Source organism: Ornithorhynchus anatinus, chromosome 10 (assembly GCF_004115215.2).
Source record: "Ornithorhynchus anatinus isolate Pmale09 chromosome 10, mOrnAna1.pri.v4, whole genome shotgun sequence".
Lineage (NCBI taxonomy): Eukaryota > Metazoa > Chordata > Mammalia > Monotremata > Ornithorhynchidae > Ornithorhynchus > Ornithorhynchus anatinus.
In genome coordinates, this window is record NC_041737.1 from 40,106,976 (window position 1) to 40,335,794 (window position 228,819).

A 228,819-nucleotide genomic window follows, 5' to 3' on the forward strand; every position below is an offset into this window, starting at 1 on the left:
TTTATTGAGCACTTACTGTGTGCTAAGCGATTGGGACAGTGCAATATAACAATAAACAGTCACATTTCTTGCCCACAAAGAGCTTACAGTGGAATTCAGTTTCCTAAAACTTGGCTTTTACAGCTTTTACTACTTGTAATGCTGCTTGCCATCTATTGTTCCTCATTCTCTTGAAACTTCACCTGAAGAAGCATCCCACCAATTCTCTCAAAGAGGTAAAGTTTTCCTTCATCCACTGAACAGAGCAGAAACTTCAGTTTTGTAAGAAAGATTCCATGTTTATTGCATTGTCATTTTATCTGTAGCCAGAATCATATTTCAAACCCATCGCATTAATATACATGGTGCAGTTCAACAGCTAGGTTAAGCATCTTAAGAAAAAAAACACAAAATTAGGCAAGCAGGGTTTGTGGATAATCAAAGTGTTTAATATGGCTTCTAGCAAAAAGGAATCATTCTGTGTTTGCAATCATTTAAGTTATTGCCACATTTATTCACTCCTTGTAGAGTGAAGATAAAATCACGCTCTTCCTCTTAAAAATGTCATTTACATATACTCTAAGCCAAGGCTGTACACAGTGTGCAACATATTCTATGTAAGATAACTCATGAATTTCAAAGAGTAGGCCTATACGGTATCCTGACCGTTTCTGTGGTAATACCCCTGAATAGTATCGTTACACTAGAACAAGTTTCATATTAGAAAACAATTTGAAAACTGGGCATAACCTCTTGGCAACATAGCTTAACTCAAGGTCATGTCCAGAGTAAAGCAACTCAAAGTTGGCTAGAAACAGCTTTACATAAAAAATGAATTGTGGTCCTATACACACACATATCATAGTATAGTGAAACGGGTGGTTTTCCAAAGTTATTTACATCCCTTTGTACTTTGATTTTTATTTTTTTTACACAAAATATACAGACAACGTAAATGGCGAGAAAGTTGGAGGCAGGGCCTATTGGTTAGGTATACCTATTGTATGTTTTTGCGTAAGACCCAAAACTCTTCTTTTAAGTTGTTGTTAATTTCTCTTTGCCTTGTATTACTGCTGCTGCTGCTGTTACTTCTTTTGGGGTTCGGAGAACACTGTGCGACTTTATTCCTGGGCACAGGGAGGAAAGATTTCACTCTCGAAACCCCCGACTCGGGTTTCGGTGTGTTGTTGCTGCATTCAAGAGTTGGATTGCTGCTAAGAGGACAGACCTCCTGTAACAAAACACAAAATAAAGGGGTGTCATGACCAGGGCCGCCTCAAGACAGGCTGGTACCCTCAGTGGAGGGAGGAGATGGAGAAGGCGGTTGAACTCCATGGCGAGTGGTGGAGTCGGCAAGATAGTGGCGGCATCACTAGCTGAATACAACATAGGTACCTTTCTAGTTTGCCTATAATTCATTCAATAGTATTTATTGAGCACTTACTATGTGCAGAGCACTGTACTAAGCACTCGGAATGTACAAATCGGTAACAGATAGAGACAGTCCCTGCCCTTTGATGGGCTTACAGTCTAAATGGGGGAGATGGACAGACGAGAACAATAGCAATAAATAGAATCAAGGGGATGAACATCTCATTAAAACAATAGCAAATAAATAGAATAAAGGCGATGTACAGCTCACTAACAAAATAAATAGGGTAATGAAAATGTATACAGTTAAGCGGATGAGTACAGTGCTGAGGGGATGGGAAGGGAGAGGGGGAGGAGCAGAGGGAAAAGGGGGAAAAGAGGGTTTAGCTGAGGAGAGGTGAAGGGGGGGGTAGAGGGAGCAGAGGGAAAAGGGGAGCTCAGCTTGGGAAGGCCTCTTGGAGGAGGTGAGCTTTAAGTAGGGTTTTGAAGAGGGGAAGAGAATGAGTTTGGCGGAGGTGAGGAGGGAGGGCGTTCCGGGACCGCGGGAGGACGTGGCCCAGGGGTCGACGGCGGGATAGGCGAGAACGGGGGACGGATGCTTTCTACAAGCCAAGCACCATACTAAGCGCTGGGGTAGATACAAGATAATCAGGTTGGACACTGTCCCTCTCTGTCTTACATAGTGCTCACTATCTAAATGGGAGGGAGGATGGGTATTGAATCCCCATTTTACACATGAGGAAACAGGCTCAGAGAAGTTAAGGGAATTGCCCATGGTCATCCAGCAGGCAAGTAGAAGAATCAGGATTAGAATCCAGGGCCTCTGACTCCCAGGCCCACGTTCTTTATGCTAGGCCAGGCTATTATAAGGTAGAGCTGTCCCTGTTTGGTGCTGATTCATAGTGGCATTAGTATAATAATGATTTCTCCTGAGGGCCTGCTGCGGAAATTGCAAAGTTCTAAATGATTGGGAAAATATAACAAATACAATGCACACTCCCAGCCTATCAAGAGTGTACACTCTAATGGGAGGCAGCTGAAAATGAAGCAGGGCTTCACCGTGTCACCTGACTTTTCTATAAAAGATGATCCTAGGGCTGTTGCATTCTGAGAAGGAGCCCAGCCCGTACGTTTGGATTGAGCTGTAGAGACCGAGTGATCCTGGCTCCTCTCGACGGCTTCAAAGTCACCACCTTCCCTTCCTAGGCCTGTGCAAATTCAGACGTAACTTCCGAGTTGTGCAACTCACTGGCGGGAGCCACGTCCGAATGCTGAAAGTAAGTAAACTGAACATAAAAAGGCCCAGTTCCGCATTGGAATCGGACAGGGGCCAGGAATAAACTGGTTGAAAGCCACACACATCTCTTCTCCGGTGACCTAGAGACGTGGGGTTGAGTTCCCGGCAGGAGGCTCATCCATTCCAGGCAAGAGGAGGGCCTCCCCCCAGCACCCCCAGATGGGATGAAGAAAGCATGAGAGTCAGAGGGCCAGCTAGCTCACGGCCTAGGGCGCGCTCTGGCGCTTTCTGGCTCCCTGATGTGATGAGGCCTAAAGGCAGCTCTCTCCTGAGGGGAGTCGATGGTGGGAGAGTGGGGACGGCCAGGCCCCGCACCAAGGACCGAGAGACTGTCGCCTTCTGGATGCAGGAAGAGCTTCCAAGCTGGCACTGCTACGGAAGGCAGATGACATTGCCATCTACTGGGAGAGAAACGTTAGGGTTCCGGACAGCCCTGGATTCACGTTCTTCATTCATTCAATCGAATTGTTTGAGCGCTTACTGTGTGCAGAGCACTGTACTGAGCGCTTGGGAGAGTACTATACAACAACAGATAGACACATTCCCTGCCCCCAACGAGCTCACAGTCTAGAGGACAAAACCTGGAAAAAAAACCTCTCTCTACTGGATGGCGCAACTTTGCGAAGGCAGTAGACACTGAATATCCCTCCCCTTCATTTCTCAAACACGCATATACACGCACACGTGGACAGCCCCTCATACCCGTACTTATATCCTTGTCCCTAGCAGCATGGCTTAGTGGAAAGAGCCGGGACTTGGGAGTCAGAGTCTGTGGGTTCTAATCCCGGCTCCGCCGCTTATTAGCTGTGTGACTTTGGGCAAGTCGCTTAACTTCTCTGTGCCTCAGTTACCTCATCTGTAAAATGGAGATTAAGACTGTGAGCCCCACATGGGGCAACCGGATTACCTCGTATCTACCCCAGAGCTTAGAACAGGGCTTGGCACCTAGTAAGCGCTTAACAAATACCATCCTTATTAGGATTATTATTAAAAACACATACCCAAAAATCTACACACACACATACACACACACAAAGATACAGAATTCAACCACTCTCCTAGACTGACATCCTTGGTACTGAAATGACTGAAGACATGGTTTCTGCCCTCATAGAGCCTAAAATCAAATGGAGATGGCTCCGAATCGCAATCAAACATATTTATTGATATATCTATCTACATCTCTATACATATCTACTGATATATAGAGAGATGTAATAATTATGGTAATAGAGGTGGTAATAATTATGGTATTTTTTAAGCACTTACTCTGTGCCAGGCACAGTAGACACATTTCCTGCCCAGACAACTAAATGCAAGGTGCCAGTGCCTGGAGTATAGCCAGAGAATAAATAACCCACCTCTATAGAGAACGTTTCCCATAAATGGAGGAGACCAATCATGATCTTTCAGCGAGACAGTTGTAGTTAAAACTGTGGGCATGGTTTTATGGACTTTGGAGATGGTAGAGAGAGGTGGGGTGGGGGGAAGGGGGTTCAGAGATTTTGAGCCAAATGATTTCACGGCTCTTCAGATTGGGGTGAATTTAAAAGAGAAAGAGTCATCATAGAAAATACTTAAGAGGCAAGGGAGCTGGTGGTGGTTTCAGAAAATTTTCATAGTCTCTTAACATGCCCAGTCCTTCTTTCCCAGTAACCCAGTACGGACCACAGACCTCAGCTCTCCCTACATTTAAAGCCCTCCTTACATTCCAAGTTCTCCAGCAAGCTTTCCCTGATTGATTTACCAGTACCTGAGCCAGATTATCCCTTCCGCCAACGCTAATACTTACAGACCTATTTACACTCTCCTCAGCTCTCATGTATATCCATGGGCTCCTTTATTTCAGCCACTCTAATTGTAAATATATTTAGGTTTGTTTCCCCCCATCACAGTGCAAGGTCTTTGTTGCTGGGGAACATGTCACTTTGTTATTCTCTACATCTCAAACACCAAGTACAATGCACTGCATAAAGTGGGCACTCAATAAATACCACTACTATTACCACTCATCTATGAGTTTATCCAAACCCCTCCTGGATCAGTCAGATGTTTTCAGCTGTACAACTTCCTGTGGGAACAAATTCTAGGCTGTTCCCACTGCCAGGGTGAAGACGTATTTCCTTTTGTTCACTTGACCCTATCAGCCTCGTGCTCCAGTGGGAGACCCCTCCTGGTACATCCTCTTCCGGTGTTGTGGGATTTAGTGACCAATTTGATGTCGGTCCCTTCTGTACCCATCATGATTTTGCTAATTTCAATCCCGTCCCCTCTCAGCCTGCATCTTTCCAGTCTGCAGAGGCTTGTGTGAGGCAGGAGCTGCCTGATCTGATTAGCTTATAACTACCCCAGTGTTTAGCACAAAGGAAATACTTAATAAATATTTATCATTATTATTAATACTTTTATTCAGTCTGAGAACATAGTGGGAAAATGGAATGCTTGTAGTTCTGGAAATGGGTGAGCGGCAAATCCCAGTAGATAAGCACAGGACTGGGAGGTCAGGCCAGCTGGCCAGCTGTGTGGCCTTGGACAAATCACTTGACCTTTTTGGGGCACAGTATCTGTACCTGTAGTTTGGGGGAGAATAAAGCGTGTCTGTCTCTGTCTTACAGGAATGTTAGGAGGGTAAACTGAGAGAACTGATGTGAAGGAGACTCAGACACGATCAAGGTGCAGGAACAATGGGATATTCATTTACCTGCCTGTCCTGCCCAATTCTTGTACATGGTTCTGGGGGTGGTAGGGGTGGAACAAGATTTGAACCAGACACCAGCCAAGTACAGACATTAGAGTCTGCTATCATATCTGCAAAACAAATCTGCACCTTTGTCAAACAGCCCTATTGTGGCTGGGGCTATTTGATATTCAGCCTTACAGGAACTGATCAATAGCATTCCCGTATCACAGGTGTAGGGACTCCCCTGGAGGGGTCGGATTTTGGTGCTAGACCGAAATCAAAGCTTTGTTTTTTCAGCCTCACCAAGAATATATCTGCACTGCTGGCCTCTCTCCTAGGGAACACTGTCACCTCTTACAGGATCTGTTTTGACAAATTAGGAAATAAAATTAAAATGAGATGACTTGCTTTTTGGGAAGAGCTGATGGATCCTTCCTTCCCTTGCTTTTCTCCCTTGACTATGAATCTGATTTTTCAACATGTCCTTTAGTGAAAACTACCTAAGTCCTTAAATACAAGATGTCTCGTCTCTGAAATGGAGATTCCGGGAATAGAATCTGCCGCACCTCCTATTACTTCCCGTCCCTGACTAATAACCAATCTTCTGTTCCTGGATGTTGTTTACGCTCTATTTAACACTTTCACTTTGCAATTTTGATTCAGAGTGATGAAAACTTTATTATTATTGGTACTTTTGCCACCAGCCAATGAAAACCAAGAATCATCTTTCTAGGCCACCCAGAGATTTTCCAAGAAGTAAAGTCAAATCAAAGGGAATTTCAAGAAAGCCTGTGGCCTTTATGCTTCAGACATTCTTTGAGATTGTCCATTTGGACAGAAATCATTGCCCTTTGATCCTATTTGGTGACGAGGTGCCGGTTTTCTCAACCTCAATGCTAGAGTACAAGAGCAGATTTCATTCCTTGCAGAAACGGAAACGGAAAGGTAACTCTTGGTGTTATTCCTATAGAGAGATCCCAATCCATCCTACCCTGGGGCTCATCATGGTGCTTACCTTTTCGGAGCTTGGCAAACTTCGATCAGACATGGTCGGTGAAAACTCAGGATCAGGATCAGTCCGGGAGCTGCCAAACATTCTGAAATCATCCTTGGAATCTGCAATCTGAAAAAATGGGGAAAATTGGAATACTGGAGGACTTAACTTGGAATCTTAAAGCCAGAATACCCTCCGTTTGAAGACACTGGCCATCACTTCCAAAAGCATTTCAATGGGAAGAGATCCTTAGGTTTAAATAAGGCCTTTTTCTTCCAAGAAGAGGGCGATATATCTCCAGTACATTTGTAGGATAACACGGACAAACTGTCTACACTGCAAACTGCCTGAAGTGCAGTAATCAGAAGAGGCCTTGACTAAAAGCTCTGGGAAGATCAGGAGACCAAGAAGCAGATTTTAAAAAGAGGGGCAGGTGCTGCAAATAGCAAGCATATCGATCAAGCAATCGATGGTATTTATTGAGTGCTTACGATGTGCAGAGCATTCATTCAATTGTATTTATTGAGCACTTACTGTGTGCAGAGCACTGTACTAAGCACTTGGAAAGCACAATTTGGCAACATATAGAGAAAATCCCTACCCAACAATGGGTTCACAGTCTAGAAGTGGGAAGACAGACAACAAAACAAAACAAAACAAGTGTGCTTGGGAGACTACAATACAACAGATTTAGTGGACCTGTTTCCTGCCCATAATGACCTTAAGACATTGTCTCTCTAGTCTCCCACACCACAAACCTTAGAACGAGTCGTCTACAATCGATGCCTAGAATTCCTTAACTCCCATTCTCTCCTAGACCCCCTCCAATCTGGCTTCCGTCCCCTCCACTCTACCGAGACTGCTCTCTCTAAGGTCACCCGTGACCTCCTTCTTGCCAAATCCAATGGCTCCTACTCCATTCTGATCCTCCTTGACCTCTCTGCTGCCTTTGACACTGTCAACCATCCCCTCCTCCTCCATACCTTATCTCACCTTGGCTTCACGGACTCTGTCCTCTCCTGGTTCTCCTCTTACCTCTCTGGCCGATCATTCTCGGTCTCCTACGCTGGAGCCTCCTCCCCCTCCCATCCTTTAACTGTTGGAGTTCCTCAAGGGTCAGTTCTTGGCCCTCTTCTGTTCTCCATTTACACTCACTCCCTCGGTGAACTCATCCGCTCTCACGGCTTTGACTACCATCTCTACGCAGATGACACGCAGATCTACATCTCCGCCCCTGTCCTCTCCCCCTCCCTTCAGGCTCGCATCTCCTCCTGCCTCCGGGACGTCTCCACCTGGATGTCGGCCCGCCACCTAAAACTCAACATGAGCAAGACTGAGCTCCTCATCTTCCCTCCCAAGCCCGGTCCGCTCCCAGACTTCTCCGTCACCGTGGATGGCACGACCATCCTTCCCGTCCCGCAGGCCCGCAATCTCGGTGTCATCCTTGACTCGTCCCTCTCGTTCACCCCACACATCCTATCCGTTACCAAGACCTGCCGGTTTCACCTCTACAATATTGCCAAGATCCGCCCTTTCCTCTCCACCCAAACGGCTACCTTACTATTACGGGCTCTCGTTATATCCCGGCTAGACTACTGTGTCAGCCTTCTCTCTGACCTCCCTTCCTCCTCTCTCGCCCCGCTCCGGTCTATTCTTCACTCCGCTGCCCGGCTCATCTTCCTGCAGAAACGATCTGGGCATGTCACTCCCCTTCTTAAACAACTCCAGTGGTTGCCTATCGACCTCCGCTCCAAACAAAAACTCCTCACTCTAGGCTTCAAGGCTCTCCATCACCTTGCCCCTTCCTACCTCTCCTCCCTTCTCTCTTTCTACCGCCCACCCCGCACGCTCCGCTCCTCCGCCGCCCACCTCCTCGCCATCCCTCAGTCTCGCCTATCCCGCCGTCGACCCCTGGGTCACGTCCTCCCGCGGTCCTGGAACGCCCTCCCTCCTCACCTCCGCCAAACTGATTCTCTTTCCCTCTTCAAAACCTTACTTAAAAATCACCTCCTCCAAGAGGCCTTCCCAGATTGAGCTCCTCTTCCCCCTCTACTCCCTCTGCCATCCCCCCTTTACCTCTCCGCAGCTAAAGCCTCATTTTCCCCTTTTCCCTCTGCTCCTCCACCTCTCCCTTCCCATCCCCACAGCACTGTACTCGTCCGCTCAACTGTATATATTTTCGTTACCCTATTTATTTTGTTAATGAATTGTACATCGCCTCGATTCTATTTAGTTGCCATTGTTTTTACGAGATGTTCTTCCCCTTGACGCTGTTTAGTGCCATTGTTCTTGTCTGTCCGTCTACCCCGATTAGACTGTAAGCCCGTCAAACGGCAGGGACTGTCTCTATCTGTTGCCGACCTGTTCATCCCAAGCGCTTAGTACAGTGCTCTGCACATAGTAAGCGCTCAATAAATACTATTGAATGAATGAATGAATGAAACCTAGGTAGGTTATCACAGTTGCAGGTTCATCTAAAAGAAAACGATTTGTAGGTTACATCTGTCAAGAAGACTTAACTCCTTCTAATACCCAGAAGAGAGCAAGATAGGAAAGGCCTTGGTTATAAATTTGATTCACTGTGCTCTAGTCACAGTGGATAACCACATGGGGTTGCTTGACTCCAGTTTCAATGAGTGCAAGTAATATCCCATTCAATCATTCCCAATCATTTCCCTGTGATGTTGTAGTCAGTAAAAATAATAATGATAATATTTGTGAAGGGCCTACTATGTGTCCCAAGCACTGTGCTGACCGCTGGGGTAAATACAAGATAATCCGATCTGACGCAGTCCCTATCCTACATGGGGCTCACTAGATAGTCATTTGTCTTAAGTAGTCAAGCACCCTAAGAGGTCAAGCATCCTAGTGCCACTGTCAGAGAAAGAACAGAGGTTGCATCAGGAGTCTGGCACAGCCTGGCAGCCCTTCATATTTAAGTCACTCATATTGGTGGGGGAGGGGTCAGAAGTGAAAAGCAAGTGTCCCATAGGAGGAAAATGAGGGAAATAACTTCTGACACTTCTACTGCTGCCCTGGTTGCAAGAGAAAGGCAGCCATTTTCCATGTGGGCGAGTGTGGAACAGAAATAATTCTACCATTGCAGTGGGGACTCATGGCTGGCAGAACTTGGCCATCCTAGGGAATGGGAGAGTCAGGGACCCTGCTGGTGAGGGAGGGGCACCACAGAGCATCAAAGGCCGGAGCGCACTTAGGATTGACACAAGGAGGCTCTTCCCTGAGGAGAGATTTTACTCTCCCAAATGCTTAATGCAATGCTCTGCCCAGAGAAATCATTCAATAAATGCTACTGATTAATTGACTGAGGAATTAAGATCTATTCCGTCCGGTCTCACGTGGGCAAGCAGTTCCCTGACCTCAGATCAGTTCCTGCCCCTGTGATCATGTGCCCAACTAAGCTCAGGACTCACCTTGCTTATGTCAGATTCAGATTTACTGGAACACATGCTCTGAAGTTCCCTCACAAGGTCTACCTCGTCATCGGAACCTAGAGACAGCCTTTGATCTAGATGTAACACTTGTGGATGGCCGTTCTCTAAAGATCTGCATCCCAAAAAAGAGAAAGAGAGAAACAATGAAATCCATAAGTGCTTAGTACAGTATTTTGCACACAGTAAGCGCCAAATAAATAGGATCGAAGAATTGAACGAATGAATAATTGTGTTGTTTGTTAAGCCCTTACTTTGTCCCAAGCATTGTACTAAACACTGGGGTAGATTCAAGATAATCAGGTCAGACACAAGTCTCTGCCTCAGGTGGGGCTCACAGTCTAAGCAGGAGAACAATAAGCAGAAATTACCAGTCTAATAAGGAAGACAAGCAGATATGAATCATTGTCATTATCCTCATCAATGGTATTTATTTTCATTCATTTACTGAGTGCTTATATGAATCTGTGTTACACAGGAGTGTGAAAGTAATCAATGAGCCAAATAAATGAAGAAGAAGCATATAAATAATAATTGCAAATTAAATCAGCAGAGAACTGCATGAATGCTAAGATGCTAGATCAGCTAAGATGGCTGATGAGATGGTTCAACATGGAAGGTGGAGGGATTAATCAGGGAGGGCTTCCTGGAAGAGGAAGAAATGAATTTAAGAAATGACTACTGTAGTAAAGGGCATGGGAACAAGAATGCTAGTGTGGTGGGTTTGGTGTGAACAAGTAAGGAACATTACCCTCTCTTTCTCTGAGAAACTCTGGCAGGATTTCCTAGTGGAAGAAAGGCAGCACAGTGGTTGATGTTGTAGCCTTTTGATGTTGTAAAATCCTGCCTGTGATACTAGCCATACTGCTTTCTCCCATCTAGTTAGATCTAAACTGTCCTAATCCAAAACTAAATAAACCCCTGTAATGTACTCTTCTAAGCACTGAGTATAGTGCTCTGCCCAGAGGAAACATTCAATAAATACCATTGATTGATTGATTGACTTCTCTGCCCAGGATGCCATTCTCCTTCCTTGAATGCTTCAGTATTTCAACAAACTTACCATCACCCCGGGCCTGCTCCCATGCCACCACTAAACATCTGCTATCATTGCTAATCCATACAACTGGCATACTTTCAGTGATCTAATCTTCAGGCTAGGAACAAGGGGGGCATTAGAGTCCCAAATGTAAATGTACCAGGCTGATTTCAGCCACTTCAATTTCATCCTTACCTGCAATAACTCTGCTCTCTCTTCCACTCAGCAACTTTACTTTACCACCCTAACTGACTGCCATGACCACCGCCCCCATCAATTATTCCCTCCTGAAGCTCCCAGTGTCTCTGCTGAACCCTCTTGATAGGATCACCTTTTTTTTTTATGGTGCTTGTATTAAGATCTTGGGAGAGTACAGTACACTAGTGTACCATATCCCTGCCCACAAGGAGCTTACATTTCCAGAATCCTCCTCTTTCTCTTCATTCAAACATCTGGTCCACATACCTGTCATATGTTTGCTTGATTACTGCCTCAACCTCTTCTCTGCACTCTTTTCTTTCAGACTCTTTTTCATTCTACTACCTGAATCATTTTTCTAAAGCGTTGTTGTGCACTTGTCTCCCCTCTTCTCAAAGCCTTCCATTGTTTATTGGTTCCTGTTTATATGAGGCAGAATCAGCCTGCCCCATCCTACTTGTCTACTTCCTTCTCCCAATTATCAACCAATGGTATTAATTCATTCAATCAATCATATCTATTGAATGTTCACTGTGTGCAGCGTGCTGTACTAAGCACTTGGGAGAGTACACTATAACAATAAACAGAGAATTTCCCTGCCCACCACAGGCTTACAATCTAGAGGGAGTGACAGATACTACTATAAATAAATTACATAAATACATAAAATATAAATAATAAATGTACTGAGCGCTTCCTCTGTACAATAGAGTTAGTAGACATGTTCCTTGCCCACAAGGAGCTTACAGTCTAGAGGAAAAGACAGGTAAAAATAAATTCTCTCTCTTCCCTTCAACTCCTCTTAAGGAAACTACCCGCTGGACCTCAATCTTGAATCTCTCTCCACTGAGTTCTTATTTACATTATTCCCCCTGGAACTGGGTCCACAAATCTTGACAGACTTCAAATCTCACATACCTCAGCTTCCTGAAATCACATCTCCTCCAGGAGGCCTTCCCCAATTAATTTATAGTCTTCTCAAGTTCTAATCCTACCAACTGCCAATTCAGCATTTATGTACCCCCTAAGCACTGTTTATTCACAATCTCCCATAGCACTTATGTACAGTCTTATTTACCTTATTAGTCCAGTGCCACTCACGTACATATGCTCTTTTCCTTTTTTCTCCTGTGTAAATTATTTCCCCTGCTAGATCGCTAGCTCCTTGAGGACAGGGACCATTTACTGTACTCTCCCAAGAACTTATTACAGAGCTCTCTACACAGTAGGTGCTCTAAGAAAACTACTGACTGAGTTTGGTTTGTGGTCTGGAACATGATTTTTACCCCTGGACCACAGGGTTGGGACACGACACACATCCTGATACACACCATGCATTGTGACCTACTCTTGGCCTACACTTGGCCCAACTTCCAAATCCTACTGAGAAGACATATGTGGCTCAGATTTATCTCTGCCAAACTTTACAGAAAGAAAAGCAAAGGGAAAAAGTCCCATTTTTCAAATTGTAATTGGTGACTTGTAGGAGGCAAAGAACTGCCTACCATTCTTGTGGACTATTCCAGTGACAAAAAATTCCAAGGGAAAATCCCTTCTGTAGTTGTGAGTCTCGAGCTAAGAAAACAGAACTTGGGAAGAATTATGGAAAACAACAACGACAAACATTTAGAATCCTGGGCAAATATCATCTCCTGTCACAAATCAGAACAGACATTTCTTAAAACATCATAATAATTATAGCAACCAATAATCACTTCCTAGGTACTTTTCAGCTTAATTCAGTTTTTTTCCCTATTTCAAGTAGATTTTAGTTTTTGTCTTGAAGGCAGAATCCACTTATCTAACAAAAACAAGAAGCTTTTAGTTTTCTTGAGTCCTGAAAAGACACCTTCCTCAAGAACGCTGGTTGGTCAAACATGGTTATTTAGTTGAGGTTCCCGTGTGAAGACAAACTTACTTTTGTTTTACTAGAGAAGCGATGCTGTTGCCATTCTGATGTCCTGTGTCATTTCTTACACCTACAGAGAAACAGAAACCAATTCAGTGGGATGTTACACAAATCCCCTGTTACAAGAGAAACCTGGCCTAAATGTTGTGGTGGGAAGACAGGTGGTTGCCATGGCTTATATCCGGTTGGATGTAGACAACCTCCTCCTTGTGAGTTCAGGGGACAAAAGGCTTCTCTTTCACAGCAGTGAAAGGAGATGGGATTATGATGCAGACCAGGCAAGAGTCCATTGCATTATTGTCAGTGTTACCTAAACCAGAACCAAAATCTTAACTCTCCTGACATTAAGTAGGGGTTTGTCTCATGCCTCAGTCCCTCCTTAACTGCCAGGGGTCTAATTTCCACAGATCCTTCAAAGGCTCCATATCTGACCCCTTGGGAAGCATGTCCCAGTTTAATGTCTAGGTCATCCATGCCTTCCTTCGTTTCTCTTTTTAGAGAGGAACTTTGAAGACACAGTTGGTGCCTTGAGAATTATGGGGTCTCATTAATCAAGAGCAGAAGTGTTTTCTTCTGAAATTGAGTGTTTCCAGGCTGGCTGAGAAACAGACACATGACCTGTGTCAGAGATGGAAGAGTTTAGTAGTGGATAAGGTGAACATTTGTAGTTCTAAAAGAAGAGGAATTGACAGTTGGATTGATACCCATATGAAAGCAAAGGAAGACCTTCAAAGTGGGATTCTGGAAATTCACCAGGAGCCCTCTGGATTGTCCCAGGAAGCAGTGTTCTGTGAGTGATGGGATTTTTATAGATGCCGTCTGCTTTCAATTTAGATTGAGATCGCCCTGGGGACTCATCTACCTTTCTGGTTTTAAAGTGCTCTGTATCACATTGAAACCCCATAAATGCTTCATGGTAAATGACGGACTAATCGTCTTTAAGGGTGTATGTGCTCCTCCTACACAAAGCTTTGATCTTTGCTCTCCATGCACTTTCTAATCATGGTTTAGGGGAAAAGTTTAGGGAAGTGGGCCGAGTTCTTCAATAGTATTTATTTATTGAGCGCTTACTATGTGCAGAGCACTGTACTAAGCGCTTGGGATGAACAAGTCGGCAACAGATAGAGACAGTCCCTGCCGTTTGACGGGCTTACAGTCTAATCGGGGGAGACGGACAGACAAGAACAATGGCACTAAACAGCGTCAAGGGGAAGAACATCTCATAAAAACAATGGCAACTAAATAGAATCAAGGCGATGTACAATTCATTAACAAAATAAATAGGGTAACGAAAATATATACAGTTGAGCGGACGGGTACAGTGCTGTGGGGATGGGAAGGGAGAGGTGGAGGAGCAGAGGGAAAAGGGGAAAATGAGGCTTTAGCTGCAGAGAGGTAAAGGGGGGATGGCAGAGGGAGTAGAGGGGGAAGAGGAGCTCAGTCTGGGAAGGCCTCTTGGAGGAGGTGATTTTTAAGTAAGGTTTTGAAGAGGGAAAGAGAATCAGTTTGGCGGAGGTGAGGAGGGAGGGCGTTCCAGGACCGCGGGAGGACGTGACCCAGGGGTCGACGGCGGGATAGGCGAGACCGAGGGACGGCAAGGAGGTGGGCGGCAGAGGAGTGGAGCGTGCGGGGTGGGCGGTAGAAAGAGAGAAGGGAGGAGAGGTAGGAAGGGGCAAGGTGATGGAGAGCCTTGAAGCCTAGAGTGAGGAGTTTTTGTTTGGAGCGGAGGTCGATAGGCAACCACTGGAGTTGTTTAAGAAGGGGAGTGACATGCCCAGATCGTTTCTGCAGGAAGATGAGCCGGGCAGCGGAGTGAAGAATAGACCGGAGCGGGGCGAGAGAGGAGGAAGGGAGGTCAGAGAGAAGGCTGACACAGTAGTCTAGCCGGGATATAACGAGAGCCCGTAATAGTAAGGTAGCCGTTTGGGTGGAGAGGAAAGGGCGGATCTTGGCGATCTCTGAGGGAGAATCAGGAAATCACTTTTAGAAAGCAAAATATTCAATCAATCAGTGGTATTGGTTGAGTGCTTATTTGGGAGACTACAAATAGCAGAAATGGATGGTACCATCCTTGGAAAGTTTATGATCTAATGTGGGAGACAAGGAGACATAAATCATTTACAAATTATGAGAGCAGAAGAAAGAATGCTACAACCCTGGAGAGTGGGAGTAAAGCAAAATCGGTAAATACTGTAAATCTATGTGAAGTGAGATAAATACAAATGTGTGTGTGGATGTGTGTGAGTGTGCGCGCGTGGGCGCGCTAAGGACAGACTAAATGGCTATGGACTGTTGGATTATAATGATATTATTATTATTACTGTTAATGATAATAACACTTGTTAAGCATTTACTATGTGTCAAGCACTGTGCTAACCGCTGGGATAGACATAAGATAATCAAGCCCTTCATGGTGTTCAGAGTTTAAGTAGGAGGGACTTGAGAATGGACATGAACTGAGAAGATTAAATGAACAAGAAAATCTGATGCTCTTTTGCCTTATCTCTCAGGTGCATGTCCAGCAGCGATGTCAGTAGGTTTTATGTTTTCACTTTTTTGCCCTGGTACAAAACCCACCCCCATGCCCTTCCAATCACCTTTGGCAGCACCACCATCCTGTCAACCTGCTAAGCTTGGAACCTCAGCATCACAGATTGTTGGATATCATTGTTAAGACCCAGGGTGGGGAGATGAGAGGTGAGTCAGGAAAGGCTTCTTGGAGGAGGTAAGATTTTAGTAGGACTCAGAAGATGGGGAGAACAGTGGTCTGAAAGATATGAAGTAGGAGGGAGTTCCAGGCAGGGGCAAAGGGCTGAGAGAGAAGAGATTGAAACATAATAAATACGTGGGTATTAGAAGGCAAAATGTGGACTGGGTTGCAATGGGACTATAGCAAGGATAAGTAGAAGCAAGAGAGCTGATTGAGTGCCCTAAAGTCAAAGTCATGTTGTTTTTATTTAATAGAGATGTATGGACAATCATTGGAGGTTTTTGAGGAATGGGGAGATGTGCAAAGAACAATATTTTAGGACAAAGATTTGAATAGCAGAATGAAGAATGAACTAGAGAGAGGAGAGACTGGAGGCAGGGAGGTCTGTGAGGAGGCTGTTGCAGTAGTCAAGCATGCAGTAGTCAAGACAGGATATGACAAGTGTTTGGACCAGGATGGTAGCAGTTTGGATGGAAAAGAAGGGGTGGATTCTAGAACTATGGGGACGATAGAAGTGATGAGATTTGGTGACTGGCTGAATATGCAAGTTGAAGGAAAAAGACGAGTCAAGGATAATACCAAGGTTGTGGACTTGTGAGACAGGGGAGGGTGGTGGCGTTGTTAACAGTGATGGGAGAATCAAGGGGAGGAAAGGATTTGGGAGGGAAGATGAGAAGTTCTGTTTTGGAAATGTTAAGTTTGAGGTGAAGGTGGTATGTTCAACTAGAGATGTGCTGATGGCAGGAGGAAATGTGAGAGTGCAGAAAAGGAGAAGGGGGCTGGAGGGGTAGATTAATCAACCAAGAGAGTTTATTGAGCACTGACAGTGTGCAAAGCACCAGATTAAGCAGGCACCAGACTAAGCAGTTGGAAAAATACAAAAGAGTTAGCAGACGTGGTAGAATTAGGCATCATCTGTATAGAGATGGTAATTGAAGCTTTACCAGTTTCTCCAAGGGAGGGGGTGTCAATGGAGAATAGAAGAGGACCCAGAATTGAGCCCTGAGGGACCCCCGCAGTTAGAGGAAGGGTGGCAAAGGAGTAGCAGATGAAAGAGACCAAAAGGGAGTGGCCGGAAAGGTAGGAGGAGAGTCAAGAGAAGACAGCATCAGTGATGCCAAGGTTGGATAAGGTTTCCAGGAGAAGGGGGAGGTCCACAGGGTCAAAGGCTGTTGAAAGTCTAGGAGGATTAGGATGGAGTAGAATCTATTGGGCATGGAGAACATCACCGGTGCCCTAGGAGAGAGCGGTTACTGTCGAGTCAAGGGAGTGGAAATCAGATTTCAGGAGTTTGAGGAGAGGCAGTGAAGGCAGAGGGTGTAAACAACTTATGACTTTGTGTGTAGAACATGGACCTGGGAGTCAGAAGGACCTGGGTTCTAACTCTGCCACATGTCTGCTATGTAATCTTGGGAAAGTCACTTAACTTCTCTGTGCCTCAGTTATCTCATCCATAAAATGAGGATAAGAGTGTGAGCCCCACGTGGGACAGGGACTGTGTCCATCCTGATTACCTTGTATCTACCCCAGTGCCTAGAACAGTGTTTGGCACATAGTAAGTGCTGAATAAGTACCATAATTATTATTATTACTATTGTTATTAATTCACTCAGGATGTTTGAAAAGGAATGGTAGGTGGGAGATGGATTATGAACAATTTTAATTGATGTTCAGCCTATATAAAAAGGCTAATCCTTCCAATGAATGAGTGCCCTTCACCATGAGAGCACCTTATTTTTCCTAGGTCTTTGAGGAATTCTTAGCAGGGACTCTTTTCCTGGAAATTCATTATCTCCTCATCTATTTGATCAAAGGGAGTTAAGGAGAAGGATTCCCAGGGGCAGGGACCCTTGTTTGGCTAAACTCCCACTGAACCATTACTACTGAATTTAGGATTTAGGTGTAAAGAAATTTTTCTGGCCATGACCAGAGGACAATTAGGATTTACGATAACCAGGGAATGGGCAGCTCCCTCGGGAAATCAGACCAGGAAAAGGGAAGACCGAGACCAAGAATGGTCTCAGAAATAAAAGCTAGAGTCAAAGACCCTCTGAGATTTGGTTAGGGCTTGACCCTGGGGATCAGTAGCTTCACCCCAGATAATCAGTCCTCAGTGTACCAAACAACTATCTGGCAAATCCCAGTTTGGAAGAAGCTGCTTGGTGCTGGGCTAAGAAGTATGTGGGTTTGGGGTTATTTTCCAACTGGGCATTAGTTTATTTTCTGACTAATTTGGCCAGTATCAGTCAATCAATCAGTGCTATTTATTGAATGCCTTCCATGTGCAGAGCACCGTAGTGAGTGCTTGGGGAAGTGCAATGCAGTAGATAGATTCAATCCCTGCGCTCAAGGAGTTTACAGTCTAGTGGATTACAAATTAACAGAGGACCTTCAGGGTAGCTCCTTACCATCCTTCGTTGCCTCTTGCTTAGTCCAGGTCTGGGAAGAGGAGAGGCCGGATTTCTTTCGAGGGCTGGTGTTGACTTTCCTCCAGGACCCACTCTCTCCTTTCTTCCTGTGACTACCGCTGTAGCTGGAAACCATGGATAATGGGAAGCACCCACTCCGGAACTCAGCCATATACTGGTCCAACTCTGAAATCCGAACATGGAGAGTCAGAAGGGAAGGGGTTGAGCAGGGACTAAAGCCCCATGATCCCAGATTCCTGGAGGATTGTGGCATTTTGGAAGCCCTTATTTGGTCCAGAGCCTGCTCAATCTCTCGGATTGACTAAATAATTTGGAAATCAATCCATCAGCCTGATTTTTAGTGACCGGGGTTTCAGCCAGCCCCTATACCTGCTCTGGGGAGAGGACAGCCATGTAGAATGGCCTTGTTCAGCAAGATGCTGAGGGCTGCTTTGACCACGGCTTGCTGCCCTTGGCTGGGACTCGGTCTGACTGCTGGTCTCTTCACAGAGGCTCTCGAGAGTATGGCTTCTTGAACTTTGGGAGCGATCACGGCATTCCATAATTTGGACATCCACCTTGAAGGACAAGAAAATCTGCATTAGGCCAAAGAGTCACAGGCATTTCACCCCCCACCCTGAGGGATTTTTAATTTCTTCAAGGGAATTACCTCGGGATTGAGAGGTCTTTTAACTTTCACATTCAGTCTGACGCTAAATCCCTCTCCAACCTGCCCCTTATTCTTCACCCATATGGTCACCAGTCAAGCACTTGCCATGTTTTGAATAGGTTACTGCAGCAGCCTTCTCAATGGCCTCCCTGCCTCCAGCCTCTCCTCCTTCAGTTCATCCTACACAATGCTATTTAGATTATTTTATGGTATTTGTTAAGCATTTACTATGTTCTAGGCACTATACTAAGTGCTGGGGTAGATACAAGTTAATCAGGTTGGACACAGTCCCTGTCCCACATAGGGCTCCCAGTCTTAATCCCCATTTTCCAGATGGTAACTGAGGCGCATGGAAGTTAAGTGACTTGCCCAAGGTCACACCGCAGACAACTGGCAGAACTGGGATTAGAACCCAGGTCCTTCTGACCCCCAGGCCCATGCTGTATCCACTAAGCCATGCTGCTCCTTCCTAAAATGCCATTCAGAAAATACCACTCTACTCATAAACCTAAAATAAATACACATTACCCTCTGCCTTAATCATAAATCCTTACCAGGTGGTACAGTTCATATCGCATAACACACACATGGTACATGTGGTACAGTGCGTGTCACATGTCACCTTCCCTTCCTCCACCAAGAGTCCCTGCTCCCGGAATGCTCCATGCCCATCAGGACATGGATAAAAGCTGCTTCCATGTGCTCTCGGACTCCTCCACCTCCACCAAGACTTTGAACCGATTTTTTGTATTTATTTGTGTTGTGTTCCAATGTTTCATCACTCTTTGTGTGTGTGTCTCCAATCCCTTTTACCCAGTTGAACTCTTAGACTGTGAGCCCTCCAAGGGACAGGGACCATGTCAAAATTCCCACATTTATGTTCTCTCAGGGCTTAGTACAGTAAGCACTCTTATTAAGCTCTTATTATTAAGGTCTTATTAAGCACTCTTCACACAGTAAGAGCTTAATAAATAACTATTATTACTACTGCTATGCATAGTCAGTGCTTAATAAATATTATAATTATTCATTATTCAAAATTTGCCTCCCGAAATCTCAGGCATCACAGCATCAGTAGTTTGTTTGCATCATTTGTGTCAGCTCGACATCCCCCTTAGACCAAGATCTCCTCCAAAGCAGGAAAGAGAAGCAACGTGGCCTAGTGGATAGAACATGAGCCGGGAGTCAGAAGGACTTGGATTCTAATCCCAGCTCTACCAGTTCTCTACTGCATGACATTGGGCAAATCACTTAATTTTTCTGTGCCTCAGTTATCTCATCTGTAAAATGGGGATTAAGACTGTGAGCCCTATGTTGGCCAGGGACTGTGTCCAACCTGATTAACTTGTGTCTACCCCAGTGCTTAGTACAGTGCTTGTTACATTGTAAGGACCTAACAAATACCATTAGAGGAAAAAAATGGCAACTCAGTGTGGTGCTCTGTACATGGTCTGCAGAGCTCTGTATTAAATGCCTAACTCGGTGTTCTGCAACACAGTAGGCACTTAATCAATTCTGGGAATATCACCTTAAATTGATATAATGATTTATTATGTTTAAAGAACTTTCCTCTAAGTTATCCTTAGAGTGTAAACTCCTTGAGGGAAGGGACCATGTCTTTCACATCATTGAACTCTCTCCTATGTATCTATTTCAACTTCTTCTAAACTGTAAACTCGTTTTGGAAAGGCAACGTGGCTTACAATTCATGCCGTGGGCAGGGAATGTCTGTTTATTGTTGCATTGTACTCTCTGAAGTGCTTAGTAAAATGCTCTGCATACAGTAAGCATTCGATAAATACAATTGACTGACTGATGGACTACTCTTTCAAGCACTTACTACAGTGCTTGGCACACAGTAAGCGCTCAATAAATATACAGATTTAGGGCTCTACATATACTAGGCACATAATAATAAAAAACCGCTCATTTCATCCCTTCAACAACTCTTAAGAATAGGAAGAGACTTGTATTATCTCAATTTTATAGATGAGGAAACAGGTTCAGAGAGGATAAGCAATTGCCTTATGCTAGTGGTAGAACAGGGATTAAAACCCAGATGCTATAATGATTTGGGATATAATTTATGTGTGGCTAGGGAATCAAGTGCTTCATTACCATGCTTCTTCCAAATTCCTTAGATTTTTCCCATTTTTGCCCCATTAAAACTAAACTTTTTTTTTTGACCCAAGCAAAGTCTGTAGAAAGTAAACTTGTTAGAGAAATTTCACCTCAGTCACAAGCTTTAAGGGCTTCTGAAATGACAAAATCTCCTTGCTTCTCCCCACCTTCTAATATATCAGAAGACTTGCCCTGTCTTTTTTTATGATATTCATTAAGCGCTTGCTATGTGCCAGGCACCGTACTAAGTGCCGGGGTATATACAAACTAATCAGGTTGGACACAGTCCCTGCCCACGTAGGACTCACAATCTTATTCCCCATTTTTACAGCTGTCCCTTCTGTTGCACTGCAAACCAAATAAGATCCACTTACTTCACAGTCACATGGGCATGTCCTGGAACCACTGGGCATGACAGGAAATACCTGGGCCCTATAAGGGCCTCTGGAGTGCCCAGGCGGGACAAACAGGAGTTCAGCTGGTGCCAGACGGTAAGGATCCAATCGATAATCTTGCACACGGGATCACAGGGAGAAGGCACTTTCCCTCGGAACTAGAGAAACGGAAGAGACGCAGAAGCAAGACCTGAGTTTCTAACACCATCCGGAGACAAGAAGGAGGTTTTTTTAAAGTTGAAGAACATGACTATATTTACATTCACATGTGAGGCTCAGGAGTGATTTCAAACTGGCCACAATTCTGAATAGAACTGGGCATGGAGAAATGGGACAAGCCTTCGCGCTCTGCTATGGTGGTAAAAGAGAAAAATGTGGCATGTTTTGGCAGAGACGAGTTGACCCCATGTCCACACTTTTCCTCCTTCATAGTCTTTCTTCTCCCTTTGAATTTGCCAAATGATACCTCTCTCCATCTTCAAAGCCTTCTAAAAAGTCTCCTTCTCCAAGAGATGTTCCCCGAATGCCCATCCTCGGTCATGCCAATTCAGCATATTAGCACATTTGTGTATATTCATTTATTTATTCTATTTATTTATTTGGTAGTTGCTTACTTTTTTTATCAATTCTATTTTTGCTTTTGCTCTTGTTACTGTTATCTGAAAACAATTTGGGTATGGCCCTTGAGGATAATGATTATTTTAGCAATAATAATAATAATAGTTGTTAAATACTTACTATGAGCCATCACGGTACTAGGCTTAGATTATGAGCCTCTTGTTGGGTAGGTACTGTGTCTAATCTGATTATTCTATATTGATCCCGGAGCTTAATACAGTACCTTGAATATAGTAAGTGCTTAACAGATATAATTATTAATAATAATCACTGGGGTACAAACAAGATAATGAGGTCAAATACAGTTCCTATACCATGTTAAACACTTAGTACAGTGCTTTGCACCCAGTAAGCACTCAATAAATATGATTGAATGACTGAATGTGGGGCTCACAGTCTAAGGAGGAAGAAGAACAGGTATTTAAACCTCATTTTACAAATGAGGAACTGAGGCACGATGATGCTATGTGACTTGCCCAAGATCATACAGCAGGCAAGTTGCACAGCTGGGATTAGCAACTAGGGCCCCCGGATCCCCTTTCTACTAGGCCCGGCTCGTTTCTATGAGGTCATGCTTTATCTTTTACTTCTATTGTATGCTTTCATGAAACTGATACAGCGCTAGGCTCACAATAAGTGCTCAGTACAGAGCTCTGCCCACAGTGGACACTCAATAAATATTGAGGATTATGATGATGATAAACACATGTGAATATGGAAGTGCCAAACTGGTTTAAGGGTATTTATGCCACTCTTCAAAGTTTTTAATGGTAGCATCTCTATCTGAGAAGTATATTGTACAAAACCTTTTCTTCTGGTTTTAGGATAAAATCCTAAAATTAACGAGGATTGTTTGCAATTTGAGAGCTCTCAAAATAACAAAATCACCATGGAGCTAAATAAAATTCATGTTTATGTTACTATAAGCATTTTGCTCATGCCTATATTGTTAAATAATTGAGGTTATCTTTGGAAAAGCAGTGCAATTTGGTCATATCCCACACTAGACAAAAAAAGGATGTTTTGATCAAAACAATGTGAACAAATAAAGCAGCATTCAGATGGCATTCATATTCAAATAATGAATCATTTGGGGTTAATCCTGTTCTTTTCCCAAATATTCCCTGAAAAATAATGTCTGTTCTATTTCCATAACCCCTAGCTTGAATACTGCTCCAGTAGGATTTGGAGATCAAGAGCTATAAAAATGGGGAGCTTTAATAGCTAGTTACATTGTTGGAAAATCAAATCTGCTCTCACTTCCAACAATTTGAGAATCTCCAATGCAGAGAAAGGGCAAATTCAAAAGGAGCAAAGAGGTCTAAACAAAAACCTCAGCTTTCAGAAGTTATTTAGGAGCATAAAACCATCAGCAGAGCCACTGTTGGTTCAAACCCACAGTCCATCCAGCCCAGGATCCTGTCTCCAACACAGACTATAAGGCCTCAGAGAAAGAGGCTGGAGGAGAGGTAATTACAAGCTGTTCTCTCCCACAAAAGATTTATTCACTTCTGCTGCTTCCAGTCTCTGATGTTCCATGCTGTCACCCATTCAAATTGTGTGCTTACCCAGAGGAACTGCTTTATTCAGCCACTTGGGGAGTCTCTTTTGTAAAGGCAAAGGGTGACTAGTGCCTTTCTTCTCTTTTTTAAAATGAGGAAAAAAGAAAACAGGGCAGGAGGCTTAAAATTCCCTTCTGCTTGCCCTCCTATAGTGCTCTTTCCCACCTGTGTGCGTCTCTCCTTTATGTTCCACCAGTTGAGACTTTTAAATTCACCATGACCTTGTGGGAAACCTCCCTTTTCCTGAGACTGTGCAACTTTCAACATCATGGACAAGGAACCTGTTATACTCTCCCAAGCACACAGTGACAGAGAAAGGGGTAGGCCAGGGGAAAGATTAGGCAAGGGAAAGGTTAGGCTGGGGGAAAAGGTTAGGCTTGGGGAAGAGGTCAATCCGGGGAAAAGGTTAGGCCAGGGGAAAAGGTTATGCCAAGGAAAAAGTCTAAGCTAGGGGAAATATTAGGTTGGGAAAAACATTAGGCTAGGGAAAAGGATAGACAGGGTGAAAAGTTTAGGTTAGGGGAAAAGCGTAGGCTAGGGGAAAGAAAAAAATAGGAGAACTAGGGTCTAGTCCCAGTTTTGCCTGTTGGCACTACAAATGGTCAGTAGGCCAGGTTTCTGCACACAGTGAGTGCTCAGTAAATACCACTGATTGATGGAGGATGGGCAGGGAACATGTCTGCCAACTTTGTTGTATTGTACTCTTCCAAGCAATTAGTACAATGCTTAGTACAAGAGGCCTTTTCTGACTAAGCCCCACTTTCCTCTTCTCCCATTCCTTTCTGCATCACCCTAACTTGGTTCATTTATTCATTCACCCTCCCTTAGATTAAAAAATCTAGACTGTGAGGTGAATAGGAGTAAACAAGACAGAATGATTGGTGCCAATGATTAAATCTTTTTTCATATTCCTCTGCCAACATACACTGGCAGAGCTATGCCAATTTATGTCAAGCTTGGTCTGACCACCCTTAAGTGAGTAGAGCCTAATTAAACTAAACCACTGAGGGTTTGCAGGGAGTTCAGTCCTTTATTCAGTCCACCCTCAGCCCCACAGTACTCATTTACATATCCGTAATTTATTTTAATGTCGGTCTCCAATTTATTTTAATGTCGGTCTCCTGCTCTAGACTGTAGGCTCCTTTGGGTCAGGACCTGGTCTACCAACTCTCCTATATCATTTTCTCTCAAGCACTGAGTACAGTGCTCTGCACACAGTAAGCATCCAATACATATGGTCGATTGATTGATTGACTGAATGAAGATTATAGAGTAATAAATAGTGTGGATATGGCAAAAATATTATCAGAAAAGACCAAAGCAGTTATATTGCCAAGGAGCTTTGACAGAATGATCAGATTTAGTTTCATTCTCAAAAGTTCTTGGACCCAGACAATTCCTTCTCCCCTTTCCCTCTGTTCCTCCCCCTCTCCCTTCTCCTCCCTTCAGCACTGTGCTCATTTGTATATATTTTTATTGCCCTATTTATTTTTGTTAATCCCCTTGATTCTATTTATCGTGCTTAAATTGTCTTGTTTTTATCCGTCTCCCCCGATTAGACTGTAAGCCCGTCAATGGGCAGGGATTGTCTCTATCTATTGCCGAATTGCACATTCCAAGTGCTTAGTTCAGTGCTCTGCACATAGTAAGCGCTCAATAAATACTTTTGAATGAGTGAATTCATTTTTCAGATTTAGAGTCACAGCTTTCCCTGGACAACAAAGAAATGACTTAATGATCCAGCTATTGCCACTCTCTTACCTACTGCCGCTCTCTTACCTTATTCATTACTTTCCTTCTTAAAAACCTTTGCAGGAGCCCGTGGATGGGCTCTCCATCCCATCTTAACTGAACCCAGCGGAAATGTTGCTGCACTAAGAGATCAGATCCCTGGAGACACGACTTTGCAATGGTTCCCACCAGAAAGCAGTTTTCATGGAAGTAATAAGAATTGGCCACTCCATTTCCTGAAAAAAAACAAAACACAAAAACACAATTTGGCAATAGATCATAAAAAACCAGCAAATCACTTATGGAATACATCAAGATTGTAAGTTTGTTTGAGGAGAGGGATCTCTGTCATCAAATTTTTATTGTACTCTCCCAAATGCCAAATATGGTGCTCTGCATAGAGTAGGCAATCTGTAAATACTGTTAAATGAATTTATCAACAAATGCCTGAAACAATACATATTCATCTAGGGCCAAAATATTAATATGAAAACTGAATTGTTAGGCAATTGACAGTAGCTTCTTTATTTTTTTTTTCTTTTGGCATTTCTTAAGCACCTACTATGAGCAAAATATTGTATTAAGTGCTGGGGTAGGTACCAGATAAGCAGGCTGTTCACAACTCCTGCCCCACAAGGGGCTCAGAGTCTAAGTAGGAGGGCAATTGGATTTAGTCCTCATTTTACAGACAATGAAACTGAGGCACAGAAAGTTTAAATAACTTGCCCAAGATCACAATGCACATAAATTGTGAAGCCAGAATTAAAACTCTGGTCCTCTGACTCCCAGGCCCATGCTCTTTCTTTCCACTTGGCCATCCTGCTTCCTTCTTTTAGTTGTTCTATCACCCTAATGTGTCGTGCAAAAATATTTTCTTTACCTTTTTGAAAAGTATAGGGATTTTCACTGCTACGGTTCTCAAGGGGAGCTAGAAAGTCTCCCAACAACTCTGATAATGAAGCTTTTTCCAAATTCTCTAGGATGACGATGACTTTTTTGCTCACAGGAGGCTGTTTCACAGGGATCAGACAAGCTGAAATACAAAGAAAGAGCAATTTACCCATTAAGCCACAGTACAAGAAATGGTAAAATAGATCAGTGCTCAGTTATTACTGTACAAACGGAGATGATACTAATTCTAAGTTTGCTGTAGGGAATGAATCCCAAAGTATACAGACATTTTTCTTTTAAGTTTATCACTAACCCAGGAAGTGTTGAGCCAGGTTCAAGCAACAACCCCATATTATATCTGTTACTTTCTGAGCTAATTATACTAGCAAATGTGGTATTTGTTAAACACTTCTATGTGCCGATCACTGTTCTAAACCCTGGGGTAGGTACAAGATAATCAGATAGGACACAGTCTCTGCCCTATATGAAACTCACAGTCTAAGGGGAAGGAAGAACAGGACTTTTACTCCCTGTTTTATAGATGAGGAAATGGACGCATCTAGAAGTTAGGTGACATGTCCAAGGCCACATAGCAGGGAAGTGGTAGAGCTGGATTTGGAACCTAGTTCTCCTGACTCCCAGGTCCCTGATCTTTCCACTAGGATATACTTCTTCTCTGAGCTCTGAGCTGCCTTGATTCGGGTGCCGTGAAAGGTGAAGTTGCCTTAGTGGGCAAAGCCAAGATTACTTTGAACTAAGACTTGGTATCTTGTGACGCCAATTTTCTTACTTGGCAAGCCCCATGTAGGACAGAGTCTATGTCTGCTCTGAACCCAGGGGAAATGTTGCTGCCCTATCACCTCCGTGGAGATGACTTTGCAAGCACTTTAGTACATAATAAATTCTATTATTGGTTTTGCTTTTAATACTATTTCTAGAGAATGCAGCTTCCAAAGTGCTTATTCCCAGGACATGACTTATCTCCAGGAAGACTTTTATTTTTATGATGTTTGTTAAGTGATTACTATGTGACAAGAACTGTTCTAAATGCTGGGGTAGATAAAAGTTGAGGTTGGACACAGTCCTTGTTCTACCTGGCTCCCAATCTAAAACAGAGGGAGGAGGACTGAATCCCAACTTTACAGATAAGGGAACTGAGGCAGAGAGAAATTGGCATGGCTGGGATTACAGTACAATTCCTTGGACTCTTAGGCCTGTGCTCAATATTCTAAAGGTCTGCTTTTCTGTGAGTAGATGAGCCTTGGAACCTCAAACTGCTTCCATCTGGACATCCTGATCAGGTATCTTGCCTCTCATACTGCTGATATCTTGCTCACATCCTCCCTCCTTCCTGAAATTCCCTTCCTCATTCACAAACTTCAGACCACTTTTCTCCCTGACTTCAAAGTCTTCATGAAGTTACATCTATCTCCTCCAGGAGGTCTTCCCTGATTAATTGATCCTATCCCCACCCTATTCCCCCACTACTACAACTTTAGCATGTTGACATCACTAAGCACTTGGGTACTCACCTGGCTTCCTCCCCACATCTAAACTCTGTTGCTTTCCCCTATCTGTAATTTATTTTAGTGTCTATCTATCCCACTACATTTGAAATTTATTGAGAGTAGGGATTTTGTCTCCTAATTCTATTATTGTCTCCCAAATGCTTAGTACAGGGCTCTGCACCAAATAAGTGCTCAAGAGCTAAAGCGGCAGTTGGGGATGAAGTGGCAGTTGGTGAAATGGGGGAAATAGGGTGGGAAAATGATAGATTAATCAGGGCAGGCCTCCTTGGAGAGATGTGATTTTAGAAGGGTTTTTCAGAAGGGTGATTTCAGTTGTCTGTCAATTGTTTAGAGGGAGAGACTTCCAGGCCAAAGAGAGGGTGTGAGCAAGACATGGGTGAGAGGGAAGATAAGAATGAGTTTGTTTGAGAGGACTGAAGCAGAACGTGGAAGAGCAGCTGCCAGTGAAAGGTGAAAAGAGAAACCGTACCTACTTCCACCACCCTCCCAAAATTCCTTTCTCTGACTGAAGCTAAGATGTGGCCCAGCTGCTCTGGAAGTGTAAACTCTGGGGAGTTAGTTGAAGTAGTAAAAGCAGGAACAGTTTTTCTTCTTTTCCTTCTCTTGCTCCCTTTCCTTCTTATTTTTCTGCTGCTACTCCATTCTTCAGCTATGGCTCTAGTGCAGGTCCTCTTAGGCTGTGAAGGGGGTTATGGCGCTGAGGAGAAGAGGCGTGAAGAGGGTGTAAGGGGAGGCGGATGAGAGGTGGGTGTCAGAGGAAGGGTTGTGAGAGGAGTACAGTGGATATGAGGGGAAGGCGACATCTTGAGGCTGTAGGGCTACAGTTTCTAAAAATGGTGGAAAAACCCCTTGTATCAACAAAAGAAAAGTTCTCTCAGAAGTTTCAGGTGAGTTTTGTAGTTTGGATATATACTGTTAGCATCTCTGAATTAAAAATTACCTGCGAAAGTTGCAGCAATTTTCAAAAATATCCCTCCTGTTAACCTAATTCTATCCTAAGCAATGTGCTTGAATTTGCCTTTCCACTGCTACACTGACCACCTCACCACCCTGACCCAGTTGTGCGACAGTCTCTGGGGAAAGACCCTAAGAGAAGGGAAGACTCATTTACTTTTTGTCTGCTTTATCCATTTAGAAGCTAAGGGAATCACCTCTCCTCTTCAAACTAGTTTATTTTTTATCCATTCTTGGTTCCCTTCACAAGTCCTCACAAACCAGGATGCCCTCTGCGGACCCAACCACTTCAGCATTCTCATCTGGGCTCAGGGCAGAGCAAGGACAGGGACAAATTCACAATCTCACAGCAAGGGAAGGGGCTAGGGATAAAATCAATCTATCATTCAATCAATCGGTGGGATTTATTGAACACTTACTATGTGCCAAGCACTGTACCATGTGCTTGAGAGAGTACAAAACAAAAGAATTACCAGATACATACCCTGTCCATATCAGGTTTACTGTCTAGACGTGTGTAAAATGAACAGATCCTCCACTTCCTGTCTGTGCTTTCACTGTATCTTAGTTCTGCCACTAATTCTGGGGGTAACATGAAGTGGAACTCTTAATCCCGGCATGCATAACTGTTTCTTTACTGCTAAATCAGAAAAAAAAGTCACAGCAAACTACCTTCATGGAAGCCATTCTAAAAGGACTGTGACTTCTTAATGGCTAAGAGAATACCTTATTCAGAGCACCATTTGCAGTAATCAGGAACAGAAGGAACATCACACACTCTAAGCTTTCAGTCAGAAATTAAAACCATAGTATTTGGTTACCATTATTCCAGAAACTTGAGGGGACTGTGAAAGTGCTATATAAGCAGGGATTGCTGATCAATTGATTAACTAGGGAATGATACCCACCATGGGTCCCATTAGAGTCAGTTAATTCTTCTAACAGTTTTATCCTCATTCAACGGCAGCAGCAAGGAGATCTTTGGGGTCTCGGCACACTCCAATTTCTAATGGGCTGCTGCTGCTAAGTGAGAATAAAACTGTGTTAATCAATCGATCAAGCAATCCCCGTTACACAGCACTTTCCTTCCATCAGCATCATTGCCAAGTTGCCGGCTAGAGCCCAAGCAGAATCCCCAGAGGGACCTTACCGCTATTGATGAATAACTCCACTAGCTGCTCCTTGGAGAAGTTGGTGTCCACTTCGGCTTTCACTATTTCACAAGGGAATCCTGCAGCTGTCTGCTTGTGCTGTAATAGAGAAGATATGGATTCCTTAAAGCCACACCCCACCCCCATCTAAATTTCCAGAAGCTTGCGGGTGGAGGGTCGGGTATTACCTTCAGGCAGAGTGCTATCTGATGGGCTATATAGTCTTGCAAGCTTCCTTCAGGGCCATGGAAGACCACGTTATGATATTGCTCCACCTGTAGATAAACCAAGAGCAGAGAGGTTAAAATGTGAGCCTTGGGTTGTCTTGTGGAGAAACCATCCAGGAAGGTGACTGCACTTCGGCAATCTCCAACCTTCCCAATGGCCCCAGTGGCCAGTCATTCTTCCATGTTGGGAAGGGTACATCTGAGCACTGGCACCTCTAGGGAGATGCAGCTTGGCGTAGTGGAAAGAGCAAGGGCCTGGAGTCAGAAGGACCTGGGTTCCAAACCCAGCTCCGTCACTTGTCTGCAGTGTGATTCTGGGCAAGCCGCTTGACTTCTCAGTGCCTCAGTAATCACATCTTTAAAATGGAGATTAAGACTGCGAGACCCATGGGGGACAGGGATTCTATCCAACCCGATTTGCTTGTACCCATCCCAGTGTTTAGTACAGTGCCTGGCACATAGTGAGCGCTTCACAAATATCACCATTATTATTATTATTAGGGCTCTAATCTCAGCGATGCCACTTGCCTATTGTGTGACTCTAACAACTTCTCTGTGCCTCTCAGTTTCTTCATCTTTAAATGGTGATTCAATATCTGTTCTTGCTATTTAGACTGTCTCATTATTAATAATGATAACACTAAGAAGGGATTCTGGACTTCCTTCTCCCCACATCCATGCATCCCCCAATGGTTATGTCTCATAGTTTTGGGAACCAAGACCCCCAGATAATTATTAGGTCTCCTAATAAAGAGTATAGAAGTGGGAATCAGGAGACCTGGATTCCAATCCCACTCTGCCACTGGCCTCCTGTGTGACCTCAGGCAAGTCATTTCATCTTCATGGACCTCAATTTTGCCATTTATAAAAGGGGAAGAATAATATCTGCCACCCATCACTCTCCCATGTGACTCGGTAATGTCTCTGCCTCAAATGAATAAGAAAATAGGAAGATAGGCGTGATGTGGGTAGGGTTGTTTGGACCAAAGATGTACTTTCCTAGAGCTCAACTGTTCTTCTTGCTAAATTTTCAGCATTATTTATTTCTTTGGGTGTTCATCCTCCCTTTCCCAATACCCTACCCTTTTTAGATTGCGGGTCAGGAACTGGTTGTGAATCAATGTTCCCGGATTTCTGGAGGTCATGGGTTCTAATCCCAGCTCTTCCACTTGTCTGCTGTATGATCTTGGACAAGTCACTCCACTTCTCAGGGCCTCAGTCATCTCCTCTGTAAAATGGGGATTGAGACTGAGAGCCCCATGTGGGACAGGGACTGTGTCCAACCTGATTTGTTTGTATTAACCCCAGCATTTAGTACAGTACTTGGCGCAGAGTAAGCGCTTAACAAATGCTAATTATTAATTATTATTCCCCTTGGGCAGTACATGTTCTTCACACGGTAAGCACCCGACGTTGTCATTACGGCTTAATAAGCCCCCGATTAGACTGTAAGCCCGTCAAAGGGCAGGGACGGTCACTATCTGTTATCGATTTGTACATTCCAAGCGCTTAGTACAGTGCTCTGCACATAGTAAGCCCGTCAAAGGGCAGGGGCTGTATCTGTTGCCGATTTGTACATTCCAAGCACTTAGTACAGTGCTCTGCACATAGTGAGCGCTCAATTAATACTATTGAATGAATGAATGAATAGTAAGCGCTCAATAAATACTAGTGAATGAATGAATTACGGCTACTGCTTATAAATTCCCACCAGGGGTCACTGTCTCTCACTTCAAGATTTTAGGCAATTTATCGTACCTAAGGGCCGTCTTCTCTTATGGGGTGCCCTCTTCTTCACCCTGACCGCATTTAACTGGTAGTTTCCTAAGGGGGCAAAGTCACTGTCCCCTCAGTGCAAACCCAAGTCACACGCTGTGTAACGTTCATGGTGACTTCGAGAAAACAGATGCCTAAAATCCTCAGAAGAGAGAATCCCATAAAAATCGGATTGTTGCCTAAACTTGTTAAGCGCATTCTATTATTCTAATTACGTATTTGTTAAGCGCTTACTGTGTGCCAGACACTGTACTAAGCACAGGGATGGATACAAGCAAATCGGGTTGGAAACAGTCCCTGTCCCACGTGGGGATCACAATCTCAATCCTCATTTTACAGATGAGCTCAGGCACAGAGAAGTGAAGTGACTTGTCCAAGGTCACACAGCAGACAAGTACCAGAGCTGGGATTAGAACCCATGACTTCTTCTGACTCCCAGACCCGTGCTGTATCCACTATGCCATGCTGCTCCTCAATCCCAATTCTATCCCTGTCACACTGCTTCTAAGGAGCTGAAATTTGGGGCACACAGGTATCTGACATGTATGGTTTCTCCAGTAAGGGGAGATTTTACTGACATTTGGGGCATAATTTAATTCAGACAGAAATAATTCAACATCATTACAAAAATGGCTAAACTCAACAGGTTGATTTGCTGTAGCTCATTCATGCTTCCTGTTCACCAGAAATGCTTCAAAATTTAATTCAAAATTAGATTGTTTTTTCTGATCAAGGGGAGCTAAGACTACGCATTCCTTTTGCAGGTACTAGTTCTATCCAATCTATTCTAGGATCTCTTAACTTTGGTTGCATTCTACCATACTCCCAACGTCTTAGTAGAGTGTTCTGCACATAGTTAGCACTCAATAAATACATTGATTGATTAATGGCTTTGCTGTCTGTTTTTGAAATGACCTTCCCTGAAATGCATTCCTGCAGTTTCAGGCTTGAACACAGAAACACATCTATTAACTATTTTCACTCCTTTCTGATGGAAATCCCATTTAAAAAAAAACTAAATATAAACACACAACTTTGGTTCTTTCTCTAAAGTGTACAAATCCGTCAGAAAGCCAGGAAATCTTTCCACTGTCTGAGAGACAGATGTAGGTGAGGAGTCAGGGAACTAGATGAGCTAGAAAAACAAGGAACCACAAATGCCCAAACCAAGCCAAAAGGAGCTACAAAGTGGGATTCCAACCCAAACAGCTTGGACCTCCTCTTGGCTATAGCTAAGGTATTCACTGCCTGAAATACATAGATAAACTGGGAAGCTGTGTTTTCTCCCAGAGAGACCTTCAGTACACACCTGTCTACTTTGACAGCAGGATGGGAAGAACTGGTTGCTCATTATTGGGTGCCGACATTCCTTCGAATAATTGCCCAGAAGAAATTTTGCTCTGCCTGGGGAGGGAGTGGAGAGTGTAGGGAAGGAGGGTAAGAGAAGAGCGGGTTTGAGGCCAGGAAGGCTGTGTTTTCAGGACCAATTTACTAGTCCTGGAAGACGTACTGTCCTAGCCCTACTGGTCCACTTGGGCCCAGATGTGGTGGAAGAGGAGGATTTGCCACAGGGAAGTTCTGATGATGTGGCCTGAATGTTTCCTGTCAGCTGCCCATGACATTCAAAGGGCAGCACCTGCTGGGCCCAAGTCTGCCAAACAGCCTCAAAGCACAAAGGGACTGTAAGCTCACTGTGAGCAGGTAAAGCATCTGTTATATAGTTACATTGGACTCACCCAAGCACTTTGAACAGTGCTCTGCACACAGTAAGCACTCATTAAATACAATTTACAGGGTTGACCGATTGATTGATTGAATCCGGCTCACAGCAGAAATGCTCAAGGATTTACAGTCTCCCAATTTTGGGAATTTTGAGGACTGGCATCCACTCGCCGCATGTTATGCCAACCTCAATCATCCATCGTCAAGATCCAAGGAGGGTGTATGTGCTTGGTGTCAATCTGGCGGGAGGTGCTAAGCTTCAGGAGAACATGGCAGGAGGGGCAGTGGGAATTTTCACAGATGTAAAACTCCTGGGAAAGGGAGGCTCAACTCAACCTGAAATCGGTTTGGTGAGAATGAGAAGAATTGACTTTCTTAGCGATTAAAGGTCTGTGTTCTGGACCTAGACGCCACATAGTCTGAGACTCTGTCAAATGATGGGGTGACAGAGGGGCTAAGTAAATAATGTGAAAAGAGCAGAGGGAGGGGAGCCACGAGACCTGGCTCTGCCACCTGCATTCTGTGTGACCTTGGGGAAAAAATCACAACTTCTCTGGATCTCACTCAATCCACGGTATTTACTGAGAGCTTACTGTGTGCAGAGCATTGTACTAAGTGCTTGGGAGAGCACAATACATCAGAATTGCTAGACATGTTCCCTACCCACAACGAGTTTGCGGTCTAGAGGGGGAGACAGACATTAATGCAAATAAACAATTTATAAATCATAATTTTTAAATACACACATAAGTGCAGTGGGGTTGAGGGTGAGGTGAATACCAAATCTGTACTTAGGTGACAGATCCAAGTCCGTACAGTTTTCTCATCTGTAAAGTGCAAACTCACTACCCGTTCTCCATCCCCCTTAAACCGTGAGGTCCATTATTATGTTGGTATTTGTTAAGCGCTTACTATGTGCAGAGCACTGTTCTAAGCGCTGGGGTAGACACAGGGGAATCAGGATGTCCCACGTGGGGCTCACAGTCTTCATCCCCATTTTACAGATGAGGTAACTGAAGCACAGAGAAGTTAAGTGACTTGCCCACAGTCACACAGCTGACAAGTGGTGGAGCCGGGATTCGAACCCATGACCTCTGACTCCAAAGCCCGTGCTCTTTCCACTGAGCCATGCTGCTTCTCAGAAGCATGTCCTGCTTCTCAGAAGTAGGTCCATGTGGGACAAGGATGACATATACTGTATCCATTCCAGGATTTAATATAATGCTTGGCACATAGTAAGTACTTAATAAATATCATACTAATAATGATAATAATCATTAGGATTAAAGTACCTGTTCTTACTTGTAAGTCCTATATGGGATAGGAACTGTCCAATCCAATTATCTTCAATCTACCCCAGTCATTAGCACAGTGCTTCGCATATAGTAAGTGCTTAACAAATGCCATTACTATTATATTGCTCCCTGTTGCCTGTGATATTCCTCTCCCATGTTTCCCAGGGCTGGCTTCTTCCTGGGCCTTTGGCTACTTCCTACAGTATGTAATCAATGAATCAATGGTATTTATTGAGCACTTACTATATGCAGAGCACTTTACTAAGTGCTTGGGAAAGAACAGTATAACAGAGCTGGTAGATACATTCCCTTCCCACAACGAGATTATGGTCTAGATGGGGGGACAGACATTAATATATGTGAATAAACTATGGATATGTACAAAAGTGCTGTGGGGCTGAGGGAGGGGTGAATCAAGGCTGCAAACCCAAGTGCAGGGGTAACAAGCAGATATCAAACAGATATCAAATCAGATATCAAGGTCAGAAACTACACTTCGCAAGTGGACTATTTCTCTGTAATCAAATGCTGCAGCTCTAATCATGCCCTGCAAACCTACCAGCCGGAGGTAGTTCTGTAGCATCTGAAGAGGGATCATGGATGCGTAAGTCACACTACTGAGGCAGCCTTCTTGAGGTCCTTCAAGAAAACAGTTTACACACACAAAGTCAGCGAATCTCCACTGATAAAACTAAGTCAAAATTAACAAGTATGGAAATATGATACCCATTAACTACAGAGTGGCTTATGAATTGGAGAAAGCTCAGTCACCATCCAGTAAAACACTCACCCTTTCTGCAGTGACATTCACCTTCCAACTGAAGGTTGGGGTCTGTACATCATTTGTACTACTGCAATGCTTAATTCTTGCAAAACTAGTTACTACATCTTCAAATACTTCAATATAAGAATTACCCAGGGTGTGGGTCTGGGAGTCAAAGGACCCGGGTTTTAATCCTGGCTCTGCCACTTGCCTACTATGTGACCATGGGCATGTCATTTCATTTCTCTGTGCCCCAGTTTCCTCATCTGTAAAGTCGGAATTGAGTACCTGTTTTCCCTCTCCTCTAGTCTGTGACCCCTATGTGGGGCAGGGACTGTGTCTGACCTGGTTAACTAATATCTACCCCACTGCTTAGTACAGTGCTTGGCATGTAGTAAGCACTTAAATACCATAACTAATCATTCAGGAGCCCCAAGAGGTCAGAGTGAGAAAGGGAGGACGGCAGGGTCCATGCATACAATCCCCAGATGAGAGTCAACTTCCCCTGCTCACCTTTTTGTCTCTTCCACAGAAGAGATGCTATCACTCATTAAATGATCTGTTAGTTTTCCCAAATCCCCACCCCATTTATGAAGGAGACTGGAGCACCCTAGTTCCCTGAATCTCCACCCCATTCACAATTGGGGCACCCTACAGTGGGTTGTGAAGTCTTTACGTAAGGAAGATCCACCCCATCTTGGTCCAGTTAGGCAAAGCATTGTTCGACATCTGTTTGGAACAACTCAATGATAATACAGGGCAGAGGTGCCAACCTTTCAGTCTAACTGAGGGGACAGAGAGGGCAAGGAGTTTTTGGAGGACCTGGCAGACTTTCAAGAGGCCAACTAACAAGTCAAGGAGAATCAATCTGTGGTCTTATGTGGAACCTTTCAGCTCTTTACAGCTCCACGCAAGAAGCTCTCTGGCCTCACTGGAAGCCCAGGGCGAGTAAGGCCAGGTGTCTAGTCCAGACACCTGTGGGCTGAAACAATAGTTTCCCTCCTCATACCTGGGAACCTGAGGGGAAAGGGGACATTGCCAGTCTAAGAGTCTCAAAAAGTAATTCACCTTTTGGGGAAGGTAAAGAGAATGAGTGCATTTCAAATCCAGAAAAATGTCAGCAACAAAAGCAGTTACTTGCACAAAGAGAAGCGGGTGAGACGAAGAAACGCAAGTTGCCCAGAAGCAACCCTGACTCCCTCTTCCTCTGAGGTGGTAATTCAATGCACAACTTTTCAAAAGCCAAAGCAGCAAAGTTTTACCTGACAAAAATACGGTTACATGTTCCACCTTGTTCTTTTGCAGGAAGTCCCACGGAGGCTGGGAAAAACTCTGACCTGTTGACCACGTCACACTTCCTAATTGTAAAAACAAAGTCACAAAGGGTCAGAGTGAAGCAAACCTGACTAGGTCTTTACGTTGGCAAATATTACAACTCTGTGACTGAAATCCATACTCAATATGACAAAATTAATTGCTCACACTCAGAATTTTGCACAAATGAACTTGTATCATACAATCCCAGAGGTTGTCGTAGCATTCCATAATAAGAAGAATAGTATACCTGTGGTATTTGTTAAGCATTTAACAAGTGCCAAACACAGTACTATGTGCCGGTTTAGGTACAAGATCATCAGGTTCCATATAGGGTTCCCATTGTAAGTAGGAGGGAGAATGAGTATTGAATTCCCATTTTACAAATGAGGAAACTGAGGCCCAAAGAAGTTAAGTGACTTGCCTAAGGACACACAGCAGGCAAGTGGGAGTCAGGATTAGAACCCAGATCCTCTGACTCCCAGGCCCAGGCTTTTTCCACTAGGCCATGCTGCTTCCCAGAGGCATCTATGTTCTACATGCACATAAATAAATCAGTGTCCTATCTGTACAGCATAAATCAACCTTGGAGGAATTGATCAGTTGAAAACTACTATCGTTACTATGACTAGGAGGAAAACTCTGGCCTTTGGTGACTTGCGGGGATTAATGTCCCAAATCCACTAGAACCTGAATCCAGTCCTTGTCAACTGGGAAAGAACTGAACTAGTGTAAACCCCATATGACATTGCTGCAGCTCAAAGTCACGCAGCTATGTTGGCATCTATCTGGTCTATCTCAGCGATGACCTCTTGTCCACGTCCTGCCTCTGGCCTGGAACACCTTTCCTCTTCACTTTCTACAGACTATCACTCTCTCCATCTTCAAAGCCGTATTAAAAGCACATCTCCTCACAAGAGGCCTTCTGAGACTAAGCCCACATTTCCTCTTCTCCCACTCTGTTCGGTGTCATCCTTGCCTTGGATTCACACCCTTTATTCACCCCTTCCTTAGCTCCACAACACCTATGTACATAACTGTAATTTCATTTCTTTATATTAATGTCTGAATCCCCTCTAGACTGTAAGCTCACTGTGGGCAGGGAATGTATGTACCAACTCTGTAATATTCTCCCAAGCACTTAGTACAGTGCTCTGCACATGGTAGGCACTCAATAAATTTAATTGATTGATTGATTGGCAGTGTTCTAAGCTTTACAGGATGGTCTTGCTACTTCCCTACTCCCAGTATGAGTTAGACAGAAAGCCTATCCCAAAACCGCATCGAGCACTCAAATCCTGTTTTACGCTTCGAGCACAAAATGTTCCCAGCATAAAAGCCTCTCCATACTAGCACACAACCCCCAGGAATGAATAGAACCAGCAGGAAGCCAGTCAACCCTGAATGCACTTCCTCAAAGAATTACCCACCGCATTATATGAACCCCGCCAACACTATAAACCCCACAATGAAACTTTTGCCCATGCATGGCTAGGCAGCGGATACCTAGTTTGACTGATAGGATACTGCTCACACTGAGGCCAACGCTGGATTCAGTAGCGTTATTAAACGTCAAGTCTTCTAGTCGCTTCCATCCATCAGAAGAGATTGCTTGGAAATGGTTCGTCACAGCCTGACTCACAGCTTTGGAAAAATCATCCCACGATGTCTGTTTACGGATATTTAAAGCACATATTGTGTTTTCTGCTTCAAAATCATCGGAACCACAAACGGCTGGCTGTTTCTCACCAACAGAAATTCTTACGGATATTTTCAAAGCATCTGGGAGAAGCGGAAAATAAAGAGAATATGAGGGCAGTAAATTTCATGAAAGGAAAGTGAGCAGAGGTATTGTGAAATAAATAAAAATCAGTGCCATTGCAAAGCATTAAAGAGCCTTCTGGGATGACACAGAAATATATATATCCGAAGTCCACTTATTTAATATATGGATATTTATAGATATTACATATATATATATATTTTTTCACATCAAGTGAAGTTCAAATCATCCCAATTTTCTGTTTCTAGGCTTATTTCTTAGCCTTTATCAGAAGGAAGGTGATTTTCCGAATTTTTTATTCTTTCACTTCTTGTAGATTTAGCCCAGGCATAGACCCAGCTGAGCTTCCAATCCTAATTATTCCTGACACTAATCCCACAGGTCTTATTTCCTTTCAGAGCATAAACCGTGACTGAAATAGTTGAAAATGGGAGAGAGAGACCTTAGCAGTTTTCTAAGAGGAAAGCCTTTCTGAATGTGAATAATAGGGAACAGGATAGAACACAGTTGCTTTCAGTTACCCTCTGAAATGGTCCTTCCTTTTATGTAGCCAAGCACCAAAATGCGAAAATTTTTGTCCATCACAAGAAGATTCAAAGACTGAACCTCTTTTTTGGCCAGGGAATGACCAGAAACTCAGGCAAGATTATAGGTGCTGGGGATTGAGTGGGGGGCAACGAATCATAGGAGCCCAGATTGTCTGTTTAAGAGTGACGGCACCTCAGGCTGTTTGGGAGAACAGTGAATTCCCCCTCACTGAGGGTACATAGTTCTTCTTCTCATTATAATAATAATATATTGTTATGATTGATAAGCTCTTACTGTGTGCGAAACACTGTACAAAGTGCTGAGGTAGATATAAGATAATCAGTCAGGCATAGTCACTGACCACATGGGGCTCCCAGTCTAAGGACAGGGAGAGAACAGGTATATATGCCCATTATACAGATAAGGAAAGTGAAGCACAGAGAAGTGACTTACCCAAGGTCACATGACAGGCAAGGGCAGATTTAGGATTAGAGCCCAGGTCATCCGACTCCCAGGTCTGTGCTCTTTCCACTACTAATGAGGAATTGACTAAAATGCTAAGGGTGGCCGTTGGGTTGATACAACTTCGGGTGTGGAGAATTAGTTGGGGGAGGCTTCCTGCGGGGGGTGGGGGGTGTTAGGAGGGCTTCGGAGATAGGGAGAGCTGCGGCCTAGCATATTTGAAGGGACAGGGAGTTCCAAGGAGGGGAAACAGCCTGCATAAGAGAGATCAGAGGCAGGAGAATGGAGGCCGAGGTACAGATAGGAGGGAAGACGAGGAGGGAAGCAAAGGGCGTGAGCTGGGCAGAAGGAGATGAAGAGAGCTGAAGTATAAAAGAGAGCAAGCTGGTGGAGAGAGTTGAAACCTATGGCCAGGAGTTTCTGCTTTGTGTATCAAAGGAAATCAAACCAATCCCCATCAGGACCATCAGAAGGGATAGAAAGACACTGAAGGGAAATTATGAGCACCCTCTCTGAGGAAAAAGACAGGACAGTGGGCCAACTCAGCCTGTAGTACAGCTCGGGGACGGGAACCATTTTATAAAACGTTTGCAAATCCCATGATGACGACTAGGGTATTGACAAAGAGCAAGAAGCTGGTTTTGGGGTTGGAGTTCAACAACAACAACAACACAAAAAAAAGCACTTGGAAGTTAAGAAGCAAATGACTCCACTGTGGCTCCAGGGTTTAAATATTTCAGAGGGATAAGACTGTAAACTGCCACTCACTGAGGTTCTCCAGAAGATGCTTGCAGTCATCTGTTGCCACGTCATGCGCAGTTCGATCGCACTTATCTTTCCTTTCAGCCTCCAGCCTGCCGTGACCGCAGAGGATTTCTAGGCAATTCTGGAGAGATGAGAGAGGCATTACTAGCTGAGATGAAAGGCATTCCCTTGGTCTGGAGATCCCACATAAAATTCAGCTGTCAGCAGGAGCAGCCTTGGAACCTTATTGGAAATCTCCTTTCCACTTCGGAACGTCCGGATACAACCTTGCACGAGTTTATTGAGACTTTATGCATTCGGTTTTGTGTGTTTCACCGTAGAACGCACCCTGGGTTTCAAGTGACTTTAAAAACAAGGAAAAAAGTGGATGCCTTAGACATAGTATGTCACTAGACACCTGGATTGAGAAAACTCAGTGGTTAATGTGGGCGAGTGTGTGGGAGAAATGCACTTGTAATCATAAATAATAATTTTAATTAAGTGCTTAATATGTGCCAAGCACTGTATTAGACAATGGAGTTGGTACTGTAGAAGCACAGTGATCTGAAAACCATTTCTGGTTTGGGACTAAAGATCTCCTGATCTTCTGATTCCATTTGGCTGCTGCAGCCGGAATTGGGCTAGGACACACCTAAGTTGGGGCTGGTGTGAGGGGGCTGGGCCCCACACTTTCAATCCATCCTCTCAAGTGCTCGGTACAGAGTAGGCACTCAATAAATACTCATCCTTGACTGGTTGGCAACAAACGAGTACTTCCTGTCCCACCTAACCTGGTGTGGCCAACACTACAAAATCTCCAGCATGAAACTTACAAATGGATCTCAAATTTCTGCCTCCCTGCTCCTCTACCTGGCCCTCCTCTGCCCGGCTCTATCCTCATTCCACTGTTGCTTGAGGGTCTCCATTTTGAAACACCACCAAGAAGCACAAAGCAATACTGCAGCTGTTTATCAGCGACTTTGAAAGGGGAGGCAAAGTGGTTTAGTGGAAAAAAACATTGGAGGGAAAGGGATGTCCAAAGGCCTGGGTTCTAGTCCCAGATCCGCGTCAACTGCTGTGTGACCTAGAGCAAGTCACTTAACCTTTCTGTGCCTCAGGTTTCACTTCTGTAAAATGGGGATAAAATAACCTATTCTACCTCTCAGATTGGGAGCCCCAGGTGGGAGAGGGACTTGTCTTATCTGATTATCTCGTATCTACCCTAGCGCTTAGCATAGCACTTGGAACCTACTAAGCACTTAATAAATACTATTTTTAAAAATGGAGCAAATAGAGCTACCCTTAGTAGACTGCATTCAGAACGACTGACCTTCAAACCTTTCGAAGCCGCAATGTGGGCAGCCGTCCAACCCTCCTTGTCAGCCTGGTTGATGAGATCGGCCGAAATGACAGGCATGGCTCCCCGACTCTCCTCTCGGCTCCCCAAGCCCGTCTGATCTTTGCTCCCAGAATTCCCGCTCTCCGGCCCTCCGTAGTACATGAGGAGCGTGAGGCTGTCCACGTTTCCAGAATCCACAGCGGCGTGGACTGGGGTCCAGCCATCCTGAAAGTCAAGAGTAGAAAGTGAACCTAAGCCCATTTCATTTCCGTTGGTCACAGAGATCTGTTATGACCTTTTTTTTTCCAGTGGCATCTGTAAAGCATTTACTATGAGACAGGCACTGTACTAAGGCCTGGGATAGATACTGTATGTAGCCCAGCGCTTAGAACAGTGCTTGGCACATAGTAAGTGCTTAACAAATACCACAATTATTATTAGGTTGGATACAGTCCCTGTCCCACAGGAGGCTTAGAGTCTTAATCCTCATTTTACAGATGAGGTAACTGTGGCACAGAGAAGTGAAGTGATTTGCCCAAGGTCACATGGCAGACAAGTGGAAGAGCAGGGATTAGAACCCACGGCCTTCTGACTTCAAGGCCCGTGCTCTATCCACTAGACCATGCTACTTCTCACAATGCTTCATGGTCAGTTTTCCTTTGGGTGTCAGTTGGCCAAGAACAAATAGCCAGAAGGCCAGCTGGGGTTAGGGATAGGCCCCCCCCCAAAGTTCTGTAACCTCGGTAAACCTCTTGTTTCCCTTTAACTGAACATCTGTGAAACCCATCTTCAGGCTGCCTATTGGCTAACAATCCTCAGGGCTCAAGATTTGCGGTGGTATCTGGAAGTTTTGGAAGTTATTTAGGTATCTTCCTCGAGGGTGAGCAGGGGCTGCGGTCTTAATACATACACCGTCTTCCACACCAAACTCAACAATCTTGCGTACAACTTTAAGTTTCTCGAGGTCAGGGATTCTATGCTCTTCTTCTTTTGTAGGTCCCTGATATGCTGAGAACAGGGAAGGCTCTGTGTCTACAAGGCGCTCATTTAATTCTGTGGGCATTGATACACAGGGTGGTTTGCTAGACTTCTATTAGAGATTGCAGGTTCACAGGAGAAAAATGAATGATCTCAAACGAGGGAATGAGTTTAAATTACAGTGGGAGGGATTTAGGTTAGATAGGAGGAAGAGCTGCCTGTCAGACTTCAGAGCTTGTGTGGATTATAAGATCACTGTGGGCAGGGGCCATGTCTATCAACTTCGTTATATTGAATTTTCCCAAGTGTTTAATATAGTGCTGTGCACACAGTAAGCACTCAATAAATACCATTGATTGACTGATAACAGAGGCAGTGAACACTTTTTTACGGTATCTGTTAAGTGCTTACTATGTATCAGACACTGTAAGTACTGGGGAAAGTACATGCTAATTAAGTTGGGCACAGTCCATGTTCCACATGATGCTCATAGTCCTAATCCCCATTTTACAGCTGAGGTAACCGAGGCACAGAGAAGTGAAGTGACTTGCCCAAGGTCATACAGAGGACAAGTGGCAGAGCCAATATTAGAAAGCAGGTCCTTCTGACTTCCAGGGTCATGTGCTGTTCACACATTTTCAACTCAAATTTGGCAGCTTTGTTAATTTATTGAATTTAATTAATGATGCCTGGAAAAAAGCAATTTTGGGAGTACTTTCAGCTTGAAAAGACTGAAAATACAAGGTCAACGGTGCTCATACCCCAAGAAGCTACTGCAGCTGCACTACAGGTCTGCTGCCAGAGATTTATTTGGGAATCCCTATAATCAATTTAAGGACTTTCATCTACCCTTTTGAGTGGCATTAGTTTTCCTTTTCATTAACATAACAAAGGTAAGGCAAGCGCCCTTGTAAGACTTTCAATCCTTAGAACTCCTCTGATGTCCTCTCATTGAAAGACCAAAGTGAGAATTCGCTAATCGCCTGTGAAATACACTGTATATCTACAGGTTTCTCTCCCTAGATGTACAGGTCTTTACTTAAAGTAACACTGGTTACACCATACCTTTTGCTCACCAACTAAAGCTGCCTTCATCTTTTCCTCATTCAATTCTCTTCCTCTTAGACTGAAGGTGTCCAGTACTAGTTCAGTAATGGACAGGAGCAGAACAACAGAAAGCCAAGCTGTTTGGAATTAAATAGGGTGAATGATCCCCCTATATATCTTGTATTATAAAAACAAAATGTTTAAAAAACAACCAAAGGCTAATTGAGTTTCTATCGCAGGTCTCTTTCTGCTGTGGTGAACGATTTCTACTGCCTTGCCCTAAATCTAGAACTAGTTAAACACTTTATGGACATAGTGGTGATGATATTGTGTTTTTTGAACATTTATTGGGTGCAAGACACTGGATCAGTATTTGGGAAAATACAGCAGCATGGCCCAGTGGAAAGAGCCTGGGTCTGGGAGTTAGAGGACCTGGGTTCTAATCCCACCTATAACACCTGTCTGCTATGTTACCGACTTGGGCAAGTAATTTAACTTCTCTATGCCTCAATTTCCTCATCGGCAAAATGGGCTTCAATACCTGTACTCCCTCCTACTTAGACTGTGGGACCTGATTTATTCATTCAATCGTACTTACTGAGTGCTTACTGTTTGCAGAGCACTATACTAAGCTCTTGGGAGAGTACAATACAAAAACAGACAGACACATTCCTTATTCACAACAAGCTTATATTGTATCTCCCCCAGCACTTAGTACGGTTCTACAAATACAATTATTATTTCAAGAAAAGTTCAAAACATGTTCTTTGCCCACGGTGAACTTGTGCTCTAACAGGAGAGGTAGCCGTAAAAATGCACACAAAGCCACTCACATTCTAATCCCAAGAAATCTCTCCTAAAATCCCTGGGGAATTGAAAACAATCTTGTTTTTTCTAGCAGTGCAGATACACCCCCACACCACCATTTTTAAATAGTCTTTCACTTACACTGGTTGTTATACTTCGGTCTGTTCCAGCTTCCAGCAGGAGTTTGATACATTCGTTATTTCCGTTTTTACAGGCCAGGTACAGAGGTGTCTGACCTCCTTCAGCAGCATGGTTAATGTCAGCGTGATATGCAATTAGTAATTCTGCACACCTGCAATGGAAAACAGGATTATAATTAATTGCCTGCTTGGGAACCAATCCACCTCCTTAGCCAAATGAGGAAAGCAATCTTAAAAATTTTATTCCTAGATATTTTAATCTATAAAACCACCTATATCAGAAAGCATTCCATTATGAATTGTGCATCTACCCTGGTCTTATCATTTCCCATTCACTTTGATATAATAGTGTGCAGTACAAGAGTACAATATGATACAAGAGAGTGCAATGTCATAGACCTAAGGGAGATGACAATTAGGTAGTAATAATAGCCACAGTGGTGTTTTTCGAGTGCTTACTATGTACTAAGGACTGTGGGGTGAAAAGTAGAAGCTTCATATTAATACTGAGTGCCTCCTAGGTGCAATGCCTTTTTCTAAGAGCTTGGGAAGTACAAACACAAAGAAATGATGTGTCCTCTGCCCACAAGGAGCAGAGGCCAGCTAGGGGAACCTGCCACATTTGAGTTTCAACAGTGATATGGGATTTGAGGGGCAATAATTCAGCGTCCACCCTGTCATCACCCACTGTGATCCTGCAATTCGGCCTTTCCAAATTATTAGGTCCAACTTGTATCACGTCTGAGAAATCTGAGTCAAAGGAACACCACACCCCAGTGACACTGCCTCTTCGGCCTGCTAGCCCTGCTCCACCGCAGAAGTAGGTGAGCCCCTCACATCAGCAGCCCGAGTTTCACACGTGCCCAAACAAACACACTTAGCTGCTCCCACAAATCTGTAAGTCCATAAAAACCCCAAGGAAAGGCCACAACCAGGACAGAGCGGATGCCCAGGGTCTGAGCCTGACTAGGCACATTGCTTGATTTCTACAAACCCCTGGCATGGAGGGAGAGTAAAAGATGCTTTATCGTTTAGTCAAGAGGGTCACATTCAGGATCTGCCTTTGCCACCACCACCCTTTCTGAGGGATACTGGAATTTTTAAAGAGCTTTAATTTTGCCAACTCATTTTCACATCAGTTGTATCTTCACAGCATCCCCGTGGGGTAGCACAGACAGGAATTGTTGTCGTTTTGGGCATAGAATATGTCTGTTATTTTGTTGTGTTGCACTTTCCCAGGCACTCGGTACAGTGCTCTGCACCTAGTACATGCTCGATCAATTGATTGATTTATTATTCTAAAAAGGGAGAAATGGAGGCCTAGGGAGGTTAAGTGATTTGTTTAAGGCCACACATTAGTAGCGGAGCCAGGGCTAGAACCCAGGTCACCTGACTCCCAGACCACAATCTGGAGGGTTTTGGAATGACAATTACATTTGCTGCATCGTTCTAAACACGGGTAGATACAAAATAATCAGATTCCACAAGGGGCTCACAGTCCGAGTAGGAGGGAGAACAAGTATTGAATCCCCATTTTGCAGATGAGGGAACTGAGGTTCAGAGAAGTTAAGTGACTTTCCCAGAGTCACACAGTAGATATGTGGGCAGATCTGGGATTAGAACCCAGGTCCTCTGACTCCCAGAGCCGTGCTTTTTCCACTAGGTCACACTGTTTCTTCAGAGAATCTTTAAAGGAAGACCAGTTCTCCTTGTCCACAAAGGATCAACTAAGTGGCAGTGGACTTCCATTAGAGTCGGAGAGATTTATGTTGGACATAAAAAAGAATTCAACATAAGGAATGGGTTCCTGAGGGAAGGTAGTAGTAGAAGCAGTGCTTATTGAGCTCTCACTTGGTGAGGTGCAGTGTTCTAAGTTCTTTGGAAGCTCAGAATAATGAAGTGATGTGTTTCCTGCCCGCAAGGAGCTTTCCCTCCACTCTGTGGAATCCCCAGTTTGGGAATTTGTCAGGAAAGAATAAGTCTCCAGCTCTCTGGAATCAATTAGTCATTCATCTGCCTATGACCTCTCCCTGCTCCCTCCAGCTCTCTAATTTGATGATACACATACCCAAGTGGAGCTAGTTAGCAATCAGACGGATATGCCATGTTGAGTTTCAATTTTCGCAAGCCATTGGTGGTAACAGTTTGGAAACCCAAATTTCCTGGGTTGAAAATGCAAACGTTCCCAGTTTAGTTTTCTGAGAAGAAAATCTACTCTGATTGTCACTTACTTAACATGTCCCTGAGCGGCTGCTGAACACAAGGGGGTGAAGCCATTTTTATCGGCATCATCAACTTGCGCATTGGCATTCAGCAGCAATCTCACACAGTCTGAGGATTTAAACAGAAAAAAAAAAAAGTTGGATGAATGCATCGCTATTTCTTGGGGACTTGGGATGGTGTCCCCATCCCAATCTCTAAAACCTAGCCCATTTATACTAGAACAACAAATCTGAGCGGCTGACAAAATTTTAGAATCTCTGCAATTTCACTCTCCCCTTACCCACCCTCGCAATTGATTTTGAAAAAAAATGCAAGGATTTATATAAAGAGAAGTTCAGCAGCCTGACATTGAAACCATGTGAGTAATAGTTGCCTGTCTTACCTTCAGATTAACATGGCATTTGGACAATATTTCAACAAGTCTTAATAATAATAATAATAATAATAATAATTGCAGTATTTAAGCATTTACTATGTGCTAGGCACTGTACTAAGCACTGGGGTGGATACAAACAAATTGAGTTAGACACAGTCCCTGCCCCATGTGGAGCTCACATTCTCACTCCCCATTTTACAGATGAGTTAACTGAGGCCCAGAGAAGTTAAGGGACTGAGCCAAGGACACACAGCAGAGAAGTGTTGGAGGTGGGATTAGAACCCATGACCTTCTGACTCCCAGGTCCTTGCTCTTATCCACTGTGCCATGCTAGGGTCGGCTCCCCCGCAAACCTTTCTCTTTAATTATTTTGACGGCTCTGCAAAAAGCTGAGGATAGTTCGACATGAATGGAGGAATCCCAGTAGTGGAAAATGCTACAGGACAGAGTTTAGGAGACAATCTTTGAAAATCCCCTTCTCCAATAGGGCCTATTGGATTTTATAGGGCTCATTGGATTTTATATTCAATTTTCCGTTCCTTGCTGCAGGATGCCTTTGTTACTTATGAGGTATCTTCAAAATATCTCTGGGGAGAAAGGAGGGCCCAGATCTCTGTTCCCCACATCTCACCGTCACAGGTTTCTGAATTTCACTTCATCCTTGGCATGACTCCACTGAGGGAACTCTGTAGGGGCCAGGGACACTGGATTGGGAAAGCCATGTCTATGTTTAAAAGCCCAGCAAGATTTGAGTCAGTCCAGGGGAGCGCAACCCAGGAGAGGGAGGTGGGGGGGAGGCTGGTGAAGTTCCCCCAGAATAATGCGACTGGATTTTCTCAGACCCCACATTAACTGAGGGTGGCCAGGGAACACTCAAACAGAGCAATTTATGGTTCTAGCAGACACACTCTACAGAAGCATATAGACATAATCACACAATGGCCACCCTTTGGGTAAACATAGGCGAACACACATTGATACACTTTGAGAAGCAATGTTGCTTAGGGGATAGAGCACGGCCCTGGGAGTCAGAAGGATCTGGGTCTAATCCCGGCTTGGACACATGTCTGCTGTGTGACCTTGGGCAAGTCTCTTCACTTCTCTGTGCCTCAGTTATTTCATCTGTAAAATGGGGATTACGAGTGTGAGCCCCTTGTGGGAAAGGGGCTGTGTCCAACCTGATTAACTTGTTTCTACTCTAGTGCTTAAAACAGTGGTTGGCACATAGTAAGCGCTTAACAAGTACCATTATTATTATTATAAATCACCAAGACACCCACACCTGCACCCAGACACATCCTGAAACACTTCTGACTTAGCTCTGCTGGAATTCTGGAGCCCGAGGCATGGTCGGGTGAGGCCAGAGGCCAACCTGGATGGATCTGGGTGGATTTCCTGAGTCGTGCTGGGGTCCAGAGTATGACGCAGTCACCCTGATCTTGGCCACTCCCCAGAAATCCCGTGGGGGTGATCACAGTCACTCTAAGCCTAGTGCTTCTGCAGTCAAATCATCAGTCTCCCTACGCCAATCGAAAGACTGCAGGCTCTAAGATTTTTACTTTAAGGAGAAAAAAAAACTACCCTAAGTCACTCCTATATTACTAGTAAAATGCTTGGCACAATCCTGGTGGCACTGGATAGTTCTGAACAAGAAAATCTAAATAAAGAAACTAAAACTAGACCAAGCTGCTAAAAAGTTCCATGACTTTAGCCTTTCCCAGCTCTAAAAAGGGTTCCTGGAAAATACTTATCCTTTTACTTGCATTAGTGACTTGTTATGAGGAGCAAATCAGAATGATTTCACCTCAGACCCAAACACAGTGATTACAGGTGGATTGTTTTATTGAATCAGTAAGGGCTTTATATTTACAAAGGGAGGGATTTAATTGGGTTTAATAGCCTGATGCTGTGACTAAGATACTGAGAGTTCACTCTCCCCTACCTGGCCCACTCTCCCAGTTTTGAAGGCAAGACTCAGTCCCAGGACTCAGTAAGGAAATTCAAACACTATTGAGGTGTTTTTTTTTTATAATGAACTTTCCCATAATTTTCCAGCATTAATGAACGTAACCTTAACCATTATACCTTATCGGCTGGATGTGAAACAACCTTCATTCATTTGAGCATCTCCTCCCCTCCCACCCCAAAAAGGCTCACAAGTCCTGGATTTTCTGGATATGAACAGCGGAATACAGTGGTCTATCTTTACCTGTATGTCCATTCTTAGCAGCAGAATACAAGGCAGAAGAGCCATCTTCACAGGCGTGATTAATGTCCAGTCCTTCTTCATTAAGCAGCACAGACAATAAAGTGACATTTCCCTGGGCAGCAGCTTGGTGAAGACGGGTGGGCCTGCCACCCAGGGACACAGGACCACAACTTGTTAGCAAAGGGGTTAGGGAGGGGGGCCACCCTGTGAGTTAAAGGGACTGCAGTTAGAAGGTGGCTTGCAAGGATAAAGTGACACTCTGCACTTCTTTTTCAATGATCACACTTACAAAATATACTACACACACACACACACACACACACACACACACAGAGGTTCACGAGGCTTTTAACACCACGTGGCCCATTAAGACTGATTTAGCATACACCTATAGCAGTATTTTTATCCTTCCAACACGTAAGCCAGTCGGCACTCTGTGGCAAGTTATTTTCCATTCATTTGGCCCTGACACTGATTCTTTTTCCACAGGTTAATGCAGTCAGCAGTAACAGGACATTTCACAGAGAGCGACCATATTCTCAAAATAGAAATTCACTCTCGGAATCCCAATTTTCAAATGCCCACATGTTTCAGGCCATTTCCCTCCTAATAGAACATAATAGGAACTGACATTGCAGCCATCAAAGTTATTTTGTTGCTGTAAATTGAGAGCTTTTCTCCTCTTTTAAAGTTATGTTTCCATGCTCCTTTAAAGATGGGAGGCATGCTAGCCATTTTTCATAATCAAATTTAGTCAAAGACATATTCAAACAATTGCTCAATTGCCCTAATTGAAATAAAATAAAGATGAAGCATGCTGGGTTTCTATTAAAATGTGTTCATGGAGCAACTAAACTAATACAGCTTGATCTAGACTTTGAGAGAACATATAATGCATTACTTCCAAATGCTGACATTTTTAAGAACTTATTTTAAGAGAAGGACTCATGTCAGCAGATAATTACACAACTAATAAAAGAAACTTCCAGGTCACCCAGTAAAATAACAAATGCAAAAAAAAAAAAATTCATAGAGATCTTCAGTTATCATTGTTAGAGGTTCAATTTAGCATTCATTCAATCGTATTTATTGAGCACTTGCTGTATGCAAAACACTGTACTAAGTGCTTAGAAGTATTTAGCAGCCCTATTAGAGGATAATTTGTTAAGTGTGGAAAGTTTGCTGCATATAGTTTGGAAGATTTTGTGAATTGTTTCTTGACCAAAAGGCTGAAAAAGAAAAAGAGGAAAAAGTAAATACGGGTTCGTTTACAACAACTTACAGATTTGACCAGTGCTGAGTAAAGTAATCTTAGTAAATAAGGATCGATGATTTCCCCAATTGCAACTTTCTACACATATAAAAGTTTCACGGTCATGGGATTTTCACTGGGATTAATAGCAAGAATGAACATGCAGGTTAGGCGGAGTGTCTCACCATCAGGTAACGTTCTTCTACCTTAATTGATTTTTAACCAGCATTCTGTGCTCCTGGACTCAAGACGAAAATGAGGTTTATGGGCAAAATGTGCAGGCACGGCTCACTGAGGGTTCATGCAGGAGAGAAAAATGGGAGAAAAGACCTTCCCCCCCGCTTCATGTTAATTTATGTTATGTGCACGTATTCATGAATATAAGTCCCCTGAGGTGCGGCAGAGGAGGGGGTCAGAGAACTGGTGAGTCTTGAATTACATTTTAAGGCACAGAGTTTTCCTCACTCCTACAAAATATCTGCGTAGCAGCTTTTTGGAGCTGTCGCTGGGCTTCTGGGACTATGGTTCCTGGGACTACTTGCGCAGTCTCCCCCTTCCCAGATCTAAGCCTGGCTAATGAGGAAGATCCAGAAGGAAACTCTCTACAAATGAAGGCAAGAACAATTCAACACATGATAAAACTCTTCCTTGGTGAGTACTTTATATATTTTCCAAAGATTACCCACCAAAGCTGGACTTAGTATTTCTCTTGAAGTGTGAGAGGTAAGAGGAGCAATCTGTACAAATTGAAGTCACACTGTGCTGCTTCTAATGAAAAGCCAGATGACATAACTTGATAATCACCTTTACATGGCTCATTAATATTTTATGTTTTCCATCCAATTAACGTGGATAGTGTAGCGGACTGATATACTGAGAGGATTGAATACTTATGCAAACTCCAGCTCATTTTCCCATTGAAACTCTTATGCCTCTCTGCTTTATAGCAATTTACAAAAGTCTTCCCTTGCTGAGCCTACCCTTCTCTATTAAAAAATCCAAAATAAACTCCAGCAATATTTATATTCACTAAAGCTTAAGCAGACTTTAATACTACTCACCTCAAACCCTGATCAAATGTTCAAAACTAGGCAAAGAAAATTGCCTTGAAAGAAAACTACTAGAAGTATCTGGGACAAACAACTACAAAAAACAGTATAACTAAGACTTTTGATTATATTTTGTCAAATTTCATCTTTATGTGATTTTATTCTTGTTCATAGCTTACCAGAAAGTTTTTGAGTAGTAAAACTAGGCTTTCAACTATACCAAATTTTTTTATCAACATCCTCCAGACATTTGGATATAACTTAATAGTTTCCAGTGCATCCTAACTGTTGGTTCAGAGGAATGAGCACTGAATGCTCTGGAAATCAGAAGACCTGGGTTCTAGACCCGCTTCTTCCTGAAGCCAGCTCGTTTGGGTGAAGACCAGGCAGGGACTTCGCAATGTCCTGCGCCCTTGCCCGCCTCTCAGTTCTTCGCACTCCCGTCCCAGCGGGAACATGACTATCGGGAAGAGAATGTGAAGGTGGCACTGTGCAAATTCCTAGCACTCCAACCTATTTGAACAGAATATCAGTCCTGAGGTCCCAGAATTAAGGCTTCTCCTAGCGGAAAGTGTACGAGCCTAGGAGTCAGAGGATCTGGGTTCCAAACTCGCCTCCGCCACCTGTCTGGTATGTGACCCTGTGCAAGTCACTTAACTTCCCTGTGCCTCAGTTTCTTCATGTGCAAAATGGGAATTCAATACAGGTTCTCCCTTCTCCTTAGACTGTGAGCCCCGTGTAGGACCTGATTGTCTTGTATCTACCCTAATGCTTGGCACATAGTAACCACTTAACAAGTCCCATTACTTATTTATTTGCTATTGTTTTAATGAGATGTTCATCCCCTAGATTCTATTTATTGCTATTCTTCTTGTCTGTCCGTCTCCCCCGATTAGACTGTAAGCCCGTCAAAGGGCAGGGACTGTCTCTATCTGTTGCCGATTTGTACATTCCAAGCGCTTAGTACAGTGCTCTGCACATAGTAAGCGCTCAATAAATACTGAATGAATGAACCATTACTATCATTATTATTCCTGATGGAATCAGCATTAACATCATCATCACTGGAGGTCCAGCAGACACGCAGGGAAGGGCTATTTTAGCCTAAGTCCTCATTTTTTCGAGAGAAATGTAAAATGTACAAATGAACAAGGTCATCGGTTAGTAATTAGCCCTTCTTTTTTCAGCACCCTATATAGTAAGCGCTCGATAAATACCACTGATTGATGGAGTTCTACTCCTTCCCCAGGATAGAGGAGCTGCTGCCGATTCCAGAGTTACAGGACTCTAGCCCCAGGAATCCTCCCACTGAACCTTGAGTCTGGCTTTGACAGAGTTTTCGGGGGCAGGTTGCTCTCCGCTGGGCCTCTCCCCGACTCTTGCCTTTGTCAGTTTACGGAAAAGGAGTGGGTGAGTCTATTTACTCTTGCCTGGGGCACTGTCTCCGTGAGGCTCTCCATCCCTCTGAATGTCTATCTTAGTCTCTCATTCTAATTTCCCTGTGTCATTCCATTATTCTGACTTCTGCTTTCTGTCCCGCTGCCTCCCGCTCTCTCCAGTTTTCTCCTTTTCCTCCTCACTGACTTTGGATCACCGCCCATGCTCGAAGACGAGCCCCACCCGCATCTGCGAGAAAATAAACCGCGATAGTTCTAGGAACCCATTTCCTTCCCTTGGGTTCCATTTAGCAGTAATGGGGTTGGGCTAATAAGAACGCGGCCAAGAATTCATTAGCGATTTTCAGCGTTTTGGCTTGTGGCCGCTGATGGTTGTCTAACCGCACTCCCGGCCTCTCCACAGGAAGGAGAAGGACGTGGATTCCAACCTGGAGGGAATCGCTGCATATAGGGGTAGGGAGGCATGTTTGAGAGGGGAGGTCCAAGACATCCATGGCGGGGGACCATTTAGGGGTAACCTTTCCTGCCCACGTGGGGTTCCAAAAGCTCGGTAGAGCAGGGCATAACCAATGTGTATAGTCAATCAATCAATGAATGGTGTTTACCTAGTGCTTACCATGTGCTGAACACTATAGTAGGTGTTTGGGAAAGTACAACACAACAGAAGCAGCATGGCTCAGTGGAAAGAGCCCGGGCTTGGGAGTCAGAGGTCATGGGTTTTAATCCCAGCTCCACCACTTGCCACCTTGGGCAAGTCACTTAACTTCTCTGCGCCTCAGTTTCCTCATCTCTAAAATGGGGATGAAGACTTTGAGCCCCACGTGGGACAACCTGATCACCTTGTATCACCCCCAGTGCTTAGAACAGTGCTCTGCACATAGTACGTGCTTAACAAATGCCATTTAAACAAAACAGAGTTGGTGGATAGGTTCCCTACTCTTCAGGAGTTTACAGAAGTATCTTGGTGAGGAGGCAGCCAGGAGGCAGAAGCAATGTGGCCTAGTGGAACAAACAAGGGCCTGGGACCTGGAGGACCTGGGTTCTAATCCCAACTCTTCCACTGGCCTGCGGTGTGGTCTTGTGCAAGTCACTGAATTTCTCTGTGCCTCAGTTTCCTCACCTCAGTAAAATGGGGATTCAGTACATGTTCTTCCTCCTACTTGTCTGTGAGCCCCATGTGGGACAGTTTGTGGCAGAATTGATTACCTTGAATCTTCCCCAGTGCTTAGTACAGTGCTTGGGATAAGCTCTTAAATATAATTATTGTTATAATTCAATTGTAATTATTTTTAAGAGGACCAGGAAGGGCTCGACTTAGGCTGAGGTGTAAAGGACCCTTAGGGCCTCCCTGTTCTCCATGGCCTTGACCATATAGACCCTACCACATCTCCCCAAGGAGAGGCAAACTTCCCCGGTTAAGATTAATTACACGGGCCACTCCACTGAAGCAGCCTGGCCTAATGGATAGAGCTCAGGCCTGGGAATCAGAAGGACCTAGGTTCTAATCCCTGCTCTGCCATTTATCTGCTCTGTGTTCTTGGGCAAGTCACTTCATTTCTCTGTACCTCAAGTACCTCATCTGTAAAATGGGGCTTAAGACTGTGCTGCAGGGACTGCGTCCAACCTGATTAGCTTGTATCTACCTCAGAGCTTAGAACCGTGCTTGACACACAGTAAGCACTTAACGCATACCATCATTATCTTTATTATTAAGATCCAGATCATCCTAGGTCTCCCATGGACCCTCGTGGGACAGAGCAGACCCTGACACACACAGCTCCTTGGGGCCTCCAGCTGCCAAAATGATGCTTTTGGAGGCTCAGGGAGGCTGTGAGTGCAAGCATCCATCTATGCAATTGCAGCTCTGGGGAGGGTGTAGGAGAGGGGTCAGTCCGCCCAAGTGCCCCTAATCATTATCATTATTCTTATTACCATCCTCCTTGTGGTATTTAAGTGCTTACTATGCGTCAAGCCCTGTACTAAGCACTGGGGTAGATAGAAGATAATCAGATTGGATTCGGTCCATGTCCCACATAGGCTTACAGTCTAAGGAAGAGGGAGAATAGGTATTTCTCCCCATTTTACAGCTGAGGAAACTGAAGTGCAGAAAAGGTCACACAGCAGGCCTTCATCTGTGGCCATTCAAACTGCATGAGTGCCAGCCACCAAGGACCCCCCGGTGCTCAGGTGAGGCTGTGATGGCCTCCACCGTAGTGATTCTCAGCTGGCCAGTGCAGGCACCCAATTGGTCTGGCTTGCAACTCAGAGGTTTGGAACATCCGGGTGGAAATTCAAGGCATTCGGACTCCAATCCACTCTCTCCATGTAAAACTGGGCTCATTCTACGCTGACTTATGCTATCTTACTGTAGAACATTATTCTAGTGCCCACAAGTAGGGAAAATGCACAGCTCAAGTCTTTCCCATCATATCAAATCCCTGGAAAAGGGAGGATGCTTTTGATAGAACTCATGACCAGATAACCTGGACGAAAATCTATTGCATGAAATCATAAAATCATACACGAAGAGCGTATTTTTCCCATTTCGAGACCTACTTCGAAGGTTAAATGCAAACATAATATGTGATGAGGCAGCACAGATCCATGTTGGTTTAGGAGGGTTTAATGATGTTAGGAGAGAGGGGAGGAAGTGTGTGATTTCACAGGCGAACAATAGCAAGGGTGAAGCCACCGGGAAAGCTCATGGTCATGCAAGGGTGCCGGGCCGGGAGACAGGAAAACAGCTTCTGGCATCAGCTTCAGAACACAGAGATGGTTAATTTCAAAGCTCGGATCAATCCCATTTGAGAGAGGGGGCCTAAGCCCCCAAGCCAGTCACACACACAAATAAACAATATCGTAACAAGCTGAACTTAAATTAAAAAGAATATAAAAATTCTGAAGGGACAGAAGGAGAGGCCAAACCAAAAGATGAAAATGAAAAGAAAATTCCCGTGGGCATGGTGATCCAGCTGCCTGTAGCCATTTCAATTTTACAGCCTCTTTTTTTTTTTATCTTAGAAAAGGAAGCTAACAGGAATTGGCTAGCCTTGGCCTGTGGGAATTCTAGGAAGGGTTTACTGTCCTAGTTCATCTACATCCTGCTTATTATTCACCACACATAATCTGGGCCACTTTTCCCCACAGAGGTAGCTGGCACGGAACAATAAGGGATTCGGAGGAGGGGGAAGACTGAAATTTCCCTTTCTCTTGCCCCCGCTGTGGACTGCAATGTTCTTTCTTCCAAGCAGCAGACTATGAAGTATAGTTCTGCCTGAGCTGGGGGAAAAATACAGTCCAAATGGGGAGAGATCGGGCGGGCTGACAGCTGCGTCCTCCAACCCCAGATCCTGGTCTGCCACTTGCCTGGCCTATAACCTTGAGCAAGTCACCTCACTTCTCTGTGCCTCCGTTTCCTCATCTGTAAAATGGGAGTCAAGACTGTGAGCCCCATGTGGAACAGCAACTGGGTCCGGTCACTTCATTTCTCTGTTTCCTCAGTTTCCTCATCTGTAAAATGAGAATTAAGACCGAGCGCCCCATGTGGGACAGCGACTCTGTCCAACCCAATTACTTTATATCTATTCCAGTGCTTAGAACAGTGTTTGGCACATAGCAAGTGCTTTAACAAATACCACAATCATTATTATTAAGTGTGGCTTGTGTTCTCTCTAGCTGGCCCTCATCTCTTGTCACCTGGCACCAGTGACCTCAACCCTTGCTGGTCATGCCAAGTAACGTCTGCAGGTCAGGCATCCTTTCTAGCCCTCGACTTCTGTCTGAGGCATCTGAGCAGGGATGGGGACTTTAATCCCCTCTGCTCCTCAGAGCCAAAGGCACTTCTCTCCCACAGTAGTCAGTGAGTCGATCGTAGTTTTCAGCTCTTATTGGGTACAGATAATAATAATAGTATTTGTTAAGCATTTACTACGGGCTTGGCACCATACTAAGCGCCGGGGTGGATACAAGACGTCGGGTTGGCCATAGTCCCTGTCCTGCATGGGGCTCACAGTCCCAATCTCCATTTTGCAGATGAGGTTACTGAGGCATAAGGGAAGTGAAGTGACTTCCCTAAAGCCACACAGCTTTAGTGGCGGAGCTGGGATTAGAATTCATGATCTTCTGACTCCCAGGACCGTGCTCTATCCACTATCCCATACTGCTTCCCTTGTACTAAGTACTTGGGAGAGTACAATATAATGACAGACTCAGTCCCCACCCAAAATAAGTTTATGGTCTAGAGGGGGAGACAGACTTTAATATAAATAGGGCCTGGGGTTTCTGAGAGCTGGACTGGGGTGATGTCCACAGTTTTGGGGCCATCAGCAGACAAGGGTCATTTGAAGCTTACACTGAGGAGCTATTTTAATGAAGCATGGCTATATTTCTATGTTGTGGGGGTGTTCAAATAGCTTAGTGCATGTGGACATCTTCACTCTGTAGCAGCATGAGGTAGAGGGGGCACTGGACCGACGACTGGTTAATCATGCACTGCTAGGCGTACTTGTCTTCACTGCTGACATTATTTACAGGCTGGCCACATGCTCAGCAGATCAGGGTCCTACCTGGGACCTTCTCCACTGGGAGCAGTCAGAGGAAATGGACTCCACTCCTTGATCACTGGAGTGCTCTGTACACAGTAAGCGCTCAATAAATACGATTGATGGAATGAATGAATGAATGGAGGAGATTGGGATGGAGTCCACATTCCTTTGGCCCAGGTAAAACCCAGCCCTGATCCTGGATAGCACAGCAGTGAAAACCTGAGCCAAAAACCTGTCCAACCCGGTAAAATCAGGGTTGCTTCTGTCTAGCCCTGTCAGTTGGCCCACTTCGTTTACAGAAGGGGCATAGGGAAGCAGCGTGGCTCAGTGGAAAGAGCCTGGGCTTCGGAGTCAGAGGTCATGGGTTCGACTCCCGGCTCTGCCACTTGTCAGGTGTGTGACTGTGGGCAAGTCACTTCACTTCTCTGAGCCTCAGTTACCTCATCTGTAAAATGGAGATTAACTGTGAGCCTCACGTTGGACACCCTGATTACCCTGTATCTACCCCAGCACTTAGAACAGCGCTCTGCACGTAAGTGCTTAACAAATACCAACATTATTGTTATTATTGGACCTATTGGGGGTAGATAATATGTCTACCAATTTTATTGTACTCTCCCAAGCGCTCAGTATAGTGCTCTGCACACAATAAGTGCTCCGCAAATATGATCATCAATCATTCAATCAATCAATTGCATTTATTGAACACTTACAGTATGCAGAGCACTATTCGAAGAGCTTGGGAGAGTGTAACGGAGTCGGTAGATGGGTTGATTGATTAATTGATTGATAGGGATACGATAATCCCCACCCACCAGCCGTAGAAGATTGTCTCAGAAATTCTGGTATTCTGATTGGAGTTTCAGGGCTTGGAGAAATAGCTGAAGCGTTGATCCAAGCCCTTGAAGAGCTTCTGGAATCAGAGTAGAAGAGATGAACAATGGGTGTGTTGTTTATTTGATGAAATAATTATTTGGTGAATTGAGTGACACTCTACACTGTGAATACCTGGAGAGACCCTGTGTAGAATACCAGGCCGGTTGGGTCTTTCACTGGAGAAAAAATTCAGTTTCCATCAACTTCCACAGAGAAGGGCAGTGGAGAAGCAGCATGGCTTAGTGGAAAGAGCATGGGTCTGGGAGTCAGAGGATCAGGGTTCTAATCCCTCTCTGCCACTCGTTTGCTGTGTGACTTGGGCAAGGCACTTAACTTTTCCAAGTCTCAGGTCCCTCAAATGCAAAATGGGGATTCAATACCTGTTCTCCCTCCTACTTAGACTGTGAGCCCCAGGTGGAACTTATCTTGCATCTATCCCAGCCCTTAGTAGAGTGCTTAGCACATAGTAAGCACTTAACAAAAACCACAGTTATTATTATTATTAGGAAAGACCTGCAAAGGATCCAAGCTGGAGGGAACCGAATTCCATTTGGGGCTCGGTACTTAGCCGTTGGAGAAGATAATCTCCGCTCTGCTCTTCTAGCCATATTTCCAGGGACCCAAAAGAACAGCTTCCTCTAGCTCTACCTGGCTATCCCTGAGCCCTCACCCGCTGGAGGTGAGAGCAAACAGTCCAAAGAGGCCACTGGTGAAGTGAAATGAATCACCGTACCCACGAACCTTCCAGGAATCAGCCGGGGGAAAAAAAAGGAAAGAAGAAAGAGAAGTGGAAGAGAAGCTTCCAAGGAAAGGCAAAAAGAGACACGGCGAGGAAAAGTGAGGCAAACTGGCAGATGGATTTCCCAAGAGAGAAGACATTTTTAGGAGAAGAGGGTGGAATATTCTGATCCCTTTACCTGAGGCTGCTACCAGGAGGCTGTGGGAGGCCCAGGGTGCACAGGATGAGGCACTAACGGGGTTTATGGAGGAGCTACAGGCAATGGCGGTGGGGATGGCATGGCTACTTTCTGAACATGCAGGCTGGCTCGGTCCCGGGTCGCAGCCCAGGCAGGCACCCACCTGAGACGCGGCCACGGCGGGCAGGGCGCAGCCCGCGGGCACCGCCGGAGCTAAGTCTCCCGCCGGTTTGGGGGGCGGCTGGGGGGAGGAAGACTTAGCGAGGTTTTCCTCATTCATTACCCTGATTCCGTGGGGCGGGGCGGAAGGAGGCGGCACCCCGGTTTTGCTATCGACTTTGGCCCCCGCGTTGGCCGGGCGGCCGCTGTCCTTGAGGACCTTGAGCTGGGGGTGGGGAGGCGAAGGGGTCTGGGACAGCCCTGGCTTTTTCGGAGGGATGGGCGGAGGGTTCCCCCGGTCGACACGTGGGGCGTTGGGAGTCTTGGCGCTCGCTCTCCCGCCGGAGGGCGGGCCGGTCCCTCCTTCCCCTGGATGGGGGGCTCTGGGGCTGGCGGGGGCCCCGGCCTGGGGGCCGGTGAACCTGGAGAGCGCTTGGGTGACCGTGTTGCGGGCCAGCTGCCTGACGACCAAGTTGTCCCGGCTGGTGGGGGAGACTTCCCTGGATGGAGGGCTCTGGGTGGTGTTCCCATTCTGGTCTTGGTCATTGGCGTTGCCCTGGAACCTGAACCGGGCCGCTTGGACCCGCGGATTGAGCGCGGGGTACGAAGCCGCGTTGGCACACGGTGAATGGAGGTTGGGCGTGGAAGAGGTGAGCGAGTGGTTCTGAGAAGCAGCGGGAGGAGGGGCGTTGTTTAGAAGGGGCATGAGGGCACTACCCGTCGGCTCGGGGGTCGAACCGGAGCTCGGTCCATTTTCCTGGATCCGCGGTGGACCGGGAATGCTGGGTGAAGAGGAGGTGAGCAAGTCGCCGTGGGAAAACTGCCGACCCACGCTGGGCTTCCCAACGCCCCCTTTGGTGGTCCCAGAAGCCAGGGGGCCGGCTGAGGAGGGCTTCGCGGGGACCGCCACGGGGGGCTTCTTCACCGGGTCTGCGCCCTCCACCACTGGGTCGGTCTGGCAGGCCGCTGCGCGCGAGGCCGGCCCCTCGGTCCCCACGGACACGGACACGGAGCGCCTGTCTTTCGCTTTGCCCCGGGGGAGGGAGAGGCTCGGTTTGTGGTCGTTGCCCTTCCTCAGCTGCTCGATCGTCTTTCTCATCTTGTCGATCTCCTCCCTGAGGTCGGCCGTGAGCGCTTCCTCCCTGCTCAGCTTGGCCCGCAGCTGCTCCCGCTCCGTGTCGAATTCGGAGAGCTGCTTCTCCATGCGGGCTTCCATCTGGGAGCTCTTCTGCCTCTCGGCCGACAGGGCCCCTTCTAGCTCGCCCGTCTTTCTCTTTTCGGCATCCAGCTTGGAGGCCGCTTCCTCCAGCTTCTCACCTTCCTCGCCCACCTTGCTGGAAAGCTGCTTGCACTCTTTGACCAGCATGAGCACCACCTGTTTGTTCTTGCCCCGTTCGTCTTCGAGGCGGGCAGAGAGCTTCCTGTGCTCCTGCTGGAGGACGTGCAACTGCGACTTCTCCATTTCCAACTGGAAGAGAAGCACAGGCGAATCTGGATTAAAATATGCAAGTTCTAGGCCTCGACAAACTTGGGACTTGGAGAGACCATTCTTTAAGATCAGCCTTTACCCCCGAAAGCTGAATGATTGGGATGAATTGAAGAGCCGTGCTCCTTGAAGTATTATCATTTATTATCATGATCCTCGATAATCATAATGGTATTTAAGCCCTTACACTGCATCAAGCACTGTACTAAATGCTCGGAAAGATACGAGCTAAGCAGCATAGCCAAATGGGGGGAGAACAGGCCTGGGTGTCAGAATGACCTGGGTTCTTGTCTTGGCTCTACCAATTGCTTGCTACGTGACCTTAGGCAAGTCACTTCAGTTCTCTGTACCTCAGTTTCCTCCACTGTAAAATGGGGATACCTGTTCTCACCTCTACTTAGGCTGAGCCACATATGGGACAGGGACGGTGTCCGACCTAATTAACTTGTACGTACTCCAGCATTTAGAACAGTGTTTGACACAGCAACCGCTTAACAAATACCATAAAAATTAAAAATTCAGATCAGACATGATCCCTATCTCACACAGGGCTTACAGGCTAGAGGAGTGGGAGAACACACATATAAAGAAGTGTGTGGTCTGATGCCAAGAGCATCGCCCGCTGAACTGGGAGACCCGTTTTCTTTTTTTTTCTGTGGCATTTGTTAAGTGCTTACCCTGTGTCAAGCACCATTTTGAGTGCTGGGGTAGATGCATCTTAATTAGAACAGATACAGGCCTTGTCCCACATGGGGCTCATATTGGAGTAGGTATTGAATCCCCACTTTTAATTTGATGAAACTGAGGCACAGTGAAGTGAATTGACTAAGGTCATACAGCAGACAGGTGGTAGAGCCGGGATTAGAACCCAGGTCCTCTGGCTCCCAGGCTCTTCCCACTAGGCCATGCTGTTTCGCCATGCTGCTCCTCCTAACATTGGCCTGTGTTATGACCTTTGGACAGTCACTTAACCTTCCTGGGCCTCAGTTTTCCCACCTGCAAATGCCTCTCTTACCTCACAAGAGTAGTCTAAGGGGATAAAATGAGACGATAGGAAAGCGCTTTCAAGAAATAAAGGCACTCTGAGACAATTTCAAGGAGTCTTTGTGTTTGGATTGTCTTTGGTTTAGGACTAGCTACAGTGAGAGATTACATAAAACGTGGCCTCTTTTTTCTGGGAAGCCAAGGTTTTCTGAAAATAAAATTTCATCAACACAAAGCTATTTTTGTCATTAAGGTATCTTTGGAAAAGGAGGGAAATACTAATTTGCAATTTCAAAGTAAAGCTAAAATCAGAAGGTGTTTCTCCTTAGAGCTGTATCGCTGGGTATTGAGTGGGTGGTTTACAGTGCTTCCTTTCTTCTGCGCCTTGATCCATCAAGTCCTGAAGAACTGATTATGTAGGGCCATATATCAATCAATCAATCAATGGTATTTATGGAGCACTTATCATGTGCAGAGCACTGTACTATCCCTGGGACCCAACAATCTGCTACATTATGCCAATTACCCTACTTCCCTGTAAAGACTTTTTTACATCATCAACCCCAGGAAAAAACACTTCAGTGCATTCATCTGACTACAGGAAAGACGATTTTTATTTGCTAATTAGAATAAAGGATGGGACACTATACACACACAAACACACACACACAGGCATCATCACACAGTTACGCACACCCTTTGAATCAGCTGTGTTGTGGGAAAGGTCAACTACAGTGCTCTGCAAAGAGAAACGCTCAATAAGTGTCACCGATAGACTGATTGATTACAGAATTTGACAGTGGGGCTCCTACCCTCTTCAGGCAATAGGTATTTCACAACTGTGGGTATGGAACGAGACACTTTTGCTTTTGTCATCAAATAGGCAGTTTGAAATGTTCCTGAATACATTACATGAATTCAGTGGGCAAGCACTATAATGAGGAACACACCCCCAAGAGATTATTAAATAATTAATTCATTTATTGTTCCAAATTCAGTTATTCATGATTCTCACAGCTCAGTCGCATGGAGGTTTTAATGAAAAATTAGTCTAATTCTTATCAAGCCTTCAGGGAACATGTCGGAGCATAAACAAAGCCTAGCCTCCAACGTGATTTTTTTGGAGGGTCTACCTATACTGGTGAACAAAAAAAGAAAGGAGCTTATCATTTCACTTTAGTTTACTGAATTTACCTTCGCAAATGTGAATTCTATTCCCCTTGGAATTTAAGTTCAATATTTTAGAAGTAGGTAGGTGGGGCTAGGGAGACCAAATAGAAGTCTTACAAGTTACAGAAAGCCAGTAAGAAATTCAGGTTTCTGAGAAAAATTAAAAACCAGATCTATAAACAGTGTGTTGGTTCACATGGAAGGGAGAACATACAGTCCACTAGACTGAAATAATAATAATAATAATAAGGATAATAATAATGGTATTTAAGTGCTTATTATGTGCCAAGCATTGTTTTAAGTGCTGGGGTAGATACAAGATAATCAGGTTGTCCCAGGTGGGGCTCAGGATCTTAATCCCCATTTTACAAATGAGATAACTGGGGTAGGGAGGAGTTAAGTGACTTGCCCTAAATCACACAGTTGATAAGAAGCGGAGCCAGAATTAGAACACACAACCTCTAACTCTCAAGCCCGTGCTCTTTCCACTAAGCCATGCTGCTCTTCTAAGTTCTTAGGTTCTCTATAAGTTCTCTGAGGGCAGGGATCATGTCGCTAATGGACACATCTTTACATTTGGTTGCTTCCTTGAACGTAAAATTTATTTTAGCATCTGTATATAGATTACAAGCTCCGTGAGGGGAGGGAGCTCCACGGGCTCTATGCTCCACACAGAGAAAGTGCTCAGTAAGTACTGTAACCAGTGGATTGATGGGGCTATTTGAGGGAGACAAATGATAATATTTGTTAAGCATTTAGTATGTGCCAAGCAGTGTTCTAAGCGCTGGGGTAGCTACAAGGTGAATATTTCAATGCTCACTACTATCTTTCCCAGGAGCAGACACCCGTCAACTGCAAGGAGTCCAAGAGCAGGTATCACAATCTTTGCTTCTTTTGCATATTCTCCTGTCCCTGAATTCTCTGAACACAATCACATTCTCCAAATGCTGTTGATGAAGCTGATGGAGAAGCAGCATGACCTAGTGGATACAGCTTGGATCTCGGAGTCAGAAGGACATGGGTTCTCATCCCGGCTCTGCCACCTCTGTTGTGGGACCTTGGCCAAGTCATTTAATTTCTCTAGGCCTCAGTAACCTCATCTGTAAAATGGGGAGTAAGACTGTGAGTCCCATGTGAGACAGGGGCTCTGTTCAACTTGATTTGCTTGTACCCAGCCCAGTGCTTAGTACAGTGCCTGGTATATAGTAAGCACTTAAAAAATGCCATGATGATGATTATTAATAAGGTGGCAGAAGCCAGAACAGGTGCACCTCCAGCAGAAACTCAGTCTGCCCACCCACAGTGTGCATAAGGGGATGGATGGGATTTCACTTTCCTTCATTAACCACTCACAACCGCTGCCAGGGAAAAACCGGAGAAGCGTTACAGTGGGATGGTGTCACGGACCATCTTCCCAGAAGAGATAGATTTGGAAGAAGGACTAGGGAGAATGGATCTTCCCAGGCTGGCAGGGAGGCAGGCAGGAAGTGGGGGAGGAGCGGGTGCTGCTTCAAGAATAGCACACAGAGCCAACGTGGGAGAGGTAAAAGGAACGGCATTCAGGAGGCAAGTTTTGGCAGAATGTAGGGAGGAAACCATGCAGATGGGGGTTGAGAGGTTCAGAGAGGAATGAGACTGAGCTCCATGTGGAAGTCTGGACAGAGGGCATGGGAAGAGGGCTATTTCTAGCACGTGAAGTCTGAGAGAAATGGGGGTATTTATAATTAAACCACCAACTGGAAGAAGAAAATGATCCAGAGTTAGAATCGTTGCAATGATGAATTTACTCAGAGAAATCATTCGTGTACAAAATAATATAAATTGTGTGTGTGTGTGTGTGTGTGTGTGTGTGTGTGTGTGTTAATCTCCCCTTTCCACTAAAACCATGTGGGACAATATGACAGAATAAAAATTACAGATTGCAAGGTATTTCATGATGGAGGTTGCAAAGACTGCATATCAATGTGATAGACTGGAGCACTTGTATGTGAATGAATGAGTAAAATGCTCCTCTCTAAGGATAAAAGATATGAATTCTTGTACTTAGGCACCTGCTCTAATTCAGTTGAGCTGTCTCCTTGTAGAAGTGGCTTAAGAGCCATTGTGATGCTGTCGGACTTGCCCATAATGAAGAAGGATATTCCCATTAACTTCTCGAAATTGGCTGTTTTGGCTACCTCTTTCAATATAAAACACTCTCTAATTAAAAGGGTCAATCTCAATCCAGGCCAGAGACCAGGTTTTCAAGCATAACGAAACAAGAGATCATGCTTTGACCTTCTACAGAAAGTTATGCCAGAAACAAACACCAAAGAAAGACTGGGAGTCATTGGCAATGGTTCGATCATCATTACCATCATTATTAATGGTATTTTTTGTGAGTGTTCACTATATGCAGAGCACTGTACTAAGCATTCAGGTGAGGACAATTCAACAGAGTTGGTAGACACGTTCCCTGCACACAACGAGTTTACAGTCTGGAGGGAGAGACAGACATTGATATAAGTAATTTGTAAAGTATAATGTACAGATGTGTACATAAGTGGCTCAACTCCAGAGCAGGTAAAGAGGGGGTGAATCCATTAATCGATTAATAGTATTTATCAAGGGCTTTCAGTGTGAAAAACACAGGAATAAACACTTGGGAGAGAACAATAGAGTTAGCAGACACTATCCCTTCCCTCAAGTTACTTGCAATCTAGCAGAGGAGGCAGAAATTAAAATAAATTCCAGGTAGGGAGAAGCAACAAGGTATAAAGATATGTATTTAAGTGCTGTGGTAATGGAGTGAGTATCAAAGTATTTAAGGGATAAGGGCTCAGGTGCAAAGGATGATAGGTTAGGAAGATGAGAGATTAGTCGGGGAACACTTTCTAGAGGCAATATGATTGTAGTAGGGCCAACTGGGGAAAGTATTGGTTTGTCAGTTATGAAATAATGAAGTAGGAGAGAGTTCCACGCTGGTGGAAGTGTCCAAGCTAGGGTTTTTTTTTTATTTTTTAACAGTATTTGTTAACCTCTTACTATGTGTCAAACACTTCGCTAAGCACAAGGGTAGGTACAAGTTAATTAGGTCGGGCACACTCCCTGTCCCACATGGGGCTCACAGTCCAAGTAGGAGGGAGAACAGGTATCCTTATATTACAGTTGGGGAAACTGAAGCACAGAGAAGCTAAGGGACTTGTCCGTGGTCTCATCTAGAAATGATATATTATAAACTATTTATATCAATGTCTGTCTCCCCATCTAGACTGTAGGCTCACTGTGGGCAGGGAATGTGTCTACCAACTCTGTTGTACTGTACTCTCCCAAGCACTTAGTACAGTGCTCTGCACACAGTAAGTTCCCGATATATACCGCTGATGATGCGAGATGACAGGGAGTTGCAGAGAAGTTTGTAGTTGTTGATTACTGACTCTCCTGCACAAAATGACTCAATTAATCAATGGCATTCATTGAGCATTTACCCAGTGTAAAGTACTGTACTAAGTACTTGGGAAAGTACAATCCAAGAGAGATCGTAGATACAATTTCTATCTACAAGGAGCTTTGAGTCCACAGGACTCGGTGGTTGTTTGCACGTTTTTAGTCTGACTGGGGCCAGATTGCGCAGGCCCAAAGAAAAGCAGAACATTTAGCTCCCTAGTGAGTCATCTCAGCAGGAACTGTGGGCTGAATGAACATCGCCTCTCCTCTCATTCCGTGAAGAGATCTATTCTATAAACCCCCGTGGGCAGGGAACTTGTCTATCAACTCTGTTACACTCTATGCTCCCAAGTGCTTAGTCAGTGCTCTGCCTACGGGAAGTGCTCAATAAATATGACCGATTGATTGATTGGTACAGCCAGAGCAAAGTTCAGACAGTGTGCCGGGAAATAGCAGCAGAATACCCCACTTTTGACATTATTACACCCTCCTTGGAGACAGGGGTCCTTTCTTTCCCTGATTATCATCCCGTCACTCCACAAGAGCACTGAATTCGCTTGAAACGATGTTCTAATTCTAGTGTACAAAAGTTGCAAATGGATCTTTCCCAGAACTCAAATAAACTGAAAATGTGTGGTTAAGATATTTGCTTCCAAAAGATTCTTCAGGGGGTAAATTTTGTTCTTGGAAAAGATGACTGTTTCCAGCTCTGACATATACTCTCTTAGTCCAAAGAACTGTTATAGAATGGCGAGAGGCAGGATTTGCTGGGTTTATTTTTTCTTCCAATATTTCTTGATAAACAGGCTTCAGTCCGAGTGGAAGCTCACTGAGGGGTTGGGGGGGGGGGACCTTTCAGAGGAAGGGACGGGTGTGACTGCTCTGATGGCAGTACTGGCAGCAGGGATGCTAGCGGCCAGTCTTCTGTGTTGGAGAGGATTCTGAGAAGCCTAACAGGAAGTGGAACAGCAGCAGGCAGAATAAGTGAGAAGATATGCTGCTCCCTAATTCTCTGGGCATCACTGACTCTCCAGAGTCCGGGTCTCTTTCGGGTACCCGGAAAGAAGCATCCCCTTCAGCCCTCAGGCACGAGTCCTAGGGAGTCAGCAACAGGACCTCTTCTTTCCTACCCTGGCTGTTGCTGCTTTGCTCCCTCCACTCCAGCTCTGGGGAGCATTCCTCTGGAAGGGTTTTGGGGGAGGTGGATGTGCCGAAAGCAAGGAGGTTGGGGGATGAATACGGGGGAAGGAGGTAGATGTAGATGTAGGCGGAGACCTTTGGACCACAGTTACTACAAAAATGATTGAAAACCCTTGCTTTCCCCCACCCGAGGTCCAAATTACCGAAATCCAGTGAACGTTGGGTCATGTAAGTATCCATGACTGGAGATCCCTTTGTGTGTGTGTGATGGGGGGGGGGCTGGGGGTAGTTAACCAGTGAAATTACTGTTTTTGGCAGTGTGGTAGTTCCACCCTGAAAACTGCTTCCCTGGGAAAAGAGTCCCCGGAAACCGTGATTCCAGGGCACTATTTGGTCCCATAATGAGCAGCTTTGCCACTCACCGAGCACCACAGATCACGCAGCTCCTGCCATTTGGCAAGCAGGGGACAGTTCTGCTTGGAACCAGGGGCTTTAATTTAACCATCTCTGCTCAGCCCCATCTCCCGAGGTCAACTCCTGTACCCCAGTTTCCTCATCTGCAAAAAAAATGGGGTTCAGTACCAGTTCTTCCTCCTACTTAGACTGTGACTGCCAGGTGGGAGAGGGACTGCGCCCGAACTGATGACCTTGTATCGACCCCAGCGATTAGTATGGCGCTTGGCACATAGTAAATGCTTACCAAATACCACAATAATAATAGTGTTTACCAAATAGCATAATTATTATTTTTATTACATGCTTACTCTCGGTATACCCTAGCCCTTCACTGAAGCAGTTAAATAATAACTGCCTCCACAAAAGGCCTGGTCTCCTAGTAATGTGAAGGGGCACATAACCACTGATGCACTTTGAGTAAATCTCTGGACAGTCATAAGATGGATGACATTTTTATGTGCTCCGTTCAGGCGGATATTAGCTAAACAATTAGGAAGAAACAACCAGACACATATATTGTCATTTGGAAAGAACATCGGTAAGTAATTAAGGAACGCTCTTCGGCCAGTACATTTCTCTTTGGGGAGAACAAAATCTGGTGTCGAGAGCATAAATACATCATGGGGCACATTCCAAGCCATGGTACCATAAGATCTCTCCTCAACACAATGCTATTTAAGAATCCAACCCTTGGTTGTAAGAAACCTGCTGGGAGTGTGAATAAAATAGAAACACAAAAAAACCCTCCATCTTGGGGCCTTTTGATTTCAATCCAACTTATCTATGCAGTGTTTGCTGTGTGCAAAGCACAGCACTAAACACTTGGGAGAGTATAATGTAACAGATTTGGTAGACATGTTACCAGTCCACAAGAAGCTTGCTGTCTAAAGAGAGAGACAGACAGTAAAATAAATTATGGATATGGACATAAGTGCTGTGGGGCTGAGGGTAGAGTGAAAAGATCCAAGTGCATGGGCAATGTAAAAGGGAGTGGGAGTAGGGGATTTTAACCCAAGTGGCCTTCAGGATATTGAAACCGTTTCTGAATCTCAAATAAAATCCATTTTTTGGCATGCCTGATTTATTAAAACATTAACTGAATTTGGTAAAGAAAATAAAATGTTTTCTTCTACTCCTCCTGGCCAAGTTTAGGCAGTCATTCAGGATAACTTAATCCCAGATAGTGAGTTTGAAATGTTAAGGCCATAATTGAAAAGTGCAAAGTCCAAGAAATACAAAAGTGAGTTGCAGTGTCATCAGCTGAAATGTGCTGGATTGAGGCCATGTGGTTTGTGGGGGGTTCCTGAAATCCTCTTGAGACATCTGTGGTTTGCTGAGGAGCTTTGTCGAGGCGTGACAGAGTCCAGGGTAAAAATTTGTATGAATTTACCACGCTTCAAGGGGAGGCACTCTAGTAAGCTCGGCCACAAATTCAGTAGCATCTGACTTGGAAAGAGGAGCTTATCCAAACCCAAATTTCATCTTTATCCAACACACTCACCTCAAGACTCAGATCTATAAGGTAACACTCATCGCTAGAGCAAAGATCTGATGAGGCAAAACCGAGATCCCAAATTTCCCAAACTTTCAAGTCCACCAGTAGCCCAATGTAGCTATTGATCAATGGCATTTATTCAGTGCTTACTGTGTACAAAGGACTGTACTAAGCACTTACGTTAGAGGGAGGGGCCTTCTGGGCAAAGGGCACATTTGGGGAAATATCTATAATTTCACTTGAATAATAGATGAAACCACTTGGTACTCGTTCCATCTCAAAGATGCTATTAGAATGATTGGTGAAACAGCTGCTTCCCAAACTTCTCTACATCCTTCTTCTTAAAAAAAAAAAATAAAAATCAATAAATACACTGGCACTCAGCCGAAGTAGCAGACAACTTTCTGAGCTGTGTGACTCTAGATTCCACTCTGAGGTCGGTAAAATTTTTTCTCATTGAACTATACCTATGGCCCGGGGCCCTGTTCTTTCCCACCATGGACGGGGAGAAGCCCCCTGCCACAGATAAGGGACAAGCACGCTACTGCCCCAGCCTTCCACCATCATACTTGTCATCAACCAATATATCAGTGATATTTATTGAGCACTTGCTGTATGCAGAGCACTGCGTACTAAGCTCTTGGGAGAGTGCAATACATCATAATTGATAGACATGTTCCCTACCCACAAGGAGCTTACAGTCTAGGGGGATATAGGGATAGTTTTGAGTCCACAATCTTGGTGTTATCCTTGATTCATCTCTCTCATTCGACCCACATATTCAATCTATCACTAAATCCTGTTGGTTCTACCTTGACAACATTGCTAAAATCCACCCTTTCCTCTCCATCCAAACTGCTACCATGTTAATCCAAACACTTATCCCATCTTGATTAATGTATCAGTCTCCTTGCTGACCTCCCTGCCTCTTGTCTCTCCCCACTTCACTCCATACTTCACTCCGGTGCCTGGATCCTTTTTCTACAAAACTGTTCAGTCCATATTTCCCCACTCCTCAAGAACCTCCAGTGGTTGCCCGTGCAACTTCACATCAAGCAGAAACTCCTTTCCATTGGCTTTAAAATAACTCAATCACCTTGCCCCCTCCTACCTCACCTCGCTGCTCTCCTACTAGCAGCCAGCCCACACACTTTGCTCCTTCAGTGCCAACCTACTCACTCTTCCTCGATCTCGTCTATCTTGTTGTTGCTGCTGCCCACGTCTTACCTCTGGCTTGGAACACCCTCCCTCTTCATATCCAGACACTCACTTTCCCCAACTTCAAAGCCTTATTGAAGGCACATTTCCTCCAAGAAGTCTTCCCTGACTAGGCCCTCTATCCTCTTCTCCCACTCCTTTCTGCGTCGCTCTGATTGGTTCCCTTTATTCACCCCACACCCTCATCTGTACAGCACTTATGTACAGCATGACTTAGTGGAAAGAGCAAGGGCTTGGGAGTCTGAGCACGTGGGTTCTAATCCCGGCTCCGCCACTTGTCTGCTGTATGACTTTGGGCAAGTCACAACTTCTCTGTGCCTCAGTTACCACATCTGTAAAACGGGGGCTAATAATAATAATAATAATGTTGGTATTTGTTAAGCGCTTACTATGTGCCAAGCACTGTTCTAAGCGCCGGGGGGAGATACAAGGTAATCGGGTTGTCCCACATGAGGCTCACAGTCTTAATCCCCATTTTACAGATGAAGTAACTGAGGCACAGAGAAGTTAAGTGACTTGCCCACAGTCACACAGCTGACAAGTGGCCAAGCTGGAATTCGAACCCATGACCTCTGACTCCAAAGCCCGTGCTCTTTCCACTGAGCCACGCTGGCTAAGACCGTTAGCCTCAGGTGGAACAACCTGATTACCTTGTATCTGCCCCAGGGCACAGAACATGGTTTGGCACATAGTAAGTGCTTAACAAATACCATTGTTATTATTATATCTTTAATTGTTTTATTTATATAAATGTGTCTCCCCCTCTAGACTATAAGCTTGTTGCAGGCAAGGAATGTGTCTCTTTATATTGTTATAGTGTACACTCCCAAACTCTTAGTACAGTGCTCTGCACACAGTAAGTGCTCAATAAGTATGATTGATTGATAAATGATTGACCACCCTAAGTCACAACACAAGCCACTGGTCCTGCTGGGATTAGAATCCAGGTTGCCCCTATTCCCACCTCTATTCTCCTTCTACTAGATTATCCCGTTGCCTCGATATGCTTTGGGAAAGTGGGGGACTGCAGAGAAAGCAGGGTCTTTTGGTAGCCCCTTGGGGTTTGAGAGGAGGGAGGGGTCCCAGGAAGAACAATAGGACCTGGCCCACTGCAGTGGCGACAGAATCTATCCGAGATGTCCCAGAGGAGCCAGAATGTTGTTCTAAATCATTCCACTCCAATTTAATTCCTGTGGAGAGTCCATCATTTCTAAAATAAAAAGGGTACTTGGTGAAATAATCAGAATTCATATGATGAATCCAGGACTCTCCTTCAGCCAATTGTTTTTCTGAAGATATATACTTGGTGCTGTCTTGGTTTCAATTACCTCAGGGAGAAGGGCTAGAAGAGGCAGAATTTGATCTTAATGAAAGGTGCCCAGGAAACCTTAGTGGTCTTGGTAGGGAAGTGAATACCAATTATCCCAGAAAGAAACCTCAAGTGGCTCTGTCCCACTAGGGAGAAAGCTCTTGGTATTTTAGGGCACCAAAGAGAATCAAGCTGCTCTATGAGACAAGAAAGATGGGGATTGGTTATCAGAATCTCTTATAAGAGGGTAAGCACTTTCTGGCCAATCGATATCTGCCCTGCATCTCCCTGCAGGGCTGAGAGAAGAGGGAGAGAGAAAGAGTGAAAGAGATAGACACAATCCAGGAGAACTTTGGGAAGGGGAGTCAGAATGGGTAAAGAAGAGAATGGGCCAGGCGAGGCAGAGTGAGAAAGAAGAGGCTCACAGCTGGGTTGCTCCCTGCAGCTATTAATGATCAAATTTTTCCCCAACATAATCAATCAGTGGTATTTCCTGAGAGTTACCATGTCCAGAGCAATGTTTTAAGCACTTAGGAGAGTATAATATGATAGAATTGTTAGACAAAATCCCTGCCCTCCAAAAGCTGACAATTTACATGGATGGACATTAAAATAAATTACAGAAAGGGGAATTAGTAGAATATAACTACATAAAGTGCTGTGGGTGGGCTGAGTATCAAAGTCTTAAGGGGTACAGACTCAAGTCCATAAGCAATGCAGAGGGAAGAGAGAAAAGGGTGGGGAAAGGAGAGGTTAGTCACCTTCAGGAAGCAGATAACAAGCCACTCTCCCCTTGGAAGAATCTCTCCTTGGGTCTCCGGCCCCCCTACAACCTCCAACAAGTCCTTCATGGTAGAGGATTTCTGGTTACCTCTCCTGCTTGTTATGACTGCTGTCATCCCTAAACTGCAATCCCCACTTCCCTAGCAATCCCATCATTCGGCAAGCCAACTGTTCCCAGTTACTTGATAGGACACTTAGTCTTCATCAGTAAAACACCTGAGTTGTCCTTTCACAAACTCCAATTCAGGATTTGTTTTTCCACCCTGGCATGATTGTGGTTCAGAAATGGGACACTGTGTTAAAGAACAAAACACCTTTAGTATACTCATTCCTTGACTTGTGGATCACTCTGGTGTAATTTCTGAATAAAATATACAAGAACTGTGTAACTAACTCATCTTCCTAACCCAGTGGATGACAGTGGAAACTTCACATACGAATGGGTTTGGGGAAACCACTCCGTCACCAGGAGAGAACTTTGTGTCTGTCCTGACACAAATCCCAAACCAAAATTCTGCTGATCGGAACCAAGGGCTTACTTTCATTTAGTCTCAGAAGGCCAATTACGCCAGAGGAGAATTACCCACATGTAAGAAGCCACCACCACAAACAACTCTCAGCAATCATCTCTGTGCCAGACTCTGGAAGGTTCAGTATGCCCAGCACTTAGTACAGTGCCTGGCACATAGTAAGCGCTTCACAAATATCATGATTATTATTAACAGCAGGTCTGCTCCAAATGACCAGATCACAGCCTTGTTCTCTAAGCCCGGACGTGTCATATAGGTTGGGGAAGAGAAAGGACCAAAAGTGGAAGAGACAAGGGTGGAACAAGGAATGGCTGCTGTACCTTCTTCTGCCTGCTCTCTGCGGCGGCCAGCTGGGCGGACATCCTCTCTTGCATTTTCCGGCAGTGAGCCATGACGGCCTCCAAAATGGAGAGGGGGTTGGTACAGACGGGCTTCTTCTCTGCTTCACCAGCACCTGCTTCGTAGTCTCTCTGCAGAGCCAGGAATGGGTCATTGAGGTTAAACCTTCCATATCGTTCCTGGATAAACACCTCTTTTCTGCGAGCCTAGGGAGAAAGGAAATGAGACACTTAGCAAGGGAAGACAGCCATTGGCCAAAGTGCCACGATTGACCTTGTCTTCTTTCTAAACACGTTTCAAACATCTGCTGTAGCCTGGGCCGTGTTCTTGCCCAGGGACCACTGGAATTTTCCTGGGTCTGCTCAGATCAGGCATCTCTTCCTTTCCAGGTGGTCTCTCGCTTTTTACCTCGGAAAATCTGTACCATGGCCTGGTGGAAAGAGCCCAGGTATGAAATCAATCAATGAATGGTATTTATTATTTACTGTGTACAGAACGCTGTCCTGAGCACTTGGGAGAGTACAATATAACTACTGCCATATCTGCCACTCTGTATGACTCCTGGTAAATAACTTAACCTCTTTGTGCCTCAGTTTCCTCATCTATAAAATGGTAATAAAATACCGGTTCACCCTCCTTCTTAGACCATGTGCCTTGTGAGGGTCAGGGCCTAGGTTCAATCCAATTTTCTTGTACCTACCATAGCACTTAGCACAATCTATGTGCTAATTACATATCTATAATTTATTATATCTGAAATTTAGTTCTTATATCCATATTTTATTTACTTACTTCTTTATTCATTTATATTAATGTCTTTCTCCCCCTCTAGACTGTGAGCTTGTTGTGGGCAGGAATGTGTCGATTGGTTGTTATATTGTACTCTCTGAGCTCTTAGTACAGTGCTTTGCACACTCTAAGCTCTCAATAAATACAATTGAATGAATGTTTGGGCCCCTGGCACTTTATAAACATTATTAGCATTATTACTACTATAATTATCTTCATCGTTATCAACAACGTCTTAATCCTTCATGGCTTTGATCAAGAATGAAACACTCTCAAAACCCAAGGCATGAATAAAGAAGTATGAAGAACACTAAAAGATTTGTATCTGAAAATCTTTCCAGCAACTGGGAGTAAAAACAGAACTGGGCTCATGTGGGTTTCACGCAATCAATCAATCAATCATATTTATTGGGCACTTACTGTATGCAGAACACTCTACTGCGTGCTTGGGAGCTTCAAAAAAGGTGTTTGGAGGAAACCAGTCCTTTTGCAGACAAAGAAAGTTTAATTTATGAAAGCTATCTTAAGCAAAACTGAATAAAAATTTAAAAAAATTTCACCAGGTAAGGAAATTCCACAGCTTTACAGCCAATGTATCTGAAATTTATTGTAGCTCATCCAGAAATGTCTTACATATTTAAAAGTGGAGTTGCTGACAGTGTGATCTAATCCTTGGTGAAAAGATCAATGTGAATTAAGACATCACATTCATATTGCATATAATTTAATCAACTAAGGAAATGGACATAAAGGCTTCAGTGAAATTCAGTGAATTTGAAAAAGCAATCTTTTCTTTCTTTTCAAATTACATTAGGTATCTAGTCAGCTCCATTTGGTGAAAAACATATCAAGGAAGGTGTCTAACCAATTTCTAGACTCTGACAGGAGAGCATCATATTGCAAAAATGTCACTCATTTATTTTACCACCAGCTGATACTGCTGCCTGTGGCGGTGGTGAAAAAGAAATACAGAACACTGCATCAAGGTTGTACACCCAAGGCTCACTGTAAAAATAATGGCCCCTAGGGTCAAAGTTTCAGGTTCATTTCATGCCTCTTTAATTACAAAATGCAATCCCCTAGAATCATCCCTGAACATTTAATGCATTAAATGGAAATTAGCAATATGGGCTGCTGGTAGTAGAAATATATTGAAGCAGTTATAAATGATTCAAGAATGTTAAAAACACACAATTTCTTCCTAGCATTTCAAGTATCCTGGAGCAACCAGATAGAGGAAAATCCTTGTCCCTTCCTGTGGGAAAATTAAACAGCACTTCCAACAAATTCATTGAGCACAATGCCTGAAACTGCATGTTCTGAGGATAGATTCTCATTTTACAGAGGAGGGTATGGGATAGGCTGAGTTTTTCAATTTGGAATCTGTGTCAGAAAGCCTATGATTAGTAAACAATGGCAGGATGGGAAAATCAAAGGAGGTTCCTGATTTTTGTTGTTGTTAATTTAGCAATTCAATTCCACACTTAGGTGTTGGCTTTCTTCTGAGGGGAAATCAGTCAATTAATCAATATTTGTTGAGCACTTACTGGGTACAGAGTCCTAAATTAAGCACTTGGGAAAGTACAATACAATAGAGTTGGTAGATACAATCCATGCCCTAAAAGCCCAATGTTCAAGCTTCAGCAATCCAGGAGATTAAAAATCCTTCAATCTTAATCACTTCCAGCAGGACAGCTTTATCTTCCAAATAGTTGATGATGAACAGTAAATCACCAATTCGGCTGGTCTTGCTTCCCTATTCACTTCTTTATTTTTAATGCTGTATGGTCAATTCTGAAAAGATGACTATATAATAGTTGTTGGACCTAAAATACCATTTTCTGGGAATTATACCATATGTGCTTAATCGGCCTTACAGTGGATTTTCACTATGGGCTTGGGCTGGAGCACTGTTAGGGAATTGAGGAACATTTTTTCCAACAGTGGGGATGATTGGAAGAAATGACTTGTGCTCATGAGCATATGTCTACCAACTGTTATTTCATACTCTCCCAAGTGCTAAGTACAGTGCTCTGCACAAAGTAAGCACTTTACAGATTCAATTGATTTTTTAAGATAATAATAATAATGATGGCATTTTTAAGCGCTTTCTATATGGAAAGCACTGTTCTAAGTGCTGGGGGGATACAAGGTGATCAGGTTGTCCCATGTGGGGCTCAAAGTCTTCATTCCCATTTTACAGATGAGGTAACTGAGGCTCAGAGAAGTTAAGTGACTTGCCCAAAGTCACACAGCTGACAAGTGGTGGAGCCATGATTAGAACCCATGACCTCTGACTCCCAAGCCCGGACTCTTTCCACTGAGCCACGCTGCTTGTTAAGTATTTACTACGTTATTGTTACGTTATACTCTCCCAAGCACTTGATAAGTGCTCTGCACATAGTAAGTGTTTAATAAATATAATTGATTGATTGACTGATTGGTAGGAAGCTTACATTTCCCCTTACATTTCAACTATGCACTTGGCTGTGTAACCTTTAAGCAACCTGAAAGTCACCCCAGCCCCATAGCACTTATGTACGTATTCTTAGGTAACAAACACCATCATTATTATTATTCAATTATTACTCAATTATTTCCCCTCTCTGTAATTTATTTTAGTATCTGACTTCCCCTGTAGACTGTTAGCTCCTTGTGGTGATGATGATGACGGTATTTGTTAAGCGCTTACTATGTGCCAAGCACTGTTCTAAGTGCTGGGATAGATACAAGGTAATCAGGTTGTCCCCCATGGGGCTCACAGTCTTAGTCCCCATTTTACAGATGAGGTAACTGAGGCACAGAGAAGTTTAGCGACTTGCCCGAAGTCACACAGCTGACACGTGGCGGAGCGGGATTAGAACCCATGACCTCTGACTCCCAAACCGGGGCTGTTTCCATAAGCCATGCTACTTCTTCTTGTGGGCAGGGATTTTTTTTTTTTCATGGTTTTGGTAAGTGCTTGCTACGTGTCAGGCACTGTACTGAGGCATGCCCACACTGTACTGTACTAAGCTCTGGGGTACACACAAGCTGGTCAGGTTGGACACAGTCGAGGTCCCACATGAGCTCACAGTCATAATTCCCATTTTACAGATGATGCAACTGAGGCACAGAGAAGTTAAGTGACTTACTTGCCCAAGGTGATACAGCAGGCACATGGTGGGGCTGGAATTAGAACTCAGGTCCTCTGACTCCTAGATCCACTTTGCGCTAAGGCATGCCTGCCACTTGTTTGCTGAGTGACCTTGGGCAAGTCACCTCACTTCTCTGGTGCTTCAATTCCCTCCTCTGCACAACGGGGATTAACACTGTGAGCCCATGGGGGATACTCTATCTATGTACCGTATTTTATTGTTCTCTTTCACTGAGAGTCCCATGAGGGACAAGGACCTGTCTAATTGGCACCAGTGTAATCTCATCCAGTGCTTAGAACAGTGCTCTGCACACAGTAACCACTTAAATACTATTACTATCACATTCCCAATCTCTTAGTTAAGTGCTCTGCACATAGTAAGCATTCAATAAATACCACTGATTGATTTATTCGTTAATTGAATGTCTAGTTTCGTCAGATCTCTACCTGTCTGAGATTTTTTTCCCCGGAACAGTTGACCCTAAAAGCCCTATAAGTTTCATTTAAAAAACATCAACTATAAATTATATTAACCATCCAACTTTGCCAAATATGGGCAAGTTTAACTGGACCAAAACTGTTTATATAACGCTGCTAGAGCAAGATTATAATCATCCCAATAACACTGTCAACCCCGACTCGCTCTGGAACGAAGACAAACCGTCTAACGGAGAAACGGCTATTAGCTTCCCAATGACATGGACGATTTGAACAGACCGATTTCCTAACCACGGAGAACATCGTCACTCTTGGGGTCACTGTTTGAATCTTTTTAACGTCTGTAAAGCCTGAAAGCCCGAGGATGTCATGGACTGCTCTGAAGGTTAAAGTAAAATATGCATTGGCTAAGATCACTGCTGGGAAAAGAGCCAAGACTTTGCTGACTCTGTTCAGGGGGGGTCCCTTAAATCAGGTGTTTCAAACTCTTCCCACGCGAGAAAGTAACAGCAGAGACAGGGAAAGCCAGATGAAGTGGAGGGTACTGTTCCCTGGCCTCTTTCAGCTGCCTGGCTCCTTGGTCCAATTTCTGGATGAAGGGGCTCCGCTGCCCAGTCCATCTCTAAGGGTTCTTGACGGGGCCAGAGTGTTGCAGCTGGGCATGTTTCTCTGTTGGCATGAAATCCCAGAGAACAGTTCCACCCCTGAGCGGGAGCCAGTGTGCCAGCAGCAGCAGAAGACAGACACATGATGTTCTCTCTTTCTCCTTTCTTTCTCCCCCATTTCTCTCCCCTCTTTCTCCCTCCCCACTCCCCTCACTCTCCTCCATCCCCACCCCTTCTCTCTTTCTCTCCCACTCTCTCTTCCATCTTTCTCCCAGCTCTTTCCCTCCAACCCTCTCAATCTCCTCCTTCACCATCCCCCTTCTCTCTCCTCTTCACTCTGTCCTCTTTACTCCCCCATCTCTCTCCCCTCTTTCTCTCTCCTCACTCTCCTCACTCTCCTTCATCCCCACCCCCTTCTATCTCTCTCTCTCTCCCACTCCCTCTGTCCCGCTCTTTCTCCCCACCCTCCCTCCTCTACCCCTCCCATCCTCCTCTACCCCCACCCCCTTCTCTCTCTCTCCTCCTCTCATCTCTCCCTCTTCTCCTTCCCTACACCTTTTACTCTCCCTCTTCCCCAACCCTTCTCTCTCTCTCTCTTTCTCTCTCTCCTGCAGCTACCGCAGAGTATGAAGGGAAGAGTAACAGGGTGAGTGAACATAATCATATTCTGATTTTATTAAATTCCAAGCTCCACGAGTGCAGTGACTATGTGTCTTCTATTTTCGTCATATACTCTTGTATGCAGCAGACACCGAGTCCAAAGTTCTGCACACTTTAGATGCTCATTTCAGTATACAACATAGTTTTCTAGTACAAAACTCTGCACAGATCGAGAGCTCAGTATTATCCTTCAGACACAGTAGGAGTCTAGTACAGTGTTCTGCAAACAGTACAGGCCTAGAGCAGTGCCTTGCACACAACAGACCCTCGAACAATGAAAAGGAAAAAGTCTGAAAAAGTTTCAGTCTAGTGGAATATGCTATATTAAAAAGTAACTTCAAAATCTCCAGGTGCCTGACTCATATTTAAAGTTAAATGAGATTTTGATTTTACATGACAGAATAAAATTGGACTATTGACATATTACCTCAGATAATGACTCCAAATTCTAAAGCCCACCAAAATGTTTTTATCATTGGGAATAAAATACAATAAATGAAAAGACTTCATTCCTCATCTGGGATCAGTCACTGTTCATTTTTTCCCCAATCATAACCATTTAAGCAAGTAAATTTTGCCTTCCCTATCAAGTGTTTGCATCTCATAGAAGGGTATTCTCTATCCAAGGGCAAGTCCTTTTGTAACTTAAAGTTATTTGTCGATTGATACTCATCCCAGAAGGCTCACTGTTGAGTGTTAGACTCAGGGAGAGTATTAAAATCACTTAACTGCCCCAGTTTTCCAGGTGCCATGAATTAAGGTCTGAGGTCTCAAGAGAAGCAGGATGACCTAGTAGATAGAACACATGACTGAGAGTCAGGAGACCTGGATTCTAACCCCAGCTTTGCTACTTGCCTACTATGTGACCTTGGACAAGTCAATTCAAGTCTTTTCGCTTTACTTTCATTGTCTGTAACAGCAGGAAAAAGGTACCTATTCTTCTTCTCCCTCTCCTCCCCTTCCCTCACAATCCTTTGTGGGTCAAGGACTGCCTGATTTGTTTATATTGTATTTACCCCGAACTTAGTTCAGAGCTTAGCACATAGGAAGCATTTAATAATACCACACTTATCACTGGGAGTTAGAAGACCTGGGTTCTAATGTGAGGTCTGTCACTTGTTTGCAGTGTGTGACCTTAGGCAAGTCACTTAACTTTTCTGTACCTAAATTTCCTCATCTGTAAAATGGGGATTAAAGCCTACTCCCTCTGTGAGCTCCATGTGGGACATGAACTGTGTCCAACCCGAATATCTCGAATCTACCCCAGTACTCAGTACAGTGCTTTGAACATAATAATTGCTTAATGAATATGATTATTATCAATAATAGTTATAATCATAATAATAATGATAATGATATGATTCAACCCTGTTTCATAAACTGTTTTGAGGCCAGTGGGCAAATGAGGTCATGGATAATCAAACAACCTATGGTATTTATTTAGTGCCAACTGTGGGAGAAGCAGTCCACTAAGTGCTTGGGAGAGCACAATAGGGGTAAAAGGCAGTTTCCAATATCCTAGTTCACCCTAGTTTGGAGAGATCATGTCAGAAAAACCACATGCTCTTAATGCTTTTAGGAAAACCAGTGAAACATAATCCTTAATTGTGACTGGCAAACAGTAGGGCACTAAAGGTAATGTGTCTTACAAGGGATGGTCTCTAACATGGACCCTGACTATGAAAATGGGGTCCAATCATAATCAAGAATTTCCAGACAGTGGATTTTAGGGAAGAAGGGATTAGGATCTTGGAAAATGTGAGGTCCTTGAGGGACAGGAACTATAACCAACCTAATTATCTTGTATCTACCCCAGCACTTAGAAGAGAGTAAGTCCCATTATTATTATTATTCTGTCTAGAGAGGGTCTGGCATGGTATTCTGATTTCAGTTAATTCCTTAAAAACGGTTTTCAAACTGACATTTTGCAGATACAGTTTGTACCTCAAATTGTCCCTGCCTGCAACACCAACCGAATTGGTACTAATGAGTCAGAGAAATTGTCCATGCCCAGTGGCTCTAATTCAGCAAAGCCTCTCTATCCATTTTTGTCCGGGGGGGGGGGGGGGGGGGGGGGGGGGGGGGGGAGAAAACCTCTTAAGAGTCAATTCTAACCATCTGAAAAGCATCTTGCTGGTCTACCAACCATCAGAATTTACTTTTAAGGAAAGTGTGGCTCTTGGGAGTTAGAATGATGGTGAGAGACCGTGAAATCTTTATGGCATTCTTAATTGGAAATAGTTCCTCCACTATTTACATAGAACCAAAAGAATAACTTTGCACAATGTGGAAATAAAATGCTAAAAGGATAGGAAGTCTTCAGAGCCTCAGTTCATTTCAGAACGCATAGATAACAAAGCAGTGGGAAGATTTCCACATTTTATTTCTATCTGTTCAGGCACATCTAATTCTTTTATACAAGTTTTTTATAAATCCTTTGCTCTTGGAAGTTCATTACAAGAGTCCGTGTCCATAATAATAGTGATTCCTTCACTCATAATTATTTCAACTGATCTAACATACTTATGGCGAGACTATTTTTCCTGCAGATTTCTGTGAGGATGTTCAGCTCAAAGTTGGCTTTGTGAGGAAGAAACCCTTTCAGATTGGACCTTCCTCCAAACCTATCCTGAACTTTCAGGGGTAAAAAGTACCATTTGCCTTTTGCGACTATCAGCCACTGATATGCAGCAATCCGCATCAGAGGAGCAAATTTTGTTCTGCTAAGACCTTCAAGGTATGTAAAACTAGCCCCGCACCAACAGTCTGTAACATCAGCTCCGCTCTCTCCGCACTGTCCTTAGGACGCCATAGAGTTCAGGGTTTCCTGGATCTTCTTGCCTGGCACCCCAAATTCACCCCATTCTCTCTCTTGTCCCCCAAACCTCCTTCTATTCATGATCTATTTTTTCATTTTCATTTCCTACAGCTCCAGTGGGACAGACCTCACTGCTGTCTCCACAGCCACCCCTTGGCCACACCTATCAGTCTGCCCATCCAGGGCTACAAAGGTGGGGAGGGATGTGTGTGCTCAAATTGGGGAAAGGAGAGGGGAAACAGGTGGGAGGGAGGAGGAGGACAGTAGTCTAGTTGATAAAGCACAGGCCTTGGAGTCAGAAGGATCTAGGTTCTAGTCGCCGCTCTGCCACTTGACTGCTGTGTGACCCTGGGCAAGTCACTTCACTGGGCCTCAGTTATCTCATGTATAAAAGGGGGATTAAGGCTGTGAGCCTCATGTGGGACAGGGACTGTGTCTAACCTGATTAGCCTGTATCTATCCCTGTGCTTAGAACAGTGCCTGGCTCAAAGTAAGTGCTTAACAAATACCATTCAAAAAAAAGGAGGAGGATGAGGAGGAGGAGAGGGATTTGGAGGATGAGGCGGGCTTTGATGAGAAGAGAGAGCTCGGGGGAAAAGGTCCAGTCTCTCCCCCATCCCGTCTTCCTCTTCTACTTCCAGTTCCACCTACTGTTTCCCACCTTGCCCTGTTCCGATCCAAGCTTGACCTCGGCCTTTGCAGCCCCAAAGGGCAAGGATCACCGGGGTGGCAAGGCTGAGGTGGTGGCAGCAGTAGTAATAGCAGCAAGGAGGTCTATGGTGCTCGAGATGAAGACAAAAAGCCTTAAAAATATGTATAGGCTAGGGGTTGGACTTGGGAACCAGTGATACTGGGGAACTGGGGTAGATACAAGATAACCAGGTTGGACAGAGTCCCTGTTCCACATAGAGTTCACAGTCCTAATCCCCATTTTACAGATGAGGGAACTGAGGCACAGAGAAGTTAAGTGAGTTGCCCAAGGTCACACAGCAGACGAGTGACGGAGCTGTGATTAGAACCCAGGTCCGCGGACTCCCAAGCCTCTTTCCACTAGGCCATGCTGCCTCTCTCATTCAGAATGGTCCCTGTTCTTGAGGAGCTTACGCTCTAAATGGAGTCATTTACGGTCTAGTACTCAATCCTATTTGACCTGGGTAGCTAAAATGAACGATGAATCACTGCCCACGTTTTGTCACCATGACACTTACTATTACGGGCTCTCGTTATATCCCGGCTAGACTACTGTGTCAGCCTTCTCTCTGACCTCCCTTCCTCCTCTCTCGCCCCGCTCCGGTCTATTCTTCACTCCGCTGCCCGGCTCATCTTCCTGCAGAAACGATCTGGGCATGTCACTCCCCTTCTTAAACAACTCCAGTGGTTGCCTATCGACCTCCGCTCCAAACAAAAACTCCTCACTCTAGGCTTCAAGGCTCTCCATCACCTTGCCCCTTCCTACCTCTCCTCCCTTCTCTCTTTCTACCGCCCACCCCGCACGCTCCGCTCCTCTGCCGCCCACCTCCTCGCCGTCCCTCGGTCTCGCCTATCCCGCCGTCGACCCCTGGGTCACGTCCTCCCGCGGTCCTGGAACGCCCTCCCTCCTCACCTCCGCCAAACTGATTCTCTTTCCCTCTTCAAAACCTTACTTAAAAATCACCTCCTCCAAGAGGCCTTCCCAGACTGAGCTCCTCTTCCCCCTCTACTCCCTCTGCCATCCCCCCTTTACCTCTCCGCAGCTAAAGCCTCATTTTCCCCTTTTCCCTCTGCTCCTCCACCTCTCCCTTCCCATCCCCACAGCACTGTACCCGTCCGCTCAACTATATATATTTTCGTTACCCTATTTATTTTGTTAATGAATTGTACATCGCCTTGATTCTATTTATTTGCCATTGTTTTTACGAGATGTTCTTCCCCTTGACGCTGTTTAGTGCCATTGTTCTTGTCTGTCCGTCTCCCCCGATTAGACTGTAAGCCCGTCAAACGGCAGGGACTGTCTCTATCTGTTGCCGACTTGTTCATCCCAAGCGCTTAGTACAGTGCTCTGCACATAGTAAGCGCTCAATAAATACTATTGAATATTACCACCCCTATACAAAACACACTTGACTTATCTTTGACCTACTGCATTTTCTCTTCTCTCTAACACTGAGTACCAGCTACGAAAAATGACTGCATACCCAGGAGCTTTGAGAGCTTGGCGTTTGTGCGGATCATCCTTCTGAGATTAATTTTTCTGCATAACAAACTCATTATTATTTTTTCTGCTGTTGTTTGTAATGTCAAATGAATCCGCTGCCCCCGACAGAGCTGGAATTATTAAAATACTGCCGAGGAGATTGTGGTGCTTTAATAATTCCTTATTCCTACAGTGTGAAAGAAGACCGTTCCCCCTTTACCATTGGAATTTAAGTTTTATTGAATTAATTACACATCCTTCCCATGAGCAAAATAATGAATGTCCACAAGATCAAAGTTATGATTATGATTTTTTTTTATCACACCATCCATAGTGCCGTACTGTCTGGAGTAGATGTTACTGAATTAAGATGAATAGACAGCTCTTGCAAATAATGAAGTTTAAATGCCCTGAATGAACAGTTTGAAAATCTTCTAGGAAAATAAATATGCATGCTTCTGGAATTGGGGGTGTTTCAATCAATAGATCATTGGTATTTAATGAGAGTTTATTATGTGCAGAACACTGTACCAAGCACTTGGGAGAGTTCAGTACAACAGAGGTGGTTAGCACATTCCCCGCCCACAAGAAGTTTACAATCTAGAGAGGAGCTTTCAGTCTAGTGTGAACATTTATGTAAATATTTGTGTGTGGGTGTGTATGTTTATGGGCACCCCTTAAATGGACTTGTGATCCTTTCCTAATCATGGGCAGTGAGTGCTTCTGCCCAGGAGATGAGCCTGTTGACACCTTCTTTGATCATGGACTCTGTATGCTCTCCCACAGGTCTGCTGTGTAACCCTGGGCAAGTCACTTCAATTCTTTGTCCCTCAGTTCCCTCATCTGCAAAATGAGGATTCAATATCTGTTCTACCTCCTACTTAGACTACTAACCCCAAGAGGGACCTGATTATCTTGTATCTACCCAGCGCTTAATACAGTGCTTGGCACATAGTAAGCGCTTAAAAAATACCACGGTTATTATTACAAGGGGCTGCCTCGGTTCACATGACCAATTTAGAAGAGGGAAAGGGTTCAGATGATTTCTGATTATTTCATGGAGGCTGGAAATGGATAAGAGAACAAATCTGAGAATAAACCAAAATGGATCCTAGGGAGCGTATGGTTCCCCACAGCCAAGACAGGGAGGGAGAAAGAAATCGTTCTCCCCACCTCCCTCCCACGTTCTCCATTCCAACTGAGAAGCAGCATGACCTTGTGGCAACAGCACGGGCCTGGGAGTCAGAAGGACCTGGGTTCTAATCCAGGCTCTGTCAGTGGTTTGCTGTGTGACCTTGGGCAAGTTATTTCACTCCTCTGTGCTTCAGTTGCCTCATCTGCAAAATGGGGGATTAAGACTGAGCCCCATGCAGGACAGAGACTTTGTCCAACCAGATGAACTTGTATCTATCCCCATGTTTAATAATAATAATAATGATTTTGGTATTTGTTAAGTGCTTTACTATGTGCTATATAAACTGTTCTAAGTGCTGGGGTAAATACAGGTTAATCAGATTGTCCCACGTGGGGCTTACAGTCTCAAACCTCATTTTACAGATCAGGAAACTGATGCCCACAGAAGTTAAGTGACTTGCCCAAGGTCAAACAACAGACAAGTGGCAGATCTGGGATTAGAACCCACGACCTCTGACTCCCAATCCCGGGCTCTTGTCACTAGGCCATACTGCTCCATGCCGTACTGTTTAGTACAGTCCCTGGCACATAGTAAGTACTTAACAAATACCATAAAACAAACAAATTGACAGCCTCTAGGGACACTGCAAATACATCTCCTGTACAAGCTTCTGGGGCATAATGGGCACTGATCTAAGTGGCTGAGAAATGGCATAGTTAGCTAAAACCCCTGCCAAATTAGACAAGAAACCCTGGGTTCTAAACCCAGAGGTGCTTATGACAGTGGCAGCAATTGATTGGTGATATGCTTTGAGTGCTTTGAGTGTGCAGAATAAAGTACTAAGAGCTTGGGGGAGAACAATCCAATAGAGCTGATAGACCCAGTCCCTACCCACGAGGAGCTTATAGTCTGGGCCCTGTCTGGCCCTGGACCTTGTTCTCTCTGCTCGTTGCTCAGGTCTGTCCCACCGACTGGAACATCATCTCCACTCAGATTCAATGAATCATATCCCTTCCTATCTTCAACGCATCCATCCCCACCAAAAAACCAACAAACCAAAAAACCCCTCCTCCTCTAGGAGGGCTTCCCTGATTAATTCCCCCACCTTTCTGTTATTGCCATTCCTTCAAAAACCACAACATTTTTAAGTCTCTATCTCTTTCTCGATTGCTATTGATTGATTTATCCACTTACATTTATACCTGCTCTCACAATGTATTACTTATTTAGTAGTCACCACTATTTGTCTGCTTATATTCCAAATAGATTATCAGCAACTTGAAGGCTCCCTTGGTACAAACCCCAGGTAATTAGCACAGTGCTCTGCACCCAGAGAACATAATAATAATAATAATAATAATAATGATGTTGGTATTTGTTAAGCGCTTACTATGTGCCGGGCACTGTTCTAAGCGCTGGGGTAGACACAGGGGAATCAGGATGTCCCACGTGGGGCTCACAGTCTTAATCCCCATTTTACAGATGAGGTAACTGAGGCACAGAGAAGTTAAGTGACTTGCCCACAGTCACACAGCTGACAAGTGGCAGATCTGGGATTCGAACTCATGACCTCTGACTCCAAAGCCCGTGCTCTTTCCACTGAGCCAATACACCCAGTTCTGCTGTAACTTGGAGTTTTCATTTCTGCAGAAACCTACCTTAAGGAAAATGTGTGTTTTAGCGACCACCACATTTGACATCGCACACCAATGTACAACCATTTTACTGTCAAGCCGAATCAAAATGGACAAATCAGTTGTATTTTTTGAGCATTTACTGTGCCAGAGCACTGCATTAAGTGATTGGGAGAGTAAAATATAATAGAGTTGGCAGATGCATTCCTTGTCCAAAAGGAACTTGTCAGAAATACCCTGCTTTCAGATTCCACAAAATGCACAGTAAAAAGACATCTTAAGGCAGAAACGAGAGTTCCATTGAAAAGTACCACAATACTTGCCTGGATGAAGCTTCCAAATCTGTGTGGGTGCTGTATGTGTCACCTCTTTCTGACTCCTCGCCCAGCCAACTCAGAGTTTATTCATTCAATTGTATTTATTGAGTGCTTACTGTGTGCACAGCACTGTTCAAAGCACTTGGAAAGTACAATATTGCCATAAAGAGAGACAATCCCTACTCACAGTTAGTTTATATGAGAGTGATTGTATGGAAGCATTGCTTGGAACGCTGAGCAAGGATGAATGAAACGATTGAAACGCCTAAATGTATGCTCTGGTTTGGTCCCTTGCACTTTTTTTTTTTTCTCTTCATGAATCCACATGCAATCCCAGTGATTTAGAAACAAAAGCTTCTCAGACCAGAGGCAGACTAACAGGCAGCCCAGGACATCTATTCCCCACCCCCACCCCCCGCGGTGAGTTTATCTGGGATTTCAAACATGAAGTGGGAATTTCAGGGGAGCAGGAGCTGTGATGACATAAACCTCTCCACAGTGAAATGACAATCCCAGGCAGTGAAGATGCCCTCGGGGGCTGGGGCCAGTTTAAAAGGTTCCTAAGCAGGGAGGAGCCAAGGTGATTAATCTTGATGAAATGTTTAGACTATAGAGTGGTAGATCATAAAGGGGGGTGGGGATGGCAGCTGGGGAGTTCTCCCTACAGAAATTCCTTTAAAGATACATTAAACAGCTCCATGATAGAGAGCTAGCTAAACATCCTGGGAAAAAAACTGAAAACAGGGAAGTCTTACTAAGGAGTTCTAGATGCTCAGGAAAAGATTAGACCTATGAAAACCTTCCCCAAGCTAGCCTTTGGGGGCAGAAGCAGACATCCCCAAAGAAGTCAAGATGGAAAAACTATATGGATTTTTTCCCCCTTACAATTTTCTGCTTGTGTGTAAGAGGCCAAACTGGTTTTCCGCTTTCTCAGCCAGGCCGCCCGCTCTGGGACGGGGAGGAGCCGCCAGGTCTGCCCAGGCTGGGTGGCATCGGCCGAGGTGAGAGTTTCTCCATGGAGGTCACCCACAGCAGGCCTCTCTGGAGGCCGCTGGAGTCTTCTGTCTGAGCTCTACCCTCCTATTTCCCTAGGATACGCAGCCTGGCCTAGTGAAAAGAGCAGGGAATTGGGAGTCAGGTGATCAGCGTTCTGGTCCTAGCTCGACCACCTGCCTGCTGTGTGACCTGGGGCAAGTCACTTTACATCTCTGGGGCTCAGTTTCCTCATCTGTAAAATGGGGATTAAATACCTCTTATCTCTTCCCCATTAGACTGGGAGCCCAGTGTGGAACAGCAACTGGGTCTGATCTGACTACACCGTGTTCTGCTTGAAACCTTAATCAACTTTGGCTTCACGACCTTGTCCTTTCCTCGTCTCCTCCTAGATCTCTGGGTACTCCTTCTTAGTCTCTTTCGCAAGCTCCTGCTCCACCTCCCACCTTCTCTCTGAGTCCCCCTATTCTCCATCCACACCCACTCCTTTGGAGAACTCATTAGCTCCCATGGCTTCCACTATCATCTCTAATGAGTGCTTCCCAAATCTATCTCTTGAGCCCTGTCCTTACTCCTTTCCTGCAGTCTCACATTTCCTCCTCTTTTCAGAAAATCTATGCTTGGATGTCCCACCAGCCTCAAACTAAACGTGCCCAAAACAGAGCTCTTTATCTTCCCATCCAAATTTGTCCTCCCCCTGTCTTTCCTATCACTATAAACAACACCACTATCCTCCCTATCTCACAAGTCCATATCCTTGGTATTGTCCTCGACTCATCTCTCTCATTCCACCTACATTTTCAATCTGTCACATCTTGTCAATTCTACCTTCCCAAAATGGCTAATCTTCTGATCCAAGTACTTGTCATATCCTACCCCAACTACTGCATCAGCCTCTGCTGACCTTGATCGTCTTGTGCCTGGTACACAGTAAGCACTAAACAAATGCCATAAAAATGTATGTTGTATCTACACCAGTGTTTAAAACAGTACTTGGCATATAGTAAGCACTTTACAAATGTAAATTATTATTATTATATCCACCACAGATCCACAGATCCTTCCTGGGGGATGTTTGATAAACTCAAACTAGTATGGAGTGGAGAGAGTTAGACTAATCCAAGATTGGTATCCAAAATGTTGGAGTCCTTTCCCCTGTGGAAAGTGGCTCAGAGGAAAAATTTCATGCTAATGATGATCTTTTAGTTCAGTAGAAAGTGCAAGGAGGAAATCTATGTCTGAATTCTCTAACAGTCAATGCCCCAGCAATTATTTTCACCACTTTTGCAGTGGTGGGAGGTGGAGAAGTGGCCTGATGTGGGAGACTAAAAGATATGGGTTCTAATCCAGCTTCTGTCCTTGGACTCGCTCTGTGTCCTCAGATAAAACACTTCCCCCCTCTGGAACCCTAATTTCCTCATCCAAAATGGGGATAATAATCTCCATCTCTGTCTGCCTCACAAGGAGATTGGGAGGACAGATGAGAGAGGAGGGAAGGGAAAGTTCTTCGAAGAAGAAATGCACCCTAGAATTAATCACTCAATAATGGTATATATTGAGAGCTTATCATGTGCAGAAGACTGTACTAAGAGCTTTAGAGAATACACGCCAGCAGAGTTGGTAGACACCCCGCAAATTCAATGTGTTACTAGTTGAGCTGCAGTTGATTGAACAGGAGCTTCTTGCCTTTAATATTAACCCACTCTCTTAGTAACAGGTAGTGGGATGTCACCTAGTTCATTCATTCAATCATATTTATTAAGCACTTACTGTGTGCAAAGCACTCCATTAAATGCTTGGGAGAGAACAATACAACAACAAAATGACACATTTCCTGCCCACAAAGAGCTCACTGTCCAGAGATCAGGGCTCTGGGTTTTAGAAGCAACCTGACCCCATGGCTTTGCTTTAAAATCCCTGTGGTCTTTTCGTGAGTTCTGCCAACCCCTCTGAGCACTAACATTCCATGAGGGTTAAGCAGGAAGGAAGGTGTCCATGATGACAGGCTAATGACAACTGTCCCAATGACAAGGGACGCAACACACCATATCAGGTGAGGCTGAGCACAGCTTCCAGCCAGGATTAATCAAGCCAATTAGTCGGCTCTCCGAGCCAAGTGCAGCAGGGTGAATCGGGAAAACACCATGGATCTGGCAAGGGCGATATCTTTCCACTTACTTTTCTAATGTGAAGTTTCAATTTGGGAATGAGAGGAAAGAATTACAGGAAGAGAATATGGCCGCTCTGAAAATTTTTTTCCACAGAACTGCTGCATTATTTAAAGAGGAAGGAACGGGGGAGACCTCACATTTGCTAAAGAGCTGATTGTTTTGCTGCAAGACTAGCTCTCTCCTTGGTGTGCCTGGCCTTTTGGCTCAATGAACTCTGTTCATCCTTTGATGGTGTAGGGCTTCTCTGCTCAGGGAGTGAAGAGACTGATTTGTCTAAATCCGTGGAGGAGTAGCAGAGAACTAATAGTGAGCTCTGATTCTTAAAACGGTTCAGTGACAAGAATTCATATTCAAGCTCTGGCCTGCAGGGATTCCTTTGGCGATCAAGCATTCTAAAATTTGAATTCATGAGTTGAGCTTTGCGGATGGTAGTGAACTTGGGGACAGGGAAGGAAGCTTTAATCCCAGCCAGGATGCAAAAAAATTTAATTTAAACCAAATCATTTATAATTAATACCAGCTGTTGGGAAAACAGACTACCCAGAGACTCCACCTAAACTCACACAGTGACACAAAATCAAAACAGCAGTACATCCAAACCTGAAAAAAATATTTCAGAAACTGAAATCTGCCCAGCTGATCCCCTTATCAGGATTCCACAGAGTTTCTGAATGGGATTTTCCGTTTGAAATCATACCTTTCCCAAAAGAAACGGCAGTATCGCTCTGCTTTAAAGTATGCTATGACTTTAAAATCATTTTCTCACCAAATACTGAGGGTCCACACTGGAACAATCAAAATAGTTGAGATGCAGTTATTAAAAATTCAAAATGCTAAATAATAGCAGGTTAATGGCTTCCAGTTGTTAACCGAATGCCAGTCAGAAAGGCAACAAAGTACCAAATGTCAGATGGCAGGTGAAAGGAGAGATGACATCTTCACCTTCTGTAAGTTGCTGCCATTTTTCCCAAACTTTTCTGGGTGTGTGGGACCAACAGTAGGATGTTTCAGATCTAAAGTGTTAAAACATGTTTTATGGAAGTAGCTTCAGTTAAGAGACCGTCTGCTTGATGTATTATCTTATGTACATATCTGTAATACATTTCATTTCATTTATTTATATTAAATGTCTGCCTGCCCCTATAGACTGTAAACTCATTGTGGGCAGGGAACGTGTCTGTTATATGGTACTGTCCCAAGCAGTTAGTACAGTGCTCTACCCACAGTAAGCACTCATTGAATGAGACTGACTGACGGACTGACTATAAATATCTGTACCTCCATCTCATCTACCTCTGTACCGACACCTTGCCCACAACCTCCCTCTGGCCTGGAGCTCTGCCCATCTTCATGTATGGCAGACCACCCTTTTCCATTTAATAAAGCCTTATTAAAATTGTATCTCCTTCAAGAAGCTTCCACGACGTAAGCCCACATTTCTCCTCTCTGCATTGTCTAAGCACTTGGATCTGGACCCTCCAAGCACTTGATAGTCACCCCATCATCAGCCCTATTGCACTTATAACCATGTCCATAATTTATTTTAATATCTGTCTTCCACTCTAGACTGTAAGTTTCTTGTGCATAGAGAACGTGTCTACCAATTCTCTTGTATTGTACTTTCCAAAGCGCTTACTACATTACCCTACATATAGGAAGCGCTCAATAAAAGCAGCGTGGCTTAGTAGAAGCAGCATGGCTTCATGGATAGAGCAAGGGCCTGGGAGTCAGAAGGACCTGGATTCTAATCCCAGCTCCACCACATGTCTGCTGGAGTCGCTTGACTTCTCTGAGCCTGTTATTTCATCTTTAAATTGGGGGTTAAAAGTCTGAGTTCAATGTGGGACAGAGACTGTGTCCAACCTGATTAACTTTTATCTACCCCGGTGCTTAGAACAGTGCTTGGTGCATAGTAAGAACTTAACAAGTACTGTAATTATCTTTCTAAATACCATTGATTGATTGGATTAACTACAAATTTTCTCATTAGCCAAAGCAGTTCTTAATATACAAGAAAGAAATGGGTGAGTTTTGTACTCAATACCTAGTACAGTAGCCTGAAAAAAGTGAGTTAATAAATTCTACACATGAGCAGAAAGAGAAGGAAGAGGAGGAGAAGGGGAAGAAGAAAAGAAGAAGAAGAAGAGAAGAAAAAGAAAGAAGTGGATGAGGAAGAGGGGAAGGGGAGGAGGATGAGGAAGGAAAGGGAGAGGAAGAGCAAGGGGAGGAGGATGAAGAGGAGGACATGTTTCTGGATTACTAACTCTAGTGTTCCCTCTCAAGCACTTAGTTGACTGCTCTGCACCCTGCAAGAGTTTGATATATATAATAAAAACACTTATGGTATTTGTTAAGCACTTACTACGTGCCAGGCACTGTACTAAGCACTGGGATGATTCATTGATCGATGGATGAATGAAGATAATGGGGACAGGCCAAACCTGGGCCACTCCCTCACCTCTGCCAAGCCTCCAACTCTCCTCAGAACAACATTCAGCTCAACCCTGATCTCAGTTGGCTGACGAAGAGGAGGACCAGGTGGGGTCCCTCCAGCCCTGAAGTACAGTGCTCTGCATACCACAGGCACTGTGAAAACATAGCGGAGAATGGCAGGTTAGCTGGGGGGTGACAAAGGGGAGTAGGAGATTGGGTAGGTTGGTGGGAGACCAAACTAGCATGGAGAACATAGGGAAGAGCAGGGTTCTAGAAATCAATTAATCAATGGTATTAATTGAGCAATTATTACCTGTAGGGCACTGTACTAAGCACATGGGAGAATACAGTGCAAGAGAGTTGCTAGACATGATTCTTTCCCTCAAGAAGTTTACAGTCGACAAAAAGTTGGGGGTGTGGGATAGTCCAACCCTAATCATGAGGTTAGGTGTCTGGCAAGGCAATTATCAGATACAAGATGGGCCACAAATCAGACCAATAATGGCCAGACTGTGAACTCATTGTGGGCAGGGAATGTGTCTATTTATTGTTGTATCGTACTCTCCCAGGTGCTTAGGACAGTGCTTTGCACACAGTAAGGGCTCAATAAATACAACTGAATGAATGAATCCTTCTTACTGTGTGCAATTGGTAGGCCACAGCTGATCTGATTAGTTTGAGAACTTGCACAAAGAAGAAGCTGTTTAGTACAATGCTTTGCACAGAGCAAACACATCATATATATTATCAATACTACTACTTTCATTCATTCATTCATTCAATAGTATTTATTGAGCGCTTACTATGTGCAGAGCACTGTACTAAGCGTTTGGAATGTACAATTGGGCAACAGATAGAGACAATCCCTGCCCAATGATGGGCTCACAGTCTAAGCGGGGGAGACAGACAGCAGAGCAAAACAGAACAAAACAACAAGACAACATTATCACAATAAATAGAATCAAGGGGATGTACACCTCATTAACAAAATAAATAGGGTAATAAATAATATATACAAATGAGCACAGTGCTAAGGGGAGGGGAAGGGGGAAGGGGGAGGAACAGAGGGTGGGTGGGGAGGGAGTAGAGGGAAAGGGGGCTCAGCTGAGGGGAGGGGAAGTGGGAAGGGGGAGGAGCAGAGGGTGGAGGGTACTACTTTCCTCCTTTTGTGGATCTTGGCAATTAAACAAGCCATGCAGGACAATGAAAGCCATTGGAGAACCACTGAGGGGTTTGGAGAGGCACACTGGATAAATAACAAATAGCGCCTCTTTCTTTTCTTTCCCCTTCTAGAGCTCTGAAGAACCAGCCTGATTTTATTTGCTTTCTAGTGGATGAGATTAACTCAACCTGACGCCTCTGAAAACGCCATGCAATCACTTTATGTTTTGCTATGATCCAGAGTCACAAGATACAAAATTGCGACATCATCCTCAGTTCTTCTCAAAAACCACCTTGCTTGTCATTTTCGGATGAACTCTTCCATATCCTGGGAGGATTTACTTCGACAGAGCTTATTTATTTGCTGGGAAACTGCTTTTTTTCTTGATCTTAGACAACCAGACAGCAGATCTGGTATCAAAACCAACTTGACTGATGTAGTGTTCAAGCTATAAGGCATCACACCCTCAAACACATTAAAATGGAAGTTTTCAAATCTGGAGACAACTTCTGATAGAAATTTTTAGAAAAATATAACATTCTGGAAGAGTTCTTAAGATTCGTGCTAAGGAAAAAATATGGTGATATGAACAGAATGTTCAAGTTTCTGTCTTTCAGTTTAATTGCTGCAAAGTGGCAGGCCAGTTATTCCATGAAAGAGCACAGATGTACTTAATGGCATCTTTAAAAAACTGGATTTTACTATTTTGCTGAAAATAACCGAGCAAACCAAAAGATTCATTTTATCCTTAATCCTATTTAATAAGGTACAAAAAAAGAGAATTAACTTGATATTTATTCTAGCGGTGGAAAAAACCATACTAATAACATCAAGAATTGATGGAAAATAATTAAACACGTTTATTACTTTGTTATTTGAAGAAACATTATTTTCAAATGACGCCAGAAAGATCATTCCCCTTTAATTGTGTCTCTTGAGGGTATTTATTTTTGCTAATATAAAACACGGTCACCTCAGCCAACCATGAATAAGAGAAACACCATTTCTGAGAAGCAGCGTGGCTCAGTGGAAAGAGCACGGGCTTTGGAGTCACAGGTCATGAGTTCGAATCCCAGCTCTGCCACTTGTCTGCTGTGTGACCTTGGGCAAGTCACTTCACTTCTCTGTGCCTCAGTTACCTCATCTGTAAAATGGGGATGAAGACTGTGAGCCCTACGTGGGACAACCTGATTCCCCTGTGTCTACCCCAGCACTTAGAACAGTGCTCTGCACATAGTAAGCGCTTAACAAATACCCAACATTATTGTTAAAGAAATGGGTTCAAATGCTATCAATCAATTGTAATAATAAGTCATTACATGGCACTTTATTTGCAACATACTTCATTCTCTCTGTAAGCTAATTTTGACCAGTCCTTTCAAGCAAAGCAGGAACTTTAGTCTCACTTTGGAAATCTGCTAAGTGGTTCAATAGGATCCACAAAGTCTCACGGAAAATCAGGGTGACCTGCAGTTTTGGGAGTTAAGAAGCCTGACCCGAACCCTCAATCCCACCTTTTTGGGCAAGATTTGCCACCTCAATCGTTACAAGTGAAGCCGCATGGCCTAGTGGATAGAGCATGGGCCTGGGAGCCAGAAGGACCTGGGTTCTAATCTCAGCTCTGCCGCTTGTCTGCCATGTGACTTAGGCCAAGTCACTTCATTTCTCTGTGCCTTAGTTACCTCATAAGTAAAATGGGGATTGTGAGCCCAATATGGGCCAGGGGCTGTGTCCAAACCAATTACCCTTGTATCTATCTCAGAGTTTGGTTCAGTACCTGGCACACAGTAAGTGCTTAACAAATATGATTATTATTATTCACCAGGATACAACCAAGAAGTCTTTCAAAACCTAATGCCCGCCCCTTTGCAAAATGGATTTTCAATTTAACCAAAGTGCTAAAGAACCTCCAGACTCCCACTGCTCTGAAATTGTGTTGCCTACTTGTTTTGTTGTCTGTCTCCTCCTTCTAGACCGTAAGCCCATTGTTGGGGAGGGACTGTCTCTATCTGTTGCCAAATTGTACTTTCCAAGCACTTAGTACAGTGCTCTGCACACAGTAAGCGCTCAAGAAACACAATTGAACGAATGAATGAATGAACCCAGAATGAGCTACTACAGAACACAATAGATTGATCAGACAAGGGAATGGAAAGGAGATTCCAGAAGGGCCAAGGACTCTAAATCCTTCTTGATTGGAATGGGACAATTAGGCACAAGTGAAGCATTAATAAGAAACATTAGTATTACAGGCATATGATCTCCAGCCAATTTCAACAATTTTCCAGGAAGAGAAATTCCTTCATGTCCCCTTCGCTTTTTGTTTGGTCTGGCAGTGGTGTGCTCCCACAGGACTGGTGACAGATAACACTCTCAGTAATAATAATCTTAATAATTGTGGTATTTGTTAAGCATTTACTATGTGCCAGACACTGTTCTAAGCGCTGGGGTAAATACAAGGTAATCAGGTTGGACATAGTCCCTGTCCCACATAGGGCTCAGACCCTTAATCCCCATTTTACGGATGAGGGAACTGAGTCACAGGGAAGTTAAATGACTTGCCCACAGTCATAAACAGAGAAGTGGCAGAGCCGGGATGAGAACCCAGGTCCCACTGACTCCCAGGCCTGGGCTCTATCCACTAGGCCATCCAGCTTCTCTCAGTCTCCTCACCTCTGCGTTACTCCTCTTCTGGCTCTCTGTGGGCAATTCAAAGTCTGGGGGACCCCTGGTGACCTTCCTCTTGATGATACTCAGAGGCAACAGGGATATGGTCTGCTTTCAGGAGTTGACCCCTTTAGACTGTAAACTCATTGTGGGCAGGGAATGTGTCTGTTTATTGTTGAATTGTACTCTCCCAAGCGCCCTGCCCACAGTAAGCACTCAATAAATAGGATTGAATGAATGAATGAATGACCAAAATGCATATTCTCATCAGGACCAAGAGCCCAGGCCAGGAATGATAAGGAGCAATACGAGTGATTTGATCTGCCGTGAGCCCCTCATGGCTCAAGGCGATGTAGGTACCTACAGCCCCAGCAACACAGCACATGCAAAAAATGTTATCCTCTTCTGTAATTCAGTTTGAGGTTGCATCACCTGGCACTGTTTTTGCTTTTGCCCCCAGCTGGAACCTCTATTCCCTCTCTCTTCCCTGCATAGCTCTCGTTTCTTCCCCCTCCTTCCACATAGGCGAAGAGGCTGAGGCACCTTCTCCCTTGCCCTCTTTCCTCCCCCTCCTATCCTCAGTCCCTCTCCGGTCTGTTGTAAGCTCCTCTCTAGACCGTAGGCCGCTTGCGGAAAAAGAACGTGTCTACCAACTCTGTTATATTGTACTCTCCCAAGCACCTAGTACAGTGCTCTGCCCACAGTAAACACTCAATAAATACGACTGACTGACTGACTGTTAATTTTCACCACGGAGAAATAGCATGGTCTAGTGGATAAACCCGGGCCTGGGAGTCAGAAGGACCTGGGTTCTAATCACGGCTTCGCCACTTGTCTGCTGTGTGCTCTTGGGCAACTCACTTCACTTCTCGGAGCCTCTTTTCCCTCATCTGTAGAATGGGGATTAAGACTGTGAGACCCATATGGAAGATGGATATTGTCCAACCTGATTAGCTTTTATCAACCCCACTGCTTAGTGCCTGGCACATAGTAAGCACTTAACAAATACCATTAAAAAAATAAACATTTGCAAACAACCTAGCCCTGGGTGACCTTTCCCTGGACCTAACCCTGAGCTCAGTGTTCACTGGGCCTGGATCTGCAGGGAGCTGTGGACTTGTCTGTTGGGGAGGAACATAAAATTCTTCAGGTCCTGGAGCAGGACATCTTGACCTGTCCCGCTCTGGGACCCACAGTCCACAGGAGAGCTGACTCTGACCCCAGAAAGGGAAGGAGGAGCAGTTGCCAGCTGCAGCTCCTCAGCTCTTTTGGCCTGGTGTTCAGAGCAGGCCCGCCCTGCTCATGAGGGCATCACATATGTCTCTGCAGCTTTGAGAAGGTCCCTCATGGGCCTGAGCCACACATCTCAATGAGGCGAGCTATATGAGAGCACCTGCCATTTCAGGCGGAACCATAACCCTGTGGTCATCCTTTTAATCAGTCTATAGTATTTGGGAATGTGTCTGCTTATTGTTACATCACATTCTCCCAAGCCCTTAGTACAATTCTCTGCTCACAGTAAGCCCTCAATAAATATGATTTGAGGAATGAATTTATTCAGCACTTTTGGGGGGTTTTTTGTTGTTTTTTTAATGGTATTTGTTAAGCATCAACTATATGCCCAGAACCGTACTATGCACTGGAGTAGATACAAGATAACAGGGTTGGATTCAGTCCCTGTCCTACACAGGCCTCACAGTCTTAATTCCCAAATTTACAGATGCCTCAGGTATAGAGATGTTAAGTGTCTCATCCAGGCAGACAAGTGGCAGGTCCATGATTAGAACCCAGATCCTCTGATTCCCAGACCCATGCTCCATTACGCTATGCTGCTTCACTAAGTGCTTGGGGAAGTACAACACAGTTGGTAGGCACAATTCTTGCCCTCAAGGAGCTTAGAGTCTGGTGCAGCAGACAGACACTAAAATATACCACAGCCTGGAGGAAAAAAGAAGCAGCGTGGCTTAGTGGAAAGAGCACAGGCCTGGGAGTCAGAGGACCCAATAATAATAATAATAATAATGGTATTTGTTAAGCACTTACTATGTAATAAGCACTAAGCACTGGGGTAAATACAAGGTAATACAAGGTAATTACCTGGGTTCTACTCTTGTCTTCACCACTTTTCTGTTGTGTGACCTTGGGCAAGTAGCCTAACTTCTCTGTGCCTCAGTTCCCTCATCTGTAAAAAATGGGGATTAACATTGGGTCCCTCATTAGGTACATGGACTGTGTCCATTCTGATTAGCTTGTATCTACCTCAGGGCTTAGTACAGTGCCTGGCACATGATACACGCTTAACAAATAACATTTAAAAAGAAAAAACAACCAAAGTGCTTTTGGGGGAGAGGGTTGGGTGGGTGAGGAATGGTATGAGACAAACCTAGAGTCCATGCAGCCCAGGACTGCAGTCCCAAAACACTTTAAAGAACCATGTGATGGCTACTAGCCTCTTAGGTACTCATCCTCATGGTTAGGGTTGGAATAGGTAACACTGTTGACTTCCCCTCTACATCGCTAACATTCTCTCCGGTGATCTTTTCTGGAGTTCTCATAAATTACTGCCTACACAACTACCTGTTTACCAGCGGCTGTGGGAAACAACGTATCCTTTGGTTTGTTCTGAACCTATCATCTTCAAGCTTCAGTGGACATGCTTTATCCTGGTGCTGTGGGTTTTGGGGAACAATTCTAAACTCTTCAGTTTGTCCCCTCTCAATCTGCATCCTTCCAGAATAAGGAGTTTGAGTCTTTTGGGCCTGTCCTCATGTGGAAGCTGTTTTGTCCCTCTGGAATGCCTCTCCATGTCTGCCCTCCTCTACCATCCAGTCGCCACAAAAATCAACTTCTCCTGCACTTCCAAGATGACAGTGGGAAACGGGGTCAAAGGGATTTGGCAGAAGGGCCAGATTCATGCACTCGCAGCTCCAGCACAGAGAACGTGCAGAAAGAATTGGGGAGTAAAATGGTAGGGGAGGGCACAGAGAAGAGAAGAGCAAGGTGGAGGAGTCCTGCCAACTCAGAAGGAAGTAGGACACTCCAAGTGGAATATTTTCTGTCCCACTTCCTCATCATCATCATCATCATCAATGGTACTTATTGAGCACCTACTTTGTGCAGAGCACCGTACTAAGTGCTTGGGAGAGTAATTGCAGATGAGTTCCTTTGGTATGCCCAGCACCTTGTAAGAGGTACAATTTCTACCTGCCTGGTTCCCCCATTAGATGGTAAGCCTCTCGAGGAAAGGGACTACATGATTTTCCTTTATTGTGTACTTTCAAGTGCCACACTGCACTAGGATCACAAGTCTAGGGAAAAAAGTCTCACTTCTGTTTTTCAAAAGGGATACCCCAGGGCCTTTAGTGAAATAGTGTTATTTGGGGTATTATTCAAGTTCTGATCTGTAAACAAACTATTGTTCCTAACATGATTCTGTACCTATGCTATTGTTTTAAACATTGATCTGCACTCTGAGGATTTCTTTTCTGGGCACAGCTAACTTCGGGGAAAGGATCAGGAAACATTCTGACTTGCCTTGATAATGGCAACAGAAACACAGCATTCATTTTTTTCTATTTCTATTTCATAACTGCTTTTTAAGACACTCCACTCAAAATATCTCCTCAGTCTCCATGCTTTCTTTAATGCTGCACACCTCACCGCTGCGCATTTAGAGAAGGCTTCACTGATCTCAAATCCACTGGCGGCTCGACTTCAAAGCGGCCAGTTCCGGAAGGCCTATCGGCATCTCCAATTCCCAACATGCCACTCCCCCATGACAAAACAGACAGAATGCTATTCGGCAATTCCACTGGCCGCCCACGGAGTCTCAGTGAGGCAAAGAAAAACAGAATCAGAAGCCAGACTAATGATGCTTTAAAGGGGCAGGGCAAGAGGAAGCGATGCAGCCGCTGGCAACGCTTCTGGTGAGGAGGCGGGAGAAACTGGGGACAGATGAAACCATAGTTGTTCAAGTTCCTTTTCCTGTCATACTTGGAAGGGTAATTTGTCTCTTTCTTAATAATAATAATAATAATAATAACAATGGTATTTTTAAGTGCTTACTATGTGCCCTGAACTGTGCTAAGTGCTGGTCTGGATACAAGTAAATTGGGTTGGACACAGTCCTTGTCCCACATGGCGCTCATAGTCTTAATCCCCAAGAGGTCACTGAGGCACAGAGAAGTGAAGTGTCTCGTCCAAGGTCACACAGAAGACAAGAGGCGGGGCCAGGATTAGAACCCATGTCCTTCTGACTCCCCACCCTATGCTCTAACCATGAGGCCACGCTCCTTCTCGCTGCTCGTTTAGGGGTGTCCCCTAGGCCTAGGGGGTTGGGGTCCTTGCTGCTGTAAGAGCTTACTGAGAAGAGGGATGTAAGGCTAGAATGGTGGTACTCTCTCCCTCTCATTCCTCCACCACCCCCTCTCCTGTGACAGGCACTCCTTGGGGATAACAAGGGATCTGGAACGTGAAGGGAAGCAGGCAAAGGAGAGTCATCTCTCTGGAGCAATAACATGGCTTGGTTATAGGGTTTCACAGCCCTGCAGGGAGGCGGCTACAGCACCATCAGTAAGACAGGAAGCCAAAATGTTCCCATAAAGAAAAGGCTGAGCAGAGCTCAGCATGCTAAGATAGCCTGAAGGGAAAGTGGTTCTGTAAGGCGGAACGCTCTTCAGAAGTTCATTTTCCTCAGAATATGCCTCAGCTCTTGACAGTGGTCTAAATGAGCTGTTTTTATTCATACCTTCCCAGATCTCCAGCTCCCATTCTCTTCCTCGAGGCAGTTTTGCCAATAGTTTTCATAGATCGCTATACCTAAAATGTAATTCAGGCTGAAAAATTAGCCTTGATTCTACCCGCCTCTGAAAACACCATCCCTCTAGTCCTAGAAACCCTTAACACCTCAAACAAGGATGCCTTGAGTACACAGCTTCTATGATCTTATCTCATCATGTCCTTACAATATCCCTTACAACTCATCTGAGGTGGAGAGGTGAGAGGTGGACAGGCAATAGCTCTATTACAGATCAGGAATCTGAGACCCAGGGAGGTTACATGACCACAGAACAACTCAGAGCTGGGCTTAGAACCCAGGTCCTTTAACTTGCAGACTCATGGCTTTTCCCTCAGGCCACACCGTCTTTCCCATATGTCCCTCTCAGTCCCCTGATGAAGGACCTCATCTCTGCATAGAGCAAATAACCTTGAAGATCCCCATATCATTCCTCAAAGCTAGAATGCCACGAAAACCCAACCGGAAGGAAGAAAACAGAGATGCAGAATACATACTTTAGACACAATGCTTGGTTTTCATGAGACTCACCCTAATTTCTTTCAAAGATTGGGTCTATGAACTTGGGATGTGGTATACACAGGGCACATTCTGCAGTGATAACCTCAAACAGAAGAGCAGTGTTGTCCTGCGGTAAGAACACGGGCCTGGGAGTCAGAGACCTGGGTTCTAATCCCGGCTCTGCCCCATGTCCACTGGATGACCTCGGACAAGTCACTTAAATTCTCTGTGTATCAGTTACCTGATCTGTAAAATGGGGATTTAGACTGTGAGCCCCAGATGGGACATGGACAGTGTCCAACCCTACTATCTTGTATTTTCCCCAGGGTTTAGTAGTGTCTGATACATAGTAGGCACTTACCAAATACTATTTTTTAAAAAAAGCAGACCCCTGGATGTCTGGAAGTGTTCGTTCTCCACACAAAGCACTTGCCCTTCAATCGGGGAGTCATTTTATGCTTATAATGAGGGCCTAAAGTGCCCTAAGGGTTAATGCAGACAATCCAATTTTCAGCTGGTGGCTTCCCTGCCTTGTACTGAGGAAGAGGAAGGGTCAGTTGTTCAGTGTTTTAGGGTGCTGCCACCGGCCAACTAAGCCCTCATTTTCTCTACTCTCCCTTCTGCATCACCCTTGCACTTGGATTTTCATCCTGAACCACCCCCACCCTCAGACCCCACAGCACTTATGTACGTATCTGAAATTAATTTATATTAATGCCTGTCTTCCCCTCTATCTGTAAGCTTCTTGTGGGCAGGGAACATGTCCACAAACACTGTACTCTCCCAAATGCTTAGTACAGTGTTCTGCACAGAATAAGCACTCAATATATACGATTGATTGATTGAATGACTGCCTTTTGAAGTCTGGTGAGCCAGTAATCTCTCCGGATTTGTGTCAATGCTCAGCAGCTAGAGGGGAAATTCCAATGAAGCGATTGAACCTCCCACTTTTTAAAATGTATTTGTTAAGCACTTACTATGTAGGGCACTGAACTAAGCACTGAGCAGTACAAGTGGGACCCACTGAGCTCTGGGAGGCAGAAGCCCCCAACAGGATGGGGTAGGGGGCTCCTGGAGAAGACCCGGGGACAAGAGGCAGCATGGCGTAGTGTACAGATCACAGGCCTGGGAGTCAGAAAGTCATCTCAGCTCCACCACTTGTCTGCTGTGCGACCTTGGGCAAATCAGTTCATTTCTCTAGACCTCAGTTATCTCATTTGTAAAACGGGGATCGAGACTGTGAGCCCCATGTGAGACAGGGACTGTGTCCAACCTGATTTGCTGTATCTACTCCAGCACTTAGTACAGTGCCTGGCAGACAGTAAGCACTTCAATGCCACAATTATTATTACTATTATTAAGAGGAGAAACAAGCCCCATTTGGGAGGCTTCGCTGTCTGACACCAGAGCAAGCAAACTCCAGGAAATTCCAGCATGTGGAGTCCCAGCTGGAGGAGCCAACAACATTAGCTTTGTCCTCTCACGGATACACCACTAACACAGTGGACTTTTGTCATGAATGACTTGTGTGGAAATGCTGGTACAATTAAGACATTTCAGTCCCAACTGAACGAAGGGGTAGTAAAAATTACACACTTTTCAATATAGAGAGCCCTTTGTTTTCAATCCTCAGTTCTCTTGTGTGTTTGTACAGTCATGATCTATTTTGATTACTCTGTAAACACTTTGGTGTCTCTTTCCCCCATTAGAGTGTAAACTCCTGATGGGCAGGAAGCTGTTTGCTCATTTTGTTCTTCCCAAGCACTTAGTACAGTGCATTAAACCCAGCAGGAACTCCCTAAATGCTATTATTACTACTGTTTGAGAGATCTTATCTGGGCATGAGTGGGTGGCTGAAAAGACCAATGGAGAAAAGTCAATATTCTCTCCAACACTGATTATCTACAAGGATAAATCTTTGTTCTGCTGGTGAATTTAGCCCACACAGGGTCTGTCTGTTTTTCAAGCTCACCTCCTGATACCGCGACAATCATTTTGTCTTTCCTCTAGGAAAGCAAGTATCTTGTCTGCCTCATCAGACTGGTCTGATTGCTGTTTCTCAACAATTCACTGCTATGTTACATTGTTGGAGATTGGGTGTCATTAGGTCCTTAAATCTTTGATTTTTACCTTCCTAAGATGAGTATCTCCCCACTGCGGTCCCCATCCAACCGCTGCTTAGGAATACTGCGATCTTCCATCGTCCTCAAAAGACTGTCCTGCAGAGGTGGGACACTGTGGGAATTGCTTCAATTGTTTCAATGCTGACTGAATTCCAAGACCTCATAAATGGTGAGCTGTACCTCGATCTCATTCAATTCAATTCAACTGTATTCACTGAGTGCTTGTTGCATGCAAAGCACTGTACTAAGCACTTGGGAGAGTACAATATAGCAGTAAACAGTCACAGTTCCTGCCCACAGGGAGCTCACAGTCTCATCTATCTCACCACTGAACCCTCTCTCACATCCTTCCTCTGTCCTGAAACTCCCTCCCCCTTCCTATCAGACAGACCATCACTCTCCCCACTTTCAAAGCTTTATTAAAATCACATCTCCTCCAAGAGGCCTTCCCTAAGCCCTCATTTCCTCAACTCCCTCTCCCTATTGCTTCATCCTTGCACTTGACTCCGAACTGGATTCACTCCACCCTCAGCCCCACAGCATTTAGGTACATATCCATCATTTATTTTGATGTCTGTCTCCCCCTCTAGACTGTAAGCTCCTTGTGAGCAGAAAACGTGTCTACCAACTCTATCGTACTCTCCCAAGCACTTAGTAGCGTGCTCTGCACACAGTCAGTGCTCAATAAATACGATGGATCGATTGATCGATCCTGTTCTGTCACTTGGGGTTGACTCTGGCTTGTCGGTGGTGCTGACGAATCTGCTGAGGTGCCTTTGGTAGCAGGTCCTGGTCTCACAGCCTTACAGAAGGTATTCAGGGCCCCCAAACACTAAATACAAAACACCACTGTACTGCCTGCTCCTTGCCTGTTTTTTCCATGATTGTCGATAGAGGTTTTCCTTCAGTCCAATTTCCCAGGCATGAAGAAGAAGCAAAATAAATGCTTCCTGCAATCAAAAGAACCCTAGTGTGGGTGAAATACAACCCATAAGGAAGTCAACCATTTAAATGTCATGAGAAATAGTTTTGTGTTTATGAAACGATCAAATGCCCAGCTCTTCCCCTCCTTTCCAGCTCCAAATATGACACAAAAGAGCCACCAGAGCAAGCAGAAAAGCAAACACAAGAAATTTCAATTTTCATGAATTCAGCTCTGCTCAGCATAACTTAATTTGATGTTTTTCTTACCTGACTGCATGCAATTAGAGGGAATTTTCCTTACCAGGGAAGGCGATGCACTTTCAAGCTCTTACTTAGCCAAAATGTTGCTAATGAAACACAACCATATTGTTTGTCACTGTTTAACAGGAAAGCCTGGGGCATACATACAGGAATAATTTTGCCTACTGTTTGCAGGTAAGAATTTTACATGCCTGAACCACTGGACATTCTTAGACATGGAAATGCTATGCTTTTTTCCAAAACTGGAGTTAGATTTATTAAGACAGATTTTTCAAATTGCTAAATTCAAGGTGTGAATTAAAAGTGGGCAAACTATACTCTCCAACCACCCTTCATGCCTGAAACCTGCATCTTCCTGCTGGCCAACCAGATTATTTTCCTTCCTTGAACTCACAGGTTAAAGCTGGTCTCCTTTCCCGCTTCTCCAGGAAGCATTCTCATTAGATTTCTCATACCCACTCTCCATTACTCCAGCAGAACACTAACCAAACTCTCCCAGTAACTAGTCTTTAATCATTGTGTGTTTCTATGTGTGTAAGCTCATCCCTAATAACCATAATAGTAATAATAATAATCGTTGAATATGTTAAGCAGTTCCTCTGTGTCGAGCACTTTTCTAAATAGTGGGGTACACACAAGTTAGTCAGGTTGGACACTGTCCCTGACCCACATGGGATACACAGTTTAAATAAGAGGGAGAAGAGGTATTCAATCCCCATTTTACAGAGTTAAGTGATTTGCCCTGGGTCACAAAGCAACCAATCGGAAGAGCCAGGATTAGAACCCAGGTCCTCTGACTCTCAGGCCTGTGCTCATTCCACTAAACTACGGTGCTCCCCCCCCCGTCACTTGACTGTAAGCTTATCCTCTAGACCATCTGCTCACTGCGGGCAGGGAATATGTCTATCAGTTCTGTTGTTCTGTTGTACTGTACTCTCCCAAGTGCTCAGTACAGTGTTTGCCAAACAGTAAGCACTCAATAAATACCACTGATCGATTGATTACAGGCTTGGCTATCCCCTCAATCCTCTGGAACTGGAAATTCCACCTCAGTACTTGATCATATTCCACACAAGGTCCACGAGGGCCAGGAACCCTGAGGGCACGCATTAAATGCTTACCAACTGACTATCACATGGAGAAATGTTGACTGTCAAGGCTGAAACACTGTTTTTAGGTTGAAGAGGTTTCCGGTTACTGACTTAGAGGAAATACCTGGATACCCGAGGGTAAGTAATGAGAGCTAATACCAACTGAGTCGTGGAAAAGAAGCAGTTTTTTGTTAGGTTTTTTTTTTTTTAAATAGCATTTATAAAGTGCTTACAATGTGTCAAACACGGTTCAGTGCACTGGAATAAAATAAAAGTAAATTAGGTTGGACACAGTCCCTGTCCCGCATGAGACTCACAGACTAAGTAGGAGGAAGAACAGGAAAACTGAGGCATGAGAAGTTAAATTACTTGTCCAAAGTCACACAATAAGCATTTGGCAGAGCCGGGATTAGAATCCAGGACCTCTGACTCCCAGGCCCATGCTATTTCCACTAGCCCATGCTGCTTCTCTAAGTAGTGCTAAATGAGACCTCTTCTGTCTGGTATGAGAATGGTGGGGAAATTTAGTTTGGAATGAGGCAGAATGTTGTTTAGAGACACTTTTTCCGGCTCCTTCCACTCTTAGGGTCAACAGTGGATATCCAAACTGGGACACTAGGCACCTTTTTAGCATTTGAGTGACATACCCAAGACCATCTTCTTGCTAAGGGATTTCATTCAGGATCGAGGATCATACTAAGCGGTCTAGTCTCAGATATAGCAATCTGAAGTGGAAGTGGGATTTGAGGGAGGAAGTTGTGGAACCAGGAGCTGCAGGAATTATCTGGGTGCCAAGAGGCAAAATGGAAAACAGTGTGAGCTCTGGAATTGCCATGCTGACAAAGAATGCTCTCCTGGTGTCCACACTGTCAATCAGTTGATAGTATGTGTTGAAAATGCGTTGTGTGCACAGCATTATGCTAAGTGCTTGGGTGAGTGTAATGATATTAGTAGTCATGGCCCCTGCCCTCAAGGAGCTTCCTAGCTGGCACGGGAAACAGACACTGAAATAAATTACAAATAGGAGGAAAAAGGAGAAGGAGATACGGATTCTAATCCCGGCTCCGGCACTTGTCTGCTGTGTGACCTTGGGCTAGTCACTTAACTTCTCTGTGCCTCAGTTCCCTCATCTGTAAAATGGGGATTGAGACTGTGAGCCCCACATGGAACAAGGGATCGAGTGCCTGTATCCACTCCAGTGTTTAGTAAAGTGCCTGGGATATAGTAAGGGCTTAACAAATACCATAATTATTGGTATTATTATGTGTATAGGAGTTGGAGCTTAAGTAATAAGTAATCATCTGCTTTACGGCATTCAATCAGCTCTTCACCTCCTACCTCACCTTGTTGAGCTCCTACTACAAATCAGCCCACACACTTTGCTCCTTTAATGCCAATCTCTACTCTCTGTGCCTCAATCTCGTTCCTCTCACCACCTCCTCACATCCGCCAAACTCTCTTCCCCTCTTCAAAGCCTGAGAGCTCACCTCCTCCAGGAGGCCTTCCCAGACTGAGCCCTTCCTTTCCCTCTGCCCTTCCTCTCCTCCTCATTCCCCCTACTCCCTCGCTCTGCTCTACCCCCTTCCCCTCCCCACACATGTATGTATTTGTATATATTATTTGTTACTCTATTTTATTAATGATGTGTAAAAATCTATGATTCTATTTATCTTGATGGTACTGATGCCTGACTTCTTGCTTTGTTTTGTTGTTTGTCTCCCCCTTTTAGACTGTGAGCCCATTGTTGGGCAGGGATTGTCTCTATCTGTTGCCAAATTGTACATTCCAAGCACTTAGTACAGTGCTCTGCACACAGTAAGCACTCAATAAATATGATTGAATGAAAATGAATGAACCTACCCCTTGCTCTCATCTTCCCTCTGGCCTGGAACTCCAAAAGATCAACACTCTCCCTATCTTCAAAGCCTTACTAAAATCATATCTCCTCTGAGAGGCCTTACCTGACTAAGCCCTTATTTCCCCTATTTGCCCTCCCTTCTGTCATTCAGCGCTTAGAACAGTGCTTGGACCATAGTAAGCACTTAACAAATAACATCAATATTATTATTATCTTTGCATTTGGAACTGTACCCTTTAGACAGTTCGTATCCAGCCTATCCCTAGTCCCACAGCACCTATGGACAGATACTTGTAATCTGCCATTTCCCCTATCTGTAATTTATTTTATTTTTTGTCTCTCATCCCAGCTAATAATAATCATAATTATTATGATTATTATGGTATTTGTTAATCACTTACTTATGTGCCGAGCACTGCTCTAAGTCCTGGGGCAGGTGCAAGGCTATCAGGTTGGAACCAGCCCTTGTCCTGCAAGGGACTCTCAGTCTAAGTAGGAGGGTGAACAGGTATCGGATCCCCATTTTACAGATGAGGAACTGAGGCACAGAGAAGTTAAGTGATTTGCCCAAGGTCACACAGCAGAGACGTGCCAGAGCCAGGATTAGAACCCCGTGCTCTTTTCACTAGGGCCCGCTGCTAGATTTAGAACTGATCAGTTCAAGCTCCTCCTTTTCTACAAAAATAACTGTGCCTTTACACACACATTAATTTTCAAGTAAACTGTCTAATCGAACCATTAATGATCACTTAATGACATAATTGCCAGTAAATCATTTCTGCCTCCAATACAATGAAATTTAAGGTACAGTCATTGCACCAGAAGGCACGCAAACACACAGAGACAAACACAAAACTAGCAATGCTTCGAGCAATCCTAGCACATTTATGGGACTTCAATAGAACTAATCATTCATTCTGACAGAGAAATGGAAGATTTTGGAAATTAGTCCTCTGTTAGCTGGATTCATTAGCACTACCCCCTTAGGAACTGGTCTGTTAACGCACGGACTCGGAGATCAGATTTCTTCCCATTTTCCTTCAGAAGCACTGCACTGTTCACAGGAACCTGCTAACCTGCAATCTATACTCCTAAATACTGCTTTGAGAGAATCATCAATGGTAATTACTGATGAGGGAGACTGTATTCCCTCTATTGATGGGAGAGAAGCCATATTGATGCTCTAGATAGTCCCTTCATTAATTCTCTAATATCAGAATGGTACAAGATCCATTTCCCTTGCATTCTTTTTCTTTTGGAGACAATTCACAAGCTCTCTGGAGGTACTGTACTCTCACAGGCAGAAATCAATGAATAGTACACCTGATTATTTTCGGTGGCTCTAAGTAAAAAGGTCCCTTCAGAGGGCAAGGGAATCAGTGGCTAATGAAAAGGTGTCCCAAGCTTTAACAATTCAGACCCCTAGAAAGAATTAAGCAGCATCTGAAATGGATGCTGTGGGCTGAATACACAACCTAGAGGTGATGTAAGTCCATAAAGTACTCTGAAGGTCCATCCTGGCTCAACCCCATGGCTCATCCCATCCAGGATTCTGTCTCCAGAACAATTCTGTGGCCCAGTGGCATGCACAAAGGCCCGGGAGTCAGAGGTCTTGAGTTCCAATCCTGCCTCCTTCAGTATGGCCTTGGACGAGTCATTTAACTTCTCTGTGCCTCAGCTATCTCATCTGCAAAATGGGAATTCGGTACCTCATCTCCCCCTTACGTAGATGGTGAGCCCCATGTGGGACAGGGACTGTGTCCAACCTGATTATGTGAATCTACCTCAGTGCTCTGTAGAGTGTTTGGTAAATTGCTTAAAAATGTCATTATTACTATTATTACTAATAACCAATCAATGGCATCAATGCATGCCGGTGCAGAGCACTGAACCAAGCACTTGGGAAAGTACAGTACAACAGAGGTTCCCTGCCCACAATACAGTCTTAACCTTGACCCTATCTTGAGCCCTAATGCTGACCCTTGACATAATCCAAATCCTCTTCATATATCCAGCTCTGTCCTAGTTTTACACCTTACCTCAGCCTCATCCTTAACTCAAATCCTTCATTCTAACTTCAGATCTGGATCTCGCCTTTATCCCTGGAGAGGTTTTACAACAGTTGAGATTGTTGAAGAATGAATTTACATTTTGGGTATCATTGATGATTGAAAATCATCTGGGATTAGATTTTAGAAAATCATATTAGGTGATTTGTCACCCCTGTATCTGATCTACACTGTAGTGTGGTTGGATTTCGAGAAGCCGGGTCTGGTGTTTTGTGGAACAATTTCTCACGAGCTAAAGAGCTTGTGCTGGAAATCTCCAGATGGGTTTAACAGAGTTGTCATTATTTCCACATCACTTCGGCTTCTGGAAATGGCTATTTGTGTTTCTCATTTCTAACCTGCCCACCTCTGATTATTCCTGCTTCTGGGACCCGGATTTGCTACTGTTGGAAGAGTGCCAACTAATTTCCAAGAGTGTCTTCCCCAAGTTCACACAGTGGGCAAATGGTTGAGTCCAAATTAGAACCCAGGTCTCTTGACTCCCAGTCTTGTGTTCTTCCCACTAGGCTACACTCTTTCTCTGGGGTTAAAGTTTTACAGCCAAAACCCCCGATTCACTTCCTAGAAATGAAAAGTCGATAAACACGCCCCAGATCTCATTATGCTCATAAAGACTCCACACTTTCTTCCTTTAGCAAGACTCTCTGCTGCGGCTTTTATTGTCGACCCCTTGTTGCTCTTTAAGGACGATTCCCCAAAATGTGGTGTGGATGCTAAGGCAGAACACAAACAGAGAACATATACTCAATTGTGGAAATTGAACGAGGGGAAGAGAGGGAGCTGCTGAATACAGGGTGCCTCTCCTGTTCAGTAGGGGGTTGGAAATGGGGCAGGGAGGCAGGAGAGAGAGGAAGCATTAGCTGTCAGTGGATTGGGCCACAGTGGGCTCTATTGTAGGAACCTGCAGGTGATGGGGCTTTTGCACTTTCTCCAGCCTTAGCGGGGTCCTCACTGTCATTGGATTCTGGTTCAACACCTGATCTCTGTCCATTAAAGGGAGCACTGAGTACGCTCTTAGCTGTGAAGGGGAAGCAGGGTGAATACGGCCTATAAACCAGCTGGGTAAATGCCTGCTTTGGCGAAGCTCTTTCCTCAAAAAAACCCTTTTTACTTTGGTCAGCAGGAGCACATTTTCCTCTTTTGTGAAGTGCCTGGCCATCAGAGGTGAGATCCTCCACCAACTGACTCCCTCCCTCAGCACCTCACTCCTGTCCTGCTACACACCGACTTGGGCTCTCCACCAATCAATTGTATTTACTGAGCATTTACTGTACTGTATTAAGCACTTGGGAATGTAAAATGTAACAATATAACAGACACATACCCTGCCCACAGTGAATGTACAGTCTAGAGGGGGAGACAGACACAAGTAAATTAATTACAGGTTTGTGCATTAATTCTGTTGGGGGGTGTTAATAATAATAATGGTACTCGATAAGCACTTACTATGTGCCAAGCACATTTCTAAGAGCTGGGATAGATATAAGAATATCAGGTTGTCCCACGTGGGGCTCGCAGTCTTAATCCCCATTTTACAGATACAGTAACAGGCACGGAGAAGTTAAGTGATTTGCCTCAGATACAGGGGTGATGAATCACCTAATATGATTTTCTAAAATCTAACCCCAGATGATTTTCCATCATCAATGATTCCCAAAATGTAAATTTATTCTTCAACAATCTCAACTGTTGAAAAGCCTCTTCAGGGCATGGTGGGAGGGGGCAAGGTGACTCAATGTTCCCCTGCTCGTTCTCCACCCTCCAGCTTCTAAGCCATCGCTCACGCCATCACTCGTGCCATCCTCACTTAGAGTGCCCTCCCTGAACCACTTCCCCTAACCACGTCCCACCCTTTCTTCAAGATTCTACTCAAGATCTCCCTTCCTGAATAAAGCCACAAACTGGACTAGTAGAAAAAATACAGTCCTGGGAGTCAGGAGACTCTCAGGGGAAGTGAGTAGGGGAGCCCGACACTCCTGGCAAACCTATTTAAGTCGATCAGTCACAATCAATCAATCATATCTATTGAACATCTACTGAAAAATGTACTGAATGCTCCGGGGAGTATGCTAGAATCCCATTTAATAGTAATAATAATGATGGCATTTGTTAAGCGCTTACTATTGGCAAAGCACTGTTTTAAGCGCTGGGGAGGATACAAGGTCATCAGGTTGTCCCACGTGGGGCTCACAGGTCTTAATCCCCATTTCACAGTTGAGGGAACTGAGGCACAGAGAAGTGAAGTGACTTGCCCAAAGTCACACAGCTGACCTGCGGCAGAGCTGGGATTTGAACCCATGACCTCTGAGTCCCCAGTCCATGCTCTGTCCACTGAGCCACGCTGCTTCTCTAGACTGTGAGCCCGTTGTTGGGCAGGGATTGTCTATCTGTTGCCGAATTGTACACTCCAAGCGCTTAGTACAGTGCTCTGCACATAGTAAGTGTTCGCTAAATATGATTGAATGAATGAATAAATAGAATCGGGAGATCCTGAAGAAGCAGTGTGGCCCCAGTGGATAGAGCGAGGGTCTGAGAGCTAATCCCAACTCCGACACTTGTCTGCTGGGTGACCTTGGGCAAGTCATGACCTTGGGCAAGTCACTTCCCTTCCTCTGTGCCTCACTTATCTCTTCTGAAAAATGGGGATTAAGACTGTGAGCCCCACGTGGGACATGGACTGTGCCCAACCTGATTAACTTATATCTACCCCAGGACTTCATACAGTGCACGCCACATAGTAAGCACTTAAATACCATTAAAAAAAAATGTTGACATAACACCTACTCTGAAGGAATTTATAACGTAGCAGGGAAGACAGACATAAAGTAAATTATAGATAGGAGGAAGTAACAGAGTATGTAAGATATAAATAATAATGTTGGTATTTGTTAAGCGCTTACTAGGTGCCGAGCACTGTTCTAAGAGCTGGGGTAGACACAGGGGAATCAGGTTGTCCCACGTGAGGCTCACGGTCTAAATCCCCATTGTATAGATGAGGCAACTGAGGCACCGAGAAGTTATATGACGCCCAAAGTCACAGAGCTGACAAGTGGCCGATCCGGGATTCGAACCCATGACCTCTGATTCCAAAGCCCGTGCTCTTTCCACTGAGCCATGCTGCACTTAACCCAAGAGCAGGCCAGGAAACACCCAATTCCCAAGAAATGAAAGCCGCCATGACCATAAACATTCTACGACATTATGAGGACAAGGGAGAATTTAAAGCTAAAAGGGGAAAAAAATGAGTTGCTCAGATAGACACAACTTTTAATACCAACCCAGGGATGATACCTGGGGGAGCCAATTAGAAAACGCCATCCGTGTCAAGAATGTTATAGTAATTTCCCACCAAGACATTTAGTTTTGATGAGGCCTGTGGGTAATCAGTAGCATGACAAGAATCCTCGGGAGGCTGGTGTGGAAACTGCTGAAAAATGTTGCTGGAAATAAGAAGTCATAAATCACACCATGCAGACACCATTAAATTGAAGAACAACAAAGTATTCCCCTCACTGCAAAAATCCTCTTCCCTCTCTGGCCTCCCCCTCGCCTGGAACACCACCAAGCTCCTAGCGCCGAGAAAACATCTGATTTACCCAAGTTAGCAGAGAGCTCAAAAACGCTCCAGGGTTTAATGTACAATGTTCGGCGCCCACCAAACCCCAAAGCATTTAGCTTGCCACCCCACCCTTGGATTTCTCACTTCTTCTTCAGCTAGGCTGAATTCACTCCTCCCCGAATTTCCTCCCAACAGAACTTCTGAATTGGAACGAAGGACATCCCGATTAGTCGGCCAGCAAGGCAGGGGCGAATGGGTTTCGCCTGGGGTCTGGAGTTCCCTTGGCCAGAGCGGGGATCACCAACGTAGAGCAAAGAGAGATGAAACCCAAGAAGCCACTCACCCTCAGGGCCTCAATGACGACGTCCCTGGCTTCCAGCTCCCCTTCCATGACGCTCAGGAGCATCCGCAGTTCGGCTTTGCTGAGGGTGTCCACGTCGAACTCCTTTTTCTGCGAAAGAAAAGCACACCGATGAGGACAGAGACAAATGGTCTCTGTGGGACACTTTGGGGCCCCTGGTGGAATCCAGCTGCATTATTTGTGATGGAAACTTGGGTAATGGGACATCAGGTCACCCTTCCCTCTTCATCTCCAGGCACGGGGAGAAGTTCGGGGTTCAAATCCCCAGGCATTCTGGGACTACTACCCTATAAGTTCCAGTGTGCTGTGGAAACTAAACTGAATATGCCCCAGCTCGGTCCTTTAACGTGAGCCAGAGCAGCGTGGAGGTGGGTGCAAAGCCGGCCAACCCGTTTACCCATGACGGCCCCGATTTGGGGAGATGGATCTATTTGACTAAAGTTTCCCCTGGCAGCCTGCCGAAATCTGGGACCGCCTTGCCCAAGGGAATGGGCAGTGGCTTGGAAAGATCTACCAGCTGCTTGAGACATCCAGTGACTATCTGGGCAACTGCGGAATACCCAGCATAGCAAAGGGGTCAGGCAAGGGGATGATCTCAGGGCTCCACCGCCACTTCCGGCTCCTGCGTAGAGGGGTACCATTCAGGGACATTCCTCATCTACAGAGGTCCTACTCCCATCCTCCAAAAATTCTTCACACACCAAGTCGGCATCACGGAGGCTTAGGGGGAAGGAGGTGGACTAATTTTGGGTTTGTTCCATCATATGTATTAGCTCTCTTCCTGCACTATTCCCTAGGTTGTACTCTCACTCCTCCCAAGCTAACTTTCTAACTGTTGCTCCGAACTCTCAACCTTCCCATCTCTGAGCCCTGAAGCTCTCTTCCTCCTCCTCATTATTGCCATTGTTATTATTATTTTTATTATTCTATTGTACTCTCCCGAGAGCTTAATACTGTGCTCTCTACCTAGGAAGTACTCAATGTCATTATTGATTGAATATCATTATTAATATTATGGCATTTATTAAGCACTTACTACGTGCCAAACACTGTTCTGGGATAGATAACAGTTAATCGGGTCGGACCAAGTTCCTGTCCCATAAGGGGCTCAGCCTAACTAGGACAGAGAACAGGTATTAGATCCCCATTTTACAATTGAGGAAACTGAAGTACAGAGAAGCTATGCGACTTGTCCAAGATCACACAGCACGTAATTGGCAGACCCAGGACTAGAACCCAGGTCTCCTGACTCCTAGGCCTGTGCTCTTTCCACTAGATCACACCGCTATTCTTTAAATCTATCACATCATGACTCTCCCCAGCTTGAAATCCCATCTCCTCCATGAACTCTTCCTTTATTAATCCTCAATATCCCAAGTCATACGTACAGTGCTCAGCACACAGTGAGCGCTCAATAAATACGACTGAATGAATTCCAAAATACTCAACATTTATACATTTATATTCATCCTCAATACTTAGATATATATATGTATACATCTCTCCATACGCATTTATCATCTTTTAATCTACTGCACCCTGCCATACTTTGTCGTATCTTTGCATTTATTCACCTTTTAATTAATCTACAGCACCCTGCCAAACTCTTTCGTATCTTCTTCCTCCCTCCTGTTCCCTCTATTGGTAAATAATTTGCTCTCTCTCCCCATTTGACTGTAAGCTCCTTGAGAGCAAGAGATGGGTCTTTTGCTTCTGTTATATATTCCCAAGTACCGCTAAATACAGTAGGCCCTCAGTGAACAGCAATGACCTTGGCCCAGTGGACATCCACATATTTTTTTTATGGTGTTCGTTAAGTGCTTACAGGTGCTGTATTAAGTGCTGAAGTAGATACAAGTTAATCAGGTTGGACAGAGTCCAGGGCCCACATGGGGCTCCCAGCCTTAACCCCCATTTTACAAGTGAGTTAACTGAGGCACACAGAAGTGAAGTGACTTGCCCAAGGTCACCCAGCAGACAGGTGGCAAAGCCAGGATTAGAACCCAGGTCCTTCTTACTCCGGGGCCCATGCTCAATCCACTGGGCTACGCTGCCTCTCTGGAGGCTCTCCAGTCTACAGGGTTCAGAAATTATTCCACTTTCCTCTTGGAGCCCCACTAGGAAATTTGATCCTGAGGCTTCTGTTAGGATTTGGGAGAGGTTGTATTGACATTAGGCTTCTCCAACGATGTCAGTCCATCACTGGCAGAGGATAACAGGAGAGGACTAACAGTACTGGACTCCATGGGCATCCTTCTGGAATCTCTCAAACTCTAAGAGGGCCCAAGAGGAGCATAAGAGTCCTCAAAGTTCTCCTTAGCCAGGTCTAACCCACTTGTGTGGCCTCAGATACAGCTTGAGTCAACAGCGTGGCAGGCAAGGAGAGGGCAGAGGTGGCGTGTCAGAGGGACATGTAGAGTTGGTCGTACCAGCTTGCAAGATGCTTACAATTTGCTCTCCCCATTACTGGGGCCTGTCCACAGATCCTTTTTCATGGGGACAGGTACAAATTGGTTTGAAAGCCATCCATATCTCTTCCTCACCTTTGAAGACATGAGGGTCAGAACCTCATGAGCCTCATGAGGTGAGCTCGATCTCTGACCAAACTGAGAATCTTCTCAGGCCTCAAATCGCAGGGCCATGAGCTAGCCTTTTCTTTCATCCATCCACATGTGGTGGTTTTGTACATGCACAAGAGCCTTCATAGTTACTGAAGTAGTCCAGCAGTCCCTGGGGCAATCGTGCAAGTATAGCAGTACTTCTTGTTAGTGAGGTCTGAATCACTTCTAGGCCCATAGAGACTTCAGCCCGGCCTGTCTCAGAACTGCACCGTTTTTGGATGCCACGATGTGGAAGAGAAGTAGCGTGGCCCCAGGGATAGATCATGGGCCTGGGAATCAGAAGGACTTGGGTTCAAATTCCAGCTCTGCCACTTGCCTGCTGGGTGACCGTGGGTAAGTCACTTCACTTCTCTGTGCCTCAATTACCTCATCTGTAAAATGGGGACTGAGACAGTGAGCCCCTTGTGGGATAGGGACTGTTTCCAACCCGATTTGCTTGTACCCACCCCAGTTCTTATTACAGTGCCTGGCATGTAGTAAGTGCTTAACAAATGCCACAATTATTATTATTAGTCTATGCTGACTAAAATGGGATAGAGACATCCAGCACCCACAGGACTCTAATTCCCTCATCATGCAGCCTAAAATCAACCAGATTTACAGGGATCTGGAGCCAGGGTATTCTGTGAAAGGGGCAACCTGCTTTAGGAAATCCCTGCCTGGCCAGACTAGATGACTTCAATGGATTACACCAGCCATTTCCAATAGGAGCGGTGCAGAGAGCTACCCAAAAGGCTTTCAGGTTTGATGTTTTATTAATATTGTTCCTGGTTGCTTCAAAAGTTTCAATTAATTGAATTCTTTTATTATACTTGCTTCCAGAAGCTTCTTGAGTAAAGCTCTTAATCTCCAGGACTAACGTTTAATCGATTGCCCTGCAAATATTCTGGATTGGGAGTGCTAGCAACAAAAAAATCTCCTGTAGAAATACAGGACCATTCATTCATTCATTCATTCGTATTTATTGAGCATTGATTGCTTGCAGAGCACTGTACTAAGCGCTTGGGAGGGTACACTACAACAATAAACAGACACATTCCCTGACCACAACGAGCTTACAGCCTAGAGGGGGCTTCATTTGGAGGATATGTGGTGGGCCACAAAGGACTTCTTTCAGAAGGCCGGGCAGTCCAACTCAGATCTCTCTGTCTCATAACCTTCAATCTGCCTCAGTTTTCCCAACCATGAAGCCAGACACTTATCCCCAGCCATCTCCAGGGATTGCACGCTTGCCAGGCATGCCGAAGGGGATGAATTTGCCAAATAGAATGGGCTTCAGACCCTGGTAATTTGGGCAATTTGGGATGAGCCTGCCAAAGAAACAAAAAAAAACCACCTGAAGTGCCTGCAATTTGGGGGCCAACTGGAAAAAGAAGATCTGTTCCCATCATAAATGGCACTGGGGCCCACACGATCTGCCCTTTCCTCTCCACCCAAACGGCTCCCTTACTGCTACGGGCTCTCGTTATATCCCGGCTAGACTACTGTGTCAGCCTTCTCTCTGATCTCCCTTCCTCCTCTCTCGCCCCGCTCCGGTCTATTCTTCACTCCGCTGCCCGGCTCATCTTCCTGCAGAAATTATCTGGGCATGTCACTCCCCTTCTTAAACACCTCCAGTGGTTGCCTATCAACCTCCGCTCCAAACAAAAACTCCTCACTCTAGGCTTCAAGGCTCTCCATCACCTTGCCCCTTCCTACCTCTCCTCCCTTCTCTCTTTCTACCGCCCACCCCGCACGCTCCGCTCCTCTGCCGCCCACCTCCTCACCGTCCCCCGGTCTCGCCCGTCCCGCCGTCGACCCCCCGGGGCCACGTCCTCCCGCGGTGCCAGAACGCCCTCCCTCCTCACCTCCGCCAAACTGATTCTCTTCCCCTCTTCAAAACCCTACTTAAAACTCACCTCCTCCAAGAGGCCTTCCCAGACTGAGCTCCCCTTCTCTCTCTACTCCCTCTACCAGCCCCCCTTCACCTCTCCGCAGCTTAACCCTCTTTTCCCCCCATCTCCCTCTGCTCCTCCCCCTCTCCCTTCCCATCCCCTCAGCACTGTACTCGTCCGCTCAACTGTATATATTTTCGTTACCCTATTTATTTTGTTAATGAAATGTACATTGCCTCGATTCTATTTAGTTGCCATTGTTTTTACGAGATGTTCTTCCCCTTGACTCTAGTTATTGCCATCGTTCTCGTCTGTCCGTCTCCCCCGATTAGACCGTAAGCCCGTCAAACGGCAGGGACCGTCTCTATCTGTTGCCCACTTGTTCATTCCAAGCGCTTAGTACAGTGCTCTGCACATAGTAAGCGTTCAATAAATACTATTGAATGAACTCTGTAAAGTGAAACCTTCCCAGTAACATCAAAGGCCAACAGCCAGGAGGAGAATGGGAAAGTTGGAATGAGAAGATGGAGGAGGAAGAGGAAAGTGGGGCAGTGATTCCCCCCTTACCGGACTCCGGCCGGGAATGACAATTAGAATTGCTGGTCTTATCTGGCACATGTTTTGTGAGCTCAGAGACCAGGGTCCGAGAATCAAGAAGAAGGCGGGGGGGGGGGGGTGAGGCCGAGGTGAGCTTTCATTTTTACCATCCAAAGAATCCCTAATTGAAAAACCCTCCATCCTTACAGCCACAGAGAAGGAAATGACTCAAAAACATGTGACGTGCTCCAAAAGTAAAAAAATAATTCAAAGCATTAGAAGGATAATTTTAAAAGAGTGTATTGGCTTAAGAGAAACCCAATGATTGTGGCTCATAGAAAGCTAAAGTCAGAAGGCACCACCTAATTTTCAACATATTCTCTCCCAAGAACTTTCAGTCAGTGCAATCAGAGGCACCAGACAGGAGTTTTATCCTCACTACTGGCCTTAAACCCTCCAGGCACCTATTAAATCAGACAAAAAAACTATGGCCTACCAAAGCAAAGGCCACAGATACGGCTCTGTAACTGCCAACCAAATATTTATAGCATTTGTCAATGAGAAAAAGCCATCTCTCTCAAATCTGTCCCTGCTCACACAGGAAACAACATAAAAAGAATTTCTTTTAAGTCCCCCCTTGCCCTATTTCTCTATCTATTTGAACTGAGGAAAAAGAGGCTTCGAACCTGGCCTGAAATCCAACACAGCTGGAAAAAGGGTGAGGAGGAGAAGTGCGGTCTTGAAGGACAGCAAACTGCCTTAAGATGGTCCAGTTTCCATTTGCTCCAAGCCTTCTGGAAGTTTCTCCCTTCCATTGCTCCTAGCTAGGCCTGAGAGACCAGTGAATCCTCCCAATCTCAGCCGAATTATTCCCTGCCATGGCAAATGTCAGAGGATGATAAAAAACTGGAGTATGAATGCCGGCTCGGCATCAGGTGTCTGAGTAGGAAGGCTTCCGATGGCCACTCAGTAAACTGTCAAGTGGAGAAATGTCCCTGATGGGGATTGTGTGGTAGTCCCAAGTCTCCAGGGGTCTAGGTCTGCTCTCAGGAGGGACTAGGCCAAGAAGGAGCAGAGAAGTGGTAGCCACAACCCTCCCGCATCCTCTGGGTTCAGTACTGCTTTTCTCGTCTCACGGAAGGGGAGGCACAAGAAGATTAAGCGACTTTTCCGCAGTCACCTAGTGAATTACCCAGGACTGCAGGGATCGCCGCCCATATTGTCACAGCCTCAGGCTGCCATGTCGCCTCCTCTTTCGTGCCTCTATTAAGCCACCCAAAAATCATCGGCGAGGAATGGTAAAGCCCTTTGATAAGGGATTCTGGGTTAAGCCCAACCAACAGCTGGCTGATGGGTTAGGAATCCTGTGGTTGAAAATACTTCTCCGGAGCTTTAATGGTTGGTTCCATCCTTGATCTCCAGCATTTCCTTCCCCCATTCGTGAATCAGTGACATTTCTCAGCCTATCACTTAGCAGAGGTGTAGGAAGGAGTAAAAATGAAATGAACCAGAAAGAAAGAAGGTTAAAAAGCTTGGAGGAAGGACCAGTAAACCTAGGCTTAAAAAAGGCTAAAATGAATAACAGGGAAGGATGCATGAGGGGCATGGGCAAGGTTCCAAATGCTTCCTTTTCAATAGACCCAGCTCTCAACATGTGGACAGAGAGAATGATAATGATAACTGTGGTATTTGTTAAGCGTTTGCTATGTGCCAAGCACTGTACTAAGCGCTGGGGTAGACACAAGATAATCAGGATTGGATACAATCTCCGACCCACATAGGGCTCACAGCCTTAATCCCCATTTTGCAGATGAGGTAACAGAGGCACAGAAAAGTGAAGTGACTTGCCCAAGTTCACAAAGCAGGCAAGTGGCAGAGCTGGGATTAGAATCCAGGTTCTTCTGATTCCCAGGCCTGTGCTGTTTCCACTAGGCCACGCTGATTTTCCTACAGATCAGAGAAGGGTGCTCTGTTTCCCTCCTCTGCATTTACACCAGTGAAATCAAATGGGATTTCTTTTCAGGAGCTCAAAACTCATTAAGACAATCGCCTTTCTGGAGCAAAGGCCTCCATACTCAATTTCACCCAGCCCCACTGGAACCCAGAGGTTCAAGCTTCTGCTTTAATGATGATGCAGAATCTCAGCATCAGAGCCCATATCTTCTGAGCAAACTCTTTTGCCCTTTAAATGAGACTATGTTTTCAAACCAAAGCCTTTCCGGAAGCAAAAACATTCATTCCCCGTAGCTGTCTTAACCTGGCCGCACGGCACTAGCTAGAACATTTTTAATTGCTCCTTAGCCTGTGGAAAGTGTGTGAATGCTTCACGTGTGCCCGGAAGCGCACACACACACACATTTCTGGGAAAAACAGTTCAACCTTTCCTGAACGGTCTGCCCAATCAGGGTTAACGCAGCTCCCAATGTTTTTTACCCATGGCCCTTAAAAATAGCTCCCTGGAGTCATGGCCACATTCATGCGACCAAAATCCTTACCAAGGAAATTTCCCTGCGATGGACCCGATCCTGTCTTTCCAGCTTAGTTCCCGTCCTCTTTGATTTACGAGAAAATAAAATCCTTAGGGCTCCCAAAGTCTTCTCCGCTCTCCTTGCCTCTAGATAGCCCAGTTTCTTTATCTGGGTTTTCCTGGATTTATTTATTTTTTCCCCCGGAGCAAATTTTCCCTCTCAAGATTCAGGGCTCAGCTGAAGCAATCCAGCCCCAGGAAGAAATTCAGGAGTGTGGGGCTAGAGGGAAAACTGCCTTGAGATGAAGAAGGAAGCAGACAAGAAATCCGCTGAGGAGGCAGGGAGGAAAGGAAGAGTGGGAAAGTGAAATGTTTGACAGAAATCATCCTAGTGATTTAGGGCTGCCTTTGCGGGCAGAAAAAGGTCAGTAAACGCCTGAATAACTAATTCAGTCTTCTGACAGTCACATCTTAATTCATCAGGCAACATTTCTAAACTTAACCCTACCTTGCTACACACACGCACACACATACACAAACACAACACAAGAGTACAATAATAGTTGCTTCTGTGTGTGTGACAAACTTAAATTTTGTCAACAGGAGTCTCTTGTTGAGCCTGCCTGCATAATCCCTTTACGTGCAAGGACTTTCTACAACTGAGATACAGAAACCAGAACTGCAAAGTAAAACCGTGTGTCTAGGCTCATAACACCCCCACGAGAAAAGGTTCAAAACAGTTCAAAAACATGAGACTATAGCTAAGTCATTGTATGATCTATCTCCAACACATCTCGGAAGCATGAAGATCACCGACACCCCCTTTTTTAATTCTCTAGGAAAAAACTCAGCATGGCAAACACTAAATCAGGACAGAGGATGTTCCACCTTTTGGTGAAATGGAAATCAACATTTCTACAACTCTTGACCCAAGGCAGAAGCTCGTTCTCCTTCTAAATTAGCGCTCATCGTTTGCCAGCACTGCAGGAAAGGAACCACAGTTAAAGCTGTCATTCCAACAAGATATGCCTTTTCATTGCTAATACCTAAAGCTCACCTGAAAGGTAACAGAAAATTAACCAATGTTTCAGTTACTTTATTTTCGAACATTTTCGGGTAGATGTAAGTCATCTCATCCCTTGTTATTGGCACTTCCAAGAAAACCATTGCCCAAGTATACCTCTGTCATGATTGCCATGGCAACAATGTGTATACCTAGTATTCTTTAGTACACCAACTGCTGTACTTTGTTCAGGAAAGTCCAGAATGACAGGAATGCTGGCCACATTCCCAAATAGAGCACTACAGAATACACCACTCTTTTTGACTCTTAAATTCCTTGGTGACCGTTAAAAGCAATGTTCCTCCCTCTCCCCCACCCACATCTTTCATTCAAATTCCTTAGTGACAATAATAAAACTAATAATAATAATAAAAACAGGTTACAGTACTCATTTCCAATTGACCTGTACAGTCCCCTGAGTTTTTCCAAAGTGGACAGATCAATACGACAAAGGTCGCAATACCAACCTGAGGAACCGAAAGTAAGCTGGTCTCCCCAAATGGCTGTCAAACATGAGCCTCATTTAAATGTCAGAATTGAATATTCTGTCACCCATTTCATGGACGTGTTCAGGATTCAGAGCTCCATGGAGAGGTTTTACAAATTGAATTAAAAACAGTCCACACTGGAAATCACACTGGACTGCAAGCTATAAATTAAGCAGGTTACCAGGCAACAGTCCAAATAGATCAGCTTGTAGAAAATACTGGCATTTTGGAATTGGCACAAAGACCCAGCCTCTCTTTGATGACTTCTTTAGAAGAAAGGTGGCACTCACCATATCATAAAATACACAGCTATTTTGTAATGAGAAAATAACATAAGAGAAGCAAAATGAGCCAAAGAACCATAATTTTCCCCAAGAACAGTCGGAATTTCTAGTCAGCTCCAAACCTGAAGAGGGATTCAATGTCTTGTGTTTCTTTAAACAGTCAAGAGAGTTACAACTTTTCTGCCTAATTTTATTAAATTTAAAAATGTGTCCACAGAATATCAATTATGCCCTATTCATCTATACCGCTTGTTTCATTTTCTCTAAAAAATGAACTTCTTTCATTCATTCAATAGTATTTATTGAGTGCTTACTATGTGCAGTGCACTGTACTAAGCGCTCGGAATGTACAGTTCGGCAACAGATACAGACAATCCCTGTTCAATGACGGGCTTACATTAGAAAGTGAATTTTTAAGAATAAACCCAACACTCATCAAGTGTTATGATTTTCCCTAGCCATTACCTGTAATCTCTGGAAAAAAAAAAAAAGCAGGGAGTGGAAAATCATCATATCTTTAAAAGTACTAAAAGAATGACATTTATTAAAAGCTACTATATTAACTACATCAAAATATGTAGAAAGCACCCCAGATCTAACTTGGGGCTGAAAAAAAGTGTCTGGCTAAGGGCAAACCGAGTCTGCTCTCACCCTGGTAATGTGATTAAATCCCAGGGTAGGTGAACTGAAAATGAAATCCTGGCATACTATGAATTGTTAACCAACCAAAAAGAATATTCACATGACAGCAACAGAAACCCACCAACCCAACGGCCATTTCAAATTGGACCCAGGTGGTCAGTCAGAAGTCCATGGTGGGCTTATGCACCTCTGCTCGAAGGAAAGCCAGAAGGAGAATATTCGAGGGGTCCCGCTGCAGACTATCCCCCTCTAGACTGTAGGCTCCTTGTGGGCAGGGCATGTGTCTGTTCACTGCTCTGCCGCACTCTCCCAAGAGCTCAGTACAGTGCTCTGCACCCCGTAAATGCTCAGTAAATACGACCGACTGCCTGACGGCTCACACGTGCGAGGTGCAATTAGTCTGACAAACTCTACCCTAATGAATAAAGACACGATCTGTGCGTTTCTCTCCTCTTTGAACACTGTATTTGTCGTGCGCTACTATATGCTCAGAGCTGGGGGAATTCATCAATCGGGATATAGTCTCCCGCCCCTCGAGAAGGCTCCATCTCTCCGAGCCGGTCTTCTGCAGGGTGCTTCGAGCGGACTTACCCATTTTAGGCCTAAAACGGGTCTTTCTCCCGGGAATTTTCGGGGACGCGCACCCTTACTTTCCATCCCGGGGGGGGGGGGAGCAGAATGTTCTAAAGTTCTCCGGACTGTGGGTTTCTACGCAGCGACGGTCCAACAGCCTTCTCCTACCTTGTCCCCTCCCCACTCCGTTTTTCCCTGCCCCGGTCCCGGATTCTACCCTGGAGACGGTCCTCCTTCACTTCTCTCCCACGCACCCTATTATCAGGAGCAGCAGTTGAGATGGTAAAAGTTAAATGAGCTCCTGCAATTCACTCTTGCCCTGCTCGGCCTGCGCTGGCATAACGGTGGTCCTTGCTTCTTGTCCCCGCCCCCTCGTCCTCCCCCCCCCCCCCATCTCCCCACCCCACGGCCCACTTAAGAGGGTAGCGAAAGAGGGGGTGAATCCTCATAAGGCAGGCTCATTCCTTGGCATGGACGGCTTTGGCCGGAGCGCCTCGCATTCCATCAGGATCTGGGAGCCCCTTCGAGGACCGTGGGCTCGGGGGACAAAGCAGGAATGATGGAAGGAAAACTTATTGATGCCAAGCCCTGCCAACGGGGAGGGAGGGAAGGAAGGAAGGGGGCGGGGGTGATCCCTGGGCTCACAGAGGGTTTTCCCACAGACAGGGGCCCAGCGACACTCAGAGCCAGGGAGTCTCCATTCTGCCAGGACGCGGCCTACTGCACTGCCCGGCCCCACAGGCGGGCACCGTGCCCTCCCCCACCGCCACCCCCCTAGAGCACCCTCGCCTGTGCCCACGCTACCCTCAACTAGCAGCTGCCCCATCATTTCTCCACTCCTCTCTCCCCCCGGCTCCTCTGCCCCTTGGAGAGGTGACAAGCGCACACCCACGCACAGATGCGAGCACAGTGAACATACAGATTCAGTCACCCTGGGGGATAAACACACACCCCCCACACACACATACGCACACCCTCACGCAGATACAAGCACAAGTGAACACACAGATTTATACCCCTGGGAGATAAACACTCACCCCCGACACACAAACACACAAAATAAGTGAATACCCTCACACAGATGCAAGCGCTAGTGAACACACAGATTCGTACACTCTGGGAGATAAACACACACACACACACACAAAGTGCACACCCTCACACAGATGCAAGCACGAGTGAACATAGGGATTCATACACCCCGGGAGATAAACACACGCACATACACACAAATACACCCTCACACAGATGCAAGCACAAGTGAATAGACGAATTCATACACCGTGGGAGGTACACACACACACACACACCCAAAGTCACACCCTCACACAGACGCAAGCACAAGTGAACATAGGGATTCATACAGACTGGGAGATCAACACACACATACGCACAAGCACACACCACCACACAGATGTAGGCATAGCGAACACTTGGATTCAAACCCCCTGGGAGGTACACACACACAAACACACACATACAAACACCACACACACACAAAAGCACCCCAGTGCACACCCTCAAACAGATGCAAGCATAAGTGAAGACTCGGATTGAAACCCCTGGGAGCTACACACACACACACACACATACACGTAAGCGCTCAATAAATACTACACACATATCTGCACAAGCTCGGCTAGATAAATAGCCAGAGCCCAGCCCCGGGGAGAAAGCAGAGTTAATAGACCGTGGAAGGGTTGCGATGCCAAGAGTAGAGGGGTGGGAGAGATGGTCCGGAAGGGCAGAGCGGGACCCGGGCCTCCTGGCCGGGCCGGGGGTGGAGGGAAGAGGGTCGGGGTGCAGGCGGAGCTGGGGGGGTGGGGGGCGGGCAGGGCCGGAGCCGGGGGAGGAGCGGGTCTATGGCAACGGACCCGGGATGGGGGGGTTGGGGGGGCGCCCCGCTGGGCTGGGTCGGGGGGAAGAGGACACAGATAGGGAAGGGGGACGGAGGTTTGTAGAAGACTCCAAATGGGGGGCGAAAGCAGAGACGGGGGGCAAGGTCTGGGGGGGCGGGGGGAAGGAGGAATGTGCGGGCACAGGACAGAAGGGAGGGAGGGAGGTGCGGGGGGCTTAGGGAGGAAGGGGCTCCGCAGCCCCGACAGTTCCCGGAAAAGCCGGGTCCCCGCCAACCCCGCTCCCAGCCCGCCCGGGAGCCCCCAGCCCGCAGCCCCCAGCTCCAGCCTCCAACCCCAAACCCCGTCCCCAAGTCCCAGCTCCTAGCTCCAGCCCCCAGGGCCAAACCCCAGCCCCAAATCCCAGCCCCCATCCCCGGCTCCCCGTCGCAAATCCCATGCCCAGCTCCCAGCTCCAAGCCGCAGCCCCCAGCTCCCAGCCCCAACCCGCAGCCCCCAGCTCCAGCTTCCGACCCCAAACCCCATCCCCAAGTCCCAGCCCTCGGCCCCGGCTCCCAGCCCTCGGCCCCGGCTCCCAGCCCGCAGCCCGCAGCCCGCAGCCCCCAGCTCCAACCCCGAACCCCATCCCCAGCTCGCAGCCCGCAGCCCCCAGCTCCAGCCCCAACCGGCAGCCCCCAACCCCATCCCCGGCCCCCCATCCCTCCGGTCTCAGTCGGCATGGCCCCCCGCCCGGCCCGGCCCGGCCCGTCCCGTCCCGTCCCGTCCCGTCCCGTCCCGTCCCGGCGGGGTCCCCCGGGTTACCGCCGGCAGTGCGCTGGTGCGGGCCGGGGGTCCGGAGCAGAGGGGCTGCCCGCTGCCCCCGGCCGTCGCCATCTTCCCGGGGGGGTCCGGCCTCGGGGGGGGGAGGGGGAGAGGGGTCCGTCCTGGGGGGTCCGGCCGGGGAGGAGCGGGAGCAGCAGAGCCGTGCGGCCGGGCCGGACTCCTCGGGCTCCGGCTGGGGCTGGGACTAGAGCTGGGGCTGAGCCCCGGCCTTAACCCGCCGTGGTGGTCGGGCGGGCGGGCCGCCTCGGGGCTCCGCCCCCCCGTCCCGCCCCCGCCCCCGCCCCTTTAACCTCCTGCGCGCCGGCCGGGGCTCAGGGAGCCCACCCTACCGACCGCCGCCCACCGCCCGGAGGTCAGGCCCGTCCCTACCCTCTCCCTCCTCCGGGGGGATTGGCCTCCCGCCCTCGCTCACCGCCCTGTCCCCCCCAACCCGGCCCCTCGCGGGGACCCCGGAGCCCCAGCCCGGCCTGCCTCTCCCCTGGTCCCACCCCACCACCCCCCGGCCCATCCCCTCCTCCGAGAGGACCCCCGGGCCTGCCCATCCCATCCCCTCCCATCCCCTCCCCTCCCCTTCCATCCCCTCCCCTCCCCTTCCATCCCATCCCTTCCCCTTCCATCCCCTCCCCTCTCCCCCCATTGCCTCCAGCCCCTGTCCCCGGTGACCCCGGTGACCCCGGTGACCCCACTCCGGGACCGTCGGCTGCCATCCTGCCGCACCCACGAGCCTCTCTGAAGACCCCCCCTCCGGCCCCCCAAATCCAGGTCGGATGAGGGATGACCCCTGCCCATCCTGGCCCGAGGGAGGCCCCGCTCTGGGGGTCCTGCCGCCCATCCCTCCGAGGGGATCCTCTCTCCTAGATCGTCGGGACGAGTCCGCCGTCTGGAGCTCGGACCATTCGATCGATCGATGGGTCGATGGCATTTATCGAGCGCTTTACTGTGCGGGCCGAGCACTGTGTTGAGCTCTTGGGGGAGTGAGATGTATCAGATTTGATAGACCGCAACGAGCTGACGGTCTAGAGGCGGCTCTCCCAAATCCTCCACCAAGACGTGTGGGGCTAATATTAAAAATAATGATAAAGGTATCCGTTGAGCACATACTATGTGTCGAGCACTGTTCTGAGCGTTGGGGTAGATACAAGGTGATCGGGTCGTCCCATGTGGGGCTCACGGTCTTAATCCCCATTTTCAGATGAGGGAACTGAGGCACAGAGAAGCTGAGTGCCTTAACGCATACCATCATTATTAGTATTTTTATTCTTGAGCGGCTTGCCCGAGGTCACCCGGCAGACGGGTGGCGGAGCCGGGATTAGAACCCAAGTCCTCTGACTCCCAAGCCCGTACCCTTTCCACTAAGCCACGCTGCTTCTCGTGGCTAGGGACACCGAGATCAGGGAGAAGAGGGACATTTTAGCCAGCGGTATGAAAAGCGACACAGTAATAACAATTGTGGTGTATTAGTTAAGCGCTTATTACATCCCAAACCCTGGAGTAGATAGGGTGCACTCGAATCGGCCACGGACTCCATTCCACGTGGAGCTCACAGTCTGAGGAGGGAAGCGAACAGGTATTTAATGGAGGAACAGTGAATAGGTTGGCAGTAGAGGAGCAAAGTGTGCAGGCCGGGTTGTAGCCGGGGAGTAGAGATGTGAGATAGAAGTGGACCAGGGGAGTGAGTGATTTAGAGCCTTTGGTAAGGCCTTTCGTTTTGATGCCGAGGTGGATGAGAACCACTGGAAGTTCTTGCGGAGAAAGGAAACGTGGACTGAATGTCTTTGTAGAAAAATGAACTGAGCAACAGAGCGAGATATGGACGAGAGTTGGGAGAGGCAAGAGACAGAGAAGTCAGCGAGGGGGCTGATAGGGTAATCGAGGCGAGTTAGGATAAAGGCTTGTATTAACATGGGATGGAGAGGAAAGGATGGATTTTAGCAATGTCGTGGAGGGTGAACCGACAGGCCGTAGTGATAGATTTAATACTTGGGTTTAAAGAGAGAGGGGAGTCCGGTATAATGCCGGGGCAATAGACTTGTGAGATAGGAAGGAGGGAGGTGGTCTCTACGGGGATGAGAAAGTCAGGGGAAGACAGGGGTTGGGTGGGAAGATAAGAAGTTCTGTTTTTGACATGTTAAGCTTGAGGTGATGACAGGATATGCAGGTAAAGATGTCTCGAAGGCAGGAGGAAATAGACTGCAGAGAGGGAGGGAGATCAAGACTGGAGGTGCAGATTTGGGAAACATCTGCATAGAGGTGGTAGTTGAAGTCATGGCAGCGAATGAGTTCTCCAAGAGGGCGGGTGTAGATGGACGAAAGAAGAGGACCCGGAACCGAACCTCAAGGGCCACCCACGGTCAGCTGGTGGTTCATAGTGTCTAAGGCAGCCGGGAGGTCCGGGGGGATTAGGATGGAGTAGAAGCCGTTGGATTCGGTGATTTGTGTTTAGAAGGAGATCCTCTGTGACCTTTGAGAGGGCGGTTTCTGTGGGGTGAAGGGAGCAGAAGCCAGACTGGAGGGGGTCAAGGAGAGAATTGGAGGAGAGGAACTTGAGACAGTAGATGCAGACAACTTGAGGGGTTTGGAGAGGAATGGCAGGAGGAAGATGGGGCCATAACTGGAGGGAGCCGTGGGGTCAAGGGAGGTTATTTTGGGGGATAGGGGAGACTTGGACATTAGTGGGGAAGAAGCCACCCCTGCAGATGATTGATCAAATTCTACTCTCCCTCCTATTTAGACTGTCAATCAATCAACGTTATCTATTAAGCATTTACTGTGTGCAGAGCACTGGACTAAGCACTTGGAAGAGTACTAGAGAACAGAGTTGGGAGACATGTTCCCTGCCGACGAGGACCTTACAGTCCAGAGGGAGAGACGAGGACTGTGTGTCTAACCTAATTATCTATATCATTACCGGCCCTAGTACACTGTTTAACACATAGTAAGTGCTTAACACACACCACAGTGATTCTTATTATTTAAGGAGTCGGGACCCTAATCCCACGCTCCCGCCGGCTACTCTCTCCCAAGGATTAGAATGTTATGCCCCTCTGCTTCAAGTACTATTTTTTTTTCCTTTCTCCCCAACTGTGCCATATGCAAAATCTGTCCCAGCCTTCCTCCATGAGGCCGTTAGCAACTTGAGGTCCGGGAATTGGACTTCACCTTCCTCGGACCCTCTGAATAAAGTAGCTCTTTGATCTATCCTGAGAGTCTGAAATACCCAGGTTCCTTGTAACCTGATTCATTGTTCAGGGCGGTGATCAATATGCTCCAACGAAATCCAAGTCAGGCAAGCAGGCAGCTGTCCTGGAGGTATTTTTCATGAGAATATGGCATCTGCTTCCTAAAATACTCCCTTTGTCCCCCCTTTACCCCCACCCCGAGCCCCCCCATTCTGGTCCATCTCATTTGATTCTCACTCTTCACAGATCTTCCTGCCAGCTCCCATGCTGAGCTACTCTATTACCTCATCAGGACCACATGGGCACCTTCTTCCTCTTTCCTCTGTCCCAGTTCCCCTAAGACTGTGTTGAAAACATGCAGATCAAATCAGATTCCTATGTCCAGGCCCGGAGATGGGAAAACAGTATTCAACCCACTTGTCAGCAGCTCTTTCTTAACCAGGACTGCACCACAGTGAAATTCTGGGAGATCATAAGGTTGTCACGTTCAACACCAGGGATCTGCCTTTTCGGTTCCCGGCAGCCACACTCCCACGTTTAGACTCCTAAATTTAGATTTTTGCCACCCGTGACCAAGTCTGTGACTGGGCTGGAATCTGACTCAAGCCTGGGCAGGAAAAATCCCTCCGGTGAGAGCCACGCTGCATCTTTGCCGCAGGCTGGGAAAAGCAAGCTCCTTCCCTTGTGGAAGAAAGCTAGACGGCTAGAGATGTGTCAGCTATGCCCGTGGGTCCTAAAGCCAGGAGACCTTATCTGGGCCAGACTAGATTCCTGGAAGTGACCCTTGGAATGAGATGGACTGAGCGCCATCTTCAAATTGCAGGTCTTATCTCCTTCAAGGTCTTTGCTGCTTTCAGCCTGAAGCCCCTCCAGGACCTTCTCTCTCTTCTTTACCCCTTTTTTTATGGTATTTGCTAAGGGCTTACTATGTGTTAAACACTCTTCTAAATACTGGGTAGGTAAAATCCATTAGGGCGGACACAGTCCCTGTCCTGCACGGGGCTCACAGTCTAAGTAGCAAGGAGAACAGGTATCCCCATTTTACAGTTGAGGAAACCGAGGCCCAGAGAAGTTAAATGGCTTACCCAAGGTCACACAGCAAGCGATTGGAAGAGCCAGAATTTAGAGCCCATGTCCATCTGACTCCGGGGCCCGTGCTCTCTCCACTAGGCCACGCTGCTACCCTGCTTTGCAAAATCCTGTCTCTGCCCCTCTGATTCCCTTTTCCTCCCCTGCCCTCTCCCCAGCCTCTCTGCCTCCAGAGTGGATCCCCTCCTTGGCTTTGTATTCCCCCACGAAACAGTGGGTTTTGACTTCTTCGGGGAGGAGTTGGAGCCGGGACGCTAGCAAGAAGACTGCTTGAAGTCTTCCAAGGACATTTCCACACAAGGCAGTGGATTTTTCTTGCTATCGATATTGAATTCCTGCCCAGGGAGTTAACTCTTGCACTCCTGGCCCCGAGCAACCAAACAGGAGAATTAAAGCAGGAGAAAGACCCAGTCGCACGGCCCGGCTTCACCGGGAACTGGATCCGGTTCATTCTCTAGCGATCAAGACTAACTGCTTCAGAGAACACTGAGGCCCCAGTCACCATCCTCCCCGGGAGGAAACACCGGCCCCATCCCTCGCCAAGAACACAGAACTACCACACCAGGGATTAAATCACTTGGCTGCATGGAGAAAACGAAACAAAGCCAAACAAAACCGCAGCGCTGTTAACTTCCTCCCTGCTGAAATCCAGTGTTTGTAGCGGTGAATGAACAGCATTATTGACTGGACCAAAGTACACCAGTCTCTCACTGCTGGGATGTAAAGCAGTATCTCAGCTTCCTGCCCAGCTCATGTGGAATTGTTAACTCCCAAACGACCAGCCTTGTCTGGTCAGCTCAGCCTCATCTCACACCCCATTAACTGGTGTAGAGATTGGAAATCCACCCGTCTCCGGGTAGATACTTTGCGAGAAGAATCAGTTTCCGTGACGAGAGAGTAAAATAAACCAGCAAATGCCAGCGAATAGCCGATCCTGGAAATTACATCTCTCCTTGCTTCATTAAACCAACAAGCGGTTACCCATCCCATCGGCATAAAAGACACTTCCTGATTGGGAGGGAAAATAAGGGTTGTCTTGCAGGGAAAGGGGAGGGAAAAGAAAGCCTTGACATGAATGGGAATCCTAGCTTTAATCCATTGGGTTTTTTTTAACAGCATATCGTGGGTCAGGCACCACCGTATAGAGTATTCCTGCAAGATCTATCGCTTTAGAGAAGTGGTGTTGGTGCTCACGTGAGTGGGTCAGGCCTTTCCTCTACAAAGATGATAGTGCCGAGATGCTATCTATATGCTCAGACATGGTTGGAAAGGTCTTTAGACATCCGTCCTCTACTTCACGTTGGGGTGCATGGGAAGATTAACCTTTCCCAAGCTGGTGCGTTTGCTCCTCGTAAAGGCTGGCACTGTTTTCCAACCCACCCCTGCATCTCTGCATCTTGAAGGAAGAAGCGTGGCCTAGCAGAAAGAGCACGGTCCTGGAGTATCGGAGGATCTGGGCTCTAATCCCGGCTCTGCCGCTCTTCTGCTTTGTGACCTCGGGCAAATCACTTCATTTCTCTCTGCTTCAGTTTCCTCCTCTTTAAGATGGGGGAGTAAGATTGTGAGCCCTCTTTGGGACAAGGACTGTGCCCACCTGATTATCTCGTATCTACCCCAGAGTTTAGTACATTGCCTGGCACATAGTAAGCGCTCAACAAATGCCCGAATCCTCATCACCTCCCTAGCGTTCCGAAGTCTCTGCATAAGGAGAGCAACCTCTTCCTAGGCTGCTCTATCTGTCTGTCTGTCCGTCTGACTGCTGCTGCCTCTGCTGTCTTCCAGTAGGCCTCTGTTTCACTGTGCTTGGTAGGAGATGGTGTTTCACGGCGTCTTCCAAATTTTTGTTCAGCCTTCCTGGCCTGCATACACCTGACTGCGGCTCACCATCCAGCAGCCGCTTGGGTGTCTTGGTCTTACGTGGTCTTCTCAGAAGTAGCGTGGTCTAGTGGAAATAGTCGGCCAGTCGATTGTAATTATTACTGTGTGCAGAGCACTGTGTTAAGCGCTTGGTGGAGAACAATATAGCCATAAACGGACACATTCCTTCAGTTTAGGGTCTAGAGAAGAAGCCTGAGAGTAGCACGGGCCTGAGACTCAGAGGACCCGGATTATAATCCTAGCTCCTCCTTCTGTGTGACCTTGGGCGAGTCATTTAACTTCTCGGTGTTTCCGTTTCCTCGTCTGCAAAATGGGGATTAAATCCTACTCTTTCTTACTGAGACTGTGAACCCCATGTGGACAGGGACTATGTCTAACCTGATTATCTTGTATATACCCTAGTGCTCAATACAGTGCTTGGTACACAGTAAACATTGAACAGATATTATTGTTATTATTATTATGATTCTTGTGTGCTCTACCCGCTGGAGCTGTGAATATTGCTTCAGTTGCTCAGAAGTGAGTTGACTATGATCCAGATCTTTATTATTGATGATCTTGCCCTGCTATTTGATGTCGTGTGGCCTCCAGGAGGGTATTGGTAATAATGATGACGATAATACTAATTATCGTCATTATTATTGAAATTAGGATTTTTTAAAGCACCCACTACGTGCCAAACCCCGTACTAAATGCTGGGAAAAATAGGATGCAATCCGATCAGACACGGTTCACAGTTCAAATAGGGGAGAATGGGTATTTAATCTCCATTTAACAGATGAGGAAACTGAGGCTGAGGCCCAGAGAAGTCTTGCTCAGGTGACTTGCCCAAGGTCACACAGCGAGCAGGTGATGAAGCCAAGATTAGAACCCAGGGGGAGCAGGAGTAGGAGGAGTAGATGGAACATAAAAATGAGCATAATGGGAACTCTGTGAAAAGGTAAAACTCTGGGAGGGAACTGACACATTACTAATAAACAAGTCTACAACATGGAATTTCTCTAGTTTTCGCTCCTGGAAATGGAAATGACCACAACATTTATTCCCTTTCAGACAAGACTGGAGTGAGATTCTGATATTGCTGAGAGTTTGGGCTTTCAGTCCAGGCTGAAATGATTATGTGAAATCAGCTCTTCTAGTATTCAGCTCTTCCTATGTCTGGTTTGTCTCATTCCCCTACCCAGTATAAAGGGCTCTCTCATCTATTTTCTTGAAATCCAGTGAATTCCGAGGCCCTGTTGCCGAAGCTGTTCCTGCGTGCAGAAATAAGGATAGTATATGCACTCTTAGTAATTGTGGTATTTGTTAAACTCTCATTAGGTGCCAGGCACTGTACTAAACTCTGGGGTAGATACAAGATAATCAGATTGGACACCAACCCTGTCCCACAAAGGGCTCGCAGTTTTCATCCCCTTTTTACAGATGAAGTAACCGAGGCACAGAAAAGTATGACTTACCCGAGGTCTCACAGCAGACAAGTGGCCGAACTGGAATTAGAACTCAGGTCCTCCTGACTCCCAGGCCCATGCTCTATCCAGTAGGCCGCGTTACTTCTCCTAATTGTGGATTTTCTGGGTTCTGAACCAGTATTTTTTGTTAGATGACTCCAGCTAGTGCTAAAACACTAGAAATGCTTGTCTGTGAGTAAAATCATTTTAGAAAAATGATTTTTAATGATCTGGTCTGGTCCAGTGCTTCATTTATGCACCTGAATTTGAAACATTTGAACTCCCTTTGTTTGTGCAAGCCTCTTAGGCACTCAGATGGGCCTATTTACATCAGTTGCTAGGCAACCATAAAGCAGAAGTGTTTTCACCATTAGCCATTAATTAGGCCTTTTTTCTTAGAAAGTTTTAAAAATAGGCAATTTGTCCGGTCATAAGATGAGGCACCTTTCCATTATGATGAGAAAGAAGTCAAGAGGCCTGCTTTAGCAGCACTGAGATTTTACCATTAAAAGAGGGCAGCGTGCATGTGTGTTGTCTGTGTGTGTGTGTGTGTGTGTGTGTCTCTGTATCCACTAGCCCTTTGTTTTTTGAGATAACACCATGGATGGTGAAATCCTATCTATACATGCAGGAATTCCTGTAAGCTCCTTGTGGCGAGGGAATGTGTCTACCAACTCTGTTGTATTGTACTCCCCTAGGCGCTCTTCACACCCGCCTCTTGGCACCCTGCTTTTGGTGAAGATTTTACTCCAGGAGGAGCTGCCCCTCGGTCACTACCCACCAAGTTGGTCTGGCATGGACACCTCCGAACGGTCTGCTGGTGTCGTGGGGTTTAATAATAATAGCCGTGGCCTTTGTTAAATGCTTACTTTGTGTCAACCACTGTCCTAAGCGCTGGGGTAGATATAATAATGATAATTGTCGTATTTGTTAAGTACTTACTATGTGCCAGGCACTGTACTAAGCACTGGGGTCGACACAAGCAGATTGGGTTGGACACAGTCCCTGCTTCATGTGGGGGCTTACGGTCTGAATCCCCGTTTCACAGCTGAGGGAACAGAGGCGCATAGAAATGAAGTGACTCACCCAAGGTCACACAGCAGACGAGCAGCAGAGCTGGGATTAGAACCCACGACCTTCTGGCTCCCAGGCCCTTGCTCTAACCACTACGCCATGCTGCCTTTCAAGACGATAAGATATAAGATGAACAGGTTGCTGGAGAGTGTGCTTCGCTGTGCCTTTAAATCGTTTATTCTGCCTTCCTGGTTTGCTTGCACCTCTTCCAATTCACTGTAGAGCAGCTGCTTGGATATTTACATACATGGCACGGAATTATTCATAGAATTCTATGCATAGGCATAGAATTATTAAAGGAAATGCAAACCCCTTGAAATCTTTGAGGTGTCAACTGTGTAAATGGAATCTGGTCCCTTGCGTTTGAACGAGCAAGCGGGTAGCATTTAGGATTGTCTCTGAGAAAGTTCATTTCCATTACAACAGACAGGAGGCTGGCTGTAAACGTGTAGCTCTGAAGGCTAAAACTGCAAAATAAAGTGCATTTGTCAATAGCGACTTGCCAAACTCTAATGGTAACAACAGAGGCAAACAGGACCCCAGAAGCACTGCTCAGGTACTTTACAGCTCAGGCCCTTAGGGCCGCCTCACAGGATAGAAACGGTTCAATGCCTCCGAAGGAGACCATTTCCCCGTGCCCCTCTCCACTTTGCGTCAATCCCACACAAGGGTGTCTATTTACCATCCCAGAGGAAATAGATGGTGTCTGCTCCAAGTATCCCTGGAAGCGAGTGTCTGCGTGGGGATTAAGCAGTCTGTGAATTTGTCAGTAACCCAGCATACGATTTTATCCTTTCACTCCAATTGCCCATTTCACATGCTCAAAAGCTCTGGGAAGCCATTACCTGGGCAGACTGGAAGGAAAAATTTCCTTTTTAGGATGAGAGAATGGGAGGGGAAAAAAAAACAAAACCTCTCTGCTGATGTCATTTTCAGTCAGCAGAAGGTCAAGTCACTGATGGAAGCAACGTGGAGAATGTCAAAATGTTGGTGATAAATTAATGTGGACATTATGCAGTCCACACTGTATTGTGTTACCCTGGCAGCGATGTGGACACGCAAAACCTTGTGGGAACGGTTCCTTGCTGGGAACACATTTTTCACTCCTCACAGATCAGAGACAGCTTATAGTGTGTAGAGCCACTGTGTAGAGCACATTCATCTTCATTTACCTCCTTTTCCTCCTCCTTTTTCCCTGCTTCCTCCTCTTCCTCTGCTCCTTTTCCTCTTTCTCTTCCTTAACATCAACATTATCATCATCAGCAACATTTGGACTTCTACTACTCCTGTTGTATATTCCCAATTGCCTTATTTGTTACTTTGCAACAAGTAGTAGACTTGTAGACTACTTTTAAACTAGTCCAATAAATACTGGGAGTGGGGTGCTAATTTTGTAACGAAAGCATCACCGTTGAAGCATTATGGCCCACTGGAAAGAGCACGGCCCTGAGAGTCAGAGGATCTGACTTTAAAGCCCACCTATGCCGACTGTGGGCTGATGACCCTGGGCAAGTCACTGAACTTCTCTGTGCCTCAGTTTCCTCATCTGTGAAATGGGGATTAAATATCTATCAGTCAGCCGTGTAGTCAATCCTATTTATTGAGCCCTCGCTGTGTGCAGAGCACTGCACTAATTGCTTGGGAGAGCAATACAACAATATAGAGACACATTCCCTGCCCACAGTGAATTTACAGTCTAGAGGGGGAGAGGGACACTAATATAGATAAATAAATTGCAGATATGGGCATATGTTCCGTGGGGTTGGGAGTCTTCCTACTTAGACTGTGAGTCCCCTGTGGGCCAGGGACTGTGTCCAACCTGATTGATAGTGCTTAGAACAGTGCTTGACATCTACAAAGCCCTTAATAAATATAATAATCATAATAATTAATATTATTGATAATAATAATAATATTGGTTCACCCAGCCCAGGAATCTGTCTCTGACAGTGGCGCCAAGACTGTGGGAGGAACCATGCTTTGTTTGCTTCCTGGGTACCCATCTGCTTGGTTAAGGATGAACCATCTAAAACTGGGAGGTTTTTTCTTAATGGCCCTCTCCCAGCACTCTCTTCACACAAGCACTTAGTACAGTGCTCTGCACACGGTAAGCGCTCAGTAAATATGATTAAATGAATACCTACTCCTTTCGCTCCCCAGCTCACTCTCTGTGTTCCTCCCGTGCTAACCTTATCAGTCTCACCTCACCCATCTCCAGCCCTACGTTACTGCTGCCTCCTCTGTCTGGAACACCCTCTCCCTTCAGATCGACGGCTCTCCTCAGCTTCAAAGTCCCCCTGAAATCCTACTTCTTCCAGACATTCTCCAATTAATTTCCTCCTCCCCAGCCCGTTCCTCCCAGCAGCCTCTTCCACACATATATTCACAGCCACTTGGACACTTATGCACTTCAGTACATATTGATTTATATACTGTACTATTTTTGCACTGATTTAAATTCACTGTGTATCTTTCCCTTCTCTTGATAAAACTATTTGTACTACTGATTTGTGCTCCTGACTATAAACATTGCATCCGCCAGTTTCTCCGGTAGAAGAATAATAACAGTAACAACAACAACACTGATAATAACAATAATAATAATGACGGTGGTATTTGTGAAGCGCTTACAATGCACCAAACACTGTACTGATCACTGGAGGTGATACAAGATAATCAGGCCCCATATGGGGCTCACCGTCTAAGTAGGAGGGAGAAAACGTATAGAGTCCCCATTTTGTGGCTGAGGGAACTGAAAAATAGAGAGAGGGGAGACAATCCAGTCATCCACTGTGCTGAAACACACATTTATCTCTCTCCCCACATGAAAATCCAATTTGTTTAGATTGGGATACTCTAGATATGCCACCATCTTGGTTTCTAGGACTTGTAAGCACTTTCAAGTCTCATATCCCATTTTATCTCACAATGATCAAGAGGGTGTCCTAGTGGGAAGAGCTCTTGCTTGGAGTCAGGGGACCTGGGTTCTAATCCCGGCTCTGCCACTTGTCTGCAGGGTGAATTGCAAGTCACTCACCTTCTCTATGCCTCAGTTACCCATCTCTAAAATGGGGATTAAAACTGTGAGCCTCCTGTGGGACACGGACTGTGTCTAACCTGGTCAGCTTGTATCTACTCTAGTGCATGGCCTATTGTAAGTGCTTAACAGATTCCATTAAGAAAAATTGTCCTTATGAGACTGGGAATGGCAGCTACTATTAATAGCCCCCTTTACAACCCTTGTCTCAAAAGAGCAATCATTCCCAAAATGGCCAAGAACATCTTTTAGTGTCCTTGCCCTAGGAAACATCAGCCCCGCATCACTACCCACCTCGGAGCCAGGAAACAGTGTGGCCTAGTGGAAAGAGCCCGGATCAGGGAGTCAGAGGACCTGAGTTCTAATCCCAGCTCTGTCACTTGCCTGCTGTGTGACCTTTGGCAAGGCACCTCACTTTGCTGTGCCGCAGTTGCCTCACCTGAAAAATGGGGATTAAGACTGTCAGATCCATGCGGGACAGGAACCGTGTCCAATTGGATCACCTCGTATCTACCCCAGCACCTTATACAGTGTCCGGCACATAGTAAGCACCTAACAAATACCATACTAAGCCTCCAGCTTTTACTATGGCCCTTGGAAAATCAAAACTCAGACCCCATATTCTGAAGGACAAATGCTATTCTATTAACACATTTGAAAACCATGTTGGAAACCTCATGCAAGGAAGGCGCAATAGAAAACCCAATTGAAACATGGGAAAAATACTTTCTTTTTTCATTTCCAGTTACTGGAGTGACAAAAATGTGAAGTCTACCTTAGTGCTGTTCTTTTGCTAACATCTCTAAAGACTCAGAGGATCACATCACTGGGATGGAGATGAGAACCTCTAGCAGTTCATTGTCTACTCTGAGGGATAGAAATGGACCCGGCAGAACAGAGCAAAGGCAAGTCTAAGATGAAATCTCAGGAAAGCATCATGACCCAGTGGTAGAGCACAGGCCCGGGAATCAGAGGGATCTGGGTTCTAATATCGGCTCCGATACTTGTCTGCTATGTGACCTTGCGCAAATCACTTCACTTCTGTGTGCCTCAGTTACCTCATCTGTAAAGTGGGGATGAAGACTGTGAACCCCATGTGGGACATGAACTGTGTCCAGTGTGATTCTCTTGTATACCCCAGTACTTAGAACTGAGTTTAACAAGTACCGTTTTAAAAAAAAATGAAGATATATGCGGTTGCTAGGCAGGTGGTTCTAGCCTGGTGTCCATGTCATCAGGACCTTGCCATCCTCGGGGATTCCACCCAACTTTCCATCCAACCTCCCACCAACCACTGCACCTCCCCTCCCCACTTCCGGTATCCCTGCAGCAGTAAATACTGAACCAAAGCCTGACTTCAAATGATGGGATGTTGCAGTGGCTTTCAGGTCAGCTTGCGTCTGCTGATCTCTCTCCTTAGACTGTAAGCTAATTCAGAGTAGGAACCGTGGCTTTTGCTGCTTGTCACACTCTCCCAAAGGGACTGGTAAAACACTCTGCACACAGTAGGTTCTCAATAAATGCTACTGTGTGAATAACCGAGGGACTGTGTCTGCCTTGATTTTTTTATGGTATTTGTTAAGCACTTACTATGTGCCAGACACTGTTCTACGTACTGGGGTAGATACAAGGTAATCTGACTCCCAGACCCAAACTCTTTTCACTAAACCACGTTGATTGACTAATATCTACCCCAGCACTTAGAACACTTGCCCCTTCCTACTTCACCTCACTAATCTCCTACTCAAGCCCAGCCTACACACTCTGCTCCTCTAGCTCCAGTTTACTTACTGTGCCCCCATCTCATCTATCTCACCGCCAACCCCTTTCCCATGTCCTCCCCTAGCGTAGAACTCCCTCCTCCTCCATATGCGCCAGACCAGCACACTCTCCACCTTCAAAGCATGCCTAAGGTCCTGTCTTCTCCTAGTCCCCCAATTAAGCCCTCTTTTTCCTGGCTCACTCTCCCTTCTGTGTAATCTATGCATTTGGATCTGTGACTTTTGGATATTTGATATTCACTCGCCCCCAGTGCCAAAGCCATTATGTACATATCTTTAAATTATATATTATGAATTATTTATTCATATAAATGTCTGTCTCCCCCGCTAGACTGTAACCTCATTATGAGCAGGGAACGCGTCTGCTAATTCTGTCGTGTTGTACCCTCCCGAGCGCTTAGCACATAGTAAGAGCTCAAGAAATACGATTGATTGCTTATTATATTTTACTTACATGTTTAGAATGCTCTGGGTTTCAGAAGGTGGCTTCATTTATTTCCATTTTTAAACATGTTTAGCACACTTGAGCCTGCTACTGTGTTGGTTAGAAGTTTAAAAATCTTGCATGCCTGGGAATGCCAGGAGGTTCAACAAAGTGTAACAGTTATTGAATGAAGACCACAGAAGAAGGAACTACCTTTTTCATCTTACAATATTATTGTGGTTCATCGGTTGTGCCTAACTTCAAACGTGGGCCAGCCGGTCATGCGAGTCTTGTAATTGTAATAGGAGTTCTGTAATACTAGCAAGTTGTCATAAACAATGGCGTTGAGAACTCACGTAACCTTAGAGGTTGGAACAACATCAGAAGAAGAGTTTTCTCTAGGCACCTAAAATGCTTTTGTTTTTCTGTAAGCTACAGATCTTGTTCTGGGAACTCAAAATGGTTCATTTCCCTTCTGAGAAAATGACTCTCTCCTTCTATATGCCTAAGTTTGGTTTACCAATCATTAGCACAGTCTGAATTATTTCTTTTACCTAAGGTGTTCTTTTTTTACCCTACTTTTATTGACACTATAACAATATAGAAAAAGAGCTAGAATTGGCAGACTTTCAAAAGCATTCTGGAAATTGAAGAAATCCTTGGGGGGTTTTTATTGTTTTTGTTGTTTTATAATGGTATTTTTTAAAGGCTTACTATATGTAAGCCTTTAAAAAGGCACTAAGCGCTGGGGTAGGTACATTTTAATCAAGTTAGATACGGTCCAAAATGGGGCTCACAGTCTTAATCCCCATTTTACAGATGAGATAACGGAGGCACAGAGAAGTTGAGTGACTTGCCCAAGGTCACCCAGCAGACAAGTGGCAGAGCCGAGATTAGAACCCAGACCCTTCTGATTCCCAGACCCATGCTTTATCCACTAAGCAATGCTCCTATCCCTGAACCTTGTTGGTTTGGATGTAAGTCTTCAGATTAGAAGGTAAAACTAATGGAAGTAAGATTTTTCACAGCGTGTATGATTGTGGCTGAGGAGGCTGATGCTTAAGCAACAATCCCTTCCCATCACGAGCGTGTGAAGATTGCCCCTTGTTACATGTCTCATTTGTTACCCGGTATGTCTGGGGCTATGTTCATCTTCTCCCTCTTTGAGTCACCATCTCTATAAGACTTTTTTTCATGTCAGACTGTCCAGTCTTCTGCTGCTCTTTCCTAGGTTGTTTTTTTTTTATGGCATTTGTTAAGTGCTTACTATGTGCCAGGAACTGTACTAAGCACTGAGTAGATACGAGCTGATCAGGTTGAAAATAGCCCATATTCCACATGAGGCTCACAGTCTGAATCCCCATTTTACAGATGAGATAACTGAGGCACTGACAAATGAACTGACTTGCCCAAGGTCACCCGGCAGACAAGTCACAGAGCCAGGATTAGAACACAAGTCCCTTTGATTCCCATCTAGTCTAGAGCACCTGAGGGTTTGCTTCCTGTACTTTTAGGGTGACTTCAGTCCACTGAGATGCCCCACATTACTCAAAAATGAAATAAATTCCGTTGAAAATAATGTTCCTGCTTATGGAAAATATCTAGGATTGGTCAAAAACAAGTCACAATTTGGACTCCAAGGACTCCAAGGATCTTCCCTTTGACTTCCCTCGTCAATAGAGTCCATCTGTAGATTGCAAATCTGTTCAGATGGAAGCTGAAAGAACAAAAGAATACATCAACAGCTAGAAAATCAAGTCAGGACTTAAAGTAGACCACTGAAAGGTGTGACATCCAAATACCATACCCCAATTTCACTTTCCCTGGCCACTGAATGAGCAGACTTACTGGACTGGGGAAATAGGCCATCTACCTGTGGAAACCATGCTCCATCCATCATCCATTGAGAAGCAGCGTGGCTCAGTGGAAAGAGCACGGGCTTTGGAGTCAGAGGTCATGGGTTCAGATCCCGGCTCGGCCACTTGTCAGCTGTGTGACTTTGGGCAAGTCACTTCACTTCTCGGTGCCTCAGTTACCTCATCTGTAAAATGGGGATTAAGACTGTGAGCCCCACGTGGGACAACCTGATTCCCCTGTGTCTACCCCAGCGCTTAGAACAGTGCTCGGCACATAGTAAGCGCTTAACGAATACCAACATTATTATCCATCTGTATTTACTACTCAGCCGGCTTCCGGCCAGAAGGATGCCTCTCCTTGCCATCACAAGCAGAAAGGAAACCAGTTACACTGCTTCTGAGTTAACCTGCCTACTGCCAGGAGAAATTAACAAGGTACTGCAATAAAAAGACTCCTTGGCTACATCATTCTAGACTATTATCTCGTTATGGGCAGGGAACGAGTCGGCTAATTCTGTTGTATTGTACTCTCCCAAGTGCTTCATACAGTGCTCTGCGCATCATAAGCGATCAATAAATCTATTGAGTGATTGATCAACCGATGGTTGGAAAAGAGATCAAGAGGAGGCATGGCATATACCCGGCCCTAATTCAGGGCTCCGGGAATCATGAAAATTTGATTGACTAGTTGATCTAAATACCTAGTCAACTTGGACAAGGGGACACCAACTGAAGTTTGAGAGTGAAAGATCTGAAATAAATGAAACGGAGCATTTCTTCACTCCAATGAAAGTATTAGTCATTGTTCCTTAGGGAACCTGGGAGGACTGGATATATCATCAGATTCCCATTGGGTTTGGATAAATGAATGGATAGGAGAGTGTGGTAAAGACGTTATAGACGTTGTGAGATGGTCGGGGTGTTGGATGGTGGGTACTCATGGGGGCAACCCTCGAGATTTCTCCAAGTGCCCTGCTGCCTCTGTCAGAGACGGAGACCTGGGCCGGATGGATCGTGGGGCTTGCCCAGGGATGGCATCTTCTGGGACCACCTTTGGAACCTGACCCTTGACCAGCTTATACCCATCCAAGCATCAGTGTGATGAAGTTCTCTGTCCAACCTAGTTAACTTGTAGCTACCCCAGCGTGTAGAACAGTGTCGGACACGTATAAGAGCTTAACACACACGCTAAAAAGGGGTAGGTGAATTGGTCACTCAATCACATTTATTGAGGATATATTGTGGGCAGAGCACTATATTCAGCACCTGGGATAGTATAATACAACAGAGTTGGTAGAGCTGCGTCCTGCCCAGAAGGAGCTTACGGTCTAGAGGGGGTCTTGACTAGGTTCTCAATTGTCAGTCAGTCAGCCAGTCACTTCTATTTATTTAGTGCTTACTGTTTGCAGAGCACTGTACTGAATGCGTGGGACAGTACAGTACAACAACATAACACACATGTTTTCTGCCTACAACAAGCTTACAATCTAGAGGGAGCTTATTGGAACTTCAAGATGTGCCCACCCTTGGTTCATTGATTCCCAGAGATCTCCCAGATCTCTAGTAATGAATCAGAGCTCAACATGGCCCATGTGCTCCCCCAAGACCAAAGCCTAAGGGGGGGTGAGACTGATGTTTGGCTGAACCCCCGGGAAGTCTGGCTAGGTGGATTAGGGACTTAAAGGAAAGGGATGGGAGGGGAGCAAATCCTTATTTAGATACACTCATTTGGAAGCAGCTAAGGATGACACCAAGGGAAACCCTTAGATGAGCATTTTTAATGGTATTTTTTAAGAGTTTACTATGTACCAGGCAGTGTACTAAGCACTGAGGCAGTTAATAATAATTATAAAAATAATGTTGGTATTTGTTAAGCACTTACTATGTGCAGAGCACCGTTCTAAGCGCTGGGGTAGATACAGGGTCATCGGGTTGTCCCTCGTGAGGCTCACAGTTAATCCCCATTATACAGATGAGGTAACTGAGGCACAGAGAAGTGAAGTGACTTGCCCACAGTCACACAGCTGACAAGTGGCAGATCCGGGATTCTAACCGTGACTTCTGACTCCCAAGCCCGGGCTCTTTCCACTGAGCCATGACGCTTGAGAAGCAGCGTGGCTCAGTGGAAAGAGCCTGGGCTTCTGAGTCAGAGGTCGTGAGTTCGACTCCCGGCTCTGCCATTTGTCAGCTGTGTGACTGTGGGCAAGTCACTTAACTTCTCTGTGCCTCAGTTCCCTCATCTGTAAAATGGATTAAAAGTGTGTGAGCCCCACGTGGGACAACCTGATTACCCTGAATCTCCCCCAGTGCTTAGAACAGTGCTCGGCACCTAGTAAGCCCTTAACAAATACCGACATTATTATTCTCTAGTTGCAAGCTAATCAGATTGGACAAAATCCGTGTCCCACATGGGCCTTCCAGTCTTAATCCCCATTTTCCAGATGAGGTAACAGAGGCACAGAGAAGTAAAGTGACTTGCCCAAGGTCCCACAACAGACACGTGGCAGAGCCGGGTTTAGAACTCAGATCCGTTTGATATCCAGGCCTGTGTTCTAGCCGCTAGGCCATGCTACTTCTTGAAGCTGACCCTGAGCTAGAGACCATATGGGACCCAGAACTCGTGCTCCTTTTATGCATCCTTCTTAAGCATTTGGCCACGCTTCACCAGAAAGCCTATGAAAATTTGGGTTCAAACAATCCTGACCCTGATGATTGTTGGTCCGTCAAGCCCAAGTTGGGCTCAGTTCGAAGGGGTCTGGTCTGGGGCAGGCGGGCCTTGGAAAATCAGTTCAGGTCTTAGACTGCATCAAGTACAAAATGACTAACTAGGTTGGTGTCGGGGGGGGGATAGGGTAGGGGGACTCTGGTGGGTGAAACACTTTGGACCCCCCTAAGTGATTCAAGGTCTTGATATGTTCTCAGACAAGACTTCTGTAGCCCTGACATGGCTGTCTCTATTGGCAAAATCATTAGCTGTCAGGGAGATACAGTGCGCGGCTCTCGTTATATCCCGGCTAGACTACTGTGTCAGCCTTCTCTCTGGCCTCCCTTCCTCCTCTCTCGCCCCGCTCCGGTCTATTCTTCACTCCGCTGCCCGGCTCATCTTCCTGCAGAAACGATCTGGGCATGTCACTCCCCTTCTTAAACAACTCCAGTGGTTGCCTATCGACCTCCGCTCCAAACAAAAACTCCTCACTCTAGGCTTCAAGGCTCTCCATCACCTTGCCCCTTCCTACCTCTCCTCCCTTCACTCTTTCTACCGCCCACCCCGCACGCTCCGCTCCTCCGCCGCCCACCTCCTCGCCGTCCCTCGGTCTCGCCTATCCCGCCGTCGACCCCCGGGTCACGTCCTCCCGCGGTCCTGGAACGCCCTCCCTCCTCACCTCCGCCAAACTGATTCTCTTTCCCTCTTCAAAACCCTACTTAAAAATCACCTCCTCCAAGAGGCGTTCCCAGACTGAGCTCCTCTTCCCCCTCTACTCCCTCTGCCATCCCCCCTTTACCTCTCCGCAGCTAAAGCCTCATTTTCCCCTTTTCCCTCTGCTCCTCCACCTCTCCCTTCCCATCCCCACAGCACTGTACTCGTCCGCTCAACTGTATATATTTTCGTTACCCTATTTATTTTGTTAATGAATTGTACATCGCCTCGATTCTATTTAGTTGCCATTGTTTTTACGAGATGTTCTTCCCCTTGACGCTGTTTATTGCCATTGTTCTCGTATGTCCGTCTCCCCCAATTAGACCGTAAGCCCGTCAAACGGCAGGGACTGTCTCTATCTGTTGCCGACTTGTTCATCCCAAGCGCTTAGTACAGTGCTCTGCACATAGTAAGCGTTCAATAAATACTATTGAATGAATAAAATACTATTGAATGAATGCGCAGTGCAGCTCAGGGAGCCCAGTAAGCTGGCAAAGGGGATGGTTTTGAGGGTGGTTGAGAGCACATTTCACTGTCTTCTACTGGTGGTAGATTTGGGCAGGAAAGGCTACACGGATGATCTACCACTGAGCCGTGGTCCTCGCCACCAGTCAGGGGCACTGCATTTTGGGGCATGAGGTGGGAAGGCAAACACCTTCACATAGGTGAGAGGAAGGAGAAGACTGGAGTCCTGGTCTGTGGAAAAACAAAGAGATCACAGTGAATAGGGGTAAAAATTGTATGTGAATGTGACGAAGCTAGGGTTAGAACCAGGTGCTCTGATTCCCAGGCCTGTGCTCTTTTCACTAGGCACATTGCTCCTTTGCATTGCCAAAAACAATAAAATGCCCCAAATGCATTTTTATGAAATGACATTTGTCCTCATCTTCAGGAAATGTTTAAGGCCCTTAAACGGGCATAAAAAAATCAGCTTGTGCCTTCTCATTCTGTCATGAAGGGTCAAAGGGCAAACTAAGTGTGCACTGACATTAAAAAATTACTATTAGAGGTCATTCTGGTCTCATCACCAAGGATCAAGGGACTGGTGGTTTTTTCCCATGCTACCGAGTGCCCAGCAAGCTCATCCAAGGTGTGTGACCATCACATAGTCAGGGCCTCTAACTTCCAGCATAGTTTGAAAGAAAGGGTGTGTGGGGGGTAGTATGTAAGCTCGTTGTGGACAGGGAACTTATCTACCAACTCTGCTGTACTCTGCACTCTCTCAAGTGTTTAGTACTGTGTTCTGCACACAGTAAGTGCTCAGTAAAGTACCACTGATCGATTTGATAAGCAGAGGAACAGCCTATAAGAGTTCAGTCATCCTCCTCCCTAACCCACTGTCTCCCTCAGCCACGGCTATCAAATTGGTTCTGGGATTTCAACATGGGCCAAAACTCCACGGATCCCTTTCCCAGTGATCATTCGGAAAGGGTCCAGAGTGGTCAACCGGTGGCCCTGTGGAGGGGACTTCACTGCTTCTGCCTCAAGTTCTGCAGACGAATCCCGCAGGATGGAAATGGAGAATCCCAGTGGTTGTGTAGCACGGGACGCAGACCCTCTACCGTCATCCCCAGACAGGGAGGACCATTCCCAAGTCGATGCTGATTGGAATGACTCTCATCAGGGAGAAAATGGGCAGGACTGATAAGGGAAGGGTCTGAGACCAGAGAGCAATTCCGATAGTAATAATTGTGCTTTTTGTTAATCACTCACTATGTGCCAAGAACTGTTCGAAACAATGAGGAAGATACAAGATAATCAGAAGACCTCACTTGGGCTCATATTCTAAAGGGGAGGGAGGACACTCCAAATCCCCATTATACAGACCAAAAATGCTGAGGCACAAAAAAATTAAGCTAACTAGCTCAAGATCCCACAGCAGAAAAGTGGCAGATCTGGGAGTAGAACCCAGGTCCTCTGACTCCCAGCCCTGTACTACTTCCACTAAGCCATGTGCTTCTCCTCCATCTGCACCTGTACAAAGAGATTTTCCGACTCCGTGGGCTAACGTAACAAGATTTACCATCATCCCCTCACTCCCGTGCCCCGGGGAGATAGGGTTCACTGACCTCAGCTCCGAAGCACCACTCATCCCACACATGACCAGTCAGGGAGTCGGTACCCTTCCGGTCCGGAATGAAGACTGCTCTCCCAGTATGCCCTGGGATTCAACTCTGAGATGAATCTGTAATACTTAATACTTTGTACTGGTAGAGCCCTTGTATTTTCCCAAAGCACTTTCCCATCAATTATCTCATTTCATCCCCACGACACGCCTTTGAGGTAGGGAGAGGTATTATTATCCCCATTTTACTGAGGTGGAAGCAGAGGCCCAGAGAGATGAGATGACTTGCCCAAAATTGCAGAGCTGGCCACAAAGCTGGGCCTAAAACCCAGATCCCCCAGCTCCAAATGAGTGATAGCTCATAGTTACCAGCCAGACGCAATTATTGCTCTTGAACCTCCTAAACCCTACCCCAGGCATAGGGTGTCTCTGAGAAATTTCCATGCACAGTCTTTTCCCATCCTGGATTAACGAAAGGCTTCTACCTTGGACAGAGGAATGTTATCCAGCAGCCCTGAACTGTCAGTGAGGCCACTTCAAAGATCAGATGAATTGGAACTGAGTTCCGTTGGACTTCGATCTGTGGACGTCAAGGGGTGCCCTACAAGGATGTCTTTTGGAAGACAGATTTTCTGGACATGTCTCTCCAATTTGGTCCTCGCTGAGAGATAAAATACAGTATTGGCATGTCTAAAAAAAGAGCCATCTTGCTGAGAGGAAATGAGACAGGCCATTGGCCATGCCTGCATGGGATCCCCTAATGGTGTCTCAACAGCGCTAATGACAGCTGGCTCGTGAGCCATTTAGCGGGGGGGAGATTGGCTATTTGTACTTCAATTGCAATTCAGAGGAGAAAGGTGGAAGAGAAATAGGTTGGGGCCTGGCAGACGCAGTATATCTTTTTTGGAAATTGAATCTGGATGACGCAGAATGCATGTGATTGATGCCCCTAGACAGGGGTCTTGATTGCTTCGGGTGGACCAGCAATCACCCTGCTGCTGGTGGCCAGTGACAGCACTTGTGGGCACCGGATGCCATACTTACATGATGTTTGTGTGCTGTGTTAGGCATTCTCCTGGGGGTGTTTTGGTGTCTCCATTTGATTCCAAATGCACGATAAATGACTCTTACTTGCTCACCCCTCTCCCACCTCACAGGCCACACTTCCTTTCCTGCCTGAGCCCCTAGGCTTCTGGGAAATCAGACGAATTCTGCACATCAAGATATCTATTCTCCTGCAAAATTCCGCAGTGGCTAGACTACTGTGTTCTTTCATTTTTCAAAAGCACTTTCATACCAGTTATCAATCAATCGATCGTAGCTATCTCATTTTATCCTCATATCTTCCTTGTGATGGAGGGACAGACAGGTGTGATTATCTTTTTCTTTTGTCAGATGAGGAAACTGAGGCCCAGAGAGGTTAAGTGATATCACTGAGGTCACACAGCAGGCCAGTGGCAGAACTAGAACTCACACCATATTCCTGATATCCAGAACTGGACTATTTGCCAATAGACCTTGCTGCTTTTCTAGATCAGAACTACCCAGCATGTTATGCTGTCTCCTGAGGCTGATTGTTTAATTTCCATGCTTTTTTGTTTCAAGGGGATTAGACTGTGGTGTGTGAGTGCTATAGATTAACATTTCCCTGTTATTTTTGTGACAATCTTTGATGTACCCCATAAATTTGACTCTTCCCACATGTTCAAATTGTCAGACCACACACAAACCATAACATTTAAAAAATATGATTTATAGCTGTAGAGCAAGACACTAGCTAACACCTTTTTATCATATTAAACTTAACCTCGTTCATTTTCAAGACTGACTTCCAAAAAAATAGAAAGGAGTAATTGAGATTTATCTTTCTGGATAGAAAAACCTTCAGCTGACATTGTAGTCAATTCTGAGTCACCTCGCTTGATGAATAATTTATTCTCTGATTTTTCAAAATGCCCAGGGTGTCTGAATCTCATATTGTAGGAAGTGAAACATTCAATTTCTTTCATAACTGAGAGGTTCACTTTGAATTTCTCATCATCATTCACCACCACCAGCTTTGCTGAGCAACAACTATGTGCAAAGCACTGGACAGGCTGCTAAGAAACCTTCCATGGTGGTGTGATTGCTTGAGTCAGAGTTGAAGGAATGCTACAACAGTCAGTCAATCAATCTATCAATTGTACTGAGGGTCTACTGTTGGCAGAGAACTGTACTAAGCACTTGAGGGCATACGGCAAAGGTTCTTGACCTTGGCCAAGTCACTCAATTTTCCTGTGCCTCAATTTCCTCATCTGTAAAATGTGACTGTGTCCAACTTGATTAGCTTGTATTTACCTCTGGTGCTTAGTACAGTGCCTGGTATGGAGTCAGTACTTAACAAGCACCATAAAATAAAATTAATAATAAAAAATAGAAAAAGTGTTAAGCAAGGAGTCTGAGGCAGAGATCTGAGAGCAAGGTAGAATGTAAAGGTGGGTTTTGGAGGAGCAAAGAATGCAGGTTGGGGTGTAGAGGGTGAAGAGAGTCAATCCTGTCTGAATCTTTCTCCATCATCAACAGAATGAAGTAGGGTTGTGAGGTTGGCCATTTTGTTTGGTCTATTCTATACCAGTTTGGTTGAGGATGCTCTGAGAGATTTAGAAGCTGGGGAGAGAACGCATAGCTTATCTACTGAAGAACCTAGAAGCAGGCTACAAACCTCATCACAAATCTTTGTGATAATCTGTTACATTTTGAATTTGGATATCTAACCTTTGGACATTTGATATTCATTCCACCCTCAGCCCCATAGAACTTAGGTACACATCTATAAATTATTTCTTTATATTAATGTCCATCTCCCCCTCTAGGCTGTAATATAAGGAAGGCACATCAAACTCTCCAGCACGTAAAGAATTACAGAGCTGTTAAGGTGCTCAAGCTGTGAAATTGGCATCAAGTGCTTGAAGCCTTTAGCCCCCACCCGCAGAGATTTTTCGTCTGAGTGGCAGTTGTAACTAGCCTCCCCTTCCCCTAGGAGCCACAAATGAGCCACAGATATCAACTCCTCCTTTTGCCCCGGCCAGCAGAAAGCAGCCCCTAGCCTGACTCTGGCAATTTCAGGGTCCCTGTTGCTTTCATCAGGCTCCAAAACTGAGGGCCTCCTCTAGCCCCCAGTGTCAAGGGACCTGCAGTGACCACTGCTTTTTGGCCGGTGAGAACGGCTGGCAGGTCTGGGCCAATATGTGGCATGATGCTGGGGGTTCTGAGAAGTTTAAATTGGTGCTGAAGTGTCTCTGGAGCCTTACCCGCCACCGTGTCCCCGAGGGAACCTCCAGGCCTACTGGGTAAGCCAGTGGAAAGATTCCCCAGCCTGTAGCTGGGGAAGGCTTGTCTATACTGAGCTCAGGAGTTGAGGGTAGGAGGAATGTGAAGCCCAGAAAGGGATAGATATGTCTTTTGTAGTAAAGGCCGAGAAAGAGGAGACTGTGTGGTAAGGTGGATGAGAATGGTTTTATCTTCCTCTCCCTTCTCCCACCTTTCCCTTTTTCCTTTATCCCCAAACCTTTCCCTCCTCTGTCCCGTCACCTCTTAACCCTAAATCTATTCCTGTGCTCATCTCTGGCTAAATCCTGGATCTACTTTCCCAGACTCATCCAGCTTCCAGAGCAGTTTCGGGAGCATTACCTAGGAACTGTTATCATGTGTCTCCCTGTCTAGACTCTAAGCTCGTTGTGGGCAGGGAGTGTATCGGCTTACTGTTGTATTGTACTCTCCCCAGCACTTAGTACAGTGCTCTGCACACAGTAAGAGCTCAATAAATATGATTGAATGAATGAATGAGCAAACCACTCTCAACACCAGAGGACAGGACCGGAATATCCGCATTGAGATGCTGGAACACTCAGCTGAGTGAGATTCACAATAACAGAGCTCCACTGGTGAGAGATGTGAGGAGAATTGACTCCCGCAGATTGCCCAAGAAGTTCCTGAGGGACGAACTGAAATGGGGTACACCAAGAAGTGGCAGAATAAATCATTTTAAAGACGTAGTGAAGAACGATCTCAAACAACATAATGTAGCAGTGGACTGGAGAACACTGGAGGAGTCAGAAAAGCCTGGCAGGCAACAATCATTCGCAGGGGCTGTTCTATGCAAGCAAAGGTTTCATGGCGGAAGATGATACCAAGAGACAGGTTTGAAAACAGAGAGAGGCTTGTATGGAACAAGGAAGGATCTATCCATCCATTGGTGAGAGGGGATGTCAATCGCGACATTAGTTATTTTTTTATTTTTTAAACAACACATGAACACACGGTCAGGCCCTCAGGGTAGGTTGTAGTATTCTCCAGTTGAAAATGTGCTTGAAGACAGTCACTAGCAATAAATGGTATGGTCCCACCCTTGAGAAGCTGCTATAACATTGTCAAAATTATATAAAGAGGGAAGAGATTGAGAAAATAGATACAAATGCTAAATCCAAGATAAAAAGTAATCGATAAGTAAATGAATACATGTGAGAGATAAAGTGGCTGATGGGATAGCATGACTAGGGAGGTGAGTATTAGAGTGGCTTTGCAGGCAAACTCAAACTCTATTTGATGAGAGAGAGAACTCTGCTGGGAGAAAGTTACGTACTCTCCAAACCTTTAGTTGGGTGCTCTGCACTCAGAAGGCACTCAATCAATCCTCGTGTTTAGATGAAGGGAGAATCTCAAGTGAGGTATGGTTAGAGCATTAGCATGGGAGGAGAACAAAGCATGAGCTAGAATGTAGAGAGAGAAGAGGGAGAGTCAGAGGGAGTGAGCTGATGGAAAGCCGTGAAGCTGATGATTAGGAGTTTTTCCATAAGCTGGAAAGAAGTGAGGTTTGAGGAGGTGATTGAAGAGCTTCGATCAGTGTTTTTGAAAGACGTTGCCTAAAGTTAGAATTCGTCTCTGATTGGGTTCTAATCCCCGCTTTGCCACTTGCCTGCTGTGTGAGCTTGGCTGGGCAAGTCACTTAAATTCTCTGTGCCTCAGTTACCTCATGTCTAAAATGGAGATTAAGGCCGTGAGCCCCGTGTGGGGCATGGACTGTGTTCAACCTGATTAGCTTATATCTTCTCGACCACTTAGTACAGTGCCTGGCATATAATAAATACTTAACAAATTCCATAAACAAAATTTTAAAAAAACTGCGTCAAATTAGAGGTGAGGAGAGGTTGGGGAGACAGAGCCAGACCGGCATGACCACTGCTTTCCTGTCTTTACTTGAACACTTCAGAGAAAGTTTTTGTCACGCCTGCAGAAGGTTTGGATGATGGGAAAGGTTTCAGAAACCATCCAGAGACTTTGTTACCTCATTCTGAAAATGATACATACTGGCACTGAGCCTCCGAAGCATCTGGATCTCCACTGCATTCTTTTACAAGATCACTTGACTTCAAGAGGGACAGATGGGCATACACTTTTAGTCTTCTAGAATAGAAAATAGATTTAAATGATGCTGGTTGCAGGGAGACTAAAATGAAGATTTTTGCCTATGGAAACATGAAGACGATTTATCTTCCAGCGGAAACCAGTTGGTCTTGGCTCTAGCAAAAGCCCAACTCCATCCTTTTGGCATGAGTTAACTGCTGGGATGGAGGAATGCTCATTCATACCAAAGGCAGGTGCTATTTTGGAGTTGAGAAAAAGTGGAAAGCATAATTGATTGCTGAGAGGAAATGACATCTCAAAATTGAAACTATGATCGCCAAATATGTGATTGCAAAAAGGGCAGTAGAGTTCTCCAGCCTTTGGACGGCACAGCCACGACAGGGATGGTGAGGATGGAGTCTCCCATTGGGAATGGTTGATGAGCCTCAGCCCTGGAACTTCCGGATTGAGAACTTGAGCAGAGGGATTGATTATAATGATCGTGGCTTTCATGATGCCATTCTCCCTCTCCTGTTTTCTCTAGTCTGTTTCCACTGACACAAATGGCCATCCCTTCCCTTTTCTCCACAGGGAAATCTTGCTGAAAACATTCATGCAATAAAGCACTCATATTTGTTGAGCACTTATTGTGTGCAGAGCACTGTATACTTGGGAGAGTCCAATATACCAGGTAGACACATTTCTTCCCTACAGTGAGCTCATTCCTGAGCAGTGTTCACACTCCCAGCCATCATTAATGAAACAAGCACAAAACACACATCTGTAATTTATTTTAATGTCTGTCTCCTTGAGGGCAGGGATCGTGCCTACCAACTCTACTGTATTGGACTCTCCTGAGTACTTAGTACAGTGCTCTGCACAGAGTAAACACTCAATAACTACAATTGATGGACAGATTGATTTCCCACTCTTTCACTTCCTGTTGGCAGCACAAGCCGAGAGTTAGGCCACAGGAGAAAATAATTGACCCATTTGTTTTGGAAACACAATTAGCCAATCATTCTGATAATTCTGTAATAAGTCTGAGTGCACTGGTACGTAGTTCTTTCTATTGATAATTATGCTATTTGTTAAGAGCTTACTGGGCATCAGTAGAAGATGATCAGGTCAGACACAGTCTAACCTGGATATGGGACTCAGATTCTAAGGGAAAAGGAGAACAGGTATTGAATTCCCACTTTGTGGATGAGGAGACTGAGGCACAGAGAAATTGAGTGGTTTGTCCAAAGTGACATTGCAGGTACAGAGCGGAGCCCAGATTAGAACCCGGTTTCTGCGATTCCCCGACCTGTGTTCTTTCTGCTAAGCCATGCTGTTTCCCTTTCACTGATCATCCTTGTGAAGTTTTTCTGTTGCCTGAGCATAGAAATTCTGGGGATACAGAAATACTTGAAATATCTACTCTTTATGAAACCCAGTAAGATTGGCCCCTCAGAGCTATTTATATTAATGTCTCTCTCCCCCTCTAGACAGTAAACTCATTGTGAGCAGGGCCCATATCTACCTACTCTGTTGTATTTCATTTTCCCAAGCGCTTAGTAAACAGTAAACGCTCAATAAATACTACTGTTTGATCGATCGATTGATTGATACTTACAACGTGTAGGGAATTGTGCCGAGCTCTTGTTCTAGGTTGAATGACTGCTTTGGATTTAATTCCACATACTTCAATTGCCAATGATACTTCTGGGGAAGCCCAGAATTCCCAACGGGCATGACAATGAGCCATATAAGGCAGGAAAGTGCCATGGCTAAGTGGATAAAGTATGGGCCGGGGATGTCAGTAGGACCTGGGCTCTAATCCTGGCTCTGCCACATGTCTGATGTATGATCTTGGGCAAGTCAGTTAACTTCTCTGAGCCTCATCTGTAAAATGGGGTTCAAGAGTGTGAGCCCCATGTGGGACAGGGACTGTGTCCAACCTGATTAACTTGTATCTACCCCAGCGCTTAAAACAGTGCTTGTCACATAGTAATCACTTAACAAGTAATATGTATGTACATATACATGTGCATAGACACATATGTACATACATATATATTTGGGGAAACAGCATAGGATAGTGGAAATAACACAGGCCTGGGAGTCAGATGACTTGGTTTCTAATGCCAACTCCATCACTTGCCTGCTGTGTAAGTCACTTAACTTCTTGGTGCCGGAGTTTCCACAACTGGAAAATGGGAATTCAATACCTTTTCTTCCTCCTACATAGACTGTTAACCCCATGTGGGACAGAGACTATGTCTGACCTGATTAACTTGTATCCTCACCACGGCTGGGAACATAGTCAGTGCTTAACCTATACCATTATTATTATTATTATATAAATAAAACATCGTTAGATAAGCAACATGGCCTAGTGGATAGAGCACGGGCCTGGGGGTCGGAAAGATCTGAGTTCTTATCCCTGCTCTGCCACTTGTCTGCTGTGTGATCTTAGGCAAGTCACTTCACTTCTGTGTGCCTCAGTCCTCTGTCAAATGGGGATTAAGACTGTGAGATCATTTTTCTACAAAAATATGTCACCCCGCTCCTCAAAAAAACTCCAATAGCTATGCTTCCACCTCCTCCTCAAACAAAAACTCCTCACCATTGCCTTTAAAGTACTCCACCATCTTGCCCCCTCCAAGTTCACCTTGCTTCTCGCTTACAAGCCAGCACACACACTTGGCTCCTCTAGTGCTAACCTTCTCACTGTGCTCCATCTCATCTGTCTCACTGTTGACCCCTAGCCCACTTCCTGCCTCTGGCCTGAAACACCCTCCTTCTCAAATCGAACAATTACTCTCCCACCATTCAAAGCCTTATTGGTATTTGTTAAGCGCTTACTATGTGCAGAGCACTGTTCTAAGCGCTGGGGGGGTACCATGGGTGATCAGGTTGTCCCACGTGGAGGCTCACAGTCTTAATCCCATTTTACAGGTGAGGTAAGAGAGGCACAGAAAAGTTAATGTGACTTGCCCACAGTCGCACAGCTGACAAGTGGCATGAGGGGGGATTCGAACCCATGACCTCTGACTCCCAAGCCCGGGCTCTTCCACTGAGCCGCACTGCTTCTCTAAGGCACATCTCCTCAAGAAGCCTTCCCAGACTAAGCTCCCTCCTTTCCTCATTTCCCATTCCCTGCTGCATCACCTTGACTTGTTCCCTTTGCTCTCCCACCCTCCTGGCCCCACAGCCCTTATGTACATATCTGTAACGTTATTTATTTGTATTCTTATCTGTCTCCCCGACTCTAGACTGTGAGCTTGTTGTGGGCAGGGAATGTGTCTGTTTATTGTTGTATTGTACTCTCCCAAATGCTTAGTACAGTGCTCTGCACACAGCAAGCACTCAATAAATATGGCTGACACTGAATGAATGAATGAATGAATGAATGAGCAGGGACTGTGTCCACCCCAGTTTGCTTGTATCGAACCCAGTGCTTAGTGCATTGCCTGACACATAGTAAACCATTATTATTTGTATCCAGTCTTCTGTCAAGAAATTCAGAACACTTGACAGTCTTTTTAGACTGCACCCCAGGGGGCAGATACAGGCAGAGTCAGGATCTCACTTTCCCAGCTTGGGGCCGGGTAGACCATGGAGATACAAAACCACAGACCCAAAGTCCAAAGAAATATTTCAGCTTTTTAACCTTCCAGTATGGGATTCTATTCTAGGCTCTTATCACTGAAAGGAAAGAAATGTCAAGAAGGTGAGCTAATGTCTGCTTGATGTTGAAATTCTTCTATTTAGAGTTTCACACAAAGATGCTTGGGTAAACGTTTAAAGAATCAGCAGTTGATTCATCCAGTTGAAGCCTCTGAATTAGACCTTTCATTAACAGTGTTGTTGAAAGCAGATTCATGCTTTTAAAGATACTTCTTTGGCCTTCAAAGACTGGTATATCTAGTGGTTGTTGGCATTCAAAGATGATGCCAGTGAAGGTCGGAAAAGGATCCGTGCATGACCGACATTCCCTCCTGTGCTGTGTGCACATAAATTCACCATATTTTCAATCCTCTTTTGAGCTAGTTGCAGTTTTGTTCCTGAACTCCTTCAAGGAGCATGTGGATAAAGTGTGGCCCGGTGGATGGATCATGGACATGGGAGACAGATGGACCTGGGTTCTAATCCCAGCTCCACCACTTGTCTGCTGTTTGACTTTTGGCAAGTCACTTAACATCTCTGTGCCTCAGTTACCTCATCTGTAGAAGGGACATGGACTCTGTCCTACCTGATTAGCTTGAATCAACCCCAGCGCTTAGTTCAGTGCCTGGAAAATAGAAAGTGCTTAACAGTACCATTGAAAAGGAGGGTCAAGATGATGGAAGTCAGTCAGGCAAGCAAGGGAAGCCTTTCCTTTTGAGAAGGAGACAAGTGGAGGAAAACATTCCCAATGAGGGCAAGGGAAGACTCACTTCCTCTGGACTTTTGGAGAGTGAGTGATCCTAAGCATGAAAAGGAGCATCTTGTTCACTGACTACTTTGGATGGCTGGTTCCTTGAGTGTAGGAACAGTATTATGCTTCCTTCACATGGACTCTAGATTTCAAGATCTCGTGGGCAGGGAATGTGTCTACCAACTCTTTTGTATTGTCCTCTCTCAAGTGTCAGTACGGCCTTCCCAGACTAAGCCCCCCTTCTCCTCTGCTCCTCATCCCCTCTCCATGGCCCTGACTCCTTCCCTCTGCTCTCCCCCATCCCGGTCCCACAGCACTTGTGTATATATGTACATATTTACTATTCTATTCATTTTATTAATGATATGTATATATGATTCTATTCATTTAGAGTGATGCTATTGATGCCTGTTTACTTGTTTTGAAGTCTGTCTCCCCCTTCTAGACTGTGAGCCCATTGTCAGTCAGGGATTGTCTCTATTTGCTGCTGAATTGTACTTTTGACGTGCTTAGTACAATGTTCTGCACATAGTAAGCACTCAATAAACATCACTGAATGAATGAATGCTCTGCACCCAGTAAGCACTCAGTAAATACCATTGATTGTTGGAGTCCAGCTCAGCCCCAAAGCATATTAGTCTTTACTGAATATGCAGCTCTTCTTAGAGCTTGTGGCTGACCTTTGTGACAACAAGATTTTATCAGTGTGTGTAGACAAGCCTTGTGACAGGGAGATTTTACCAGTACATGCAACTGGGGCTCATAAGACTGTTATCTTTGTGATCATCCTTTCCTCATCATGTGCTGGTACAGACTGCCTCTTCATTCATTCATTCACATTTATAAAAACTTACTGTGTGCAGAGCACTGTATTAAGTGCTTGGAAAGTACAATTCAACAACAAAGAGAGACAATCCTTGCCCACACCAGGCACAATGTTGCATTTCTTTCCTACTACACCTGGTGCCATGTTCCTTTCTTTCTCTCGGGGTCCTGAGCATCACAATAATTACGGTATTTGCTAAGTGCTTATTTTGTGCCGAGCACTGTACTAACTTCTGGGGATAAATACAGGATAGTCAGGTCAGATCCAATCTATATCCCATATGACTCTCACATCCGAGTACTAGGGAGAAAAGGGATTGAAAGTGGGTTCCACACTTACGAGTCCTGAGTCCATCTCCTGGATAATCATACCTGGCTCATTCAGATGATTGTCCTCTCCTTACCCCAAGAGCAGGGTGGATGACCTAAGGGCTGAAAGTCCATCGCTGGTATTGGCTGGAAGTCCATCCCTGTTCTCCCCCTGAGTTTCCTATCCCATTGCTTTCCTCTTTGTTCTCTCCTGATCCAAAATTAGAAGAGCCTGACCTCTTTACCCAGTCTTTCTGGAAGGTTTGTTATCTGTCGGTAGAGAATGTAGAGGCCATCTCTCTCTAGCTCATCGGGAAACGCTCTGAATGGTTCAAAGATGATTCTGAGGCAAACTGGGTTGGGCCACAGCAAGGGGCAGGGAAAAGGCTAAAAAAAGAGAATTCTCCTGTGTTCCACCCATTGCTCTCACCTCAGATCTGCCAAACCGTGTCCCTACCACCTTGAAAACCACCCCCAAAAGCCACCTTCTATAGAGCAGTGTGGACTAATAGATAAAGCACAGTCCTGAGAGTCAGAAGGACCAGAGTTAAATTCCCTCTCAGCCAATTTCTGCTGTGTGACCTTGGACAACTTCTCTGTGCCTCAGTTACCTCATCTGTAAATGAGTATTATGTGGGATATACACTCTGTCCAATCGGATCAGCTTGTATCTACCCCAGTGCTTAGTACAGTGTAGTACACACTTATTACATATAGTAAGTGATTTAAAAATACCATAAAAAAGGTGTATCCTGATTTATTCCCCCACCATCCTTGTTGTGACCCGTTAGCACACATGCATTTGTGTGTGTGTATGTGTTTTTTTAAAATTTCTTGCTTTTGTTTTGATTTACATTTACTCTCTTTTACCTATTTGACACCGGCATTTGTGTCTGCTCCCCTCCCCACTGGAATGTAAGATTACCCCTCTAGACTGTAAGCTTGTCGTGGGCAGGAAATGTGTTTGTTTATTGCTATATTGTACTCTCCCAAGCACTTAGTACAGTGCTCTGCACACAGTAAGTACTCAATAAATACGATTAAATGAATGAATGGTCACTGTCTTTTGCTTCAGTTGTATGTTCCCAAGCTCCTTGTATATTGCTCTGTACACACACTAGGCTCCCAGACAAGTACTCTGCACACAAGAGGCATCCAAAACAGTGCTCTATCACAGTTGCCCCTCAATAAATACTAAAATAAAACAAGTGGGAGCCTTAATTCTCAGGAATTAATTTACCTTCAGCCAACATCTTTTCTTTATTTTCTCTTTCAGAATCAAAACAAATGTCTACAATAACTGACCCTCCAAACAGAATTGAAGAAATCATGAAAAAAACATGGTATGCAAATCAATACTTGGCCACCAAAGAAATGAAGGAAATACAAAGGCACTTGCTATATGTCAGTGAGGGGAAAATGAATTTTCAATTCCCTCAGGCCTGGTATAAAGACAGCAATCTAGGTGTGCTTGCTGGTTCAGCATTTTCTGAGCAGGTTCAGCATGTCAGACGGTTGGAGGTGTAATTTGATTTAACAACTCGCCTTCCTAACCAGCTGATTCCCTCACATTTGCTTTTGCTTGCTCTGTTTAAAATAAGCAAGGATCAGGGAACACTGGACTGATTCATCCAGCTTAATAGTAAACTAGAGAATGTCACATCCTTTACTAGAAATGAACGTGCGGGATGCCCAGATCAAAGACAGATGATGGGCTATCAATACCGGGCGTAGATCCCGGCATTGAGAACTGGGGAGAAATCTAAGTATATGTGGGTAAATAAGAAACTCAGTGAATGCCAATGGCCTGTAAAGTCCTGCCGTTACTCAATGCCCTTCTTGAAAGAACGACTTCTACGGGAGTTAAGTTTCAGAGCTAGGCCCGTGAAAGGAATCGGCCTGGTTACTGTAGGAGCCGAAGAATTAAGACAGTGAATGGTTGATAGCTAATCAATCAACATTGGTATTTATTGAGCACTTCCTGTGTGCAGACCTTGGGAGAGTACAACAGAATTAGCGGGCCCGTTCCCTACCCACAATGAGGTTAAATGGTGGTATTTGTTAAGCGCTTACTATATGCAAAGCACTGTTCTAAGCGCTGGGGGATACAAGGTGATCAGGTTGTCCCATGTAGGGCTCACAGTTTTCATTCCCATTTTACAGGTGAGGGGACTGAGGCACAGAGAAGTTAAGTGACTTGCCCAAAGTCACACAGCTGGCAAGCGGCGGAGCCGGGATTAGAACCCACGACCCGACTCTCGAGCCCGGGCTCTTTCCACTAAGCCATGTTGTCTAGAGGATGTGTCATGACACATCTTAATATGTTGTCACAGGTGCTTCATTGCAGAAAGATGTGGATTTTGCAAGACCCCAAAAGGTTTACTGGGGGGTAAATCCTGAAACCCAAATGTCCCCCAGAGATTTTTCAGTCCTGTCCCAGGTCAGTGTGGAATCTGACACCGCATCAGAACTGTGGGAATTGAGAGGCAGGAGCAGAAGAGTGAGACTTGCATAGAAAACAGACAGAAAAATCACTACTGAGAGTTCACTGCGTGCAGAGCAGTGAACTAAGTATTTGAGAAAAGATAACACAGTAGAGTTGGTAGACACTATCCCTGCCCCAAAAGGAGCTTACAGTCTGCGCGTAAGCATCCAGCACCATCTTAGAACAGAACAGAGGGTAGGTCACTGAAATCTGCTGTGTGACCTTGTGCAAGTCACTTCACTTCTCAGGGCCTCCGTTACCTCATCTGTAAAATGGGGATTAAGACCGTGAGCCCCACATGGGACAGCCTGACTACCTCGTATCTACCCCAGCTCTTGGAATAGTGTTAGGAACATAGTAAGAGCTTAACAAATACCATTATTATCATTATTATTCTTATCATTATTATCTCTATTTCACTACCAAACTCTTTCCAACATCCTTCCTCTATCCTGGAAGTCCCTCCACCTTCAAAGCTCTATTAAAGTCACATCTTCTCCAAGAAACCCTTCCCGATTAAGCCTTCTTTTCCCCGGCTCACTTCCTTTCTCTGTCTTCCATGCACCCAACTGATACTTTTGGACATTTGATATCCGCCCCACCCCAACCTCTGCTTCCATAATAGACTAAGTAAAAGCAATCTCAGCTCCCAAAGATCTTAATAATCCTTTTCTCTGGTCTTTTCCTCATTATTTTCATCATCATCACATTTACCATAATCTCAATCTGGATGTGCAATTGTATGAAGCGTTCATTCATTCATTCAATCGTATTTATTGAGGGAATGCATGGAAATTGGATACAGTATGGTCCACACGGAGGTCTCAGTATAAAAGGGGTAGATTAGATCCATTGAGTAAAGGATACAGATTCATAGAGAGATATTAACTGGGGGAGGTGGGGCGGCAGGTTGGTAGTAAGCAAATTGAATTTTTTAACCCCGGCCAAAAATTATCAGTTTCTTCGAAAGGGGTTTGGATAGAGAAGCAGTGTGGCTTAATGGATAGAGCATGGGCCTGGGAGTCAGAAGGACCTGGGTTCTAATCCCAGATCTGCCACGTCTGCTGTGTGACCTTGGGTGAGTCACTTCACTTATCCGGGCCTCAGTTCCCTCATCTGTAAAATGGAGATTAAGACTGTGATCCCCATGTGAAACAGTGACCGTGCCCAACCTGATTAGCTTGTATCTACCCCAGTGCTTAGAACAGTGCTTGGCACACAGTAGCCTCATAATGATAGTAATAATAACAGTGGTATTAGCTAAGTGCTTACCTCATGCAAGGCACTGTACTAAGCGCTGGGGTAGGTACAAGCAAATTGGGTTGGACACAGTCCTTGTCCCACATGGGCTCACAGTCTCCCCCTTTTACAGATGAGATAACTGAGGCACAGAGAAGTGAAGTGACTCGCCCAAGGTCACACAGCAGACAAGTGGCAGAGCCGGGACAAGTCCCGTAATTATTATTCATGGAACAGTTACTAGAAGGAAGGTTAGGCGTACTGAGGGGAAAGTTAGGGGCACCCCCCCCTCCCGGATGGCCGTCCCACAGATGATTCCCAGAAGCAACGTGGTGGTGATGGAGTGCTGAGCTGGATGGATCATCGTCTGACACAGGAATGGCAGTGCTAATGTTCTTCCGGCTAAGCTACAGCTCGGGAATTTGATACCTCGCGATCACTAAGTAAAATTCAACGGTTCCAAGTATCCACTGCCAACAGACTGATGTTTATTATGGCTCAGATTGCGGTGCGTGAAATTGGTGAAATCTCCATTTCCTGAAGCTCTCTCTTTAATGGAGAAAGAGGGGCAGGATTGAGGAAATCCAGACCCCCAGGCTCCCATCAACTCCGGTGGATGCATCCGTAATTGCAGTTGCAGATTTCTTCCCTCCTCTCTGCTCCAACAGAGGTGGGGAAGGACGGGAGGCTTGGGGAGGGGAAACAATGGCCTCCTTTTGCGATGCCTCCTTAACTCCTCCCAGAAGACCATGTCAGTCAGTCGTATTGATTGAGTGCTTACTGTGTGTAGACCACTGTACTAAGCAGCTGGGAGAGTACAATATAACAACCAACAGACACATTACTTGCCCACAGCGAGCTTACAGTTTAGGGGGGGATACAGACATTAATATAAATAACTGAATAAATAATGGCACCATGTATCACCAAGCTTCTGTCTCTCCCTCTGCTGAAGACACAGGGAGTCATCTCTGGTTATGTGCCAGATTGGTGCAGTTTGCGTTCTGACAAGTTAATCAGGTGAGATCTTTTTTTTTTTTGGATTATATTTGTGAAGCACTTGCTATGTGCCAGGCATTGTTCAAAGTGCTGGGGTAAATACAAGGTAATCAAGTTGGATACAGTCCCTGTCCCGCACTGGCTCACAATCTTCATCCCGGTTTTACAGATGAGGGAACTGAGGCTCAGAAAAGTGAAATGATTTGCCCAAGGTCACATGGCAGACTGGCGGCCAAACTGGGACTAGAACCCAGGACCTTCTGACTCTCAGGACCGATCTCTGTTCATTAGGCCGTGCTGCTTCTAGATGATCTGGTAAATGAGCAGTTCAGATCGGCTCCTGATCGACTGTCTTCATAATTTAAGTTACAAAGTCACCTGCTCTTGTGACTGGGGGAGGGGTAAAGGGGGCGGGGACTTTCTGTGGTCCTGTGTGGCCCCTCTCTGTTGCCCCACCACAGCAGTCAGCTCCAGAGGAGGACCCTGGGCAACCTCTCCCCACTTTGCCCACTGGTGGGGATTAACTCTGGAGGAAGGGAAGCAGGCCAACAACGAGATTCCCCTCCTTATCGGGCATGAGGATTGAGGGGGAGCCCTCAAGTGAAGTGAAGGTTCGATAGGTGGAGGAAGGTCCGGAGGGGAAGACAATTTTAAGAATGCTTTTATTTTTGAAAAGCAGAGTGGCCTAGTGGAAAGAGCATGGGCTTGGGCATCAGAGGACCTGGGTTCTAATAACTTGTCTGTTGTGTGACTTTGAGCAAGTCACTTCACTTCTCTGTGCCTCATTTACTTGAGCTGTAAAATGGGGATTAAGATCATGAGGGACTGTGTCCAAGCTGATGCTTGGCACATAGGAAGGGATTAACAAATATCATAATTATTATTATTATTATGACCCGCCCCCATCTTCAATCATTTAGGAACGAATTAATAGGAAGCTAAGCTCCTTTCGATTGTCTTCACTATCTCTCCCAGAACACTTCCTCCGGAGCCGACCCATTAGGTGGAGGCAGGGGGTTGGGTCGGGGGGCTCTGGGACTTGTGTGGATTTCAGAGATGGGGAGGGGGCCCAGCTCACAAAAGCCCAACTCTGAGACCTCTCCAGGTACCTTCCCCTGGAGATGACTCCTAAAGCAGGGAGAGGGGTAAGAGGCCACCCAAGCCCTTCCTCTGGAAGTGACTGGGGAGCAGACCAGGGGCAGATGCCAGGCCGGCAACAGATTCCATCCCGTGACTGGCAGATGTCAATCACAAGGGGATGTGAGGCCATCTTGGGTTGCAATTCAACCCTTTCTACTAGGGATTGGTAGATCTGACAGGATACCCAGACACATTTGTAATCCCAACAAATGCCTCTTATGCAGATCACACCCCTGTTGCATACCCCTTTCTTCAGGTGGGAGGGGACAAAGATGTGTAAAGATTACCACGGGTTCTCACAGGGAGAGTGAAGCCATGCTGGAGCCCTGGGAATGAAACTGCTGTGAGGTGGGAGGATCAGTGTGGGGAAGGTTGATATTTATATGTTAGTTTGAGAAGATGAGCTTCCGGTGTCCCATGCAGAATCACAGAGATAACACTACTCCAGACATAGTGGATACACATAATAATATTCCAAAGCACTTTCACATGCCTATGAGGCAGGTTGAGACAGGTATTATTATCCGCATTTTACAGATAAGGAAAATGGGGCTCAGAGAGACTAAATGATTTCCCAAAGTCACACAGTAGTTGGCAAAGCAGGGACTAGAAACCACTTCAGTCGATGTTCAGACCCATGCTCTTTCTTTCCACAAGCTCTTCTGCCCTTCAGTGGGTAGGGGAATAGGAGAGAATTTGCTATGGGTTCTAAATTTAAGCACTTTCATGCTGATAAAATGGCCATTATCAGAATGCTAAAATGAGCCTTTTAATCCAAACTCAAAACAGGGGGTCATCTAATAGCCTAAACATTTTTGTCTGCTTGGGTTAGGAGTGACTAAAAGAGAATTTTCCTTGCAAGCATTTGCTGGACTCCCATAATTTAAGTCAATGTTGATTACAAGGAACCCGAGGAAGGAGGGTCAGATGGTAAAATTCACCATAAATCCATTTCAGAGCAAATAGTCATTTTATTCTAACCCATTGGATTGCTGAGAGATCTCATTTTCAGCAAGATGCCAGGGCCAACCCTGCCCTTGAGATATAGCTCCCAAAGCTCTGATCAAACACTCATTCTCTCCACCTGCCAGGTTAGGGAAGTATGTTCGAGAGGGAAATCCTCATTCTCAGACTCAGACCCCTAGAGCAAAGGAGAGTGATACAATGATCCAATAAGTCTAGGCACATATAACCGGTGGGGAAATGGAGGCAAAGAGTTCAATTGTCCTCAGCCTCAGTACAGCTTTATAGCATCTTGTCACCAAAGATTCTCTCTGACAAAAAAAAAAAAAAGCATATGAATGTCTTTTGTACTCAAAGATGTCACTGATGTTGCAGGTAAATCAGTGGTATTTACCGAGCGGTTACCATGTGCAGAGCACTACGCAAAGCACTTGGAAGGGTACATACAATAGAGTGGACAGACAAGTTCCCTACCCACAGTGAGTTTACAATGTGGAGCTGCCCGGATGTCAGTAGGACGTATGCTTGAGTTATATTTTCAGGAATGGCGATGGTTATTTTGAGCCTCCCAGACTTCCCCTACCCAGTTCCCCTGTGGACATCGGCAAGCACTGTGAGAAGGTTGGCTGGAGTGAAGTTGCAGTCGGCGACTGTGCAACAGCATATCGGGATGTGCTTTTTCACAGCAGAAACTGCTGGAATACTGCAACAGTGGCCTGGCTTTTCTTTCAGTGGAAATGCAATAGTTGTGAAAATGTCTAGGGCTAGAGGAACTCATAAGAGCGGGGGGGCAGGGAGGGGCAGGGTCATCTGATTACCAGGTCAAGAAGGCAGAGAGAAGACGATCCAACTATTGTGCATCCACTGAAGTCAAAGTCAGCGGCCATAATGGGGTGTCTTCCCTGGGAAATCAGATGCGTTCTGGGTTGGAAGCAGAATATGGGCAGGGACCGTTCCTGCTAATTCTGTTGTACTGTACTCTCCCGAGCACTTAGTATAGTGCTCTGCACATAGTAAGTGTGATTAATTGATTGATAGAAGTCTGCGTGTCTCCTCAACAGTAGGACCTGCTTACATACACCCTTATGTCCTCCACTGGTACAAATGCAATCATTCATTCAATAGTATTTACTGAGCGCTTACTATGTGCAGAGCACTGTACTAAGCGCTTGGAATGTACAAATCGGCAACAGATCATTGGTGAGCAGTAGTGGTCACATATGGGCATGCCTTTGGTTGATGTGAAGGAGTAGGAAAGAGAAAGTTCACTGTGTAGGATTCCACGATCTACACCATGTTAGCTAGGAGGTACGATGTAAAGGAATCGAGTTTCCCCAGAATCTCCCCTTTCCTGTGCCAAACCAGTGGGAGGATTTGGAAGTCGAAATAATACCAAACGACTTAGAGAGAAATTACCCAGCAGGCTCCTGTTCTCCTATTTTTAATAGATGAAAATCCAGGAGAGGTCAAAATACATTCTAGGCCCCCGTACAGTTTGCCCTTACGACTCTGATCTGTCAGTCTCTTTGACTCTCTGCATCTTTTCTAGTCTCATTCGGGGCTTGGGTCAGGAGCTCGATTCTGAAATCCATTAATTTCTCAGCTCGCATAACTATCTCACTTCAAGGCAAACCCTCTGGACTGATGGGGAGAGTATTTTTAGAGCGGTAAAGAACGTCTCCTCTGAGAGCGCCTAAAGAAATGGAATTTTCTAGAATTTGGCATTTTGGATGTCTCAGGGGTTTGGTGTCTTTAATGTCTAAAATCCTGGTGGATAGAAATAAGATGCTAATTAAGCAACGGAATTAAGAATCAGGTTCTTGACAACAGAGTTTGAGTGGGTTAACACTGAGGAGCAGGGATCTGGCTAGAACCTCTATGGGTAGCAGGGACTTGGGAGAGACAGTGAATTCCATGATTTTTGGTAAATTTGATCCTACGAAATGGGGATCTTTTCAGGGAATTTTTCCCAACGAGAAGCCATTTTATTTGAAAGTCCCAGCCTCCCTCTGTACCTGACACATACTCGCATACGTAGAATTTTTCCTGTAATAGTTGTGGTTTCCCAGACAGGGATTCAGTGTTTGCTGAGGAGCTAACACCTTTAGGGGAAGCAGCGTGGCTCAGTGGAAAGAGCCTGAGCTTCGGAGGCAAAGGTCATGGGTTTGATTCCCGGCTCTGCCACTTGTCAGCTGTGTGACTGTGGGCAAGTCACTTAACTTCTCTGTGCCTCAGTTACCTCATCTGTAAAATGGGGTTTAACCGTGAGCCTCACGTGGGACAACCTGATTACCCTGTATCTACCCCAGCGCTTAGAATAGTGCTCTGCACATAGTAAGCGCTTAACAAATACCAACATTATTATTATTATTTTCCACACTTTGCATAAAGTCAGGACAGGTTTCTGTCAGTATTTCTATAGCTTTTTCCCACCAATAGTATTTTCACAACTAAAATCTCACAAGTGCCCAAACCCCTGGAAGTCCCACCCAAGGGGTCAAGAAAATCTGGTCAGTTGAAGGCCATCACATCAGACAATCCACCCTTGTGTTTTCGGACAATCATTTGTCGTATGTCTTTTCATATTCTCACGTGTCTATCAAGCAAAGGGCACAACCAGAACCTACCCTGTCACCCAGAGCACGGGGTGAGTGAGTCACTACATTCCTGTCAGTGATTCAAGATACTTTTTTCTTCTTCTGACCGAGAGAGGTGGCTAAGGCAGGAAACCCAGCTCATTTTATGCAAATGCCAGTTTGTCCACTAGAAGATGAGTCACCCCCAACAAGAGCAGGTATCTCACGTTTCAGTTTTAATGAGCTTTTCCCATTTGTTAATCTTTCTAAATACCTTGGGAACATAAACTCTTCCATTTGCAGTTGAAGAGATGAGCTACCTTCCTCTTCCTGTCTTACCTGATGTGGGCAAGAACGGAGATGTTTTGGGAATTTAGTTTTCTCAAGACCCTCCTCCCCACGCCCCAATTCTTGTGGTTGTGAGTGGGTGTTTTGTGATATGGGCCGACTCTGGAGGCTTGCAGAGCCTTGGAGCTCCGAACAGGAAAAATAGAAAGAAAAAAAAAAAAGATTCCATCATTGAAACGCTCAGTCATTTGCCCTCAGGAGTTGAGCCTCCTTCAAAGGATGTGAGGATGGGAGTACAACTCTTCCAACCACTAAGACGGAGTTTGTCTTTGGTGGTTTAAGATGTTGGTTCACAGAACAGATAGCAGAGCCCAGGGAGCCTGCATGTGAATCGCAGCCTGATAATCACTTGCAGAGCAACACAACCCCTCTTGGAACAAGAGTGGATGATAATAATAAAAATCACTGTGGTATTTGTTAAGGGCTTACTATATGCCAAGCACTGTACTAAATGCTGGGATAGATATAAGGTAATCTGGCCCCACGTGAGGCTCACGGTCTCAGCAGGAGGGAGAACAAGTGGGGGTCCTTCAAAGTTCACTTCTGGGACCCCTTCTATTCTCTATCTACACCCACTCCCATGGAGAACTCATTTGCTCCCATGGCTTCAATTCCCTCCTCTCTTCAGATGATACACAAATCTACATCTCTATCCCTGAACTCTCTCCCTCTCTCCAGTCTAGCATCTCCCCCTGCCTCCAAGACATCTCTACTTAGATGTTCTCCCATCACGTCAAACCTAACATGTCCAAAAGAGAGCTCCTTACCTTCCCACCCAAACTCTGTCCTCTTCATCACTTTCCCATCACTGTAGACGGCACTACCATCATTCCTGTCTCAATTCCTGTCTCACCAGCCCATAGCCTTGGTGTTATCCTTGACTCCTCTCTGTTATTCAAACCACATATTTAACATATTAACATATAACCACATATCTGACATATTATGTCAGACCCACCTTCACAACATCGCTAAAAACCGCCCTTTCCTCTCCATCCAATCTGCTAGCACGTTAATGCAATCGCTCACCCTATCCCGCCTAGATTACCGCATCAGCATCCTTGCTGATCTCCCTGCCTCCTGTGTCTCCTCACTCCAGTCCATATTTAATGATAAGAATAATAATAATAATGGTATTTTTAAAGCACTTACTACGTGCCAAGTACTGTTCTTAGCTCTGGGGTAGATACAAGGTAACCGGGTTGTTCCACATGGGGCTCACGGTCTTTATCCCCATTTTACAGATGAGGTAACTGAGGCACAGAGAAGTTAAGTGGCATGCCCAAGGTCACACAGCCGACATGTGGTGGAGCCGGAATTGGATCCCATGTCCTCTGACTCCCATGCCGATGCTCTGGCCACTAGGCCACGCTGCTTCTTACTATCTGCCCAGATCATTTTTCTACAAAAACATTCAGGACATGTCACCCGCCTCCTCAAAAAACTCCAGTGGTTGCCCATCCATCTCCGCATCAAACAAGAACTCCTTTAAAGTACTCCAACACCTTGCCCCCTCCTACTTCAACTTGCCTCTCTCCTTCTACAATCCAGCCCATACACTTTGCTCCTCTAATGCTAACCTTCTCGCTGTGCCTCGATCTCTCTTGTCTCATCATCGATCCCTGGCCCACAACCTCTAGCCTGGAACACCCTCGCTCCTCAATTCCAAATGACAATTACTGTCCCTTCCTTCAGAGCCTTATTAAAGGCACACCTCCTCCCAGAGGTCTTCCCTGGCTGTCCCATTTTTCCTCATCTCCCACTCCCTTCTGTGTCTCCCTGACTTTCTCCCTTTGCTTTTCCCCCTTCCCAGCCCCACAGCACTTATGAACATATCTGTAATTTTATTTATTTGTATTCATATCTGTTTCCCCATCTCTAGACGGTAAACCTGTTGGGGGCAGGGAATGTCACTTTTTATTGTTGTATTGTACTCTCCCAAGCATTTAATACAGTGCTCTGCACACAGTTAAGCGCTCAATAAATATGACTGAATGAATGCATGAATGAACATTGGATCCCATTTTGCAGATGAGAGACCCGAGGCACAGTGAAGTTAAGTGACTTGCCCGAGATCACACAGCAGTAAGCGGCAGAGCTAGGGTTAGAACCTAGGTCCTCTGAAACCCAGGCCTGTGTTCTTTCCATTAGGCCATGCTGCTTCCTTGGCACAGACCTATTCCTCTTGGCCAAACCATGTCCTTCTCCTCCTCCAAAACTTTAAAAGTCCTCAGCGCCCTTAGGAAGCCCTGCCAGATTCATCCATTAACAGCGTGGTAATCATTATCATCGTTATCTTATTGAGCACTCCTCATGAGAAGATGAGCAGGCACTAGGCCCTTGGAAACATATATTAAAAATAGAAAACATGGTGCCTGCCTTCAAGTACAGAAGACCAGTAGACACAAATAGTATATAAGCAGTGGGAACAAGAGTAAAAGCATCCATTCAATTGATAAATGCAAAAGGAAGCAAAAATGGTAATTGAATAAGTGGAATAAATATAACCATATACCCTAGAGTGCTTAAAGTGGTGCAAGAGACAACCTTATCAACTTAGTGAGGATCTTTACACTTTCTTCCATTAACTCAAAGCAAACACTACTACTTGCCTATCTTTCTGCAGATGAGAAATCCCCTAGGGTGAAGGAGTTGGTTAGGTTATTCCTCGTTAGATTGCTAAAGAGGTTGCCTTCCCCTGAAAAGGACTATTTAGGAACTCTCTGTCCATCCCAATGGGGAAAAGGCTAGGAAAGGTTCTCCTAAAAATTGCATGCCACAAGCACCGAACATCCCATCTGGTGGGCTTTAACTGGCACAGCTACTGTGGAGTTCTGCCATCCTTATGCCTTGTAATTTATCTGCTACTTGCCTTAGGGCTGATTACGGTGCTCTCTGTACCCAGTGTGTGCTCGATAGATAATGTTGACTGATGGGAAAAAACAAAAAATGAAGGTTACATTAACACAGTGCATTTCTTATGTCACAGAGCGATAATTCTGTCCTCTCTCCCTTTCCCACAGGTCCTTAACACTCAGACAAGAAATTGAAGGGAAAATACTTTAAAAAGAGCTTATGTGACAGGGAGGATGGGGAGGAGGGGATAGAAAGTAACATAAATCCTTCTGATGAGTCTCCTTGAGAAAGAATTTATTTAGTAGAGTGAAAAAATTTTTCAATGCTTTGAGGTGTTGTGCTGTCTCAACTTTTTAACTGGTGTCAATGAGAAATACTCTGGTTTAATGGATAGAGCACCGGCCCGGGAGTCCGAAGGTTCTAATCCTGGCTGTGTAATCTTGAGTAAGTCACTTAATGTCTCTGTGTCTCAGTTACGTCATCTGTAAAATGGGGATTAAGACTGTAAATCCCATGTGGCATTGTGTCCAACCTGATCACCTAATATCTACTTGGGTACTTAGTACAGTGCCTGGCACAGAATAAGCTCTCATTTTCTTTTTAATGGCATTTTCTAAGTACTTATTCTGTGCCAGACACTGTAGTAAGTGCTGGGGTAGATACAGGCTGATTAGATTGGACACAGTTGTGTATGGGGCTCACAATCAATCCCCGTTTTACAAATGAGGTAACCGAGGCACAGAGTAGTTAAATGACTTGCACAAGGTCACACAGGAGAACAGTAGTAGAGCCCGAATGAGAACCCAGATCCTTCTGACTGCCAGGTCTGTGCTCTATCGATTAGGCAAAGCTGTTTCCAATACCATTAAAATGCTCGTGCTATTGCTGCCCACCCTATTCCCCAGAATCCCAGAGTCAGCTGGCCAAATCTGCAGTGGTACTTTGGCCTTCTGTGTGTTTTTCTCATTTCAAAGCAGGGAGTCCTCCTTGCTCCAACCTGTTGGCATGAGTAGAAGGCGAACCCTTGACCCTACTTTGATGAAACCGTATTGTAGTGCTTCCGGAAAAACCATCATCATCACTGATGCCTGACTACTTGTTTTGTTTTGATGTCTGTCTCCCCCTTTTATACTGTGAGCCTGTTGTTGGGCAGCGATTGTCTCTATCTGTTGCCGAATTGTACATTCCAAGCGCTTAGACAGAACTCTGCACACAGTAACCGCTCAATAAATACGACTGAATGAATGGCTTAAGCTCCAACTTCCCGGATCACATCCACCTAACAGCTGCCTTAGCATTAAGGTTTATTCACTTACCCTTTGTTCTTATGCATGGCTTCAGTTTATGTCATCTAACATTTATTAATTCATCTACTTCACCTTCTGTGATTCTTCTCTCTGCTGCTGAAATTTTCTTTCTTTCTCCTTCTCCATTACTTGTAAATGGCTTATTGCTCTCCGTCTTCCCTGTTAAAATGTTGTGCTCCTTGAGGTTAAGGACCGTGTCTCTTACTCGTTTGTTCTCTCCCAAACACTTAGTATGCCATGGCTCCAGTAGGTACTCAATAAGTACTATTGATTGATGAGCTGATGGTTGGAGAGTACTCTTCTATTTTTCCATGAAAGGGGAGGAAAAGAAAGATAGGATGAGGATGAAGATATTTTCAGTTTACTGGAAGCCAGTGAGACCTCCATTTTTATTTTGAAGAGCAGCCTTGGTGTTTGCCATGTTCCCTCAGGCCTAGCCCAGCCCATCCACACAGAAGCCAAACCGCTTCCTGTGACTGACCTGCCCTTCCCGGTGGGACCTGTCTCTGGGATTTGGGCATTCAGCCCAGACTTTAAGAGTGATCCGGGCAGGTGGCGTAACACATGGTCCTTTGAAATGGAATCCAACAGTTTCCACCAGGGAAGCTCTGAAACCATTACAAAGCTGGGTTCAGAAAGCTTTGTAGCTCCCACACCACAGCCAGCCAGGAGCAATTTCAGATTACTGGGCCATGTGATTGGCCCAGGCATGTTGAAGCTCTCTTTTTAGAAGCAGAGTGTTGGTGGTTATTATATATATAACTAAATATATATGTATATACATATATATATGTATATATATTTTTAGAAAAGGAATGAATGTTTCACAGAAACCCCATAGGATGGACAAGTTTCTTTGGAAAGTGACTGATGCAGATTTTGTGTATAAAATAAAGATCTTTTAATAGGTATAACTTTCTCCTCTCTAAAATGAAATCATTCAGAACCAACTAGTCATATAACTGTCTGTCTTGAGAAGTCTCTGCAGCCCTAAGAACAAGGTATACATATAAGTTCTGGAGGAGTACTGACAGAGTCCCAGGCCGGGAAGAATCATCTAATCCATCCCCCTGTCTTTCCAGCAGGACTACTCTAAAATAGCCCAGGACATTTATCAATCAACCAATCAATCAGTGACATTTATTGAGCACTTACTGTGTGCAGAGCACTGTTCTAAGCACTTGGGAGAGTACAATATAACAGAGTTGGTAGAGACAGTCCCTGCTTACAATGAGCTTACAATCTGAGGACTGTACTGTAGCATTGTTTTTTTTTATGTAATAATAATAAAATTATGGTATTTGTTAAGCTTCTACTATGTGCCAGGCACTGTATTAAGCACTGAGGTGGATTCAAGAAAATCACGTTGGACACAGTCCCTGTCTCACGTGGGGCTCTGAGTCTCAATCCCCTTTTTACAGATGAGGTAACTGAGGCCCAGAGAAGTGAAGTGACTTGCCCAATATCATACAGGAGACAAGTGGTGTAGCGGGGATTAGAACCATGACTTTCTGACTCCCAGGCCCATGCTTTACCCAATACCATGTACTGTAGTGTTATTCCCCCAGCATCTGAAGTTCCATTAGCCACTTCAGGAGTTCATTCTGTTGTTTGACAATTCTTTCTAGAACTTTTGCATATCATCCAAACCACTGCTCTAGTTGAATCTTGTCCCCCAGAGCGTACTCTCAGTCAATAGCTAGTCATCATCCTTGGGTATGATCTCTTCACCTTCTTGTCTCCTCCTCACATAAACCAGACCCAAATCTCCCTCACGATTCTTTACAGCATCCCCCAAACTCCTTAAATCCCCCAAGTCCTCTCTCCCCAGACCTTACTGTGTATCACATCAGTGACAATTGAAATTCCCATTGATAATTCATGCCCGTATCTGTCCCCTTTGGAGGAAAGCCCCCCACCCCCACTGCTCACAGCAGGGATTCTGCTCCTTGTGAGCAGGGAATGCGTCTTCCAACTCTGCTGTATTGTACTCTCTCAAGCACTTAGTGCAGTTCTCTGCACACAGTAAGTGCTCAATAAATGCCACTGATGGATTCTGCTTGATTCAGCCTCACAGTTGCTAACCCAGGAATTGAATTGTCTATGACTGAACATCTCATCAGGCAATTCTTCAGCTATGTGGGTTTAAGATTGAGGACTCGTTATATGGCCTTATCAATTCCTGGAGAACTTATGGGAAATTTGATGTCACTTAACTCTCCTCCTTGATGAGACACATAGGATAATGGGGTTGCTAATTCCATCAAAAATGGGAACCCTTGATCCAACTTTTATATGGCTGAGTGATTTGTCTCTCTCACTTCATTTTGAAAACTTCTGGTAAAATAAAGGGTTTTATTGTCATTTATGATATTTTTAAGCACTTATAATGTACCAGGCCTTGTACTAAGTGTCAATTATTACGGTATCTGTTAAGCGCTTACTATGTGCAGTCACTGTACTAAGAACTGGGGTAGGTATCAAGCTAATCAAGTTGGACACAGTTCATATCCCACATGGGGCTCACAGTATTAATCTCAATTTTACAATTGAGGTAACTGAGGCACAGAGAAGCGAATTGACTCGCCCAAGATCGCACAGCAGACAGGTGGTGGAGCTGGGATTAGAACCCAGGTCTTTCTGACTCCCAGACCCTAGCTCTATCCTCTAAGGCACTCTAGATGGACCCTCTGTGACAATCCTTTGATGAATTCAGTGGCAAGTACCTAACTATAACAGGTATCTGGATGAAGCTAAATACATTTTAGATCCATTTGCTGGTCCGGGGAATCAGAGCTTCAGTGTCCAGAGGAACATACCAAAACTAGAAAAAATGCCCCAGCACGGTTCTTTCAAACTGAATCTCATTTTCCATACATATTCCGGGAAGAGTATGCGGTAGCATTATGTCATGTCAGAAGCGTAACGCCTGCACAGTTCTCACTCTGTTTTTCTCTTTGGATCTTTTTAAAATTAATTCGCTTTTCAGAAACATTGGAAAAACACAGCTGGAAAAACTGTGCTTCTTGTTGGAAAAGAAAATGCAGTTTTGGCTCTCTCCCTGGTTCCACAGAAGCAGTTGATTCTGGGAGGAGGCAGAAGGGGGAGCTTTAAATTGGTTTCTCCCAACAAGAAAATCATATATTTTTATCGTGCTTCTCCAGGGTCTCTTGAGGAAGATGCACATGACTCCTCTTCTCCTTGAATGCACCTTGGAGGTGCATAGCTATTAAAGGGATGTTGGGAAGATTTTAGGAGCTCTGGTTAAAGAAGCTTGATACCTTTGCTACCAGAGGAAAGAAAGCCTAAGATTACTCAGTCTGGGGTGGATCCTCAGTGGATTTCTGGGTGGGATATGGCCATTACTGTGAGATATTTTTAATTAAGGTGGTAGGAAGGGAAAGACGCCACAACCCTCCCTTAACAGGTTGAGCTGGTTTGACTAATGGGACGTGGAGGGCATCATCTCTCCCAGATTTCAGCTGTCAAATCTTACTTGAAGTACCGGCACATGTAGAGACCTTCTGAAAACCAGCATAGCAGTGAGGTTAAATGCATCCCAGCTGGCTCATTTCGGTTCCGTCCCAAATGGCCGGATACTAGGAGAATGAAAGAGGTAAAGGAAACATACTCTAGCACCACCTTCAGAGACCAGTTGGTCCTGAGCAGGGATTCCTGCTAGAAGCAGCACTGCTGTAAGGGGAAAAGGTGGCAGTAGGATTCCCATCTGATAATTCTGCTATCTAGGCAGTTCGCTGGTCAATACTGTGTAGATAGACAAACAGAAAACAATTTAATAGACCGAGGTGGCATTTGGAAGATTTATGAAGTTTAGGGGCAACAGAGCATCAAACTTCATATCAAGGTGAAGGTCTCTAAAGCTGTGGAAAAGTCCAGCCCGTGAGACCTGGATTGATTGGAATAACTCCATCCAGCTACTTGAGTAGTTTCACCAGCATCAGCCCCTCTGAACCACAACCAACAACAGATAAGGCAAGGACACTAATATTGAATCCTTGGAACAAAGTTAGCTCACCGACAATGAGGTAATGCTCACAACAATGCATTTTAACTGGGGGGGGGGGGGGGGGGCATGTTGAAGTGAATAGATAGCAGCAGGATACCAGAGTAGTAGCTGCATGGTGAACTGAAAGAGAGCACATATAAGCTAGAAGGGCCAAGTCAATTATTTAAAGACAGAATAAAATACAATGAGTTACTGGGAGACTACTTCAGCAGAAAGGCCAGCCTGGAAGCCAGCCGTTGGGAAAGGGGTTGTGCTCCTTGAGTGAAAGCTTCGTGAAGCTCGGGATACCAAGAGGTAGGCTCTAAAACAGGGTGCTTTTTATGGGGCAAATGCATCAAGTGAAGAATGAAGAAAAGCAAGTGAGTTTCATATGAGGTGCTGAATCCAAAACTCAAAGATAAACCACAGTAAGGCTGATGACAAGGTTTTCTAACTTGTTCACTTTAGATAGGAAATGGATTTTTCGATCATGAGTGGCGGCATGGCGTAGTGGATAGAGCGTGGGCTTGGGAGTCAGAAGGACACGGGTTCTCATCCTGGCTCTGCCACTTGTCTGCTTTGTGCCCTTAGGCAAGTCACTTCACTTCTCTGTGCCTCAGTTGCTTCATCTGTAAAATGGGGATTGAGACTGTGAACCCCATGTGGGACAGAGACTGTGTCCAACCCTATTTGCTTGTATCTATCCCAGTGCTTAATACAGTGCCTGGCATGTAGTAAGCATTTAACTAATACTATAATTATTGCTATTACTTTTTTATGTAGACAAACCATTTACTGTTAGTATTTGAATTCTCGTCACCATTCTGGGTCCTTCAGTAGATCACAGCAGAGTCTCTAGTGGATCAGAGCCCCATCTGTGCCTTAGTAGTTGCCAGGCCTTCGGGAGGTCGACCAGTATTTGCTGGATGTCGGCAGGGTACACACAATCAGTCGATCGATCGATGGTCTTTATTGAGCACTTACTATTTGTAGAGCAGTGTACCAAGCATTTAGGGGAGTACAGTACAACACAATTAGCAGACTGCTCCCTGCCCATAACAAGTTTACCGTTTAGAGGGCAACCTCACAGCACTAAACTGAGCTCTTGGGGAGAGGTTAAACTAAGATTATTTCCCTGTCACGAAGAAGTTTATACCAATTGCAGTCAGAGAAACAGCCCACCTAAGTGGATGTGAGCAGGATTTTTGAGGTTTATTCTCCCAACTGGTTGGCTTTTTCACTTCTAAGGTGCTTCTTCCTCGGTTCACCTCCATGCTTGGGTATCGTGTGCGGTTTGGTAATAACTTCAATCTGGGTAATCAAATTCAAGCACCCATGATTTAGAGCTTGCTGACAACCTGGGTTCTAATACCTGCTCTTCCACTTGTCTGCTGTGTGACCTGGGCACGTCACTTCACTTTTCTGTGCCTCAGCTACCTGATCTGTAAAATGGGGATTAAGACTGTGAGCCCCACTTGGGACAGGGACTGTTTCCAATCCGACTACCTGTATCTATCCCAGTGCGTAGAATCGTGCCTGGCACATAGTAAGGGCTTAACAAATGCCATAAAAAAATTCGATGATTCTTATTAAGTGCTTACTGTGCACAAAACATTGTACTAAGTACTTTGGAAAATCATGACGTGTAATCCCATCTGTTAAGTGCGGAAGATGTCTTCCTCCCCTCCTTCTTTCATTGCGAAATCTACCTTGGCAACCTGAACCTGTGGATTTCCCTCTCTGCAGTAGCATTGGAGGGAGGAAGAGAGGAAGTTGGGGGAGAGAACCAAATTATCACTCTTTTCTCAGCTTTCCCTTCAATCCTCTGTGGGCTGCATGAGGTGGAACAGGTCTTTCTTGGGGATCTCTCCTGCATCTCCCTCTAAAGCTGGGCTTTCCCCTTTCCCCTCCCTCTGCCTCCCCACCTCTTGCCTGTTGTTGCAGCATGTTTAGTTCTCTCCTCTCCATTGTTGAGGCAATATGAGTTCCAGGCAATGGCAGGCTCAGTCAGAAGACAACAGTGAGAAAAAGAGACAAAAACTGACCTGGCAGTGACAGTGGATACATAACCTCCTTGACGGCAGGGATCGACGGGGCTGGGAGTGGGGTGGAATAAAGGGAGCAAATAAGGGTGATGCAGAAGGGACTGGAAAAAAAAAGAAAAGCGGGTTTAGTCAGGGAAGGCCTCTTGGAGGAGATGTGCCTTTAATAAGCCTTTGATGAGAATGATGATGATGATGAAGATTGTGGCCTTGGAGAAACAAAATAGCCCTTGGATTCGAGGGTCCTGAGTCTTAGTCCCGGTTTGGACAAATCACAATGAACTATCCGGTCTCAGTTTCCTCACCTGTAGTTTTCTCACCTCCCTACCATTCAGGGATGTTTTGGTAATCAAAGAAGATAAATAACGAGAAAGCGTTTTGAAAAGATAAACACACCCTCCAAATTCAAGGAATTATTGTGGCACAGTGCATCATGAAGTATGGAGATGATAAGTTTTGCACTAATAGTAATCTCTTCTCACTAACCGTTAAAGACATGAACAATTATACTTGATAGATCCTACAGAGCGGTAAAGAATTGCTTCCGTCTCATGGATCAGACTAAGGGGGTGAGAAATAGTTAAGTTTTTAAAGGTCAGTGGGAGACTCGATCAAATTGCTGGGATTCGAATTCCCAGGGTCCATTATTCTGAGATCTCACTCTGCCCGGGAGATGGAACTGAATTCACTGTCAAATGAAAACTTTGTCAAGATGCTGTTCTTTATACCAATTGCTTGAATTATGTGCATGTCATCTGCAGTTCCTGAAGCAGATGGATTTTCAACGCATTTGCCACAGTAAAAATAGTGTCGCTGGCTTCAGTTTCAAAGCCTTGCCATTTATCACATGGCTGTCAATCACTCCTTTATTAAAGTCCTTAAAGAAGGCTTTCAAGCCACCTAGCCTGGAATGCGAGATTTAATTCAATTTAATATTCACGTATGTCCTTGTCATCCCTTTTGGATAAAGGCCAAAGGATAGATTTGGTTATTTGGGTTTACTGCCTTAATCGAAACAAGTTTCTGTCTGGGAATAAAACAGATTTCTGTTTATTAGCTCCTGAACTTCCCAGAAGACATTCTGTAGTGGAAAGAACACATTGCCGGGGAGTCAGAAAACATGTGTTCTAATCCCGGCTCTGCCACTTGTCTGCTGTCAAGTCACTTGGGCAAGTCACTTCACTTCTCTGTTGCCTCAGTTACCTCATCTATAAAATGGGGATTAAGACCGTGAGCTCCATCTGGGACACGGACTGTGTCCAACCTGATTAACTTGTATCTTTTAGACTGTGAGCCCTTTGTTGGGCAGACACTGTATGTGTTGCTGAATTGTACATTTCAAGCACTTAGTACAGTGCTCTGCACGCAGTAAGCGCTCAATAAATACGATTGAATGAGTGAATGAATGATTCTACCCCAGAGCTTAGATCAGTGCCTGGCATAGGGCAAGCACTTAACATATGCCATTAAAAAAAAAAAAAGGACAGCTTTCATTTAAGTGGAAAATGTTACAATTACTGTCATTAACATCATCATCAGCAGGGATATCGTCATTTATATTGTATTCAAAGGGAACATCATTTGAGCTGTGTGACTGTAATAACACTTCTATCTACTTTTTAAATTTTTTTATGGTATCTGTTAAGCGCTGACTGCGTGCCAGCTACTGTACTACACGTTGGGCTAGATACAGGCTAATCAGGTCGGACACGATTCTTGTCCCGCCTAGAGTTCACAGTCTTAACCTCCATTTGAAAGATGAAGTAACTGAAGAACAGAGAAGTGAAGTGACTTGGCCAAGCTCACATAGCAGACAAGTGGCAGAGCTGGGATTAGAACCACAGTTCATGTGACTACCAGGCCCCTATTCACTGTCCGCAGAGAACTAAACAAAATATTTGAGAGAATAAAACAGAGTTGGTAGACCCATTCTTTGCCCGGAAGGAGCTGGGAAGCAAGCATAGCCTAGTGGAAAAGAGCACAGCCCTTGGACTCAGGGGACTTGAATTCTAATCCTGGCTCCTCGTGACCTTGGGCAAGTCCCTTAACTTCTCTGTACCTCAGCTACCTCATCTGTAAAATGGGAATTAAGACTGTGAGCCCCATAGTGGGACATGGGCTGTGTCTAATCTGATTTTCTTGTATCTACGTCAGCACTTAGTTCAGTGCCTGGCACATAGGTAAGCTCTTACATACCCTAAGGAGAAAAAAAGGAGCTTATAGTCTAGAGTGGGAGACAGATATTAAAATAAATTACAGACAAGTACTTAAGTGCTGTGGGGCTGAGGGTGGGGTGGATATCAGTTGTTTAAAGGATTCAGATCCAAAGGCATAGGCGATGCAGAAGGGAGAGGGAATATCACAAAAGAGAGCTTAATTGGGGAATGCTTCCTGGAGGAGGTGTGATTTTTAAAAGGCTCCGACTCTTTTTCATTAGTCAGGGATGCGGAGTAGGGATTCATCCCCTACCAACCATAGGCAGGGTTGGAAAGCTTCTGTTAGGCAGTCTTCCAGCAAGGCATTCGGGCTGCCAGGATTCATATTTCTGGATTTTTTGGATGGCATTATTAGTATTCCCACCGGCACACCCATCTCGCTGAAAAGACTGGTTTGGTGCTGATGATTAGATTTACCCCAGCATACTATAATCAGAAATGGGCAGTTTGGGCACAAGAGTTTGAAAAATAGGCTGTGCCCCTGTGAAAACTCTGTCTTAAGTGCCTCTTCGGAAGAGAGGGCAAGTGGTGAGGCGAAAACTCAAATGAGTTTCATTTACCTCCCTGGTGAAAGCTTTGGGAAAGAAGTAAGTTGGAACAACTGACAACAGTGAAGTATGGGGATTTTCCGAGGCCTGTCCATGCTTATCTCCACTTCCCCTGAACCCAGAGAATCTACCGTATGGGCACTTTCCAGAGGAAAACTCAGTTTACTGGATGTGATTAACGTCTTTAAAAATGACAAGAAAGCTGCTCCGAGAAGCTCATGTTCTCCTCCATGAAATCAGATTTAGAAATTGTTGCTTTAGTCCATGCCAAATTTAGGAAAACTGAAATGAAAAAGGGGCTGGTAAGCAGATATCACAAAAAGTAGAAACCAGGCCAGATGAGAAAATAGGCTTATAAAGAAATAGTACAGTTGTGTAGGGGAAGATCAGGAAAGTCACAGTGAGGAACTGGAAAGAGCATAGGCTTGGGCGTCACAGGACCTAGTTCTAACCCCAGCTCTGCCACTTGCCTGCTGTATGACCTTGGGCAAGATACTTAACTCTCTGTGCCTTAGTTTCCTCATCTGTAAAATGGGGATTCAGTACCTGTTCTCCTCTTACTTAAGTTGTGTGGGACAGGGACTGCATCTGGTCTAATAACTTGTATCAATCCCAATGCTTGGCAGAGTCTAAGAGCTTAATAAACCTCATTATTATTATTAATTATAAGGAAGAAAATGCAAACTACAAAATTTATAAAGTAGTTCTTAAAATAATACAAGGGATAAAGGAACAACCATCACCCTTGCACTTGGATTTGAACCCTTTATTCACCCCACTCAGCCTCACAGCACTTCACGAACACATATATAATTTATTTTAAGGTCTGTCTCGCCCTCTAGACTGTAAGTTCCTTGTGGGCAGGGAACTTGTGTAGCAACTCTATTACACTGTATTCTCCCAAGTGCTTAATACAGTACTCTGCATAGTCAGAATTTCATTGTACATTCCAAGCGCTTAGTACAGTGCTCTGCACATAGTAAGCGCTCAAATACTATTGAGATACTATTGAATAAATATGATTAGAAGATTGAATGTTGCCTCCCTCGTGAACATGAAGAGAACTTATATGAATGACTCTAAGCTATAAACTCGTTGTGGGCAGGGAATGTGTCTACCAACTATGTAGTATTGTACTCTCCCAAGCGCTTAGTACAGTGCTCTGCACACAATAAGCACTCAGTGAACACTACTGATTGATTTATGACTCGGAAAAGGGAGAGAAACAGCGTAGCTTAGTGGAAAGAGCATGGGCTTGAGAATTGTCAGAGGTCATGGGTTCTAATACCGAGTCTGCCACTTAGCTGTGTGACTTTGGGCAAGTCACTTAACTTCTCTGTGCCTCAGTTACCTCCTCATCTGTAAAATGGGTATTAAGCCCGTGATCCCCACGCAGGACGACCCGATTACCTTGTATCTACCCCAGTGCTTAGAACAGTGCTTGGCACATCGTAAGTGCTTAAAAGATACCATTATTATTATTATATCCGTTCTAACAAAAAAATTCAAGTTGGAAACGCAGCGAATCCTGCATTTTTGGTTCTTTGCCCCCCTGCTCAGACCTCCCCCATCATCAGTAGAGTAAGGAAAGAAATGGTTAACAAATGCCTAAAATAATTGGAAGCATACATATCATCGGGATTCAAGGGCAGGCATCCTGGGACTTACGGAATAGGCAGCTGCTAATGCAGAATCACTAGCTGTTCTGTTTTCAAGGACTTGAGAAGTCTGTGAAGGCTGAAAAAGGCTCACAGAGTGCCAACTTCTGAAGGGAAGAAAGAGGCGAGGTTTGTAAATTTATAGCATCGCTTTTAATTTGGTACCGGAGAATAAATCAACACTCTACCCATTGGCGATCACCTGAAAAAATAAGGTTTTAGTGGCAATCACTGCTCCTTGGAATAATTGGGCCAGACTGGTTAAATTTCCCACGAGAGAGTGGCAGGTCGCATAGACAAGGTGGCAGCAATGGAAGTGAATCGGACCGATTGCGGAAAGACCTGGCCTAGGATATTCTGGTCAAGAGACTGGAGGGATGAGAATGGGTGCAGATTCCTGCAGTCGAAGGAGTCAGAGGGTCACTCGCCCCACCTTCAAAGTCTTATTGAAAACACATCTCCTCCAGGAGACCTTCCCCACTATGCCCTCGTTTCCCGGTCTCCCGCTCCCTTCTCCATCGTCCTTGCATATGGATCTGTACCCTTTATTCATCCCTCCCTCAGCCCCGTAGCACTTGTGTGACATAGTCATATTTTATTCACATTAATGTCTATCTCTCCCTCTAGACTGTAAACTCTTTGTAGGCAGGGAACGTTTCCACCAACTCTGTTAAATTGTGCTTTCTCAAACTCTTTGTACGGTGCTCTGCCCACAGTAAGCGCTCAAAAAATATGACTAATTGACTGATTAGATTGATTATCTTGAGAAGCAACCTGGCTTAGTGGGTAGACCACGGGCCTGAGAATCAGAAGGACCTGGGTTCTAATCCCGGATCCGCCATGTGTCTGTTATGTGACCTTGGGCAAGTGACTTAACTTCTCTGTGCCTCCGTTCCCTCATCTGTAAAATGGGGATAAGAATGTGAGTCCTATGTGGGACGGGGACTGTGTCCAACCTGATTAACTTGTATCTACCCCAGCGCTCAGTACAGTGCCTGACAGATAGTAAGCACTTAACAAACACCACCATTATTTTTAACTGTGGTTTTCTGGCTGTCCACTGCCCAGATCGGTTCAAAGATCGGCTTATTTACGAGAGAACATATTACGTCCCTCGTGCCACCTTCACTTCCTCTCCTCAGACCTCTCCAATGTCACCTCTACTGTCCCTTCTTTCATCCTCCCACTCCTCTCTCTGGCCTTTCTTCTTCTCTGCCCTGAGGCACAGAACCACATCCTGCTCCCCCCTCTCTGTATCACCTACTAGCTCCTTAACAGTCTCTCCTTCTCTGGACCTAGAAGACCATCAACTATTCATTCAGTGATACTTACTGAGTGTTTGGTCTGTGCAGAGCATTGTGCCGAGTGTTTGGCAAAGGACAACATAGTGGAAATGTACATATGACCTCGTCCCACAAGCAGCTTACGGTCTAGTGAAAACCCTAAAAAAAACAGTGGGGCCCAACAGCTTCATGCTGACCTTGTTTTCATCCTGAGTTGTGCCTTGCTTTTTTTTTTTTTAATGGTATTTCTGAAGTAAATACTATGTGCCGGCCACTGTACAAAGCATCTGGGTAGGTACAAGCTGATCAGATTAGGCGCAGTCCTTGTCCCACATGGGGCTCACGGTCTTAATCCCCATTTTCCAGATGAGGTAACTGAGACATGGAGAAATGAAGTGACTTGCCCAAAGTCACACAGGAGACAAGTGGCAGAGCCAGGATTAGAACTCAGGTCCTTCTGATTCCCAGGCCCGTACTCCGTCCACTAGGCCATACTGCTTCTATCTGCTCCTCTCCATTAGGCCATGCTGTCACATAGATTGGAGGCTTCTGAGAGCAGAGTTGGGTTTAACCACGTGTTCTTTAATGAATCGATTACTGATATTTACTGAGCACCTCTTGTGTGCAGGGCACTGTATTAAATGCTTGGGAGAGTACAATACAGTTAACTTGGTAGATATGATCCCTGCCAACAAGCAATTTACAGTCTAGAGGGGAGACGGAAATTAAAATAAATTACAGAAAGGGGAATTGAGAGAGTGTAAGGGTACCTACAGAAATGCTTTGGGGGTGAGGGTGGGGTGATTAAAAAGTGCTTAACGGCATCTTCAAAGTACTATTAAGGTCACATCTCCTCCAAGAGACCTCCCCGGATTAAGCCCTCCTTTCTCCCCGACTCCCTCTCCCTTCTGCTTCGCCTAAGCCCTTGGATTTGTGACCTTTTGCCATTTGATAGTCTCCCCACCCTCAACCCTACAGCACCTATGTTCATATCTTTAAATTCTATATTATGAATTATTAATTTAAATTAATGTCTGTGTCCCCTCAAGACTGTAAAGATTATTGAGGCCAGGGAACATGTCTGAGAGCTGAGTACAGTGCTCTAAACATAGTAAGCAATCAAGCTCATTGTGGGGAGGGAATGTGTTTATTGTTATATTGTACTCTCACAAGAGTTTAGAACAGTGCTTTGTGCACAGTTAGAACTCAATAAATACAATTGAATGAATGAATAAATTCCTTTGATTATGATGATACGTATAGATACAAGTGGATAGAAAGAAGGACAAGTGGGAGAAATGACATCCTAACATTGTGATTTCTTTTTTTTTTTTATACTTCTCTAGGTTCCACTGCCCTCATTTCCAACTAAAGCACCGAGACCAGAGAAATTCCACCTGAGAAATATACCATGCCTTGCAGGGGCAGCTGGAGTATAATAAGATATGCCCACTCTGGACTGAATCCAAGGATCAGCATAAATTACAGTGAGTCCACAATCAATCCTTCTTTGGGCTAAGAAGGATTTCTTCCTCAAGTAATTAGGCTTTAACTGCAAAACCTTCCTCTCCATTCCTGGTTTAGAGATGATCATCTCTGCGATCTGGATTTTTTTTAGAATCCACGCACTATTTATTTCCCCTCTTTTATATGGGGAGTTCTTCTCCTTTTGCTGAGGAACCAATAGAAGAGAGTGTTTGTTCACCCTCCACGGGGCATTCTAATGTTCAGGATAGTCCTTTGACAGGGAGGCCTTGGTGGTGAGTTTTTCTATAGTAGACCCGAAGATTTACTCTTCACCATTCCATCCCTGTTTCCCTTAATCCCATGTCATTTCTACTCTCATGAGTGCACCCATTAGCTCTTTCCCTTCCTGCTTTAATAATAATAATGGTGGTATTTGTTAAGCGCTTACTCTGTGCAAAGCACTGTACTAAGCGCTGGGAGGATAGAAGGTGATCAGGTTGTCCCACGTGGGGCTCACAGTCTTAATCCCCATTTTACAGATGAGGTAACTGAGGCACAGAGAAGTTAAGTGACTTGCCCACAGTCACGCAGCTGGCAAGCGGCGGAGCTGGGATTCGAAACCATGACCTCTGACTCCCAAGCCCGGGCTATTTCCACTGAGCCACGCTGCGTCTTGCACCTGCCCCTTCTTTACAAGCATTTTGAATGAGTCCTCGTTTCACAATTTCATAGTCTTTACTTAAGAAATGTCAATATTGGGTCAGATCCATGGCCTATTCAGCTCCAAACTCTGTCTCCAACAGAGGTGACAAAAGGCTTGAAGGAACTACGGGCTGTCTGCTTTTCTGGACATCTGCCCTCATCAATCAATAAATGGTATTTATTGAGTGCTTATTGTTTGCAAAACACTGTACTAAGCACTTGGCAGAGTACAATGCAGCAGAGTTGGTAGCCACGTTTCCTGCCCACATGAGAAGCAGAATGGCATAGTGGATAGAGCGTGGGCTTGGGAGTCAGAAGGTCATGGCTTCTAATCCCAGCTCCACCACTTGTCTGCTGTCCTTGGGCAAGTCACTTCCCTTCTCTGTGCCTCAGTTACCTCATCTGTAAAACGGGGATTGAGACTGTGAGCCCCACGAGGGACAGGGACTGTGTCCAGCCTAATTTGCTTGTCTCCACCGCAGCACTTAGTACAGTGCCTGGCACATAGTAAGAGCTTGACAAATATCATTGTTGTTATTATTACAACGAACTTACAGTCTAGAGGGGGGTGACAGATATTAATATAAATAAATAAATGGATAGGTACAAACGTGCAGTGTGGCTTAGAGTGGGGTGAATAGCAAATGCCCCAAAAATACAGATCCAAGTGCATGGACAACGCATAGAGAAGCAGCATGACTTAGTGGACAGAGCACGGGCTTGGGAGTCGGCGGTCGTGGGTTCTAATTCCAACTCCACCACTTATCAGCTGTGTGACTTTGGGCAGGTCACTTAACTTCTCTGTGCCTCAGTTCCCTCATCTGTAAAATGGGGATTAAGACTGTGAGCCTCATGTGGGACAACCCGATTACCTTGTATCTCCCCCCGGCGCTTAGAACAGTGCTTGGCACATAGTAAGCGCTTAACAAATACCATCATTATTATTATCAGGGAGAGGGAGGCAGGACAAGAAGGCTGAATCAGGGAAGGCCTCTTGGAGGAGATGTGACCTTTACAGCTTTGAAGGTTGGCCGAATGGTAATCTGGTATTTATGGAGGAGGAGGGAGGTTCAGACCTGAGGGAGGATGTAGGAAAGGGTGTCGGCGGTGACATGGATGAGACGGAGGCACGGTAAGCACTCTGGCATTAGAAGAACAAATATCCCCCCCTCTACGTTCCTAATTTTCCTTCCACTCACCCTGCCTGGCACGTTCATCCATGAGCATTATTCAATACCCTCTTGAACCTGATGGTTTTTCTTGAGGGATAGCTTCCTGTGGGAATTAACTCCATGTTTCCTACCCGCTGAGGGAAGGAAGGTTTCCTTGTGTTTGTTCTGAATCTTTGAACTGCAAGCTCCAGTGAATGCCCTCCCGCCCCCCCCCCCATCTTGATAGAGTGGGATTTGGTGAATGCGACAATTCCCTGTTCATCCTGTGTAGTAGTAATAATTGAAGTTTTTGTTAAGCGCTTGCTCTGTAGTGAAGCACTAAATTAAATGCTGGGGTAGATACATGATAGATATGTCAGACCCAACCTAAGTAGGAGAGAGAAGTGTTACTGAATCCCCATTTTACAGATGAGGAAACTGAGGCCCAGAGAAGTTAAATGACTAGTCCAAGTCCCCACATCAGGCAAGTGGCAAAGGTGGGATTAGAATCCAGGTCCTCTGGCTCCCAGGCCTGTGCTTTTTTTCCACTGGCCCGTGTGGCTTCTCCAATGCGGAGTAGCACAACACACCCTTTATGTCTCTTCCCTGGAGCTCGTAGTTCTGTGGAACATTCCTGTTCCTGTTAGGACCCCATTGGCATCTGCCTCTCACTAGGGCTGGTTCACTTTCTTCCCTCATGTGCATCCTTAGAGTGGACATCCTCCATGGTGGAGTCCTTGAGCTGCCCTCCACCTGTCAGTCAGTCAGTCGTATTTATTGAGTGCTTACTGTGTGCAGAGCACAGTACTAAATGTTTGGCAGAGCACCTATCGAAAGCCAGGGCCCACGATAGCCCCGTTAAAGAACCAAATCGGCCTCCTAAACTCCAGTAGGTTTGGCCTTCGCTGGACGTAATCAATCAGTGGTATTTATTAAGCGCTTATTGTGTACAGAACACTGTATTAAGCACTTAGGAGAGTACAAGTGAGTCAGTCAGTTAAAGAACCAAATCGGCCTCCTAAACTCCAATAGGTTAGGCCTTCACTTGATGTAATCAATCGGTGGTATTTATTAAGCGCTTATTGTGTGCAGAACACGGTATTAAGCACTTAGGAGAGTACAAGCGAGTCAGTTAAAGAACCAAATCAGCCTCCTAAACTCCAATAGGTTAGGCCTTCACTTGATATAATCAATCAGTGGTATTTATTAAGCGCTTATTGTGTGCAGAACACTGTATTAAGCACTTAGGAGAGTACAAGTGAGTCGGTCAGTCCTATTTCTTGAGTACTTACCTTGTGCAAAGCACTGTACCGAGCACTTGGGAGAGTACCATATAACGGTGAACAGACACACTCCCTTCCCACCACGCTTAGAGTCTTGAGGACAGAGTTGATAATCATTCAATCAGTCGTATTTATTGAGCACTTACTGCGTGCAAGGTACAATATAACAATAAACAGACACTTTCCCCTCCCAGAATGACCTTACAGTCTAAAGGACTGAGTTGGACACAGTCTCTGCTCACAACTCTTTCCGTAACAATGTACCTCAGTTGGAGCCATGTCATCGTGTGTGGTGATTTTCTTCCCATTTTCCAGCACCGTCGCTTGTCGCCGACTGAAGGCCAGCAACAGGGCACACTCCGGTTGTCTGTACATCACTGAACTGGAGCCAGGGTCTCCGAACCAATATCGAAGCGCTAACCTTTTGAGAAAGGACAAGATACATCAGTCAGTCGGTCAATAGTATTTATCGAGTGCTTACCGTGTGCAGAGCACTGTACTAAGCGCTTGGGAGAGTACAGTATAACAATATAACGGACACATTCCCTGCCCACAGTGAGCTTACAGTCTATAGGAGGGGACAGGCATTAATATAAGTAAATAAAATTAGAGATATGTGCATAAGTGATGTGGGGCTGGGAGGGGGGATCAATACAGGAAGCAAGTAAGAGTGTTGCAGAAGGGAGTGGGAGAAGAGGAAAGGAGGGCTTAGTCAGGGAAGGCCTCTTGGAGGGGATGTGCCTCCAATAAGACTTTGAAGGAAGGGAGAGTCATTGTCTTCTGGCAAGAGTCCCTGGTTTGATGAAGCCTCTAAGAAGCTCCACGTTTTCTCTGCAGTGTGGCTATCCTTTATTTTTATGATGATGTAAATAAGCAGACTACAAGTCAGTGCAACATAAACAGAACGCCTTTATTAAGTTTTAGCCAGCTTCATCTCATATCCCTCCCAAACAAGATCATTTCTCCTTAAATCAAAATAATAGATCAAACATGAACTCGACTCTTTACCCTCTGCGCTTGGTCCATCTGCTCCATGCCTAAACCTCTCCCTTGTCCCACTCCTGCCTCATCATATCTGACAAAAAAATCACTCTCTCCACCTTCAAAGCCTTATTGAAGCCATATCTCCTCCGACAGCCCTTATTTGCTCTTCTCCCACTCCCTTCTGCATCAACCTTGCTCCTTTTATTCACTCCTCCCTCAGCCCCACAGCACTTACGTACATATCCATAATTTATTCATTTATATTAATGTCTGTCCCCTCCCCCCAAACTCTAGGCTCGCTATGGGCACCCAGTAAGCATTCAGTAAATATGAGTGATTGATAGGCTTTTTGTCCCTCTACAGAACGCCTTTAATAATAATTTATTGCTGACGAGTTGTGGACATCTGCTGGGATGTTATGAGGAGTAAAGAGCTTTACGAATTCACCACTAAAACATGGGTAGAACCCAGATAATGCTGTGTACAAAGAGTGGGTTCCAGAATCATAGCTGTGAGGGGCAATTCCGCAGTGGTAATTTGCTCACCAGGGTCCATCCAAGGAATATCAGGTTAAAACAAATCCCCATAGATAAAGGGTGCCTGTCTTCTAAAGCATGCAAAGGCTTAAACCTCATCAAATCTGGCCCATACCCTAGTGGAAAATCCCTTCAAACCCTCTGTTTTCTATTTTCCTTTGAAACAGAGTTTCATTTACTAGGAAGGTTATCAGGAGCCTGAAGAAATTGGGCTACATCCTGGCTCAATCTGTTTTCTGCTATTAACGGAGAATGAACCAGAGCTGAATTTGATCAGCAGCTGATTAAAGCAAGTAGGACAGATACAGTGTATTAGTGAGAGGGGACAAGGTCAGGTTCCGCTCCAGCAAGTTAGGGGAATTAAAAGGAGGTCATTGCAGGAATTAGTGCTGTATAGCAGGGCTAGCTCATTTCTTCTAGCTGATCCCTAGCCCTTTAGAAGTCCTCTTACCCTAGGTCTATAGAATCCGGCTGTTCCTTCTTTAATTCTGCGGCACTATTTTCCTTTTGAGATTTGCCCAGAAAGCAATAATGATGTAAAAAAAAAAAAAAGCATTTTCAAAAGCCCAAGCTAGAATCCAATCGACACTGATATTATGGAAGATTGCTTTGAGAATTCGATGTTTGATCCAAACTTTCGTTTTGGAAAGACAGAACTAGAGGCCAGGCTAATCTAAGAATGCTCTTTTGCCACTTTTTTTAGTAGCCGTGTTGCGGAGAAACTAAGATGGATAAAGGATTCTTAAATATATTGTTTTGGCTCCGGGAAACTTCTCTTTGTGTTTTATGGAAATGAACAGAGATTATTAGATTAAAAACAAGGCAATGCTGTGCTCATTCTGTCAAGCATCGGTGATCTGATAGACTCAGAAAGCAGGCTCTGTTCCCTTTATTGATTTATTTGCAAACTTTTCTCAGAAACCTAATCTCTGGAGGCAAAATACCTCTCTGTTCTGGAATGGGGCAAAGACAATATGAGGCGAAAAAATTGATCAACAACTATTTATACATAAATCTAGAACCTGATCCAAAATACGTTCTATAGATGATGACAGGGCCCGATACTGCTAGTTAATAGACATTTTTCATCTGACACAGGAGAGCTCGAATGACTTAATATCAAGAATGGAAAGTGTTGAGAAGATTTATCCTATTAACTTGCATCTACCCCGGCATTTAGAACAAAGGTCGACACAGGGTAAGTGCTTAACAAAAGGAGCAGTGTTGCCTGGTGGATAGAGTACAGACCTGGAAGTCAGAAAGACCTGTATGCTAATGCCAGCTCCACCACTTCTCTGCTGCATGACCTTGGGCAAGTCATCTAGCCTCTCTGTGCCTCAATTTCTCATCTGTAAATTGGGGATTAAGACTGTGAGCCCCATGTGGAACCTGGCCCCTGTCCGACCTGATTAGTCTGTACCTATACCAGTGCTTAGAATTGTGCTTGGCACTTGGCAGATGCTTTAAAAGTACTATTGAAAAATTACTATAATCGCGATTTTAGCTCCAGAAAGTAGGTTGATGCAGGTAAGAAAATTCGAGTGGCCGCTCTGATTCCTGAAACAAGATACGTCTAATTATTTTAAGTCGGCGAACTCCTTGGATGTTAGCTAAGTCTTTGAACAGAGACTCGAGCTACTGAGGGTCGTAGTGTGGAATGACACTGGCCCAGCTTCAGCTCTGGGGCCGGAGTCTCCGATACCATCCTACCTGAAGGACAAGCAGAACATCCCAGGGGAAAATCATTAATCTTTTCTGAGACTGAAGCGAGGAGGCAAAACTGTTTTAAGGAGCTGAATATAATGATGCCCCAGTGTGAAAAAGCCACACATGTTAGTCCTCGTTGCCATGGTAACCGAGCCTCGGTTTGACAGTCTGCGTTTTGGCTGGAGAGACAAGAACAGGTCCCGCTTTTAGCAAGATCAAGGTTGGTCAGGCACACAGCAGAGGCCGTGACAGGCATCGGGGTCATATCTCAAAAGTAGCCAGGCCTCAGAGTCTCCAACGGTTAGGGTCCAATCAATCAGTCGATCGGTCAGTGTGGCTTAGTGGAAAGAGCACAGGCTTGGGAGTCAGCGGGCGTGGGTTCTAATCCTGCTTCTGCCACTTGTCAGCTGTGTGACTTTGGGCAAGTCTCTTAACTTCTCTGGGTCTCAGATCCCTCATCTGTAAAATGGGGATGAAGTCTGTGAGCCCTACGAGGGACACCCTGATTACCTTGAATCTACCCCAGCACTGGGAACAGTGCTTTGCACATAGAAACCGCTTAGCGTATGCTTCCATTATTATTATTGTTATTATTATCAGGCATATTTCTGTAGCACCTCCTGGATGCATAGCTTTATACTAAGTTCCCAGGAGGGTACAACTGAGGAGTCTCAGTTTTTGGTTTATAATCAGCAATGATCTTCGCTTACTGGCACAATCAAACTTGTCCTTCAGACCACAAGCTCACTGTGGGCAGGGAATTTGCCTACTAACTCTGTTGAGCGTGACCCCCCCCCCCCCCGTGGGACCGAGACTGTGTCCAACCTGATTAACTTATATCTACCCCACTGTTTAGAACAGTGCATCGCACACAGTAAGCACTAAACAAGTATCATAATAATTATGATTCTTATGACTCTTCCAAGCACTTGGGACAGTGCTCTGCACACAGCATTCAATACATACCATAGATCGATAATCTAAATGCCGAGTTTTAAACTTTGTGTCCTGCAAAAGAAATCCTACCAGCTGCTCAGCCTGCAAGTCTGCTTTTCTGTTTGTTTGTTTCTTTTTGATGGTATTTGTTAAGTGTTCCCCTTGTGCCAGACACTGTACTAAGTGCTGGAGTAGGTACAAGATAATCGGTTTGGACAAAGTCCATGACCCACAAGAGGCTCACAATCTTAATCCCCATTTTACAGATGAGGTACCTGAGGTACTGAGAAGTGAAGTGACTTGCCCAAGGTCACACGGCAAGCGAGTGGCAGAGCTTAGATTAGAATGCCGATCCTTCTTACTCCCAGGCCCATACTTTATCGACTAGGCCATGCTGCTTCTACTTGACTTGAAGATCTCTCCAGTCAGCCAATCAACCAATGGTATTTATTCAGCGCTTATTATGTGCAAAAGCACTGTACTAAGCTCTTGGAAAAGTACAGTATGACTGAATTAGCCAACACATTCCCTGCCCATAAAAGTCTTAAAGTCTAGAGGGGAGAGTTATCCGCACCAGAACTCTGAAACTGGAATGCCCTGAGGCCAGTGGCTTCTTAGCTTTTTCCTTTTCCACCAGGATCATTCAATCAGTGGTATTTATTGAGCACTAACTGTGTGTGCTGTACTGAGTACTTGGGATAGTGCAATACAACAGAGTTGGTTGACACATTCGCTGCCCACAACGTTTGCAATCTATAGGAGGGGCATGATTTGCCAGTAAACCAAGTTCACTGTGGATTATAAACCATAGTGGTCCTATTCTCTGAAGAGTCCAGAAGGATGCAATATGCCTAACTTGCACACTGGTTTCCGGGGAACTCCTCCGATCCATTTCTTTATATGGTATTTGTTAAGCGCTTGGTATGTGCCAGGCACTGTTCTAAGCACTGGGCTAGATATAAAGAAATCACGTTGGACACAGTCTATGTCCTGTCACTTGGGGCTCACAGTCTTAATCCTCATTTTACGGGACGAGGTAACCGAGGCACAGAGGAGTGAAACGACTTGCTTAAGATCAGAGAGAGGGCAAGTGGCAGAGCCGGGATTAGAACCCAGGTCCTTCCGACTCTGAGACCCGGGTTCTGTCCATTAGGCAATGCTGTTTTGCCAGGGAGATGTAGAATGTGGTTTCTGAGGATCAGTTATTGTAGGCCTGGGCAAGGTTCCTTAAAGGAAGCACCAGGCAGAGAGAACTCTCTGCTAGCTGCCTTCAGACATCATTCCGTTTTCCCTTCTGCTGCTGGCACTTTTCAGGATTCCCTTGCTTTCATGGCAACAGTGGATAGAGCAGGGGACTAGGACTCAGAAGGCCTGGAAGTCAGAAGGTCATGGTTTCTAATCCTGGCTCCTCCCAATGCCTGCTGTATGACCTCGGGCAAGTCACTCCACTTCTCTGTGCCTCAGTTACCTTATCTGTAAAATGGGGATTGAGACTGTGACCATGAGGGACAGGGATTGTGTCCAACCCAGTTTGCTTGTATCCACCCCAGTGCTTAGCACAGCGCCCGGCGCAGAGTAAGTGCTTAAGAAATACCATAAAGGTCGGTGGAGGTTTGACAGTACATTGGCCCAGACATGACTTGCAACAAGCTATGGATGCCTGGTTTTCCAAACATCCGGAAACTGAAGGCTTTTTAAAGCAGAACCCCCTCCTCCCCTGGGGAAAATTCTCAACGTATGAAGAATCGGGAGCAATTTAATTCCTCCAACTTTTGGGTTGATCCTGAAAAGACCTGTGGTTATCACCTGCCCTAGTGTGAGCTACTGCCATTCATAGGCTTTCCCTTTAATAAACCAATCAAGACGACTGTAGATCATCAGCTCACTAAATAAGGATATTGTTAAATTAATGATATTAGGCTTTTGAATTGAATTTGGTTAAGACATTTATTTTTCCTGAGAGCTTTCACTTTCATTTTACCCTCACAATACTCTTGCGAGGAGGGGGAGGCGGAGATTACTGTCCCCGTTTTACAGAGGCGGAAACTGAGGCCCAGAGAGGTTAAGTGATTTGACAGAGGTCACGCGGTAGACCAGTGACAGAAGCAGTACTAGAATCCAGAATCTCTTGATGCTTAAACCTGATGATCTCATTCATCCATGTGCCTCTTCCAAGCTCAAAGCCAGGCCTTTGCAAGGGACAAATGACAGGGTTGGATGCCACAAAAATGGACATCAACTGTAAAATATTCATTAGCCAAAGTGATACTCCCTGACAGTATTTGCCACCCAAAGTGTCCAATCTGGTTTTCATTTCTCTCCCCTTCATCATTTTCCTGAAGTCCCTGCCCCCCCACAACTCATCCCATTCCTATATGCTTTTCCCCCATCTATCTGTTTACTCCTGCCCTCTCCTTAATGTCCTTTGCTCTGCCCCAAATTTGAGGTTCTGTTACATGGTGCCTTTAATATATTTCTCCAATCCACCCAGTTTATGGTTTCCGCATGTCTATTCATCATTTTAAACAAAGAATCAGGGAGCTTGCACAAAATGACCCTAAAAAATTTTACCTGCGTGTCGTTGATTCTGTCGTATTGTACTCTCCCAAACACTCAGTAGAGTGTTCTGCACATAATAAGTGCCCAGTAAATATCATTGATTGGTTGAAAATTCCAGGTCAGTGAGACTTTCTGCCTGAATGAGCATGATCAGTCTGCCAAACGGATCCGTTGAACACTTACTGTGTACAAAGCACTGTACTAAGCGCTTGGGGAGGCCACTTGCCAGCTGTGTGACTTTGGGCAAGTCACTTGACTTCTCGGTGCCTCAGTTACCTCGTCTGTAAAATGGGGATTAAGACTGTGAGCCCCACGTGGGACAACCTGATTCCCGTGTCTACCCCAGCGCTTAGAACAGTGCTCGGCACATAGTAAGCGCTTAACAAACACCAACATATTATTATTATTACAATACAAAAGAGTAGAGAGCTAAGGTGCTTTGCTGCTTGAGAAGCAACATGGCCTAGTGGATAGAGCACGGGCCCGAGAATCAGAAGCACCTGGATTCTAATCCCTGCTCCGCTGCTGTCTGCTGTGTGACCTTGGGCCAATCACTTCACTTCTCTCTGCTTCAGTTACCTCATCTGTAAAATGGAGATTACGGCTGTGAGCCCCATGTGGAACAGGGCCTGTGATCAACCTAAATAGTACATATATCTACCCCAGTCCTTGGAACGGGGCTTGACATGTAATAAGTACTTAAATACAATCAGTATTATTATTATTATTATTGGCTGTGAAGACCTGGCCAGAGGTCAGGCCAAAATGGGAATATGCAATGAAGCTGACGCTCTCTGCTGCGCAGAGAGAAAGGGCCTTATCTAGGCCAAGCAGTGACGATAACACCAACTCTCCTCCCCAGGCTGTGTGATGTTTTCCTTAGTTCAGAAATTTGTGTGGGTGATTTCCCAACGATGTTCTCCTCCCCTGCCTCACTCTGCACTAAGTTGGCAGGGCTTCTAGGATGTGTTTTGCTTCCACAAAACACCGTGAGCCCACCGGTGGGGAAAAAATAGCAACAGGAAACAGCAAACACCAACAAAGGTGGGCTTAGCCTTCCTCTGCCACATATGGGCATGACGTAGTGGATAGACCATGGGCCTGGGAGTCAGAAGATTGAGGGTTCTGATCGTGGCTCCTCCACTTGTCTTCTATGTGACCTTGGGCAAGTCGTTTCAGTTCTCTCTGCCTCAATTTCCTCATCTGTAAAAGGGGATTGAGACTGTGAGACCCATGTGGGACAGGGACTGCATCCAACCCAATTTGCTCGTACCCACCCCAGCACTTAATACGGTGCCTGGTGCACCGTAAGTGCTTACTAAATACCACGGTTATTATTATCATTATTATAAGGCTGAGCAGATGAGACCCAGCACCAGGAACCAGGGGGCTTTGTCCTGCTCTCTGAATGCAGCCAGATTCCTTGACCTTGTGAGGGCAAAGACAGGACGTGGTTCCTGAGATGGGAGCCCCCCGCACAGAAAGCTTCTCTGCCTCCTCTCTGCCCTCACTCAGTCAAATCTAGCACCCTGGTACTGAGCAGAGGCTGACAATTCACTTGGACCGGTGAATCAGTCTTTTCTCTTGAAAATATCTCTCCAAAATGATTACTTGTCTCGTCTCCATCATGTCTCATTGATTAGAATTATTATTAGCATTATTTGAGGAGCAGCATGTCCCAGTGGATACAGCACGGACCTGGGAGTCAGAAAGACCTGGGTTCTAGTTCCAGATCCATCACTTGTATACTGTGTGGGCTGGGGCAAGTCACTTAGCTTCCCTGTGCTTCAGTTCTTTTTTTCTGTAAATTGGGAATTAAGACTGTGAGCCTTATGTGGAACAAAGCTCTGTGGGGAAGAGTGGTGGTCTGTGGGATACGATAGGGGAGGGAGTTCAAGACCGAACGGAGGATGTGCAACATAGCTGGATGTCGGGGTAGACAGTAGCAAGGTACAGAGAGTAGATTGACCTTAGAGCAGCAAAGTGTGTCGTCTGGATCAGAGAGTTAAGGGAGGAAGGGGAAAGCTGATTGAGTCGATCCATCAATCGTCAATCAATCCCATTTATTGAGCACTTACTGCATGCAGAGCACCGTACGAAGCACTTGGGAGAGTACGATATGACGCCCTAACAGAGTTGATAGACACTTTCCCTGCCCACCACGAGCTTATAGTTTAGAAGGAGTGCCTCGAAGCTGATGGTAAGGAGTTTCTTTCTGATGCAGAGGTGGATGGGCAACCGCTTAACTGTGGCGCTTTTAGTCACCGCTCTTTCCGCAGCCCACCTTTGACGAAAGCAGGAGAGTCCCAACTGAAGGGAATAATCCATTTTCTTTTCAAATCGTCTTTCTTGGCTGACATCCGGGCTTTGGAAATAGCGCTTCCCACCCCCACACACACTCTTTTATCCCAGCTCAAGCTGCCTAAGAAATTGCTGGCTCTAGCTCGAGCTAAACCACCGGCTCCCGGCAATGCAGCTCCAAAGTCAAGCGGTCCTCAGCAGCTGATGCAGCAGAGATCCATCAATCAATGATATCTATTGAGCACTTACCATCTGCCGAGCACTGTGCTAGGTGCTCGAACTGTACTAAGCAGAAATGCATCTATCTGTTCTCCTCAGATGCTGTCCACAGTGAGTCCAGCGCACTGTGCTCTGCAATGAATTGCCTTCATGGGCTCTGGCCCACCTCCACCCCAAGTGAAGGTAGTTCAGGGAGCTGCATTAATAATAATAATAATAATAATAATGGTGTTTGTTAAGCACTTACTATGTGCCAGACATTGTACTGAGTGCTGGGATGGATACCAACAAAGGAGGTTGGACACAGTCCCTGTCCCACTTAGGGCTCATATTCTCAATCCCCATTTTGCAGATTAGGTAACGGAAGCACAGAAAAGTGAAGTGACCTGCCCAAGGTCACACAACAGACAAGTGGCAGTGTCGGGATTAGAACCCATGACCTGCGGGCTCCCAGGCATGTGCTCTTTTCACTATCCCATGCTGCATTAAGACCCCTGCTACAAGCCGCCCTTCACACAGGACTGGTTCTCTTTCAGAATCTCGGTGGGAGAGATCGGTAGGGTTTTTTTTTCCCAATCTGATAATCTGTCAAAATGATTCCACTCCTCAGTTTCCAAATGTCCCATCGACATTTCCCGAGGGAGAAATGGTATTTATGCCGAGTGGGATGGAAAAGATTCAGGGCTTCTCTCCGTTTCGATAAACATCCCACTGTCCTTCGAACTGGAAATATGGATGATGCCACAAAATTTTCCACATTATGTCCCATTTCCTGCTGGCCCTAATGTATTTTGGATTCTGAAGGAGCTATATCTTTGAATCCCCTAGAAACAAGGGTACAGACTTCATTTTCGTTGTGTTTTTGAAAATACTGAATCCTCATAATTCAGAGCAATCCCACAAACCTTTGTGAAGGGATCCCACATGCATTGTTTTTTGCCTCTCAGTGGTGGTGAGGTAAGCAACTCTGTCTTCAAGCAGCATGGCATAGTGGATAGAGCACAGGCCTGGGAGTCAGAAGGACCTGGGTTCTAATCCTGGCTCTGCCACTTGTCTGCTGTGTGGCCTTGGGCAAGTCACTTCGCTTCTCTGGGCCTCAGTTCCCTCATCTGTAAAATGGGGATTAAGACTGTGCGCCCCACGTGGGACACAGACTGTGTTCATCCTGATTAGCTTGTATCAATCCCAGTGCTTAGTACAGTAATGTTGGTATTTGTTAAGTGCTTACTATGTGCAGAGCACCGTTCTAAGCACTGGGATAGATCAGGTTGTCCCACGTGAGGCTCACAGTTAATCCCCATTTTACAGATGAGGTAACTGAGGCCCAGAGAAGTTAAGTGATTTGCCCACAGTCACACAGCTGGCAAGTGGCAGAGCTGGGATTCGAACCCATGACTCCTGACTCCCAGGCCCGGGCTCTTTCCCCTGAGCCACGCTGCTTCTCGTACAGTACTTGGCAGTTGGTAAGTGCTTAACAAATACCACACACACACACACACACACACACACACACGCAGGCCTGTGCAGGAGTTTGGGTGGGGGACTGTAGGGAAATGATTTACAGCAACCATAGCTGTGCTCAGTGACTTATAAAATGGTGGTATCCAAGCACGCCCCACTGAGGGAATCGTCTGGAAATACTCTAAGCTTTGGAGGTATCGATCTTAGCTACTGTGTCTCAGAACACTGTAGCCCTTGGGATATGTCTGGAAGCCTCTATCTTAAGGTCGTGCCTGGTATCCATATTCATCTCTCCAAAATCATCCTTGTTCATATTCTCATAGACCCCTGAGCCCAGAGGGGCAGGATTTGAATGGCAGCGAAAGTGTCTGCGTCCCTTTCCAGGAAAAATGTTGAGGGGATACCCACGCTGATTCTTTTTCTGAAGCGCCCAGCCTCCCCCCACCAAGGGACTGTGGGCACTTTAACATCTTGGGCAAATAAAGGATTCAATTCAATTTAAATCCCAAACACAAAAAGCATTCTTGGATTATGTGTTAAAACCAGGGCCCCTTGACCCATTTTGAAAGGAGGGGAGAGGGGTTTGAATTGAGCAAGAATTACTGGGGCTCTCCATTAACTTTTATAAACGCCACTCAGCCGGAATCTTTGAAGGCTTGAAATGTGATTTTGTGTGTCAATCAATTCTCATTTTCTGACGCGAACAGAAAATCTGGTAACTGGGAGACCGAGAGCAGTAATCTGCTAGTACCGCCTTCCGGCTGTTGCCTCCTAATTAAGAACTGGCCGGCTTCCACGAAGGGACCTCTGACTTTACACAGTGTGTAGCCCCCAGATGATCTCTGCTAGCTCAGTGACAACGTACAGCAGGTAGAAAAGGTCAATTCAACCCTCTGACAGATGCTCAGTGAACACAGATAGAAGAACGTGTACCAAGCTTGTGCTATTTCTATTTACGTGATCGGTAATTTCATTCCTTCATTCAGACAAGCTCCAGAGAAGGCAATAAGTAGAATTTAAATGAATTGAATCTTTCGGGTGCAGCCTTTCTGATCAGTTTTGACTCTGCTACTCTTCATTCATATTTCGTTCTCTTGACACGACGTATTTAGTCACCAGAGTTTATAGCTTTTAGAGACAGAGAGGGAGTTCCTTGTGCAAAAATGAAACTTGTGAAATTTTCTTCCTTCCTGGGGAAAAGCTTCTGCTCCGGTATTAGGGCAAATCGAGCCAAAATAATAACGGTAATGGTATTTGTTAAGCCCTTACTATGTGTCAAACACTGTTCTAAACCTGGGGTAGACCACAGTTAATCTGGTTGTGCACAGTCCCCGTCCTGTATGGGGCTCACAGTCTTAATCTTTATTTTACAGATGAGGGAACGGAGGCACGGTGAAGTTAAGTGACTTGCCTGACATCACACAGCAGACCAGCGGCAGAACCTGGGGTAGAACGCAGTCTCCTTCGGAGAAGCAGCGTGGCTCAGTGGAAAGAGGCTGGGCTTCGGAGTCAGAGGTCATGAGTTCGACTCCCAGGTCTGCCACTTGCCAGCTGTGTGACTGTGGGCAAGTCACTTAACTTCTCTGTGCCTCAGTTCCCTCATCTGTAAAATAGGGATTAAAAGTGTGTGAGCCCCACGTGGGACAACCTGATTACCCTGTATCTCCCCCAGCGCTTAGAACAGTACTCGGCGCCTAGTAAGCGCTTAACAAATACCAACATTATTACTCCCAGGGACATGCTCTCTCTACTGGGACACACTGCTTCTCCCCAGGAGAACCCATCCCAATTAGATCGTAAACCCCTTTTGAGCAGGCATCGTATATGTTGCCTCTCTACCACTCTCCTGAGTGCTAAGCACAGTGTGGGGCACCTTGAAGGTTCTTAATAAATACGATTGATTCGATTGACTTGATGCTTCACCAGTGTCTGTTGGCTCATAAACCCATCCCAACGATGGTCAGAGAAGACTTGCCCTGAATTTCATCTTCCATTGCTTGTAACCACCCCTGTGCTTAGTACAGTGCTTGGCACAGAGTAAGTTCTTAACAGATGACATTATTATTATTTATCATTATTATTAATTGAGAGACTTTTATGTTAGAGGAGATATCATACGCATGTTAAAGGAAATGGAAATGCAGAGAAAACGGTATAAAGGAAGCAATGTTACTTTAACATATTGGGCTTGGTAAATGTTTAAATAATATTTTACAGCATTTTTCAGCCACATCCCATGGAAATCTGGGACAGTGAATGTAGCCTTGTTACATTAGTGTTGGCATTCTCAGCCCAAATTTTTCCACTGTGCTGTAGGAAATGGAAACTAGAGAAGCAGCATGGCCTAGTGGAGAGAGCATGGGCCTGGAAAATCGGAAGAATCTGGTTCTAATTCCGGTTCTGCCACTTGACTGTTATATGATCTTGGGCAAGTCACTTCACCTCTCTGTCTCCTCAACTGTAAAATGGGGATTGAGACCGTGAGCCCCGTGTGAGAGGTGGACTGTGTGCAATCTGATTGGCTTGATCTACCCCAGCACTTACTACATTGCCTAGCACATAGTAAATGCTTAACAGATACCACTGAAAAAAAACCAGTCAACTGAAGAGCAGCAAGATTCAAATTCTAAATGCTCTTACACAGCCAGAGGTGGTGGTTTTTTAGAACAAGTGGACAGGAACAGTAAACTCTGATGCTTCACGGCCGCAAGTTGAGCAGATTCCTTTAGCTACCATGAAGTAAATCGCCAGATTTGGGGCTGTCATAAAGGAACCTTGTGGGCATGATGGCTTTGGCCATTGTCAATCAGGTGAGGAAGTTATCAGCTCTGGATCTGCACCTGGATGTAGTACCCATTCCACAAACAAGGAAAACCATCTTCCTGGAGCATATTCCATGAGTTAGCTGCCCTTGGGTGGCTCCTTCCATGGCCCCTCTGACCCAGTGGTCAATATTGACCTGCCCATCCAGCAGTGACTTCGACAGCTTGCTTTCCTAGGATTCCGCGCCATAAAATGCAGTTTCCCTCAGTGGATGCAGATATTGGAAGAGAGGGCAGATTTGATTTGATTTGTGCTGACCCTGAAGCATTTCATCATCCTTTATGAGGATTTACAGGGATAAAACCAATTAAACCATAATATTATGTGGATGGAAGGAACTCAGAGACATGATTCGGTCAATCTCTTTGCCTTTGAGAAGGACAACACCGTCTTGAGTAATCTCGGTCAAATGGATATCAAGTTTATTTTTAAAGATCTCTAAGGAAGGAGATTGCTCAATCTCTACTGGTAACCCTTTCTGGTGTTTAAAAATGGCATGTAAAACCCCTCCTCTAACTGGGAATTCCATCTTAGATTAGCACATATCCCGCTGGTGGTGTTTGAACAAGAATCTTGCCAAATGGCAAGGGACCAGGAAAGGTACCTTACTCTATAATAATCATGGTAATGATTATGCTATTCTTAAGGTCTTACCGTGTGTCAAGCCCTGTTCTCAGTGCCGGTGTAGATCAGGTCAGACACAATCCCTGACCCACAGTGGCTCACGTTCTGAATAGGAAGGAGATCTTCACAGCTATTTGTGTGAGTGTGCCGAGAAGCAGAATGGTGTAGATAGCACTTGGGAGTCAGTAGCTCATGGGTTCTAATCCCAGCTCCACCACTTGTCTGGTGTGTGACACTGGGCAAGTCACTTCTCTTTGCTTCAGCTATCTCATCTGTAAAATGGGGATCGAGACTGGGAACCCCTCGTGGGACAGGGACTGTGCCCAACCCGATTTGCTTGTATCCACCCCGGCACAGTCATCTTCAAAGCGAAAGACAACTCTCCTACTGCCTAATTTAATTTGTTCTGTAGTTTAAGGCTATTTCCTCTTGCTTATCTTCCTCTAGGCTGAAAGATCCTTTTTTCAATGGAATCTGTTAAGCACTTACTGTGTGCCAGGCCCTGCTCTAAGCACTGAGGTAGATACAAGGAGATCGGGCTAGACACATTCCAAGTCTCCCAAGTGTTTAGTACAGTGCTTTGCAAAGCACTGTTACATGCTCAATAAATACAATTGAATGAATGAATGACCCAGTCAAACCATTACAACTAAAATCAATTCCTTCACACACGTTATCACGAATGAGGCCATCCATCATTGTCAATAAGAGACTTCATCATGCTGTCTCTCAGTCAATCAATGAATCAGTTGTATATTTTGTGCAAAGCACTCTACTAAGCACTTGGGAGAATATAAAATAAGCGTTGGTAGACTCATTCCCTGCACACAGTGAACTTATAGTCTAGTCTGTCATTAAGAATGTATACGTGTCATCATTTAGTAATAAGAATGTATTATTAGAGAAGCTAATAATATATTATTAGAGAAGTTGCCACTTGCCAAAGGCCACCCAGCAGATAAGTGGCAGATTAGAACCCAGTTCCTCTAACTCCCAGGCCTATGCTCTATCCACTAGGCCATACAGCTTCCCATTCAATCAATCAATCGATCAGTCATATTTATCGCGCACATATTGTGTACTTGGGAGCGTACGAGACAATAGAGTTGGTAGACATGCTCCCTACCTACAAGAAGCTTACAGACTAGAGGGGAAGACAGATATTAAAATAAATTATGGATATGTTCATAAGTGCTGTGAGGCTTGAGGGGGATCGGAGGAATAAAAGGTACAAATCCAAGAACAAGGGAGACACAGAAGGGAAAGGGAGCAGGGGAAATGAGTGCTTAGTCCAGGAAGGCCTCTTGGAGAAGATGTGATTTTAATAACACTCTGAATGTGGGGAGAGTCATACCAGAAAACTGAGACTCTATGGCCCTTTGACTGTGATGGGAGTGAAACAGTGGATCTTCCCTTCAACCTTCTTGAGGTTGGGAAATATTGGATATCAGCTTTAACTTTCCCTCATCCTTTTTAATGATTAGTTATTTCTCCTCAGGCCCCCCGACTCCCCAATCTGACCCAACCTCTGGTCAGAGTTTCAACGCTGTTTAGTGCCATTGTTCTTGTCTGTCCGTCTCCCCCGATTAGACTGTAAGCCCGTCAAACGGCAGGGACTGTCTCTATCTGTTGCCGACTTGTTCATCCCAAGCGCTTAGTACAGTGCTCTGCACATAGTAAGCGCTCAATAAATACTATTGAATGAATGAATGAATTTTCCTCAGTGGCAGTTCTGAAGGACTGAAAAGGGGAATGCCAAAATTGTGTCATGGCTGCAGACCAGGGGTCAGACCCTTCTAGTGACAGGAGACTGTGATGGCTGATCTGAGTGTGGAATGTATTGACGGCATTTCTGTCCCAAGTCCTTGGGGGCTTTCAAGTGCATTTCCCTAGTGAGTCTTAGGAAGGCAGTTAAAATGGCTGCCCTTGTTCCATCAAGGTGGCTGAAATTAAGAAGGCGATGAACACTGCAGTGAGGAAAGGGGAATCGAACCTTTCATGGTAAAGTCTGCATGCCTTCCCGTTACATCCGGAACATATTCCAAACTCTTCTCTAAATCTTGGCAACAGATAACAGAAATCCACATGTCAATACGCCTTCCAAATTAGTTTCGTTTTACACTGCGGTTTCTGGAACTTACATTTATTCATGTTTATGGGAAAATTTATGGTTCTGATTCTCACATATCTCCTTCTTACTGCTGTTGCGGGGCAATAAATACAGCCTAAACTGAAATCCTTAAGGGTCTGTGTTGAAGCTTGAGCGTGGAGAGCTACTAGGGTTTTCTCTGTTTATTTTCAGTCCATCAGTCACAAGCAGGCTTCTGTGAAACTCAATTTACCTAGGCGACATTTATAGAAATAAAGATGGGTTCTGGATTCCACCCAGTTTTCAGACTGCACTTTGAAAATGACATACGGGAAAATGAATAATGAAATAAAAATAACTATGTTCTGGTGGTGAACTGAAAGAGATGAAAAAGCTTAATGGAGAAAAATTGGACAGCTCAAAATATTAAACTAGTATCTCCTACCACATCAAAAGAAGACTCCCCAGGCATCAAAATATTCTGGGCCTTTATGACGCCCTTCAACTCGGAGAGTTCAATTTCCACAAAAATCAAGGTGCGAAGGATCCTTTGAACTCACTCCCAGCCCTGCAGATTGTACCTTGTGAATAGCATTATAAGAAGGGAAAACATTCTTTTTGACCTTAAGCCCTTTTGAGAAGCTTATGAAAAGGATATGGGAAAAATGTGCAAAATGGCCCAATATTAACAGTGAAAATTGTCCTCCCATTTACTTAGCAATCACTTTCTAAGCAAAGTGTTCATGGAGAATTGCAGCCAGCCATGAAAGCCAGCTGAGTTAAAAAAATAATTTGGACTGCAAAGTGAATTGAGAACATACACTGGCTCCTTGTTGGAAGGCAGAACCCTTTCTTCCAAAATCCAAGAATCAGAGAATCAGAAGCTTGCTGTAGTATTCGCATGGCCAGAGTCCTATCATCTTTATTCAATATGTTTTTACTGCCTACTTAATAAAACTACTGCATGTTTCTGAAATGCAAATAAGGTAACGTTACAGTCATATCAATGGGATTAATGATTAATGAGAAGAATTCATTAGAGTGGATCATTGAGAATTACAGTTGATCCCCAAATCACATTTTGTTCCTAATTTCAAACCTCCTCTCCTTGATCTCCTCTCCCCCCCCGCCCCCCCCCCCTCCATTTTTACCCAGTTTGCTAAGGATTAACAAGTTGCTACTTGGTTAATTAGAGTTTTACCTCTGTCCCCTCCCTCTCCTGGTCATGGTCAGGAGGGTGAATATGAAATAATGAAATAATCAAGATGTGGTGAGTGCCAGAGGGAGGGGGAGAGCCGAATCAATCCTTTCCTACAGTGAGCTCTCAGTATAGAAGGGTGTGAATCTGGGCCGAAGAGGCTCACAGCCCAAAGGGATGGGTGCGGACAGACATATGGAAAAAGAAAACAGGCTTCGGTTAAACAAAACCTGGCAGCAGAAACATCTACAGCTTCAGGGAATAGTCTATCCTGCATGTACTTCCCCTTCAGCCTGGATCACTATCCCAGCGAGACCCTCAGGTGGTCAGTTATTGCCAGTAACACCGGTTGCTTGCTCTTCAGGGGGCACTGGAGGTTGGGAGACCTTTTTTGGTATTGGAAGGATGGCCAGGCAAAAAAAAATAAAAAAAAATGAAGGGGATTAGATTTTTTTAAAAAAAATCTGTATTCTATTACTGGTTCACATAAATATTAATAATTTTTTCTCTTGTACTAATTTCCATTTCTGATTTAGATCGGACATTATATATAATGCAGGGGTCCTTTATTGTCAATCTCCCAGCTTTAACTGATAGAGCAGTGAGGAACAAAATGTTTAATTAAGGCACTATCAGGTGCAGCGAGGTGTCTGGAAGATGAGACCAGGGCTTCCCAGCTACGTTAGCCAGAGCATGGAGGAATGGAGAAAATTCATTTTTTTTTCCCTTCCAAATCCCAAGCTTAAGGCGATGGTATAGGGAACATAGGACAGGCGAGTTGAAGAAAAATCCACTAAGGATGTTAAGTTTTTCTGGAAGCCCTGTGACTGAGACAGCCTAGCCTTTCAACTGAGAAATAGTGTGGCCTAGAGGCCTAGTGGATAGAGCACTGGCCTGGGAGTCTTAAGGGCCTGGGAATCCAGAGGACTTGGGTTTTAATTTCAACTCTGCCACTTGTCTGCTGTGTGATCTGGGGCAAGTCACTTGATGTAACTGAGGCACAGAGAATCTGTAAATCTGTAATCTGTAAAATGGGGATTAAGAGTGTGAGCCCTTTGTGGGACATGGACTGTGTCCACCGTGATTAGCTTGTATCTACCCCTGCACTTAGTACAGTTCCTGACACATAATAAGAACTTAACAAATACCATAAAAAAAACTGAGAAAAGAAATCAAGACTCATCTGCCCAAAGAATGGACTGAGGGTCTCTTCTCCGACCTGTACAGGTAAGAGTTGCTAAAAGTCATCCTATGGCGATGAGGGTTCAAATGACCCCTGCGACATCATTCTCTGGACTGGAACAGTCCTTTAGGGATTTGCTCATCAGTGCTGAAAGTTCACTGCAGAGAGCCAAGTCAGGGCATTGACAAACTTACCTGCTGCGTGACCTTGGGCAAGTCGCTTAATATCTCTTTGCCTAAATTTCCTAATCTGTAAAACGGGAATTGAATACCTGTTGTCCCTCCTGCTTACACTGTGAGCCTCATGTGAGACAGGGACTGTGCCCAACTTATTGGCATTTAGAACAGTGCTGGACACATAATAAGTGCTTAACAAATATCGTGATAATAATAAGAGGAAAATGAAAAGGATAAAAGGGAAAAGTGTACAGCATACCAAATGGACTACAATATTTGATTCGCTTGGGTAAAGCAATAAATGAGTGAGCAGGGCCATCCTGGATCCACCCCTCGTGTTCACCCAACCTAGGGCTCTGCCTTTATTAGGGACACCACGATATTTGGAGGAACTTTGAATGCACATGGTATATGAGGTAAATGTATATCCCTCATCCTCAATGGCGAGGGGTGACACTTTCCTCATCCTCAATGGCTACGGGTGACTCTCACCTCACCCTCAGTGGCTAGAGAAGACCCACCCAAAACTCCAAAGTTTCCCCCTCGTGATCAGTTGTTCCCGGTGTATTAGTTTTTCCATGAAATGAATGGTTTGTGATGGTTAGAGGGGGAGAGAACATAACTGGCTCTTGAGTCCCCACCTAGTCTGCTGTGATCGTTATTGTCATTATCATCAACATTGTCATTATTATTGATATTGTATTTTTGTTATCCAGGAAGCTCAGTAACATGGCTCTGCCACTCATCTGCTGTGTGACCTTGGGCAGGTCGCTTCACTTCTCCGGGCCTCAGTTACCTCATCTGTAAAATGGAGATTAAAACTGTGAGCCCCATGTGGGATGTGGACTGTGTCCAACCTGATTACCTTGTATCTAGCCCAACGCTTAGAACAGTGCCTGGCACATAGTATGTGCAGTGCTTAACAAATACCATGAAAAAATAAAAATAAAGCCTGACTCAATTAGTCCATCATCTTCAATCTGCATAGTCAGCAATTAGGATACTGTCAAGCGCCAGTGAGCAAGCTGGTCTCCCTGTTGGTCGTCTGCATTTGTAATCCAGGATGCGGGGAATCCCAGGGGGTTGCCAAGCTTAAACATCCTCCTTGCCACCCTCTAGCCAAGCCTGGCAATCTGTGTTTAATACTAATGCGAGTGTTCTTGAGGATGATAGTAATGCGTACTGACATTAGTGGATTTTTGCGCTCATCTCTCCGGGCAAAATCCCTTGAAGACTGAAGCGACATCACGGTTCTGAACCCCCAGGGGTTCGACATTTTTCTGACTCCTCAAGTGCCAGATGCCTTACTAGTCGAAGCAAAAACCAAACTACATCATCACTCTCCCGGTTGGCATGACACGGGTTGGGGGAGAGGGGGGTTGCAGCAACAATCAAAGGAACGTGGACAATATTTTCAGTTTCCCCTTGGCTAAAAACTGGATTTTTAGTAGTTGAGATTCAGTCAACAGTTCTTTCAGTATTATTGAATGAAAGTTTTTTGCGTGCAGAGCACTGGATGAGTCATGAGCCCGTCATTGGACAGGGATTGTCTCTATCTGTTGCCGAATTGTACATTCCAAGCGCTTAATACAGTGCTCTGCGCATAGTAAGCGCTCAATAAATCCTATTGAGTGAATACCTAATGAGTGTCGAGCACTGTACCGAGAGCCTATTGCATGCGGAGCTTCTGAGTGAGCACCTATTGTGTGTACAACACTGTACTAAGGGGGGAAGCAGCGTGGCTCGGTGGAAAGAGCCTGGGCTTCGGAGTCAGAGGACATGGGTTCGACTCCCGGCTCTGCCGCTTGTCAGCTGTGTGACTGTGGGCAAGTCACTTCACTTCTCTGTGCCTCAGATTACCTCATCTGTAAAATGGGGATTAACTGTGAGCCTCACGTGGGACAATCTGATGACCCCAGTGCTTAGAACAGTGCTCTGCACATAGTAAGCGCTTAACAAATACCAACATTATTGTATTGTGCTCAGAGCACCAGGTGGAACCTGCTTCATGCAGAGCACTGTACTGAGCACCAGCTATGGACAGAGCGTAATCCTGGGCACTATACTAAACCCTACCTTTTATTCATTTTAGTGTCTGTTTTCTCAGTTAGATCATAAACTCTTCAAGGGCAGGGGTCATGTCAACTAATTCTGTTACGCTCTCCTAATTGCTTATTACAATGCTCTGCAAATAGTAAGGATTGATTGATTGATTGATTGATTGATTGATTGAAAGGGGGCATCCAAAAAGAATAGAAGATGTAGTCCTTATCCACAAGGAATTTTCAGCTTAATAATGTATTTTTGATGGAGATCTTTCAGGTCAAGTAGAATTTAGTTAATTCTTTAAAATGTCCTTTCATTAAACAGATAATGTAAAACAGAAGGCAGACAGAAAACAGATATTGGTGCAATTGAATTTCTGATGTAGATGTTTGGCCTTGTATTTGGAATTGTTCTACATTTTCTTATTAGTTCCAGAAAAAGGAAATGCTCCTTCACCCGGGGGATACTAAGTGCATGTGGTATTTGTGAAGCTCTTACTATGTGCCAAACACTGTACGAAGCACTAGGGTAGATACAAGGTATTCAGCTCAGACACAGTCCCAGCCCCCAACCAGGATTCACATTCTAAGTTTTTTTGTTTTTTAATGATATTTTTTAAGCGTTTACCATGAGACACAATATCTTGGAGACCAACAGTCACAAATTCCTCCAAACATCTTGTTGCCCCTGTTGGAGGAAGAATCCTGGACTAGGTGGACAATGGCATGGACCAGAAAATGGTAAGCGGGCTCAGTGGAAAGGGCCTGGGCTTCGGAGTCAGAGGTCATGGGTTCGACTCCCGGCTCTGCCACTTGTCGGCTGTGTTGACTGTGGGCGAGTCGCTTCACTTCTCTGTGCCTCAGTTACCTCGTCTGTAAAATGGGGATTAACTGTGAGCCTCACGTGGCACGACCTGATTACCCTGTATCTACCCCAGCGCTTAGAACGGTGCTCTGCACGTAGTAAGCGCTTAACAGATACCAACATTATTATATGTGATGTTCTCATGTGATGGGTCTGCTGCAAGCTGGCTGTACTCAAGGAATGTGTGCTCCAATGTGTTGCACTGTACTCTCCCAAGCATTTAGTACAGTGCTCTGCACAAAGTAAGCACTCAATACATGTGATTGGTGCTCAGCTCTTTCTCCAGGGTGGCTTTCCAACTGGGGGTCTTGCAAACGGAAAAAAGCTATCCCTCTTGACACAGAGTGTATTCTGAAAATTTATACGAGCAAATATATAGTACCCTAAAGTGGAAACCTTTTGTTGATTTTCTGTAGTTTGAGCATCCGAGCAGGAGCTACTTGAACTGAGGGGGAGAGAGGCATGGCTAACTCAGGCTCACTGCCCACCTACGACCCCGGCATTCCTTCTTTCAATCAATCAATCGGATTCATTGAGTATCTTCTGTATGCGGAACCCTGTGTTGGGCTCCTCCTCTATATGAAGTGCACTGAACTAAGAGTCTGCTATGTGCCCAGTCTTGTATTGAGCAGCTTTTGAATCGGACGCTTACAGATGGCCAATAAAAGTCATGGTCTTTGCCCTAGAGGAGCATCTAGTCTGATGGCGTGGCTTAGTGGATCGAGCACAGGCCTGGGAGTCAGAAGGTCGTGGGTTCTAATGCCGGCTTCATCAGTGTAATCTTGGGCAAGTCACTTCTTTTCTCTGGTTCTCAGTTCCCTCATTTGTAAAATGGGGATTAAGGGTGGTGAGCTCTATATGAGAAGCAATGTGGCTTAGCGAGAACAGCACGGGCTTGGGAGTCAGAGGACATGGGTTCTAATCCCAGCTCCGCCACTTGTCTGGTGTGTGATCTTGGCCAAGCCACTTAACCTTTCTGTGCCCCAGTTACCTCATCTGAAAATGGGGATTAAGACTGTGAGCCGTAGGGGGGACAGCCTGATTACCTTGTATCTACTCCAGTGACACACTCTAGAACAGTGCTGGGCACATAGTAAGTGCTTAACAAATACTATAATCATCATAAGGGACAGGCACTGTGTCCAACTGACTAACCTGTATCTACTCCAGCACTTAGAGTTAGTGCTTGGCACATAGTGATTAACAAATACCATAATTATTATAATCATTATTGTTATTATTTTTTCCACTTCAATTGCTCGGGGAACTCACTCCCTCAGGGGGTCCCTTTTAGGTCTTAGCAACAATTTCCCTCCACAAGTTATCTCTGTGGGGGATTCTGAGGGGTTCAAATGTCCCCCAAATGTTAGGACAGAGGTCTGATCCTGGGGACAGGATTGCACTTTCTGGGGAAGACTTGGAAGGAATAGCACTGGCGTGAGAGGCCTACCAAATGTTGTCTGCCCTGGGCCCACCAGGGCTATTACCTGGCCCTGCCGTAGCCTTGTCTACACAGCCATCAAGTTTTTTCATGCTGCCTGAATTCCTCCAAGTGGCTGATTACAACTCTCATACCCACTGGGCGTTTCTCAGTCCTTTGCTTCACTTTGTGTTCACCACAGTGTATCAGATTCCTTGCTCCCCCTGCCCAAATGGAGCACTTGTTCATTCCATTGGGATTATGGACTTAACCTACAGTGAGCAGAACTCCGTACTGGGTGTCTACAGTGCGCTGAGCACCATAATGCATACCTGTTCTATGCACAGCACTGTACCGAACACCTAAAGGGAGCAGAGTACTTACTACTGAATGTCTTCTGGGTGTCCAACATTAAGCTGAGCATCTCCTGGACACAGAGCACTGTATTAGGCACTTGAGTTACTTAGAGAAGAAATAAAATATGTGATTCCCTTCCCTTGAGAGGCCTATGGACTATGGGGGTGATATACGTACATTGCTGTAAATTAAAAGTTAGAGAACTGATATAAATAATGGATGAAATTAAATAAACCAGTCGTAAATAAATGGAAAAGTGCATAAATGCAGTAAATGAGGGGATGTTGTGACTGGGAGGATGGGGAAATCGATTAAAAAAAAATAAGTAAAAATGGTCACTGGGAGGTGACATTTTAGTAGAGGTTTGAATTCTCAGGACAGGCCGATACTTGGAACCTGAGAATTCATTCAAGTCTACGTGGGACTCCCAGTGGCATAGGAAAGGGATATGGTAAGAGAAAGGGATTACATTAAATGTGTAAGAATGACTTTGCACCCCTAAGGGGAGAGATGACAATACAAAGAGAGACTGCCAGGTTTCAAAATATTTTAGGAAAATGACTAATAGAAACTGAAGAGGTATGTTCTGTACTGCTCAACAAAAATATAATTGCCATGGTAATCTCTTCAGCAGGGAATAATTGCTTCAAGACAGAGAGGGTGACCAGATGTCACCTATTCTATGGGACGGACAGGAATTTCCCGGAGAGGTTGTGTTGTCATACCTGAATTATTTGAGCAATTTGCCTGGGCAGATAGGATAAAGTATCTAAAACAAGGAGAAGCAGTGTGGCCTAGTGGAAAGAGCATGGGCCTGGGAGTCAGAGGACCTGAATTCCAATCATTCATTCATTCAATAGTATTTATTGAGCGCTTACTATGTGCAGAGCACTGTACTGAGCGCTTGGAATGTACAAATCAGCAACAGATAGAGACAGTCCCTTCCGTTTGACGGGCTCACAGTCTAATCGGGGGAGACAAGCAGACGAGAACGGTGGCAATAAATAGAGTCAAGGGGAAGAACATCTCATAAAAGCAATGGTAAATAAATAGAATCAGGGTGACGTACCTCTCATTAAACAAAATAAACAGGGTGATGAAGATAGATACAGTCGAGCGGACGAGTACGGTGCCGAGGGGGTGGGACGGGAGAGGGGGAGGAGGAGAGGGAAAGGGGGGAGAAGAGGGTTTAGCCGCGGAGAGGTGAAGGGGGGGATAGAGGGAGCAGAGGGAAAAAGGGGGGAGCTCAGTCTGGGAAGGCCTCTTGGAGGAGGTGAGTTTTAAGTAGGGTTTCGAAGAGGGGAAGAGAATCAGTTTGGCGGAAGTGAGGAGGGAGGGCGTTCCGGGACCGCGGGAGGACGCGGCCCGGGGGTCGACGGCGGGACGGGCGAGACCGAGGGACGGCGAGGAGGTGGGCGGCGGAGGAGCGGAGCGTGCGGGGTGGGCGGTAGAAAGAGAGAAGGGAGGAGAGGTAGGAAGGGGCGAGGTGATGGAGCGCCTCGAAGCCTAGAGTGAGGAGTTTTTGTTTGGAGCGGAGGTTGATAGGCATCCACTCTCACTTCTTCTGGGTGCCTGTTGTGTGGCTTTGGGCAAGTCATTAAACTTCTCTGTTCCCTAGTTTCCTCAACTGTAAAATAGGGATTAAAAGCCTGTTTTCCCTCCTACTCAGATTGCGAACCCCATCTGGGACAGGGACTATGTCCGACCTAATTAACTTGTAACTACCCCAGTGCTTAGAATAGTGTTTGACACAGAGTAAGAACTTTACAAATACCATAAAAAAGTTTAAAATTAATGTAAGCAATCAAAGAGTATGCTTGCAAAGGAGAAAAAGGAAGGAAGCCTTCTTATGGAGGGGAGTCTCCAGCACGGAGACTCTGCTCTTTAATGGGTATGGAACATGCGCCTTATGGAGGGCTCATCTCCTCCAGGAGGCCTTCCCTGACTAAGCCCTCCTTTCCTCTTCTCCCACTCCCTTTTGCATCGCTCTGACTTGCTCCCTTTATTCATCTCCCCTCCCAGCCCCACGACACTTATGTACATATCTGTAATTTATTTATTTATATTAATATCTGTCTCCCCCCCTCTAGACAGCAAGCTCATTATGGGTGGGCAATGTGTCCGTTTATTGTTGTTTTGTATTCTTCCATGAACTAAGAACAGTGTCCTGTACACAGTAAGCACTCAGTAAATATGACTGAATGAATAAAGGATTGAACGTTAACTAATACTCTCCCCTAATGAATTGAGCCTAGAACCCAAGAGAGCCATTGAAGGTCATTTTGACTGTTCCTGACTCTTCCTGTCTCAAATCATATATCTCTATATCTAGGTCTCATCTGGGCTGATTGAAGGAGCTTTGCTAGCAATTCTGTATCGATTCTCATCAATTAGTGGATAGGGGTGTGGTGTTGAGGGAGGGAGATAGTGAACTCTGATAAATTAGTGACAGAAGAAGACCACCACTCCCCATCATAGGGAGAGACCTAACACCTAAACTCTACCCCATCTTTGATGGAGATGTAGCCAGGGCATACCTGGGGGTTGCAGAAAACGTCTCCCTTAATAATTGATAATAGGAATCGCGATATTGATTTTAAACACTCACTATGCATCAAGCGCTGTTCTAAGCATGAAGGCAGATAAAAGTTAATCAGGGAGGATACAATCCCTGTCCCACATGGGGCTCCCAGGAGGGAGAACAGATATTGAATCTCCACTTTACAAATGAGAAACCTGAGGCACAGAGAAGTTATGGGACTTCCTCCAAGTCACGCAGCAGACAAGTGGCAGAGTTGGGTTTCGAACCCAGGTTCTGTGACTCTTAGGCCTGTACTCTTTCTATTAGGCAGTGTTCCTCCTCAACCCTCCTTCTTCAAGAAGGCTCCTCCATCTTCACTGCACTGTATGTGATTTCCCTATCATTGCAACCTCATGACCCTTGACTGAATGCCTCCAAAGCACGTTCCACGGTACCGGGGCCTGGGAATCTACTTAAGCGAGTGAATGGAAGGCCCACAGGGTGTTCACCATCTAGGGAGAAAGGCAAATGAAACCCCCAAAAGCATTTCAAACAAGATTTGCTCAGCACTGTTGCTCAGTTAATCCTTCCTGATCCTCCCTTCCCCTTCCTGTCTACGCAACAGAAGTTCCCCAGCGTTCTAAGGTATTTGAAGTTCATTGCATTCAATCATATTTTCAGGCCTCCTCCACATCTGCAATGCTCGTACGGGTGGAGAGGTGCTTTGTTTCGGTGGGCTGGGTGAGTACAGGGCTTCTGTGCCTCGATGGTCAGAAAAATGACGGTGAGGGAGGGTGTGAGGTCCCAGAGGCTATGAGCGGACTGACTCTGGTGACCAGCGTCTGGGAGCTCGAACACACTTTGCGTTTGCTCGCCTGTGCACTAAAAAACACCTATAGCTAGTGACTTAATTCTCCTCCGGTGCTGTGCACCCAGGAGGGGTACAATTCCAGGATTCCAGGAAATTAGGAAAAGAACAGAGGACATCTCCATTCCTTCCTGAATCCCAGGAAGAACTCATGTCTGGGGACAAAAGGGACAATCAAACTCATCTATTAGGATAATCTCATCCCCGGGTGCTAAAAACTGATCCCATTCCTCCCAGAAGGCTAGTCCAAGGTGCAGAAATCAAGATTAGATGGTGACCAAATAGTTCCCAGAGATGGGCGTAAGTATTTATACTAGCAGTAGTAATAGTTGCTTGCTGGAATGGATTTGTCTGGGCAATGGAGCTGCATCTCAGTTACAAAACGTTCAGGGAATTCTACCATCTTGTTTGCTGTCACAGGGAGTTAAAAAAAAAAAAGGCCTCTCGATACTCAGTGGGAAGGCTAGGCTCCGGGGGTCCAGGAAATTCCACTGGGCACTGGCAGGAAGGAATGAAGAAGGAACCAATGGGAAGGGATGGGAAGCAGCGTGGCTCAGTGGAAAGAGCCCGGGCTTCGGAGTCAGAGGTCACGGGTTCGACTCCCGGCTCTGCCACTTGTCAGCTGTGTGACTGCGGGCGAGTCGCTTCACTTCTCTGGGCCTCAGTTCCCTCATCTGTAAAATGGGGATTAACTGTGAGCCTCACGTGGGACAACCTGATGACCCTATATCTACCCCAGCGCTTAGAACGGTGCTCTGCACGTAGTAAGCGCTTAACAAATGCCAACGTTATTAGTATTATTATTATTATTAATAAGAACAAAGGATGAAGAACCCAACAAGAGTCTTGCGTTCAGCACCCTGGACAGCCGAACACACTTCCAACCCTGAGACTGATTTGGAAGCTGGACGTGCCCCCCATCCCTTCTCACTCCCCACCCCCAAAAGACAAGTCGGGAGGTGGGGTAGAGATTCACTGAGGGTTTGCAGGGTTTGGAAGTTCAGGAGATGAGTTCCTAGTATGGCCGTCCCAGCAGTCTCTCCAACGTGGCTCCGTGGAAAGAACCCGGGCTTGGGAGTCAGAGGTCGTGGGTTCGAATCCCGGCTCTGCCACTTGTCAGCTGTGTGACTGCGGGCAAGTCGCTTCACTTCTCTGGGCCTCAGTTCCCTCATCTGTAAAATGGGGATTAAGACTGTGAGCCTCACGTGGGACGACCTGATTACCCTGTATCTCCCCCCAGCGCTTAGGAGAGTGCTCTGCATATAGTAAGCGCTTAACAAATACCAACATTATTATTATTAAAAATATTTGGCTCATCTGAGTCCTCCGAAATTGAGCTGAGATCTGACACTCTCTCTGAATGTCCCAGCTTTCCATGTGAGATCTGGGTGAGCACATGATAAATACCCTCCTTAGTATCATACTAAGATGATTGAGGATCTGGGAGACCTCTGGAGAACCGGAGAAGTTGAAGGAGCGATGGGTCAGTGGCATCCCAGTGGAATCAGTGGGATGGTTTCAAGAAAAGTAATAGCCTCTGAATGGAACCTTCATATGCTTTAGAACATAGGACAATTTCTGTCTCCCGGAAAGGGGAAGGAGAATAGAGGCTGAGGATGGGCGAGTTGATCAATTGTGCTGAGCCACATTTGTTCAAATGTTGGAAATGTTGAACTTAAACAGTGTCCCTATCCGTCTTCCTCTCTAGAGGGTGAGCTCCCTGAGGGCTTTTATTCTTTAAATTACGTACGATAAATGCCTTCTTTATTCGTAATAGTTCCTATCTCTCCCTCTAGACCATCAGCTCATTTGGGCAAGGAACGTGTCTGCTGATCCTGGTGCATTGTACTCTCGCAAGGGTTTAGTACAGTGCTCGGCACATAGTAAGCACTCGGCAAATACGGTTGATTGATTGATTTTGTTCACTTTTCTAGGTATATTCCCAAGCCCCTAGTGCCATGATACATGCACCACAGGTACCAAAGATGCTGTCAGAAGGTGGAGAGTACCTCCCGTCGAGACTCAGTCCTCAGGAGGAAGACCCAGATTGCACTGAAGCCTCCCTGGACCACACCTGCTTGACCAAGGACTGACTGGGATTAAAGCCCTGCTGTGTGTGTGAGCAGGAGAATGGCCAGACTGGGGCTCTAGACCCTGGCTTCTTGCTTCCCTGATCTGCGTGCTGCCATTTTCCCGTTGGAGGGGAACGTTCACTTGGCAAGTGTTAATTATGGTACTTGCTAAGCATTCACTAGGTGCCAAACCCTGTTCTAAGTGCTGAGATGATCAGGTTCCAAGTTAATCGGGTTGGGCACAGTCCCTGACCTACCTGCGATTCCCACTTTGAATCCCTCTTTTACAGATGAGGTAACTTTGGCACAGAGAAGTTAAGTGACTTGCCCAAGGTCACCCAGAAGCCGTGTGGCAGAGTCGGGATTAGAACCCAGGACCTTCTGACTCCCAGGCCCGTGCTCTATCACTAAATCTGCTTCTTTCCTAACACAAGGCCCTCTGGCTGCCAAGTAAAACTTCCTGGAACCCATCCATGACAAACTTCCCTCCGGGTCTGAGTGCCAGAGATCACCACTGGGGATGGGGCTGGGGACGTGGAGAGACTCCTCACGAGTGCGCTCGAATTGGGATTCCCGGAGGAAGCAGGGAGCTGGATCTCACGCGATCCCAACATTCCTTCCAGAGCTCCTCCATCTTGTTGGCACAATCCCTGCTCTTGTTTAAATGGGAGGCTTGCCTTTGGCTTCCCCTAACCGTTATGGGAAAAATCTTCTCAAAAGCTATCCTATCCCACGGGGACTCAGCCTGAATGAGTTCTTCCGAGTGGCCCTATTGGACGAAAATGAAATACCCGAGCTCCTTCCTGCCCCAAGGGGTTATCCGAGTGGGAAGATCCGAGGTAAGGTTTTCGGCGTAAATTAAATGTAGGGGTCCTCTCCTTGCGGGGAGAACAGGACGCAATGAGTCCCACAACGTTTGGGGTTGGACTCCAAGATTTATTTATCCTAATTCTCTATAGACCCAAGAGTTTCAAACCAGGACGGAAGTGATTTCCGGTCTGTTCTCTGAAACTCTTCTTCCACAGGTCTCCGGACTCCCCACTAGACTCTCTGCCCCCTCCGCTCCCCACCTCGGCAACTCCAAATAAAAGTCTGGGCCCCATGAGGGGTAAATCTGCCGGCCTCTTATCTTAGCAACTCCCATGGCTGTTCTGGGGCAGGGAATGTTTCCGCTCTCTCTGCTGTATTTTACTCTCCCCAGAGTTTAGTATTTAGTAAGTGCTCAATAAATGCCATCGATTAATTGATAGATTGATCAATTTTTGTCCCAGTACAGACCCAGCAGGCCCTGGCACTGGGAGAGATCCTTTTCCGGTTGGGGGGGAGCTGGTGCCTCTTCAGAAAAGGAGATGAGACGAACTGGCTACATGTCAATTAATTAATCCCAAGCATAACAGGAGGGGGAGAACTGTTGGCAGGAGAGGGAGGGGAAGGACTCAAACTTGCAATCTGCCGACAAGCATCCGACAAGGCAGGGACGACCTTCTGGAATAAAATGGAAAGTCGAGTGCAGAGCATCGGCCGAAAAGCAGGATGGGAGAGTTGGGCGTTAGGGCTCAGAGCCCCTTCAAGGGAAATGGTGGCCCCGGGCCATTGGCCCTACCCAGCCCCTCCTCTAAGCCTTCTCACCCAAGGTGGTTCCTTCTTTTTTTTCTGAACCCCCCGCACTAGAATTAGGTGCTACCCATATGGAGAGAGGCAGGGGGAGGAGTGTGAAAATCTGACATGCTCTGATTCCTTTTCCCTCTAAATCGAGATGCCTCAGAAGGGAGAAGCCAAATGTGAGCTAAATCACACAATGTCACTGAAGCGTCCCTGCCATTCCCAGCTCTTCTGGCCCCTCTAACGTTTCCCCTAGCTAAACTGTGCCTCTCTAGAGCATGTACCCTGGAGTCCTTACACACAACATGAACACCTTCATGTCAGCCTTTCCTCCCACTAAAGCAACCCAGCTTTAGCTCATTCTCTGAAGGAAGAAAAATGTATCAAGTAGCCGTGGGTACTTCGGTTGCCCTTTGCCTGTGTTCCACAGGGACCTTGTGTGAACAGCATTACCCTAGAGTGGAACAGGGGGTGAAATGTAAGCTAGAGGAGGTTCTAGAACATTTTCCTTTGCCGTTCCAGACTCAGCATCCTACTCCTGCTTGTCGATTTGGAAGGGCCAGAAAGCAGACGTGAGAAATTTGACTTGGGCTGGGTCCATCCAGGACAGAGTTGGGTGTCGATTGGGCAGTTATCAAATGCCAGGGTTCAAATGAGACAGCCAGAATGGAAAAAAATCCATGCTTAACCTCCCTGAATGTTCTCCCCAAATCGTCCGGCTCCTGGGGTTGATGAGATCCGCTTTCCTGTGAAATATTTCCATCTTTGCTCGAAGTGAAATCACCAATAGTGAAATTACCTTTAAAACTTTTTAAAGGGTTTTTTCTGGGCCCGTTTAATGGGGCAGTGTGGTTTCTGATGTTCCCCGTTTTAAAGAACCCTTTAGAGCCAGCCAAATGCAGCGATGAAAGATTATATCTGCCTAAGGGAGCTATGTGTTTGGTTTACTGTACGTGGGGCTATATATAGCTCTCTCAAAGAACATTTTTTGACAATAGCGATATAGGTCTCTTTGAAAACTAGTTATTTAAACCCCCTGCCGAATGTATCCTGACAAAAATTGGAACGTTTTATTAATTAGAACGCCTGAGGAGCGAATTAAACAGTGAATCACCTCACTGGGTACTAAAATAAGTCAGAATCTCTAAATTTAGTTGCTCAGTATAATGCCCTTTTCATTAGAAAATCTCTTAAAAGGAAGCTAGTAGGACCCTCTTCAAAAGAAGGCACTTCACCAGGAGCAGCAGGGCAGTGTGAGGTATCTGTAGCGACGATACTGGAAAAAAAAAATCGGTGTCACCCAATGCAGTCTCGTCCTACTTAACTCTTCAAGGCCTCTAAGCAGTGAGTTAGAAGTAATAGTTTAGAAAAAACCTGGTCCAGTGGCAGTGTCTTCTCGACATTGGAGGGCAAAGTCTGTGCCGCCATTATCTGCCGTTATCAAAGGGAGTTCAGTGACGACACCAGCTCCGGCAGGAGGGGAAGGCATGTGGGCCTGGGACATTGAAGCCCATTTGTCGAGCCCCAGACAATCGGGTTTCTGTCTAATCCTGCGGCAACTGTGAATTTCATGGCGCTCCCGTGCTGCCAATTCCTCTAAAATTAAAGATGTTTGCCTCTTTGTCATTCGCAAATGAACACTTTTACTTCTTAATATCCAGGGAGACTTGGGAAATCTTTTGCATTTTAAAGATCTGAGTCATTTTGGGAGCTGGCAAGGTTTCGCCCACATTTTCTTTGTGCACACACCCGCGTATGCACGTACATCCACATACCCATACACTCACACACACACACACACACACACACCCGTCGTTGCCTGTATCCATATAGCCTTAGACGTGTGTGTATCCACCCAACCACATACCAAAAAAAGAATGATATTAATGGTATTTGTTAAGTGCTTTACTATGTGTCAGGTATTGGGCTGAATATAAGCGAGTCATGTTGGACACAGTCCCTGTCCCACGTGGGGCTCACAGGCTCAATCCCCATTTTACAGATGAGGTAAACTGAGACCCAGAGAAGTGAAGTGAATTGTCCGAGGTCACACAACAGACAAGTGGCAGAGCTGCAGTTAGAACCCATGCCCTCTGACTCCCGGACCTGTGCTCTATCCACTAGGCCGTGCTGCTTCTCTTCTATGCATGTATTCACACATACTCCCCTCCATATACGTGAAGATTCCACACATGAATTCCCACCCCCACATGCATAAAATGTTCTGTGCACATGCCCCCATGCCTCAAAGACCTGCCGTGGTCACCCATCCATGTCCACCTCAAAGGAAACCCCTTACGATGAGCTTGAAGGCACTCAGTGAGTTCACCCTTTCCTCCATAACTTCACTCCTCTCCCACTATTACCCCACCAACTCACATTGCCAACCAATTTACTGTACCTCAGGCTCATCTTTCTTTCTTGTCGTCAATCCTTTACTCAAGTCTTCCCTACCTGTAACGCCCTCCCGCCCTGTACCCAACGGACCACTACTCTCCCAATCTTAAAAGCCCTACCAAAGCTGCATCTCTGGCAAGAAGGCTTTCCCGACTAACTTCTCATCTCACCACTGAATTCTCGCTCCCTTATGTGTTGCCTGTACACTCTGGTCTGTCATTTCATTGTCCATCTCCCCACTAGACTGTAAGCTCCTTGGGGGCAAGGATTGTCCCGACCAGGTCTACTGAATTTTACCCTCTCAGGTGCTTGGTATGGTACTCTGCACACAGTAAGTGCTCAATAAATTCCATTTTATTTATGGGTTCGGTTGTACTTGTGTCAGTAGGAAGGCTCCATGTCGATTCGATGTAGCTAAAGTGCCTCAGTGGAAGCAAAATGAAGTTGCGTTAGGGAGGAAGTATGCCTGGGTGAGACAACACAGTCTTGAAGGAAAGATGTCTCAACTTAGTTTCCATCACTCCTTCATGTCTTCTTATTTTGAGTTGCCAGTCCCACAGAGTAGCCTGTTTTCCCTCAAATCATTCATTAATGAAATGAGAGGTCTGGCCATCTGCGCACCTGGATCATTCGCTTACACTCTTCCCGTAGGCTGCCTGGTGCTTTGGGTGATTCTGAAATTGACACCGATTCACGATTCCAACGGCACAGCCCCGGAGGTGTTCTTCACGGCAGTTACAGAGACAAGTACAAGGATAAGATCCACCCCTGGCCAAAAGCTGAGTCAACATTTAGTCCCTCCCTCTTTCCCAGTTCACTACACCATCATCCTTCCCATTTAATGACACCATGGTTCTTGGCATTTCAGAATGAACAGATACATTCTGAAAAGTGCCTGCCTGACTCACTCCGGTTACAGGCAATTTCTCCTTCTCCAGCCACACTCCTCCAGGCTGTAAACTCATTGTGGGCAGGGAATGTGTCCTTCAACTCTGTTATATTGTTCTCTCCCAAACGCTTAGTACAGTGCTCTGCACACGGTAAGTTCTCAATCAATACAATTGAATGAATGACTGAATGTCCTGCAAACAGTAAGTGTGCAATAAATATAGTTGATGGATTGATAATGCACTATAGTCCATTTATAATCAATCAGTCATGTTTAGTTAGTGTTTACTGTGTACAGAGCAATCTGCTAAGCGCTTGGGAGAGTAAAATATAACAGGTAGTAGACACGTTCCCTATCCGCAACAACTTACACAACTGTTAGTCTTAGAGGAATGATAATAATAGTAATAATATTTGTTATATCAATATGGTATTTGTTTCCGGCTTACTAAGAAGCAGCATGGCATAGTGGATAGAGCACGGGCTTGGGAGTCAGAAGATCATGGGTTCTAATACTGGCTGTGCCACTTGTCTGCTGTATGACCTTGGGCCAGTCACTTAACTTCTCTGTGCCTCAATTACTTCATCTGTAAAATGGGATTGAGACTGTGAGCTCCACGTGGGACTGAGACTGTGTCCAACCTGAGTTACTTGTATCCACTCCAGCGCTTAGAACCTTGCCCGGCACATAGTAAACGCTTCACAGAATACCATAATTATGTGTCAAGTACTGTACTGAGCTGGGTCATGACATTTTTCATAGCAGAGCCAGTTTTAGAGACTTACCCTAAATTCTGAAAATGTCATGTCTTTTTCAAAAGAAATGCTTTATTAGACTTGTCTAATGGCCAGTTCACATGGTGACTTGAATATTCTGTATCAATAAATGGCCAAAATGAATAACAGCTGGGCTGACATGACCTAATCTTGTATTTCACAACCTTATGCTCATCTGTTACATTAAGTGGCGGGAATAATCTCTATAAGTCATAAAACAGTAATAGTTTGAGAATAATGGCCAATATTCTCACTGATATATATATATAAAGTATATATACAATCTGTATATCTACATATATATATACATATCTCAATCTCAAAATATGCTCATATATGTATATATATGTGTGTGCATATTTTTAGATTTAGATTTTTAGATTGAAAGCCTTCTGTGGGAGAGGGATTGTATCTGATCTGAGGGTCGTGCATCGACCGCAGCATTTAGCACAATACCTGCCACGTAGGTAAGTGCTTAATTCATACCAGAATTGTTGTGATTATGAATACTTTGCAACTGCCTCCTCAAGTTCCCGTGCACCCCTGGAACTGTCCACGCACCAGTGAGAGACCATAAGCAGTTGGGCAGGTGATTGGGGGAAAGGTCACAGTTCGAATCCCGGCTCTGCCACTTGTCAGCTGTGTGACTGTGGGCAAGTGACTTCACTTCTCGGTGCCTCAGTGACCTCATCTGTAAAATGGGGATTAACTGTGAGCCTCATGCGGGACAACCTGATTACCCTGTATCCACCCCAGTGCTTAGGACAGTGCTCTACCGACAATATAAATAGGGAAAAGACTGGTGATGCTGAGCCGGAAGTGGGAAAGGCCAGATCGGCTGAGGCTATGAAGAAACGATAAGGAGAAAGGAGAGGTCTTCCTACTGGAGGGGGAATGGGGAAGAGGGGAGCAGGGGAGAAAGTGGGTGGAGAGAATGGGGGAGAAAGAGGAGGAGGCGGAGAGGAAAGAGAGAGAAGAAATGCAAGTGATAGGAGAGAGCAAGGAAAGACAGGGTGGTGGACACCCACAGAGATAGGACGAAATGAAGAGAAGGGTGAAGCAGCAACGTTTTGAGAGAGGCCACAGGTATTCACGACCTGTGGGGGTGCATACACATAAATATAATAATTATGGTACTTGTTAAACGTCTATTATCTGCCAAGCACTGTTCTAAGCACTGGGGCAGATACAAGTTAAGCAGGTTGGACACAGTCTCTGTCCCATATGGGGCTCCCAGTCTTAATCCCCATTCTACAGATGTGGTAACAGAGGCTCAGAGAAGTTAAGTGACTTGCCCAAGGCCACTCAGCAGACAAGTGGCAGCTCAGGATTAGAACCCATGACCTTGTGACTATCAAACCTGTGCTCTATCTACTACATCAAGCCGCTTCCCCCCAGGTGTGAGTACATGTGTATGGATCTAACTTTAAAGCAATCACTCACTTTTCCCCCTCCTACCTCACCTTGCCACTTTCCTTCTACAACCCAGTCCACAAACTTTGCTCTTCTAATACCTACCTTCTCACTTTCACCCACATCTTACCTCTGGCCTGGCATGCCCTCCCTCTTTATAACCAACAGACAATTCCTCTCCCCACCTTCAAAGCCTTATTAAAAGCACATCTCCTCCGAGAGATTTCCAGTCATTCATTCATTCAGTTGTATTTATCGAGCACTCACTGTGTGCAGAGCACCGTACTAAGCTCTCGGAAGAGTAGACTACAACAAGATACAGACCCAATCCCTGCCCACAGTGAGCTTCGGTCTAGACGGGGAGACAGACATCAGTATAAATATATAAGGTCCAGATATGTCCGTAAGTGCTCTGTGCCTGGGAGGGGGGATGAATAAAAGGAGCAATTCAGGGAGGTGCAGAAGGGAGTAGGAGAAGAGGAAAGGTGGGCTTAGTCAGGGAAGGCCTTTTGGAGGAGATGCGCCTTCGATAAATCTTAGACGAGGGGAAGAGTAATTGTCGGATTTGAGGAAGGGGGGTGTTTCAGGCCAGAGGCAGGATGTGGGTGAGGGGTTGGCGGCGAGATAGACAAGACTCCCCCCCAACAACCCCCTCCCCTACTTTCCCATCCTTCCCTGCAGTATCCTCAGAGGAGATCTCCTCCCTCCTCGCAAGTGCCACCCCCTCCACCTGCGCCTCGGACCCCATTCCCTCTCACCTTCTTAAAACCATCGCCCCTGCCCTCCTCCCTTCCTTAACTTCTATTTTTAACCACTCAATCTCCAAGGGCTCCTTCCCCTCTGCCTTCAAACACGCCCACGTCTCCCCCATCCTAAAAAAACCCGCTCTTGACCCCACTTCCCCCTCCAGTTATCGTCCTATCTCCCTACTACCCTTCCTTTCCAAAATCTTAGAACGAGTCGTCTACAATCGATGCCTAGAATTCCTTATCTCCCATTCTCTCCTAGACCCCCTCCAATCTGGCTTCCGTCTCCTCCACTCTACCGAGACTGCTCTCTCTAAGGTCACCCATGACCTCCTTCTTGCCAAATCCAATGGCTCCTACTCCATTCTGATCCTCCTTGACCTCTCTGCTGCCTTTGACACTGTCGACCATCCCCTCCTCCTCCGTACCTTATCTCACCTTGGCTTCACGGACTCTGTCCTCTCCTGGTTCTCCTCTTACCTCTCTGGCCGATCATTCTCGGTCTCCTACGCTGGAGCCTCCTCCCCCTCCCATCCTTTAACTGTTGGAGTTCCTCAAGGGTCAGTTCTTGGCCCTCTTCTGTTCTCCATTTACACTCACTCACTCGGTGAACTCATTCGCTCTCACGGCTTTGACTACCATCTCTACGCAGATGACACGCAGATCTACATCTCCGCCCCTGTCCTCTCCCCCTCCCTTCAGGCTCGCATCTCCTCCTGCCTCCGGGACGTCTCCACCTGGATGTCGGCCCGCCACCTAAAACTCAACATGAGCAAGACTGAGCTCCTCATCTTCCCTCCCAAGCCCGGTCCGCTCCCAGACTTCTCCATCACCGTGGATGGCACGACCATCCTTCCCGTCCCGCAGGCCCGCAATCTCGGTGTCATCCTTGACTCGTCCCTCTCGTTCACCCCACACATCCTATCCGTTACCAAGACCTGCCGGTTTCACCTCTACAATATCGCCAAGATCCGCCCTTTCCTCTCCACCCAAACGGCTACCTTACTATTACGGGCTCTCGTTATATCCCGGCTAGACTACTGTGTCAGCCTTCTCTCTGACCTCCCTTCCTCCTCTCTCGCCCCGCTCCGGTCTATTCTTCACTCCGCTGCCCGGCTCATCTTCCTGCAGAAACGATCTGGGCATGTCACTCCCCTTCTTAAACAACTCCAGTGGTTGCCTATCGACCTCCGCTCCAAACAAAAACTCCTCACTCTAGGCTTCAAGGCTCTCCATCACCTTGCCCCTTCCTACCTCTCCTCCCTTCTCTCTTTCTACCGCCCACCCCGCACGCTCCGCTCCTCTGCCGCCCACCTCCTCGCCGTCCCTCGGTCTCGCCTATCCCGCCGTCGACCCCTGGGTCACGTCCTCCCGCGGTCCTGGAACGCCCTCCCTCCTCACCTCCGCCAAGCTGATTCTCTTTCCCTCTTCAAAACCTTACCAGAAAATCACCTCCTCCAGGAGGCCTTCCCAGACTGAGCTCCTCTTCCCCCTCTACTCCCTCTGCCATCCCCCCTTTACCTCTCCGCAGCTAAAGCCTCATTTTCCCCTTTTCCCTCTGCTCCTCCACCGCTCCCTTCCCATCCCCACAGCACTGTACCCGTCCGCTCAACTGTATATATTTTCGTTACCCTATTTATTTTGTTAATGAATTGTACATCGCCTTGATTCTATTTAGTTGCCATTGTTTTTACGAGATGTTCTTCCCCTTGACGCTGTTTAGTGCCATTGTTCTTGTCTGTCCGTCTCCCCCGATTAGACTGTAAGCCCGTCAAACGGCAGGGACTGTCTCTA

At 45.4% G+C, this 228,819-nt stretch overlaps 1 protein-coding gene across 2 annotated transcripts; it reads right to left on the reverse strand.

Annotated features, from left to right (window-relative positions):
• Window positions 1-257: 257 nt before the first annotated feature.
• Window positions 258-128,016, reverse strand: CTTNBP2 (cortactin binding protein 2). Of its 2 annotated transcripts, XR_005660399.1 has the most exons (24): window positions 127,799-128,016; window positions 114,575-114,682; window positions 73,901-74,125; window positions 59,425-61,051; window positions 49,390-49,593; window positions 46,813-46,912; window positions 44,583-44,733; window positions 41,601-41,834; window positions 40,295-40,412; window positions 38,260-38,535; window positions 36,702-36,797; window positions 35,236-35,315; window positions 29,845-29,931; window positions 29,656-29,755; window positions 26,012-26,164; window positions 25,180-25,367; window positions 21,200-21,378; window positions 18,425-18,612; window positions 18,035-18,220; window positions 12,926-12,986; window positions 10,522-10,555; window positions 9,753-9,885; window positions 6,343-6,450; window positions 1,090-1,210 (listed from the first exon to the last, which is right to left on the reverse strand). XR_005660399.1 is itself a non-coding variant. In NM_001242735.1 (23 exon segments), coding segments are annotated over 23 exon segments (4,908 nt in total). In that variant the 5' UTR covers window positions 127,871-127,875; the 3' UTR covers window positions 258-976.
• Window positions 128,017-228,819: the final 100,803 nt, after the last annotated feature.